The 272,299-nt window shown below is 50.5% G+C and overlaps 7 protein-coding genes and 4 long non-coding RNA genes across 18 annotated transcripts; 6 read left to right on the top strand and 5 right to left on the bottom strand.

The window, feature by feature from the left end:
• The first annotated feature begins 12,912 nt into the window (after nucleotides 1–12,912).
• Nucleotides 12,913–25,073, top strand: MPZL2 (myelin protein zero like 2). Its single transcript, XM_027036642.2, has 6 exons — nucleotides 12,913–13,298; nucleotides 14,268–14,434; nucleotides 14,718–14,928; nucleotides 17,448–17,595; nucleotides 20,536–20,611; nucleotides 22,852–25,073. Exons 1-5 carry the CDS (start codon nucleotides 13,241–13,243, stop codon nucleotides 20,597–20,599), a joined length of 648 nt encoding a protein of 215 aa, XP_026892443.1. The 5' UTR covers nucleotides 12,913–13,240; the 3' UTR covers nucleotides 20,600–20,611; nucleotides 22,852–25,073.
• A 152-nt stretch (nucleotides 25,074–25,225) lies between these two features.
• Nucleotides 25,226–77,113, top strand: MPZL3 (myelin protein zero like 3). 5 transcript variants are annotated; one of them, XM_053204042.1, is made up of 16 exons: nucleotides 25,933–26,078; nucleotides 34,882–35,048; nucleotides 38,259–38,469; nucleotides 40,506–40,671; nucleotides 42,220–42,283; nucleotides 50,494–50,608; nucleotides 50,700–50,859; nucleotides 55,714–55,778; nucleotides 58,632–58,786; nucleotides 60,137–60,362; nucleotides 64,505–64,617; nucleotides 67,442–67,679; nucleotides 70,982–71,120; nucleotides 73,249–73,309; nucleotides 74,612–74,698; nucleotides 76,612–77,113. In XM_053204042.1, the coding sequence occupies exons 1-16, from the start codon at nucleotides 26,006–26,008 to the stop codon at nucleotides 76,702–76,704; spliced, it is 2,133 nt and encodes a 710-aa protein (XP_053060017.1). In that variant the 5' UTR covers nucleotides 25,933–26,005; the 3' UTR covers nucleotides 76,705–77,113. The 5 variants fall into 5 exon arrangements, with proteins under 5 accessions (XP_014917773.1, XP_053060017.1, XP_014917758.1 ...); XM_015062272.3 differs by having other exon boundaries at nucleotides 50,724–50,859; XM_053204044.1 differs by lacking the exons at nucleotides 25,933–26,078; nucleotides 34,882–35,048; nucleotides 38,259–38,469; nucleotides 40,506–40,671; nucleotides 42,220–42,283 and adding an exon at nucleotides 46,160–46,276 and having other exon boundaries at nucleotides 50,724–50,859.
• On the bottom strand, nucleotides 38,464–40,615 carry LOC128311927 (uncharacterized). Its single transcript, XR_008290638.1, has 3 exons — nucleotides 40,485–40,615; nucleotides 40,225–40,374; nucleotides 38,464–39,022 (listed from the first exon to the last, which is right to left on the bottom strand). It is a non-coding gene; the product is annotated as an uncharacterized LOC128311927 (long non-coding RNA).
• On the bottom strand, nucleotides 63,246–69,091 carry LOC128311928 (uncharacterized). The gene is made up of 3 exons (XR_008290639.1): nucleotides 68,368–69,091; nucleotides 65,423–65,574; nucleotides 63,246–65,322 (listed from the first exon to the last, which is right to left on the bottom strand). It is a non-coding gene; the product is annotated as an uncharacterized LOC128311928 (long non-coding RNA).
• A 7,471-nt stretch (nucleotides 77,114–84,584) lies between the features above and the next one.
• Nucleotides 84,585–94,196, top strand: SCN2B (sodium voltage-gated channel beta subunit 2). 2 transcript variants are annotated; one of them, XM_015062315.3, is made up of 4 exons: nucleotides 84,585–84,852; nucleotides 91,643–91,809; nucleotides 92,132–92,342; nucleotides 93,016–94,196. In XM_015062315.3, exons 1-4 carry the CDS (start codon nucleotides 84,783–84,785, stop codon nucleotides 93,213–93,215), a joined length of 648 nt encoding a protein of 215 aa, XP_014917801.2. In that variant the 5' UTR covers nucleotides 84,585–84,782; the 3' UTR covers nucleotides 93,216–94,196. The 2 variants fall into 2 exon arrangements, with proteins under 2 accessions (XP_014917801.2, XP_026892442.1); XM_027036641.2 differs by lacking the exon at nucleotides 84,585–84,852 and adding an exon at nucleotides 84,953–85,027.
• Nucleotides 92,701–102,344, bottom strand: LOC106966207 (uncharacterized). Its single transcript, XR_008290640.1, has 3 exons — nucleotides 101,660–102,344; nucleotides 93,390–95,280; nucleotides 92,701–93,152 (listed from the first exon to the last, which is right to left on the bottom strand). It is a non-coding gene; the product is annotated as an uncharacterized LOC106966207 (long non-coding RNA).
• Nucleotides 102,345–106,105: 3,761 nt separating this feature from the next.
• SCN4B (sodium voltage-gated channel beta subunit 4) lies at nucleotides 106,106–126,205 on the top strand. The gene is made up of 5 exons (XM_027036635.2): nucleotides 106,106–106,307; nucleotides 114,784–114,956; nucleotides 115,941–116,169; nucleotides 118,575–118,704; nucleotides 122,414–126,205. Exons 1-5 carry the CDS (start codon nucleotides 106,247–106,249, stop codon nucleotides 122,505–122,507), a joined length of 687 nt encoding a protein of 228 aa, XP_026892436.1. The 5' UTR covers nucleotides 106,106–106,246; the 3' UTR covers nucleotides 122,508–126,205.
• A 7,294-nt stretch (nucleotides 126,206–133,499) lies between these two features.
• Nucleotides 133,500–167,651, bottom strand: TMPRSS4 (transmembrane serine protease 4). Of its 2 annotated transcripts, none has more exons than XM_027036623.2 (13): nucleotides 167,348–167,649; nucleotides 152,358–152,391; nucleotides 148,696–148,809; nucleotides 146,049–146,201; nucleotides 144,819–144,948; nucleotides 142,684–142,785; nucleotides 141,728–141,768; nucleotides 139,407–139,566; nucleotides 138,487–138,653; nucleotides 137,610–137,708; nucleotides 137,281–137,423; nucleotides 135,950–136,099; nucleotides 133,500–135,526 (listed from the first exon to the last, which is right to left on the bottom strand). In XM_027036623.2, the coding sequence occupies exons 1-13, from the start codon at nucleotides 167,369–167,371 to the stop codon at nucleotides 135,515–135,517; spliced, it is 1,329 nt and encodes a 442-aa protein (XP_026892424.1). In that variant the 5' UTR covers nucleotides 167,372–167,649; the 3' UTR covers nucleotides 133,500–135,514. The 2 variants fall into 2 exon arrangements, 1 of the variants encoding a protein (XP_026892424.1); XR_008290641.1 differs by lacking the exon at nucleotides 133,500–135,526 and adding an exon at nucleotides 136,253–136,546 and having other exon boundaries at nucleotides 135,962–136,099; nucleotides 167,348–167,651.
• Nucleotides 143,373–144,342, top strand: LOC113593203 (uncharacterized). Its single transcript, XR_003413286.2, has 2 exons — nucleotides 143,373–143,826; nucleotides 144,125–144,342. It is a non-coding gene; the product is annotated as an uncharacterized LOC113593203 (long non-coding RNA).
• A 5,250-nt stretch (nucleotides 167,652–172,901) lies between the features above and the next one.
• SMIM35 (small integral membrane protein 35) lies at nucleotides 172,902–223,220 on the top strand. Its single transcript, XM_053202551.1, has 6 exons — nucleotides 172,902–172,947; nucleotides 173,119–173,400; nucleotides 217,530–217,646; nucleotides 218,651–218,684; nucleotides 219,358–219,490; nucleotides 220,152–223,220. Exons 1-5 carry the CDS (start codon nucleotides 172,902–172,904, stop codon nucleotides 219,455–219,457), a joined length of 579 nt encoding a protein of 192 aa, XP_053058526.1. The 3' UTR covers nucleotides 219,458–219,490; nucleotides 220,152–223,220.
• Nucleotides 223,221–231,542: 8,322 nt separating this feature from the next.
• Nucleotides 231,543–243,540, bottom strand: IL10RA (interleukin 10 receptor subunit alpha). Of its 2 annotated transcripts, none has more exons than XM_027036621.2 (7): nucleotides 243,384–243,540; nucleotides 241,250–241,370; nucleotides 240,470–240,654; nucleotides 239,411–239,577; nucleotides 238,642–238,792; nucleotides 237,664–237,785; nucleotides 231,543–234,242 (listed from the first exon to the last, which is right to left on the bottom strand). In XM_027036621.2, exons 1-7 carry the CDS (start codon nucleotides 243,448–243,450, stop codon nucleotides 233,319–233,321), a joined length of 1,737 nt encoding a protein of 578 aa, XP_026892422.1. In that variant the 5' UTR covers nucleotides 243,451–243,540; the 3' UTR covers nucleotides 231,543–233,318. The 2 variants fall into 2 exon arrangements, with proteins under 2 accessions (XP_026892422.1, XP_026892423.1); XM_027036622.2 differs by having other exon boundaries at nucleotides 241,250–241,364; nucleotides 243,384–243,527.
• Nucleotides 243,541–272,299: the final 28,759 nt, after the last annotated feature.

The raw sequence follows: 272,299 nt of genomic DNA on the forward strand, positions 1-272,299 counted from the left end.
CATAGTAAAGATAATTAAACAAAACGATGTGACAGTATGAGGCCTGCCTTTCTCACGGCAACAAGTGGCTGGAGCTGGGGAACAGATGCGTCTGCGAATGGGCACGTGTTCTTTCTTGTTCGCCACAGTCCCCACTCACGCCTTATCGTCTCATCCTTGGTGAGCTTCACTCATTTGTTGCCTTGCCTACACCTGGGTCTGGGTCAACGCATGGCTTCCCCACTTTGTTCAGGTGTGTGCTCTTTGGAGGTTGAATTTCCTCAATCCAGTTCATTCTGGAGATTCTTCCCAGATTTTGGCATTAGCGTGATCCATTTGCCTGAGTTGCCACGGCACACCGTTGTACTGTTGCTGGGTGGGGCCCTGTGACGATTTGCTCGCTGGATGCCATTTAAAACCAGAATCCCATCGTCGGGGCGCCTGGGTGGCTCAGTCGGTTAGGCATCCGATTGCGGCTCAGGTCATGATCTCGCGGTCGGTGAGTTCGAGCCCAGGCTCGAACTGAGCTCAGAGCCTGGAGCCTGCTTCGGATTTTGCGTCTCCCTCTCTCTCTGCCCCTCCCCCACTCACGCTCTGTCTCTCTGTGCCTCAGACATAAATAAACATTAAAAAATAAGATAAAATTGGGGAGCCTGGGTGGCTCAGTCGTTTAAGTGTCCGACTTCAGCTCAGGTCACGATCTCGCGGTCCGCGAGTTCGAGCCCCGCGTCGGGCTCTGGGCTGATGGCTCAGAGCCTGGAGCCTGCTTCCGATTCTGTGCCTCCCTCTCTCTCTGCCCCTCCCCTGTTCATGCTCTGTCTCTCTCTGTCTCAAAAATAAATAAACGTTAAAAAAAATTTTTTTTTTTAAAGTAAGATAAAATAAAAACCCTGAGAAGTACTGTGGCTATAAACGAAACAAACAAAATCGTTTAATTTTGTTTCACCTAGTGTTTCCCCTTGTGCATAGAATTTTCTTTTCATTCAGTACCTACTAACACCCGGAGGAGTGGTGTTTGTCTGAATGATCATTGAGAGCATCTTAGTGGTAATGACAGAGCTCCATGATGCCTCCCCGTTCTAAGAGTTGGACTCCTGATCTTGCGCTCTCTTCCTGACTCCTGCATCCATCTTTCCTCTTGCTTGGTTGCGGATGCCATGCTTCTCTGGCCTGTGATACCGTCTTAAACCTGGTGTGTCTGCAACCCCCCTGTCCCCTCCCCCCCAGCAGACACTTGCTAAAAATAGTGAAGAATGAGAGGGTGGGGTTACGGTATATCCAGGGCCCAGGGCAGAACACTGCTGAGGTTGCGGCCAGGGGAGAGCAGACCTGCTGATTCAGATTTCAAGTCAGGACTTGCTGCACGTTTCTCTGGGAAGCCTCCACTTGCAGTCATGCTGTAAACAGGCTAATTGCAAGTTCAGCTTTCTTCCGAGGTTAGGTCTGTTTTCAAAGATATAAGTGCGCTGTCTCAGTGATGTTTACGGAGCCAAATATTTGCAGGTGTTGGAAAAAGGGAAGCTTTTTCCCCACTCTGCCTGGCAGAGTGTGGCTCTTGTGGAGACTCCGTCTTTTAATTAACCAGCAGATTATTCTCCACCCTTTTAATGTTAGAATTCGGCGGGTGCTTGAGGCAAACACTTTTGATGACCTATGCTTAAATCCTTAAGTGGATGTAAAATGTCTATTACGTTTAGAAAAAGTCAAGTCTCCTTAGCATTACTTACAAGTAAGCCCTTATTGCCTTTCTCTTTTACTCATATTTAAAATTTCCATTATGGGGGCACCTGGCTGGCTCAGTCAGTGGCGCACTCTTCATCTCAGGGTTGTGAGTTCGAGCTCCACGCTGGGTGTAGCGCTGGGTGTAGCGATTGCTAAAAAATAGAATAGAATAGAATAGAATAGAATAGAATTTCCATTACTTATTAGAATTTCCTCTTACATTATCTGAATTTAACTGAGAACCCTTGTAATACAATGGAGACAAAAGAATCCCACCTTTCAAAGCTCCTTTCCTGCTGTCCTGCTCTTACATCCTAAACTTGCTTTGTAGAAGAGGGACCACAGGGTTTGGAATTAAAGCCCAGCTACACTGTCTCCCAGCTATGTGATCTTGGGCAAGGTACTAAATCTTCCAGACTCATTTTCTCATCCGTGAAATGGGCATATTAACAAATTACTTTCTAAGGTTGCAGTGAGATGTAAAGATATGAAAAGTTATGTAACAAACGATGGTTATTATTACTGTGCTCCAGCATTATTGAGGCTGAACTTGAAGTTCCTATACAGGCCGTGCTGTCTTAAAACTAATGACAAGACCTTGGCCCAGAGGGCCCTGCCCTTTTGTCAAGTGGATGCCAGGGATGTTTAACGTTTTCAGAGCTGGCTCCCCCAGTGCTCCCAGGTAGGGTTTGTCCCTAGTCCTGTGCTAATGCTGTACCCAGCATGTACTTTACTATTGCCTATCACCCCATAGAGTGACTGCTTGTTAAAAGCCTGATCACTCCTTGAGAGCTAAGATATTATCTTTTCTTTAACCTTGGAATTCCCGAGGACAGCATTGGACTCCTGTCATTGCCCAAAACTCTTTATTTTTCAGGGCACCTGGGTGGCTAAGTTGGTTAAGCATCCGACTTCGGCTCAGGTCATGATCTCACAGTTTGTGAGTTTGAGCCCCGCTTCGGGCTCTGTGCTGACAGCTCAGAGCCTGGAGCCTGCTTCCGATTCTGTGTCTCCCTTTCTCTCTGCCCCTCCCATGCTCACGCTCTGTGTCTCTCTCAAAAGTAAATAAACATTAAAAAAATAATTAAAAAAACTATTAATTCTTATTTAATTAAAAAAACTATTTAATTAATATTTAATTTAAAAAATATCAATGAGTAATAGGGTACAGAAGGACCAAAATGATGATATTTTGGCATAATCCAAACCTCATTATAGACACAATTTCTAAGTATTTTCCCATCAAATCTTTTCTTATAGGAGAGACACTGAGAAGAGGATGCCTAATGTTTGTTTCATTTACTTTTGCTTCAAAAGTCTTCCAAGGGCATCTGGGTGGCTCTGCCAGTTAAGCGTCTGACTCTTGGTTTTGGCTCAGGTCATGGTCTCATTGTTCATGAGTTGGAGCTCTGCGTTGGGCTCTGTGCTGACAGTGCAGAGCCTGCTCGGGATTCTCTCTCTGTCTCCCTCTCTCTCTCAATAAATAAACTTAAAAGGATAAGCATAAAAAAACAAACGTCTTAGAGAACGGTAGAGGTGGTAATGGTGTGGAGGGAAGGGAGGCCACTACATGTCAAAGAGTGGCCTGTCTTTACGGCCGAGGTTGACTGTAGACATGTTTGGTAAATTCTAACGAGGAAGGGAGATTAGTATCATAGAGAGACTTCCAGTTGGCTCTGGAGAGGGCTTGGGAGTTAAGCCTGGCTCTGGATTCTGGTCACATCATTGGATAGGAAACCCTGGGTGTGTACCTGACCTCTGAGTCTCAGACTTGGGCGAATTCCCTCTCTCGTTCCTGTCACCACCCATGGCAGACCTCCTCCTCTGTCTTTCAGACATCTGCTCCCCCATCTCCTGTCTCATTCTGGAACTTTCTTTCCTATGAAGTGCATAAAGGAGAAGCTATCAGGGGAGAACTCCCTCAGGAGGGGAGAGAACTTTATAAACACACACACACAGACAAAATCTCCTTCAGCTTGTGTTCCCGACCCTTTTCCCTTCAGAGTGAGCCTGATCTGTGCCCATCCTGGGGTTCCCCTTATCTAGGTTGACCATGTAAATTATTTTCCAAACTGTAACACCGACATCGGAGTGTGAAAGGGGTACTATTAATCATTATGGCAGGACAACAGCTATAAATCAGGATGCTCTTGAGTACCCAGAACATTCTTTTTTTTGTTGTTAACGTTTTATTTATTTTTGAGGGGGAGGAGGGGCAGAGAGTGGGAGACACAGAATCTGAAGCAGGCTCCAGGCTCTGAGCTGTCAGCACAGAGCCCGACGCGGGGCTCGAACTCACGGAGTGCGAGATCGTGACCTGAGCCGAAGTCGGACGCTTAACTGACTGAGCCACCCAGGCACCCCCGTTTTATTTATTTTTGAGGGGGAGGAGGGGCAGAGAGTGGGAGACACAGAACCTGAAGCAGGCTCCAGGCTCCAAGCTGTCCGCATAGAGCCTGACATGGGGCTCGAACTCACGGAATGCAAGATCATGACCTGAAGTCAGAGGCTCAACCGACTGAGCCACCCAGGCGCCCCTTGAGTGATCTTTTTAATACACAAATCTGATCAGGTCACTTTTTAAGTTTTCAATGTCTCTCTACTATCTTCAAGATAAAGTCCAAACACCTTAACCCTTATCAAGAGCTGTTAGGGTCTGGCTTCTGATTAGATTTTCAGCCTCACCTCTGGTTAATCATTCTTCTTCTTCTTTTTTTTTTTTTTTTTAACGTTTATTTATTTTTGAGACAGAGAGAGACAGAGCATGAACAGGGGAGGGCCAGAGAGCGAGGGAGACACAGAATCTGAAACAGGCTCCAGGCTCTGAGCTGTCAGCACAGAGCCCAATGCGGGGCTCGAACTCACAGACCTCGAGATCATGACCTGAGCCGAAGTCGGACGCCCAACTGACTGAGCCACCCAGGCGCCCCAATCATTCTTCTTTTTTACCCTTTTCTCTCTACCTACCATAGGGCTCAATAGGTACTTGAATGAATGTATCTCTTTGAGTCTCAATTTCCTCTATAAAATCTCACAATTACAGAGATCAGAAATAATATACGTAACATGTCTACCGCAGAACTTGGTACGCAGTAGGCACTTAAAAAAAAAAAAAGATTTTAGGGGCGCCTGGGTGGCTCAGTAGGTTAAGCAGCCGACTTCGGCTCAGGTCATGATCTCACGGTCTGTGAGTTCGAGCCCCGTGTCGGGCTCTGTGCTGACAGCTCAGAGCCTGGAGCCTGTTTCAGATTCTGTGTCTCCCTCTCTCTGACCCTCCCCTGTTCATGCTCTGTCTCTCCCTGTCTCAAAAATAAAAAATAAAAAAAACGTTAAAAAAAAAAGATTTTATTTGGGGGCGCCTGGGTGGCTCAGTCAGTTGGGTGTCCAACTTCGGCTCAGGTCGTGATCTTACGGTTCGTGGGTTCGGGCCCCACATCGGGCTCTGGGCTGACAGCTCAGAGCCTGGACCCTGCTTCGGATTCTGTCCCCCTCTGTCTCTCTGAACCTCCCCCCTCACACTGTGTCTCTCTATCTCTTGAAAATAAATAAATGTTTTTAAAAAAATATTTAACTTTTTAAAATTTTTTTACTGTTTATTTTTGAGAGAGACAGAGAGAGACAGAGCATGAGTGGGTGGAGGGCAGAGAGAGAGGGAGATACAGAATACGAAGCAGGCTCCAGGCTCTGAGCTGTCGGCACAGAGCCCAACGCAGGCCCTGAAGCCATAAGCCGTGAGACCATGATGTGAGCCAAAGTTGGACCCCCAACCAACTGAGCCACCCAGGTGCCCCAAAAGACTTTATTTTTAAGTAATCTCTATACCCACCGTGGGGCTCAAACTCACAACCCTAAGATCAAGAGTGCCACTGCCTGAGCCAGTCCGGCACCCCAAGAAGGCACTTGATAAATGGAAATGTTTTTTTAATGGTAATTTTTATCTGTTAAAAACTACCCGTGTTCTAAGGAATGATGTCTCTACTAGAATAGTATAAAATTATGAATCTCCAACACTTTATAAACATTTACTTAATGTGAAGGAAACTTGGCGAAAGAGGGAATAAATTTTGCCAACATCTTATTATGAAAATTTTCAAACACGCAGAGAAGTTGGGAGAATCTTACAGTGAATATCTGTATACCCCACCTAGGTTCTTTGAGCAACATTTTACTATACATTTTATCACACATCCGCTCGTTTCTCGTCCACCCTTTACCCATCCATCCAGCAATGCATCTTACTTTTCTGGTGCATTTTATTTTATTATTATTATTATTATTATTTTAGAGACAGAGAGAGAGAGAGAGCGCATGCAGACAGGGGAGAGAGGCAGGGGGAAAGAGAGAATCTCAAGCAGGTTCCATGCTCAGCGTGGAGCCTGACACAGGGCTCAATATCATGACCCTGGGATCATGACTTGCACCAAAACCGAGACCCAGATGCTAAACCGACTGAGCCACCCAGGTGCCTCTGATGCATTTAAAAATGAAATTGCAGACATCAGGACACAGCCCCCTATGCACTTCAGCATTAATGAGAGTCTGATATTTATCATTCTTTTTAAAAAAAATATTAAAATAAAATTTTCATACGATGAAACACACAAAACGTTCAATGTGTACCTTTCAAAGGGGTTTTTCAGGGGTGCCTGGCTGGCTCAGTCATCAGAGCATGTGACTCTTGATCTCAGGGTTGTGGGTTCAAGATCCACGTTGGGTGTGGAGATTACTTAAATAAATTAAAAAAAAATTTTTTTTAACTCAAAGATTTTTTTTCAAAAGCGCAAGCCTGTGTAACCCAAATTGCTATCAAGATGGAGAACATTAATATCCTCTAGAAATTTCCCTCATGTCCCTCCTGTCAACTCCTGTCCTCACTTTCTCAAGGGCAAACACTGTCAGGATTTTTTCCACCCAAGATTAGTTTTGCCTGTAATAGAACGTCATATAAATCGAACCAAAGAGTACATACTGCTTTACATCTGACTAATTTTGTTCAACATAGTATTTTTGAGATGCCCTCATGTGGCTGAACATATCAGACGTTTCTCCTATTTTTTTTGCCGAGTAGTATCCCATTGGACGAGTATTCTACAAAGTACCCATTGTTTTCTGCTGATGGACTGCTGGGCTGTTTCCGTCTTGGGAGTATTATGACTAAAACTTCTACAAATATTCTCATACAAGTCTTTTTGTGGATATATAACTTCATTTCTCTTGGATAAATACCTGGGAGTAGAAATGCTGAGGCGGTTAGCTTTATATGATTAAAAAAATTTTTAATGTTCATTTTTGGGAGGGAGAAACAGAGTATGAACAGGGGCAGGGGAGGGGCGGAGACAGAGGGAGAGACACAGAACTCGAAGTGGGGTCGGGGCTCTGTGCTGTCTGTGCACAGCCCGACATGGGGCTTGAACTCATGAACTGTGAGATCATGACCAGAGCCAAAGTCAGATGCTTAACTGACTGAGCCACCTAGGCACCCTGAAACATGACCTTGTAAGAAACTCTCAGACTTTTTCCCAAAGTGGTCATGGGAGCACTTTTCAAAACCTTAACTAAGTACAATCACAACCAACCAACCTTCCTGAGTGTTTTCTATGGGCACCAAGCACAGAGCTGTATTTAAATGCAGTGTTTTATCTGATTCTTACACCAAGCCTGTGGGGCAGATATAACTATTCTCATTTTACATAAGGGACTATTGAGGCACAGAGAATTAAATAACTACTCAGGTCTCCTCCTCACTGCTAACGAGTGGCCAAGGGTGGATTTGGATCAAAGCAAAGCAGGTGAGATTCCAGCCCCTGCCTCCTGCCTCCTAGTATATAGCAGCCAAAAAAAAAAAAAAAAAAAAAAAAAAAAAAAGAAAGAAAGAAAGAAAAAAAGAAGTTGCTGTGTTTTCTCTCAGGAAATGAATTAATTTCCTAAGAATGAAAATTGGTCATGGTAACCAGAAGATACTATCTTCATCAGTAAGCAGGATATATATATATATATATATATATATATATATATATATATATATATATTTTTTTTTTTTAGTAAGCAGGATATAAATGTAAATTCTCACCCATTATTTCGATGTAGTACCTTTGGTGAACAGGGAGGTTCTTCGGTTATCTTGCAAGACACCCATCTCTCCAGCCCTGTGCAAATCCATCTAGCTGCTCTTTAGAGTAAGGGAAGGGTTAAACTTCAGAGTCCCTTCTCTGGGCCAGTTAATAAGAGCCTGATCCCCTCCTCTATAATTAAGAAAGGAGCCCTGGGCTTTACTGGGGAGGTATACAAGCCGCAGTGAGGAGGGAGATTCGAGAGCCAGAGAGCATGGTTTTTCTAAGCTATTAGAGCTCAGTCTCAGATCCAGACTTGCTTTGGAGTATCTCCAGGGAAGGCAAGGCCAGGAGGACCAAAGTGAACACACCTCCTCTTTTGGACTAAGAGCTCAACTCTCATCTAGGACTCTGACATTCTGACCTCCCTCTCTCATCTGTGAAAAGCTCACCAGAAGTTTAAAAAAAGAAAAGGAAAGAAAAGAAAAGAAAAGAAAAGAAAAGAAAAGAAAAGAAAAGAAAAGAAAAGAAAGGAAAGGAAAAGAAAAGAAAAAGAAAGGAGCTATAGAGGGGCACTGTTGTTGGGAGGGGTGGCTGGGAGTCCCTGAGTCGTCTGAAAATGGGTATGAAGTTTGTACTTTTCAAATTCTGGCCAGGGGACCTCTGAGAAAGCTGTTTGAGTATGTGGTGGTTGAGGTTCCAAGGCTTTCCCTCATTATGATTATTATTTTTTAATGTTTATTTTTGAGAGGAGAGGGGAGCCGGCATGCAGGGGAGGGGCAGAGAGACAGGGAGAGAGAGAAACCCATATTGTCAGCGCAGAGCCCAGCACTGGTCTCCATCCCACAGACTGTGAGATCAGGACCTGAGCCAGAATCAAGAGTCAGACACTTAACTAACTGAACCACCCAGGCGTCCCTCCCTCATTACTTTTTTTTGGTCCGGTAAATACCAAAGTCATTCCACTGTTTTTGGATCACGTATCAGCCACTTCCAAATGGTGTATTTGTCAGGATCAAGTCCATACTCCTTAAAATGCAGAATGAGGACCCTCAATATCTGGACCCAGCCTCTCTCTCCAGCCTCCTGGCCAGCCTCTCTCCAACCCTCCCCGTGCACTGGGTTGAGAAATCATTTGTAGGTCCCTGTGGGTCCTACATTTCCGCCCCCCTCCCCCCTTTATTTCAAAGGAGCGGCTTTGTTTCTCCTCTCTCTCTCTAATTCCTATTTGTCCTCTAAGGACCCATCGCAAAAGTCACAAATATGGTAATTATTTGTTAACATAAGACTCCACCTCCCAATCTTCTTTGGACTCTGATTTCCCCCACCCCCACCCCAGGCAGAAATATCTTATTCTACTTTATATGGCTCGCCCAGCATATAACAAAAATTAAATAAAATCTTTCCTAATAAGAAAACATATGGGCAGAAACTTTTGAGTAAACAGACCTTTATCTGAACCAGCCGAAGAGCGAGATCATTTGTTTCCCTTGCTTTGAATGCTAATTTCATCTTGTGGTGAAAAAGACATTTTGCCTTAAATATTAAGATGACAATTTTTACAAATTTCAATACAAGTCAGTTGTCCTTTATGTCTTTTGGGCCCCCGCTGTGAGTTTCCTACTGGCCAGTGGGTTTCTAGGTATCCATTAATGGGGTGCCTGGGTGGCTCAGTCGGTTAGGCGTCCAGCTCTTGGTTTCAGTTCAGGTCGTGATCTCGTGGTTTGTGGGTTCGAGCCCTACATCGGGCTCTGTGCTAAAGGTGCAGAGCCTGCTTGGGATTCTCTCTCTCTACCCTCCTCCACTTGTACTATCTCTCTCTCCAACTAAATAAACTTAAAAAAATTAAAAAAAATATTTAAAAATTTTTGAGGGGTGCCTAGGTGTCTCAGTGGTACTTTGGCTTGGGTCATGAGCTCAAGGTTCATGAGTGTGAACTCCACTTCGGGCTCTGTGCTGACAGTGTGAGCCTGCTTGAGGTTCTCTCTCTCTCTCTCTCTCTCTCTCTCTCTCTCTCTCTCTCTCTCTCTCCCTCTCTCTCTGTCCCTTCCCTACTCTCACTCTCTCTCAAAATAAATAAACTTTTTTAAAAACGGAATATTTAAAAGGAAATGTGTAGGGGGTGGGGACAGATGAAGTGTTTCGTAAACTAGAGTATGCCATCAATTTTAATGATAATCAGGATTTTTCTCTGGAACAGTTTAGGGAAAAAAGTGATAGCTCTGAAACTTCATTTTATCGTTTTAATCTCCACCTTCTTCCTTTTCTCTTGTTCGCCGAGACACTAAGTGCACCAGAGGCCTTATCTAGATGCCTCCGGTTTTGATCAAAGTCCTGCCTACCGCCACCCTGGGGACCCTCGGGGGCAAATGTCCTTTTTATTCAGTGTTTTCTCTACTGAAGGAGTCCAGCCTTTGGTCTCCTCCCTCCCCTCCCAGGGAGGGGAACTGGATGACTCTGGAGCCACTCCTGCTAACTGGAAGGAATTGGGCGTCGCTGGGCACAAAGCCAGGAACTCGAACCCTGCTGAAGAATGGGATCTGGGCAGCTGCTGTCCTTCAGAGCACGGCCGGCGGCCAGCACCCAGGGCGTCTGGCTACCTGGGGGAGAGATTCTTCTCCTGACAACAGGCAGTTTGTTCAGTGCTGCCTGCCCTGATTCCTCTCCTGCTGCTTTTCTCTGTGTCCTTGAGCTCTCTGGTAACTCTATCTCTCACCAAATTTTGCAATTTGTTCTAGACTTCAAGACCTCAGGCTCTACTTCCCTTTCCTTTAGAGCTGCATTTCTCGGCAAGCTGAAGGCTAACAAAGCGGATAAGTTTCTCTAACTCCTTTTCTTTGGGGCTCTTGGAGCTGAACTCCACAGACCTACTGCCGGAGAGCCTCTATTTTATCCTACCACCATTAAAAAAAAAATTTTTTTAATGTTTATTTATTTTTGAGAGAGAAACAGAGCATGAGCAGGGGACGGGCAGAGAGAGGTAGACACAGAAGCTGAAGCAGGTTCCAGGCTCTGAGCTGTCAACACAGAGCCTGACGCAGGGCTCGAACTCACAAACCATGAGATCATGACCTGAGCCGAAGTCGGATGCTCAACTGACGGAGCCACCCAGGCGCCCCAATACCATTTTGAAGATTCCCCCAGCATTCTGATTTTAGGTTCATCTCTGGTCTAGAAGCCGACATAGGAGCCACTCGATTTTCAGGAACACTCATCACAATAAAATACTCATGTTAGGAAACACTTCATTTTGGGTAGCTCCTGGGTTTCTCAGTTCTTTCTCTTCTTTTTTTTTTTAAATTTTTTTATTTTAAAAAATGTTTATTTAGGGGCGCCTTAGTTGGTTAAGTGTCCGGCTTCTGCTCAGGTCATGATCTCAGAGTTCATGGGTTCAAGTTCTGCATCGGGCTCTGTACTGACAGCTCAGAGCCTGGAGCCTGCTTTGGATTCTGTGTCTCCCTCTCTCTCTCCCTCCCCTGCTCACACTTTGTCTCTCTGTCTCTGAAAAATAAATAAATGTTAAAAAATTGAAAACTGTTTATTTATTATTATTTATTGAAAGAGAGAGGACATGGGCATGGGAGAGGGGCAGAGAGAGAGGAAGAGAGAATCCCAAGCAGCCTCCACACTCAGTACAGAGCTTATCATGGGGCTTGATCTCAAGAGATCATCAAGAAATCAAGAGATGGCTGCTTAACTGACGGAGCCACCCAGGCGCCCCCAACAACTGCGTTTTGTCGTTTACCTTTTTTTTTTTTTTTTTTTTTTGCCCCATGATCATGACATCTTTCTCCTGCTGCTTTGCTTTTCTTTTTGGCTTTTCTTTTTCACTTCTGCAATCTGCCTCTCCCTCGGTGGAATTTTCTCTTTTCCTCCCTCTTTATGAAGTTTTCTCTTTTTTCTCTTTCCTAGTCAGCCTGCCCCTTCCTTCCTTTTCTGGCAACTTCTCTGTTTCAGGGTTTAACTAGATGTTATGAATCACTCCAGTTTCTAGGTTGCTAATCCAGGGAATCCGGGCAATTTGTTTCTGTTCAGGGTTGGACTTCTGTCAAGCTTGCTTCTTAACTTCATGTGGAATCTTCCTTCTCTTCTGCTGTTTCGCCATGCTGCTTCATTAATCTGTAACAATTACCCACCCTCTTTCTAGACAAAGAGGCACCTTTACTCACTTAAATGCCTCAGCTCTTCAGATTTCAGACAGATGGCTGCCCTCAAAATGGCAGGTGAAATCTGAGGCACAAAAATGTTATTTTTCTTTCAAAGATTATTTATTTATTTTGAGAGAGAGACAGAGAGAGAGGGAGAGAGAGAATCCCAAGCAGGCTCCATGCCCAGCGCCGAGCCCCATGTGGGGCTCGATCTCACAACCACAAGATCACAACCTGACCTGGTATAAAGTCGGATGCTTAACTGACTGAGCCACCCAGGCCCTGCCAAAAAAGTTATTATGGAAACCTTTTCTGCGAGAGTCCTCTGGGTCTGCTGGTCCACGTCGGGTATAATCTTGCAGAAAGAGCATTAGACTTGAGAGTCAGAAAAGTTTTGATGTTCCTACCTATTGGCTGTGCAAATTTGGGAAAATCACTTACCTTCCCTGGGCTCTCTGGAAAAATGGGAACACTTCATGGGAGTATTGTGGAGATGAAGAAAGAAGCAGAAAAGTACCTGCAAACTGGACCGAGATGGTAAGTGAGCAGGGACGATGTTCTGCTTCTTTAAATTCTTCCAAGTGAAGGGGTCATTAAAACACTGACATTTGTTTGGTCAGTTTCTCTCCCCGCCCGCCCCGCCCCCCCTCCCCAGGTCTCAGGGAAAGCTACAAGCTGGAAAAGGTGCAGAGATCCTTGTGGTAACATTTGGCCCAAATGTCTACGCTGTAGGACTTTTTGTCTGGAGAGGGTCTTAAGGAATTCTGATTGGAGTTCTGTGAATCCAGTCCAGGCCAAAGCGGCCCCAGGGAGGTGCTTTGGGAAGGGCAATCACTGCAAGGTGGTTGCAACAGTTCACTTCCCAGGCGAGCAGGAAGCCTGATTAGAAAAAACCTTGTGTGTGTGTGTGTGTGTGTGTGTGTGTGTGTGTGTGCGCGCGCGCGCGCCAAACCCAAAGCAGCCTGGGACGTTTTAGGCTGGCACCACCTCCTCTGGGTGTCTCTGAGGCCATCCAGAGGCCAGAGCCCAGGCCGATTAACTGCAAAGTCAAGAGAGGACCACAGAGTTTGGAACTGTGTGCGGACCGCTTGTAGCGCAGAGGGCGGGAGGGAGGAAAGGGAGGAGGGCGTAGGGAGCTGAGGCCCCACCTTTCATTCCAGCAAAGTGCACCGGCGGAGCAGGGATGAGTCACAGGCACTGGAGCTCAGGTTCCCATAGGTGAGGGACTGGCTCTTCTCTCTGGGAAAACGAGGTGCCAGTTCTTACTGGAGCGGCCTTGGCAGGGTGTTGGAGCCCTCGGTCTGCCCGGTCTGGTCTCTGGGGCCAGGGCTGGGTTCCCTCATGTATGGCAAGAGCACTTCGCGTGCTGGGCTGCTTCTCCTTGGCGTGCAGCTCACAGGTAAGGGCTGCGGGGAGGGGTGAGGGTGGGGGGGGGGGTCCCTCGCCATTTCCTCCTTCACGGGGGACCCTGCAAGGTGGTGGCAAGAGTGTTGCTTGGAAGCTTGAGCCACGGTTGCCATTTACTTTAGGTGTTGACTTTGCTGAAACCGAAGTTGGTGGGTTGTTTTTGGAGAACTGATTTTGGACAAACAGGTTTAGGTGTGTTTGGGCTGCTAGTGATTCAGGCACAGAGAGGGCTTTCTAATCTCAGGTTACAAACCATTTTTTTTTCCTTTTTTTTTTGTGGCCACTCTCAACCTCCCACTGCAGGCAGGATCAGGCGTTTGGATTTCTGTGCGTCTTGTTTGGGACTCTCAGCAGCCCTGGGAAAGCTGAGAAACTTAAGGAGAGAGACCCACGGTGATTTTGAAACTGCCCCAATATGCACATTCTAAATGTAAATATCCTGGTTAAAAAAAAAAAGCGCCACGTGGTGTAAAGGTTCCAGGGGTGCAGACAAACAGAAGCTGTCCGGGCTTAATTAATTTCAATTTCTGCAGAAGATTGGGGACAGTATGAAATCAAGGACCCTTTCTGGACTACTTGCCTTCTAGGGGACCATTATACACACAATACATAATGCTTCATCTGAATACATGTCTAATCCATGCTACGATTAGTTTTTATTTTTGTTTGTGCTTTCAATTGTATCTGCCGACGTTTGTAGTTGGTTCCAACAGTGTGGGAGCGGGGACCGTGAGGCTAGGGTATCGCACTGTGGAGAAAGTTGAGAGCACCGAGAAGGCTCGCCATGTGGTATTCTGAGTCACGGTTGCACGTAAGTGGGAGCATGCAGGCTCAGGATGGATGGAGTAAGTTTGAGAGCTGGGGCATTGACTTCATTACAAGACTCACGCAGACATTTATTTTGGCCGTGTCGGCAGAAATTCTCTTAATCTGCATCTTCCTTTCTCCTTTTCTCTGGTAGCCCTTTGGCCTATAGCAGCTGTGGAAATTTACACCTCCCAAGTGCTGGAGGCTGTCAACGGGACAGATGTTCGGTTAAAATGCACTTTCTCCAGCTTTGCCCCCGTGGGTGATGCGCTAACAGTGACCTGGAACTTCCGTCCTCGAGATGGGGGCCCCGAGCAGTTTGTAAGTAGATTATTGTCATAGGCCCGGGGACCCCTGGTTGGGGAGACAAGCCGGTCCATTTCTCCTTGCCCTGCCTGTGTTTTTTTCTCAGCAATAAGCACAGGGTAAAGCTGAGACACGATTCTTGGCAGAGAATGACTGGCAGAGTTGAGAGGTCCATCAAGGGGAAAGCAAGAGGTTCTTGGAAGAGAGCTGCATGTGGGGCAGTGAGGCTGGCTCCCCTCTCTCAGCCTCCGTGCCCTGGCGCTGAATAATAAGACTTTTGGCCGCTTCTGCCTTGTAGGTATTCTACTACCATGTGGATCCCTTCAAACCCATGAGTGGGCGTTTCAAGGATCGAGTGGTCTGGGACGGGAACCCTGAGCGGTACGACGTCTCCATCATCCTCTGGAAGCTGCAGTTTGACGACAATGGGACATACACCTGCCAAGTGAAGAACCCACCTGATGTTGATGGGCTGATAGGGGAGATTCGGCTGAGCGTCGTGCACACTGGTAGGTCACACAGGGGAAAAGGGTTTGGGGAAGCTTGAGAGCTTGTAGAAAGGAGAGGGGTGGTCTTTTGTGACGGCTGAAAGAGTAGCGAGAAGGGCTAGCCCTTCGGGTCTGGAATCTACAGAGGGAGACTGAAGAGTCCTGGGGTAAAAAGAGAAAGGCTTTGTTTGTCTGTGGAAAGAAACAGAAAGTTAAGCAAGTGGACTGCGGAATCTGTTACAGAAGTGGCATTGAGATTGTAAAAGGGAGAGGAAGCAGTTTCTCTGATAAAAGGCTAACAATAGATCTGTTCATTCACTCATTTATTCACAGGATACTTACTGAGTACCTACTCTGTGTCAGACACTGTCCTGTGCTTGGCCTGTACTATCTCACTTAATCCTTACACCCTAGGCTGCGGATGCCAGTGATGGTGGTGATCATTTATTGAGTGCCTCCCACGTGTCAGGGGCTTTGCATATGTTATTTAATCTTTATATATCACATCAGTTTCTTGGGCTCTTAGTGCCCCACATTTTACTAATGAGGAAGTTGAGGTTCATAGAGGTTAAGTCCTTTGTCTGAATTCATGGAGCTGAGGGAATGGAATCATTTGGAACTCAAACCCAAGCATCTTTGACTCCAAAACTGTACTCTAGACTAATGCATTGTGGTGCTTGCAATCTTATAAAGGAAAACCTGGAGCACTGGGTGTTGTAGGGAAGCCAATTTGACAATAAATTATATTAAAAAAATAAAATGAAATAAAAAGAAGGGAAAAAAATAAAAAGGAAAACCCGGAAGCTGTGCAGATAAGACCATAAAACTTAGGAGTTGTAAATCTGGGCTTGAATCACTGCTATCATTTACCAGTTGGCAATAAATCTTTTTTTCCTTTCCTTACAGTGAGAATAATCTAGCGAGGCTTATGGTGAAGGAAAAATGAGACAATGAATGTAAAAATTCCCCAAACTCTGAATTGCACCAAACAAACTTTTTTTTTTGCACTGAAAATTATAATAACTACCATACAGTGAGTGTTTATTATGTGTGGGCACAGCGTGGAACCAATTGATACGAATGTCTTTTTCTAAATAAGAATTCAATAAATGAATATTGTTGTCTCTGTTTGATACATTGAGGAAACTGAGGCTCAAAGAAGTTAATTACCCCAAATCACATAGCTAGTAAATTGTAGAGCTGGTATTTTCACCCAGCTGTCTCTGGCGGGTGCTCTTAACTAACACATGATATTACTACCTGTAGAGTAGTAGGATTTCCTCCTTTAATTCCTAGTATCATCCTTCAGGGCTCCATCAGTAGGGCTGCGTGACCTTGGAGAAGTCAGTTGAGTACCAAAAGACGTAATGGAATGTCTTTGGACCTCAGTTTCTGAATTCATCTGCGTGTAACCTGCAGGAGCAGGTTGGACAAGAACACATGTTCTTAAATGTATTGTGGTCACTACCCTGAGAACCTAAGGAAAGTCGTGGCTCTGCTTCCCACAAAAACGTACACATACACACACTATGACACAGAGTTTGTGGGCTTGTGGCCCGGCTCTCTTCCCATCCTCTTTCACAGACTCCGGGCTGGGAACTTCTGGGCTAGACGTTTTCTAAAGTCCTTCCTGGCTCTGAGGGTTTATTGAAGTTTTAGTCAGAAATCAGGGCACCTGGGTGGCTCAGTGGGTTTAAGTGTCTGCCTTCAGCTCAGGTCGTGATCTCACGGTTTGTGAGTTCGAGCCCCGCGTCTGGGTCCGTGCTGACAGCTCAGAGCCTGGGGCCTGCTTCGGATTCTGTGTCTCCCTTTCTCTCTGCCCCTCCCCTGCTTGCACTCTGTCTCTCTCTGTCTCAAAAATAAATAAACATTAAAAAAATTAAACTAAAAGGCAGGAGACCCAGACTTCACAGATTCTGCCTGGTGTTAGGGACCTTTCCCACTGGGTTCCGTCTTGCATCATTTTATCTACTGGACTATAGTTAGAGATTTACTTGCCTATCTTCCCAGTGGGTATGAGTTCCTTGAAGGTAACGTCTTTTTTGGCTTTGTATTTCCGTTGCAATGTCTGAACATAGTAGGCCCTTAATAAATCTGGATAAATGACCGGATGAATGCCAGAGGTGAGAGGGAATCTAGGAGAAACAGTTTGGACGCTGGGTTTGGCTAGGTCAGCAATAACCTTACCCTACTGGGTGGTTTACTGGCTCCGTGGTTCTCAGAATCTTAGCATCAGAATCACCTGGAGGACAGGTTAAAACAGATTGCTGGGCCCCACCTACAATTCAGGAGGTTGAGGTGGCCCTGATGATTTGCATTTCAAAGTTCTGCAGAGTGCTGCTATTACTTCTGGGACCATAGTTTGAGAACCACGAGAGCAGCCTTCATAGCTTCCTTACTGCTGCTAGAGTTCACAAGGTCGTATGGTAGGAGAAAGGAAGATTCCATTTAATGCTGAAACTACATCCCTCTTATATCGTTAGGTTTCATCATATTCTTTCTCTTTTGAGAATCATGACATCCTCTTTTTGTCCTTACAGTACGCTTCTCTGAGATCTACTTCCTGGCTCTGGCCATTGGCTCTGCCTGTGCCCTGATGGTCATAATAGTAATCGTGGTGGTCCTCGTCCAGCATTTCCGGAAAAAGCGATGGGCCGAAAGAGCTCATAAAGTGGTGGAGATAAAATCGTAAGGCTGGGCAGTTCTGGGCAGTCTTCTTCTAACACTCTTCTATCGTGACTCTTGGTATTTTACACTTGGGCAAAATGATTGTTGAACAGATGTTTTTCCCTCCGAGTAAATCTTATAAAAGAATTCAGATTCACAGGATGGAGAAAGTAGGGTGTGATCTGGTAACTTCACAAAAGCTTTCTTAATTGTATAGAAGATTTCATTAGAGGCTTTCTTTATTATGGAGGACTTGATATTGTCAAAATCTGCTTATGTGAAGCTTTTCTAGGATATTCCTTACTTAAAAAAAATTTTTTTTAACCTTTATTCATTTTTGAGAGACAGAGCACAAGCAAGGGAGGGGCAGAGGGAGAGGGAGACACAGAATCTGAAGCAGGCTCCAGGCTCAGAGCTGTCAGCACAGAGCCTGACGCAGGGCTCAAACCCACAGACTGTGAGATCATGAGCAGAGCTGAAGTCAGACGCTTAACCGACTGAGCCGCCCAGGCGCCCCTGCTATTCCTTACTTTTTAATGTAAAGTGTATATTTGTAAAATCTGCTGGGCAGGCAGCAGGGGCATCATGAGTCAGTGCCTAGGAGAGTCAGCCATGCTGATATAAGGTGCTCAAAAAACATATATTTTTTGAGATGAAATTTACCTATCATAAAAATTTGTCTTTTTAATGTTCACCAAGTTACATAACCATCACCACTAATTCCAGAATTTTCATCACCCCCGAAGGAACTTCATACGTTTTAGCCATCACTATTTATTTTCCACTTCCACCTGCCCCTGACAACTACTGATCTGCTTTCTGTCTCCATGGATTTGCCTGTTGTTCGAAGGCAAGGAGAACGTAAAGTGCCCCCCCCGCCCCCAGACTGAGAAGGCACTCTGAAACTGGAAGAGATACAGAATACGCAGAGTTCTATGTTAAGTGACTTCCTGCCAGGGAGGATCAGGAGGACCTCCATCTGGACAGCTGCGCAGCCAGTCTCCTCAGAAGCCCTGCGTTTTAGCTTACTGGTTTTAAAGGAGCTGGACGTGCGGGGCAGTGTTTGCATATGCGTGACTGGTGGCTAATGTCTAGCAGACCTTGTGGCACCATCCATGCATTTGCAGAAAACTATGTTATCTGCACTGGTATCTTAATGGGCCCATTGAAATCCAGAACAGATTCCCTGGACATTCTGGTTTTAGAAGGTGAGCCTAGAGTTTGTACATTAACCTTTTACATCTTATACATTACTCTAGAACATGTATCCCTGACGAGGTCATCGAGCAGACAACAGCAAGACGGTAGGGCAAAGGTGGAGGCAGTATGGCCAGCATTCCTACACCTATTCTGGACATTTTGTATAAATGGAGAATCATCCGATGTGGCCTGTTATGTCTGCTTCTTGACTTAGTATAATATTTTCAACGTTCGTCCACGTATGGCACTTTGTTCCTTTTTATGGCTGTGTAATATTCCATTGCATGTATATACCACAGTTTGCTTATCCATTCATTCGATGGACATTTAGATTTTCTCTACTCTTTGGCCAACACGACTAATGGTGCTATGAATATTTATTTATAAATTTTTGTGTAGGCATGTTTTCAGTTTTCGTGGGTATATTATACCTAGGAGTGGAATTGCTGGAATGTATGGTTACTCTGTTAACCTTTTTGAAGCGTTGCCAGACTGTTTTACAAAACAGTGCCAGACTGTTTTACAAAACAGTTACACCATCGTATGTTTCCACCAGCAACATTCCAATTTGTCCATATCCTTGACAACCCTTGTTACTGTTTGACCTTTTGATGATAGCCAGCCGATGGGTGTGGAGTGTTATCTCCCTGAGGTTTGGATTTGCATTTTCTTAATGACTAATGACGTTGAGCATCTTGCCATGTGTTTATTGGCCATTTGTATATCTTATTTGGAGATCTATCTATTCAAATATCTTGCCCATTTAAAACTGGGTTATTTGTCCTTTGTGGGTTGCCCTTTCACTTTCTTTTTCATGTCCTCTGGAGCACAGACCTTTTTAGTTTTGATGAAGTATAATTTATCTATTTTTTTCTTGTGTTGCTTCTGCTTTTGGTGTCATATCTAACAATCTGGTGCCGGGGTGCCAGGATTAAGTGTTAAGCATCTGAGTTTGGCTCAGGTCATGATCTCAGTGTTCGTGAGTTCGAGCCCCGCGTCGGGCTCTGTGCTGACAGCTCAGAGCCTGGAGCCTGTTTCAGATTCTGTGTCTCCTCTTTCTGTCATCCCCCAACTCGCACTCTGTGTTTCTCTTTCTCAAAAATAAAAATAAACATTAAAAAAAAAAAAGAATCCATTGCCTAATCCAAAGTCATGAAAGTTTATGTTTTCTTCTAAGAGCTTTACAGTTTTAACTCTTACAGTAAGTCTTTGGTTCATGTCGAGTTAATTTTTGCACATGGAGTGAAGTGGGAGTCCAAATTCATCCTTTTGCAGTTGAAGTCCTTGAGTTGTCCCAGCACCATCACTTTTTTTCCCGCAAGTAATATTTACTGGAGTAAAATGGAATTGATTTGAAGAAGCTCAATGAGCCCAACTCTGAGGTTAGGGCTTAAATAGAATATAAGCAATAAAGATGACTTCTAGGTCAACATAAAACTTTGTATTTTCTGAATAAGGAATGGAATTAGAGGCAGCATACTAATGATAAACTAAGGTTTATTCAAGTTCCCAAATTGTATTTCCCTCCAAAAATATTCTGAAACATGTCAAAGTTCAGATACCCAGGGTCATGTGGAAGTATGTGTATTTTTAGACGGCACTAGTGGTAACTTTGGATCTATTCCCAGATGCATATAATTCTACCCAAAACATGGGAGAAAATACATCAACTGCAGCTTTGTAAGATTTGCCTCCCTTGCTTTTTTTTTTTTTTTTAACCTCCCTTGCTTGTTAACATTGGTTTCTGCTTCTTTGTTACAGAAAAGAAGAGGAAAGGCTCAACCAAGATAAAAAGGTCTCTGTTTATTTAGAAGACGCAGACTGACATTCTTAGATGGTGAGGTTCATAAATGAGTTGATTTCTTTCCTTAGCTTCCTTGTCTGGCCCATCTCTAATGTGGATCCTCCAGATTTTAGGACTGTTAGGTGTTTTCTACGTGAAGTTAGAGGAGCTGGGTCAGGGAGATGAAAGTCTTCTATTAGTGTTATGGATGGCTTCCCCTTTCAGTATGTTTTGTGCAAAGGATGAGGGAGTTAGACCCTACTGCCATTGAAGATGGAAAATTCTAAGATTATCTGAGGCTTTGTGGTTATGTTTACCATGACCACGAATAATAAATTAACTTTCAACATGTAAATAAATCTTTATTTTTTATTTATTAAATTTTTTTCACGTTTATTTATTTTTGAGAGAGACTGAGAGAGAGAGAGAGAGAGAGAGAGAGAGCGAGCATGAGCGGGGGAGGGGCAGAGAGAGAGGGAGACACAGAATCGGAAGCAGGCTCCAGACTCTGAGCTGTCAGCACAGAGCCCGACATTGGGCTTAAACTGTTGAACCGTGAGATCATGACCTGAGCCAAAGTTGGATGCTTAACCAACTGAGCCACCCAGGAACCCTGACATGGCCTGACATTTTAGCAGGAGAACTTTTATACTATTTGGAATTGATTTCAACTCCTTTCATCTAGTTATTGGGAATATGAATCCCATTTTAGTAGTGTGTAATTTTATTTTACCAGTTTTCAGGCTTATTATGCTTAAAAAATACGATGACTTATTTTTCATATGATCAGAATTTTTTCTATTCTCTGGAATAGGCCTGCTATTATTATTTTCAAAAAGAGTCATATTTTTGTAGCCTAAAGTCTCAGTGAAAAGTCTCAAGGACTTATAAAATCGAATATGGAGAAAAATGATTCTATTGTAAACCCAGAAGAACAAATTTGGTATCAGAGAGATTTTACCAAGGGCTATTGTCTTTTAAAAACCAAGCAGATTCTTGGGGCACCTGGGTGGCTCAGTCCGTTAAAATGTCTGACTTTGGCTCAGGTCATGATCTCACAGTTCATGAGTTCGAACCCCACGTTGGGCTGTGTGCTGACAGCTCAGAGCCTGGAGCCTGCTTTGGATTCTGTGTCTCCCTCTCTTTGCCTCTTCCCCCTTCACGCTCTGTGTCTCTCTCAAAAATAAACAAACATTAAAAATAAAATAAACAAAGACAAAAAAACCAAGAAGATTCTCTAGCAAGTCCGGGTCATGGAAAATGAAGATGGAGATGAAAAGAAACTTTTAAAAAAGTTTATTTATTTTGAGAGAGAGAGAGGGGGAGAGGGGCAGAGTGAGAGAGAGGAAGAGAGAGAGAATCCCAAGCAGGCTCTGCGCTGACAGCGGGCAGCTCAGACCCATGAACTCAACCCATGGGCTCTAACTCATGAACTGTGAGATCATGACCTGAGCCGAAGTCAGATGCTTAACTAACTGAGCCACCCAAGCGCCCTGAGATGAGAAGAAATTTTAAGGAACTCACATGATCAAGTGCATTGTGACGGGATGTCCTGACTGGATGGATACTAGTTTGAACAAAGTAGTTGTAAAAAGATTAGGAGGGGGACAATTGGGAGTCTTGAATATGAAAATTTGAATATGGATAATATTAGGGAATTACTGTTAATTTTATTAGGTATAATAAAGGTATTGTGGTTATAGAGGAAAATGTTCCTATTTTAAATATGTATTTATATATATTTATTATATGTAAATTTATATATACATTTGTTATATATAAATTTATTTTCCCTATATTTATTTGTTTTTTTATTATATATAAATAAATACATATATACATTTGTTATATATAAATTTATATATGTATTTATATATAATAAAGTACCAAATAAATATTGGGAAAATAAGGCAAAAAATGCTTTAAAATTAGGTGACAGGTGAATTCTATACACTGTCTTTTCTATTCTGTGTGCTTGATTTTTTTTATATAAAAGAGTGGGGGAGGGGCAGAGAGAGAGAGAGAGAGAGAAGGCATGCATGTGTGTGATCGAGCTATAGATCATCTGAGTGTCTGTGCAAGGCAGAAGCTATGAATTAAGGACACTGAGAGCTACGTAGTTAAGGAATGGGAAACATATTCTAAAAGTTGAATTAGAAGGAGAACAAGTACGTTTCAGAAAGTTTCCTTCACAGTGGAGAGCACATTCGATAAAATAGATGTAATTCGGAATTCCATGTTACCTCTATGCACTCTTCCCACGTGAATAATCCATTTAAACTTCTGTATTTCAGGAAGCTGAAGATTCCCAAGAACAAGCACCCTAGGATAAGCTGAAGTTAATGGAAGCTATTCTTTGGCTTTACCAGTTGTGACTTGTCTTCCAACCAGCCCTGCAGCACATAACCACCCAGAGAAGCAACGTCTCTCTGGAGCCAGCATAGGCCCAGGGCCCTCTTGAGCTGATACCGGGAGACTCACACACAGCCCATCACTACGGTTTTATTTAATTTCAGAGTGCAAATACTTTTCAAATGCTCATGAGCTTTTTATACTGAGAAACTACATTTTTGCCCTTGAACACTCCTTGGGGATTATTAATTGTACGCACGCCCATTGGTGTCAAATGAGATGAAAGCCATCTTGTCAGTCATGACATTTCCTTTAATGTATTAGTTTCTTCAGAGCAGCACTCTTGCTACTAAGGTTAATGTGTTTACTTTTTCCTTCTCAGTCTCAACTAAAAGATGAGCCAATTCTCTCCGCCGTTTTTGATCAATTAACAGGAAACCCTAAATCCCGTTCTTCAACAGTTTGATTTTTATGGCTCTCCTTGAGTATGGGACACATCTTGTTTTATTGAATTTCTTTCAGTATCCCAGATGATTGTCTGTTTTGGTTGATCCCACATTTATAATTAGCACAAATCTAAATCACAGAGTAACTAGAAGAGTTTACGTAAATGCTTATGGATTCAAATGCCACCTCAGGATGAATCACTTGTCACCTTTTTTCTCTGTGTTCCGAAAAAACAACCAACAGAGCAAGTCTTCCGTGAGCAGTGGATACTGTTCAGCTTACTGCTCAGTTATAACAACAGAGCAAAATCTGTGCTCTTTTGCAGCCTGGAATCATCAAGCAGTTACACAGAAGGTTCTGGAATAGTATATTATGACTATAAAAATTTAGGGCTGGTGAAAAAAATCAAGCCTAAGTGATGATAATTTTGTACAGTGTTATATAAAGCTCTGAGAACTGGATGAGATTATTTTTTTCCCCTTTCCTTTCCTTTTCTTTATATTATTTTATTTTTGCTTTAACTTGCTTGTTTTGAGGGAGGGAGGATTTGGTATGGGGCAAAGAAATACCAAAACTAACAATATGAAACCAACTTTATTCTTTCTTCCCTTATGCCAGAAGAGACAGCAAACTTTATAAGTAGGCTATGGAAAGAAACATGCTTTTTCAAAAGTGTTTAACCTCCCAGTGTCTTTCCAAACTTAAGTTATAGCAGCATTTATTAAAAAAATAGAAAACATCTGAAAGTTTAGTTGCCCCCACCCCTGCCCCATCTTTATAGCCTGATAACTTCAGTTTTCACTGACTGGGCCAAAGATGTTCTTTCTTTTAACAAACTGGCATTTTCAAATAGGTTATCTGTATTTAAATATGCTGAACTTTGAATATTTTTTCTAGTATTTTTAGAAAAATTGGTACAATATTCATATGAACCTTGATTCTGCATTCATTCTCTACCTATCTCATTTTGCCTTTTACATGAAAAAAGTAAAATTTTAACACCCAATTTGGAAACTAAAAGTTACGTTAAAAGTATGTATTATTATTATTATTTGAGAGAGAGTACAAGCTAGCGGGGGAGGGGCAGAGAGAGAGGGGAGACAGGATTCAAAGCAGGGCCCACGCTGTCAGTGCAGCGTGATGTGGGGCCTGAACTTAGGAACTATGAGATCATGACCTGAGCTGAAGTCAGATGCTTAAGCGACTGAGCCACCCAGGTGCCCCAAAACTAAAAGTTGGCTTTCAGGTCTATATTACTTTTAAATTACATTTTGTACTTTTCTCCATAATTCAACCTTTGAAAATAACAATATTTTTTCAAACAGATGGCCTGAATGGTGTCCCAAAAGTGTAATGAAGTAGTTAAAACCTCATGGAAAATCTTTTCAGCAAAACTTGTAGCTTGTGTCTTGGCTAAATATTCAGGGGTTAATATGACCCTATTGTTCAGTATCTTTTTCCTAAAGAGAACTTTTGTATGGTAATTTATTTTTTATTGTGCCTAAACACATATGTAAATAACCTTTAGTAGTAAAGAATTATCAATTGTATAATTTGCTTACATACAAATCTAAAAAGTTTACATAGCAAGTACTCAAAAACACATGGTTATGTATTTTATCATTACTGAGAAATTTTCTTAGAGCCTGAAAGTCAATAATGGGTGAAATTAGTTTATACTGGATAAATAAATGTTTATACTGGATAAAGAATTCTACATTGCTTCGGATAACTGGGTATTGGGCACAACAAACTACTTAGTCTGGGTGCTCTTTCTTAGGAAGGGTATTATGTTCTGTTTGGTACTCTAACATCACGTTTTTCATAGAGAAAACCACTAGCTTTCACATCTAGTAACGGAATGGGAACTGAAAAATGAAAAGTTATTAAGCCTTCCCAAAAGCTGAAACATGGACTTTTGTTCTTCTTTTGATTTCATTAAACACGCAGATTCCAGAATAGGTTGACCAACAATTGTAGCAGGGTACCATCCCGTCTCTTAGAAGAATGTGACACCATCGCATAGCTTCCAGTACGGTGAAAACATTACTTTCTCACTTTTCCCACCCAAAGACACACAAATCCAGTTCCTTTCCCCCTCTATTACATGTTGTACTGATTTCATCATTGCCACTGTGAACGGCAGTTTAATAAACACCCAATTTACGTAGGCACTTAGCTGGCTTTCGAACAGCAACACATAAAAACCCAGGCACTAAAGACACTTGAGATACACATTTATCATGAAGGCCTAATACATATTTATTGACTGATGCTGTACGATCTCCTAGATCTCTCCTAACCAAAACTCTAGAAACCTATTTAAAGACCTCTGGAAGAGAGTCGCAGAATCGAGACTATTTAGTACTGCAGAATCCCACACAAATAAATTGTAATTTTTCCAAAGTCGGTGGCTTACTTCACCGTCAAGCAACAGGGAGTAATTAATTCTTACTCGAAACTTAAAAGAATCGCTTGTCGGAGCAAGTTTCAGGTGTGGCCCTGGAAAGATGCCACGTTCCTATGGCAACCTCGAATCGCCATTTGAAGCGTTCTCGCGACCTCCCGCCCTGACGTCACTTCCGGTATCACCTGTGTGGTTACCGGGAGCTGTAAACAAGGTGTGCAAGCATCCAGAGAGCTGTCGGGATGCAGCAGAGCGGAGCGGGTGGAGGCCGTGGCTGCGCTCTGCTCCCACTGCTGGGCGTCCTGCTCTTCCAGGGTGAGTGCGCCGGCTGGTTCCCCCAACTTCCGGCCGGGGGGTTAGGGAAGATGGTCGGTTTTCCGGTTCCGGTGTGGGGGGGGGTCTCAGGAAAGCCCCCACATGGCTTCTAGCAAAGCAGGAAATGTGAGGGTGTGGGGAGGCTGCTCTCTTCCAGTATTCGCCACCCACTGAGCAGCCTGTCAGTGCTTTTCCTGAGCGCTGGGGACGACGGACCCTTTGCGTGACTCGCTTTGTATTGTGGTGCTGGCACGACTTCATAGAACCACGGAGGGCTCTGGCTTCGGGGGCACCCCGTCCTATCCTGTGATGACTTATCAGCGGCTGACCCTGCTGTGGTTTTGTGGGCTGTGTGCCCTGATTAGGATGGGGCAGTTCTAGTGCTCAGTAGTTTGGCTCAGTAATTTGGGGACAGAAAGTCGTAACTGTTGGTACGTTTGTTTTTTTGTAGGTGGTTGTCAGGGACTAGGAAGTAAAATGGGCATTGGTCACAGAAGGGATGTGCTGTGATTTCGTTAACGCTGGAGAGGCATTTGGTTGAGGAAAAGCCACTGCTCAGCATTTTAACGACATTTTTAAACTACAAGAAAGGGCATACCTTTTCTGTTAACATTTTAATCTATTGACCAATATCAGAAGTGCAGTATTCACGCTATGGCGCGTTCTAAGGATTTGGATACATTTTGCTTTGACGCAATTTTCAAATTGCATAAATTTCAGCCCAACCTAATTGCCTTCGTTTTAGGGTGCCATTATGTCCTGCATTTGTGTGTGTGTGTGTGTGTGTGTGTGTGTGTCTTCTCAGGAAGTCGTATGTTAATAGATCAGAGTGAATTGTTAATTTCATAAAATTTCCCTGTGGTTAAGAGGGAATTTCTGAAGGGGGGCTTTAACATAAAGACATCAGTTCTAAATCTTAGCATGTAAGGCCAGGAAGTTTTTATTTATTTGATGACTAATATCCATGTTGCCAGCACACTCCTTGGTCCCTCCCAGCTCTCTGTGTCATCACAGGTGTCCAGTTTTTCAGCTAAATTATTTTGCAATATAATATGTAGACTGACCTACTGTAATCCTAGTTTCATCTCTCCCCATCCCCCAGATATTCAAAAGTCGTCCTATTGAGAAAAAAAAAATCTAGAAATGATGAGTGGTTTCGTAAACTTGATGTCATTTCACATAGAAAAGCATCCATCAATTATAGCAGACCAAATAATTCAAACTTCAAAGTTTGTGACCTGTATGTACTTGAATTGATTTATCTTTGTCTTTTATTTTATTTTTTAATGTTTATTTATTTATTTTTGAGAGGGAGAGAAAGCAGGGGATGGGCAGAGAGAGAGAGAGAGAGAGGGAGACAGAGAATCCCAAGCAGTCTCTGCCCTGTTAGCCCAGAGCCCCGGGAACCCCTGAACACTGAGATCATGACCTGAGCTGAAACCAAGAGTCAGATGCTTAACTGACTGAGCCATCCATGTGTCCCTGTCTTTTGTTTTTAGAGCTGACTTTGGCTCAGGCCCTGATCTCTTGGTTTGGTTCGTGGGTTTGAGCCCCCGTGTGGAGGCTCCACATGGAGCCTGCTTGGGATTCTCTCCCTCTCTTCCTCTCTGCCCCTCCACGCTCTGTCTCTCACTGTCTCTCAAAATAAATAAGCTCAACATAGCTTTATTCAGATAGAATTCACATATCATACAATTTACCCATTTAAAAGGTCCAATTGAGTGTTTTTTAGGGTGTTCACAGACTTGTGCAATCACCACCATAATCAACTTTAGAATGTTTTCATCACCCCAAAGAGAAACTCCATATGCATTAAGTCACTCCCCATTCCTCCCTTCCCCCGCCCCGGGGCAGACACCAATCTACTTTCTACTGCTATGATTTGCCTGTTCTGGACATCTCACATAAATAGAATCATACAATATATATTCCTTTGTGGCTAGGTTTTTTCACTTAGCATGTTTTCAAAGTTCACCCATTTTTTGGAATCTGTTTCACACCAGTGTTTATCTGCTTTTCCCCTTCAAAGATAGGACCCATTAAATGATTAGCTTGTTTGAATTCTCCAATTTGTAAACATAGTCCCGTTATATCAGTTGTCAAGTACATGGAAACGATAGTTTAGGCAGCCTAGGGTTCTTACACTTTTCTCCATTTAAGTGTGCACTTTTGTGAAACAAACGTTGACAGCTTTGTATTCCGGGAAGTTGAGTGTGTAAAACTTGGAGTTTTGTTTTGTCATATTCTTTTCTTTCCTTCTGTGCATAAAATTACATATGTTTCAGCGTGATATTCTTTTTCCTCCCAGATTAAAAAAAAACCTTGTTAATGGTTATATTTCTATTGTTGGCTATTTTGACTTGGCAAGAATGCTTTTTTACTCAGGAGAAAATATAAATATCCCTAAATACATTGGGTTTAGGATGAAAATTTCTGAATGAATGTAACAGTGGATTAGTTATTTTATTTTATTTTATTTTATTTTATTTTTTGGGTAGAGTAGACAAATTATTTTACATCTATTGATTGTAACATACTTTTAATTTTTAGAAACTAAATTTTTAGAAACTAATTTTTAGAAACTAAACATACCCGGGTAACTGGCACCTAAGTCAGGATTTAAAGTGTCACTGGTACTCCAGAAGCCTTCCTTATACTTCCTTCTGGTCATTATCCCTTCTCCCTGCAAGGGAGAGACAGGTACATTAGTTTAGTTCATCCATGGATCTTACTTTTCTCTATATACTTAAGACCCACTTATGCAATTTTTAGATTTCAGTAAAGTGACTTTACATATTGATAACTTTGTGGTGAAATCATGCTAATGAACATGGAGTTAAGATATATTAACAAGAAATTGGTTGTTGGTAGACTTATTAATGGGGTACTTACTCTAATTCAGTAACCAAAACTTGCCCAGAACTTGTAGGTTTTATGCTTGTTTGGCAAGAATTTTTGTTTCATAAAAAGGAAACTGTTGATTTGGTTCAGTTGAATAGTATTGAGCATCCACAATGCCCTAGGTTCTGTTTTGATGAGCTCAGCCTCTATTGCAGAAGACAGACAAGCCAATAGATAATTTTAGAATCTGGTATTAAGAGAGAAATGTGCAAGGAACTGTGGGAGCACAGAAGAGATGCCCTTAATCAGCCATGAGGTTACAGGGAAGACTTCCTGGGTGTGCCACCGAAGTTCAATCTTGAAAGAAGTTGAGGGGCACCTGGGTGGCTCAGTGGGTTAAGCATCCGACTTTGGCTCAGGTCATGATCTCATGGTTCCTGAGTTTGAGCCCTCTGTGCTGTCAGTGCGGAGCCTGCTTCTGATCCTTTGTCCGCACTCCCCCTCCCCCGCTTCCCTGCTCCTCCCCTGATGATTCTCTCTCTCTCTCTCTCTCTCTCTCTCTCTCTCTCTCTCTCTCTCTCTCTCTCCCCCCCCCCCCCCGCCCCAAATAAATAAATAAACTTAAAAAAAGAAGAAGGAGGAGGAGAAGGAGAAGTAGTAGTTTAGAGATAGGGAGTAAGTAAATTCCAGACAGAGAGAGGAACATGAATAAGGCATAGAGTCTTTAAATAACTTTCCAGCAAATTTTTTGAGACGTATACTTTGGGTTAACTTAAATCACATGTGGAGTGTGTGTGTGTGTGTGTGTGTGTGTGTGACACAATCAGTGTGGAGTGTTGGCTGGAGGGCTGGAGGGACATTAAGGAGATTCTGACTTATAACTGTAACTCACATATTTCTTCTTTGCTCTAAACCAGGGCCGGCAAACTTTTGTAAAAGGATAGAGGATAAATATTTTAGGCTTTGTGGCCATAAGTCTCTGTCGCAACTGCTCACCTCGGCTTGAGTAGCACAAAAGCAGCCCTAGACAATATGTAAATGAATAAATGTGGCTGTGTTCTAATAAAACTTTATTTACAAAGAGTCATCGTACGTTAGATTTGGCCAGTAGGCCATAGTTTGCCGACCCTCACCCTACACCAACTGTCCACTGACATTATCTCTTGGCTATCTCAAAGGCCCATTAAACTTATCCGAAATCAAGCTAACGCTTTCTCCCCTTCCCTTCTCTAGTCTTTCCTGTGTCAGTGAATGGTATCACCAAGTCAGAAACCTGGGAACCGTCCTTGATACTCTGTTTCCCTAACATTCCACAACCAGTCTGCCACCAATCCTTACTGATTTTACTTTGTAAGTATGGTCTTCCTGGGTCTTTCCATGTCCACTACCACCATCTTAGTTCAAGCTTTATTTTTCACTTGGCTATTGGAGTAGTTTTCTAAGTAATCTCCTTATATTTACTCTTGACTCCTCCTCAGTGTCTTCCCTAGAGTGATCTTTTAAAAATGAAAACCTCATCATGTCTTTTTTCACTCAGTCCCACATTTAACTGTTTTCCATGGCTTCCCACTACTCTAAGAATAAGGACCCAAATCTTTAAGGTTCTGTATGACCTGCTTACCACCCATCCACATCTCCCTTTCTCTCATGCTGTTTGCCTTCCTTTCGGTTCCTTGGCTGCCTGTGTTCCTACTTGGCACAGGACGTTTGCATATGTTGTATTCTCTACCGGGAATGCTCTCCCTCTCCTCACTTTGTCACCCTTCCTTCAGAGCTCAACTCAAAAAGCAACTTTTTTAGGGAAGCTTTCATTAACCACTCCCTGCTCCCCTACTGTAATAGGTGCATTTCTGCTACTCTCTTGGTCTTTGCTTCAGAGTACTCGCCAGGTTTTGTAATTACACGTTTGTCTTTATGATTGATTTGATTGATATGTTGAACTTTTGATGTATTTTAAGCTCCAAAATAGGGAGCATATTTATTTTGCTCATGTTTAATTCCAGGCTCAGAGGGTGGCACACAAATGGATGCTCAATTACTATATGTTTGAAGAGTGAGTGAGTGAATAAGTGTATTGTCAAGAAAGCCTTGGGATGGGGAAGGTCTAGGAGCAAGCAGTCACTGCTTTAGAGAGATCCAATAAAATCAGGATAGAAGGACACCTATTGGAGTTTTTCCAGTTTTAGGACATGATGCTCTTTACCAGAAATGGTAGTGGAGTCTGGATTGTGCTATAGGGGTCCAGAAGAGAAATGGGAAGGGGGGAAATGGAGATGCCAGGTGTATACTACTCTTTCACAAACTTGGCTTAGAAACGAAAGAGAGGGCAGTAGCTGGTAACACATAGTATCATGGGGTTAAGGGAAGATCATTATTATCTTGTTTTATTGTTATTTGTCTACCCATTTTTAAGGATGGGAGAGACTTCTTTGTGTTGAAACGAAGAGGCTGAGGGGGGAGAGGGCCCTCCAGAAAGGAAGAGGTGGAAGATAGTAGAGAGGGTTTTTCTGCTGAAGCAGGGCTTGGAGGGGAGGGCTCCAAGGCAGGACCAAAGAGGATGGCCTTGCATAGGAAAAGGGATACCACACCCTTTCAGACTGAAAGTATGGGTGGGTGTAGATGCAGGAAAATGTGTGGCTGGGCAGTTTGTAAAGCCTCACATTTCTTGAAAAAAGTAAGAGGAAACGTTTTCTTCTGAGAAAGAGGGATTTGGAGGTTGCATAGAGGATGGTGAGAATGGCAAAGGTGTGAGGAATCCGAAAGAGGAGCTGATCAAGGCTGCTTCGTTAAGGGCTCGGCTATGGGTGGAATCCGTGAATTTCTCATGGTAACTATCTGTGCAGTTGTGTGATTTTTCTCCTTTACCATACACCAGCCACAGCCTAGGAGGTCATCTCGGGCTGAGCTTTTCCTGAATGGGTGCACTGGAAAGAGAAGGGCGTAGAGGACTTAAGAATGTTGGAAATACTGTAAAAAAGGGGGAGCGGAAGAGACTGCGTGACTAATGAGCACACTTGGTTCCTATACTAGAATTTCTGGTGACCTGTCCACCTCTTTCTCTCAGTCTGTGTCTGCTCCCTTGCCTCTGAATTTTTGCCTTCAAGGTGCTCATGAACAGGGGAAATAGTCTTTATCAATTGAGGGCAATCAACAGTATATGTACCTGAGGAGCATTATGTACTATCTGTTGTGAAAACAGTGAAGAAAGAGCAGTCAACTGCACCCAGATGAATCTTGGAAGGCATCACAGAGGGGGCTGCTATTTGGACAGGATCTTGAAGGTGTGTGAGCACTGTGGGGGTGGTACACACAGGCAGGATTGGTAAGAATGGGGAGAGCCTTCCAGACAATGCCACATTCGAAGAGAGGCACAGTGGCGTGAAAGGACCTAGTAAATTTGGGAAATGGTGGATATTCTGGGCATGGTGGAGGGGATGGACGGGACGGGTAAGTGGGTGGAGTAGCAGAAGTTTGGGGCCAGGCTGTTCACTGTTTGGATTTTATTCTACAGCTCAAGAAGGAATTATTGAAGGTTTTTGAATGTTTGTGGTGTTCATTTAATAACAACAGCTAACATTTATTGAAAGATTCTATTTCAGACGCTATGCTAAGCATTTTTGTGTTATCTTATTTAATCTTACCAGATCTTAGCAGTGATCCAAGGAAGTAGGCCTTGTCGCTCTTCCATTTACCAAGTGAGGAAACTGAAGCTTGAGTAGGTTAGGCAACTGTGATCCAAATCTTACAGCTAGAAAGTAGCTGGGCTAGAACGGAGGTCCAGGTCTATCTAATTCGAAATCCATGCTTTTCAAATCTCTCGACTGTACTTACGTTTTAGGATAAAGGAGTAGTATGGGGAGAGTGTAGATTATCCATCCATTTTCAACTCCCAGTTAAAAAAATAATTCTTTTTTACATTTATTTGTTTTTGAGAGACAAAGGGAGACAGAGCGCGAGTGGGGAGGGGCAGAGAGAGAGGGAGACACAGAATCTGGAGCAGGCTCCAGGCTCGGAGCTGTCAGCCCAGAGCCCGACGCGGGGCTCAAACCCACAAACCGTGAGATCATGACCTGAGCCGAGGTTGGATGCTCAACTGACTGAGGTGCCCCTCCAGCTCCCAGTTTTTGAGCTTGTTCTTGAGTAATGAGTAAGATGGATCGGGAGTGAGGGCTTAGGAGAGAGTAGGGGCTGAGGGATGAAGGCTTTTGGGGCAGAGGAACATCATTTGCAAAGTCATAGAAGGAACGACAGATCTAGCATGGCAAAGCCAGAGTGGATGCGATGGAGGAAACAGAAGTAATCCTTATCTTTGAGATGGGTCAGATCTCATTCGAGTTGTGAGCTCAGCCTTGGTCTCCTCCTTTTAAGAGGAATGCGAACAGACTAGATTATCTTGAGAAGAGCAAGAAAAATGATTCAAAGCAGACAGAGGTGAAGGCGTTGATGACTCATAGCTGGGTCTGTGACGGGCAGGGTTGAGAGAGTGTAGGCAGAACTGAAGAGGTGGCCATAATAAGGTTGAAGCCATCTAACATGCACGGGGCGCTTATTCAGGGGTAGGCAGGCTTTCCAGTGTTACCCCTATTTTCACTCATTTATTCCTCACAGTGACCTACTGAGGCCAGCGCTGTTATTCTCATGCCCACCAGAGTGAGAAACTGAAGACTAAAGTAACTTGCTAAGACCACAGGGCCAGCAAGTAATTCAGCTGGGGTTTGCCTCGACCAGAGGGCCTGCTGGTTTTCAGATTGGTGTGTGGGTTTGCGCTCTTCTGAAACCTTGCTGCTCTGTTCGCCTTTGGCCTGCCGAAAGAATCATGGCTTGTTGCGGTGGAGAAGGAAGCAGTGAAAACAAAGTGCGGGTGACTCTCCTAAAAAATGACTCCCTGGTGGAAGATGAATTTCTCCTCTGCGTTCGCTGAACGCGGAGGGGATTGGTCAGAGGAAAGCGGAAGCTCTTCCCGGGGGAACTGGGATGCCGGATTTGGATATCTGAGCCAGTTTTGGAAAGAGTTCAATCTCTGGAGGGTTTGGAAACGATATCTTATTTTTACATTTCAAAATCTTGTTTTTTTTTTTTTTTTTTTTTAACGTTTATTCATTCTTGAGGGTCAGAGAGAGACTGAGGGCGAACGGGGGAGGGGCAGAGAGAGAGGGAGATACAGACCCCGAAGCAGGCTCCAGGCTCTGAGCTGTCGGCACAGAGCCCAACACGGGGGCTCCAACTCATGAAGAGTGAGATCATGACCTGAGCCCAAGTCAGACGCTTACCCGACTGAGCCATCCAGGTGCCCCTTTATTTTTACATTTCAGAATGCATTAAATTGTTCTGTTTTCTTCCCCCATGATTTACGTTTAATGGATGTGGGATTCATTAACCAGAGGGAAGAATAAAATACAACCAGATAGAACCTTGGAGCAGCTTTCTAAAATTCTTTGAAACAAAATGCGCTATTCTTGTTTCCTGTTCTCATTTTGCTGGTGGTCGAGACAGCGGTAGCTTTGGGTTACAACTGTGCTGTACTTGGGGATAAGTCCCTTCGACCACAACAGCTGCCATAATTCCTGGCGGGGAGTGGGGGTGGGGCGGATGTGTGTGTGTCGAGGGGGAGTGAGTGGCGTTGCCTTTCAGCTGCTGTGGGCAGACCGACTTGTTTGTACTTCATTTGACCACAGTCTGTCTTTGGAAAGATGCTGGTGTTTTAGATTTTTTAGGTTTTAGATGGTGTTTAGGTTTCAGATTTTTACCCAAGCATTTATGCTGTGACTGAGTATTGTAAACTGACAAAAATACTCTCCTTGGTTAACGCAGATATCTGCTCCTTGTCCTTTTGGGCCTGCCTGACAAGATATTTGTTACTCCGAGAGCCCTGAAAATGATAGTGTCTCCGCACTGTTCACTCACATCTGTATATCCCACCCAGCTGCATACCTTTTAAATGTTTGGGCTTTGCTCTGATTAGGTGTTTACATCGCCCTTTCCTTGGAGATTAAAGCGGATGCGCATGTCCGGGGTTATGTTGGAGAGAAGATCAAGTTGAAATGCACCTTCAGGTCGACTTCATCTATCACTGACAAACTCACCATAGACTGGACGTACCGACCCCCCAGCAGCAGTCGTACTGAATCCGTGAGTATTTCCTCTTGAGGAAACTTCTTTGAGTCTTCTGTGACCCACAGCTCTGGAGTCCTTTTACTCCAAGTCCCAGGCCCCCCTTAGACCTTCTCATCTTAGAATCAAAGATAAGCTTCTGTCCTATATGGCATCCATTTGGTCATATACGGCTTTTTATTCTTCTATGGGAGGATTTTGTAAATACGCTATGTAGGAAAAAAAAATTGCCAGAAACTCAGAGGAAATGTGGTTCACTTTTGTTTCCTGTTTGTTGTTTCTTTTTGCATGTTTTCCTAGCTTATTTTCAGATTCCAAGTACTACCACGAGTATCTCCAGGACTGCTGGCTAGAAAAAATTCTATCGGTCCCAGTCATAGACATCCTGTCTCATAAAGCTGCTCATTTCCTGTGGCATGAGGTTGTCTCAACGGGTGTATCTGTTTGTGTATCTGTACTCAGTAGATTTATCTTGGCACCGTGTCCTAGCATGTAAACATCTGCACTGATTTATATAGTTCCCTTCAAAGGGGATGGTGGCACCTCGTGTTGATGACAGATGCTGTTGGTGACAGATGGCCTTGCAACGTTAGAAGCAATATACTTTATACACACATATAACACACATTTATGGCCCAGATCCCATTGTTGATGTCTAATTGGAGATTGCAGTGCTATTAAAAAACCCTTTCTCTTTATGCTTCCAGCAGCATCCTTTGTTCAGGATAGATGCTATCGAGGATGCAAATGTCATGGCTGTATTTTCGAAAGTATCCCTAGTTTGTTTATACTGTGTTCTTCCCTGGGAAACTTTCTCTTTGATCTTAATATATAAGGTTTGGGTTTTGTTTTCGGACCCATTATTGAGAGCCACAGAGCTTGGAACCAGGTAGGGGGCTGCAGTGAAGGAAGCTAGGCTGTGTTCCTGGTCCCTCTTCCTTAAAACAGTTCATTTTGTTTTGAGTTATCGGAAAGCTATAGCTGGCCTTATTTGGCTCTGCCTCCTTGGCCAAAAGCAGGACAGAGCAAGCAGTGGGAATCTTCTTGGGTCAGAAACCTTAAATGCAAATAGCAGTTCTCATATGGTGCTGTTTTTTCTGTGAGACTGATTAGAAAGCCAGCAAGCTCACCTGCATTGGAATCAGCGGACCTTTATTTATTTATTAAAAACGCTTATTTATTTATTTGAGAGAGACAAAGTGCTAGTGGGGGAGGGGCAGAGAGGGAGGGAGACACAGAATCCGAAGCAGGCTCCAGGCTCCGAGCAGTCAGCACAGAGCCCGACGCGGGGCTCGAACTCACAAACCGTGAGATCCTGACCTGAGTCGAAGTCAGCCGCTCAAACGACTGAGCCACCAGGCGCCCCCTGGAATCAGTGGACTTTTAAAGCCCCGTTACATGATGTCGCAGTCCAGACCAAGTCAGTCAGGATTTTGTCTGAGTAATCGGTTAGCGAGTATTAGAGAGTCACCAGTTTAACGTGGAACTTACAGGTTGGATTAATCTTAGAGATACACAGCAGGATTTGTTTTGTCAGTGAGGAGCTTCAAGCCCTTTTACAGAGATGCTGATGATCAGTGGTCGGCATTCTTCACCTCCCTCTTTGTTTGTTTTCAAGATTTGATTTTTAAGTAATCTCTACACCCAAAGTGGGGCTCGAGATCAAGAGTCGTTGATCCACCGACCGAGCCAGCCGGGTGCTCCCTCCCTCCCTCCTGTCTCATGGCGCTCGTCACACACGTTATTATTTCTTCCTATCTGAATTTCCCCCTTAGACCGGAAGATTCATGACAGCAGGGACTGACTATGCCTGTTTGGCTCTCACTGTATCCTTTTGCTTAACCCAGTGCCTAGAGCATAGTAGGGGTGCCGTAAATATTTGTCGAATGGATACATGGATAATGGAACTGAGAAGTGATTCAGCATCTTCTCCGGGAAGTTGCTCTTCAAAATTGGGCAACTGAGTGCTTGCAAATGGGAAGGTACCAAGTAAACAGATAAAGAGGAAGGCCTTGAAACGTTGCATAAGAGAGAAAGATCATATTGTATTGTAGTACTTGCCTGGCCCACCACCAGACATATACTGAGGTGCTTTTGGCGACAAAGTGTCTGATAATTGATCTGAAGCAACGTCATTTTGATTCAACAGACATTCATTGAGTACTGATCACGTATTTGACTTGCGGTGGGTTTGTAATAATTGCCAAGATAACTTGAGAGACGCTTGACTATATCATAAGAGAATATTTGAGAATGAACAAGTACCTTCCCTTGCCCACTTACTAGCTGTGTGCCTTTGAGTAGCTCGCTTAGTTTTTGGACTTGTTTCCCTTTCTATAAATTTGGAATAGTTGTACCAGCCCCATGGATAGTTCACCGTTGTTATGACACTCAAGTGAGTAAATCTATGGGAATCATTTGCAAACCATAAGGTAGTATACAAATAATTAGCTGTGACTTTAGAGTAGGGTTTCCCTGGGGTGCCTGGGTGGTTCAGTCGGTTAAGCGTCCGACTTTGGCTCAGGTCATGATCTCACGGTTGGTGAGTTCGAGCCCTGTGTCGGGCTCTGTGCTGACAGCTCAGAGCCTGGAGCCTGCCTTGGATTCTGTGTCTCCCTCTCTCTCTGCTCCTCTCCTGCTCATGCTCTGTCTCTCTCTGTCTCAAAAAAAAAAAAAAAAAAGTTATAAAAAAAAAAAAGAAGGGTTTCTCAGCTTTGGTACTACTGACATTTTGCGCTGGATAATTCTTTGTTGTGGGGGCCTACCTGGCACACTGTAGGATTTTTATCAGTATTCCTTGACCTCCACCCACTAGATGCCAGTGGCAGTCTCCCCACCTGTGACAACCAAAAATGTCTCCAGATATTGCCAGATGTCTCCTGGAGGCCCCAATTGCCACCACCCAGTTGAGAACTACTGCCTTAGGACTTCAGGGAGAATTTGGAAGAGCTTTGAGAGTTAGTATTCTGGGACTCTTTTGTCAGGCCTTTTCCTGATAAGTTGTATTAACTTGTCTTTTAGCCTATAGGAGGGAGGTGAACAAAACATGAAAATAAAAAAATAAAAATAAAAAAATAGGATGGAGGTGAACAAAACATAAAAAAAAAAAAAAGTCCAACCGAGAAAACCCATCATGCATTTGCATTTTGTTTTGGACCTACTGAGCTTTACATTGTCACTGCAGTTTGGAAATGAACTTTCTTTCCTTCTGGTGTTTGCTTTTCTTAGATTTTTCATTATCAGTCTTTCCAGTATCCAACCACAGCAGGCACGTTTCGGGATCGAATTTCCTGGGCTGGAGATGTGTACAGAGGGGATGCGTCTATCAGCATCAGCAACCCTACCCTCAAGGACAATGGGACATTCAGCTGTGCCGTGAAGAATCCCCCAGACGTGCACCATAACATTCCCGTGACAGAGCTAACAGTCACAGAGAGGGGTAAGCTAACTGCCGCCAACCTGCTGCGGGGCTTTGTGCCTCCTGTGGTGCTTGCCCGGGTGGTCAGGGACAAGCTAAACTACCTGTCTTTGTGAGCCAGTCAGTCAGTGGGGACTTCTGCCATGCTAATTGTCTCTTAGGATGAATTTCTTAATCTTTACTTTGCAACCTGCAGCTGTCATTCAATTGTTGTTCTAGTTTCCCTGTGAATCTCTTTTATTTTAACTTCAGGTGACCAGAGGTCTTGTGGGATGCATGGCAAACCCCTCCGTAAAGGGGGGCTTGTTACCTGTGTGAAAGATAGGTCATTTGATTTCCCTAGTCCGTTTGCGCCCTCAGTTGTGAGGCCGTGTTCTTGCCCGTGTCTTGAAAGGGTGCCCCCTCTAACGAGGGGGGCAGCATACTTCTTTTATGTTGGAAAGGGCAGCAGTTTCCTTTTGGTGTGAAACCCAAGGAAAGTAGGTTAGGGACTGACCTTTTTTTTTTTTCGACATTATCCCCTGGTGACTCTTGAGTGGCCATTCTAATCCTCAGTTGGATTGGAGCCAAAGACCTAGAGATACAGAACGGCATTGTGGTTCGTTACAGATGGCCTATCATTTCACAGGTCTTTCTCAAGTCTGTCTGTCTGTCTCCCTTCCTTTCCCTTCTCCCTCTCTTTTTTAAAAAAAAAATTTTTTTTTTTAACATTTATTCATTTTTGAGAGACAGAGCATGAGCTGGGGAGGGGCAGAGAGAGAGAGACACAGAATCCGAAGCAGGTTCCAGGCTCTGAGCTGTCAGCACAGAGCCCAGCGCAGGACTCGAACCCACAAACTGTGAGATTGTGACCTGAGTCCAAGTCGGATGCTTAAGGGACTGAGCCACCCAGGCGCCCCTCTTCTTTCTTTTGTTAAGATGGTAACTCAAGGTTTAGGGGCGCCTGGGTGGCTCAGTCGGTTGAGCGTCAGACTTCAGCTCAGGTCACAATCTCGCGGTCCGTGAGTTCAAGCCCCGCGTCGGGCTCGGGGCTGATGGCCCAGAGCCTGGAGCCTGCTTCCGATTCTGTGTCTCCCTCTCTCTCTCCCCCTCCCCCGTTCATGCTCTGTCTCTCTCTGTCTCAAAAATAAATAAACTTTAAAAACAAAAAATTAAAAAACAAAAAAAGAAAGATGGTAACTCAAGGTTTCAAAGATCCAGTCACGCTCATGCTGCTGGCTACAGTAGAAAGTAGTATAGTGTTTTTGGAAGACAGTTTGGTAGTATGAGTCTGTGTGCCCCTTGATCCAGTAATACCATGTAAAATTTTATCTTAAAGAAATAGAGGTAAATATGAAGATTTAAGTACAAAGATGATCATCATAAAGTAACTTGTAGATTCAAGGAATTGGAAACAATTTGAATGTCTAGCATTGCAATCCTGGTTCAACAAATGACTCAGTGTGCTAGAATACTATGCTGCCATTAAAAAATAACACGCAGAAGGAATTTTTAATGACCCGAGAAACATTTATTATATGGTACCTAAAAGAGGGGTCTGGAAACAGTCTGTAAAATATGATCCATACTTCTAAAAATGTGCACTCTCCTCCCTACCTGCAGACCCACACCCACGTACTCCAAGAAAGCACCGGACGGGTAGATACCAATGCGTTAATCCTAGGGAGTGGGACCGTGGCTACGTTTTTATTCTTTTTGTCCCTTTGTGTACTTTCTACCCCTTCTACCATGAATTTATTCCTGTTGTGATCAGAAGAAATACAAGAGCAGGAGCACCTGGGTGGCTCAGTTGGTTGAGCGCCCAACTTCGGCTCAGGTCACGATCTCGCGGTTCGTGGGTTCAGGCCCCGCGTGGGGTCCTGTGCTGACAGCTCCAAGCCCAGAGCCCGCTTCCGATTCTGCGTCTCCCTCTCTCTCTCTGCCTGTCTGTGTCTCAAAAATAAATAAACATTAAAAAAAAAAAAAAGAAATACACGAGCAAAAGTAAAAGCTTTCTCATGTCAAAGGAGGCCCTTTTGCGCATCCTGCCCTCTCACCTTTCCTTTCCCCCTGTCTAGGGTTTGGCATCATGCTCTCCTCTGTGGCCCTCCTCTCCGTCCTTGTCTTCGTCCCCTCAGCCGTGGTGGTTGTCCTGCTGCTGGTGAGGATGGGGAGGAAATCAGCTGGGCTGAAGAAGAGGAACAAGTCTGGCTACAAGAAGTCGTCTATTGAGGTGTCAGATGAGTAAGTCCGGCTGGAGCCCTGAGCAGCCTGTCCCTTTCTTCTTCGGAGCTGTGCTTTGTGGACAGTACCCAGAGATCTGAATCCACGCCTTTCCTTCTTCCCAGGCCAAGTTTAGTTCTGCCGAGGAGTACCAGAGGGAAGGTTGGAGGTGAAACTGGTGGATATTAATTCAGAGAGAGAGGTGGAGGGGTGAACAGTATGGTCCTACTCTCTCCTTCGGAAATCAGATTAGACTCTGCTATGGTTCTGCGTACACATCCCCAAGGAGATCACATTCCTTCCAACTTACCAGGAAATTCCAACAAGTCGGTTATTTTTCCCTTCTTGTTTCGACACCAAGCTGATGTCTCCCAGCAGAAAATGCCTAAGCAGTGAGGAAGGCCTTAAGAATAATAGCCTTAGACGGCAAAAACCGATTTAAAGCAGCAAGATCTGTTCTTGGTCAGCAAATGCTCTGAGGGGCTAATGGGATTGTGATTATCCAATCGCATTTATGAAACGTCATGTTGCCAGTGAGCAGGCATGATCCAGTATTTTCTCTAAGAATAAATCTACTAAAAAAAAGGTGACAGAGTCTGCCTGAAAACCCTTTTCATTCTCCATTGTCTATACCAGGGGTTCCTAACATTGGGAGGGAACGCTTACCTGGGGAGGGTCTAAAATGTTCTCTGTGTGTGTGTGTGTGTGGGCACGTTCATGCATGTGCATTATTTCACGGGAGAGAGAGGGCCCTTTCCAAGGAATCTGTGGGTCCGCTAAAAAGGTAATGAGCTCTTGGTAGAAATACTAAAATGTCTATTTCTAAGCACAATGTAACAAGCGTCCTCCTTAGGTCACATTGTTTCCTGACATTTCTTCTCTTTCACTCCACCTATCAGCTGCATTGAGCTTATTTGCTTGTCTGAACACACTGTATACCCTCAAGTCTTTTTTTTTTTTTTTCTCCCACATGCTTTTCTCTCACTTGGAATCCTCCCCTTCCCTCTCTTGTTTGCCTGGAAAACTCTTCCTTGTCCTACAAGACCCAGATGAAGTGTCTCCTTCTCGTGAGTGTCCCTGAGTCGTCCCCCCCCCCCCCAAACCCCGGAGAGTAGGCCACTCCCTCCTCTTTGCTGCCATAGCAGTTTGACCTTAAGGACTGAAACATTTTATTACATCGTGTCATAAAGTACTCATTAAGTTTCAACAGGTTTCACACACCCATGAGATTGTGAGCTCTTTAAGGGGCAGTGTTTTATTTATTATGTCTGTACCCCCAGCTCAGCACAATGGCTCATCCGTGGCGGCTCATACATTCGTTTCTAAATGAACGATTGGGAACAACCCCTATTTATTGGGCACTTCCTATGTGTCAGGCACTGTGGGTCGTGTTTTACATGTGGTTATTTTTTATCCCAGAGCTTAAGTCACCTGCCTAGTCACCCTGCTAGTAAGTGGCAGAACTGGAATTTAAAACGCCACCTGTCTGACTTCAACAGCGGCGTGCTTAACTGCTCTACTGTGCCGAGGACAGTCATTGTTCAGATCTGGTTTGTCCTTTTTCTCCAGCACTGACCAGGAGGAGGCGGACGACTGCATGGCGAGGCTTTGCGTTCGTTGCGCCGAGTGCCTGGTAAGCCCGTGCCATTTCTTGGTTTGCTCTTCACGCTCCTTCTTCCTGCTGACTTACGGGGACCCTTGCTCCCAGAGGCAGCAGAGGATGCTTGGATAGATCCAAGGCAAGGTCTTCCCTTAAAGCGTTTTGGTCTCAGGGGACCCCTACTGAGTCTTTTTTTTTTTTTTTAAGTAGGCTCCATGCTCAGTGCAGGGCCTAACACGGGGTTTGAACTCACAGCCCTGAGATCAATACCTGAAGTGAGATCAAGAGTTGGATGCTTAACCCACGGAGCCACTCAGGCGCCCCGACCCCTGCCGATTCTAACCATTATTTTGTTTTCTGTCTCATGGGCATACAGCGATATCCTCAGGTTAGGGAAGGGACCGTGTAGAACTGTGTCTGCCAACTGACAGCGACCACCCTGAAAGATGGGTGCCTTAAGCCACTGGGTCACACTAGCAGATTTTGTCTGGTCGGACTCAGAGTCCTGAATTGAACTTTCCTGCTGGGTGTCAGTTTTTCCCCCCGGGGAATCAGCGCGATACAACCTTTTGGGTGACTTGTGGCTTCATCAATAGGAAGTACCCCTGTCGGAAGGCCAGAGTTTTGATTTAAATTTCAAAAGGCTGTCACCCCTCGCCTTTTAAGCTCTTGCCGTGATTGGTTGGCACGTGCGGCTGTCCCAGGGTCCTAGGAGGAAAGACTCTCTGATGTGGTGCAATTGGAAACAGGTCAAAAGCAACTTACGATCTAATATGAAACATACCTGTCATTGCCGGGTTTAAGCTGGAGTTCTCTTTGTACTCATCGCCAAGCTCAGCCCTTGGCCAGATGACCGCAGCGTTCTTTTGTTCCTCTCATTTTCAGACTTGAGTGTGATGGGTAAGGCGAGGGACAGTGCCAGTGAGGAGGACCTAGTTATAACCCTTCGGGGTTTGAGTACTTTGATGACACAAAGTAAGAGGGTTCTCATCCAGCTTTCAGATATTAATTCATTCAGCAGTTATTTAGTGAGCATCTGACATGTGCCAGATAGGATTCTGGGTACTTAGGAAGCACGAGTGAACAATACTGACAAAAATCTCTGCCCTCAAATAACTTACATTCTTTTCCATGCCTAGAAAACGCTCATTCTCGGGGAGCCTGGCTGGCTCAGTCCGTAGAGCACAGGACTCTTAATCACGGGGTTGTGGTTTCAAGCCCCACATTGGTGTAGAGATTACTTAAAAAACAAGAAAGAAAGAAAGAAAGAAAGGAAGGAAGGAAGGAAGGAAGGAAGGAAGGTAACTCCAAGACACAACTGAAATGTCACTCTCATAAATTGGGGTACAAACAGTAACTAATGAAATCTTTTAAAAATAAGTGAACATATGGTATATCAGATGGTCCTCAATGCTATAGAGAAAAATAAAATAGGGAAGGGAGATGGGATGGCTGGAAGGCGGTATGATATTACATAGGGTGGCCGGGGATATCATCATTACTGAAATGATATTTGAGCAGACACCTAAAAGAAGCAGATAGGAAGCCATATAGCTGTTCTGGAGGAGCATTTTGGGCAGAAGAAATGGTAGGTGCTAAGGCTCTGAGGGGGGGGCATGAATGGCATGTTCTAGGAATAGCCAGGAAGCCAGCGTGGCAGGAACAAAGCAAGCAAGGTGAAGAATTGTATTCATTGGTATCAGAGAGAGAATGCTCAGTCTTATAGAACATTGCAGGTGATGGGAATGATCTGGGCGTTTATTCTTAATGAAATGGGATGGCTAGAGGTTTTTGAGAAGAGCAGAACCGTGAACTGATGTCTGTTTGCAAAGGGTCATCCCGGTTTCTGTATTGACAAGAGGTAGGACCATGGTCAGGGGACCCTGACAGTCAGAAAGCCCAGCTAAGAGACCTTAGCAATGATGCAGGTGAGAGAAGATGGTACTGGTTTGAACCAGCGTGGTAAGAAGTGGTTGTGTTCTGATTATAGTTTGAAGGTGAAGCCAGAAGGATTTATGGGTGGGTTTCATGTATATGGGAAAGAATGAGGAGTCAGGGATACTTAATTCCCTGGTTCTTGACTTTAGCAACTGGTGGAATAGATAGAAAAGGTAGATTAGATGTAGACCAGAGCCCTGGAGCTCTCCAAGATGGATAGACTTGGCAAAGGAAGAAGAATTGGTAGAGGAGTCTGAGAAGGAATGTCCAGTGAGCTAGGAGAAAACCAGGAGGGTTTGCTATCCTGGGAGCCCAGTGAAGCTTGAGTTTCAGGGAAAAGAAAGTCATCAGCTGTGTCAGTTGCTGCTGAGTCAGGTCAAGTAAAATGAGAGCTGAGGGTTGATTACTGGCCTGTCTGGTGGTGTGGGGGCCGTTGGTGACCTCGGCAGAAGCAGCTTCCGCAGGGTTGGCGGGGAAGAAAGCCCGACCAGGGCAAGGTCAAGAAAGAACACGACGAGAGACATTGGCGACAGTGGGTGTAAACAGCTCTTGCAAGGAGTTTTGCTGTGAAGAGGTGCAGAGAAAGAGGGCAATAGGTAGCAGGGAGATGTGTTTCAAGGGTTACCTTTCTGTTGAAGATGAGAGAAATTACGGCACGTGTGTGTGTGATGGGCACGATTCAGTAGAAAAGGGAAAAATGATGCTGCAGGAGGGAGAGAGGAGGTTGCTGGAGTAACTCCAGGATGCAGTGGACAAGCGGGGATGCTGGCCTTAAATAAAGGCGGGGAGAGCAGACCCATAAGAATAGTATGGAAGTCCGCATAGTTGGGCCCCGATGCAGGTGAGTGGGCACATACGGTGATGGGAGCTTGCGAAGCTTCCCTGCCGACTACTCTATTCCCATTGTGGGGAGAAAGCAAGGTCGTCAGCTGACAACAAAGTGAGGAGTAGGTGCTGGAGGTGCTGGAGGGAGGTTTGGGGAAGGAGGGAAAGCTATGGAACAGTAATCCAGGAAAATGAATGGCCTAGAGAAATGTGGTCTGCCAGGTAGTTCTAATGGGCCACTTGAGGTTAGAGGTAATGAATACAAATGTAAATAATAAGAGTGAGGGGCGCCTGGGTGGCTCAGGGGCTAAGGGTCCGACTTCAGCTCAGGTCATGATCTTGCTGTTCATGAGTTCGAGCCCTGCGTGGGGCTCTATGCTGACAGCTCAGAGCCTGGAGCCTGCTTCGGATTCTGTGTCTCCCTCTCTCTCTGTCCCTCCCCCGCCCACATTCTGTCTCTCTCTCTGAAAAATAAGAATTAAAAAATATATATATATGTTTAAAAATAATAAGAGTAAGAACGAAAATAATGGTACCAGTAGCCAATCTTTAACAGCACTGACAGTGTTAGGCACAGGGCTAAGTGATTTCCATACATTGTCTCATTCAATTCTCATAGCCTTTCTATGAGCCTTTCTATGAGTATTTTTATTACCCCCATTTTACAAATAAGGAAACTGAGGCTTAGAGACCGTTAAATAACTTTAAAGTTCACACAGCCAGCAAGGGGCGGAGCTGGGGTTGCGCTCAGAGAAACCCAGAAGCCGCAACTCCTCACTATAGTCCCGCGTGTTCTGCTGCGGACAGGCGCCTTTTCCTGCGTGTTGAGGTTTTAAAGAATATCCGCCACGGAAAAGGGAACCACTAGGGTCTCAAGACAGAAATTAGCCCCAAAGACACGAAATATGTTGAAGTCCTGTGACATTTCATGGGGATGTAGGTGTGTCGATGACGTTAATTTCACCGTTAATGTCGCCCCACGCTGAGCTCCATCCGAGGGGGTCCTAGAATGTGGTCTTCGTCTAAGCTCTGAACTACACCTAGTATGGTGTCAGTGGCATTATACTTCATATAAACACCACAGCTGCTTTTCTTTCCCTCCAGGATTCAGACTATGAAGAGACATATTGATGAAAGGCTTCATGATGTAAGAAGAGTCACCTGATAGAAAATATCCTGTCCCACTGGCAGCTAAAGCCTCTCAGAGAATCGAAGCTGCTTGGATCGCTGTGCCGGAGGATTCTGGAAGCCATCCGTAGAGACGTTAGGAACCATTTATTTATTGAACAACTGTTCTTTTTATATTTATGAACTGTTCAAGAACTCCCAGAAGAAACTCCTACCTACCCCTTCTAATAACTTATGCTCTAATTGAATGAAGGAATTCTCTTCCTGAATAGAAAGAAACTCTTTGTTTTTGCCTTTGCCCTTGAACGTGTTACGTGCTTTCTTCTGGTTACTTGAGGGAAAATCCTAAATGTTGGCCACACCGCTGAGGCCAAAATATTTTTAAAAAATGAAATGGAGCTTGTAGTGTCCAGATGTGTGACGAGACGAGATGTTTGGGATAAGTATTCTTTGGCATTTGCTCCGTGAATGTTTTCAGCTGCGGATCAGCGCACAGCATGTACTCATTGGTTTAATGACATCATCCGTTGTGTTTGGGTGACTCAGAACTCTAATTTCCATAGAGTCGGTAGAGCCCGGAGCCTATGGTTTGCTTTGACTGGGCTTTTAAAGTATTAAAGTGCCGTCAGTGTCCAATTAAGGAAAGGAACGGTGACGTAGAGGGATCTCTTTCTTTTGTGTTGCTAGGTGCAGCTTCGAAAGGTTTTTTTTTGTGGGGAAATGTATAGAATATTTTATCAGTTATTTGCAAGGAAATCATCTTTTTTTTTTTTTTTTTTTTTAACAAATGCCACTCCAGAGTTCAAATGTTGGATTTACTTTAACGAGGCTTATGTTTATCGGAAATCATCTTTTGACCTTTGTTATTCTTCAGAACTTTTCTGAGTTCTAAAATGCACCAAATATGAGTGAACCAAGGTATTTGCAAACTGTTTTTGTTTATGTCGTATTTGACATAAGGAAGTGAGGTCTATACTTCTCTATAGTCTATACTTCTCATTTCTATTCTCTCAGTACCTTATATCAGCTTCCTCCATTTTCCTGCAGCAACTGATTTCAAATTTTAATTTACATGGGATTTTCTACAAGCCATTAAGTAATACATGTGACATGTCCAGAAGGGCTGATAGTATAGTCCTCTGTAAAAGAGCGATAGAGTTCACTTCTCGATTATGAGAGACAAAAATTATCCTCCCTCCTCCCATCTTTGTTTTTTGTTTTGTTTTGTTTTCTTTGTTTTGTTTTCCCATGGTTCTTCACTAGGTGGCTAGGGAGGTTTCCATATTATAGCCTAATACGCCCCATATGTTACACAAAAAATCACTTTGCCCAGATTTATGTTTAAAATTTTGGGTCATTAGTTCTGGAAGTCATCAGTAAAGACTTTAAGAATTATGATATGGGTTTGGCCTGGCCTCTTTTGTTAATCTAGTCCATACATAAGAGAGTCTGGTTCATTAATAGATATTACGATTTACCTCTGGTCACGTAAGGAAGTGAAAGAGGCAAAGACACGTTGACTGTTTATTTCCAGTGGTTGAGCCTCAGAGTCTTGGGCTGTTTGTCAAGTATATGGTTGTCTGGGGCCAGCCTGGTGACAGACACTCTGACACCACAGCAGAGACGGGAAAACATATTTGAGCAACAAGAGTAAATAATTTGGGTTCTGGGAGATTTGAAGATAGAGACCCAATTGTGGGGTAGACTTTTTGTGGGTCTGAGAAAGAGATGATGTGACAGGAACCCAGTTAAAACCGCATTTCATGAATTGAGGAACCGGGTTTGTCTGGGGTTTCTTGTAATTTCCTTTCAGGTGTGTTATGAGGATTAATCCAGTTGTAGTAAGCTTGTCACTGTAGGTAAAGGGTGCTGTGTGACCACTTGGTCATGTTATTTTGTAGCCTCGATCGTGATTTGAACAAGTCCCTTTCTTTTTAAGTGACCGAACAACAGCATCCTTCATGGTAAGAGAGTAGACTGGGGATTTAGTCGTCTCCGTGGGTTTACGGTCGCACCAGTCATAAGGCTTCTGTCAGAGTTCTTCTTTATCTCTTACATTGAGGTCTGGGTTACAGCCTTCCCCCCACCCCCAAAAGGAGCAAAAAGCAGTTCCTTTTTTTTAAAGATGGAAGAAAGATAACTTTTTTTTTAAACGTACTCTTTTTAATACCTTCTAAGGTGCTATTCTCCCTCTCTCTCGTTTTCTTTTCGCTGCTCTCTATGCAGAACACATCGAATGAAGACCAGCCTTGTCTAGAAAGGGAATTGAATTCTGAAAGCTTCAGAGGGGGTTAAAAGCCTTTCAGAATTTTTCTTTGGCTGCCGGAGGCTTTCCTCGTGGCTACACTATCTTATAAGTTTCGTGCATTGAGCTCTCAATTCCGTTATCGAATGCGAATTTATGAAATGCTTTGTGTTTCCCACGGGTCCCCTTGCCCCAGGCTTCGTGGAGAAGGCACTAGGTCTCCGCAACTCCCAAATCGTGCGCTGGTGTTTCAAGAGGGAATGTTGAATGTTCCTGTTTAAGGAGAATGTTTGGAGGCCAAATCCTCGATCTGAACGTTCTGTCGTGTCACTCAGTTACGGTTCTAAAAGGGAGCCGGGAAGACCCCCGGAGAGCGGACCAAGACTGTCATTTAATTGCACAACTGGAAACTTCGCTGCCAGAAGAGGCAGCTCCATTCGTTCGATTCCTGCATTGGACTGTTGTTAACTGCTGCATTTCACAGCGTTTTTGTTTTGTTTTGTTTTGTTTTGCGGGAGAGTGTGCACCGTTGGGCCATGTGCACAGACGTTGTAACTCTTGATATCTTTACCACATCACAGTTAATAAACTGCTTTGCACTTTCTGGCTACTTTCTGGTGTGTATCTACCTGTAAAATGAGAGCTGTCATGTGAAAGGGGAGGAGGTTGTGGTTTTCAGCATCAAGCAGCCATTCGCGTCTAAGCTTTACCCCTGCAAGACCCTGCACGGATTCAGTGGGGTGCTGGAGCCAGTTCACCCAGCAAGAGCTGATCGTTAAATTTTTAGGAATTTTGCAAACTGATTGTTAAACCATTGGTGGCTTGAAATAGGCTGTGGTGGGTGTTTATGTAAGTTGCTGGCTTACCAGTACACTATTGCTCAAGAACCATGTAGCATAGGGGCGCCTGGGTGGCTCAGTCAGTTAAGCATCTGACTTCGGCTCAGGTCATGATCTCCTGGTTCATGAGTTCGAGCCCCGCGTCGGGCTCTGTGCTGACAGCTCAGAGCCTGGAGCCTGCTTCCCACTCTGTGTCTCCCTCTCTCTCTGCCCCTTCCCTGCTCATGCTGTGTCTCTGTCTCAAAAATAAATAAACATTAAAAAAAAAAGAATAGTGTAGCATAGTCCTTGAGAGGAGAAAGTATCCAACAACTTTTCAAATGATACAGGACAAGTTCCAAAAAACCATGATGGCCATGTGTAGGTAGGTCAAGCCAACCCAAGCAAGGTTGAAGGTGTGTACAACTGAGAACACTTATTTTGAAGTGGCAACTTATTTTTTTTTTAAATTTTAAACATTTATTTATTTTTGAGAGAGAGAGAGAGAGACAGAGCACGAACGGGGGAAGGGCAGAGAGAGAGGGAGACACAGAATCCCAAGCAGGCTCCAGGCTCTGAGCTGTCAGCACAGTGTCCGATGCGGGGCTTGAACCTACGAATCATACCATGATCTGAGCCGAAGTCGAACGCTTAACCCACTGAGTCACCCAGGCACCGCTGGAGTGGTGACTTAAAAGCAAAAGATAGTTTGAAGCGAAGAAGCTTTGGGTTCTTATCTACGACGCCCAAATCACTCAAGGGGTTCTCTGGGGAAATAAAATGCTACTTGCATTCTGGAAATGCTGATATCACATGGTCAGAGGACACCACCATGGAAAGCTGGAGGACTGAGCAGGCTTCTCTTTGGAAGCAGGGATTGGGTGATTGCCTGGCTACATTGCACCTATGTGTTGAGAGAAGAAAATAAAAGAGGTTGCTGTAATTTTCCTTTTATTATCTTATTTTATTTTTAAATTGTAGATAAAGCAAGCATAGGAGAGGGGCAGAGGGAGAGAGAGAGAGAGAAAGAGAGAATCTCAAGCAGGTTCCACACTCAGCTCAGAGCCCATCGTGGGCTTGATCCCGTGACCTTGGGATCATGACCTAGCTAGAATCAAGAGTCGGACACTTAACCAACTGAGCCACCCAGGTGCCCCTTATTTTGTCTTATTTTATTTTATTTTGTCTTATTTTATTTCATTTTATTTTATTTTTGAGGTTGCTGTATTTTAAACAGGGCAAAATGTTCTGTGTTCATCTTAAATCTATTGTTCTTTGTTTGCATGTAGCTGATTTCTCTCTTGGGGAATGTGTGCCTGATGCCTTTCAAGACCCCCACCCTCAGAGAGCTCTCTAGAAGGGGAGACAGCCCCTGCTCAGGTCTGGAATATGAGGCTCTCCTCGGTAAGTTGAATATATATCTTCTTTTTAGAATGAAAATATAAGTAAAAATTGGGTCATGGGCCAGATAACTGAAATGAGAACCTTGATTTAGAGGTTCCTGTTTGCATCTCTGCAGCCACTTCAGAACGCACGCATTTGGTTTGCTCTGAGCCTGACCTTCTGTGCCGGCAGAAGTCTCTTCAGTCGGACTTGGGTACTGCAGATGTAGCGCAGTTCAGTGCTTGGCTTCCCCTCGGTGCGCCTCATCTTGGGTAAGCAATTGCTTCGTATTTCTTAAGCAGGGATTCACGCTTTGCTCTCTCAGGAGAAGGCTTTAATTTGATGGCCACGTTTGCAGGGCTCTCCACCTCTGTAGGAAGAGATGGGTATAAGGTAGCCTGGTGGGTGCACTTTTCCTCTCTGTGGGGTAGAGTTGCTTCTGTTAAGATCCTCAGAGAGAAGAGGGGTAAGGTTTGCCCTTAATGAAAGAGTAGGTGATGATGATGATGATGATGATGATGAAGAACAAGACTTTCATTTATAATTTGCCTGTGGTTTTAGGTAGAGCAGTGACTAGCTGCCCTTGAACTCATGGCGGGACTTGTCCCTCACTGTTTCTCTTCCCCCAATCCTAGACAGACCAATATTTAACCTTAAGAAGTCAGAAACTTAAACCCCTCAAGAGAGCTAGGCTATACTGTCCTTACCAATCACGTCCTTTGCAAAGCTCTGATCTCACGAAGGCCTGATGCAGGGTCCTTTAGGTGTAACCTGGTCTGAGGAGGGAGCGGGAGTAATGACTTCCAAAGTCCCCTTCAGGTAGAGGGTTGGCCAGTGATGTCAAGACTGTCTTACAAGGAGCCATGTGACCTCCCAGCCCAATGTAGGATAAACGGTCTTGGAAGGAAAACTGAGGATGCATTTCAAGAACTTCATGCCTCAGAGGGGTTACGTGGGTAACTATACCTCAAAACAATGAGAGCCCAGAGGTGCACAGCCAGGGGTGAATCGAGGGGACTTAGCCTCGCGAGGTGAGCGGGGTAGGTAAGGGAAGCCTGTGCCGGTGTCTATTTGCTCAGTGGTTGGTTGTCCTTACGGGGGGGCAAGCACTGGCACTCAGAGCCAGCACCTCTCCCTTATCTTGTTTTGTGATATTGTAACATTAGGGGGTCATTTTCACATCCTGTGTGGTTGTCTCATTGTCACGAGTCCCTTTCCTCAAGAGGTTTTTCTATCACGATCGTGCCAAGGGTAACCCTTCCTCTGCACGGTTAACAATGGGAGAGGTGATCCCGATGGTTACAACCTGCCCCCCCACTCCCACACCGGGAGCGATAGAAGATATTTGACAGGAGTTCTATTGTGAAAGCTCCGTGAGCTCAGGTCAAAATGTTTGTCCAACACACGAGATTTCTGACCATGCAGAATTATCTTAAGAGCATCTGCTGAGGAGATGTCAGGATCTGAAGAAGCGAGGTAAAAGTTGAGAATTTAAGCGGAGTCCTATTCTCAAGGTGCTTAAGGTGCATCTGATGCTTTGGCTGGATTTCTGAAGACCAAGATTCATTTTATGCATCTATTATATATTTGTATGTATAAGATTCTTATCTTCATTGTTCAGATAGTAGAGCTTATAGTTTGGGAGGTGAGCGTGGAGAGCAAGACTTTAATCAAACAAGCCCACAAATAAATAGATAATTAGAAATTATGATAAATGCCCCAAAGGAAAGATAAATAGTCTTATTAAAACATGTGGCTTGCCGGGGGGTAGGTGGGGGCACCTGGCGGCTCAGTTGGTTAGGGCGTCTGATTCTTGGTTTCGGCTCAGGTCACAGATCTGATGGTTCGTGGGTTCGAGCCCCACAGTGGGCTCTGAGCTGACAGGGCGGAGCCTGCTTGGGATTCTGCCTCCCTCTCTCTCTACCCCTCCCCTGCTCTCTCTCTCTCTCTCTCTCTCTCTCTCAATAACTAAACAAATACATAAATATTAAAACAACAATAACAACAAAACAAAACATGTGGCTAGGCATCTGACCTGGTAAGTGTGGCTCAGGAGAGATTTCCCTGAGGAAGCCACACTGACTTGACATTTGAAAGCTGAACAGGAGTTCACTGGGTGAAGTGGGCGGGAAAAGCACTCAGTTGGGGGAGCAGATTCATCTTGTTTGGATACATGAAGTTCAGCGAAGTTTTGCTCTAAAACGTGGAATACTTTCAGAAACACGAGGGGCAGTACAGGGCAGTGAGGGGACAGGTTCTGATCCAGAATGCCTGGGCTTGAATCCTGGCTCTGCCGCTTGCTATGAGTTATCGGGCAAGTCACTTCACCAATCTGTGCCTTAGCGTCCCAGTCTTGGAGACCTCATAGGGTTGTTGCAAAGGTTACATGGGTCAACGTGTAGAGCATTCAGGCGGTACCTGGCATGTAACCCTCTCGGAATTATTGCATATGTAACTACTGATTTCTGGCGTGGTCCTATATTAACGAGGGGGGAGAAAAGGTCCGATCTTTTAATGGTAAGGAGGAGGCCCCGGAGACTGAGTGATTTCCCAGAGATCAAAGAATTAGTTAATGGAAGGTCTGACCCAGGAAGAGAATTTTTTAGGAATTCAAATCTGTGCTTTTTCCACGAACTCATTGCTTTTCTCTTCATTCACAGGGAGTTCTACCGGTGCATATGAGTACTTAGAACCAAAAATGATATCTCGTATTCTTTTTTTAAAAAATATAATTTATTGTCAAATTGGCTAACGTACAGTGTGTAAAATGTGCTCTTGGTTTCAGGGGTAGATTCCGTGGTTCATCGCTTACACACAACACCCAGTGCTCATCCCAACAAGCGCCCTCCTCAATGCCCATCACCCATTTTCCCCTCTCCCCCACCCCCCAATCCTCAGATTGTTCTCTGTATTTAAAAGTCTCTTATGGTTTGCCTCCCTCCCTCTCTGTTTGGAACTATTTTTTTTCCCCTTCCCTTCCCCCGTGGTCCTCTGTTAAGTTTCTCAAGATCTACATATGAGTGAAAAAATACTGATCTCTTGTATTCATTAGATTATTTGCACGTTTCCTAAGATTTGTTTGAAAATGGTTGGGTGTGGCTCTGAGTGACTGGAGTTTGGTGACGAGGTTCAGAGTCTCTTTGGGATCACCTGTGTCCTCAGGATAGAATGGCCCGAGTTGTAGGGAATGTAAGTTGGTTTCAATGTGGTGGTCATCTTGGCAGCTATTTGCACTCACCCAGCACATGCCAGGCACGTTAGTGGTGCTGCAGCACAGGCCTGGGACACTCGTAAACAGGAACATATGGTCCTTCTTGAGAATCTAGACTTACTGCGGTTTGGTGTTAGACCTATAAATCAACTGTTCCTCCTCCAAGCAGAGGGTGCACTGCTCTGGGGGAATGTACAAGAATAGTTTGCCGGACAGAGGAGGGAACACAACCAACTCCCTGAAGAGGAATTCAGCCAGAACGTTCAGGGATCTCAGATATCCCAGATATGCTGAATTACAATGACGCATGCTCTAAAGGAAGCTCTTTTTCATGGATGTGTGGGGTGGGATGGGTGTCGTGGAGCCAGAAGACGACTGTTGCTCTCTTGAGAGAGATCTGTGTTTTTATCAGAGGTGTTTGGGGGAAACTTAGTATGACTCTTGGTATATCTGAGTCAGTGTAATTATTATCTACATTGTGATGGGGTTCAAAAATTGAAACTTAAAAGAGTTTCCAGTTCATTCTGATTCATCATTTGCCATTCCTATAAACGTAGACGCTCAGAACCCAAATCTCTCTCAACGCTACAAATTCTGTTTCCTATCTGATTTTTAGGTTATGAGAAACAGGATCTTATGTGGTAATGATTTCTACTTTTTGAAGCACTGTTATCTATATTATCCTGTTTGATCCTTGCATTATTGTCCTCATGTTACAGGCAACAGGAAACTGAGGTTCCGCAAGGTCAACTGACTTCTCTGCATAAGTGGGACCTAGGGTAGGACCTCCTTGAACAGTTTGACCCTGATTTTCCAGATGGAGGATTTTGTTGTTTAGAACGCAGGTAAGGAATCTCTTAGGTAATCATTGTGTACAAGTTACAATGGCCACAACATGTGGACTTCCCACCAGCGCTGGGTGGGGTACTGTGACGGTATTACACAAAGGCGGCTTTCCTCCTAGCACGTTCTAGGTAGAGTTCTTTTAACGGCAGGATGTTCCGGGGGCAGGGATCATGGCTGAGACCAGACATAGCGGTTGGTAGGAACCCTAAACTGGTTGGATTGTAACTCCCTGCAGTTGGTGTTCTGTTTCATTAAGAAAATTGTGGGGCATGGTGAAAAACAATGAATCCTTTCCCAGAGCTGGTAGACGCAGCGAAATTAACACCACAGAGATAATATAGATACTTAAAAAGTACTTTTTTGCCCATGTGCAGGCCCAGTCTCAGTCTATCCCTGCTGCCTTGCTTAAAAAGGTGGGGGGCGGGGGGGAGGGGAGGGCAAAAAAAAAAAAAGCTCACCATGTGTATTTTATGCAGCTCCTTTCCGCCACAGAACGCGGTGAGTGCCTTAACTGGGTTGAAAATTTTCTCCTTATTTGTGTAGCTCCTTTCCCACATGTCCTGAACATTCTCTATATGCTTAAAAGTAATACTTTTAATTTACTTGGAGAGATAGGCAAAAATCTCACACTGAGTCAGCTGTCATCTTTTGTTTATGTGACATCCTTAGGTTGTAGAAATGGCCAGGGTTGTCATCTCAAGGACATCCTGAAATTATTTGCTTTTTTCCTCTTGAAAAGCAATTGTCATCTAATCTTCTCTTACAGCCAATCTAAAGCGGCCCCCAAGCGACTCTCCAAACACTGCTTTGTTTTGTTTCATGACAGCACTTTCTAGCATCTGCTATTTTCTTGTTCATTCACTTGCTTCTTTTTCTCCCCCCTCCATCTCCCCCCCCCCCCCCCCCCCCAGCTCGCAAACTGCAGGTGAGTGGCACCTTGTCCTTGTCCTTGTTCGGGGCTATAGCCCAGTGCCTCAGGCACAGAGTGGCTCACAGAGGCACTCACTGTGGTTTGTTAACAAACTTCTCTTGATGCTATTTTCTGATCTTTTTTTTCTTTTATCTGAAGGTTGGAAAATTGGAGAGCAGGCATGTGTTGCCCACTGAAACTCCTCCTGATGCCAGTGTTACTGGGTAAGTAGAAACCAAGGAACCAAGGAGGGCGTTTGATTTCTTGTAAGTCTCATGCGTTTTCGAAAGCCGGCTTTATAGATTTTCATTTCCCTTTGGTTTGCTGAAAACGGAAACCCCAACCTGGAACATCCTAGTTTTGCTGAAGCAGCTGTTTTAGAAGCTAGGTAGCAAACTCTTTCTTGGAAAGCTGAATCTTCCTCTGTTTCTATTAGAAACAGAAGGCCTTCGGGTCCTTGATTGTGTGTTCTAGGACCTTCCTATGTGGTACGAAGAAAATTTCTCTCTGGCATTCCTGCGCTTTAAATCGTGACCTTAAGAACACAGCTAGTCTCAGATCAGGAAATGAAATTACCGAAGAGAGTCCCAGAATCCCTGTTCTCTGCTGTTGCTGTAGCTACACCAGCCTTCTTGTGGTTCCTCAAATGCACTGAGCTCTTCACAATTTGGGGTAGTTTCTTTTGCCAGGACTTTCTCTCCCCACCTTACCCCAGCGAGCCTGCCTAAGGCTTCCTTAGCCTTCAGGTTTCTCCTTAAGCTTCCTTCCTTCTGGAAACCTCCTCTGAACCATGCCACACACCCCCCCTGCCCCCCAGCCCCCATCCCCGGCCCCGGCCCCTGGCCCTCAGGTTGGGTTGGAGTCTCCTGTTCATGTAACTTCTGTGCTCTGGGCTGCTTCTTGTGTATAGTTCATGTCTTCTTTCTAAGTTGTCCGTCCTTTCTCCCTGCCTTTTCTTTTTTTTTTTTTTTTAAAGCTTATTTTTATTTATTTTGAGGGGGGAGGGGTGGAGAGAGAGAGGGAGACGGAATCCCAAGCAGGCTGTGCACTGACCGCACATAGCCCCTTGCAGGACTCGAACTCACAAACCGTGAGATCATGACTTGAGCCAAAACCAGGAGTCGGATGCTTAACCGACTGAGCCACGCAGGCATCCTTCTCCCTGCCTTTTCTCTTTATCCCATGGAGATAGCTCTGTAGGAAGAATGAATGACTAAGGTGCTTTGCTCTCATAGTCTCTTATTTTTCCTCTTTATTATTAGTTTTTTAGCTGTGCATGGTAACCTAAACACTGACTCAGCAACGTGCACATAAGAACTGCCTTTGCTCTAATTCCAGGAAACAGAGAATGTGCACCAATATGCAGACACACACACACACACACACACACACGCACACACACACACACGAAAATAGTATGTATTTAAGAGAAGCTTTTAGAACCATGCAGGCTGGTCATGTTCTGAGGCTCTTTAGACATTTCCTCAGAGGCACAGGAGGCAGCCTGCAGATTTCTGCCCTTCCAGCCAGAGACCTAACAATTCAGCCCCGTAGGCGGTGGCATCAGGGCATTTTGTATTTCTTTGCAGAGAGCTTTTTCCTCTGTAGAAAGTCTCATTTTCTCCATCCGTTGTTCTACAAAGGTTACCCGTCAGGTGTCAGTTTCTCGTCGCTTTGGTGGCTGCCTCTGCTTTCTAGCTAACCTTCACTTAATACTACATAGGGCGCTCTTAATATTAAATGAAATTAGCTTAATATTAAACTAATTAAATTAAATTAAAGGTATAAGAACACCTTTAAGCACGTGTGAATTTGCTCAGTTCTTCCTTACAGGAAAATTCCAAATCGGCTTTGGAGATGATTTTGGTGTCTTTCCAAACACTTTCCCTCCAAAGGGTGTAGGGTTCATGTTTTCGTTTCCGTCTTCCCTACTGTGCGCGCCTGCTGTTGGGCAGGAAGTTAACCCTCTTCTCTCAGGGCAACAGCTTGCATGAAAAGACTGGCACATTTTCTGTTTATTCCCATACGTGTTCACTTGGCTCTTCCTCGATAGAAACTGGCCAGCACCTAGAGGGGTCTTGCTCAATGTTGTCTCTCCACGCAGGGCACATCTTGTGCAAACGGAAAGAGCCGCGTAATGGTTTCCTCTTTTAATGAAAAGAGAGGTGCTTTGAGCGATATATAGATAGTGGAGTGGTGCCTATGCATAAACACCTGGGATCTGAAAAGCCGGGGCTGACGGCAAAGCTGGGGTGGGAAGCGGGGTGGAGACAGACACAAAGAAAAAGCGGAGGGAAGAACCGTGCTCTGCTGGTCTAATTACAAGGACCTGCACGGACAGCCAGAATCAGCCAGCAAAGTCAGAGAGAAGCTTTTGTAAGGGAACTAAAGAAAAGGAAAAGAGGAGGGAAGCAAAGAATACTTGTGAGTTGGCTTTTTAGATAGGGAACCCATGGGAAACTAGGAGCAGGAGACATGTCATTTCCTGTTTGTGGGTGTCTAAATGCATGACCCGGAAGGAGAACATCAGGGTTTCCCTGAAAGCGAACTCAGAGAGGGGCACCTGGGTGGCTCAGTCGGTTAAAGCATCTGACTCTTGATTTCTGCTCAGGTCATGATCTCATGGTTTGGGAGATCGAGCCCCACGTTGGGCTCTGCGCTGGGCGTGAAGCCCGCTTGGGATTCTCTCTCCCTCTCTCTCTGCCCCTTCCCTGCTCTCTCTCTCTTTCTCTCTCTCAAAATAAATAAATAAACTTAAAAACTAGAAGGAAAGAAAGGAGCTGGGAGAAAGGAAGTCCAGAAACAGGGAAGGGACCAGCTAGGAGAACAGGATCAATTTGCATTTTTGCAATATGAAGATTGCAGAACCCCTCCAACTTGAGACATGTGCATAACTAGAAGGTATTTCTCTTACCCTTGGGAGTGCCCTGCTGGTTTGAGTGAGGGGCCTCTGAGTACTTTGTCTGTGTTGGGTCATCTGGGGAGGGAAGACGTATAGTACTTCGTGATTAATACTGATTTTTGTGGTTGAGGGTGTTTGTCTAAATGATGTCTCCTCTTGCCTTTGGCTTCTATAGATTATTCCCTGGGCCTGAATGACTTGATTGTTTCCTCCCTTGAGCTAACGGTCCATGTGGGTGATTCAGCCCTGATGGGGTGTGTTTTCCAGAGCACAGAAGAGAAACATGTGACCAAGGTAGACTGGATGTTCTCATCGGGAGAGCACGCCAAGGTAACAAGGAGTAAATACAACTCTGTGGTAGAAACCCCTGGCCAATGGTGTGAGGACAGCATGGGGAGAGGGAGAATCAGGTCATCAGGTGCCATGAGGTGGTGTTGTCAGAGTTTGGGTTCTGAAGCTTGTCGGAACTGAGCCTCTTCCTTGCTCGGCCCTTTGGCCGTGCGACCCACTGGGCCAGTAACTCCACTTGGCTGACCTTCAGCCTCCACATCTGTGGCGATGAAAGTCATTATCGTAATGGTAATGTTTACCTTTTGGGTCCTTGAGAAGCAATGAGAGACGTGCCCATGAAGTTCTTTTTGTTTCTTTTCTCGATGTTTGCCCTTTGTAGAGTAGTTTAGGTGGTTGGGAGGCTGACAAGGGGAGAGAATTGGTCTAGACAGAAGAGGCATAAGAATGATGTCACAATAATCTTTTTTGGCGGGGAGAGGACCAGATTCTTTCGGTATTCCGTGCCCCATTCATGTGCTGGGGAATCGTCTCTTTCTCCTTCATGGCCGCTTCAGGTGTTGGGATTAGAAGATGAAGCATGGCCGAGAGGGGGTCTTTCATGGGAGCTCTTTGGAGTGGGAAATAGTGTATACACCCCATCAGAGATTCTGTAGAGATACCTGTATCTCAGGATCATTTGTGGAATCTATCCTAAGTAACGTGTTACTAACGGTAAGGTCCCGAAGTGTACAAACGAAATACTCTTTATGTAGCTCATAGCATGTTATTCCTTTAATACTTTTCTCACTCAAATTTTTATTAGTATTTTGTATTATGAGAGGGATAGGCCCATGGTGTACGTAGAAATAAGAATTTCCCAGGGCTCCCCTTCCCAGCCTGCAAGCCAGTCCATGATGATGACTCCTTCTCAAGCTGTATGATATGCTGCCTGGAAGAGGGCAGAAGGGGGGTGGGGAGTGATGGCCAACCTGCCAGGGACCGTCACCACTACCGGTCTGGGGGATTGCCTCAAGGCTTTGAATGCCCTTGAATCCAGGGGCCATAGCAGAAAACGGGGTGGAGATGAGAGAAGGTGTTCAAAAGTTGTGAGTTTGAATCCCCAGAGTGACCTTCAGAGTGGATGTTACATTTTACCTCAGACTGTAAGAAATGGATATGTATGGACCATAGTCCGCCATTTGTGTGTGAAATAAGGCACAGGGCCTTGTTCAAGTTACAGTGTTACCCGGCACCAAGTACTTTTTAATCATAAGGACAAGGATGATGACAAGTACGATGGCGATGGTGATGATGCCGTTGCCTCCACAGAACAGGGTCTTTTGCATCCAGACTCCTAGGTCTGGTGCCCGTGACTTTAGATTTTCCCCCCAATGTTGTGTTGCCCTCCAGGATGATTATGTGCTATACTATTACGCCAACCTCAGCGTGCCTGTGGGGCGCTTCCAGAACCGTGTGCGCTTGGTGGGAGACATCTCACGCAGCGATGGTTCTCTCCTGCTCCAAAATGTGGAAGAGGCCGACCAGGGAACCTACACTTGTGAAATCCGGCTTGAAATGGAGAGTCTGGTGTTCAAGAAAGCGGTGGTGCTGCATGTTCTACCAGAGGAAACCAAAGGTATGCGAATGCTTACCTAGAGAAGTGTGAAGGGGCAAGAGATCTGATGTGCAAAGAGGGAAGGGAACCGACTTTGTTGAACAAATGCCAGCCTTTGGTCTAGACCCTACCACAGAGTGAATCTGCGATAGTTGGTGTTCTTTTTTTTTTTTTTCTTTTTAATTTTTTTCTGTTTATTTAATTTTGAGAGAGAGAGAGGCAGACTGCAAGTGGGGGAGGGGCAGAGAGAAAGAGGGAGAGACGGAATCGGAAGCAGGCTCCAGGCTCTGAGCTGTCAGCACAGAGCCCGACGTGGGGGTTCGAACCCACGAACGGTGAGATCGCGACCCGAGCCGCAGTTGGACGCTTAACCGACTGAGCCACCCAGGCACCCCAGTAATTGGTGTTCTTTAAAGAAAAATCTTGACAGTGGTAATTTTATTATTACCTTAAATGTGTCCCATCATCATGAAAATGCCGTGGAGGAAATATTGGTCTTTTCATTTTACAGATGAATTAACTTGAGGCTCAGAGAGGCTTAGATGTGACTTGTCTAAGGACGCATGTTTATTAAATGGCGCATCTAGTACTTAAGCCCTGGAGCCTCTGACATCAAAGTCCCTATTCCTTTTACCCTGTCCTTTTACCTACTTCCCGTCCGTTATCCTCAGTGACACCATGTCCATATTTAGTAGGTTCCTCTGGTAAGCGTTCTAGGGGACAGAAAAGAAATCAGAGGATCTCGGTATCTTCTTTGGATTTCATCTTCCCATTTGTAAATGGAGGGTGTGCCTTCAGTAGACTGCTGGTGTTCAAACTGTGCTGTGTAGTACCCTAAAGGTCCAAGGAACCTGGTAGGCTGCGCAAAGGGTGAGAGCAGGGCAGGGGTTAATAGAGGATCTGGTCTAAGAGGACCTCAGGCCTCCAACTGCAACCAAAGTCCTTTATCTTTCTCCTGTTTTATTCATTGGGCTGCCAGAGAAGATTTTGTTTGAAGAAAGAATTCTGCTGCCTTAAAAAAAACCTTGAAAACCCTAGAATTAGATATATTCTTTCAAAGTGTTGAGGGACGAGTCTACGGTCTCAGGAAAGCTTGCTAGAACCTGGGCCTCCTCTCCTCCCCCAGCTGGTTTGGCCCGCTGTGTGCGCCTCTTTGGTGATGCCCATCACGCCTGCCCAGATGTGTCTTCCCTGTTCACCTGGGTCTGTATTCTTTGTCCTCTGACCAGCCTTGGACCCCCTGCCTGGCACAGAGTAAGCCATCGATAAACATTTGTCGAATGAGGGGCGCCTGGGTGGCTCAGTCGGTTGAGCATCCGACTTCGGCTCAGATCATGAGCTCATGGTTTGTGGGTTCCAGCCCCACATCAGGGTCTGTGCTGATGGCTCAGAGTCTGGAGGCTGCTTCCGATTCGGTGTCTCCTTCTCTCTCTCTCTCTGCCCCTCCCCCATTCATGCTCTGTCTCTCTCTGTATCTCAAAAATAAATAAACATTTTAAAAATTAAAACAAACAGACATTTGTCGAATGAATGAAATTCTGGAATTAGCACCCTTCACTTGGAATCCTGTTTCTAAAAACTGGAGCTGTAAAAGGGATTGTAGAAGGTGGCCTCTGACCTCCCTCCTAAACTTTTCTACTTTTTTTCCTTTTCTTTTTTGTTTTAAAGTTTATTTATTTTGAGAGAGAGGAGGGGGAGAGAGTATCCCAGGCTAACAGCACAGAGCCTGTTAGATGAGGGGCTCGATCTCATGAACCATGAGATCATGACCTGAGCTGAAATCAAGAGCCAGATGCTTAACTGACCGAACCACCCAGGCGCCCCGCCCCCCTACTTTCTTTCAGGTGACATTTTTCTTTTGATTTCAAAGCTGTAGTTCTCCAGAAAGGAAATGAATCAGCTATTTCCCCAAGGATCATCTTTGGGCTACTCCTTTCTGCTTTGTCCTCTGATGCCATGCCCAAATGCTTGTCCATACAAATACAGCCTATAAAATAGGAGCCTTTTCCCTCTTTGAAGAGACGCAGAGGCCATAAAGTAAAAGAAGCCAATTTCAGAATTGGAAAATCCATGGACACAGGCTAGAACAATTTTAGGGTTTGTCAGATATTTGCCCCGTAGCCAGTGGAGCAACCTGTATTTATTTTTCCCTTGTGGCCGGAAAGGGAGTAGAGCCAACTCCTAAAAATCTGCCTGCTGGCCACTGGAAAGTTGTCCAGCTTGCTTGGTGGAGGTTGTCTTCCCCCATGTGAAGTCATCTATACTTTGCTCTACAGAGTTTACTCCTCAGTTTATAATTTTTCTATGCTCCTGCTACCATTTAGAATTTTTTCCATGATCCTACTGCTTCAATTCCTTTTTCCTCATAGGTTTTATTTTAAATATCACAGACAATATTCTTGCAAACAAAAATATTAACTTCCTGTACTTTTGCTCTAGAACCAGCCATCCTTCACTTACGTGAGGGGGCCCGGTACAGTGAGTGAGAGCTTTTGCGCATTTCTTCACTTAGGTCTGGGGTGTGTGCTTGCTCAGCCTTTTATGGGCCGTGTGCCTTTGGGTGCTTTCACCTTCTTCCTCTGAAAATGGGCAAACGATAGTGCATGTCTCAAAATATTGTAATGACTGGCTGATATGTTACATACACCGTGTCTGGCACATGCCTGGTGCAATGAAAGGTGCAGAATGGGTCAGTTATATTTACTGCATTTTAAAAATAGAGCTCAGTTGGTGAAGCGTCCAACTTCGGCTCAGGTCATGATCTCACGGGGTGAGTTGGAGCTCCACATCAGGCTCCTTGTGAGAGTGCAGAGCCTGCTTGGGATTCTGTCTCTCTCTCTCTCTCTCTCTCTCTCTCCCCGCCCCCCTTTCTCTCTGCCTCCCCTTCCCCACTCACTTGCCATCTCTCTCTTTCAGAATAAATAAATAAACTTAAAAAAAAATAGAGTTCAGCTCTTAATGTGCTGTTGGATTTAGGGGGACCTTCCCTCCCTATCCGTCTTCTTTGGAGTGAATTTTTGTTACTTTCAAAATGACTCCCTCCATAGAGTTTCAAGTTCATAATATTTTCTTTTGCTTTCCTCCTATTGTGCATCTCCCCTGCTGGGCAGGAAGTTCATGTTCCCCCAGAGCAACAATTTGGATGAAAAGATCGGCTTATGCCCCAAGTTTGCTCCTTCATGAGCATTGCTTAATGCTCTTTTGAAGGAATTCTGTCCAGTTAAGCCCTAGGTTTGTGTCTCCCCAAACACCATCCTGCCTTTCATTTCTTAACTGACTTTGGGGTTGGTTTGTGTAGCGTATTCTTGAAAAATCAGAATCATTTTGCTAGTTTTTTTTTTCAGTGGCCCCTTGAAATGATTTACGCAGTAAACACATGATGGGGTCAGTTGCGCGTACAAAAAAAGCAGAAAGAAGAGTCTAGGAGTTGGGAAGCCAGAAGCAAGGGAATCTGTTGGGGGAGTGGGGGCAGGGATTAAAACAGAAAGACAAGCCAAGAGAAAAGCTGTCTATTGTCTTGGCCTAATTAGCAAGCAGTCCTGTGACCTGTACCATAGCCAGCGCTGTCTTAAGCCAGTCCTAAGACAACCTGTAAAAAGAAGGAAAGAAATTGAAGAAAGTCACCCGTGATTCAGTTTTTCAGCTCAAAGAGCCAGTGGGTTATATATAAGCATGAGAATTATATAACTTTCCACTTCCTGTTTATGTTCGGCAGATGTGGGCTTCTAAGCCGGTGATCGGAAAGAGGGGGGCTTCGAAAAAAGAAGAAAGAAAGAGGGGGCTTCAAGATTTTCTGTCCTTTCTTTAGTATAAACCTGAAGTTGAATTGGGACTGGAGAGAAATTCTGGAAAAGGGGAAGGAGCAGGGAATTAAAGGGAATCAGAATGTGTTTACCGTAGATTGAAGACCCCTCAGAGTTGACGTGTGTGGGTAGCCACGGGTATTCTCTCAGCTGTGGGGTGTCATGTGAGTGAGACGCCTCTGAGTGCTTTGTCCACACGGGATCATCTGGCTCATCTGCGGAGTGAATGTGTGTGGTATTTGGGGGGTGGCATTGATTTTATGGCTGAGGATCTTTGGCTAAACATGATCTCTTCTGGAAGTTCTTTGACTTCTGTAGATTATACCTTGGGTTTGACTTGAGTTACCCTTTTATCCCCAGAGCTCATGGCCCATGTGGGTGATTCGACTCAGCTGGGCTGTGTTCTCCAGAGCACAGGAGAGAAACGCATGACCAAGGTAGACTGGACGTTCTCATCAGGAGAGCATGCCAAGGTAAAGGAGAAAGCACCACTGCTGTGCTGTCGAAGCCCCTGGCGGATGGCGTCAGGGTGGTGTGGGGGCAGGGGGAATCGGGGCAGTGGGTGCCGTGCGGAGGTGTTGCAGGGCTTGGGCTTCGGAGCTTGTCAGAACTGGGCCTCAGCTCAGCCACTTGGCTGTGGGCAACTTTAGCTTCCTGGTGGGAAAAATGGCTCTGGTGCAGATGAGGAAGAGGAGAAGGATGATATTCTTGCTGCTGCTGCTGCTGCCTGCTCAGCTTTTAGGGCCGTGGGGACGCATGTATTAGATCGTCCGTGCAAAGCATTTGTACGTGACTTGGTCACTGCCTTTTAGTTTCCTTCCTCTTTTCCCTTCTCTTTGTAGAGTCCATGGGAGAATGAGGGGGGTTGACTTTGGTGGCCTTGTCTCTAAGCTCCTGGCTGGGCATAAGAATCGTTGCATTCTTATTTTTATTTTGGTTATTTTTATAAGTTTTCTTCTGTGCCCCGCTGCCCCACTTCTGGGATGGAGGGAATTTTCTTTGTCTCTATGGGTGCTTCAGGTGTTGGCATTAGTAGGTCCTGGGGGCCAACGCGCAGACTAGTTCATGGGAACTTGCGTGCAAGCAACAGGTGAGTTCACGAGACCACAGGCGTCCTTTGTGCCTGCTGATGTACATGTGGGGCAAGGTGCGCTGCGGGGGATATCCCAGGTCGGTTACTGTTAATAAAAATTAAGGTGCAAAGTTTATAAAAGATTTATCTTTTCTAAATTAAGACATATTCCCAGCCACCTCTGTTAAAAAGTCATTTGTACTCACTCGATTCCTGTATGCCGTCTGAGTGGGCCTCATGGTGGCATATGGGGAATTACATGTGGCCCCAGGTTCACCTCTGGGAGCTTGTCGTGCATTTAGATGTCAACTGCTAAGTGAGTCACTGCAGAAAATAGGTTGAGAATGAGCCTTTCGAGCTGTGAATTCAAAACACAGAGAGGTTTCGCATCCATGTTTGTATCCGTATACCCATTTCCTTTTCTTAAAAGCCTTAAAAAATGTTTTAAGTTTATTTATTTATTTGAGAGGGACAGAGACAGGGTGAGTGGGGGAGGGGTAGAGAGAGGAGAAAGAGAGAGAGAGAGAGAGAGAGAGAGAGAGAGAGAGAGAGAGAGAATCCTAAGCAGGCTCCTTTAACAGGTATTTACTTACTCATTTAACAGGTATTTTAAGCACCTATGTAGCAAACACTCACGGCTCCTGCCCTGATGGGAGACTTACGGTCAAGATCAAGGGATATATACAGTAAAATAATGAGGAAACAAATATATGCTATGTCAGGTATTAGTAAGAGCTATGAGGAACAAGAAGGCAGACGTTTGTGGTTCTTACTGTATATAGGTGGTCAGAGAGCCCTCACTGAACAGATGACATTTGAGCAGAGATTTGAAGTGAGGGAGTGAACCATGTGTATTTTGGGAGGGAGGGATGTCCCAGGCATAGGGAGCAGAAAGTACAAAGGCCCTGAGGCCAGTACTCAAGGAGAGCAAAGAGGCCGGTGTGGGTGGAATGAAGTGGTGAAGTGACCCGAAGAGGTAAAGTGAAGAAAAAGTGTAAGATGAAATCAGAGAGGAAAATGGAGCGGGGCAGATCATGGAGGGCCTTGTACTTTTAGCAGAAATGGGAGGGGGCATTGGAGGGTTTTGAGTAGAGGGGTAACATGATTTAACTTCTATTTCCTTTTTTTTTTTTTAACATTTATTTATTATTGAGAGACAGAGAGAGACAGAGCATGAGCAGGGGAGGGGCTGAGAGATGGGGATACACAGAATCCGAAGCAGGCTCCAGGCTCTGAGCTGTCAGTACAGAGCCCGTCGTGGGGCTCGAACTCACAAACCGCGAGATCATGATCTGAGCCGAAGTCGGACACTTAACCGACGGAGCCACCCAGGCGCCCCTTTTTAAAAATATTTTTAACGTTTATTCATTTTTTGAGAGACAGAGCGTGAATGGGGGAGGGGCAGAGAGAGAGGGAGACGCAGAATCTGAAGCAGGTCCAGGCTCTAAGCTGTCAGCACAGAGCCCAACACGGGGCTCGAACCCACAAACCGCGAGATCATGACCTGAGCCGAAATTGGACGCTTAGCCAACTGAGCTACCCCGGCGCCCCTTAGCTTCTATTTCTAAGGGCTCATCTGCTGAGAATAGACCAGTTTGGAGAAAGCAGGGAGACAAGTAAGGAAGCTTATTGCAGGAATTGAGGTGAGAGATGCGGTGGCCTGGGTCAGAATGGTAACCATGGAGGAGGTGACAAATAGCTAGATTTGGGATATATCTTCAAGGCAGAGGTGACAGGATTTGCTGAGGGATTTTCCATGTGAATTTAAGAAAGCGAGGAGTTTAGTAGGATAACTTCAAGATTTTTGGCCGGAGCATCTGGAAGAAGGCATTGCCACTTACCAAAGTGGGATGGACTGGAAGGGGCTGGTTTGGGGGAAGAATGTGGAATTTAGTCTTAGACGTGTTTCCAGGGTCTGTCGGAAATCCACTTGGGAGTGCCATAAGAAGTCAAGGGGCCCTTGTGCTTCCTTTTATGGGAAGGGAAGGCCTCTTGTGCCACTTTCCTCATCCTTTTCTGCCCAGGGGACAGGCGTTCACGGTTCGGTGGTGTCCTTCACAGTGACACAGGCTGTGCCCCTGTGTGTGTGCATGGCCTCATGTTGTCTGATATTTCACTGCCCACACACGCAGGGCCCTGCACGTCCTGAGAGCCCCCCACTCAACCTTGCCCATGCCCCGACCCCCTTGGTCTTTGCAAACTCATACTTTGCCTTTCCCTTCTAGGAGGAGGTTATGTTACGTTATCACTCCAAACTCAGGGTACCTGTGGGGAACCCCCAGAACCGGGGCCGCTTCCAGAACCGTGTAACCCTGGTGGGGGACACCTCCCGCAATGATGCGTCTATCATGCTCCAAGGAGTGCGGGAGTCTGACAGAGGAAGCTACACCTGCAGTATCCACCTGGGGAACCTGACCTTCAAGAAAACCACCGTGCTGCACGTGATCCTGAAAGAGCCCCGAAGTATCTGACGTTCGGCTGGGGAGGGATGGGGGGCCTCGTAGCGGGTGGGCATGGCCGGGACTAGGGTGAGGCCAGAGGCATTCAGGGTGCAGAATTTCAGGGGGCGTCTGTCTCTTACAAGCGCTTGTGCCCTGGACTTCAGTGGCCTTGACAGTGGCATTTGGAGCCCTAGGCACCTTGCTTGCCTCGCTCTAGTTCTGGCCCTGAGGATGTATAAGGTCAAGGGAGCTGGTATTTGGTGAACACACGCCTTCTGCCAGAACTCACTCGTTGCCGGTGTGATAGGCTGATGGAAAGGTACAGGAGCTCAGAGGTGGATTGGAGTTGGTGTCCGAAGTCACTTTTTACTTGGGTGCTGTATGCTCCGTAGTGGGAGGGAAAATGACCCTGAGCTGGGGAGAGACAGCACCGAACAGAGAGAAAACAGGAAGAGACCGGAGCCCCAAACAGAGGCGTTTTCTGTATTCAGGCCAACCCTGTGCATTAAAGCCAGTGGTATGTGGGAGAATAAAGACTCGATTGTGTGGACGGAGAGGGTGATTGGTGAGGGGTTAAAGTTAAACCAGAGCACAGGTAACAGTCAGGATGTGGCCTGTGGACTTTGCCTTTTGCTAGAGCCCTTCGCTGGGGGTTGGCTGCGGTTTTTTGGGGGCGGGGAAGTGAATGAGGCCAGAACACAGCTCGGTACCTCTGACCAGAGATCTGGGTCAATGGAAGCACCTCCCTGTAACAGCACAGGCTCCCAGCCGGAGAGGGAAGCAGGACAAATGGCTTTCTTCACCTCCTCATGAACATGAAGTTGTGTTTTCCACTTCACGGAGGAAATACACACCATTAGTGGGGGCTCGCTCAACCTCCAAGGCCTCCCCGCCCGCAGGCCTACCTCCATCTGCCCCCCTCCTTACCTCCGTCCTGCCCCCCAAGGCTCCCTTCCGCCCCGGGCTGATCCGAACCTCTGTGCTCAGGTGACATGTTCTCCCCCTCGGGAACCTCGTGCTTTCTACTGGCTTCTGCTCCTCAGCCTATAAATACGCTCAGCTCTTCCTCTTACCTTCTGTCCTCGTCTACTCTAGCTCGCACCCTGTGTCTTTTTTTCTCTCTTAAAGCAGACACAACTCACATACCGTACAGCTCACCCATTTAAAGCATGCAACTCAGGGGTTCCAGAAAATTCAGAGTTGTGCGACCATCACTGCAATCAGTCGTGTCTTTCTTTCTTGACTTAGCCAAGTAGTTTGCTCAGAGGCTGAATGTGGTGTCTCCTCTGTCACCTCCAATGAATTCCTGAGTGCACTGCAACCTGTCTTCTGCTCCTGCCTCTACTTACCTCACATCACTAATGGTACTCTAATCGCCCATCCTCGGTCGCCTTTACCCGAGTAGGATTGGACACTGCATCCTCTCTATATTCAGTAAATATTATATTGGGTTCCCTTCTTCTCTTCTTCCCTCCTCTCTCCCTCCCTCCCTCCCTCCATCCCTTCCTTCCTCCTCCCCTCTCTTCCTTCTCTCCTTCCTCCTCCCCTCTCTTCCTTCTCTCCTTCCTCCTCTGTCCCTCTTCCCTTCCTTCTTCCCTTTCTTCCTTCCTTCCTCCCTCCCTCCTCCCTTCCTTCCGTCCTTTCCCTCCTTCCTCCCTCCCTCCTCCCTTCCTTCCTCCCTCCCTCCCTCCCTCCCTTCCTCCCTCCCCTCCTTCCTCCCTCCCTCCCTCCCTTCCTCCCTCTCTTCCTTCCTCCCTCCCTTCCTTCCTCTCTCCCTTCTTTCCTCTCTTCCTCTCTTTCTTCTTTCCTTCCTTCCTACCTCTCCCTCTTCCCCTCCTTTCCTTCTTTCCTCCTCCCCTCCTTCCCTTCCTTTCTTCCTCCCTCCCTCCCTCCGTCTCTTCCTTCTCTCCTTCCTTCCTACCTCTCCCTCCTCCCCTCCTTTCCTCCCTCCTCCCCTCCTTCCCTTCCTTCCTTCCTTCCAAATTCTAGCCAGATATTCCACAAATTCCTCAATCACAACATAGCCAAACCTGCCCCTGCACACGTCTCCACAGCTCATCTCCAGCTTATCTCCTCCACCTGCGTTAACGCCGTCACCATCTACACGGTTACCTAGCCGGATGCCTGGGAGTTGTGCCTGATTCTTCCCTTTCCCATGACCTCCAATCTAACAGGTCAACAGGTCCTGTCATGTCTACTACTGATTTTGGGTCTGCCTTCTTTCCAGTCCTATGCTAGGCTCTGGCTGTCTTCCCCTCTGGCTTGGCCTGCAGGCCCCCAACACGTATCTGCTCTTATCCTCGGCCCCGCTCTCATCCTTCCTGTGGCTCTCTGTGCCATCCTGTCAATCACAGATCTCCGCATTCTGTCCAGTGCTTGTAATCTTTCAGTGGTTTCTCCATTGTCTACAGAAACAAAAACCAGACTCCTGGCTGGGATAATCAAGGCCCTTCATGACTGGGGACTCTGTTATCTATCCAGCCTCATTCTCCACTGTACCCACGAATGCAACCTTGAACCAGACCCCCAGAACGATTTCTACTTTCTGAATGTACCATCCTGCCGGGCCTCCAGACTTGGCACATACTGTGCCCCACCATCCTTCCCCATATCGTTTGCCCAGCAAACTTGATGTTTCCTCAAGGGTTTTAAAGGGCTGAGGAATTCTCATCTGCCCCCCGTAGAAGTGGGTACCCTTTTTCCTCTGTGCCCCTCTGTGCCCCATGTGGACTTCCGTCATAGCACCTAGAGCAGTCTGTGGTTCTCTGTCGATGTGTTTGTCCCTCTTCTTGAGATTAGGGACCACGCGTTGTCTCTGGAGCTTCCGTGCCTAGTGATATCTGGCACCCAGGAGGTGTTTACGTATGTATTTAGAGGGACATGAGGAAATGAATGAGGGGTGCCATATGGGTAGAAGTGCCCCTGAAGGCCTTACCTGGCATTCTGACTATGAGGCTGGGTGTTGTAGCATGTATCCTTTTGAAAGCAACCACTTTCTCGTAGAAAGATCTACAGCCTCTGAAGCATCTGTTGTTTTATTTTAAGATAGAATTGTTAATGTAAAAGGAAACTCTGCTGTAGGTAAGGTGCTATTCTCTTCGCCCACCCACCTTGACCTATACTGTAGGGGTGAGCAAGGGAGCCAGACTTGGCTCTCCATCTAATGGGGACCGCTGGAGTCCCAGGGTTTCCACATGGGGTGGAGTCTGGCTTTCTCCCCCAGCTTCCTGACTTGGCTGTTGCTCCTTGGTATAGAACTTGTGGGACTCTCAGCTCTTTTCCCGAAACACTAAGACCCTCTAATTGCTTTTCTCCTTTCCCAAGCATTGGTGACCCCAGCAGCCCTCAAACCTGAGATCCTGGGTGGTAATCAGCTGGTGATCATTGTGGGGATTGTCTGTGGCACTATCCTGCTGCTTCCCGTTCTGATATTGATCGTGAAGAACACCCACAGGAATGCGAGGTACAGGGCTGGGTTGGGACGCTGGTGGTACCTCTAACCCGAAGTGGGAGAGTGACAGCACCCTAACCGTGCCATTTTCCCAGAAGGGGGTTACTTTAAAATAGAATCATTTGTGGTTGTCAAATTAGATGTCATCTAGGTAGGGACCCCCACCCCCTGCTCACCGTGCTCCAGAAAGTCCTTGCACGTCCCCACACCCTCTTCATTCACTTTGGTATTTCACAAAGATTGCCAGCTCTTTTGTAACTGGTGGCCTAAGGAGAGCATTATTAAGAGTATAAACCTTTTGCAAGAGCTATAATGGTGCCAGTCCGTGCCTGAGAGAAATGGTTTTTGGATTATCCGCGATATCCACTTCACCTAGAAGCTCAGATCTTGGTGCTCCGACCCAGCAGCAGTGTTTCATTGGCCATTGGCAGGCCCATGGCCCCCCCGCCCCCCATTTACCCAAGTGTTGATGACGAAGTCTTGTGGCTGTCTTGTAGAAATTCTGCCCACGGGCAAAGGCCCCCATTCAGGCTAAGTAGTTCTGGCTTCTGAGTCTCTTTTCCCCGTAAAACACCCATTCCACGGAAGGTGCTGGCGTGCCTTCTGGGTTTGCCCCTCCTCCCCCCGGGGCCTCGCTGACTCGGTTTGAGCTTGGCTGGCCTCTCCAAGGGTCTTTACGCTGGGCATGAAAGTGGCACTGAGCCCAAAGTTAGACACCCATGTCAACTCACCTACCCACTCTGGGCCTCAGTTTCCCACAAAATGAAATCAGTGTTTCCGTGTCTACTCGCTTATCCTAAAGAAATAAGCAGACGGCTATGCTGAGATTTGTAAACACGGTTGCTGTAGCACGGGTGATAATCGAACACTGAAATCATCCTCAGTGACGGTCAGAAAGGTAATGATTCACTGCATAGGTGTTCCATTCAATGACACGGTGCACAATCCCGAATGGGACGACATGGAAAGATGTCCCAGAAGCCATATTACAGAATGTATGATACGATCTCATTTTTATAAAAAAAGAAAATTATATACAATGAACATATCTTGTGTGAGTGCCCCTAGGCCCGTATTGAGAAAGTTTGGGAGAATAATTCCCAAGTATTGGTAGTGCTGTTTGGGAGAAAAGAGAAGGTGGGTCCCCTGAGGGTGGGAGGTTTACTGGAACTTCAATTTCCAACTCTCTGTGTTTCTTTTGTTTTTTAAAATGTTTTATTTATTTATTTTGAGAGAGCGTGTGCGTGTGCGGTGGGGAAGAGGAGCAGAGAGAGAGAGAGAGAATCCCAAGCAGGCTTTGTTCTATTAGCACAGAGCCTGACTCAGGGCTCAGACTCACGAACCCTGAGATCATGACCTGAGCCGAAATCAAGAGTCGGACGTTCAACCGACTGAGCCACCCAGGCACCCCTCTCTATGTTTCTTTATTATTTGAATTATTTTACAATGAGAACACACAGCTTTATACTCAGATAATATGCGAAAAATATTTCCTCCACTTAAAGACAAAAAAAAAAAAAATCCGGTTTCTTTTCTAGCTTCAACCATGATTTTTTTTTTATTATTATTTTTATATTTTTTTCAGCTCTTGCCTAGGCCAGAGCAGAAAAAAAGGAAGTGTATTCAGTGGCAGATGCAGAGGGCAGATGGTCAAGAGATCAAAGGCCGAGGGCTGGGAAGGGGCCAGGGCTGGCCGATCAGGGAGTTTGTGGCGCCAATTCTGCTCGGCCTCCCCCCCCTGGATGGCCAGGAACCCTTTGAAACTGGGTGTCGCTGAGCTTCTGTCGCCCCCTGCTGGTCCAGCTACATCTCCCTAGTCCTCGGTTGTGATAAAATCTAATCCCGTGGCCCTCACTGTTAATTCACTTGAAAATGTGTGTGCAGAAAGATGTTAGGTTAATAGGGAAGTCAACGCTGCTGTTCAGCCCAGACTATCTGCAGAATCCCTTCCTGCCCTTCATCAGAGAGATGCACTACTCAGGTTTCAAGGTGGGCTGACTGGTGCTGGCGGTGGGCATCTAGAAAGAATAGTTCCTCCTCTGAGGTCCCCCTCTGCACAAAGCTCTGTGGGGTCTCCTGCAGGGACTCTTGAACATACAGTGCTTGCCGGTTAATTCCCCATGATTTTCATGCCTTGCAGCTCAGGAACGTCCACAACCCTGGTAAAAAGCCTGGAGAACATACAGAAGGCTGATCCAGAGGTAAGGGAAGAACTCTACCGTTCTGCTGCTGGGCCCAGTGTGGGGCCGGGTGGATAAGGCTCTACCATTTCAGGTGGTGCCATCAATTCCTCTGTGAACTATCTTCCTCAGTGTTATGTCTCAGCATGCCGGCCGGTGCTGGGCAGGGAGCAGGGGCTCAGGAAACCTTCAGTAAGCGAGCGAGCGAGAGCCCCCGGGGTAGGAGTGGGGTGGGGCTACAGGGCTTCCTGGTAGGGCTGGAGGAAGGAGCACTGGACTCAGAGCCATTTGTCCTGTTGTAAGGTCCAAATAACCCGATGATCTGCAAGAGCTTCCTCATCTGTGGCATCATGAGGGAGCCATGAGAGAGAATTGTGGTGAATTCAGGAGTCAACAGTTCAGATGAAATCATTCAGGGACCTTAAGTAGGAGGATCAAGAAGTTCTTCTTCCATATTAGTTTGTAATGGAGCTATAAATAATTGCTATTAGAGACTGAGAAATGAATTCATTTCCTTGAACTTCCTTTCCTTTCCTTTTTTCCTTCCTTCCTCCCTCCCTCCCTCGCTTCCTTCCCTCTTCCCCTTTTCTCCCTTCCTCCCTTCCTTCCTTCCCCCTCTCCCTCCCTCCCTTCTTCCTCCCCCTTCTCCCTCCCTCCCTCCCTTCTTCCTCCCTCCCTCCCTCCCTTCTTCCTCCCTCCCTTCCTCCCTTCCTTCCTTCCTTCCTTCCTTCCTTCCTTCCTTCCTTCAAAAACTCCTCTTTGAGTATTTACTTTTCCATCTTTTGGCCTGTTTGTGACCCAAGAGTAGGTTTTGTCGCAGCTGGGGCCTCAGAAGCCCAAGAATTTATCACTAGATGACATCGCCTCCCCAAATAGTGACAGGAATACTACCACTGACCTCACAGATGTGAGATTCAGGGAGGGCTGTTCCTGCCACATAAACCCTGTCAAAGAGATAACCGCAGTTAGCTGCTGATCAGTGCCATCGTGCCAAGCCTCTAATTAGAAGGAAATAAGCACAGGATACAAGTAATCTGGCAAGATAAGGGTTCCCTGCTGCTACCTAAATGGCCATCCAAAGATGTTTATCTTTTGAAGCAAAGAATGTGGTTCAGATAGTGCTCTTCGCCGACTAGCCATTTTTCTTAATTTGGGGGAAGACTGGGGACTGAATTGTCATTATTGGCGATCATTTTCTAGCTCTCAATAACCCTCTGGTGTTGATGCCCTGTGAACAGTAGCAGATGGCCATTTTCTCTGGCATATAACATTTGCCGATTTTGGGGAACGTTTATCCCGTTTCTCCCCCATCCTCCCCTCTAGAAACATGTTTATTCCTCAATAACCACACGGGAGCTGATTGAGGAAGAAGAATCGAGTGGAAGGGCAGAGGCCACCTACATGACCATGGTGAGAGTGGTTCTGGGCTTGGCTGAGCCAGGTGACGGGGGTTGGAGAAGGAGCTGGTGAGGGTATGGCAAACTCCTAGGCGGTGGGCATGGCTGGGTCACCCAGGGAGGTCACTCTGCCGAGGGCTACTGCCCTGTGATGCTTTCTAAGTAGTAGGGAAGTCTGAAATGCTGAAGCCCTGCTGGGTAGAAGACCAATCTTGCCTTCGTACCCAATCTCGAGTAGTTAAGCGTCACTAGGGCCAACGGTGATGGATTTTAGTGGCGAGAAGAGGCACCTTTATCAGGCATGAGCAAAGTACCCCTGCCTCATTGGAGGTTAAACACAACTAATAAGGAGGGTACTGTAGATCCTTGGACAAACGTTGTGTGGCGATCTTCCTTCCTATCCAAGAGTCCCTTCCAGTTCTTCCCTTTTTATTTTTTTATTTTTAAAAAGTCTTTAAAAGTTTATTTATTTTGGGGGGGGGGAGAGAGAGAGAGAGAGAGAGAGAGAGAGAGAGAGAGAGAACCAGCGGGAGAGGGGTGGAGAGAAGGAGAGAGACTGAGGACTCTGCACCATCAGCCCAGAGCCCGATGTGGGGCTCGAACTCATGAACCGTGAGATCATGACCTGTGCCAAGATCAAGTCAGAGGCTTAACCGACTGTACCACCCAGGTGCCCCAATTCTTACATTTTTAAATTCTGTGACTTAACGATGCTTGGACATAATCTGATCGCCAGGAAGGCTGCCTGCTGCATTCCATACAATAATATGGAGTCGGATTCCTTCTTTCCCTTTCCTCCACTCCACAGGGAAGTACAGCACGTAGAAAAGGCAACTGGGGCGCAGTGAGTAGGAATAAGGACAGAAGGGGTGAGCTGGCGACGGGCACGGTACTATTTGTAGACTAATTATAGGCACCCCGGCCATGAGAGGAGTGGTGTTCTGCTGGGCCCAGAAAGGCTGGCCTCTTGCTCGTGTTTGTTCCCGTCACAGCGGCACTGAGAACACATGACTCCCAGATGATCGCGGCAGAGAAGGACCCTGCCAAGGAAGCGTGAGATCAGGGACCTGGCCTGGTTCCACCAAGTGCAACAGTAGCTCCACTCCGAAGTTGCGTGTAGTCATATTTACCCCTCTGGCCTTCTCCTGCTACTGCCCTGTGACGCTGCGGTCCCTGCCAGGCCTTGTCCGGCCTCTCAGAGACCTGCTGATGACATTTGCATGGTAGCTGCTGCTGAGTGCGTCCTCACCTGGGCGACACTATCTGCAGAAACTCTGTGAGGTCCACCTTCCCCGTGTTCAGTGTAGGTACTTGGATTGAAACTGGAAAACAGCACTTCTGTCCTCTTGAAATGGAACCGAATAAAGCAAGGGGGATGAGAGGCCAAAGCCACAAAACTCAAAGGCCTTTAGGAGCTGGTCAAGTTATTTCTAAAGACCGTGTGCCAAATTCAGTAAGCGTCTGGACAGATTTTGGCCCGCAGGCCATTTGTTTGAGACCTCAGGTATAGAGGTGATACTCGATTAGGGAGCAGGGATAACAATAAACCTGCAATTTTGTTGTTGTTGTTGAATTGATCATATTTATTTCAGTGAAGGGGGCACCACGCCTGTGTCCCCTCTCTGAGGCTGTATGGCATACTGGTTGACGTCACAAGCTTTGAAGATGTGAGTCCAAATCCTGGCTCTGTGATTTAGAAGCTAGATGGTCCTGGGCAGGTAACTTAGCTTCTCTGAGCCTCAGTTTTCTCATCCTTAAAGTGAGAAGAAGACGACTACCTCCCTCCCAGGTGGTGAGGATCTAAAGAGTTAGTGCTTGTGAAATTCAGAATTGGGCCAGATCGATGGAGAGAGCTCAATAAATGGCAACTATTATGATCAAAATACTTACAAATGTGCTCTGTTTCTTCCCTCCCTTCCCCTGCAGCACCCAGTTTGGCCTTCTCTGAGGTCAGCCCCAAATAACCCGCCTGAAGAAAAGTCAGCTGGGGGAATCCCCAAACCAGAGCAAGCCTTTTGAGGAGAAAGGAGAATTCCTTTTGTCCTTAGCAGTGGCGCAGACTCTGTCCTCTGTGTGTCCCGAGTCACTGTCCTGGTCATTCCGGACCCCTGCCCCCACCCCAGCTGGTTTCCTGCCTCATTGGTCAAAAGGCTGAAGAAGGAGGGTTCAGAACCTGGCAGAAAGACGGGACAGCTCGGGAGGAACGGGCTTCGGTGGAGAGAAGCATGGCGGCACTCCTTCTGGAACGGGACACTGGCCCTGGGGACCCTGGCCGAGCCGCCGCAGTGGCCTCCTGCATTCCATCAGGTCCTCCCCTTGGATGTTGGTCTCCATGGATGGGTTACTGGGAAGAATCACAGAAATCAAAACCAACCCAAATGGTTCCTTTGGCAAATTACCCCTAAATAAACGTGGCTTGTGGAAATCATCCTGTTTATGCCCCGGCTGAGGGGGGAGTGGAGTCTTTGGTGAGGAATTTAGAGTCAGGAGTCCCTCAGACTGAAGTGACTGCAGGCCAGTTTTGGCCCTGGGACAGTGTGGGAGTGAATGGGTTGGAGCGAATGGGTTGGAGTGAATGGGTTGGAATGAATGTGGCTCGAGGATTTAACCCAGCAGCTGTTGGCCTGGCTGGTATCAGAATGGCCGGTGGCTCTTTCCTGGGCCTCACCGGAGGCATCCTTGGTGGAGTTTGGGCATCTGTCTGTCTTTTTCAAAAATGGAGCTCGTTGGTTTGCCAAAAGTAGACGGCCGCCGAGTTAACTCTTGGTCGGAAGGGGGAGGTCCCTATACGTTTGGTACCATTGTAAGATGTAACGAGGTTTGTTTCAAAGATCCTTTGGTTCTGGGCTCCCATCTCTAGCCTGGGCTCTGCTCAGGCCTCCTTTCTTCGACTGCCGAGGCCCTTCCTCGTTCTCTGTACCCCATCCTTCCCGCTTAGCCCTTCAGGGCGTGGAGTTCTGGTCCAATCTCAAGTGCAGCTACATTTTTGAAGGATTCCCCTGACTCTCCATACATCAGGACCCTCTCATTACACACCCATTATTGCCTCTTTCTCTTTTACCAACTGTTCTTGGGTGTCTACTCGGAGGCCTATAGTCTCATTTTCGTTCTTGTGCAGCATGGCTAAGAGTCGTTAAATGTTTCCTTCTCACCTGTTAGCTCTAAATAAGGAGGATGTCAATACTTTGCAATATGTGCATCCTGTCCAAGACATATCAGAGAAGTGACACGTAGTGCCATGATAAGTAGAGTGAGCAGAGAGACTCTTTCATATCCTAAGGATTCATGGAGAGGAAGTGATCTCATTTCTGGGCTATTAAGTAACATGCTCTCCTGGGCTAAGGGGTCCCTTTCCACTTCCTCAAATATTATCTGCAGAGGATGAGGACCTTCGGGGTACGGAGTTAGGTGGACGGATGGTGATTTTAACATCTGATGTTCTGGGTCAAAGAGAATAAATTAGGGTAAGAGCTGGAAGGTGGGATGTGCAGTTACCCACACGCTCCTGCGGAGGGCGCTGGGGTCGGGGAAGTGGGGGCACCCCACCTCCAGAGTTCCACGTGCCCGAACTGGAAGTTGATTCCTTCCAAGTTTGGTTTCCATTCTGGGTAGAGCAACTGTAATTGAGGAGGGGGAAGAGGAAGCCTCCTTCTGTCTCTCAGCCCGACCTCCCCACAAATGTCTCATTTATACACAGGCCTCAAGTCAAGGTTGAGAGTGGAAATCCACAGCTGTCAAATACTAATTTTGCCTAAAACTGTAACGGCCCCGTGGGGACCATCGGAAGAGCTGCCTGCTCCCTCATGCCCTCCTCCTGCGGGTGGTTCTCTATTCAATCCAGGAGCATGAAGGCATATGGAAGAGGGAATGGGCTTCGAGCTCAAACAAGCCTGGTTCAACCCTGGCTCTGCCTTTTGTTCTTTCTTCGATACTGCCATTGGTTGACTCAGGATTTTGAGGCTGTTTCCCTATAAAATGGAGACCCAGAGGGTTTTTTGTGGCGACTAGATGAGGTGGTTTAGGTGCCAGTGTCTGGTGTGGGCCCTCCATCCCCTTCCAATGAGTTCCTCCTCACTTGGATTGTCTTCTAGTGATTCTGTCCCCATCTCTCGTTACCTTTTATTTCTGTGGGCGGGAAGTGCTTGAACCCCGCGCACCCCGAACCCCTCTATCCCACCCAAAGGAAGAGAGAGCTCCAAAGCTGAGCTGAGGGGAGGGTTTTGCCCAGCTCCCAGGGGGCACGTTTGGACGGTGGCAGAGCTGCTGGAAACATGCAAGCTGGATCTCCTTGTAGTAGACCTTTTAGCAAGCAGTTTTGTTACTTGAATTTGTACTATTTTAAGTCCCTAGAACACCAGAGGCTCCCATGTTCAAAGGCTTCCAGAAGTACGCAGGCTTTTGCCAACAGAAATTGGCCTTGAAGGAGTAGAGCGGGTGGGGCCACCCATGAATAATAGAGAAGCTAGCAGCCTCAGAGCTTGGCTACCAGAACTGAAAACACTTCAGCCTGTCCACTGGGAACCTGGAGACGTACCTCCCGGAAAGGGCTGCAGCTTCCGCCAGCCCTTTAGTCTTCGTTCCCCTTGCCACCCACTTTTTCTCCTTTTGGCCAGTCAATATGGTTACATGTCTACACTGGCAGTTTGTTTGATAAAATACTAGCGCTGTGCATGTGCGTGTGCGTGTGCGTGTGTGTGTGTGTGTTTGGGAGGGGTCTTGCTGCCCCTGACTTAGTTACTCAGAGCCAAAGAACCTTAGGTTGCAAGTTTTGTCCCCACACAGACCAGTTATCCTCTTACTAAGCATAAACACAGTTTCTAAGGACTACTGACCTTTTGTCTTAGCCAGCTGGTTTGCAAATGTGGTCTGTCTTCCTCAAGGGAGATGAGGCGGTCCATCACCACTTCTGTAAAACTCAACTCCCAAACGTACCTTCTTTCTCAAAAAATAAGGGAACTCAGAGTTTTCTCAGAGAGCAGAGACCTTTCCTATTTTGTAGATGGTGCAAACAACAGAGATTTGCCTCTCCCAGGACTTTCAGATCATGTGTTCATGGCCTCCTGAGTTTGGGTGCCATCTTGTCCACCCATCCATGCCTCTCATCTTCTTTTCATGATGGAACCCTCTGCTCCATATGCCTTTGTCTTTCTTGCTTCTGAGCCTTTGCTCTGGGTGTTTCCCTGCCTGGAACTCCCTTTCCCTTTCTGCCTGCCCAAATCAACGTTCTTTCAAGGCCCTGCTTCAGTCCTGCCTGAGTGGATTATTTCTCCCATCTTCCCAGATGTCTCTACACTTACCAGATTTTATCTCCTCATGTTCTCTGTTTGTTTTATGAGTGTGAGGCTTTATTTTCTCCAAGAGATCTTAAGCTTTTAGAGATCCTGCTTTGTGTGTCTTTTCTTTACATCTCTTCTGCGACCACGTGGGTCCATCCCTTGTTAAATAGGATTCCCGGAACTGGCGTGGAACAGCATGTACCGGGAGGCCTCCTGTTCGGGTCCTGCCATGCCTTGGCCGCATAAGTTCTGGCTGACGGAGTTTCTGCCCTTTCCCCAGATGTAGACATTTATTCTCATGTGCTCAGGGACCAGTAGAGGCTTAGCTCAAACTCTAAATAAGACCCAGTCCCTGTCCTTAAAGAGCTGTAGTTTAGTTGGGGGGGTAAGATGTGTAAATAAAAGGTGACAATATTTTCTGACACCCAGGCAATACCAGGCGTGCCTTTGTTCCTGTGCCCCCTGGAGAGGGGCGCTTATACCTTTGTCTCCCTATCTAGAACGTGAGCTCTCCGAGGGTGAGCTGTATCTCATTCATGTCGGAGTCTCTAGCTTCTAGTCCTAGTACGTGGGGGACACTGAATAGATATTTGAGTTTGCTGAGCGAGAGAGTTGACAAACAAACGAGTGAATGTACCCCGCGTCACAGGCGTCCACGTCTCTACGTCCTACGTCTCTGCGTAGAGAGAAGAGGTACGAAGAAGACAAAGAGTGGGTGAGTTGGTAGCCGCTTTTTGAAGAAAGACTAGGAGGTGGCTGAACAGACCAGAGAGGAAGGGCATTCCGGGAAGAGGAGACAGCGAAGGCAAGGACACCAAGGTGTGAAGTCCTGGGTCAGAGAAACCACCTGGTGTGCAATGGCTGCAGAAGGGCACGGGGCGGAGAAGAGAGGTGAGTAACGATGAGTCCCTTCCTTGGTGGTTTCTCAATGGGCAGCTGGGTGCTCTGCAGATCCTGAGACCAGCATTTCCTCCTAAGCTTGTCCCTGCTTACCAATCCCTTCTCCCCAACCCCCGAACCTGGCTTCTCACCGCCCATGGCTCACGGGATGCCAACCTTTTAATACGAGTTGAAGTCAAGACTTCAATGTGCTCAAGAATCACCCGGAGATCTTATTAAAAATGCAGATTGTGGTTTCTTGGGTGTGAGGTGCGGCCTGGGAGTCTGCATTTCTAAGGAGCTCCCATGTGATGCTGAGGGTGCCGGTTCAAGGACCAACCACACTTCGAGAAGTCAGGCTTTCAGGCGAACTACTTAGGGAGGCTCTCTGTAGCCTCAGTGAGGCATTCCAAGGGCGAAAGGAAACCACCTTCCTTTGGGTTATTTAGAACACTGCTTCTCCCAGCAGGGTAGGTGATTGGGTGTTGTCCAGCAAAAAGTTAGGGGTAAATGGCACCGGGTAGAAATGCCAAAAGCAGGGCTTCACTCCTCAAATAGCCCATCTTTGATACTGGTGTCTATACTCTGCAAAATACCTCTTTTGAGTTTCAGCTTCCCAGCCTTTTACTGGCTCCTGGGGAAGCTTTACGCTTTTGGAGCAAATGGGCATTGGGAGGCCCGAGTGAGCCATGAACGGTTGCCAGGTCTGTCTCCTCCCGCGGGACCCTGCCACAGGCCACTGCCCCCCTGATCGTTTGACCCTGAGTCCTGGAGGAGTGAGTCGCTCAAAGGCCGTCCTGTTATAAATCACGCACCTGGTTTCTCTTAGCCACATTTTGGAGAGAAGCAGAGAGTCGTGTCTTATCTTATGTCCCCAGCCAGGATAGAAGTTTCTGGTCCCTGTGTGAGACCCAATGAGCCGAGTAAGCTGCTTCCCTGAGCCTCTGGGCTCCCTCGACTGCATTAAGGAAAAGGAGGAGGCCGGCTACGTCAAACCAAAACTCTCTGGCTGACATGTGCCTGCGGCAGCACGGGTGGCTGAGTGGCTGTTCCGAAGACACAGACCGGGACGGCAGAGCGGTGGGCCGGGCCGGTGGCAGGGCCCAGGCTGGTGGCGAGGTCTCTCCCTCCTCTCCCTCCCGGCACACCTGGGAGCCCGGCTGCTGCAGCAAGGAGGCCCAGGGCCAGAGGGCAGCAGGGATGGGGACCGGCCGTGGCCACTGGAGGACAGTTTTCCCTAGGCCGCCCCTCCTCTCTCTCTACCCCTCTGCCTCCAGTGACTGGCACCCAACCCTGGCCACCTGGCCTCTCCCAGCCTAGCGGCTGCGGCTAGATTTTCCTGCCTTCACGATGATGTCTGCTTTTCCCCATTTCCTCTTCCAATCCATTCACTCGGTCGTTCGCTCGCTTGTTCCTTCATTCATTCGGTCACTCGTTCATTCGTTCAGGCGGGCTCCTGGGCAGCTTTGCGTCACCCGTGTGTGGAGTGTCCGCTCATGAGCCAAGCGCTGCTCCGAGCTCCCATTCGGTTCCTCCACACCCTGCTTGGCGCACCTTCCTCTTGCATCCTATGCAAAGGTTCCTTGCTACGTCCCTTTCGGTCTTCGCTCTTCTCTTCCCTGCGCCTCTGAACAACCCGAGAGAAGGACTTGCGTCTCCGCCGTGGGCCGTGTAGAGTACCGGGAGAACCCAGTGTTTCACACAGGCCTCAGCTTGCGTCCTGCCTCTGCCTCTGCCCTTGACGGCCATACGTAAACTGGGGTGGGTTCGGTTCTGTCCGCCGCAGCGACGGGGCCTGGGACAGGTGGCAGTCCAGAGCTGATGGCCAAGAAAGAATTCTCGAGACGTCTTCGGTGCCAGAAAATGTGACTCCGTTAAAGCACGGGGACGGGACCCTGGGCAGAAAGAGCTGCCCCGGGACCGTGAGGAGAGACTGATTATAGACTTGGGAGCCAGGGGAGGCAAAGGCAAGGGGGAGTTTCCAAAGTTTATATACTAAAGAAGACTCACAGGAGAGGGGAGGCCTAGCTATTGTTAAGCTCAGGTCGTTTTTCCCTCTAGCAAAGCATGAACCTTAAGACAGAAGGGAGTTCCTGGAGGCATGTTCTACTCCGCCTGCCTCAAGTATTTATCAATGGGCTGCAGGTTATAAGGGAATTTAATTTTTTTAATGTATTTATTCTGAGAGACAGAGCGCTAGCAGGGGAGGGGCAGAGAGAGAGGGAGAGAGAGAATCCCGAGCAGGCTCCGTGCTGTCAGTGTGCAGCCCTGTGTGGGGCTGGATCCCGTGAACTGTGAGATCATGACCAAAATCAAGAGTTGGATGCTCAACCCGACTGAGCCACCCCGGCAGCCCCAGGACATTTCATTTTATCTGCCATTTCCTTCTGCCTCTGTTTCCCACATCATCAGTTTCCTGATTTACAGTGAAAAAAAGAGAAGAAGAAATCACCTGGCCCAGAGTTACAGTTCAGTTGAGATGTCACATGTAAAGTTCTTGGCACAGAATTAGTGCATAAGGATTTTAATTGCTTCCTCTTGCCCATGGCCCAATGGCCCATCACAAGTGTGAGGGACTGCCACACAGGAGTCTTTGTTCTACTTAAATGTCTCCCCAGAAGAGCTGGGGCCACCTGCTGTGTTCAGGGCCATCTTGGGACTTCACCCCAAGTTCTCCTCCTTGTTGATTTCTGCCTTCCTTTTCCAAAAGTTTTCAAACAGACACATCAGAAGAGAGACCTGTACAATGAGCCCTTTGCAACGGTCGCCGGTTTCAATAATCAACAGCAATGTCCTGTCTTGTGTCACCTCCCCCACTTTTCTTCCCCTGGTGTATCTTAAAGCAAATTCCAGTCACCGTATCATTTCACCTATAAACACTCCAGTATGTATAACAGATAAAGATGTGCGAGAACAAAACCACAATATTGTTACCACGTTCAACAAAATTAAGAATTATTATTATTTAAAAAAATTTGTTTTAATGTTTATTTATTCTTAAGACAGAGGCAGAGCGTGAACAGGGGAGGGGCAGAGAGAGAAGGAGACACAGAACCCGAAACAGGCTCCAGGCTCTGAGCTGTCAGCACAGAGCCTGATGCGGGGCTTGAACCCACGAACTGTGAGATCATGACCTGAGCCGAAGTCGGACGCCCAACCGACTGAGCCATGCAGGAGCTCCAAGAATTGTTATTAATATAATTTAATACCCTGTCCCTATTTATTTTTTCCCAATTGTGTCAAAAAATGTCTTTTCACTGTTGATTTGATCGGATATCAGGATTCCCAAAGGTTTGTATTACATTGGATTTTAAAGTCTCAGGTGGTTTTGCATCAGCCTGTTTTGACATGTTCTGTTTTCAGTGGAAATGGTAGAAAAATGAGGAAGCCCTTACTTCCTGAAAGTCTCTCCAACTCACTTCCCTGAACCCTTTCCAAATAACACAAAACAAACATGTCCTTTTTTGGGTGTCTTTAAATGACAAAAAGAGTTCCCCCCTTTACAGCAGTTTTGAAATGAATGAGCTCCTCTAACAGCTTTCAAAACCCAACAATCATTCAGGAGGAGAAGAAGAAGAAGAAGAAAAGCAGGATTTGCTTTAGTTCTTGTTTTTGAGGGGAAAAATTCCTGGGAACTTTGTCCTTTTCAGAAAGACTTTTTTTTTATGCCCTCCCACCTGCTTTTCAAAATCCACCAACCACAAAATTTACTCCATCCCCCTTTTTTCTCTCTCCCTTACACACTCCCTCTCTCTTTTTAGCAGCAACATATAAGCCGGCCATATTAGAGAGATGGAAATAAAGCTTCCTTAATGTTGTATGTGTCTTTGAAGTACATCTGTGCATTTTTTTTTAGCATCTAACCATTCCTCCCTTGTAGCCCTCGGCCCCTCAAAACACCCTCTCCCATATCCCACCCGACTAACATCTCAGTCTCTGAAAATGCACAGAGATGCCTGGCTACCTCGCCCTGCCTTCAGTCTCACGGGGCTCAGTCTCTTTTTCTCTTTGGGTAAGTTAGACGACACATTTGCATGCTCCTGAGGGTCCAGAAGTGTAGCCGCAGCTGGAAGAGGGTGGGGGTTGGGGGGCAGAAAAGAAGACATTGCTTGAGTTTCCCTTCTTGTCCTTGGGAAGGGAGGTACCGGGGGACCGGGGGAGACATTGCTGAGGACTGCATAACGCGGGTGTGACTTGGCCACAGAAATGTTGGGTCGGGGGATCTGAGTGTTCCTTGGGGGTGACAGTTATCACAGGGGGTGGTTTTTCTTTGGATTTCCCTAAAACGGACTTATGTGGGGGTGGGGGCAAAAGATAGGTTGATCTGCCAAGTCTCCTCGTGGATTTTTTTTCAGCTGCTGCAAATGTGGGGTCCTGGGCCTTAATGCTCCCTTAAGGGGCTTCTTTTGTGGACCTTGATCTTTGGAAGCTGGTGGATTTAGGATATTAGGAAAGAATGCTTGGGGGAGCTGGGGGTAGAAAGTTGAGTCTGGGTCTTGTTTCCTGGAAATCTGTACCATTGATTTGTTGAAATGTGTGGGGGTGCAGGTGGCAAGTTGGCTCGGGGTATGGTCTCTGTATTGGGGAGACACTTTCTGAAGCTGATGGTGGCCTCTGACTTGGGCCAGATGGAGTGGGGGAGGGGTCAGGTGAAGGAATCAGGAAAAAAAGAAAAAGAAGAAGAAAAGGAAAAAAAAAAGGAACTCATGGGCTGAGTGTGGCTTCAAGACCAGCCCAGCCTTGGAGACTGCCATGTCAAGTGATCCAAATGTTAATTTCTTACTTGACCCCTCATGACTTCCTGGTGAGGAGGTGGGCTCCAAAGTTATTTGCAAGCCTGCTTTGTGGGTAGTTTCATTCTTGCTCCTAAACTTACTCATTGCTGGTGTAGCAGTTGGTCAAGTCCAAGGATTGTCAGTGGGGATATTCCCAATCGCAAAATCCCTCTTCTTCCCTCCCTCCCTCCCTTCTTCCTTCCCTCCCTCCTTCCCTCCCTCTCTGTTTCTCTGTTTCTTGGTTTGCTGTGTTGGATATTGGGCAAGAGTGCTAGACAGAGACAACACAGAGCCCCTGGCAGCTTGTATGATATGGCCTATTGGCTTGGCTGAGTTACTGGACATATTAACAACAGAGCAGGAATGTTATGGAAGCTCGGGCAGTACAAAGAGGGCGAGCCTGGGAATCAGATCTGGGTTTAAAGCCATCTTGGCCATTTACTTCATGAGCATAGGCAAGTGACTAGACCCTCCTGAGCTTCAGTTCTTTCATGGGTAAACTGGAGAGTGCCTGGGTGTGTTTTGTGAGTCTGGCACAAAGCAGGTGCTCAATAATAGCTGAACTTTGTGAATGTTTTCAAGCACCCGCGCGCTGTGTATCTTATTTAGTCTTCGCGATAATCAGTAATCGTGCGAGGTAGACACTGTTATGATCCTCCTGTGACAGATGACAAAACAGGCACAGAGAAATTAACCAAATGACTGAAATTAAATAACTTGAAGTCACACAACTAGAATAAGACGAGCTGAGATTTGAACCTTTTGTCTGACTACGGGTACTTAGTTGTTGAATTCTACTGCCCCCAACGTTCAAGAAGCGGTACTGCTATATTAACAATAATTGATCAAAGAATCTCAATCAAGTGCAGGCAAAAAGATGAGGAATTGGGTGGATGGCCTGTGTGTAAGGAGCCAGGGATGGAGGACAGGTGACTCCTTTTGGAGTTAAGGAGAGCTTCCTGCAGGCGGGAGCAGTCTTGTGAGAGTGAAGAAAGGAAGGGGGCTCTGGGACCAGGACCAGGGTGTGTCTCAGGGGAGGATGGGGTCTGGAGGGAAGAGGTCGGGGAGTGGGGGTTGTGAGGTGGTGGTGGGAGGAAGCTAGAGCCTTGGCGAACCTGGGTGGTAGAGAATGCAGGAATGGGGATCTTGAACTCGAACTTGACTGATGCTAAGATGGGGTATGCTCTGGCATTCCAAGGCTAAGGGGTTCAGGTGGAAGATGGAACTTTGGCGGTTGTAATGGCATCGGTCTCCAAGATGGAGGAACAAATGACAAGGGAGGGGCCGCATCAGGGGCAGGGTTTGTGAGAATGACTATACAGCTGGTCACGGGGAAGGGGACCAGCTGGGCAACCTGCTGCACACACAACAGAAACAGGTGGGACTAGTTTTTAGCTAGAAGCAATCCCCATGACTGGACTTCCCAGAGTTTTTCTTAAGACCATTGGCTCCACAGCCCCGCTGCACTTTGCTGCTGGGGGCAGTGATCCAGACACAGAGGGGAGAGTGCCTTTCCTTCCTTCTGCAGACTTTTATGGAGTGCCCATCTGTGTGTCACACACTGTTCTGGGTCCAGGGACACCAAGATGACTAAAAATCAGCCCTGGAGCCTCCTGAGAGACACAGGCACATAAACAATAACAATGCCACATCATAGGTGCTGTCATAATAATAACAATCATAACAACGATAACAATAACAGCAGCTAAACTTTGTCAAGCGCTGACTACGTCCCAGGCAGCTGTGAGCTTTACATGTTAGCAAGCCACTTACTCCTCACAGCAGCCCGAGGAGTTAGGTTCTATTATTGCCCCCACCCTTTTAACAGATGAGAAAACTGAGGTCTGGAAGGTTAACCACCTCGCCTGAGATCAGACCACTTGGCCACTATGCCGTTCTGCCTCCCGGTCGTGTACAAGTAGATGCAGTAGGGACGGGCCGCTGCCGCGGAGGTATGCCTTATAAGCCGGGAAGTGTAGGCTATACAAGGGGTGTAGAAGGGTGAACGAGTTTCCCGAACGGAATTAAAAACGAATGTAAGAGGCCTGGAGGGGTGAGAGAAGGTGGAGTTGCTGGGAAAAGTAAGAAGTCAGGAATCACTGAAGTGGAGGAAGCATGGAATCAGGAGCTGGCAGGAGAGGAGGCCAGGACCTAGGTTGGCCCCAGATGGCAAAGGGCTTGGAAGCTGTGCCCAGGAGCCTGCGCGTGATCCCGAAAGCAACAGGGAGCCAGCGGAGGGGTGATGAGGACAGCTTGCTCATGCTGCGCGGGGTGGGGGTGGGGGTGGGTGGCTAGACTGGGCGTGGAGGGGGAGATCCTGGCACGGGGAGGGGGGAGGGTCTGAATGCAGGAGGCAGGATCTGGGTGCCACACTCTCCTGGGATGCAGAGGCTGCCCCAGGAGACAGTGTGCTCAGAAGGTTGGGGGGACACATTCTCTACTTAGACACATTCTCTCTCTTTTAAGCAAGAAGAAAATAAACCTACCTCATAGGGGGCTGTAGGGTTGGAAAGAGGAGTGGGAGAATTCACTTCTGTCCTTGCAGGAGACAGGGCTCAGCCGGAGGTGAGCAAATTTTTGTGATCTCTGAGAGATGGGTCAGTTAGAACAGTCGATAACAGGGGGCCTGGGGTGCCCAGATGCGCCCTGGAGAAAATGGGGAGGGCTGGGCACCGGTGATGTTTTGGAACTAAGACCGGAAACCACATCCTTACCGCGCCCCTGTTGATCCCCATTTCCTTTCTGTGAGTTGGTAATCACGAGACCCAGACCTGGTCCCAAGTGGGGCAACCAGGAGCACTGGGCTTCCTTGTATGGAGGTTCCTTTAAATAGGCCCATTCTCCTCTGGCCAGCCTGCCCCGAGCTGGGGGCTGGCAGTTTGGGGCGGGGTCTGCCATGGAGACGGCAGGAGGCCTGGTCCCTGGCTTTGTCACACCCTCACCCAGCCCCAACCCCTCACCCCTGTCTGGAACCTTGGCAGCCTGGGTTCAAATTGAGCTTTGCCACTTACTAGCTATATACTTGGGCTATTCACGTAACTTCTCTCTGCTCAATTGCATATTCTGGAAAGTGGGGTGGTATTAGGGTTATTGTACGTATCTAATGAGGCCTGCGTGCATCTAATGAGGAATGCATAAAACAGCATCTGGCCTGCGGTAAATAAGCACTTTGTTATTGTGAAATCCTTTCTGTGGCCCTCGTGGACTCGGCTACTTTCCAGAAGCAGCAGAATTTATCAGGATTTTGCTCACAGCTCTGACCTTGTTGCACGACGGCTCCCTCGTCTTTAATGGGAGCCTGGATCCGTGAAAGGCCTAAAGCCCTGGTGGGGACTCAGGCTGAGGTGGGCGCCTTGGAGTCAGGAACCACCTTCTGGCCCGGGCTTGTCCCTGGCTTTCACTGATTTGGTGATCCCATCCCTCTCTCTGCCGTTGGGACTTGCTAGATTTCTCTGACCACTAGAGGGCACGCGTGTTCCTCCCGGCGCCTGCTGCAGGGGTGCGGGAGAGGGACCCTGCATTGCACCTCTGCTCCCCTCCTGCCAGCCAGAAAAGGCCTCCCCACAGCTCTGTCCTTCCATGCGGCAGGGTGCTGGCTCCTTCCCCATGGAGGGAGCTGCCCTGTGGCGTTCAAGTTCTAATCTGAGTGATGTGGGCTGGGGTTGGGAAAGGGGCCAGGGATAGGTCAGCCCGATTCACAGCACCTGGTTTCCGGGGTCACCTGGAGGCTTTTTGGGGGTAGGGGGCCCTGGGAAGGTAGCAGAACTTGGAAGGGGCTAGAGAAGCAGGGCCGTCCTCGGATAAGAGGTAAGCTCAGGACAAGGCCCTGCCAGGTTCCTTCCCTGCAGATCTCTCTGCCTCTGCAGAGCGGGGGTGGCAATGGCATTTTCTGCACACCTCCTCCTTGCCCGGTGCTGTGCTAGGTGCTTTCATAATGGTGATGAAAGCGGGGATGGGGGAACTGGGCTTTGTTCTTCTCAGCCGGCCCACCCGGCGTCCCCAGCTCGTGTTCCCCTGGTGAGTATTCAGCCCACACCCCGAAGCCTTGGCCTTGCAGGGGGGTCCGCATGCCTAATCCCTCCACCGAAGGCTCAGTCGTGACCTCTACGGCCAGCATTTTATTGCATTTTCTGCTCGTCAGCGTCCTGCCCACGAGCCCTCGCCACTGCATCCTAAGGGATGGGCTGAACAGAAGGCTTCCAGGCTGCGGTGCGGCTGCTGGTGTGGTGGGGCCCGGCAGGTCTGTGCTATACAGCAGCGTGAAAAACAAGGGCCCTGCAGGGCCTCCGCTGCCGGGTCTGGGCTGTGTGCCAGACCTGGGGGAACTCCAAGGGGCTGCCCTCTGCTGGGAGGAGACTGTCCTGGAAGGCCTTCCTGTTTAAGGGGCAGAATTTGAGAATGTAGGATGACAGACTGTCCATCAATGTATTTACATGCAATTTACATTGCATAATTTGAAAAATTATCGTGGCAACCCCAGGAGGTGGGTGTGGTCAGCCGTGTTTTGCAGAGCCGGGGACCGAGGCTTGGAAGGTGAAGGGGCTTGTCCACATTCTGCGAGCCGACTGCAGGCAGCATGGGACCCCGTGTCTCACGGGGTCTCCTGGTCTATGCTACTCCTGTATCAGCAGGCGCCTAGCCACCCCTCTGCCCACGACTCCCTGCCCCCAGGCCCCTGGTAGCTTTGTATGTCACCCAAAGAAAATCCTAACTCTGCGTTCTGGCCCCCAAGGTTAAAGTCACATTATTATTTTTTTCTTTGTTAATGTCTGTTGCCTTCCCTAGGACACAAGCTTCATGTTGCAGCAGTGACGCTGCCTGTCACAGCAATGTCCCCCAGGGCCTAGGCTAAGTGCAGGGGCGGGCGTGGTGGGTGGCTTATAAATATCGGGTAAATGAGTGAATGAATGGCTGATGCTGAATGTCACTGTTTATCCCCTATAAAGAAGAGGAATCTTTTGGGGATGACATTTTGACGATATTGGTAGAAAATCCAAGCCTTAAGTTCAGGACTAGGGTGAGGCCAGAGAGGTGCCCACGATGTATGGTTTAAGGAGGCCTTTGCCTGATCCTGAGGGAGGGCGCCCCCTTAAATTTTGTGTCCCAGGCTTTCTGCCCTCTGAGGGTCCCTGCAGCTTCGGCTGGAAGGGCCTGGGTTCGCTCACCTCCCCCTAGACTCTGCTCTGCTTAGGATGTCTCAGTGGGACAGAAATTTCTCAGCCCCAGCACCCAGCTCCTCTGGACCAGGTCTGGTGCTGCTTATCGGATGTGACAGAAACCTGCTGTTCCCACCCGGCCACCCCCTCAGCCTGTATCAGCTCCCTGCTGTGGCGTTTCCAGGCTTGACATCTCCTAAAGGGACTCCTGTCCTTGGAGACCCATCAGTTGGTCCCTTGGAATCGTACCTACTTTTCTGGGATGGCTCTAGCCTTCCGCTGCTTGTCTGCCTTCTTTCCTGTTTGCTAGGGGCCGGTGGGGGGCGGGGAGGATAAGCGGGGATGGGAGGGAGGCTGGGCTGGGCACACTGCTTACCTTTGACCTTGGGGTATAGAGAGCAAGGCCTTTTGAGTCTCCATCCATCCTCAAGGCTTTCCACCCCGTGGGGGACACTGGAGGGGCTTCGGCTCAGCAGAGACATCTGGAAGCGGTGGGGAAGGAGGTGAAAGCCGGGTCGGCACAACGGAGCCCCTCGTCCGAGGTCTTCAGCCAGCAGGTGGCAGTGGTAGGACCGCAGGACAGCCGGATGGACTGGCTGCAAGACATGGTCCTGGGAAAGTCTTAGGGCCACTTGTCTGCCCCAGCCTCAACAGACGGGTCGGTTTCTCTCCACCCCAGCCTTGCTCTGCCCAAGGGCCACATCAGGTGCCCCTTATGAGCTTGGCGCACCTGACCCCACTCCCTAGTTTCAGCCCGAAGGGCCCCACCCACTGCCAGAGCTCTCTCCACGCCCACCTGGTGCAGAAGGCTTGCGCCCTGTCCCCAGCCCTGCCAGCCAGACTCCTTACCAGCTTGCGGCTTCATCCGCAGTGCCTCCAGCGCGGAGCATGGAGATCACAGTACCTACCACCCTCAACGTCCTCAATGGCTCTGACGCCCGCCTGCCCTGCACCTTCAACTCCTGCTACACGGTGAACCACAAACAGTTTTCCCTGAACTGGACCTACCAGGAGTGCAGCAACTGCTCTGAGGAGATGGTGAGTCCTGGGAAGGAGGTGGGGGTGAAAGAGGAGGCAGGAGCCCTTGCGAGTGAAGCCCCCATGTCCCACCACCTGTCCCTGCACTGGATGAGGACCCTGGTGGTCCCGGGGACAGGGGTGGGGGTGGGGCTCTGTCTGCTCCAGAGGGCTTTGGCAGAAGGCGTGTCGTGCCTCCCGGGGGTGGGGGGGCCCGGGAGGGTGACAGAGACCTGGAGGTAACCGCCTCTCTTCCGGAAAGACAGGCGCATGGGGGTGGACCCCCCCCCACTCTTCTCACACCTCCTCATGCATCCAGCTCCCCTCCTGCCCCTTGTCCTAGTTCCTCCAGTTCCGCATGAAGATCATCAACCTGAAGCTGGAGCGTTTCCGAGACCGCGTGGAGTTCTCGGGGAACCCCAGCAAGTACGATGTGTCCGTGACGCTGAGGAGCGTGCAGCTCGAGGACGAGGGCATCTACAACTGCTATATCATGAACCCGCCCGACCGCCACCGGGGCCACGGCAGGATCTACCTGCAGGTCCTCATGGAAGGTGAGGGGCGAGTGGGCAGAGCGGGGAGCCCGATCCCAGCCGGCCGCCCTTGGGGCGCCCTTGGAGAGCCCGTGCCCTCCTGGGGCTTGTGCCGGCTGGGAGGCCTCCGCTTTTCTTCCGCTGCTCCCTGGGGACTGGGGCCGCGTCTCGGAGAGTCCTTACCGCGACCTCGGTCGCGATCGTCATCCGAAAATAGCGGCTTTTCGTCCGTGGGGCCCTCGCTATGTCTCCGTGAGAGGGCTGACCTCGACGTGGGCGCTATCCCAGGTCATCCTCAAAAATGCCTCAGTGGGGGAGGCATCGTTACTGTCCCCATTTTATAGACGAGGAGACAGGCTGAGAGAAGATCGGTCAGTTACCTAAGGTCACACCATAAACGAAGAGTGCAGTTAGGACTCAGGTTTGGGTCTATTCGATCTCAAAATCCATGGTCTTAAATCCTGCGTTTCACTGTCATCCCCTGGGGCTTTTAGGTGCCCCGGGGATTTGGGGGCGGGCCCGTGGAGGTCAAGGGCCTGGGTTGATTTTGGTTTTGACCAACGTCCTTTCCATGGGGAGCCATGGGGCTCTTTCCATGGGGACCAGCCCGCACATACTGTGGGGAGCAGGGGGCGGCGGGGGAGGCCCCCTTTTCCAGCCCCGGGGCTCAGTGGGTCCGTTTCTTGTCCTCCAGAGCCCCCTGAGCGGGACTCCACGGTGGCGGTGATCGTGGGCGCCTCCGTGGGCGGCTTCCTGGCGGTGGTCATCTTGGTGCTGATGGTAGTAAAGTGCGTGAGGAGGAAAAAAGAGCAGAAACTGAGCACGGATGACCTGAAGACAGAGGAGGAGGGCAAGACAGACGGAGAGGGCAATGCGGACGACGGCACCAAGTAACGCGGCGGTCCGGCCGCCCCTCCCTCGTGTCCTGTCTTCTTCCCCCTGCCCCGCACCGTGTGCCCTGCCTGCCCTCTCTTGGTGTGCTTCTCTTGAACCAGGCTCCCAGTGCCGACCCGGGGCCCCCCGAGCCCCTCTCTTCGCGTCCCCCACCCCGCACCAAGAGTGACCCACCTCTCTTTCATTCGGGGGAAACCTGCCATGGGGTGTGGGACACGTGGGCCCTGGGGGAGGGGGAAGTGGGCTCCGGACTGCCGGTCCCGGAGGGGAGGCAGGAAGCCTGTGAGGGTCCTGGAAAGAGAGGCGGGGAGGGTGGGCAGTGGCGGAGGGGGAGGTCAGCTGTCCAGCCTGCCCGGTTTGTGGACTGCCCGGTTTGGTGGGGCCTCAGGGAGGATCGGCGGGTGGCAGAGGGGCTTTCCTGTGCTGCCTCGAGAAAGCCTGGGCGGTGGCATCGCCGTGCTCCCCGGCTGCTCCAGGCCGGGTGGCCCAGTCAGGCTGGGGTGCCGATGGGTCCTGTCACTTGGGTGGAGGCCACGTTGAAGGGAGGACCGTGCCTTTCCTGGGCACTGAAGGCAAGCAGGGGCTGGGGGCAGGTGGAGACGAGCCCCGGCCCAGGAAACTCTGCTCTTACCCCCTCTCCTTCCAGAGCTGCTACCAGGGAAGCCTCGGGGGTTTTCTGGCAGCTGCCAATCCCTTGGGAGTTTTGGTGGGCATTGTACGGAGAGTCACTGAGCTGGGCCATGGGCGGGTTGTAGCGTCCCAGGTGGCGGTCATTTCCCACCATAGTTACCCACTAACAGGAGACAAATTTCGAAGCCGGCTAAGGTCTGAAGGGGCAGGGGCTCCATTGTGAAGTGGAGTTGGCCGCAGGCAGCCTTCTCCCACAGGCTGACCACCCTCACTCCTCCCAGGCCGGGAGCGGCCAAGGTGGGGGGCTAAGGAGGGGTGGGAGCCACGATGGGGGAGCCAATGTGCAGAGTGGGGGCTTCATTCAGGCCTTCCATTTCAAACTTTCCCAGTTAGCAGGGTTTGGGCTGGCTTTTGGTAGAAAACAGGGAAGGAAATGCCCTGAGGGAAGTGTGAGGGGGCTCCTGGAGCCTCTGAGATCCTGTGGTCGCTCCCTCCCTTCGCAGCCCCAGGGACTCCCTCTGTGGGGAAGCAAGTAGCGTTTATGGAGAGCCAACTTTCACTGCCATTATACTCACATCAGGAAGGGACTGATTATTTAAGCCTCAGGAGAGGGAGCGAGACAGAGAGAAGCTGCCGACGTGGACACTACCTTGGAAGACCCTCAGAGACCAACCAGGCAAGCCACTCACAACAAATGGGGAAACTGAGGTTCAAACTGGCAGAGACCGAGGGTCCCGCCGTCTCCTCCTCTGGCTCCTCAGTCTCCAGTCTGACCCAACAGAGCCATAGTTTTCTGAGTGGGAAGAGCCTCTGCGGGCTGGTCCACGAGGGAGGTGAGGTGAGGGAGACGGGCTGTCCAGGCCTGCTGCTGTCCCAGGGCGGCAGCTGCAGGCTGTGATTGAGGCCGGGTGGAGGGGTGGCGGATGGAGGGGTGGAGTGGGAGGGCAGAGCTGCTGGCAAGGCCCCACTCCTGCCCCCCTCCCCCCGACCCCAGGCTGACCTTCTTCAGCACTTCCCAGCCTTTCCAGGAGCTCAGAGGCCACCGAGGCGCAGGAAGTCAGTGCCCAGGGCAGGAATGAGTCTGAGGAAAGGAGGCGAGGACAGGACTGGGACAGTGTTGGGGACCATCCTCTGCCTCTCCCCATCAGATAGCCGATTTGGGGCGAGAACGATATGGGAGGTTCCGTTTAATTCATTCCAATTCAGCATCCGTTCATTGAGCATCTCCCGTGGGCCTGGCACTGTGCCGGGCCCCAGGGAGGCACCCGAAGCCATAGACGAGTTGGGAACTGCAGGTCAGCCCCATGGGGACCAAGACTAGTTTTTTGTTTTGTCTTGTTTTTGGGGTTTCTTTGGTGCATCTAATTCCACCTGTGCAGCCACTGCTCCCAGGGCTGAAGTTGGAGAAGAAGCAAGAAAGTCCTGAATCCGGGCCCTGGGAAGGAAAGGAAGGATGGAAAGGGGGGAAAAGATACCGCAGGGAACAGGGTGGTAGACCGGGAAGAGTGGGCACAGCGTGGGGGACAGACAGCCTGAGTCAGGTGAGTCCAGCTCAGTACCTAACTGCCAATCAACACACTGCCAATGGGGGTGGGCTAAGCCACCAGGATGCCTGGGGCAGGCGGACACAGCCCATCCTTGGAGCCAACCAGCGAAGAGGGGAGCGACGGGTGGTGGGCACCCCATGCCAGCTGAGACCAAGGTGGCGACGCACTTCTGCAGCTTGCAGATTTCACTTTTCGGCAACCCCTCAAGGGCTCTCCTCTCCCAGGACCAGTGAAAGTCTGTGCCGAGGATCGGAAAAGTGGGGCAGCTTTCTTTTTCCAGGACTCCTAACATTTAGGGGAGTTTTTGCACGATTCCCTAGGTTTCTTCTAAGAAGTCCTAACTCTCCGTAAAGAAGCCCCAGACTTCCGGGTTCCTTCCTTGCAGTGCCCTGACCTAGTGGGGCCTCAGAGGCCCGAGAGGATGGAGGTGGGCCAGGAGCCACCTCTGCCCCAGGTGCCCACCCCCATGCGCCCTTTCTCCTGCAGCCGCTTAGAATCTCTTCCAGGGGCCTCCTCGAGCTGCCTCCCCCAGGGCGATGAGGTTGGGAACCAAATGGGGCTTCTGCGCGAGTAGAGGTGGGAAACCGGTGACATGTTTCCACGGCTGCTATTTCTCTCTCCTGCTTTCTAGTTTCTACCAGCAAGCTGGTCCTCTCCCTGCAAAGCCCACTTCTGGCTGCGTGTTTCCGTCACTGTGCTCTCGGCTGGGTCCAGTCTCCTGTTTTTCTCAACCGCCCCTGCCTCTCCTGTTGTCTTGGAACTCCTTGTCTGTCTCTTCCTCCTAATTAAGGGCCCCTGTAAAGAGCTGGGCTGGCCGACCCATGGGATTTAGCTTATAAGAACAAAGTACAATTTTTTCAGGACTGAAATGCCTTGAGGTGCCTTGAAACTGGCTTTGAAAATAGCTATCCTCCCCTTCGCTGGGGACTAATCACAGTGATTCCCAATTTATAAAAAGGAAAAGCTGATTAATTGGATTCGTAAGTCCCCTTGGAGAAGCCGGGCTGGGAAGTATTTGCAAGGTCAGGTTAAGCAGATGGACAATTGAGAATACTGGCCAGGTCACCAAAGACAGTCCCAGGCCATGGGAATGGCGTGGTGCAGTTAGATGGAGGGATGAATCCAGAAATTTCCCTTGCTACTTGTCTTAAGGATCGACAGCCTGTGTCTCCTGCTGTGCCTCATGCTGATGTCTTCCTTTATTGAAGCTTGCTGATGCATTTGTACATAGTCTATATATAGGTATAGATATATTATATATACACAAATATACAACATCTCACTGCATCCACCCCACAAGTTATACTGGGTGTGGGGGGAGGGGAACAATCATTTCTCAATGTTTTGAGTTGATTCACCAAAGGCAAACTATAGAATGTTCTTCTTGCTCTTTGTGCACTTGGAGGAGAAAACCCAACTACTTAGGCACCTTCTAGGTTTTACGTGCCACCGGGTGGTGGGGAGAAAAACTTCAACGGTCCTCGGGGGCCCAGCTGCCGCATTTCTTTTGCAGTTTGTCTCATTGCTTGGATCTATTGGCTACAATAAACAGATCGTCTCCCTGAACATCCCTTGAGTGTGGCTTTTTTGGGGGGGTGCAGAGCAGGAGAGGCTTTGCCAGGATCCTGACGGGGCCCCCTGATGCTCCTTTCCTGGTAACCCCACTGACATTGCCGGGTCCCCAGCAAGGACGAGGTCCTTCTGCTCTGCCCATGTTGACAAATGCCTTATCTCTTTCCCCGTTTGCCTTGTCTCGGAAACCTGGGGGACTCCATCCACCCTGAAAGCACCCTGAGGACAGGGTGGCTGAACACCCACTTCTTGGGGGTGGCGCCTGGTTATTTCTGGGATGCTGACAACCATTTAAGTCCCCACCACTGTTAACACTGATGTTATTTTTTCCGTGGGTGGAGGGGCCATCCTTCCTGCCCCCTTTCTCTAACCTGTGTCTGATTAGGCAGACATTTCTTTTGCCTGCTCTGGGTTCAGGGAAAATAGATGACAGCTGGTCAGAGACTCCCCTGATGCACCTTCACGGGTGAGGATCGCTGTGGGGAAGGGTCAGGCTGTCCATGTCCCGTCTGAGTGCCGCCCTATCCTATTTACATGCAGTCGAATCTCCCTAAGTTCAGGACCAAAGACGACCCCCTGGCCCAGGAGCTTACTGTTCCAGACACACTCAGTCTTTTTCTCTCCTGCTTCCTGTTTTTATGCCTCTGCATATCTTTCTCTCTCTCTCTCTCTCTCTCTCTCTCTCTCTCTCACACACACACACACACACACACACGCACACACACACACACATGCCCAGGGGCTTACCAGATAAGAAAAGCCTCAACTTTCTGAATGGCAAAGAAATGCTGACGTGGCTGGTTCCTACTTTTCTTCTGGTTTCTTTGTCATTTCTGTCTACTCCCCGCTGACCCGGAGGCCTTTGCCAGCGGTTAGTGGTCAGCTGCATTTTAGAATATTCCAGAAGGATCCTGATATTGGTAGTTGTAACTTTGGCAAGGATTACAGCTGCTACCTGAGAGAGAAGCCAGAAGGGAGGTGCCCGGTGTTTAACAGAACCAAAGACACCTTGCTTTAAAAGGATGTCTGTCTTCCAGAGCGCCTGGGTCCTTCCAAGGATGGGATGTCAGAGAGGGTGCTTCTCTAGTTAACAAATAGGGAAACTGAGGCAGGGGATGTGGACCGAGGAGCAGCAGAAGGCACTGGGGATTCTGGCAGGTTCTTTCTGGGGTGGAGTCAGCATCTTCCTCATTTGGGGGCTTTTCTCCCAGAGCACTTTGGAGCTGGGCCTGCTTCCTGGGAGGGTTGGATTTGGCTCAGGCATCTCCCTTAAATTGATGTTCTTTAGCCCAGGGTGCTTGGGGCCTGGGGGCAGGTAGCTGTGATGTTGCAGAATGAGCTGCCTCGTGGGGGAAGGGCTGGCTCCCATTCTGGTGCTCAGAATTGGTCACCAGCTTCCTGGTTCCTCCCTGCACCCCCCCCCCCCCCCACTGAGATAGAGGTGCCCGTGCAAGAGTCTCTCAATTCCCAAGGCTCCTTCACTTACTGCTGGCGCCCCCTGCAGGGCTTAGGCACCCCATCCTCCTGCCCACGGCCTGCTGCCATGGAATAGGAGACTACGTGGTGGCGGGAGGGCTTTCAGAGTCTCTAGGGCAAGTCCTGAAGGCCAAAAGGACCGGGAAGGGAGAGTAGATCTTTACAACATCAGAGACAGGCGGGGTCTTGGGAACCGTCTGGCCAAGCCTCCTGACTGTCCTGAAGCGGAAGCTGAGGACCACAAGGCGGTGATTGGCGTAAGGCCACAGGGTGGGTCAAGGACAAGACAGCATCTCTTCTCAGGCTCTAGGTCTAGGCCTGCCATTCTTCCCACAGTCTGGGCACAGCCGGGCACATCGGCCCAGGAGCCTGCTGCCCCTCCCCCGCTGGGCCTGGTTGAGCTAGAAGAGGCCCCCACGCTTTCTGTAAGGGCTGTTTACAAAACTGAGATTCAGAGAGGGAAAGTGTTCCTCCCAGAGTCACACAGTTGGCTAGCGACAGAGCCTGGGCGGGAAACCGAGTCTCTCCTCCCCAGGTAAGGCCTTCCCCCAGGATGACCCATCATCAGACGCCAAGACTCAGGTCCCCTGGCTCCAGTTTCCAGGGTCGCGTTCCTCACCCCCATAGCGTGACTGGCTTCATGTCGGTTTGTATGTGGGCCCCTCTTAGGTGACTTGTCTCCCTCTCATATTGTGGGGGTGGGGGTGGTATCTAAAAGCCATCCGTGAGAGGGGGCTGGGCAATGCCCGGGGGCCTGGGGCCTGGGCGGCTTGAAACACAGGCGCACCAACCCCCACTAGGTGCCTGGCCCTCCTCTGTGGCATCTGGAGGGCTCAGAGGGTCCGTGCTGGCAGGGCGCTGCGGGAGCTCTTCTCAGATGGCCCAGGTGGCCTTGCCTACGAGCCCCCTCCCCTGTAGGGCTGAGGAGGCCTCTGGCTAGAAAAGGGAGAAAGACTGGGAAAGTAACTTCTTCCTTTTCTCTGGCAGTAATGACCTTTGAGCGTCCAGGAAGTGCTAGGGAAGGGGGCACGTGGGCACTGGGTGCTCAGCTGGGCTACTTGGGATTCCACGGGAGGGGCTTTCCCTCGCAGCCCTGACAGAGTCACCTTTATCCCAACCACAGCTGCTTCTGCTTCTCAACCGGGACAACTGGCCCATAAAACAGGTGGCACGGGACCAGGAGCTGTTTGCCTCAACAGACTGCGAGCCCCTCCTGTGGGCACGTGGCAGCCGAAGAGGGTTCATTCCACCAGGAGGGGAAGCGTGTGTCACAGCTCTTGGCCGATACAGTGGCCAGGTCTGTGGCCACGGGGTGAGGGATTAGACTTGTGCCGTGGTGCCCCAAGGTGACACATTAGGGCTGGTGGGCAGAGACAGACAGAGATCCAATGGAAGTCAGAGCTGTGCAGAGGGTTGAGTTTCTCGGAGGTAATGAGATCCCCATCCCGGAAGGTATTCAAGCATAGCTTGAGGGTGTTGTCGAAAGATTCACACATCAGGGCATACTTCTGGATGCCTCCTAAGTACAATGACCCTCTTCAGGCCTCATTTTCAGATTCAAGTGCTAGAAGGAGGATTAACTCTTGCTTGCCTGAAGGTTAACATGACATGCACGGGCCAGCTCCTGTCCCTCTGCCTCTTACTCAGTCCCAGCCTTCCCCAGCTTGCCTCTGTACCCTGTGCCCCTTCACCCTATTCATCTTTATTTGATTCATCCATGGTGGGGAGAGGGGAGGTGGCGAGCGCCTATTGGCGGTGAGAAACAGTCTGGGAGAAGGTGGAGATTTGGGGTCAAGCATCCTCGGGGACTTCTTTCCAAAGACCAGGCCAAGCGCAAATTGTGTCCGTGGCCCTCCGGCCAGGGCAAAGCTTCCCCTGTCCTTCCAGCCAAGACTGTTAGATAGAAGGTGCCAGTCTTCACCGCCTTCTCCTCCGTGGGCCCTCCCAGCTTCACCAAAGGCTTCAGCCTCCCCATCCCTGCCCTGTGGCCCACTCACACAGGGTGGAAGGGTCGTGGGGCTGGGTTTGAGTCCAGCCTGAGAGAGCTGGGGAGGTGCGGTGGCGGGGAACAGATGAGAGAGCCGGCTAGACTAGTAAGAATAACCACCATTTACTGAATACCTACCCTGTGTCTGGCCCCGAGCTAAGCATTCCAGGGGTGTCAGCTGACTGAATCTTCAGGACAACTCCCCAAATATGCATCCTTTTCTCACTTTTACAGATGGGGAGGCCAAGGTTCTGCTATACTTAGTACGTCTACACGCAAGGTGACATGGCTAGAACATAGCAGAGGACTCAAACCCAGGGCAGAGCGACGCCAAAGGCATCACATCGCACTGCGAGAAGGACAGAAAGGGGCAGAGGACCGGCCTCTCGCAGCCCAGAGATCGAGGAGCGAGTGGGGGAAGGGTGCCTCAGAGCCAACCTCGAAATGACCATGGACGAGGTGAGGGCAAAAGTGTTTGGAAGCAGAGGCAAAGCCTTCTCGGTGGACTCCTAACATCCCCCCCTCCGCCCTCCGTGGCCTGGCCCTTGACCGCACAGCTCTGTGCCAACAGCCCTGGTCTCTGGTCTCTGGTCTCTGGCCACCTTCTCCTCTCTAGGCTTCCGGAAACACGTAAAACCCCTTCTTCGCTCTCAGGGCAGCTGTCTCCTGGTTCCTACCCCTCCTCCTGGGCCTGGGTCACACTCCAACTTCTCCAAGTTACCCTTCATTCCAAGGAGCCGACTCTCCATCTCCCCCACCTTCTTCCCCTGCCATTTCCCCCCTCCTACCCACATCCTCCCGGCCCTCCCCTTGCGAAATCCCGAAAGCTGCTGCTCCTGCACTACCGCGTTCAAACGGGACCGCATCAGAACACTCAGGGAGTCCCGTCTGGGGCTCCACACCACTTTACATTTCTGTTTCGGTCCGTCTGTCTCAGCGCCCCGTTCAGGGCAGAACCGGGTCTCGGGTCCGGGAGGACACCTGGCCGTCCAGCTGACAAGGTAGTCCCAGGGGCAACCAGGCTGCAGTGAATAAGAAACCTTCCCAATGCCCCCAGCCCCCAGCCCTCCTGAGTCCCCAGGCTCCCTGGACGGGAGGGCAGGGGTCATGGCAAGCCTCGAAGCAGTGAGTAAACAACCTCTGGGGTGCTGTGCGGGGTACCTGAGACCCTGCCCTGGGGCTTCGCACCCCACCCCCACGTGGCCCGGAATAAAGAGATGCCGGGGACTCACCCCATCTCTGAGCTGCTGCAGGGAAGCGGATGCCTGCTCCTGGAAGTGGACACACACGCCCCTCTCCAGCTTGGGACTGCCCGGTGAGCACCTCCCTGGTCAGGACGGTTCAGCTCCCTCCTCCCTCTGCCCTCCTCCTCCCAATGAGCTCATCTGTCTGGGGCTCCCCACCCCCTTTGCCCGAAAGGATGTTTGGATAGAACCTGGAAGAAAACAGAAAAAGAGGATGATGGGTGGCATGGAGGCGGTGGCTGCCTTGCCTGCCTGTGCCCAGAGCCCTTAGAAAGTGGAGGTGGGTGAGGAGGGTTCAGGAAGAGCTGGTCTTTACTCCAACTCCACAAGGCGAGGTGGGCTTGGGGAGCAGGGCCACGGTGGCCAGGACCGGCTCCTGGCCGGCCCGCTAAACCACGTGCCTGTGGGCTGGTGTGGTGCGTGCTGTCCTGTTAACCCCCTCGGCACCTGCCAAACTTCAGTGGGTGCCGAGCCAGCGGCTGGGGGCGGCTGAGCGGGCACTGGGAGCTGGAGGGAACGAGTGGCGGGGAGGGACGGGCAGGGAACAGACCCAGGCGCACTAGGAAGGAGGCTCCCAAAAGTTTGTGCGGATGGCGTGCACCCAGCCCCAACCCGAGAGGCGGAAAGGTTTGAGGGCATTTAACTTTAAATTAATGCAGGCAGAGGATGTCGGCGCCTGCAGTTCCGCCGTCCTGAGGTTGGGGCTCTGTTTATAAGCGAGGGGTGGGGGGGGGGGCGGCTCAGGAAAGGTGGTGGGAGAAGCAGCCTCTGGGGGTAGATCCCAGGCTGGTGGGAGAGGAGCCGTGAGGTGGGAGGGCGGGGGCTCCCCGCAGAGCCCCGTGGTCTCTGAGTCTCTGAGTCTACACCACTGCCAGTGAGCTCAGTTATCTGCAAGGCCAGGCCAGGGCCAGGGCTAGGAGCCGCTTGCGGGGGGGGCTGTGGGGGGGGGGGCTGTGGGGGAGGAGGGGGAGAGGGGCCTTGGGGCAAGGGCATGGGGGAGCCAGCGCAGGGGCTGGGGGGTGGGGGGAGGAGTGGGGGGAGGCTCCCTGCCAGGCTCCAGTTACTTAGGAGGAACTCCTCTTAAAATAGCTCCCGAGACCTCATAGGAGTGTCCCTTTCCACCTCCTCCCCTGCCGGGGTCTTGGCCACCTTTCCGAGAACTAGCAGGGGACTGAGCCTCCCATCTGCCTGCCCTGCTAGAAGCTGGGACCGCCCCTGGAGTGAGCTCCTTCCCTTGGGAGAGCATTTCCCGGTCACTGGGGGGGCTGGGGTTCTGCTGGGGGCTCCCCCTTTCCCCAGCCACACACCGACCCTCCCTCCCTCCTACGCTCTCCCTCCTGGCTCCGCTCCAGCTCCCCGAGGGCAGGAACCGATAGGGCACCTGAACTAACTGTTTCAAAGAACCTACGTGACCCCTTCCCAGGAGACAACCTCCTTCCCCCTGAACCGAGGCCCCATCTCCCCCACTCCCTCTCTGCAACCCCTGAAAACTTGCTCTTCAGGGTATTTCTGAGCAGGCTGCCCAGGACCTGAGTGTGCATTAGCTACCGGCAAGGATCAAGCCTCCAGGGTGCCGCTGGGGGCTTATGTCCAAGACACCATCCCGGCCCTCCAGGGATTTCCAGCAGAAGGAGGGAAAAGAGCCAAGTGCCGAAATCGCGCCCCCCACCCAGGGACTGGGGGCTCTTGAGCGGGGCGAAGGGGGCTAAATCAGGGAGGGTTCCTCAAGGAGACGTTTTTCAAAGGGTCATTCTCTCCCCAGCACACTCAGGAGGACCCTCCAAGCTGGATCAATGGTCTAGGGTTTTGAGAATTGTTCGGGAAAGTGCTCTATAAATGTAGAAATCTCCTAGCCACTAATGCATTTCTCAAGCACTTCTGCCCAAGTGTGGAACCCTCCTGATGTTCTTTAAAGGAAAGCTGGGGGGGGGGGCGTGGACAGAGGGAATCACATAGTGGGGGAGGTTCTAATCCTGGCTCTAAGACTCGCTTTGTCTGTGACCTTGGGCTCCACACCCTACCTCTCTGGGCCCGTTTCTTCATCTGTGAAATGTGTGTGTCTCCTTAGAATTCTCTGGGCTGTGAAGAATGATGAGCAGCGAGGCAGCAGGGACGCGGAGGGCACCGGGGACACTGGCCCCTTTTCTGGTCGCCAGGATCTAAAGATATCCAGAGAGCTCTGTCCCCTCTCCTCCCCCTTCTCTGGGCAGGGGTCACTTTCCTTCCCTTTGGCTCACCTCCTCCCTCACCTCAGCCTCCTGTTCTGAGAAACATGACCCCTGCTGTAAAAATAAAGTGGGCAGCTTTGATGCCCGCCCTGCTGGTCTAGTGTCCAGGATCTCCGGTGGGGAGGAGAGGGTGAGGTGAGCCTGGAGATGGGAAGAGACAGCATTTTTGGGTCACAGACCCCTTTGAGAATAATATGAACGCAAAGGTACTGTGCGCTCACCCTCTGTCTAGCACTGTGCTAAGCACTTTTTGCATGAAAGAATATCTCATTCAGTCTTCATTGTCAGGTCCACTTCTGACGTTTGTAAGGAGCAAGTGGATGACTGGAAATTACGTCTATGCCTAACTAGAAGTTAGAAGTCAAGATGCCAAAGTGTTAAAGTTTATCTGTTATCCTCCGAATGGATTAATTTTCCTTGGCCTTAATTCGAGGACCAGGTCCAAAAAGGATTCCCTGGGCTGCTTCTCGGCTCCTGCAGGGGTGGGGGCTCTCAGGTCTGCCTGGCAACGTTCCACCCTGCATGTCAGGTTCTGTCCACTCCCCAGCCCCTGCAAACAGCTGACCCTTGCCCACTCTCTGGGCCTACGGGTGCATCTGGCACGGTCAGCTCCTGAGGGGATGCGCCTGGGGACGAGGCTGGCTCCGGGTTGAGTCATCTGAGCAGGGAATTCTAGGATCCCGGATACCCGGAGCACGGTCTAGAAGAGGAGGTGCGTGGACCACCCTCCTTTCTGACACGCGAACTCCTTTTCCAGTGAGGAGATTGGGGCCACAGGAGGGCCAGAGCGAGGCCCTGAGGCCCCTCCCGGTGGCTCCCTCTCAGTAGCACTGCTCTTAACCATCCCACGAGGTAACTATCACAAAGTACAGATGAGGCTTCTGCAGGAGATTGCATAACTTGCTCAAGGTCGCGCAGCAGTGAGTGCTGGAGCTGGGATTGGACTCCCCAGCGCCTAACCCCAGGGCCACCACAACACTGTCACAGCGACACGGAGGAAAGGCAGTGGGCCTCTCTCCTGGAAACACAGAGCATCTTCCCGACAACCTCAAGGAGCCCAGGATCTCTTTAAAGCCCGGCCGGGGACCCCCAGGTTAAGAAAGTGGGGGCACTGATGGGGCTGTTGCCTGGCTCAGGCCGTGACATGGGAGCAGGCTTCCAAATCTGAACCGGTGTCCAGACCTGCAAGGACTGGAGGGTCAGGGAGGCCGACAGGATCTGTGGTGGAGGGAGGGGGTCTGGGTGGCCGGCAAATAGCCCTACTCTCTTGTCCCTCCAGGTTGGATAAGGCTCCCTCCTCTGCCCTGGCACCTCAGCCCTCTGACCTGGCTGTAACCCCAAGCAGGGAGGCCTGCCCTGGGCTCCTTTACTCCCCACCCCCAAAAGGGAGACTCAGGGAATCCCTTGGAGGAGGGTGACAGCAGGTTCCGGGGGGACAGCCTGGATGGGCAAAATGAGAAGTAGGGTGCAGCGGGCGCACATAGGGAGTGTCTGGCCTGATTCCCCAGCCAGGAGCATCACGATTTCGGGAGAGGTTTGGGGGCGGGGGGGGGGGGCCGTTTGCAACTGGAGGCTCTGTTCGTCGGGCCCTGAGCCGCGGGGGCGCGGGCGGCGGGCGGCGGGCCGCAGGTGCAGGGGGTCCGCAGTGGGCCAGCCCGCGCGCGCACTCACCCGCTGCGGCAGTGCCGGCCGCGGACGTTCGAGTGGTCCTTTTGCGGCCCCGGGAGAGGGAGCCGCCGCCCGACTCGCGTTCCCCAAAGCAGAGCAACACAGCCTTCCAACACCCGAAAGGCTCCACATCTACCCCCACCCCCAACTATCCTCCTAATTGGCAGCTCGGCGCACGGGATGATGCGGGCGGCTGCGGGTGGCCCTGCAGTGCTGAGCCGCAGCCGCCCAGCCCGCGCTGGGGAGGAAGCGGGGTGCCCGGCCCGCTCCCGGGGCTCCCGGCCCGCGAGGCGGGGCAGGGTGCGCAGCGGGCGGGGGCGCCCGGGGTTCCGCGGCGGCCGCCGCCCCTCCTGCGGCTGGAGCGCGTCCAGAGCCGAGGCGCAGCGCCGCTCCCCTCTGCGCCCGGTCGGCGATCCTCCTGCCCGTCCTCCTCCTCCTCCTCCTCCTCCTCTTGCTCCTCCTTCTCCTCCCGGTGCCCTCAGCAGCGGCTCCAGCAGCCGGCCCCTCCTCTCCCTCCCCCCCCCCTGCTCTTGCGCTCTCCCCGCTAACTTTCCCGAGCCCCGACCGGCGGCGCAGAGCTCGCGGCGGCTCGGCGGCCCACTGCAGACCGCGGGCCGCGAGCGGCTGTGCCCTGTAGCCCGTCCCCGCGCCCCTGGCGCGCTCCGGAGACCACAGAACGATGCCCGGGGCCAGGGACCGAGGCGCGGCCCCGGCGAGATGGCTGGGCACTGGGCTTTTGGGTAAGGCAGCCCCAGCTTGATCTCTTCTCCTCTTTCTCCACCCTGTTCCCCCGGGGGAGGGGACACTTAGAAGAGAAGTGCGGTGGACCGGGTGGGCTTTGGAGTGCGGCACGGAAGGAGCAGCGCCGCCACCAGTTTCGTGCCGGCCGCCCGGCTCGCGCGGCTGGGCTCTCTGGGGACGGTGCGTGTCCCCCGCCCCAACGGCCGCCAGCCCCGTGATTAGTTCTTTGCTGTCCCTGGCGCCTTCAGCTCCGGGCTTCTGGAGCTGCATCTTGGCGCTGCAGCACGGGTCTCTCGAGTCCTGAGGTTTAGGCTTGCTGGGGGAGGGTGTCTGTGCCCCGGGCGTAGGGGGGATGCCAGGCGGGCTGCACCTGTGACTGTCGGGATGGTGGTTTCTCCCCCTACCCAGAGCTGTTTGCAACTTGGAGGCTTGATGCCCAGGCATCGGGATGCACCAGTTGGAGGGGGTGGAGGGGGCCTCCCCTTCCTCCTGGCCCTTTTCCCGCTTGTCTCTGCCCTCTCTCTCCTCAGTGCCCACTGTCTTTCCCGCAGCCCCACACTAGGGACTGGGGAGGGTTGGGAGGACTTGGAGAACCATTCAAGCCCCCTTTTAGGAAAGATCTTTTCCTTCTTACAAAGAGATACCACAGGGAGGACCTGTTTAACCTGCTCCCGGGCTCTTCGTTTTGGGATGAGTATGAAGACGGAGGAGACAGATCCAGAGGACCCCGAAGGAAGACAGTATTAATATCTATTAATATACACGTGACAGTTTTGAGTGGCGAACTCCAAGAGATTAGAGAATGGTATCAGTCCAGAATCAAATCCCCTCGTAAATCATAGCTGGATTTCAATGTAAGCTGACCCCATCTCTGGCACCTGCCCTTCTTCCTGTTTATATTTGTCAGATTTGGCTTTTGGCGGCTCCCCTCGTCAGGCTAGGTACATGATGTAGGCGTTTGTGCCGGCAACAGGGAGACCGAAGCTTTTAAAGGGCGGCCGCTGCTGTGCGTGCAAATGTAAATAAACTGTATGCGGACCTGTGTGGCCACGTGTATGCACGTGGTGCGGCGGAGGGTAGAGTATTTCTTTCACTCAGGAGCCACTGATTTACTTACATCCCTACAGCTGGCGAGAAGACACGTGTGTTGTCTCTCGTCCCTTGGGTGCAGGTGTGTGCTGCTTTCGCAGTGACCCTGATGAGGTTGGCGTCTGCGAGGCCTGAGGCTCCCTCTTCATCGGGTGGGCGCAGGGCCGCTGTGTGCCAGCTCTCCCCACCCCCATCTTGCCTCTGATCTGCCCGGGTGCCCACTGTGGCCACGGCAGGGGTAAGGGGTCCCTGGGGAAGTCAAACTCCTACAGTCATTAAACCAGCCCACTTATCAACACCTCTGCCCTGCCTTCTGCCTGCGGTGGGCAGAGTCTTGGTACTTTGCTCCAGGTGGAAAACATCCCCTCCCCCCTTCCCCCAAGGACTGTTCAGCTGGGTAGACTTAGGACCACCAGGGTCCCTCCTTGGACCCGGCCCAGGCGGCCGCTACTGAGCCCTCACAGAGGGCATTGCTTTGAGCTTGGGACACAGCCGCTATCTTTGCTCCCAGTCCAGCGGGGGAGATACAGGGGCAATTGGACAGCCAACTTGAGAAGCTCCCTGGCAGCATCCGAGCTGGCAGGAAGTTTGAAAACCGTATCACAGAGTTCCCTTAAGGATGACGAAGCCAGGGTCCAGAGAGGGAAGGTGAGCCACCCAGCATGGCCAATTGATGGTCAACTGGGACAGAATCCAGTTCTCTTGGGCTCTGTCAGCCCAACTTGCCTCCCAGTTGACTAAAGTCTGGTGAGAGGGAAGGTCAGCAGGATTGTGCTCTTGAGCTGAAGAAGGGGTGAGGCCTGTAGGGATAGAGGCTTGGGGGCCCAGACACCTGCAGAGACTGGGCACAAAGCAGTAAGCTCCCTGGGGTCCCTACCCCCCCACCCCATGTCAAACTCAGTTTCACTTATTGAGACTACAGATTTCTCATAACCCCACAACATATCCCTCTCTTAAACAGAAAAGCAGTTTCCAAGGTCGTACTGTTGCAGCTGGGGTTTACGTGGGTGCCAGTCCCTTCCTGAGCTTGTAACTGGTAATATGTCTGTCCTGCCTGCCCCTTCCTTGTTCCCCGATTGGCTTAATTGCTGTGATCTGTGTTTAATTATCACTTGTGAGGGTGCTATGTTGCACAACCCTCTTTCCCTTGGTATGTATTTATTAAGGGCTTGTTTAATGAGAACACAATTAAGGAGAAGGTGCTCAGACCCGCTCAGAGAAAAGGAAAGGAAAGGGTGAGGTAAAGAGTTCACGGAGAAGAGGGCGGGAAAGAGGAGGAGTGGAGAGATGCCCTTGGTTTTGAGCTGGACTGGGTGACGGGCTGGTTTTCTGGGCCGTGGGGGTATCCCAAAGCCCTCCCTCCCCTCCCCCCCTAGTGCTAGGATCAGTGCGAAAGGTAGGCCCTGGGCACAGGTACTGCCACCTCTTGCTGAGAGTGCAGGGATCTCTGCATAAGCCGCCGGCTGGTTGTGCCCACACACCCATTCCGTGGCTGCAAGGGGGAGGGGGGGCAGGCTCGCTGTTTGGACTTGTTGGCAAAGCTGGTTTTGCTGAGCATCCAGTACTCTCTCGGGGGCACACTTCTGTCTCAGCAAAGCTCCTGGGGGTGGGCAGGAAGTAGGCAGGTTGCCTAGGGAGAGGGAGCTGAAATCTTTCCTTTGTCTCTGGGCCCAGGGGCCTTGGTTGGCCCAGCCCTGCCTCCCACGGCCCCCAGGGCCCTGCTCCCCAGGAGGGGTCTTGTCCTGCTGCCTCGGCCCACTTTCTGCTACTCAGCTCTAACTTTGAGCCTGTCTCTGTCTGACTCCCCCGGGGCCAGGGACCAGAGCGTATCAGCTTCCCTGTTACAGTCAGCCCGCTTCCGCCTCCCATGCTGCCAGGCCAGCCCTTGGAGCTAAACTTAGAGCCCATGCCACCTTGCCCCTCTTTGCTCCCTCCCCTCTGGCGGTGTGTGTGTGTGTGTGTGTGTGTGTGTGAGTGATTGATCCTTGGATTTGGGGAGAGGTGGCAGACCATTTCCTGCCTTGGCATTTGCCTTGGGATGTTTGATGGTGACCGTAAGATTCCCTCTGGTGTGAATATTTAATGATTACATCTGCATGCGCCAAGGACTTAAAAAATTTTTTTTAATGTTTATTTATTTTTGAGAGAGAGAGAGAGAGACAGACAGACAGACAGAGCATCAACAGGGGAGGAGCAGAGAGAGAGGGAGACACAGAATTGGAAGCAGGCTCTAGGCTCCGAGCTGTCAGCACAGAGCCCATCGCGGGGCTCGAACTCACAAACCGCGAGATCATGACCTGAGTCAAAGTCGGACGCTTCACCCACTGAGCCACCCAGGCGCTCCTAGGGCTTTTTTTACTTTACTAAAACTTGGGCAGCTCGAGTGACTCCTCAGACAATACCCGCAGCACCCAGATGAGAGTGGAGGGGCCGAAGGCTTCCCAGAAGGGCAAAGAAAGTGGAGGCTCCGAGAGTCGCTGGGTAGTCAGGGCCTTTCAGGGAGCAAAGGCAAAGATTTGGGGCTCAGGGTGGTATTCCACAGGGTGAGACCTTGTTCATCGACCCCTGAGGCTAGAAAGAGGCCCCCAGTCCCAAATACAGGCACACACTGAAATTCTAAACAGTTGAAATTCTAAGCAACGTCTTCACTCCGAGGAAATGGCCGCACAGACACAATCACCTCCACGTGGTGATACAGGGCACGAGTGCAAACTAGTGTGCAAACGGCCTGGGGGCATTTTCGGCTGACACTGGCCATTGACCTAGAGGTCCCCTGGTCGCGTCCAGACCTGTGATGGGGGTGAGCCCTGTCCCCCTCCCTCCTTTCAAATATCATCCTCCTCTCCCTGCGAGGTGCCTAGGTCAGGGGGGTGGCCTCACTGAGGCCCTGCATGGGCTTTGTGAGCTCATGTTTTGTCTTTATACCAAGCTCAGGAGGTAGGAAAGACAGGCGTCCCTGGTCTGGGGTGTGCATGCGGGCTGTGGCGTCTCTGACTCTATCAAGGTCAGCAGGCAGCGTGGGGCCTGCTTGGCACCTGCTGACCAGTCCGCTCCTGGCTTGGTCATCCTACTGAAGCACTCTTCCGGGGGCCTCTAGTGGACCAACATCTGCCCTTGTTCCCTCCTGTCCCCCCAGTAGAGCATTGCCAATGGGAGAACACGGGAGACAGGCCCCTGGCTTTTCTGTGCACGAGCCTCCCAGGCATAGCGGCCAGGACTTCCAGACCGCTGGGAGGCTGTGCGGTGCAGAGCCCAGGCTTGCCCGCCGTCTCTGATGCCTGAACTTGGGCAGGGCTTTGGACTTTTCCGTGGAAGCCTCTCTGCCTTTCCTTTGTCCCCTCCAGGCTATGCTGGGAATGGCAATGTTTCACTGTGGGAGTCCTGAGTGTATTAGAGTTAAGTCATCCACATAGGCACACGCTAATCAGGCAGAAATATGCATTGTCATGAGCTAGACCTTAAAGAAATAGCCTGTCCTCCGTTTTGGACTCTTTTGCCCTTTTTGGCCTCTCCCTATTTAAAGCAGTCAGAAAGATTTTGCTTTCGATGTGTATTTTTGGTGTTCTTGGATATCCCATTCTGGCGGGGGTTGGGGAGGGGATGTGACCCTTGACTTGAGATCCCCCCCATCTGCCTCAGGATCCGGGTTCCTGGCCAGAGGTGCCAGCGAGCACTGGAGGCTGGAGCTATGGCTGTCCTTGGAGCTTGGGCACCGAGGGAGGCCTGTGGTTATTAGGAAGCTTCTCCTGAAGGCTTCCCCGTCATAGCTCCACACTCTGTTCCTTGGTTTGGGGGAGCGATGGGGGTCAGAAGGAGAGCTCGGGTTGCCTACGAAGGGCCATCTTTAAAAAAAATTTTTTTTTAAATGTTTATTTACATCTGAGAGAGAAAGAGAGAGAAAGAGTAGGAGAAGGGCAGAGAGAGAGACCGAATCGGAAGCAGGCTCCAGGCTCCGAGCTGTCAGCACAGAGCCCGGTGCGGGGCTCGAACTCACAAACCGTGAGATCATGACCTGAGCCAAAGTCGGACGCTTGCTCCTGTCTGGCTGCTGTCCCCAGACCTCCAGGGGAGGTGTGTTGCAGGGCAGGGGCAGAGGGAAAAAGGAAACCAGGAGCAGTGAGCCGAGCTAACCTTGAGAATGCCGCTTATTCCACTCACCGGGTGTGTGGCCTTGAGCAAGTGATTTTCTCTGAGCCTGTTCCTTTCATTTTGTATATTAAGGATAAAAATAACTACCTCGTAGGATTATTATGAGGATTAAATGAGACAGGGCATATAACATGCCCTGGGCTCAGTCCCAGATTCACCAGTTACTATGTGGCCCTGGGCAAGTTATGTAAGCTCTCTGAGCCTCAGTTTCACCATCTGTAAAATGAGAAAAATTATACCTACCTTTTGGTGTTCTAATAAACGCTGGCGTTAATATGGATAAATCCTCTAGGACAGTGGTTTTCAAAGTGTTGTTGCTGACCAAAGTGTTCCCTGAGAACATGAAGAAATGCAAATTTCTTTTTTTAAAAGTGTTTATTTATTTTGAGAGAGAGAGAGAGAGAGACTCCCCAGCAGGCTCTGCACTGTCAGCACCGAGCCCAATGCGGGGCTCGAACCCAGGAACCATGAGATCATGACCTGAGCCGAAATCAAGCGTCAGAAGCTTAACCCACCGAGCCCCCCAGGCGCCCCTAGAAATGCAAATTTCTAATTTCCAGTAGGCTCTCTGGACTGAATCAGAAACTCCAGAGGTGGGGCCAAGCCATCTGTAAGTGTCCTCCAGGTGATCCCGATGCTGTCTCAAGTTGGAAAGCCACATTCTAGAACAATTCCTGGCACGTAAGAGCCGATCGAAGAATGAGGGCTAACTTCTCAACACTCAAGGGAACCTTGGCGGGCAAACCCTTCTCTACTAGGATGTGAGAAAGGAGTTTCTTGCTTTGGGGCTTTGGAATGCTGGAAATGTTTCTTGTTGACCGAAAGGCGAGCCACTTAACCTCTCTGTGCTAGTTGTCTCATCTATAACATGGACTTATCATAGCACGTCGCTCACAGGATGGGTATAGATCCGATGTGCCTGGCACATAGTACATGCTCAGTAAGTATCGGCTGTGATCGACACTGGCAGGGGCCACGATGGGTTCCTGGACCATTGCGTGTTCCTTCTGACCTTCGAGGTGAGAGCCCTCCACGTTGCCTTCCGCAGCTGAGGGGACATGAAGAAGCTGAGTGGAGCCCTGAGTGCAGGAAGCGGGGCCGTTGGCTCTCCTTGGAGCCCTTCGCTGTCATTTGAAAAGCACTGCTTAGGTGCATCACTACCTCCGGTGAGCAAAGCAAGGGGAAACTGATTAGGGACCATGAAGGAATCACGGTAGACAAAAGAGGTCCTTGCGAATCAGGATGGGACAAAGAGAGGGGTTGGTGACCCCTAAGACAAGGACTGACCCATCTACGGACTGTCTGCAGAGCAGATCTGGGCTGAGGGGGCGGGGGTCTCAGGGGGCCCAGCCATCACGCCCGGTCAGTGCAGCCAAGTCACTTCCCATGTGGGGCCTTGCTGTCCCGTCTCTAAGATGGGCAGTGAGAGTAACGGATCAGTCTGAGGCCTCTAGCTCGGGCACTCTGGGAACGTCAGGCCGGAGGTCCAAGCAGCTGGGAGGAGCTGCAGTCTGGGAAGAAAAAATCAGGGAAACTTCGGGACGGGAGTCAGTGCAGCCACAGGGCTGCTCCCTCCTGCCCGCTAGCTCTTGTGTCAGACCTGGGTTCACGTTTCCAGCACCCCACGAGTTGTACAACTTTGGGCAACACGCTTTGCTTTTCGGAGTCTCACTTTCCCGTCTGTAAAGTGTAGGATTGCGAATACCCGCCTTTTTATTTGTAATGCTTATTTTTATTTTTGAGAGGGTGAGACAGAGCGAGAGCGGGGGAGGGCCAGAGCGAGAGGGAGACCCAGAACCGGAAGCAGGCTCCAGCTTCCGAGCCCTCAGCCCGGCCTGGAGGCAGGGGTGGAACCCACAGTGAGATCCTGACCTGAGCCGGAAGTCCGGGCGTCGGAGTGGCTCAGTCTTACAGAAATACCCGTCTTCCAGGTGTGAGTTGGGAATGAAATGGGATCACCCGCGTGCGGCCTGTAGCAGAGCTCTGGGCCCGGGAAAGGGTCATTATTCCGGGGATGGCTGGGAACCTGAGTAGGACCCTCTCTGAGACCTCGCTCAGGGCGACCCCAGGTGCCCCTTTCACTTAGGGGCAAGGACAGCTAGGCATCTTATTCTGACGCCCCTCCTCCCCACGCCCCCTATTGCGGGGGTCTCCTCAAAGGGCTCTGTAGGACAGGAGGAGGGCCAGGGCCATGAGGTGGGTCCCAGAGGCGAGTGGAGACTGGTGGTTCCCAGGCCCAATGATGTCCTGCGTAGTGGGTGCGAGGTTGGGAGAAAGAGACCGGCGTGGGCGGGGGGGGGGGGGGGGGGTGTGGAGGGGGGGGGGCGCTCGAGGAACGTTCCCGGAACGAGGGCCGAGAGGGGCCCCGGGGTGTGGGGAACAGTCCAGGCTACTCCGGGCCGAGAGGGGACAGCGGTCCGGCACCCTCCACACCGCCCGTATCCCGTGCATCCCTGTCGTCTGGAGTCTGCCTCCAGCGGGGTCTGCCCGCTCCCTTTCTCTCCTACATTCGCCTGACCGAGCCTCCGAGCCACCCCACCCCCTCTCCCGGTCCTCCGGTCACCCCCGTCGGTCCTGGCCCGGGGGGTCGCCTTCCTCCTGTTCTCAGGATCCGGCAGGTGTCCAGGGGCCGTGGGACCCGGCCCGGCAGGCACGGTCCGGCGGGAGGTGGCCCTCAGCCTCTCAGCCCCTGGGGGCCGGTGCGAGAGTCCAGGGCTCAGGACGAAGAGGCCGCTGCGCGGTGTCGGGGACTGGGTTTGCCCATTTTCCCTTCTTCCCCGCGCGGGACCTCGCCTCGTCCCCACCCCCCAATCCGGGAAATGTAACGAGGGGGCTGCGCAGCGTCCCAGGGGCCATTCCCACCGCCAATAGGCCGAGCCAGTCCGGCACCTGCGGCGTGCGGGAATGGCACTTTCAGGGACTGCCCCGCGGGTCAGGGGGCGCCGACTCGCGGCGAGGGCCCCTTTTTCTTGGGTTGGGGTGACCCCTGGTGGTCATTCCGTGTGCCGCAAGGGCGGCTCACCGGCCCGGGCCAGGCGGGAGAAATGAATGAGGGCGGGTGGCTCAGGCAGTGTGAGCTGCAGTGAAGAGGACCGTCCTCCCCAAGTTGATACCGAGGGTGACAGAGACCTCCCTGCCCGGCCAAGCCACTCCTCCCTGCCCGAGTGTCCTCTTCCAGAGCTCCAGGCTGGGGATTCCCGTGGGGTTTTATTAAGGGGGGTGGTGTCTCTCACACAGGTCTCTTCTTGCTCCCCATGTCCCTGTCGCTGGAGGTGTCCGTGGGAAAAGCCACCACCATCTACGCCGTCAACGGCACGGAGATCTTGCTGCCCTGCACGTTCTCCAGCTGCTTTGGCTTCCAGGACCTCTACTTCTGGTGGTCGTACAACAGCAGTGACACATTCAGGATTGTAAGTCGTGGGGGGAGGGGAGGGGACAGCTCAGCTCCCTGTGCCTTACCCCTGCCTCCCGTTCCCCTGGTCTGGTCCCTTCTGGACTGACATCGCTGCAATGGTCCCCAGAATCCACCTTCTGTCACCCTTGCTCCTAGCATTCTTCCCAGAGCTGTCCAGAAAGATCCAAGTGGGAGGAATGCCTAGACCGTGTTTCCAGAATTGGGGGATTGGTTGGAATTCTTGGCTAGAGTCCTCGTCTGGTCTGAAGGAATACCTGAAACTTGGATTGCTTGTGTGAAAATAATTTAAAAAACGGGAGAGAGAAAAGACCTCTGGAAGGCTTGGAGAGAGGAAATGAGAAGAGGCCAAGGGGAGAAGGGCTGTACCTGAAGGGAGGGAAGAGGAAGCTCTCCAGGAGTATCTGGCAGGGCTGTGGGCTGGGGGCAGGGTGGATCAGTAAACAGGGGCTTAGGGAGGAGTCACCGCACGGTCCGGTAGGGGTCCCAAGGTGTAAGTAAGGAAGCCACAAGAGACCAACTCTGGATGTAATTAAACGCCGAACTCAGAGGCTGTTGATGGACGGTGCCGTAGGATTGGGACTGATCCAGGTCTTGACGGAGGGCCAGAATTCAGATGGACAGGGGACAAGGTGTCAGCAAAGGCCGGGGTGGGGGGTGTTGACAGAGGGAAATGAGTGTGGGATTTGCCGGAGTCATTATGTAAAAGGCTTTTAAGAAGAAAGCAGTAAAAGCTGTGCTGCGTTCCAGGGAGACCTTAATGACAGAAAATGGGTTTAGCGTGAAGCAAGCAAAATTCAGGTTAGACAGGCAGAGTCATCGATATTGGGAGGAAACCAAGTGGGGGGAGCATCTCTGGCGGCAGGCTCTTTCTGGACCCGGGCAGGGAGGCACCTAAGGGATGGGCTTGAAGTGATGCCATGACTTCTGAGGACTCTGATTCTTTCTCGGCCATCTCTTCCCCACCTCCTTCCCCCTATAGATCATAGATGGGACGGTGAAGAATGAGAAGTCTGACCCCAAGGTGAAGTCAAAAGACGATGATCGCATCACTCTGGAGGGCTCCACTAAGGAGAAGATGAACAACATTTCCATTCTGCTGAGGAACCTAGAATTCAGCGACACGGGCAAATACACCTGTCATGTGAGGAACCCCAAGGAGAAAAATATTCATCACCAGGCCACCATCACCCTCCAAGTCGTTGATAAACGTAAGCAGTGGGGGCTGGGACAAGGGACACCCCACTCAGTGTTACGGTGAAATGGCAAAATGGACCCCACTGGGGTTTTCTTTTGTTTTATGCTCTCGAGAGTTACTGGAGTCACATCTGGAAGCTCAAATAACTGAGCAGGAAGACTGAATTCTGCTGCTGAATGGCTCGTGATATACATTTCGCTCCTCTGAGCCGGTTTCCCTCATCTGTAAAATCTGCATTCTCCTAGGGTACCCGTGAGAAGTAGAGACGCGAGCTAGGAGTGTTTTGTGGCGGGGAAGTTCTTGGGGTGTGCCGATTATTACTGCTCTTGTGGATTCCCTTAGCAACTGTTGGTCGCATGCCAGGTATCCAACCAAAAGGGCTACGACTGATCCACAGTGTTCTTCCTTGAGGAATTTGGAGTTCAGGGTAGGACAGAAGACAGGTGAGCAGAGAACTGAAGTAGGGGTGGAGCGTGGAGAGGCACAGGCAACTGAGATTGATAAGAACGGTTGCTCCCCTCTGGAGCTTAAACCCCAGTTGGGGGTTGCCGTCTGGCACGGATGGAAGGATTGGGGGTGAAGAAGCCGGTGATGGGGAGCCAGGTGGTCACATGACTCCAGGCGCTAGAGGTGGTTAGAGAAGGGGCTGGAGGTGTTAGGCTGGGCTTCGTGGATGGGGCGTTTGCCAGGCTAAGGAGGCACAGAAGCAGAGAAAAAAAGGGAGGGAAGCTGATCAAGGATCCTGCTTGTGCTGCATTTCTTGTGTTCCTGGGGGTTCACTGCCCTCCTGGATGATGTGGGGCCTGGAGAGAGAGATGCCCATGGGTTCACTGTTGGCCGTGTCAGGGGCGGAGCCAGTGGCCATCCAGGCAACTCGCCACGAGCCTGGAGCCATCTGGGTCAATGCTGTGTAGAGCATCACCTCTTCTACTATGTTTGGATGTTATCCCACTTTGCGCGCAGCCTTTCCATGAGGGAAGAGGAGAGGCAGGGAAGCCACATTTATGGAGCATTTCTGGGTGCCAGACCCTGAGTTAGGCGCCGTGTCTTACCTTCGCTCCTTTGATTCTCACACGTCCCTTTGAAGGGATTTTTTCTCCATTTTTATAGAGTCCTTCATTCATCTATTCAGCAGATAGTTATCGAGTACCTAGCGTGTGGTAGACGTTGTTCTGGGTGCCGAAGATACAGCATGAACAAGGTAGACAAAGTTCCGCCCTTCTGGAGATGTCCTTCCAGTCGGGGGAGACATATAGTAAACAAAATAAAGAAGAAAATGATGTCGTCGAAGAGAGCATAGCTGGTGTTGTGAAGAAAAAGCAAAATGGGGAAGGAAAGAGGGGAAGGCCGCACCAAAAAGGCAACAGAGAAGAAGGACATTTGAGGAAGCAATGGGGATATCTTTGGGAAGATAGTCTAGGCAGAGGGAACAGCAAGGGCAAAGGCCCTGAGGCAGATACCTGAACATCAAAGAGAGCACTGTGGCTGGGAAGAAAAACAAAAAAAAGAGAGAGAGGCCACTGTGGCTGGAGCGGAGCAAACAGAAATGAGTCGGATTAAGCCATATTGTGTGGGGCCTTGCACGCCTGAGGGAGACGGGAGCCACTAAAGAGCTCTGAGCAGAAGAGTTAACCTGGAACAAGCTCTCTGCAGGGCCAAGAATAGATGATGAAGTAAGGAGTCTGGTTAAGAGGCTCCTGCAAACATCCAGGCCAGGATGTCTTGGGCCAGTGTGGCACTGAGAGGGCAGATTCTGGGATTTTTAAGTTAGGGCCATCAGGATTCTCAGGTGAATGGGATGGGGGGGTTTGGAGAAGGGAGGGGTCAAGGATGACTGCAAGCATTTTGGCCAAAACGACCGGAAGGGTGGAATTTTCTCGACGGAGGTCGGGGTACAGGGAGTGGAGGGGGTTCCGGACGTCAGGAGTTCAGATGAGGCAACCGAGGTAGAAGGGTTAGTGACCAGCTCCAGTTACCAGCTCGTTAGTGACTGTTGAAATCCTGTAGTTAAAATCCGGACGACCTGACCCTGAAGACTTCCTGCCACATAGAAGTCGTTAGAGGGAGATGCTTCATTTTTCCTGCACGGACAAAAGAGGCCCAGAAAGAAGCAATGACATTCGATGTGGCAATCTGGGGGTCAAAAGCCGCTGTGGCCCCGCGTCTGGATTATTCCAGAATGGTGTGTGTGTCTGTGAGAGGGTGTGTGCACGGAGGGGGCCGGGGGAGGGCCCCCTTCATGTTGTGCCTTAGCCTGGTGGACGCCATGTTCCAGCTTCTACTTCCCGCTGCAAGGCCTGGGGAGGGCCGCGGACCCGAGGTTGGAGGGCTGTAGCCGCCGGGCTGCCATAATGCCAGGCTCGAGGTGACTCCTGCTCCCCTCACCCACCCCCTCCTCTCCCTGCTCTGGCCGTGCAGTGGAAGAAGTGGACAACACAGTGACCCTCATCATCTTGAGCGTCGTGGGCGGGGTCATCGGACTCCTCATCTGCATTTTGTTGCTCAAGAAATTCATCGCCTTCGTCATCAAGAAGACTCAGGAGAAAAAGTGAGTTGGCTCCTGTCCCCCCCACGGGCCCACCACCCCGTCCCGTCTCCTCTCGTGGGTGTGCCCGGCGATGTCTCATCCCACTGCCATCTGCCCCCGTCCGCCTGCATCCTTCCACGTGTCCCCTCACCCCGTCCTCGCTTCCCACTCCCACCCCTCCTTCCCATCCCTGCACCTCTCCTCCCGCCTCCCAGCCCCTCTTCCTCTCCCTCCTGGAGGAATTTATTGAGTTCCCGGAGTACACGGATACAACCTGCCTGCTCTTTCTCCTCTAGCTGTCTTCCTGTCCGTCCGTTAGCTCCTCTCCTTCCATGTGCACCTCCCAGCCTAAGTCTTACCAGAGGACTGACGACGCCTGCTTTGTCGAATCACGGAAAATGCGAGATTCCGTGTACAGAAACTCTAAAACGGGAAGACCCTTATTCTGAAAGTTCACACGGGGGAGACTAAAATCTAAGAAGGCCGATAGGGCCTTGCCGGAAACCCCAGGGCGAGCTCAGGTTTAAGGCCGGTGGGAAGGGAGAGAGGGTACGGGCCCAGCCCCGGGTCCCGGAATTGCCAGAACTGTGTCGGGCTCCTGAACAGGAGAATGTGAAAAGGCATTTGGAATGTGGGACTCGAACCCATGAACCGAGAGGTCATGACCTGAGCTGAAGTTGGATGCTTAACGGTCTGAGCCACCCAGGCGCCCCAGAACTGCTCTGCTTCTCTTCCTGACATTCCGCTTTGTTGAGAAGAGGGAGTTAGGCTGGAAAGGGCAGAAACTGTACTGGTAAGAAGGGAGGGGTAGAGAGCGGGAGGCTCGGGGTATCACCTCCCGCACTGGCTGGGATGAAGAAATCTTGGATTGTCTCCCTGCATCATGACCAGGGTTTTGGAGAGTTTGGAGAGGGACCAGGAGCATGGAGTTGGACCACAGTTTGTTTGTTTTTTAATTTTTTTTTTCAACGTTTATTTATTTTTGGGACAGAGAGAGACAGAGCATGAACGGGGGAGGGGCAGAGAGAGACGGAGACACAGAATCGGAAACAGGCTCCAGGCTCTGAGCCCTCAGCCCAGAGCCCGACGCGGGGCTCGAACTCCCGGACCGCGAGATCGTGACCTGGCTGAAGTCGGACGCTTAACCGACTGCGCCACCCAGGCGCCCCCAGTTTGTTTTTAATACCCAGTTTTGCTATTGACGGTTAGCAAAATTGGAGAACGGACTGTTCAGCCTATGGTTTCAGAGCACTTAGAAAAGAAAACAGTGGTTCTCGGGAACCACCATGGGTTCCTCAAGGACAAGGCAGACCAAATGTTTTCTTGCTAGGGCGCTGATAAATCAAGAGGTTGCTGCAGATGATAACACTTCACCCAGAGGTGCAGTAGAATGCTCCAGGGGTTCAGGAGAGGGTGGAACACCAGGGAAGGATTTCTGGCCAAAGGGACATTTGTGATAGGCCTTGCAAGATGGATATAATTTAAGCCCTGGGGAGGGTCAGGAGAAGGGTGTTCCAGAACTGCTGAGAGCAGAAGAGGACAGTCTGGGAGGAGGGGTGTGTCTGAAGAACAAGGCATTTTGTTTGTTGGGAGAGCGGGGCGTGTGGTCGGGGCGGGGGGGGGGGGGAGGAGAGAAAAAGCCTGCAGAGGGGGCTGCGGGGAGACCCCTGGGGACCTGGGAGTCCGGGTTGAGATTGGTTTTCCTTCTGGCTGCATTGGAGCCTGTGAGAGCTCTCAGGGCCTGGCATGATCGGAGGGCTTTGGAAGAATGGGTCTGGCCTCGGTGAGCACAGGGACTGGGTGGGAGGGGAGGCTGGAGGTGGGATTCAGACCCCGGGGAAGCCTGCAAAGGGTCCTGTCAGTGCAGGAAAGCCTGCATTAACAGCAGAGATGGGGTGGCTTCCGGAGCAGAAGGGAGATGCGGGACAGCATCTTGGGATCAATTCTGGGCTTCTCCTCAAAGGCGCTGTTCCCTTTGCCTGGAATGTCTCCTCCCTTTTTCCTGCTCATCTTTGTTGGACTCAACTTCGGCGACATGTCCAAAGAGCCCTCCCCGATCCCTAGGAGGAGGCTTCCCTGAGGAGAAGGCTTCCCTCCTTGGCACACCCTTCACCCTATCATTGTGTTGGGGTCATGTGTTTAATGTCACATTCTCTGGAAGACTGCAAATTTTCTGAGAGCAGGCGCTCAGCGCCTGCTAGTCTGACACAGCGCTGGGTACCGAGTAGATTTTCAGTAAAGAAATCTGGAGTGCTTGGGAGTACAATTGATAGATTGTGGTTGTCTGGGTTGGCCATAGGTATAGGGATAGGTAGGTAGGCAGGTAGGTAGGTAGGTAGACAGACAGGTAGACAGACAGACGGATAGACAGACAGGTAGACAGCTAGATTCATCTGCATAGGGGTCTTTAGTGGTATGCCACCGGGCCCTGCTTATTCATTGTTACTAGGATTTGAGTGACACCAAGAATATCAAATTTCCGGGAACCGAGTGACTATTAGAGAACAGAATTGGGATCTAGGAGGAGCTCGAGGGGCTGCAGCTCTGGAGTAAATTTTGCAAGACAAAACCGATGAGGACAAAATAGCAAGTCCTTCCCGAAGGCCTCGAAGCTGGCTGCACAAGTCCGGGGTGAGGCGAAGATAGTCTGTGGCCACAGCGGCCATGAAAAAGCCTCGGAAGCTTTCACAAGCAGAGAGCTCGGAGTGATGTAGCGGTCAGGGCTTCTCTGGAGAGCCGTGGGCAGCCTGGGTACGGGCATCGAGGTGGGGCATTCTTTTTTTTTTTTTTTAAATGTTTGTTTCTTTTTGAGAAAGAGAGAGAGACAGAGCACGAGCAGGGGAGGGGCAGAGAGAGAGAGGGAGACACGGAATCCGAAGCAGGCTCCGGGCGCTGAGCTGTCGGCACAGAGCCCGACATGGGGCTCGAACTCACGAACCGTGCGATCGTGACCTGAGCTGAAGTCGGACGCTTAACTGACTGAGCCATCCAGGCACCCCCCCATCCCTTTTATTTTTTAATTGTTTTGAGGTGGGACATTCTTACCCTGGAACATGGCCAGTTCTGGGCAGGCAGGGTGGTGGCACTCCTGGGGGATGTCTTCCCCTGTAACCATCTCTCCTTCCTCCTGCCGTCTCCGCATCCCGCCATACTCTGTCCACACCTGCCGCCCTCGATGCCCTGCTCTGTCTCTCCCCCTCTTCCGTGAGTGTTCCTCCACCTCTGCTCACAGCCGGCTCAGGGAGCCTTGAAGGGCCCGCCGGGGGCCTGGGGAGGAGCTCTTTGTCCTTGACGTACTGCCCGCTGGCCTGGACCCTTCCCCTGGGCTGGCCCAGCCTGGGAATTAACCTGGCTTGGCTTCCCCGGAGCCCTGGCCCCTGGGAACAGCGCCTGGTACTCTTTCTTGCCTTTTGCCACGTTGGGGCGACTAGGTGATGGTGAGCCTTACCGGGTCCTGTCCACGTGGCAGGCACTGTTCCAGGTACTCGCTGATGCCTTGTGGCACCCCCATGAAGAAGGTGTCATCGTTATGTCCATTTTATAGACGAGGAAACTGAGGCCCAGAGAGGTTAGATGACTTGACCTCTCGCCACCTTTGCCCTCCAGAAGGCCAGAGAGAGGGCCTGGGGCGGGTTGTGGGGCCCACCGCTTCTCTCCAGAGCTGACCCCTTACTCTTGCTCCTGTCCTCACCACCTCACCAGTGCCCTCTCCTGCTCTCTCCCTCTCCAGGAAAGAGTGCCTCATGAGTTCCTCAGGGAATGATAACACAGAGAATGGGTTACCTGGCTCTAAGGCAGAAGAGAAAGCACCAACCAAAGTGTGAGCCCTTGCTGGGGGCCGAGCAGCCGCCGGGGGCCTCACTTTCTGATGATGGAACTGATGCTTGAGCCGTGTCCGTGAACCCACGTGCCTGAGACACCTGCTGCTTGGCTCCAGCTGTAGTCTTTCTGGGGAGAAACCGGGGTCCTGGCCAGCCTGCCTGCCCCCTCCCAGCCGGGGCTCCCCAGGGATGAGGGCCGGCCAGGGGAGGGGGCCTGTGGAAAGTTCAGGAAAGGAAAGGAGGGCTCGGCGGTGTGGAAGGTGGGTCCCCCGACACCTGGATACATGCGGTCTTCTTCAGTCTCCCCACCCTGTATGAGCAACACCTTGGTTTTCCTCCAGATTTCTCTTTAAGAGAGGCTTGGGGGGCGATCAGTGAGGGCTGCCCCGGTAGCTGGACCCAAGTGAACAATAACGTGGAGATCTAGCCCTTTCTGCGGTGGCTGTGGCCTACAGGCCTCTGTTCAGGGTCGGGGGTGGGAGCCTGCTGGCATGGGGGGTGGGGTGGCTACCGTGAGTGGCTTTGATGGACACCTGACCCGCCAGGTCCCTCTGGGGAGGCGCTTCCTCCCCTCCACAGGGTGTCCCACAGCCCCTGCCCCATCTCCACCCCCCCAGACCCCCCGTCACCCACTGCTGGTTGGAGCCTGTGAACCTTCCCAACTGGGGCTGACCATCTTGGTCTTGGAGGGGAGGTCCCGGCCTTCCTGGAGCACTGGGGGTGCTACTGAAGCCTTTCCTAGCATTTCTTCTCGGGGAACCAGCACTGTGGACATGGGCGAGCCGGTGTCCAGGGCCCCTCGGCCACACTGGGATGCCCACCCCGGCCCCACCAGTGCTGGCTGCCCCTTCTCCTCGGCATGGCGGGACCATGGCCGCCCCTGGGAACTCCCGAGCTTGGCTCCCCTCTGCTCCTCTTTCCCTGATGCGGCAGGTGGCATCATCTTGCTTGAGGTGTTGCACTCTCAGACCCTCCCTTCCCGTGGGCTCACTCCCCCACCCATGCCCGTGCCCGTCCATCACACCTTCTCCCCTGGCCCCGGGTTGTTCACCTCCAACCTGGGGTCAAGGCTTGCTTTCACCTCAGGGATCCTCTCGCTTTGGAAGAGAGGGCCCTTGGGTTTCCTGGCTGCTTCCCGTTCAGCTGTGCCACCCTCCCCCCTCGCCCCCCCGAGGGTGGGGGAGGAGCAGGGAGAGAGAGTTCTCGCAGTCTTCTCTGCTTTTCTAAGAACTGGTTTGCACATCCCTGTGTGTGGGGCTGGACTGTGCCTTAGCTCCTCATGTCCTGGCTCATCCCCTCTGTCCCCTCTCCAGCCTGGACGTGATGGTCAACTCTGGTGTAGTGCTGCTTCCTCCCAAGACCATGCTGGGGACCAGGGAGCTGAGGGGGCCCACCAGTGGCCCCTTGGACAGTGATGGGATCATGGAACTGTCAGGGTCCCTGACAGGGAATTCAGCGGTGGTGTCCCCATGCGGCGGGAGGAGGGGTGAAGAGAGCCGTGTGCGGTTAGGGGAGGCCTCCACAATCTGTTCCCGCTCGCCCCCTTCTCTGGCGCTCTGTCCTCTGGGCCTGGGAGGGATAGGAAGGGAGTAGCCCCCTTCCCCAGGGGTTAGGGGGCTGCCACCGGATTCTCCCTATCCAAAAGCGGCCGCGGGCTTCCCCCAGGGTGGAGGTGGGGGGCGCTGAGTAACAGGTGCCTGGCTGTGACCCGTGGCCCTCACCCCACCTGACGGGTTTACAGGGTCCCACGCTGATCTGCCTCTAGGGCTCCCATCCTTGGCCCCCCAGAACTCTAGGCTCGGGCTCAGATTTTTGCGGCTTTGCGAACACACACAGACTGCCAGCCTTTTGGAAAACTTCTTGTGGCCACCTTCGTGAAAGCTGCTTGCTTCTCCTTCCCGGTTTCAACATTTGAACGAGCTGAATCCGAATCGGTTGGGCTCCTCTTACTCTCTTCAGAGGAGGCCAGGGTTTCCAGAGCAGGGGGTGGTGGGGGGAGAGCATCATCCTGTCCCCTCCGGGGTCTACTGCTGACTGATAGGTGGTCACGCATCTGCTCTGGGCTCCGCTTTTCCCGTCTATAAAGTGGGTGTAATAATACTTACCTACCTCCCAGGACTGTTGTGAGGCCTGACGGGTTTTTGTTTAAAAAAATCTCTTTGGCTTGGAAAGGGATCTAGGAGGCCAGGCCTTATTATTGGAGGAGTCGTTCCAAGTCTGTCCTGTCCTCACCTCTGTGTCCCTTCCCCACGAGACAGACACAGACCCACATCGATGCACACGCACGCATGCACTTTCTCTTTCTCACCCACTCTCGCTCTCTTCCCACTCCTCCCCCTTGGAATTATTTTAGTCTCTGCAATATTAGAAACCTTGGCTCTGATGCTTGAAGCTTCTTATCCACGGCTTCTGTTTGGGAGTTTTCAATAGAGGGGGTAGAATGGGGACCCGAGGGGGACACTCTGGGTTGCCCCGGTGCCTGGGGGCACTACGGGCATTGAGCGAATGGGGACTAAGAATGCTCAACTTTGTCCCCGCAACAGAGAATGTTCTGCCCCAGCGCTGGGAGGGCACCCGGGAGGCACACTGGCATGGGTTTGCCATAGAATGTAGACGGGCAAAGCCATGTTCCCAGGCCGTCCGTCAGTGCGCGCAGATCTCAGAGGGTGATGCGCAGGGGTTGGTGAGGGTGTCTCCAGGGCTCTTGGGCTAGAGAGAGCCATTCACAGAGTTAGGGTTGGGAGCCCTGGAGGCACGCAGCTGTGCCCACAGTAAAGTCCGCGAGACCCAACACGAGAGTCTCTTCCAATTCCCCATCCTTGGCCTCAAACGAGGACCTCAGCATTCTAGGCCTTGAGTCTCTCCCTGGGCCGGAATTGAGCAAAAGGCCGCCAGAATGAACCTGTAAGGCTAGAGTGGTCTGGGAGAGGGGCCGACAGAGCACAGGCTTTTCCCTCCTGGCTGGCTGACCAGAGCTGGGGTGTGAAGGGAGGGGTGTGAAAGCGTGCTCCTGAGATGGTGGCAGGTGAGGATGTGCCCGTGGAGTTGGGGGGGGGAGGGGCTGTGCACGGAAGCGCGGTTGTGTAGGAGGTGTGTGTGAAGGCTGAGTGTGCCTGAGATGGGGGGAGACTCGGCACATTTGGGGAGTCATCTTTCCTGCCCTGGGCTATAGCTGTCGGGCCACCTGGAGGCCGAGAGAGGATAAGAGACAGAGGGGAAGAGCAGCCATGCTTCTGGGCCCCATTACCTCCTGACTCCCTCCCACGGTCGCAGGCAGCTGCCATGAGTGTTGGGAGTGGGGGGATGGGGTGGGTGGGGAGGGCAAGGAGGGGAACTTCTCGAGAAAATCCTACAGCTTGCTTCACCTTACTCTGTCCCGGGTTGGAGTCCCTCCCCTCCCACCTGATATTCAGAGCTTTTGACACTCTTATGCATGGTTTATTCCTCTGGCTTGGATGACAATACCCATAGTCAACTCTTTAAATATAACTATAGATCAAAACAGTGCCGCCATGGGTCCGGGAGGCCTCTGGTCCGTGGGTGCCTCTGGGAGGCACGGATATGCACACCCCCAGCCATGACTTGTGTTCAAGCACAGAATGATGGATGCAATCAACTCTCTTGCCTTTATACCACGTTTGGCATTGTAGAACTTTATTTAGCTTTGCCTTGGATGAAATAAAAATTATGTTTAATAGAAACGGCTTGGGGCTTCCATTTTTGGCTTTTGGGGAGTTGGGTTCCGGTTTTATTACCTGCCAGCTGTAATGGGGACAGGTTCCTTTACCTCCCGAGCCCTGGTCTCCTGGTCTGAAATGTTACCTGCCCTGGTATGATCATACGTGGAAAATGTCTAAGAACGTGGGGCACGTTCATTCATAGGGAAGTTGGAAAGCTGGCCCTGTAACACTGGAATCACTGCCAGGGCCCTCCCTGGACTGATGACCTTGGTGATGATTCTGGTCGGGCTTTGCTTGGCTGGTCCCTCCAGCTGGCTCTTCCAGGGGACAGGCTCTCTAGCGGTGGAGAGGAAGGGAGCTGTGGCTTGTACCTCTGCCCATGCACATTCCATATTGTTGATCTTGAACTATCCTGAACATGGATGGATTACCCAGGCGTTCCTGACTTTAGAAGAGTTTCTGCTGGGCATAAGGCCAGGCTGGGAAGGAATTGGGGGTCGTGTGTGTGTGTTTGGACCCAACAGAGTAGAGTCTACTATGACTCCGTACTTTTTTTTTTTCTCACACCTGAAACCCTTTTATCAGCAGATCTCATCAGCTCTATGTTCAGAATACATCCTGAACTCAATTGCCTGTCACCACAGCCATCTGTGCAATCCGGGACCAGGCCACCGTTGCCTCTCACCTGCATCACTACAGTACCTTCCTCACTGCTCTTCCTCCTTCCGCCCTTGCTTGTCCTTGATCTGCCCTCTTGAGTGGTCCTTTCGGCACAAATTGAGATAATGTCATCTGTGCTTCCAGACAAGATAGACACTTGGGGACCCTGTACTTTTGGACCTCAAACGGCTGCAACACCGGAAAGAGTTTATGATATAGTGGTTTTCAGAGGTAGGACAACAGGGATTGGAAGACGGTGATTCCCAAGACGGACAAACAGGCGAGATGGCCCTACTATTTATTGGCCAAGCTTACAGCCTGGCGAGGATTTCCAGGCTGCAGTGCAGGGAGGGGAATTTCGGCCAAGCCCGGTGTTTCTCTGAGTTGATGAGAGGCGCTGAGAAACTGGAAGGTGAAGGCAATTAGGATTCACAGGGCCGGGTACCCACCCACGGTCCTCTTGAGTCCTCAGCTGATACTCATGGTGGGGTGTGGGAGCAGACCACGTGAAGCCAGGGCAAGAACCACCAGAAAGGCAGGGGGGTGAGGACCCTGGGGCTGACGGGGCAGCCTTTCATCTTGGGGTGATCTCGCCCCACTACTGAGGCAGTACCCTTTCAATACCCTTCCCATCTCCCATGAATTACAAAGTTTTCCCATGCCAGTTGGTGGCAATGTTTCTATTCTGGGCCGGTGTGAGCTCCAGATCATTCTCACCACCCCTCTCCGGTGGGTCTTTCTCAGTCCCAGGTGATATCCTCACACACACGGCCCCCATTAGAAGCCAAAGACCCCCGGGGGACCCTCTGTGGGTCTCCAGAGTTCTCGCCGTGAAGCTCTCTCTGCTCCAGGACTTTCCGAGGTGAGCCCTACCTGCTTCCTACCCCCATCTCCTTGACTCCTGGAGGTTGCCAGGCTGTGCCCGGGCCCCCCTCCTGTACCGTAGGGTGCACCTCTCTCAGGGCTCACTGTCCTGTGTTGCCTCGTGTCCCACGTCTGAAAGCCATTCTGTGTATCACTTCCCCAGCTTTTGAGTCGTTTCAGAGGGGAGAGTGAATTTACTCCCCGTCTTTGTCAGAAGAAATTTGCGAAAGGTTATGGGCGTGTAAAAACCTGTACGCAAATGTTTGTAGAAGCTTTATTTGTGATCGCCCAAAATGGGAACAACGTCAATGTTCCCCAGCTGGTGAATGGGTGGACAAACCATCGTACGTCCGTATGTGGCGTGCTCGTCAGCAATAAAGAGTTCCGTGTGCCAGTGTGGATGAATCTCTAATGCATTATGCTAAGTGAAAGACTTCAGCCTCAAGAAAGCGCTTACTATATTGTTCCAGTTCTAGGCCTTCCTGGGAGAAGCAAAACTGTGGGGACAGAAACAGATTAGATGGGTGTGGGGAAGGCTGTAAATAGCAAGAGAGTCTTTTGGGGGGTGATGGGGCTATGATCGCTTGTTGGTACACAGTTGTCAAAATTGGCAGGCCTCTAGACTAACAAGGATGAATTCTATCGTACGTAAAGGACGTCTTAAAAAAAAACCCACAAAAAATTAGATCTTCTTTTGCTCAGAACTTTCTGGTATATTTTACCCCTCACAACTGCCTAGAAGGCTTTATTGTTCTGCCCCTGTTGCCTCTTTGATATCTTTTTCCAATACTCGCCTTCTGCTGACTCATAGCCTCATCGTTCTCGTTGCTGTGCCTCAAGCATCAGCTCCTCTTGTCTTAGGGCCTTTGCACATGCTGTTCCTCTGCTGGAATGCTCTTCCCCCACATACCCACAGGAGTCATTCTCCTGTTTCAATCAGGTCTCTGCTCAAATGTCCTCTCCTTAGAGATTTCTCTGGCCATCGTACCTACAATCATACCTCCCACCAGCTCAGACACTTGCTCCTTAACCCGTTTGATTTGATTTCAAAACATTTATCTCTAGGAGGCCTATGTTTACTTGTTTATTATGTATCTTCTCTAACTAGGATGTGAATTCCATGGGAGCAAGAGCTATGTCTATTCTCTAGATAGATCTAGATTCCTCCCCCTGCCCTTCCCTTGAAGGGATGGGATCTGTAGAGAGGCTTGCGGTCTCTAACGACGTGTCCTATCTGCTCAGAGGAAAGGCAGCCCTTTGAGGCCAGAATGGACTGTGAGGTCCGTTGTTTGAGCCCTTGACATTGCAAGGCAGAGCATCTGGACATGGCTTTCAGGTGGGCCATGGGAGGGGCAGGGGTCCTGGGCCCTGGCTTCTTAAAGTACGGTCTGGGGACCCGCAGCATGAGCATCACGAGTCCGCTTGTTAGAAAGGATTTCAGGCCCCACCTCAAATCCACTGAAGCAGAATTTGCTTCGTAACAAGTTTCCCAGGTGACTTGTGTGCACGTTTGAGAAGTACTAGTTGAAACTACGGGTGCGGGTCCCTGGCCCAAACCTGTCTCTCACCCTGGGCACTGCCTTTCCAGAGGCTTAGAAAAGCGGTGGGGGGGGGGGGGGGGGGTGGCGCCTGGGTGGCTCAGTCGGTTAAGCGTCTGACTTCGGCCCAGGTCATGATCTCGCGGTTGGTGAGTTCGAGCCCCGCGTCGGGCTCTGTGCTGACAGCTCAGAGCCTGGAGCCTGTTTCCGATTCTGTGTCTCCCTCTCTCTCTACCCCTCCCCTGTTCATGCTCTGTCTCAAAAATAAATACATGTTAAAAAAAAATTGAAAAGAAAAGCAGGGGGGTTGTCCTGCCCAGTGTTCTCTTCTCCTTTGGCCCTAAACGGTAAGCGCAGAGGCCTCTGGGAGCAAGCTGGAGAGACCTCGACCCTGTGTGGTAATGACGAAGGCAAATATGGATCGAATCCCTAGGGTCCCAAGTGCCCTTCCTACAGCATGTTGAAGTGTCCTTGTATTCCTGGAAGGCAAGTATAATTATCCCCATTTTACCCGTGATAGAAGCCAAGCACTGAGACGTTAAAAAGAAAAACAAAAACAAAAAAACAAACACCCTTGCCGAAGATGTAACTCTTGTGTAGCAGAACTGGAATTTAAAGCCAGTGCATTTTGTAGAACAAGCAGACAGCCATTTACAGAAATCTGTAAATAATAACGACATGATCGTCACTGACCTACACTGAGCCCCTGCTGGACCAGGGGCTTCTCTGAGTACCTTACAGGGATCTGGTTATTTAACTCTGATGGCAAAACCCTACGAGGGGAGCACCAGTGTTATTGGCCCCATTTTACAGATGAGGAAATGGAAACCCAGAGAGGCTCAGTATTTGTAAAGAGTCTGGAAAGATACGCATCCAACTGAGGTCAGTGGCTGCCTCTGAGGAGGGAGGTCGGGGATTGAAGGGGGAACTTTTTCTCTTTACTCGAACCCTTCAGCTTTATTTAGAACTGGGTAATCCATTCACAACACGCACACACTCACGGAGTTTTGAGTGGCGGTGTGCCTGCCTCTAAAGCCCAGATTCTTTTCGCTGCGAAGCCATCTTAGGGCTCTTTTCACCTTCCCGTTCTGTCCTCTCTCACCCTGTCCTCGGAGCACAGGGCTTCTCCCTTCCCTGCTTTTGTTCCTGCTGTTCCCTGTAACTGGAATCGCCTTATTCGGCCATTAGCTCTACTTCAGATGCTGCCTTCTGTGGCATTTACACACACCTGGATTACAGAGCTCGCCACATCAGGTCTCCCCTTAGCTCCCCCACCGCACTGATGGGCTGCACCCCCCTCTCCCTGTCAGGGTCACACTCGGGCCTCTATCATGCTGTCTCTGATAGCTGGCTTTCAGGTGAATTACTGGTTTTAGCCTAGGTTTCTTAGAAAACTTGTCTAAATTTACAACTTAACGCTTTATTGTGGGGTTCCGTCCCGGGGAGGCAGGAGTTAGAGGGAAAGGGCTGGGAGGCAGGGAGGGAGAGAGAGCAAACACAAGGTGAGGTGTTCCTGAGCTGACCACAGCTCCATAAGCTGACTCACAGGACCGTCCCTGGGGAGCTAGGCTTCTCTGAATAGTTCCATCCTGGGAAGAAGGAGGAGTAATTTATCTGGTGGCTCCATCCTGTCTCATCTTCCATTATTCAACATTTGTCCTGTAGATGATAATTTCCGTGTTTCGTTACTCAGCCTTTCCGGGCAGGCCTGGGGAAGCCAGTGCTCTGTGTGGACACAGTCTGCTGGCTCTGGGTGCTAAAGCTGCCCGTGACTCCCACCATGGTGGGCGCCATGAAGACCGACCAAGCCAAAGCCCGGCCCTGGCCCCAGCGAGGGGGTGGGGAGACTGGTGCGGTGTTAGAAATGAGGGCAGTGCCCAGGTATCCAGAGCCATGGACACAAAAGAGCCGGGTCCACGCGAGGCAGGAAGGTGGGGCCTAGAGGTGGGAGGGTGGGGGACGCAGGCAAGGCTGGGTGGGGATTGATGGCACAAAACAGGGTGTGGGGTGCCCATACTACTTCTGAAATGTGTCGAGACTTTGTGGCCTAGGACATAGTTAACTTTGTGCAAATGCGCTTGAGAAGGATGTTTATTCTCTAAGGGTTGAGTGGTAGGTTCTACCCTTGTCTGTGAAGCCTGCTAATCGGATTATTTCATCTTCTATGCTAATACTGTGCCTGCCTGACCCATCAATAATTGAGAGAAGTATACTGCAGGCTTCCTCTGCGATGATGCATTTATCGACCTTTCTTTGGAGTTGTATCACTTTTGGGGCTATTTTTATTCTGTTTATATAACTAAAAAAAAATCTATTTGCTGAGAAACATTTCAAACGTACAGAAAAGTAGAATAGTAAGTATCACTTCGATTTCACTCGATGACGTTTTGTCATAACTGTGTCAACTGTTACTTTTTCCCCAAAGTAAATGACAACTTCATGTTATTTTATCTTCTGCATGCGTGTCTACACATGAAGAATGTTTTTATAAAGTATAATGTCATTGTCACACATAACGAACAATCCTTCCTGTCCTCTAATCCCCGGATCCTATTCACGTTGCCCCAGTTACCCCTTTGCACAAATGTCCTTTGCTGCTGGTTGTTAGGCCTCTTAAGAGCCTTTCGTGACATTGTCTTATTGAAGAGATTGGGCCACCTTTGTGGTAGAATGTCCCTCCTGCTGGGTTTGTCTTCGAGCTTGCAAGTGGTATCATATATAAAAGCTTCCAACTTTTATATTTCCTAGAAGCTGGAAATTAGATGTGAAGGTGTAGCTTAAGCATTTTTGATAAGGTGCCTTTAGGTGATGTCACCTGCATAATTCATGCTCCTATTGGGAGGTGCATAATATCTGGTTATTCCGCTGGGTGGTGTGATGGCAGCCTGATTCCTTGATTTAAAAAAATTTTTTGTTCATTTATTTTTGAGAGAGAGAGAATGTGAGCGGGGGGAGGGACAGAGAGTGAGGGAGATACAGAATCCAAAGCACACTCTAGGCTGTGAGCTGTCAGCACAGAGCCTGACGTGGGGCTTGAACTCCTGGACCGCGAGATCATGACCTGACCCCAAGTTGGATGTTTAACCGACTGAGCCACCCAGGAGCCCCTCCTTAATTTTTAAAGTTAGGTTTTCCTCTTGAGATCAGCAAGGCATCTGTGGGGTGACACTTGGGCGTTAAGCAAATATCCAGGTCTCCATAAACCTTTCATTTAATGGGTTTCGCCTCCACTGAGGATTCTTGCCTGAGTCCATTATTTCATTAGAAGTTGCGAATTTTCTATCATTCACTTATATTGATAAGCTACATTTTTCTGTAAAGAGCTTCCCCTCGCCACCTTGAGCCACCATGTTATCTGAAGGTAGATTTCTTCTTGCTAAAGTACATACTTGAATTTACCCAAAGGATGCAAAAACACGAATTCAAAGGGATACATGCATCCCAATGTTTATAGCAATGTTGTTTACAATAGCCAAATTATGGCGACAGCCCATGGCTCCATCTACTGATGAATGGGTAAAGAAGGAGTGTGTGTGTGTGTGTGTGTGTGTGTGTGTGTGTGTGTATACACAATAGGATATTATTCAGCCATCAAAATGAGTGTAACCTTGTTATTTGCAATGATATGGAGCTAGAGAGTATTATGCTAAGGGAAATAAATGACAGAAAGACAAATATGATTTCACTTCTAATGTAGGAAACAAAATTTTTTTAAGAGCGTGAGCACGAGCAGGAGGGGGCGGTGGGAGAGAGAGGGGATGTTAAGCAGGCTCCACACTATGGGCACAGAGGCTGATATGGGGCTGACCGTGGGATCCTGACCTGAGCCGAAATGAAAAGTTGAATGCTCAACCACCCAGGCGCCCCTCGTATGTACTAAGAAACAAAACAAATGAGCGGGGCGGGGGGAGAGGGAGAGACAAACCAAGAAACAGTCTCTTAACCATATAGAACAAAACCGATGGTTACCGGGGGGGGGGGGGGGGGGGGGTGGGGGGGGGGTTGCTGGGTGCAGCAGGTGGTGGGGGTTAAGGAGGGCACTTGCGATGAGCGCCGGGTGTTGTATGGAAGTGTTGAATCGCTACATTGCACACCTGAAACTAATACACACGGGATGTTAACTAACTCGAATTTAAATCAAAACTTAAAGTACATACTTGAGATTTTCCTTCAGAGAAGAGCTGTCGGGGGCAAACTCGCGGTTGTCATTTTCCTGAACATGTCTTTATTCTTTTTTTATTTTTATTTAAAAAAATTTTTTTTCCAACGTTTTTTATTTATTTTTGGGACAGAGAGAGAGCATGAACGGGGGAGGGGCAGAGAGAGAGGGAGACACAGAATCGGAAACAGGCTCCAGGCTCCGAGCCATCAGCCCAGAGCCTGACGCGGGGCTCGAACTCACGGACCGCGAGATCGTGACCTGGCTGAAGTCGGACGCTTAACCGACTGCGCCACCCAGGCGCCCCGAAAAGTGCCCATTTTTAATGAAAGATTTATAAGCTCTTGTATTAGAAACCCTACAGTGTGACGGTTCATAGCACCCAGGAGTCTGAATGCTCTTACTCAACTTATCCGTGAGATCGTGACCTGAGCTGAAGTTGGATGCTCCACTGCCTGAGCCACCCAGGTACCCTATGGGTTTTTTATTATAATCTGATAATGCGAACATGTAAAGTGCTTGGTTTTCTGGTGATTTGCTGTTTTTGATGATTCCCACCGCGGGGTTAAAAAAAATTTTTTTTTTAATGTGTATTTTTGAGAGAGACAGAGCACGAGTTGGGGAGGTGCTCTGAGCTGTCAGCACAGAGCCCGACGCAGGGCTCGACCTTGAGGAACGGTGAGATCTTGACCTAGGCTGCAGACCGATTGAGCCACCCGGGCGTCCCTCATGGGGTTTTCTTTTTGATAAATCTTGGCTGATCTTTGATTGTGAGCACTGGCTCTGGGTTTTGAGTTCTCGTCTCAACTTTCATATAGGTCTTGGTCTCCAGGACAACCCAAGATTTTAGTTGGCTCTTGCTCCCAATCTCTACCTTCGTTTCAGCTCGTGATTCTGATACTTTGGTTTATTTATGTATTTATTTGCCTTTGAAGATTTTTATTATTCCTGAGAGCCTAGTAAAGCATCAGCAAGTGTATTTCTCTACGATCTGACCGAGAGGGTCCTCAGAACGCCTGGGCCTCCACACAGTGGCCCGAGAAGTCCATGGGGCTCATTTCTGTGACCATTTGAGTGCTTATGGTCATGTTTATGTCCCCAGAAACCCACTTGGGCACCATCTCAGACTTTGCAGGTGATAAATGTCTTTTCTGTAAAGGAAGCAAGCAACCACGCCCTGGGCTCTCCAGGCAGGACTCAGAGGTGCAGTACCTCTTGCAGCCACTGGGGGAGCCATGATTGACTTCAGCCTTGAATGCCTAAATTACCTCCCTCCCAAATCCTAGGTATTATCTCTGGCCCATGGCTGGTAGGGCAGGCAGGAAAAAACGGGAGGAGGGCAGTGGGAGACGGCCTTGTGTGGGAAGGAGCCGTGCTCACCCTGGCTTCCCCAGTCCGCAAGTTCACTGTTGCCCTCACTCAGCAGCTCCAGTCTTGGGTCTCCTTTCTCCTTCTTCGAGAATCATTGGGCTCCCCAGGACCTTTCCCTGCCCAGGCCCAAGGATGATGCAGTAGGGGTGCAGTAGTCCTCGCTCAGTTCTTACCACGCAGCCCAGTCAGCCTGTGTCAAAGGCTTCGCAGGCCTTTTGAATAGCAGCAGCCACGGGGCTAACAATGACAACAGTAACATTAGTTGTGTCAACAGCAGGACAGTGCATCCTGTGTTACGTTCGGTTTCTTGCTCTGCGTGTGCTTGGGGATGGGTGGAGGAGGGGAGGGCTGGCTCAGACCTCTCCTCCTTCCGCTGCAGCCCTTGGTGATCTGGGTTCTCACCAGCGAGCCTACTTCCGTTCAGTAGAGGAGGAAAATTTCTTGGCTTAGCAATGCCTTCTGAGACCTTGGTGGGAAGGCTGGCCTGTTCAGTCTTTCTCCTTGGGATGCCTGGAGCCCCAGGGGTGGCCGGGCTGGGGCTGCTGACTTTCTTCTGGGGGCCTGTGGCCTGTGAGGTCTTTGACAGGAATGGAGGCCCTTTGCTGCACCAAGAAATGCTGAGGCTGTGGGCAGAGAGGTGCGCCCGAGGGGGCTCTTGCTCCATCTGACTTCTGGGGGATCCCCAGGGAGGCAGGACAGGGGGGAAGGAGCTCCCAGCAGTACGGAGGGGCGGAAGCATCATAGTGTAGACTACAACAAAAGACCAACAGAGAGGCAGGTGATTTGAAACTGGACAAGGTGGTGACGTGTGCAAAAATAGCCTGCCTTTTCTGAAGCGCTTTGCTCCTCTATTTTCGAGGAAAGTTTCTTAAGCCTTTGCACCCTCCTTCTCAACAGAATCTGTTCTCTGGAAACTCACTGATAGTCGCATTCTGCCAGGGAATAGAGAGTGAAAAAGATGGGTGTGTTCCGTACCCTAAGCCATTTGCATTTAAGGGGAATCTCTGATCCTAGAGACTTTGAGTTCTTCATGGTGGAATCTCAGGCTGTCACTGGTAGGGAAAATTACTTAGGATGCAAGGCGTTATCTTGGAGCCATTTGAATCAAACCTGAGGATGGTTTGATACCTTGAGGGTAGAGGAAGGGAAGGAGGACACGACAGGGAGGCTCACCTTCCGGACACTGTAGATCCAGTCGAGATAGCTTGTGACCTTGGTGTATACTCCCGGGGTACTTGGACCCCCACAGCCATGGCCCCAGCTCACGATGCCCACCACTTGCCACAGGTCAGAGTGATACATCAGGGGCCCACCGCTGTCACCCTGTGAGACACCAGAACAGGGGCTGCTGGAGAGGGCAGGCAGGGGTGGGGTGGAAGGGTGGGCTTCTCTTTCCGGCTCCCCACCTCCACCCCCCAGCCTTGACCCATCTATTCTCTGCTTCCCAGTGCTCTGTGCTGTTCTGCCCTCACTGACTTTGCTCATGCTGTTCCTGCAGCCTGGAATGGCCTTCCAGTTGGGGCAAAAGGGTCTGTTTGTGGTCCAGTAAGTTGTCGGCTGCTGTTAGCCTTCTCGCAGGCATTCACAACACACACTAGCAAACTGAAGGCTCTAAGGGGTTCTGCGGTGAGAAGCCTGATTATCTTTGCTTAACCTAGCATTTCCCAAATTTATTTAGCTACTCTTGGGGTGCCTGCTGTGTGGCACCTACTGTTCTAGACAACTGGGATTTGATCAATGAAAAGAACAAAGATCCCTGTCCTTGGGGAGCTTAGAGTCAAGCGGAGAAGAGAGAGAGAGAGAGAGAGAGAGAGAGAGAGGGAGAAAACACAACAAAACAGATTATGAACATGGCAGTGAAAAGTGTGCTTATTTGGGTGTCTGTCCCAGCTCCTAGAGCCCCCGAGACTTCCTCCCCCCAATAACACCATAGCCTGACTGCTCCTTCCCCCACCACTGTGAGCTCCCTGAGGGAAGAAGACACTGTCCCCCAAACCTATTTACCTGGCATTCAAGAGATGACCAAGAGATCCCTCTTGAGTGGAGGAATTGAATGACCGAGAATGGGGGCGGGAATAGGGCGAGGGGCTTTAATGCAAATGGATCGGGAGATCCTCTGGGAACATGTATTCAGGGACCCATCGGTGGGGTCGGTGGGGGGAGTTGCGCCAGGGCTTATCCAGCATCAGATGGTTTTCTCTAGGGTAGTTCGGCATCTTGACGGTTCTAGAGAACATAGACCCGGTGTTCCTGCCCTCGAGTGACAGGAAGTAAGATGAAGGGAAGGAAGAGCAGATGAGGCGGGTAACGCCATCTTTGTAGGCGAAATACACATTGGAAATCTTTCTGCTTGTTTCCATCCTCCCATCCTTGCCTTCTCTCTGTCCCCCTTCCTCGCACATTGAGTGCCCACCGCACGCAAGGCCTCAGGCGGGGCAGTCCGCCTCTGGACTTTGTCTCTCCAAGACTAACATCCCATCCAAGGAACTCCCTCGGGATCCCACCTGGCAGGTGTCCACGCCGCCCTCCAGGATACCCGCGCACAGCATCTTCTCGGTCACCTCCCCCTGGTAGGCGTCCTCTGCGTTGCACCGAGCGTGGTCAATTACCTGCACTGATGCCTGCAGCAACGTGTCAGACATCTTTCCTAGGAAGTTGAAAACACACTCACGTTCCCATTTTTGCCTTCTACCCCCAGCCCAGGACAATTCTCTGGGTTGCCTGGCACCTTGGTGCCTGGGCTTCCAGGATGAGTTTTCTGAAGCACGGCGCTCCTTCCCATCCCTTCCAAGAGCTGCTCCCTCAGCCCTGTGGTCCCGAGCCCAGGACTCACCTCCATCCTGCTCCGTAAAGCCCCATCCAATGACCCAGAGTGGGGTGGCTGGAGGGAGCTCCTCATCAAAGAAGGGCAGGCAGATGGGCCTGACTGTGCCTGCCAGGAGCAGAGAAAGAGGGGGAGAGCCTGGCGGCTAAGCCCTCTGAAAAGGTTGACAGCAGGGTTTCTAGGACATATGTTCCAGAGGACGTTAACAAAAATGGCACGAGAAAAAAAGTTCTGTGGTCAAATAAGTTGAGGAGATAGGGGTTAGACACAATAAAGCAAATTAAATATTAAAAAAAACCCCTATCTTTAGCACACTAGTATGGCCCAAGACGAGAGCTCTACTATAAAAATGTTTCCCAAACTTACTTGGGGCATAGAGCCCTCTTTTCTCCCAAGGGACGAGTGTCCTGTGGGAATGACATTTAGAAGCGCTGATATAAATACTAGGCAAGCATGAGTCATCTACCAAGCTGTTCAAAGATTCCACGGGCTGCCCTAAAGGTAATGAGCTCCCCATCCCTGGGGGAGACCAGATGGGCACAACCCCTTGGCAGAGATATCGTGCGGGCTCTTGGCATTGGTTGGGGTGGCGGATGGACTAGATGATCTGTTAGGTCCCTCACGACTCCAAGATCGGAGGAATCTACGGTTCCCACTTGAGGTGCTGCACATGGAGAAAACAGACCCCAAAAGAACCCAGCAGGAGCTGACGGCTTGAGGGGGCCTCAGGGCATCACTGACATTAGGCTGGTATATTCACGGGAAACAAATGCGCAGCTGAGGGCTTGAGAGGACAAGTGAGGTGCCGAGGCCACTTGGTGAACGAGTGGCAGAATGGGAGAATAACCTGCCCTTCGGGGGTCTGTTCCCAGATGCCGCCTCTCACCGGAGAACGTGAGCGGGAATTGCAGCTTCACGAGGGCAATGTCCTTCTCTTTGGGGTACGTGGTGTTGAGCTCAATGACGAAGATGTCGGCCACAGGCAGGGATGGGAAGTTGCCCAGTTTGTCCGAGCCAGCCCTCACCTTCCAGTTGGGTACATCGAGATGCTTCCTAGGGGCAGAGACGGCAGGGTTCAGGCCTGTGCTGCACAGCCTCTGGCAAAAGCTGGGTCCTCAGGGCCCTGGAGACTGGGGTGCTGCATGTCCCTGCTTTAGGAGACAATGATGGTGTCGGCAGGGGTGGCAGAGAAGGAGCGGGTCTGAGGAATCGCCTACCACAGGCTCAATTCTAAAAGGGGATTTGATCCTTTCCCCTCGTGAAATCTCTCCAAGGAAGCTTCTAACTGGAGGCCTGGGGAAGAACTGCTCCCTGTGCCTGAGCTCTGGGGTCCTGGCGCTCTCTCCCACGATGCTTTCTACGGTCTGTGTTACTCATGTGGTACTTGTCAGTTGCGTTTCGTACTTGGCTTGCTTCCTCCTGACTCCGGACACTCCTGCCCGCTGAGTGTGTGTGTGTGTGGGGGGGGGACGGTTTGCAAGCAAGAACTTGGAGTTCATCAGATCCCAGAAAAGGTTAAGAATCACCGGCCTACCCTGTGAGTTCCTCTAAGGCACTGATGGGATGTAACACACATGGGCACATACTATAGCACTCATCATTTGACGTTGAGTGGAAGGAAGGAAGGAAAGGAAATAAGTGAAGAGGGCCTGGGAGTAGTCCTTCCCCAGAGGTATGGGCAGGGCTCTGCTAACCTGTAAGGGAAGGTGAGGGCATCGAAACACAGGCTGGGAGACAGGGGACCCAAGCACTCCGGCCCCTCCAAGCCTTTGATCCCCCAAGGCCTCCTTGCAGTGTGGGCCTCACCTGAAGCAGTGGGCTGCGGTGAGGATCCAGTGGGGGTCCAGGATGCTCCCTCCACAGATGTGTTGTTTGTTGTACTGGAGGCTGACCTGCCAAGGCCAAGAATCCACAGAGGCCGCCTCCCCGCCCACCACCCGAGGGGACTTCAGGCTCTCCCCGCAGGCTGGAGGCAGGAGGAAGGAGGGAGAGATCAGAAGTCAGGCTCTGGAGGGGATGGCCTCCCCCTTGGAGCCCAGAGTCTGTCCCCTTAGAACAGGGCCCTGATGACGGGGGCCTGGAGGGGTGGGGAGGACCAGGCCAGTTTTGAGCTATTCATAGGAAGGCTGTGAGAATCTCCAGACCATAGCCCCCCCCCCCCCATCCCCCCCTCCTTTGTTCAGCTTTGGGTGTGTTGAAGAGTTTCTATCGTGGGGGTGTCCATTGTGCTGGGAATTCACGACCTTCAAACCAAACAGGGATGCAGAATTAGGAAAGTCCTGCCCAGGTGGAGTGTCCCCAGCCGTTGCTGCTGAGTGTAGGCAAACAGATGCCCACAACCCGTCCTGGGAGAGTGGGAAGGAAGTTCCACACACTGGATCTTCCTATCTTAAACTCCCCGCTCCCGAAGTCCCTTCCCGCCCCCCCCCCCCCCCACGCTGTGTGAATCTCCCAGTTTGACACCTTTCTTTCCCATGCTACCCTCCTTGGCTTTTCCATCGTGCTCCTCAAGCTCTTGTAAAAGCCTCCGTTCCCGCCTCCCTGACCTGCTCTCCGCCTCTCCAGTCCTGGAGGTCACTGCCACAGCCGTGCTTCTCAGAGGAAAGGAAAAAGCCTGCTATACTTTCGGGGCCTGGGCTAGCCAGGGGCTTTACGGACACCTCTTATTCCAAACTCTGCTTTCTCTCTGAGTCACCTCACCTCCTCAGAGCCCCGAGGTATCTCTCTTTTGAGGGTAGAGTTTAAAGTCCCTCCTCCGGCAGCTGCCTGCTGTCCTTCTATCAGGTTTCTGTCTAGCCGAATTGATCTGCTTATAGCTCCCTAGAGAGTCATTCTGTTTTTGCTCAAGGAAGCCCCTGTCCCTGAGAAGCTGTCCTCTTTGCTGTTTATCTAAACCATTGATTCATTCGGCAAATTTGTATTGAGTGCCTACTGTGTTCAAGGATGCAGGGAAGAGAGCAGAGGACCAGACAGACCAACAGATGTGGTCTCTCCCTTCTGGGAGCCTACAGCTCAAGGTTCGGCCTGGGCACCACCTCCAGGCCACCCAACCCCTGGGGATTTTTCTTGGCTTGGAATTTCCACAGCCTGTCTTGGGTGTCGGCCAGACATTCATTTTGGCTGTGCTTCAGTCTTCCCAGTGAGACTCAAGGGAGGGTCTGTGACTTAAACCTCTTTGTGACTTCAGTGCCATTCAGCGCAGACATCAGATGACGTGACGGTTCGGTCATTGGCTAGCCGCCACGCGTCAGCCCACCCACGCCAGGGATCGTGGGTGTCACATAACAACAAAAAGTCTTAACACCCAATGGGAAAGCATGTATACTGCCCGACTGCAAAAGCAGTGATGATGACCTCGTTCTACTCAGCCCGTCCAGTTTCTGGCCATCCTTCCAGGCTCTGCTCGGGTCTACCATGAGGCTGATAGGGTGAGCTGGACCACAGCGCTTGTTTTCTCTTCTGATCTCTGTAAGAGCAGGGAGTCTCCCAGGATCCCCTTGGGCCGTTGGACGAAAGGCCTTCTTGGGAGGTGGGACTTCACAGAGGTCAAGTGCATTACTCAAGGTCACGCTGGAAGCCAGTGGGTCTCCTGGCCTCCGCGAAGCGCTCTCTGTGGCATGTCGGCTGTGGCCACTACTCAGCTGGGGGCCACACGTGTAGCCTTGCCTCTCGCTCTCTGCTCAAACATAAGCTCCTGAGGAGAGTGGCCATTTCTTTTACTTGTGGGGTATTTTCTATTGCTCAGCAGCATCTGACCGTGCTAGACATAGTCTAACTGTTCGGTGTATTTTTGCTAGACTGGATGCGGATAATTTGATCTTGGATAACGGGGCAGACTGTGACCCAGTGACTGGGGAGGGAGCCTGGGGCGGCCCCGTTCCGTCCTTTCCAGTTTTCTGTTCCCTGCTGGCTCTCTGCTTAGGTTGTGGGGATGTGTGTGGATGGTGTGGAAGAGTTCTTAATGCACCCACTTGAAGGAGCGTTGACCTACAAGCCCAAGGCCCAAAGAAGGAAGTTTGGGATGAAACGGAGAGAAACTTAGTCTGGGAGATCTAAGAGTGAGGCTGAATGTCTCCCTGCTCATTGCTGGCCCAGGGCCCAAACCCTCAAAGATGGGGCGTACTCACCAAGACAGTGCAAGGAGACCAGAGAGCCTGAGAGACAGGGCCTGGAAGGGACAGACAGGGCCTTGTGGTTTCTGTCGCTCCCTTGGATGGGAGGCGAGGACTCGGGTCCCCTGACACTGTTGACCCCAGCCCCCTCCCGACACTTGGGAAATCTGGAGCCCACATACTGGGGGATTGCATGGAGATGGCTTGACCACTTAGTACAGTTCTGCCTGTGTCCGAGCCCATCCTGAGCTCTGGGCAACCTGGAGTGGAAGAGGAGAGCCTGGGACAGTGTCTGTTGTACAGTGGGCTTTCCAAATGGACCAAAAAAAAGGGGGGGGGGAGGGGATTTCAATGGAATTAGAGGCAAAGGATCATTCTGCCACCATCTTGGTCCTTTTTAAGATTCACTCTTTGATGAATAAGCAGCCCTCAGCAGCATCCTTGAACACTAAGAAGCTAGCGTCCTCTCTGAGGCTCTCTGCTGCATTGTGACAATTTTTATCTAGCTGCTGGGCTCTAATGCAGGGCAGTGAAGCATAGGAACAGGCCACTGCCGAGGGCCATGCGGTCTTTTCTCTGGAGAGCTGGGAGTATGGAGAGGTCTTCCCCTGGCCTGGGTGAGTGGCTGGGAAGGACAAAGTGGACTTTGGAGTCTTGCCTATTGGGTTTAATTGGGAATATAAAGCAGTAGGAACAATTTTGGTTTTAGCCACCGACATGTGGACTGCACTCTTTGTCCTGATCTCTATTATATATATAAAATAGGGAGTCAACCCAGAAAACCTCTCAGAAATCTGGTAATCTGATTCCCTAGCCCTTTCTGTCTAACCATCTGCATGGCCTGGAGTTCGTCCCGTTGTCTGGCTTACATCCCCCTTTGCTGCACCTGCTCAGGGGAGTCTGGCTGCCTCCTTGATTGCAGCCTCTGTTACCAGAGCCTCTTGTGGGCCAGAAGGCGTTTTGTCACTTACCCACTTAGGTTTCGCACCTGAAGCTCCTGGCTGTTCTCTGTGATTCCAACAACATCCAGATCTTGGTCTGGGCCAATCCCCACAGCTTTGAAGGAGGGTTTGCTGTTCATGTCGGGAGGGAGGGAGAGAGATGTGAGGTGGGGTGGGAGATTAGAAGGTGCTGGGAGTGGCCCCCACTCCCAGGAGACGGGGGTGGTAAAGAACACGTCCCAGGACACTGCTCTGGGCACAGCGTGGATGTGGTCTTGCTTCTCCAGTAGCAAGGCAAGTGGGGGAGGGGCAGAGGGAAAGGGAGAGGGAGAGAGAGAGACAATATGAATATCCCAAGCAGGTTCTGCACTGTCAGGGCAGAGCCTGATGCGGGGCTTAAAACTCACGAACCATGAGATCATGACCTAAGCCGAAACCAAGAGTTGGACGTGCTTAACTGACTGAGCCACCCAGGCGCCCTGGTGCTGGGTTTAAGAGCCCTGGAGATGGAGGTTCTTGTCCTGGCTCTGAGACTAGCTTGATGGGTCACCTGGACAGGTCACACACACCCTTCTCCTGGTTTCCTTAAGCCTCAGTTTCTCCCTCTGTAAAATGATAGGTGGACCTGATGATCTCCAGAGCCCCTCCCACTTTGAACCATCTAGGGTCTTATGGTCCTGAGATGAGAAGGGCTTCCTGTCTAGGCAGAGGAAGGAAAGTAGAGAGATCTAGACCTAGAAGGAGGGACGGGGGTGGAAATGGACAGTCCCAGGACAGTTGACCTCTGTTCACCACTTACATCCTAACGAATAACCGACCAGCTTTGATTTTGTAGAACTCAAGAGCCGGCTGGTTTGGTGCATTAGTGAACTCTGGAAGGACAGAAACTCCAGGAACCTATTACCTTAAGGAGCCCCGGAGACACCTTGGTTGCATAACCCAGCCGCAGTAGCCTGCAGGGCTGGGCGCTCCTGCTGCTGACGCCGCAGTGGGCTGGGCTGCAGGGGGGAGGAGGGGCTGGCTGCCGGGGAGGCTGGGCTGGGTGGCTGCTGGAGGAGCCCAGGGAAGAGCAGGGGCAGGGCGTGCCTTTCCAGCTCGCCTCAGAACTGAAGGAGGCAGAGGTGTCCCGTCCGGGGTTGTGCACTGTGGCCAGCGGGGAGCAGCAAAAACCTGGTAACTAGGAAGCAGAGGGGGCGAAACGATCTGATGGATCAGTGACGCTGCCTGGAGCATTTATTGTAAGAAGGACCTTGAGGCTGCTTTAAGAGTCGACAGGAGAGGGTTCTGTGATTGATTGATGATGTCTGCCTGGCATTTCTCATTTTTGCCTCCACTCTGGGTCCAGTTTCTTAGAATCCTTGGGGCTTGCCAGGGAGCAGGTGCCCCACTCTGCAGCCGAGTAAACGGGTTCTTTTCCCTCCTCTCTGGTTAGGCTCTCTGATCAGTGGCCTCCCCTCTCCTCCCTTTACAGGTAAAACCTTGGGAGAGGAGAGAATGACCCAAGCTAGAAACAGAGATGCTGCTAGAACTCGGGATGCCCAGGAGCTCAGGGGTCTTGGGCATAAATTCCAGGCCTCTCCTACCCAACCAAGTTACTGATTTTCGCCAAGCCTATTTCTAAAATAGATACAATAAAAACGACCTTTTTGCTTTTGCCAGGATCAAACGAATATAAACTCATCATGCAGATACCCTTGTTATGGTTACGTAACTCTTCATCCACCGAAGGTTTGAAATTGCTTTTGAAATTTGCTGAGAGAGCTGGGGTTGCTGATGGGGCTCAATGAAATCAGGATCATTTAAACGAGATTTTAATTGATGGGACATTGAATAAGTAAATTATATTCTGGGACAGGGTGGCCTCCTGCAGAGCCAAGAAGGAGCGAAGCTGGCAAGGAGCCAGAACTGTGCGTTGGGGGTCATGGTGAGGCTTACTTTCTCTCGCTGCACCTCACAGGCATCCTATGAAGTTGCTGGTACTTTCTCCAATTGACTCTTGGGAAAACTGAGGCTTATGAGATTGAACTTCATGTTGTTGTATGTGAAAGTGCTCAGATTCAAGACTGGTTCTGTTTGACTCCAGTATCTATATTTTTGGGAAAGGAGGAGGCAGGGAGGAGGTCCTAAGGGTGAGGGGACAGCCTCTGGAGGCTTGGGCTGGGTACCTGTCATAGCCCATCTGCCCACAGGCTATCTTGGCCAGAGCTTCTGTGAAGTTGTCGAAACAGGCAGAGACCCAGCTTCTTGTGGCCGGGTCTAGCACCTGCAGAGTGGATCGGTCCCTGGAGAGGCGGACTGGGAAGGCAAGAAATTGGGTCAGCTGCATGTGGCGGGGGCCCGTCTGGCCCATCGCCCTCAGAAGTCATCATGAGACCAGCACACCCTCCCTACACCCAGACCCTGGAGCATCATAGAACACCGACGCTTTCAGCCCCAAGGGAACTTCTTCCACTTGGCTTTGCCCAATTGAGCCTCGTTTTGATGGTAGCTAGGGTGACCCGATGTCCTGGGAACAACCTCCATGTTGACCTATTGTCCTGGGACAATTGCTAATAACTTTTCCTTTTGCTCTTATAGGTATCAGTTTTGGTGATAGGTTGTGGCTCTCCTCGTGGTTACACACAGCTTGCCCAGCCTAGGGAACTTCTCAGTGAGGAACCTAGCTCCTTTTTCCACGTGAGGTCAGAGGGAGGGGTTGAGAGGGAAGTACTATTGGCAGTAGAATGGCAGGTGCCCATATGCATTTGACCTTCTGGTTAAAAAAATAAAAATAAAAAAGGATATATGCAAGAAGTCCCTTCGTCCTGCCCCTCAAAAGCCCCAACACCCATCTCCTGGGCTATCCTTTCTCTCCAGAGCCCAAGTACTAGATGGATGATGCCGGGCTGGTCCCATCCAAGAAAGAATAGGAGTTTTTGTTTGAAACCTCCCCTATTCCTTTGAAGGACCTCTGTCCTTGTTGCATAGCATCCTTGTTGCTCAGTCTCGTTGCGTAGCATGTTACAGCGAGCACTTACCTAACGGATAGAGGAATCAATAGCTAGTCAATGGCTATGGCTATTGACCTTACTTTCCTAGTCCCCTTTCTGGTCTCCTGTAGAGAGGAGGAAACTCCCCAGGGTCATCCAATCCAGCCCCCTGCCTCAGTTCCACCCCGGTGCAGCAGAATGGGACAGACTGTGTTGCCATTTCCTGTCCCCTCTGGTCCCCCACTTGTTATCAGGTATTCACTGAGTATTTGCTGCATGGTAAGTACTAGGATCTAGTTGGCGAGACCTGGTCCTGTTCTTGAGAACCTTACAATAAGGATGGGAACTGACCAGTTGGCAGATGCTATGCTGTGGACCAAGGGGACCTGAGCTGCTTTCCTGCTGTGCCCGCGCCCCTGGACTCACCTGTCACCGGGGACCCATCGGGGAAGTTCGTGACACAGAGCTGCTCATCCTCCCCTGAGGCACAGTCCTGCTGGCCGTCACACACCTGCTTCCTCGGGATGAAGTGGAGAGGCTGCCCGCACAGGAAGTAGTATTTGTCCAGAATCACCTTGACTGGAAGGCAGGGGCAGGGAGGGGGCTGTGAGGGCTGACAGTCAAGCAGGCAGCCGGGGGGGGGGGCAGGAGAGGCTGTGTGTCCCCTAAAAATATGCTGGGCTCTAAGGCAGATGAGGGTTCCAGACCCAGTTATTCCACTTGGTAGTCCGTGTACTTGGTCCTGAGCCTCAGTTTCCTTAGATGTCAAGTAACATCTGTCCTGTACCTGTGAGATGGGTGAGGAGTTCAGCGAGAGAACGTGTGGGAGAAATTTAGAAACAGCCCCCACTGGCCTCCTGCTCCCCGGTGCTGGTAACAAAAAGACAGCACTGGGCCTGCCCCCTCCTGTGTGACCTTAGACCCATCAATTCCCCTCCTGGGGCCTCGTAGCCTCATCTGAGCTGAGGTTGTTGACGACATTTGGCAAGCTGGTGGTTGTGAGTGTCTTGTAACTGTTAAGTGCAGTTCTAGAACTGGGTGTTTTTATCTGGGACTGAAGGACCCAGGAAGAGGCTGGTGTTTTGTTGGGTCTTCTGCCCGCTGCTTTCGAATTCGGTGGCTCCTTTGCTGTCTCGGGCTGATGGGAATGAGTCTCGCGTTTGTAACTCTTCAGGGAACAGATACCTCAACACATTTCTAAGGTCTCCTGGTAGGAAGAGAGCCTGTCGCCTAGCTGAACCCTCCCCTGGCCCGAAGCTCCCCCCTGCAGTCCACCATCACTCCTGGAGGGCCCCACAAGTGGTGGTCATCGGTCTGACCGTGGCCTTGCTTGTCACTGCTGAGAGCTTTCCCTGCACTGCCTCATGTAATCCTGACAAGTTCGGAGGCAGGTGCCGTGAGGAACTCACGTTGTAAGGGAAGACCCTGATCCATCAGCTGATGAATAGATAAAGGAGATGAGGTTTATATATACAATGGAATACTACTCGGCGATGAGAAAGAATGAAATCCTGCCATTTGCAACCACGTGGATGGAACTGGAGGGTATTATGCTAAGTGGAAAGAGTCAGTCAGAGAAAGACAGGTATCATATGATTTCACTCATATGTGGAACTTGAGAAACTTAACAGAAGATCATGGGGGAAGGGAAGGGGAAAAAATAGAGGGAGGGAGGCAACCCTTAAGAGACTCCTGAATGCAGAGAACAAACTGAGGGCGGAGGCGGGGTAATGGGTGATGGGCATTGAGGAGGGCACTTGTTGGGATGAGCACTGGGTGTTGTATGTAAGCGATGAATCACGGGAATCTACCCCCCTCCCCCCAAACCAAGAGCTCACTGTATACACTATGTTAGCTAACTTGACGATAAACTTAACAAAATAAGTGAGGACGCTGAGGTGTGGAGTGTTAGGGTTGATTTCCCAAGGCCACACAGCACTTAGGTGAGAGCTGGGATCCCAGCCAGGGTCTAACTCCAAAGCTCGCTCTCTCTCTGCCTCTCCACACCTTTCCTGAGGGGTTTCACGATGAGATCCACTGGCCTTGATGGCTCTGGTGCGAGTGAGCAAGGGAGGAGCAGGCTGAGTATTTCCTAGACCTTCAGACCTTCAGACTTGGGTTCATGGTCCGGAGCCAGGGTAAGGCAGGATCACTCCAGCCTCCTGGGACAAAGCCAGGACACCATGTCGCCAGTCGAGACCCCAGAAACCAAGACGTTGAGGGAGCCTAGCCTGGGACGGAGGCTCAGGTTACCTCCTCTGGTTGCAGAACCTGGGGGCCCAGGGCATGGAAGCCCCACAGGGCTTTGTGGGACGGGGAGATCCCTGTTCTTACTCTGGCACCCCTGCCTGCCTGGCGTCCCCTGGAGGAATTTGGCTCCTTTGTCCCTCTCCAGTGTGGCAGGACGTGTGTGCAGAGAAAGCAAGCTTTCCTTCTTACTAGTCTCCATAGAACAGACCTAGGACCACAGCAAGTCTGCTGCTGCTGCTGAAAACCCATTGCCAAGGCCCCCCGTGCCCTGCTCCCCACCCTGAGTGTGAGTATGGGGAGGTGAAGGCAAAGGCAGTCACAGGAGTGGGAGCTGCGAGGAGGGACTGCGGGCATCACAGGTCATTCGGGTCACTCTGTCACAGAGTGCCTGGGGGAGATCACACGGGGTCTAGGCACTGGCCAAGAGGAAGACAGCGCTAAAGGCAGGGATGGTGTGCTGTCTGCCCCGGGGCCGGGGTGGGGGGGTGGCTTCCCCAGGGTCTTTTCTCAGTGTCTCTATCTCACAAGCCAGGGGGCTCTCTGCTGCTCTAGCCAGTAGGGCTGCTCAGGGGTCTGCAGACCGCCCCCTCCCCCACCGGCCCGGCCAGTGGCCTGCGTGGGTTTGTAACATGTGCTGCTGTGTTTTCCCCGTAACATCTGGGGGTAGGTGGGGGCTGAGCTCACCTCCCTCTCTCACTCCCTTCAGCGCAGGGGTGGATGCAAAGCACACAAGCTTTAGGCAGATCACCTGTCTGTGACTGCTGGCTGGAAGGGTGGAGGGTAGGACTGTGCTCAGAGAGGCAGGTTGGGGGTGGCCACTTACTGAGGACAGCCGTGATGATGATGGTCGCCAGGCTCAGCAGTGCTGCGATGATGGGGACTCCCACCTTTTTGAAGGTCTCCAGGGGAGTGCGGGGTTTGCGCAGAGGGGTGACATCTGTGAGACGGAAAGAGCCTACAGTCAGCACTTGAAGACTGCCCCTGCCGAGGCCCACAGCCTCCCTGTCCTCTGGCCCTGGTGCTGAGCCACAGGATGCTTTGGGGATGGTTTTGCTTCGCACTGGGGGTTTCTTCCTGCAGACTGGGCTTAGCTTCAGTGGCACAGGGTCACTCCACCTCCTTCACTTACCCAGGCTTAGCCATCTTTCACCTGCGCCCTTCAAATGAGCCTCCAGACCATGATGTCCTTCCCTTGTCTTGACTTGGTCTCTTCTGGGGTGATTCACCCTGTCCTGTCTGCCCCGTGCCTGCCCCAGGAGAGGCAAGTACTCACTTTCCTATCCTTTATCCTCTTTTCTGACTTCTCTTTTGATGAAACTAAAAGCTTAGGAGGGCAGGGACCTGACGCTCTTAATGAATACTTGTGAATGCATGTGTCCTAGTGGCCTCCATCTCCAACTCAACAAACCAGTGAGTCCCTAGAACGGTCCTTGTCTTTAAGGCGATGGAGGTTTGGGGGAAGAAGCAAACAAGGACGTAGTTGCCGTTAACCCCAGCTATCATCAGAGCTCTTAAATGGGTCTCTGTAGGTGGAGCTGGGTGGGTGGGGGGCTAGACCAGCTGGGCAAAGGCCCGGGGGTGGGCCTCCGTGAGCTCCCCATGTGCCTGGGATGTGACGGGGGCAAACACATGTTGTGGAGGCAGGACTGGCCTCGTCACTTTGTAGAGCATCTTGAATACCACGCCAGGAGTTTGGATTTTATGCTGAAGGCAGTGTGGAGCTAGGGGAAGCTTTTGAGTGGCAGGGAAACACGATCCCATTAACGCTTAGAAAGATGAACAAGAGTTTGGAGTTAGGAGTTACAGGTAGGAGCCTGGAGATGCCTAAAACGGAAGTCATAATGACTGTCCATTTCATATCGTTATCCAAGGAGGTGGTGCGGGGGCAAAGATTTGAAAAAGTTAAATTCTCAGGAAGTTTCCCAGAGTGATTGGTTCTCTGACACCCCCTCATCTTGCAGGCAATAAGCTGGAGGAGGTGCCTCGGGACTTCTCCTCCGGGGCGAGCTAGGGCAGGAAGTGTGGCAACCCTGAGAATCCCTGGAAAACAATAGGTCAGCTCTCTGCCCCTCACCTCCCCGTGGCTTGTTCTCTCATCTTCTTCCAGTTATCCTTCAAGTGTCACCTTCCACGTGAGACCTTCTTGACCTCCTGTTTTCAAAGGTAATTCTCCAACTGCCTGTCCTCCTCCCCTATTTTTTTTAAACGCCTATCAGCTCTAACACACTCTATAACTCTACAACTCTAACACACTCTGAAGTGAAGGCTCCACGAAGAGAGGGGTCTTTGTCTTTTTTGTTCACTGCTGAGTCCCTGGTGCCTCAACAGGTATTTGCTGAGAGAATACATGAATTGTTCTTGGCTTGATCTTGTAAGTATATCCTTTCCGTCTTTCTTACGGGTCTTGTTTTCTGGCTTGAACGATGGCTAGTTCTACGTCTGTCTTGCTCTCTTTCCTCAGCTTTTCAAAAGCAGAGAATGGTGCCCAGCCAGAGACTGGGAGCCCAGTAAGTGCTGATATCATTGAATCTGTTGAAAGGGAAAGCACAGAAAACTTTGTGTTTCCTCCAAAGGGAGAGTTTAAACCTTAGACACAGAGCTCAGGCCCTGGGGGGTGTGGGCTGGTATTGCCTGTTATCCCCAGGAGCTCGCATGAAGGAGGCTATCAATCTCTCTCTCTTTTTTTTTTTTTTTAATGTTTATTTATTTGAGAGAGACAGATGAGTGGGGAAGGGGCAGAAAGAGAGGGAGACACAGGATCCGAAGCCGGCTCCAGGTTCCGAGCTGTCAGCATAGAGCCCGACGCGGGGCTCGAACTCACTGACTGTGAGATCATGACCTGAGCCAAAGTCAGTTGCTCAACTGACTGAGCCACCCGGGCGCCCCAAGGGGAGGAGGCTATCAATCTTAGCAGATATTGTTTTAGAGTCCCAGTGGTCAGTGTGCAGAACTGTCCTCTTTCCTGTGGCTGTGGATATGGTGACATTTTGCTCATCCATTCATGCATGATTTCTTTACTGAGCACCTACCACTGGGGACATGAGGTGGGCTTGTTTTCTCAGAGGTGAATCATCTATGGGGAGCCCTTCGATGAGTTCCCGTGTCCAGGTCCTGCTGTCTCTGCCTCCCTGAGGTTCTCGGAGAGCATCACCAGGACGGGTAGAGTTTTCCTGGTTTGTGTTTCATACTTAAGGTTAACAAAGCCACCGTGAGCTATGAAGAGTATCCCCACCTGCCACTGTTCCTTCCTCCAGCCTGCACACTGCTGCCAGATAGAGCCCCCCCCAAATATCGTTGCCCTGTCATTTCCCTGCTTGAGAACCCTCCATGGCTTCTGTCTCTAGACCACACTCTTTGCCGGACTTTGAAAGCCAGTGTGATTTGGCCTCCCTCTCTTCATCACGTGGACTCCGCACTGCCCATCCTCGCCAGCCCCCGGCGCCACACAGGCGACTCACGCCCTGGTCATTCTTCCCTCTGAACTTTTGCACCTGTTCTTTCCTCCGCCCCTGAAACCCCCATCATTTCCTGCTGACCCTTTACTCCCGTGGGGACTTCGTCAAAGCTCGCCCAACCCACGACGCTATGGTCTCTGATCACTTGGCACTAATCTCTCGCTCTCGAGCTCCCTTCACACGGACGTTGGTGGCAAATTTAACTTGTTTTCTGGTTTGGCAGTTCTCGGGCTTTCTCAGCTGGCGGAGCGCTTGGATGTCTGGTGTTCTCTGGGGACACTGTGGTCTTTTGCTATATCCGGTTCCAAAGTAGGTACCATCTTACTTGTGGGAGATTGTGTGGTTTCCGATCATTATTAACTTGGGACCCCGAAATTGTTGAAGGAAGTGGGATCGGTTAATTCCTTGTTGATCTGCCGTATTAATTTGCTCTTGGCTCCCCTGTTTCGCTGATACAGCGGGCTATCAGGAGTAGCTATCGATGGTTTAAGAAAATGGAATGGGAGGGGAAAAAAACCCCTTAAATTTGGGAACACTTCATCTCTTAAGTTATTCAGGCAAACACTATACTTTTCTAGTCTAGCAGGGAAAATAGCTTTGTCCAGCTTGTTCCGTGGCAGCATGGTCAGACTGTAAACTTCACGAGGGCAGGGACTTGGCTGTCTTATCTCCTGCTTTAGTCTAGCACCTAGCCCAGAGCCTGGCACATGGCAGGCACCCACAGTGTCGTTGAATGAAGAAGAAAAGCAGAAACTGAACGAATGAGTTGGAGAAGAACTACTTTTGGGGGTTTAGGTTTGTCGGTCCTATTTCTCCTATTTGCTTCCTACTTCTAGAATTATCCTGGACCTTAGAGTTGCTTCATACTTTTTTGTTGAATGATGAATGGGTGGGCGGATGGATATCTTCCATGCCATTTAGCCGCTGGTGGTGGCAGTGAGGGCCATGCAAGAGGGGTTTAGTACCTATCTGGTAACTGATTGAAACTTGGAGGCTGAGGTGGTCAAGGGAAAGCCGGACCTGAGCTTACCGAAGCTGTTCAGGGGTTGATCGCTGCCAGGATCCTGTAATTGAAGGAAAAACAGTCAGTGAGTTGAGTGAGGGAACCTGTCAAGCTGGGGCTAAGAGCCCAGGGGAGGCTCTTGGTTCTTATCTCCATCCCCTTTTTCCTGCTGAATCTAAGTGGGGAGGGCTCTGTGGGCTCTGTGATACCTAATTGGTTCAAAAAATAAAATTCAGTTAGGCATCTGTATTACCTGGTACAACTCGCTTACTAACTGTAGCAACTAGTCGGCAACTGTAGAAATGACTGGCCGTTGGGTTGTGGTATTGCTGAGTCTCTGAGGATGATTCTCTGCTCTGCTGTTTTGGTCAACCATTTGTCTACTTCAGTCGATGTTGTAGTTCTGTAAATACTTGGACACGTCACAAAAGGGGATACTTCAATGGCCAGTCGGTGCCAAAAGGTGCTCAGTATCCTTACTCGCCCAGGCAAATGCAAATTCACACCGCAATGAGATAGCTCTCCACGGACACCAGAATGGCTAACATTAAAAAGACTGACAGGGCTAAGTGTTGACGGAGATGTGGAACAGTTGGAGCTCTTACACTTTGTCGTTGGGAGTATCAGTTGGCACGGATACTTTGGGAAATGGTTTGGCTGAATCTGCTAATGCTGTATGACTGTTCTATGGTTCTGTGACCCAGGAATTAGCCAAGAGAAATGAGTGGGTGTGTGTCTAGCAAAATATCTGTATGTGAATGGGTGTAGTGACTGCACTCGTAATGGCTAAAAACTGGCAAAACCCAGCGTCAATCATTGATGGAATAGATACATAAATTGTGGTATCTTCATATCATGGAATGTGTTTCAACAATAGACAAGCATAACCTAGTGCTAAGTGTAATGAATCTCATAGACCCAATGATGAAGGAAAGAAATGCGACACAAGAGAATATATTCACTATTTCATATATATGAATTTCACAAGGTAAAGTTAATCTATGGTGATACAAGTCAGAATAGGGATTACCACTGGGGGTTGGGGCAGTTATTGGAAGCAGCATGATGGAACCTTCCGGAATATTAGAAAACACATAGATCTTGGTTGAAGTGTTGGTTACACGGGGGGTACATATGTTGAACATTCATGGAGGGGGGATACTTTAGATCTGAGTACTTGACTGAATGCGTGTCATGACATCATGACATCAGTTATTTACAAGCACACAAAAAGCCATACGAGAGCACTACGGCATTTCTGCAAGTGTCGCCTTAGGTCACCGTTGACGCACATCCCCAAATACACACAAGCCTCTGTTCTTCCACTTATACCACTTCACGTGTGCACTCGGCACACACACAGCCACACAGGGTCACACACAGGAGCCGCGCACGCAGGGCTCACATACGAAATCCATACACCCCCTTTCCTGCAAAGCGAAGGTTTAGGGGAAGCAGTGGGTGCGGGGGGACTGCCAAGGCTCATGCCTCACTCTTGTTCCTCCCAGAAATCTCTCCTCTCTGCTCCGTCTCCAGCTGGTACAGGATCTGGAGTCCTTGGGCTGGGGGAGCGGCGGGCATCCTGGGACCGGTCTGCCCATTGTGCTGAGGTCATGACGGTTCCACTGGCCGGTGGAAGAGTTGCAGGACCCCGAACACTTCCGCCTGGGAGTTTTTCTAGTCCCGTTTGGGAGTGACCGGGCTGCTTCTAACCCCTGTGTGGGGGTCCCAGATTAGGTCTGGTGGGGGTGTGTGCGTGCCCCTGGTGTTTGCCGTGGCTGAGCGTGGCAGACATGGTCTTTGGGAGAGGGAGCCCCTTCCTTATCTCCCGGACTCTCTAACCTGCTGGAGGGACGTGCCTGGCTTGGCCCTTCGGTGACGTGGGGCCTTGGGCTGCTGGGGGACGTAGCAGAGACAGCAGGCTGTGGAGTTCGCAGGGGCTGAGTTGGAATATAGGTCCTGCGTCTTATTACGTGTGAGCCTTGGGTGTAGGATGGTTAACCTCTCCAAGCTTCACCTTCACCCTCCTCAAAGTGGGGGAAATGACACCTACTCGGAAATGCTACCATGAGGCTGAAAGTGAGACGTGGAGCGGAAAGGGGCTGGCTCACGCGTGGGAACTCCCTTCCCTCCTGGGCCCCCTGGCATTTGCTGCAGCACTTTCCCACTGGGCACCCGCTTATTGCCTTTGTGCCCTCAGAATTTTGCACCGGGCTCGTCCCCAGCAAAAGACCGGATAAATGGTTGTTTGAGGGAACTGGACTCTGGGCTCTGTCCTGTGGATGACTCCCAGCCACCTCCCTCCACCGTCTCCAGGGCCTGGGTGGGGACTATTTCCAGGATACAGATGAGCACAAATCCTGCACCACTGCATTGCTGTGGCTGCAGAGTTGGGTAACAACAACATCAACGGTACTTAATCTACATCTTGGCGTGTAACGCTTCACCAGATTCTTTTGTCTGACTCAGTTCAAGTTCAGGGGTGCAAAGGATACCAGCTGTCTGATAACCAGTATGGGTAGTTAAGTGTTCAATTAAATATTTGACCAGGCCCTGCTCTAGGGGCTGTGGATTCAAAGACAAATAAATAAGTACAATAGGACGGGAGAGGTGCCCAGACAGGCCGGGCCGGGCCTGTCCTGCCCTCACCTCTGGGGAATGGGGAGTAGAGGGTGTTGGGAGGCAGGGGGAGGGCAGGTGTGAACAGATGAAGCCCAAGTGGCAGGTGCCATGCAGAGTGAAGTGGGCCATGGGAGAGCACGCCTGGTGGGTGCTTAGGGCCGGAGGCCTAGGGAAGGGGCCAGGGTGGTTAGGAACAGCCTCCGGGCTGAGATCTGAATGACAGGGAGGAGCAAGGTTGACACGGGAGGGACAGAAGATCAGCAAGGGCAAGAGGAGGGAGAACGAGGGTGGTGGTGGGGAAAGTCACCGTGTGTTTGGAAGAGAAAAGCGGCAGCCGTGGCCAGTGGGTTGGACGCTCTTCTGTCTTGCGTGAGCAGGTAGGAAGGTATTTGCTGAGATACAAGGGCTGCGGGGGGGGGGGGCAGGTTAGAGGGGTCAAGAACACCCATTTAGTGGCCCTTCCCTGTCCGCTCATTCTTTTTCACTCAGTCTTCCTGTGCTTACATGCCTGCGTTAGTTGAGGTAGGTAGGGCGAGTGTCTTTTGTTTATTATTAATTCAGCAAATATTGACTGTATGCCTTTGACGGGCCCTGAACTGTGCTGGAGGCTGAGACACAGAGGGAACAAAAGAGGTTTACAGTCTGCGCTCTCTTGGTTCCTCGTCTGTGAGTGGAAGTGACCTCGGTGCCCCTTTAGCTGATACGTGTTCAACTGTGGCCCACGGAACAGTGTGGTTGCACAGAAAACATCCCACACCTTTTTGAAAACAGAAAATAAACTAAATCAAAACCACAAGCTTGAATTACAGACTGTGACTAATCGGTAATTATGGCATCCCAGGTGTCTCCTACGATGCCCAGCATAGAGTGGGTGTTTAATCAATATTTGTTGAGCGAAAGACTTAAGGAAAGTATCCTGGTTTCAGGGCTCAGTCCCAGGCCAGCCTTGAAGGAGCTGACGGTGGCATATGCATACAATGGAATATTATACTGCCGTCAAAATGAACCATGGGGCCACAGAATAGTACGGATGGCATTAGTAATTTAACGTTAGAGGAAAAAGCAAATCCCAAAAGATGACATGTAACACAGAATCTTTTTCATAAGGGAGCAAGGAAATGATCAACATGGGGTTGGGGATGGTGCTTACGTTCAAGGGGGCTCGTAGCACATTTCCTGGCCTCGCAAAGGTGCATAATCAGTATTTGCTGAATTATTAAACATCAGACTTGCCCACCCACCTGAGCAGGGGAGGGAATGTGTGTGTTGGGGTGGGCGGGGGGCGCAGGGGAATCTCATGGTTAGATGCAGCTTTTGTCTGGGGAGGTGGATTTATGGAGGCTTACGTTGTTAGAGCCATCTAATGAGCTGGAGAGTTACAAGGGGGCCCTGCAGGGACCGACAGTGGAAAAAGAAAATGGCATGAATCCAGGAGTAGGATTTGTCCTGTGGTGTGCACCTGAGGTTCAAAGAGAAAATAAAAAAGCAGTTGCCTGGCTGTGCTGAGGGGTTAAGGAGACAAACTCCTATCTTCCCATCCTCCTGAGCTCTACTCTGACTCTCATGCTGCCCAAGTTCTTCTGTCAAGTGGCCTGCTCTTTGGCTTTCTGGAAGCTTCTCTGGCACACATCTTGGACACAGTGAGATCAGAGATGCTGGGTTGCTAAACTTCTGGGAAGGGGAGCTGCTGAAGGTCACAAGCATCCGGGGACATGGGCAGGGAGGTGGGCACACTTAGGTCTAAGAGTGGCAACTGGGGAATGTCCATGTCAATGACCTTCCTGAGGAGGGTGGAGATGGGAGGGGATGCACGGTAGCTGTGTTGCCTTTCAGTCCAGAATCCATCCCGAGCTGGGGCCGAGAGACGAGGGCACCAGGTAAGATTCAGGAGCCTGGCCATCCCCCATCACTGGGTGAGTCCATGCGGTGATCAGAGGGCACAGAGCCGAAAGGGGTTCTGAGGACCATCCCAGGCAACTCCCTCATTTCCAATAACAGGCCAGATGGGGGAGATGCCTAGCCCTGGAGTTGACAGAGGGAAGGAGATTGAGAGGCCACCCAAGATCAACTGTGCTGCCTTCTGCCTTGTGCGAGGTGTCTCAGTTTATCTCCAACTTGAACTCAGCCTCAGACCACAACTGCCACAGTCCAAGCCCAGCCCAACCCTAGGAAAGGCACCGGCCTTTCCCGTGTTGTTGGGGCTGCTGGCGGGGCAGGCCTGTCTGCTGTGTTGATTCAGTCTGCTACAGAGCCCTGACTCATGGGTCCAGCCCAACCGGTGTCCGATTTAGGGGTTCATCTGGGAAGGAAGCTCCTGCTGTCTGGATTACAATGGAAGGGCAGAAATGCCTGGGCCCCCAGAGCCCAGGAGTGCTGGACTGGACAAGGTGGGGGTGGGGAGTGGGGAAGAAGTTAGCAGGTGGGTGTTAGAAGGCAGAAAATCACCTACTGATTGCCTCATTGCTCAGAGAATCACCTTTCCCTGTTTTTCAGTTGGTCACTGGTCACAAAAAGACGTTAATCCAAAACCCAAAGGTTGAGGCAGAACAATTAACTACTGCATTTGGGGATTATTACAGAGCTTATGGTATCTTTCGTAAATGCTGTCCCTTTTTAAAAAAATATTAAAAAAATTTTTTTTAAGTTTATTTACTCTTGAGAGGGAGAGAGAGACAGACAGAGCATGAGCAGGGGAGGGGCAGAGAGAGAGGAGGAGACACAGAATCTGAAGCAGGCTCCAGGCTCTGAGCTGTCAGCCCAGAGCCTGACGCGGGGCTCGAACTCACGAACCGCGAGATCATGACATGAGCCGAAGCCGGAGGCTTAACCGACTGAGCCACCCAGGCGCCCCTAAAAAATACTTATTTTGAGAGAGAGCACCCCAAGCAGGCTCTGTGCTGTCAGTGCAGAGCCCAATGCAGGGCTCAGTCCCACATACCGGGAGATCGTGACCTGAGCTGAAATGAAAAGTCGGATACGTAACCAACTGAGTCACCCAGGTACCCCAGTGCTGTCCCTTTTAATCTTCAAAACAACTCTGAGAAACTGTCCCCATTTTCCAGAAGAGAAAACCAAGCCCCATGTAGATTAAGTGGCTGCTATAGCCTCAGAGCAAGTAAGTAACTGATCCAGCTCTTGGGGCCAGGGTTTTGGACTCGGTGGACTATTGTTTTCACCCCCACCTCCCCTATCCAGTTGCAGAAACCTATTTCGGGAAGTGACATTAGCTGGCACTGGGTCCTTTCGGTTCTCTACTCCCTGGCACCAAGTCCGGTTGCATATAGTTAGCGTGCAGAGGTCACCCCGGCATCTCCTCCGCCCTTCATCGGTTTGAAGGCAAACCCCTGTCTGCTTGGTTCCTGGCTCTGCCGAGTCTTCCAAGAACGAGGGTCAGAAGTCCCCTTATCTGGGGTAGGCGCTGCCTTGCTTGGTGCCGATAGCAGGGACTTCACTGTCCTCAGCGTCCCTTCCTCCCTCTCTTCCGTTAGGTTTGCACATTTCTCCGCTCCTCCTCCTCCCCTCGCTTCCCCTCAGCCCCTGGTGTTGCAGATCTTGGAGAATCCTGATCGGGTTTAGCTCGGCTTCAACCTTCCAGCTCAGAGGTGATGAACCCGGACACCAGGCAGCTCTTGTTTTTAAGTGTGCTGCAGAGACGACCCAGAAGACCGGCCCGGGGAGTAGAAGTTCTCTTACTGCCTTGTCTTGTGACTCCCTGTGTGGCCTTGGGAACACCCCTCAACCTCTCTGGACTGCAGGGTGATTGGAAACTCTCTTTGAGGGATGGTAAAGCGGGTAAGAGGGTTAATAACCACACGCCGAAACAGGCAGGCGCTCCACCAGCCTAATAATGAGGGGAAGCGGAGGTGACCGCTCGTAGAGGCCGAGGGAACAGAAGGCCTGGCCAGCTCTTTTGTCTGCTCTCCTTGCCAGGCAGCCTGCCCCCTGGGCCTTATTTCTCTGTTCCTCTCTGCAGTGCTGACTCTGAGCTTCTTTGTTCTGGAAAGAAGTCCACAGGGGCAGAGCTTGGATGACCGGGGGTGTAGAGGAAGGGAGAGAAGCAGAGGCCCGCGGTGAGGGGCTTTCTGGCCCTGCTCTGGTGTGTGACAATCTCAGGCTCCCATGGGGCCTCCAGCCCCAGCTTCCCACGGTCTCCTGGGGAACACCTAGAGGCGAGAGGCAGGGATGCTGCTGTTGCTAGGTGATGAGATAAACAGGCCTTCTGGTGGCTCTAGCAGGTGGCGGCTGTGTTGCTGAGGTCAGGGACACGGCAGCAGGGGCGACCCAGGGGACCAGGTGGGGAGAGTTCTCGGGTGTGCCAGGAGACCCAGAGGTTGCTCTTTGCTCGCAGAGAAGGGCTCGGCCACTGGCTGGCTCAGGGGCTGCTCCGAGGGTGCCTTGCACGGTTCCCTGACCCCGAAAACACATCCCGCTCCTGACCTGGCAGCAGGTGGCTGTGAGCTCTCCACCTACAGCAGAGATAGGGCTGTTTGATGCCTTGACCGGGGCTGAGCAAGTACCCTCTGTCTTGGGTGCTTCAGCCATGACAGGTAAGGCGAGGAGTGGGGCCATGAGGGCTGGGCGGTTGTGAGTCACAAGAGGGGGGTATGAGTTTCTGGAGATGGGCCTGGCTGTGACACGGCAGCCCTGAGTGTACGGAAAGTTCTCAGAGATGGAAAATCAGGCCGGCTCTCCAGGACCTTTGGAACTATCCAGACAGGTCCCCCCCCCCCCATCCGGGGCCACACACAGGTGGGTAACCAAGCTCTCCCTTGCAGGGGTCTCTGTGAACGTTCTCACTCGCTCTGCCTTGTGCCAGGTGCCCACGGCGGCGCGTTTTCCTTCAGGGCTAACCTCTGCCTCGGCTGCTACATGAGAAACCGCTGGGCCTTGTTCTAAGCCACATAGGTGCTGACCTGTTGGCAATCGGAGCCGAGCACCTCGACCCCCACGGCGGCACACAAGGGCTCCAGGGCGGGGCCTGGGGCAGCCGGGAGGTGTCCGGTGACCTGCCATTATTCTGCTGCCAGCCTGCTGCTCAGCTGCCCTGCTCTGCGGATCAGACCTTGTGTTTAGGCGTAGCTCTTGATTCCAGCTGGGGTTACGGGCGAGGTTGAAGGTATAGCAGCTCTTCTTGTTTCACAAATGGGGAAACCGAGGCACGGACTCGTCCTGTTGTCTCTCCCCGGGTCACGTGGCAAGACAATGTGACGTGCCAGAGTGAGGTATAGCACATGCCCGTTGGGTCGAGTTGACCTTGCCTCCAGGTGATGCTATTGTTAAACTCTAACGGGTACCAATCCCTCCAAGGTCCTTCTCGTGGTGCAGGGGTGGGGAAGTAGCCCCGTTCTCTGCAGCCTGAGTTCTCCACCATTCTATTTCATTCTACTTACTTTCTGCCCTAGGGTGGTGGGCCAATCCTGCCCCGCCTTCCCTCCCCGGAAGGTCTGTTGGAAAGGAGGACCTTTGCACACCCGAGGGCACTGCGTGGGCAGTGGCTGAAGAGGCCATGAGAGAGCCGTCAGGAGTCGGGCCGCTCAGATCGAAGACGACCCCAGGGGTTTGCCTGTTGGGGACTCTTGGAGGTTTGCCTTTAGGTGGTGCTGATGGAGCCTAAAGTTTGGGGGAGGGTTGTTTCCAAACACTGCAATTTACCTGAACTAAAGAGCTGCCATCCCAGGTGGAGTCTGGCGTTTATAAAAGAATCCCGTGAATTTTATACTGCATTTGAAAAATCATGCTCTCTTCTGCTTATTCCAAATTGCCCTTTAAGTAGTGGGGTGAGAAGAGGGGCTCTGGGGTCATAAAGTCGAACTCTACAATTTACCTGCTCAGCAACCTTGGGCAAATCACTTAACATCTCCCGGACCCCGTTTCTGCTTTTGGAAGTGGGTGTGATAAACCTGTGATGATAAGACCAGAGAGAGAAAGAGAGAGGCTGTGGGAGGGGTTCTACCTGCCAGTGATGACGCGCGTTTTCAAGGTCACAGGAACCCTGTCTGGTCCTCTCGTGATTTCACAGACTTCCTCACGGTCACCCTCGGTTGGTCTTTGCAGTTCGAGGGGTCTCAGCTGCTCTGGGCAGATGGAGGGTTGACCCTGTGTCTGCTCTTCCGAGCTCTGTGTCGGGGGCTCTGGCCTGAGTCCAGCTCTGGCCCTGACCACTCATGTGCTTCTGACACGTTCGTTTCCTCATCTGTAAAGTGGGTAGAGTGTGATCTGCCTCCTGATGTTGTGGGTGAGGATGAACAAGGTAGTGACCCTGGTGAGATGCTCAGCATAGAGACAAATTTAAATTTAGTGCTTGGGCATTGCCCTCAGCTCCAATTACCTTGGAGGCTTGGGGAGCAGACCTCCACATGGCATTCAAGGAGGGTGTGCATGGCGATGCTGTTCAAGGGCAGGACTGAGTGTTCTCACTTGTTCTGGATGCTCCCGGGGAAGCAGCCCCAGGGGGCTGGCTTGGCTGCTGCAGCAAAGAGCCGTGTCTCCTGGCCAACGTCTGCGGTGACTCCTGGGTCTCTCCTGTGAACTCCGAACTCGTGATCCCATAAAGAGTGCTGCCGTGGTGTTCCAGTGACTTCTCTGCAGCTAGGGCTTGGTGATCACATCACCGAAGCTCCCTTTTACCACTTTGACCACCTTTCCTGCCCACTCGGTAACTCAGTGAGGCTTCGTAAGATTTTCCTCTCCAGTCTGCTGTTGGCTACGCAAGTTATTTAGGCACTGGGAGCCACATGTGTGCGTGCGTGCGACAGAGAGATTGATTCTAAGTCGTCTTAATGAGACCCAAATAGGCGTAGCCTATAGCGCATTGCCTGGTATACAGTAAGAATGCGATAAATGTCAGTAACAATAAAAATAACCACAATAAGACTGTTGTATCCATCCAGTGAAGCACTGTTCTGGGGGCTGGTTATACAGCAGTGAATAAAAAAGGCAAAGTCCTTGTGCCCATGAAGCATATGTTCTGTTACTTCTTATTAGTAATTAATAACTATCACCATAGAACTATTACTATAGAAGCTAGTAAGGGCTTGGCATAGCCCATGCTAAAAAATCATTAGTTATTAGTGGGAAGAGCCTGGCAGGGGGCCTCACACGTAACAGGTGCTGGGCAGATGGTGGCCATTTCTGTGATTTCACTGGGCCCAGAGGCCTGCCTTCAGGAGGGAATCAATGAATGCAGTGGAGTGCACTGGGTGGAGAGGCGCCAGGGCAGTTAGGTGTCCTGAGATGTCACCTGACCTCTCTCTGAACAAAGGGAGGAGGCTTCAGGCCGGAGAAGCAAAGACCTTTGGTAGCACAAACGTGGTCCTTGACCATGTGGAGGGCTGTGTCAAGGAAGTGGCCAAAGGGATGCCCAGGATGAATGAGGGACATTACAGAAAGGAAAGATCTCTCTCTCTCTCTCTCTCTCTCTCTCTCTCTCTCTCTCTGTGTCCCCCCTCCCTCTCTGTCTCCCCCTCCCTCTCTGTCTCCCCCTCCCTCTCTGTCTCCCCCCTCCCTCTCTGTCTCCCCCCTCCCTCCCTCTCTCCCCCCTCCCTCCCTCTCTCCCCCCTCCCTCCCTCTCTCCCCCTCCTCACTCTCTCTCTCCCCCTCTCCTCACTCTCTCTCTCTCTCCCCCTCTCCTCACTCTCTCTCTCAGTGAAGGGCAGATCATCTAAGCAACAGAAGGTGTGTGAGTAGAAGCTCATGTAGATGTCCACAGTAGACAGGGCAAGGCCAGATGAGAGCTCTATGGCACCCCTGGGGACTTGATGGAGACCCGTGAGGTTGTTGCAAGAGGAGGGAGGCAGGGCAGGAGTGGGTGGGGGTCTGTTTTCCATGTGGGGGTTCTAGGTTAGATTTTGCTGGGCAAAAGGCTCTGAGGCTGAAACAAATTTGGGGAAAACGTTGACCAAGAAGACCTCTAAGGTCCTTTCCTGAGGGCCTGTGACTCCAAAGAGCTCGCTTGATGTTAGCCTGCAACTTCTGTTGCCTCGTCCCACAGAGAAGACTAGTTCAAAGCCTGATTTACTTATAATTTCCTCTCTCTCACTTAGTTTTCTATCCTCAGTGATCTCATGGTAACTTGCGTGTTTTTTTCCCAAGCGGCTTTGGGTATGAAGCTTTTCCCTGGTATTCTTGAAAGTCTAAGTTAATTCTGTCCATTGGTTTCCTTTGCCGTGTGTTCTTTTCCTCCTAGTGACCTTTGGCAGGGTAGTGAGGGATGAAGGTCTCTGGACAGAAAGGACATTGTCTTTCCTCCACTTGGTCACGCCAGCTGATACGGTCTTCACTCAATGCACACTTTATATTACAAAGTTGATCAGCTTCTAGGTAGGGAGATACGGGGCTCCCTGGCTCTGCAGTTTCCACTGCAAGTTCAAGTTCAAGGTCTCGTCTCAAGTTCAGGTCTATGGGTTCACATCTGGGAGGAGGAGGAGGGCATTATGAAAAAATCTGAGCACTTGATATTGAAGTCCCAGAACTTAGAGATCTTGGCGGAGTGACCCTTTCAAGTCATTAGCCTCTTGAGTCTTGGCATTTCTCATCTCTAGAACGAGGATGATGATGTCTCGGCTGGTGTAAGATGCGGGGAGATTCGGGAGGTGAATGTGCTTCTCAGGCTGCACTTGCTGCGTTCAGGTAGGGGTGACACATTCAGCGAGTCCTACTCACCGGGAGAGGTGCTCCCGATGGCCCGGCGGGGTACCCTCCTCCCTGGGGATCAGAGACGTGATCATGAGAGAAGGCCCCGGTGTCAGGGTGAGAGTAGGCTGGGGTGGGGTGACCTCAGCTGCATCATCGTCTTTGTGTTGAGGTCTGTGGGTGAATAAGTGGCCTGTTCTGCCTGGGGTGGGGTCAGCACTCGGCTCTGCCTCTGTTCCATCTGTACGGAACCGAGGGCTTCGCTTGTGTGTGTTCTTCTCTGAACCTTCCGGAGTCTTGCCAGTGCCTGGCACGCAGTTGATGCTTGAGGAACACGCGACGAACGAACGAGTGAATACGTATTGTAAAGGAGAAATTGAGATCCCAGGAAGTGCCTAACCCTGTGGCGAGCTCAGCCACACCAGCAGGCAGAGGCCGGCCTGACCGATGTGCGGGACATGGCACAACGGGAGACCGCTGCCGCCCTGGACAGGTGCCGTCTCAGCCTCTCGCCCCCCTCCCTCAAGCGTTCCATTCATCCGCTACCCCGTGCGCGTCCCTGCTTGTGCATGGATTATGCCGGGGAGCTGGAAGCTGCTTTGGGAAGGAGTGGTAGGGGAGGGGTGTTGCGGTTTTGAGGCTTGTTTACAGATTTCTCTGCTGTAATCAAGACAGAGCCGCAGGCTGTGAGGCGGAGTCGAGCACGTCGCAGAGGGATTGCCACATTGGTTCTGCTCAGACTCTCTTTCCAGTCCCTGGGGTTTCCAGACAGGCTTGGGCTTGTCTCTCTCCACTTCCGCACCCCCCGCCCCCCACGTCTCCCCCCCCCCCCCCCCCCCCCGCCCTGATTGGGATGAAAGCACTTTGGTGACACCCCTGGTAGGTTCTGGCATCTTTTCCAGTCAGACTTGACTGACTTTGTTATCAGTGTCAGATACATCAGCAGGTTCTGGGAATTCAGTCTTTTGTCACTTACTTGTTATTCACTCGCAAGCATTCATCACATGGCTATTGTGTGTCAGGCCCTGTGTCAGGTTTGGGGCTAAAAGTGGGAAAAACCCAGTCCTCAAGAAGCTCCCAGTCTGGCAGCCACACGTTTACATGAAAACGTGGCAGCCGAATGCATTTTAGGTTGTGAGGAATTCACCGTCTTGGGGATGGTTGCTTGGGCATTTGAGGGGTGTTATTGGGTAGATGTTTTTAGGTGAGCAAGAAGGAAGCCCCGGGGGGAGCTGCTGGGAAATGTGAAATGCAGATTCTCAGGCCTGAGAGCCTCTGTCTCATGCCATCTCCTGCCATCTCCTGCCAAGTTTGTCCAGAGTTCCTGAGACCTGTTTTTATGTCCCCCCCCCCCCATTTTCCCCCTTACTCTCCCCCACCCGCCGCTTCCCACCCTATCTGCCTGGAGAGAGCCTGTTCATCCTTCAAGTTCCAGTGCAAATACTGTTTCTTCTGGGACAACTTCACAACCACCCTGGAGAGGATTCACTGCCTTCTCTGCTCTAGGAGTCCCTTGTCATCACCTCTGGTATTGGACTTGCCACAGTCTCTTTGGATCCTTGGCTTAAGGAGCTCTCCTTCCTCTGGATTTGGGGAAGCTCCAGGGCAGAACCAGGGCATTGTACCCTTGTGCCCTCCTTGCTGCCTTTGGGAGGCTGGCCAGTTGTAGGGACTGATTAAATGGCTACATGGAGGGAGCTACTTCGGGGGTCACAGCAGCAGCAAGCCCCCCACCCAGGTAGGGAGGGCACTGGGGGAGCAGGCAGGGGCCTTAGCCCTTCTTTGCCGAGCTTACCCTCTAGGGTCTTTCCGGAGCCCAGGATGGCATCACCAGGGCTGAGTGGTGGGCCTGCCCGTGCTCCTAGACCCCCAACTGCCGCAGCCTGGCCCACTGACCTGGCACATTCCTGAGTCCCGGCCAAGCCTAGCAAACTCCTTGGTCTGAACCAGCTGGAAAAGGGGAGAGGGAAGGAAGAACCTGCTTCCTCTAGAGCAGCCAGAGGGCTGGGACTGACCTCGGGTGTTTAATACTCTACTCTGGTGGCTCATGGTCTGTCTGGGGCCTCGTGGGCAGTAAGGAGTCAAGACCAGGATGGCCAGTCCCAGGGACCCAGGCTTCCCTCCAGGCCTCAGCCGCAGCTGAAATATCAAGGGAAACATTCCCCTCGGGGACAGAGATGGGGCTCAGACCTCTGCCCACTGCTATGAGGTAGTAACTGCAGGACTTGTCTGTCCAGGGCGGGGCTGGCAGGGGTGAGAAGAGGCGGGGAGGGGGAAGGAAGGGCTGGGCCCCAGCATGAATTGTTTCATCTTTCCCCAGGGCTGGGCCCTATGGCCCTCCCAGCCTCATTAGAGGGAAATGACTGGGTTATTAGGCACAGGTGGTTTCACGGCTGGCTCAGGGGCCAGAAGCTCTCTGGTCCTACCCGGGACCCCGGCAATGCCACTGCCAGCAACGCCCAGCTCCTTGCCTGGCTGGTGAAGTTCAGTGGGGCCATGCCGCCCACCTGTCACTTCCTGGAGGGGATTCCTCTTTGGCCCCACATCCTTAGGCTTACTGGCCCAATCGTTCCACTGGCCTTCGGCATGCATAGGCGTGGCATGGATAAGATTCCCATTTTACAGAGGAAGAAAATGAGTCTCAGGAAGAGCAAAGTCTCAAGAATAATACGCTAAGAAGGGAGCTGGCCGTTCGACCTTTTGATTCTACAGTTTGTGCTCTGGTTAAGTGCCTTAGAAACTGCCCCCTCTCACGTCACTCCCTCGAGAGGCACTCAGACCGCCTCGGTGTCACCAACAAGCAGCTCACAGCCGCTCAGGCAGGCAGTGCCTCCTTTCTCTCCTGAGAGCCCAGCAGGATGCAGCTTCTAGGCACACAGGCTTGGCTTCTAGGTGCTTCCTTGGATGGGGCTGTGGGAAGCTGGTGCTTCCATCCTGGCTGGATCACAGAGGAAAGCAGGCAAGCCCTTCCCCTCTCTGATCCTCAGCTACCCCAGCCCTGGGTCTAGAGTTTTGCCAGGAGAATGCCACTTGGGGGGCCCCAGCAGGTCACCTCTGTTCCCCTTGGACAGAAAGCTTCCCCTTCCTCCCCTTTCATTTTTGTGTTGGTTTTTGGGCAACTGCAGCATCTTTGCCAAGAATTAGAGATGGAAAGATTCCCTGAGTTCCACCTCAGACTCGGATATGATCTCTTCCCCTCCCTGTCCTCAGATGTCCTTGAGAGATGGGATTGATTCTCTTTGTCCCAAGATAGTGCAGGTGCTCTGGGCGTTCAGAGGAGGAGGAGAGAGGGCAGGGTCTCAAAAGAGGCCAAGTGGATCTCCACAAACACCTTAGATTGTTTTGAGGCAACTGTCCCTTGTTTTCTGTAGGAAGAAAGGGAGTCCATTTCCCCACGGAGGCGGCAGAGGGCCATCAAAACAGCCCCTTGCCCTTGGAAAAACAGTGCCAACCTCCAGCCAACAGACCAGGAGACCTTGGACAAAAGAGCACGAAGGATTTAGGAGGAGGATCAGGGAGGGGAAGCCTGGCCTCTGTGTCCCTGCATCCTCGGTGCTGGTGCAGGGGCTGCTGGCAGGGAAGGGAGAGGAGGGCAGACGGGCACTGAGACTTGCAAGGGCTGGCATGTGGGGGTGATTCACTGTCCCCTCTTTTTTTTTTTTTTAACCGGGAAGGTGTTATAAAACTCTCAGGCTGCTTGAAGGGCCCTTTCCGGGGAGACCTGCCCTCCCGCAGGACTCGGAGCAGGGGACCCCCACACTCACCATGCCGGTTCTGCGATCTTCCATATTTCTCTACAGGCCGGAGCTAAGGTTGGCAGCCTGTCGGGAGGAGGACCTCCTTGGATCGGGCCCTGGCTGGTCCGCGGGTCAGAGCCGCCCTGGGCAGCACTGGCCGGAAGAGGCCTAAGTGCAGGGCAGGCGTTGGTCCCGCGTGTCAGGCATCCCTCTCCCCTCAGCACCCCGCTGCCTCCACCGCTGCATTCCAGGAGTGATTTGGGGACTGCTGGCCAGTTGATTAAAACAACCCTACAGGTGAAGTTGCCAAACTGGAATGATTAAGTGTCTTGTAACCTCACACCCATTGTAGGGGCTGGGACACACCTGGAGTCATTCGTGGCCTTTGGCCCCTGAGCAGGTGACACACCTAAGATGTTGCAAAAAGCCTTCCCGCCTGAATGACATCCCCCCCCCACCCCCACCCCCAGTCCGGTGCTGGCTGGCAGAGATGTCCGGAGGCGTGCGCGCTCGCTCGCTCGCTCGCGCTCTCTCTCTCCAGGTTGCGTGACTTCTCCATGTGTGGGTGCTTTTGACTGGGGTTGCGGGGAGGTGGAGGAGAGTGGGGCGCTCAGCGGAACTGGCTCGTTGCCACGTGTGGAGCAACAGGATCGGAAAGCACATGGGGCGGTTTCTACCCCATCCCTTGTCCCCCCCCCCCCCCCCCCCCCCCCCCCGCCCCCAGCGCGGACCTGGCCCGCGCGGGACTCATGCCCAACGTCCCTGCCAGCATCCCTCCCAAGGGTTTCTCGCCCCGCCTCACCGGTTATTACCTATTTGAATATCTTGGCCTGAGTTGGCCCCTGGCCAGGGGATATACAAGGTGAAGCCTTGACCCACAGAGCCAGGGAGCTAGAAGGAAACTGGGTGACTGTCTTCTCCCATCTCTCCATTTTGTGGGCGAGGAAACGAAATTCCAGAGAGGCGAAGCCACATAGCTCAGATCCCACAGTAAATTAGCGCCAGATTCCGAACAAATCCAGACGCTCAATGCCTCCTGGAGACCAGTCCAGGGTGGACATGTGCCTCGTCCCTTCCAGCGATGGCACGCTTGCCGTCCACGTGCAACCGTGTGAGGGACGTTCTGTGTCGCCAGTGGAGGAAATCCGAGCTCGTGCACAGGAAGTGACCGGCCCCCAAATCACAGCGAGGTTTTGGCAGAGTTGGGATTTGAATCTGGTTCCCCGTGTGGACGGGCTGATGGTAGTACAAGTGTCTGAGGCCCTAAGTCCACAGTCTGGGGAAATATGGCGCCTGGATGACTGTAGTGACGTCTGAGCGGGAGGATAGTTTTAACTGATTGTTGGCTCCACTACTGCTGCTCAGTGTGGTGTGGCCTTGGACTTGTCTCTGAGCAGCAGAGACCCAAGGCTGGTCTGGAGGGTCTCTTGGGCCAGTATGGCACCAGCCCTTTTCCCATCTAGGGCAATGGGCCATTCATTCATTCATTCATTCATTCATTTATTTATTATGAGTGTTTTATGCTTTATTTATTTATTTTAAAGGGGTTTTTTAATATTTATTTTTGAGAGAATGAGACAGAGAGACAGCGAGTGGGGGAGGCGCAGAAAGAGACTGGGAGACACAGAATCCCAAGCAGGCTCCAGACTCTGAGCTGTCAGCACAGAGCCCGACGTGGGGCTCAAACCCACGAACCGCGAGATTGTGACCTGAGCTGAAGTTGGACGCTTAACCGACTGAGCCACCCAGGTGCCCCGCTTTATTTATTTATTTTTTTAAAATTTAACAAGTCAGTTAACATACAGTGTATAATAATTTCAGGAATAGAATTTAGCGATTGATCACTTACACGTAACACCCAGTACTTGTCCCACCAAGTGTTCCCCTTAATGCCCCATCACCCCTTTAGTCCTCCCCCCCCATCCCACACCCCGCCAGCAACCCTCAGTTTGTTCTCTGTGTTTAAGTTTCTTATGTTTTGTCCCCCTCCCTGTTTTTATATTATTTTGGCTTCCCTTACGTTCATCTGTTTTGTATCTTAAATTCCACACGTGAGTGAAATCACATGATATTGTCTTTGACTGATGGATTTTACTGAGCATAATACCCTCTAGTTCCATCCATGTTGTTGCAAATGGCAAGATTTCATTCTTCTTGATCGCCAAGTAATATTCCATTGTGTACGTGTACCACATCTTTTTATTCATTCATCAGTCGATGGACATTTGGGTTCTTTCCATACTTTGGCTGTTGTCATTAGTGCTGCTTTAAACATTGGGGCGCATGTTAGGGCAGCGGGCTTTAGAACTGGAAGTTTGGAGTGAAGTGGCTATGACCTTAGAACAGGTGGCTTCAAGGGACAGGCTGCAAAGACCTAGGCAGGTGCCTCCCTTTTCAAAAGAACTTCCACAGTCAGATAATGAGGGGCCGATGGGCCATCCTGCACAGGCTTTCCCTGGGCTGGAATCCTCTATATGCCAGTCTAAACATCTGGCCCCAGGTTTTGAATCGCCTTGCCGGGCACTCAGGTGATGAACAGGAAAGAGCGCTGCACAAGAGTGCTGCTGGGTGTGACGTGTTGGAGGGAGGATTATCCAACCCTGCTGGCTCAGCTCTGGGCCCAGCTTCCAGGTGGGTCTGGGAGACCGAGGAGAGACGGGGATGTTGTGATACCTGGGGAAGAGGCTTGCAGAATCTACAGGGGGAGGCACAGAGGCTGGAGTGAGCAGGGAGCCCATACCTCCCAGGGCCCAGGCAGGGGGCTACCACTGGACCCCCCCCCCCCATTTGTCCAGGGGCAGCCTTAGCTCCCTACTTGACCTCTTCTTCCTCCCTCTTTCTTCCTTCCTTCCTTCCCTCCCCTCCCCTCCCCTCCCCTCCCCTCCCTCCCTCCCTCCCCTCCTCCCTCCCTCCCTCCCTCCCTCTCTCCCTCCCTCCCTTCCTTCCTTCCTTCCCTCTTTCCCTCTTTCTCTCCTGCCTTCCTTCCCTCTTCCTTCATTTTCCCCCAGGACATTTTTACTTGGATATGCAATTTTTAGGACAGTGTATTAATTTGCTAGTTGTTCTGATGGCACATTCGACCTTCGTATCAGCAACCATCCACTCATCCATCCAACAATTATTTTCTGTGGTGGTAAACAGCACTGTGGTTCGATCCGTAGTTGGAAAAAATACATAGCTTGTACCTTGGGAAGCTCAGTCTGCCCACGCCCTGCACGCCTGCTATGCAAGCAGGAGTTTCTGAGGGCAGCAGGCCTTCCAGATCCTTCCTGCTCCAGGTGTGTCTGTGGAGCCACCAGCATCCGTGCATCACCTGGGAGATGGTTAGAGAGGCAGAACCCCCACCCCCCCTCCCCCTTGCCCCGACAGACCTACGGACTCAGGATCTGTATGTCAAGATCCCTGGGAGATTCGTATGTACCTTGAAGTTTCAGAAATGCTGTTCCCGATCTCTTCCCACGCTTGGGAGTGGGTAGAGGCTGTTATTTCTGGAGTGAGCTGAATTTAGAGACTGGAGCTTGCCATCGATGAACCTCTGGGGTTCCTTCCAGCCAGCAGAGCCTATGGTTCTTTTCTCTGAGCCCAAGTAATTTGAGCTCGGTTTCAGCGACAGACCCTTCTGTTGGGACCTCTCCCGGGAAGTTCTGTGGACAAGGACGCAGACGGTGGGTATGTGCCAGCAACGGCCCATAGCATCCAAGCCAAGTGGCTCTGAAATGAGGCGGATGGGGGAGGCAGTGTGTGTCTGTGGGGACAGAAGGGACGCCTTGGCTCACCGTGAGGTGTGCAAGTGTGGCTCTCTGTGGATTCGCTAACTTTTGGGAGAGGATTTTCACGGCTAACCAACCCTTCTCCCAGACATGGTTTAGGCCCCAACGCTGTGGAATGAAGCCTCACATGTCTGCACCAAAGAGGAACCGGGGACATCGAGAATCCCTAACTGTGGCTGATCTGTTCGGGTGGGAGCTGACCTTGTCTTGTGGTCCTTGCTGGGATCAATCCCCGTCAGGCTGAGGGTAGGGAGTGGGGGCAGACAGGAGTATCTGACAGAACAACAGGTCACGTTTGGTTCAATAAAGCTGCGGAAGTAAAACATCGCTAACGCGTAACGTGTTCCTGTGTGCCAGGCTTTTATGTCCGTGTAAAGAAATTGCATTACCTTATTCAGACCTCGGAGCCACCCTAGGATGTGGGTGCTTCCGTTACCTCCGTTTTATAAAGAGGGAGGCGTGCCTGGATGGCTCAGTCAGAAGTGTCCAACTTCGGCCCTGGTCATGATCTCACAGTTCACAGGTTCAAGCCCCGCATCAGGCCCTGTGCTACAGCTCAGAGCCTGGACCTGCTTCAGGTTCTGTGTCTTCCTCGCTCTCTGCCCTTCCTGCGCTTGTGCTCTGTTTTGCTCTCAAACATTAAAAAATCTTTACAAAGGGGGAAACTGAGGCCCAGAGAGGGCTGTGCCCCAGGCTTGTGTCACCTAGGACACCTGGGCCTTTTCCACTTTTTCATGCATGGTTGGGTCCTGCATGGGCCGTGGAGAGGGTCTGCAAGGGCCTCGGCAGTTTTCCAGGGCCCTTGAAAAGCCACTCACGCCCCCATTGCCCCAGAACTCTGGGCCGTCCCTGGGGACAGTTTCCACATTGCCCATGTATTTGAAATTGGTCTCAGAAAAATACCTTGCCATTCGGCCTTCTCCCCACAAATTAGGCAAAGACTGAATTTCCCATTATTGCCGAGTCCAGCCTTTCTTTTCAGGTGTCTCTAGAAGATGCTCTGAACTTTACCCTGGAGCTGCTTGTGGTTGAAAGAAATAGGGAGGCTGATGGGGTGGGCGACATTGCCTTTCGTCCTAACTGCTATGCATCTGAGACCATGAACATATAGAACTTGCATGATTTTTTTTTTTTTTAAGAGCATGGTTAGAAATTAAATTGTATAGATGAAAACTTTACTACATTTGTATTCCCAGCTTGTACACGGGATAATCACCATGCATGGTGTTACATCTTTTTAAAATCTTTTCTTTGTTGAATGTTTGTTTATTTTTGAAGGAGAGAGAGAGACAGCGAGTGAGCAGGGGAGGAGCAGAGAGAAAGGGAGACACAGAATCCAAGGAGGGCTCCAAGCTCCTAGCTGTCAGCACAGAGCCCGACCTGGGGCTTGAACCCCCAAACCGGGACATCATGACCTGAGCCGAAGCTGGAAGCTTAACCGACTGAGCCACCCAGGAGCCCCTTGTGGGCGTTACATCTTAACTTTAATGGCTCGGTCACTTTCCAGCGATGTCACCTTCAGCACGTTATTTAACCCCTCTCTGTCTCACTTTCCAAATCTCTGAAGTGGGTGGCAATAAATAAGCCCTACCTTCTGGGGCGGCTGTGAGGGTTAAGTGACTTAACGTCGAGAAAGTGCTTACGGCAGGACGCGGCACACAGTAGGTGCCATGGAAATACTGCCGGTGAAGGAAAATGAGGATTTCAGTTGTGGGTTGATGAATCGTCACTCTTAGAATGTGTTTTTTTGATTACCGTGGGCCCTGTATTCTGTGCACGTCGTTAATTCTTTAAAGCTTCATGAACAGTACATGTTGGTAACTCACGTTCCAGCCGCATCTTCTGCCAGTTGTGTGGGTGAGGGAGGGACCCTTACCCCTTTTGAGTCTCTTCACGGTCTGCCCCGCAAGGTGGCTGGGAACACGGGGGAGCAACGCGGGTGGGGAACTTGGGGGAACAACGTGGGTCGGGAGGCTCCGCCCACCCCTGAGCGCAGGCAGGCGAGGTAAGTGACTAGCTGGAGTTAAGGCCTTGTGAATTTCAAGGACCCGGATGTAGATCCCTCCGCCCGCTGGGGGAAGGGCTGGACTGTCCCGCAGCTGCGCCCCCTCTCGGTTCTGAGAGCTTCGCCGGGCTTTGTTCATGCTGTGCTGGGCTCCTTCTCTGGGCTCGTTCTGCACCTCACTGCCTCTGTGAACCAGGCGGAGGCTTCACGGGACAACACCCCCGATTCCCTGTGGCCCAGCTGCTTAAGGGTGCCGTCTAGAAGCCCTGAATCACAACATGATCCAGCTTTGACTTTCTGCAGAGGTACGTTGGCCAACGCTTGTTCGTGTGATCAGGGCAGGCGCTCCCAGTTCATCCAGGGAAGCCGGCTCGTGGCTCATGCGAGATTGGTCCCACAGTTGCAGAGGGTACTCTGGAATGTAGGAACCGTGGACCTAGAAAGGAGGCAGGCAGAGTATCGGTGGTATCTTACCTGGCATTGTTGAGGGAAACATCACTCGTGTTTCCCGGTACAGAGCTTTGCAGTAACCAAGATTTTTCTTATGTGACCTTCAAAACGACCTTGTGCAGTTGACCAGAGAACTGAGGCTCAGAGAAGCGGAGTGACCTGGCCGGGGCCACTAAGACGTCCACCTGGAACTGACCCGTCCCAAACCCCTTCACATGGTACTTTCTTCTTCTGCCTTTTGTTGACAACCGGGCAGGATAGCTTTTTGCTGGGTTGGATAGCGTCCTCCAGGAATTCATGTTCACCCGCATGCTCAGAACGCGACCTTATTGGGAAGCAGGGTCCACGTAGGTAGATGTTGTTAGTTACGATTAGGTCCTGTTGGAGAAGGATGGGCCTTGAATCCAACACGATTCATTAGAAGAGACGGGGATGGACATGCACGGAGGATAGAAGATGTGAAGACGGAGGGATTGGGGGAAGACTGATATGGGGGGGTGGGCAGAGATGGGGAGGTGCAGCCACAAGTGGAGGAACACCTGGGGCCACCGGAAGCTGGAGGAGTCAAAGAAGGATCCTCCCCTAGAGGCTTCAGAGGGAGCCTGGCCCTGCCAGCATCTTAATTTCAGACCTCCAGCCTCCAGAACTATGTTACCCTAGGTCTCTATCGATTAGGCCACCTCATTTGTGGGCCTTTGTCACTGTCGCGCCAGGAAAGGAACACAGCGGCAGCTCCCAGGTCTTTTTCTTCTCTGTGTTCTTCCTCTTTCCTCTAGAGTTGCCCTGTGTCCTTGAGGATTAAACACACAGAACAGCTAAGTCCTGGCAGCTTGTGTCCTCTGTGGACAGGAGTTTTGATCCCTGACCTAGATTACGTTTATTGCAGCAAATTCACTTGTCTACTCCTATTTGGCTCTGGCTTTTTTTTGCCCCAATGTAATTTGTACCACGTCAGCTACACCAAGCGTCCTGCATCCGGGTGAGATGATGTCTGGGGGAGGGGGTAGGCAATGTGGCCATCGCGCATTGGGAGTGGGCTTTTTTTTCTCGCAGCCTGGGACTGGTGGGCTCAGGCCGGAGGCTTGGGGCTGTGCTGGCTCTTGCTTTTGGCCTTCAAGTCTAGGCTGGACCAGCACTGGCTGGCTGTTTGTCTGGGGCCCTGGGCTGGTTTCTTCTGAGGTAGGCCTGCTGGGGGAGGAGGCCCTCCTGGGCAGGGGGGAGGCCCTCCTGGGCGGGGGGAGGCTCTGAGCTTGCTCACACTGCCACCTAAAGGGAAATATTGAGCAGGGAAGTGACCCCCCTGCCCTATCAAAAGGCACTTCCTCCACCAAAGCCATTGAGCCGGATGGTTGGAGATGTTTGAGTCCTATCCTCTGCCTGTTTCTGTCATCGCCCCTGGACAGCCTTTTTTATGCCGGGACTTCTGCTGCTAGCCCTTGTGCTGAAGGTGGGCTGGGAGGGAAGGGGGGGCAAGCGAGGGGCGATGGAGTTGGGGTGGTGACCAGTTCGAGTCCCAGCTTAGTGACCTTGTACAACAGCCTTAAGTACTTAGGGACCCTGCGCAGCACTTCCTAGGAGGGGCTGCGTGTATCTTTATACCTGCAGCCCCAGTTTGGCACGTGCACGCGAAAGGCGCTTAAATGCTGCTTGGGTAAAAGTAGCTGAAAACACAACTCCTGCCACAGGGGAAGATGATTCTGGCAGCGGCACAGGGCAGAGGAGGGAGGTGGGGAAGAATTGGTCATAGTAGTTGAGGTGAAAGATGGAGAAAGCCTCAATCACTGCTTGGTCCACAGGGCCAGGGAGGATGGAGAAAAGGAGGAGACCTCTCTGGCTTTGCACTTTGCGTTTTGCCCTGTGCTGCCTGCAGTGGGTACCGTGGCTGCTGTCGTCCTAAGAGCCTTGCAGGCTCTGTCTTCTGGTTCCCATGATGGCCGCAGAACGGAGGTGACTGGCCTAACAGCCCACAGCCCATACCGGGCGGGCCGGCCTGGGACCCAAGCTGGTGCAGGATGCTGGCGCAGAACCAGAAGGGCCCCCTGGGGGAGGGGTTGGGGGTGGCTGAGGCTTCTTTGTGGCTGCCGGTGTTGATGGGGGTCCATCAACAAGTGAGTTCGTTGGGTTGACCCAGTTGGAAGCAGGAATGCTTTTAGATTGCCTTTGTCCGGGCTTTGGCAGGTCCCCCACGCCATCATTTAATGATGGTGCTGGTGCCTGTCCCTTGACGGAGTGCTTTTGGCCGCAGAGCGATGCTTGGGGGAGAGGTTGCTTTGCTCCTTGAGGCTCCCTGGCCTCCGTGGGGTTGCAGGTGCCGCCACGGTGCCTCCAGTGCTCACTCCCTCGCCCGGGGTCCCTACTTCTCCAAGTAGGCTTCGTGTCTCGCATGGAATGCCATCAGTGAGCAGACTTCATGAGGTTCACCATGCAGACATGGTCCTGGATGTTCCCCACACCATCTCCCTTGGCCCTCATCTTCTCCCTGCCTGTTGCCCTGAACCAAAGTTCTTGAGCCTGGAAGTCTCTGGCCTGGACCATCCCTTGACCTCATTCCTGGCTCTGTGAATCTCTGATTCATCAGACATTGACTGAGAACCTACAGTGTGCTGGGCACTGGGGACACTCAGATGAAGTGCCTTCCCTGCCTCCACATCTCTTGACCAGGGTGGAGAGGTGGGTGGCGAGTGACTGGGTGGGTGGGGGTGACCTGGCCCAGACCTCACCCTCTGATCCGCAGGAAGATACTGTACTGAAAGAACAAACAGAGCCCGAGGTCGGGGCAGCCTCCCCAGAGGAGGTAACATTTGAGTTGAGCTTATGAGGCTGAACAAGGACTTGCTAAGTGAAAGAGTCCGGGCTCTAAGGGGGAAAAGAACATTCACAGCCCAGAGAGGAGGCTGTATGTGTTTGGGGAACCAGCTATTAATTCCACAAATATTTACTGAGCACCTGCTCCACGCCAGCCTCGTGCTGGGAACATAAATCCTCCATAGCCCCGATTATGAGAAATTTACAAGACATCTTCTTTGGCGGGACCTTTACACAAAATGAGGAATTTGGACGCAGACCTTTTGTATACACTAGAAGTTCTCAAACTAGGGTTTTTGAGCCCTGGGATTATGCAAGATGATCCACTGGGAGAGGAGGAAAAAAATCGAAGCCTCTATTTATAAGCGCTTTAAAAAAAAAAAAAAAAAAGAATTTGAGCTTCTCGAATATTTACTGTATGGGTTGACCCTGGTGCCTGCCCTTAGCCCCTAAGCCGTGCATGTTGCCTGCGTCAGGGAGGGTCGGAGGTAAATGGGGTGAGGGGTTCCATGAAATCGACAGGGGCTCCTTGCCTCCTCCCTGTTAGCACATTGTAACATATTTACATCTGTTCCTGCAGTGGATTTATGGGTGCTCTTATCTGACTTTAACTAGCTGACCCTCACACAATGGACAAGGGCTCAACAAGTTTCCTGGAAAGACACTGGGGGCTGGAGAGAGGGTGGGTCACCCAAGCGCAAGCGGGACAGCAAGAACTTGGCAAGGCTGTTGCTCCCTCCCCCACCCCAGCCTGCTCTCAAAGGGCCCCTTGTCCTCTTTCCATCCTGAGTTAAAAGTGATAACAATCCAATTGTAACCAGTGGAAGCCAGACCAGAAATAGTCAAAATTACCAAGGTAATTGGCAACATAGATTCAAATCTCCTGATGTCAGTAATATTCTTTCCCTAAAGGTTTGTGGTCTTTTAGATATTGGCGGGGGATGATGGCACATGTAAGTGCACAGACACGAATAAAAATACACACCTTAGGGATGGATACCAGCATCTGTTTGATTAGACACAGCAGTCAAAGTAGTTTGGACATCATGACTCTAGGCAATAAGGAGCCAGTGGAAGCTGTTGAAGCAGGACAACGACTTGTTTGGTTCATTTCAGAAGCCCTTCCCTGGCAGTGGTGGAATGAGAGACTGGGGAAGAGAGGATAAGAAGGGCTTTTGCAGAAGTCCAGGTGAGCGAGGATGAGGTCCTGAACCCAGGTGAAGGGGACAGGAGAGGAGAGGGAAATTTTACATGTGAACTGGACTCGGTGACTAATAAGTTTGGAAAACACGGCAGGGGGAGGATCCAGGGTGAGCCCCGGCTTTCTGAGTGACTGTGGGCGGATAGTGGTACCGTTGACCGAGGTGGCAGATGGCGGTGAGGGGTGAGTGTGGGGAGGGAGATAAAGAGTCTGGATTCGAGCAGGTTGAGTCAGAGATGCCCGTGAGAGCGGTGGGTGGAGCTATCCTGCTTGGTCAGGCTTCTGGGGGTCTTGGGCTGCGGGCACCCCTCGCCCAGGCAGGGCCCAGGTGAATGAGTGCTTGAAGGAAATGCAATGAGTTCAAACGTGATGAGTTCATAAGGCAATACTGGTGTCTCCTGTCCAGTCTCTAGCCTTCCCAGGGGTCAGACCTCTTCCATATCGTATTTCTGGGAACCACCCAAAGTGTAGGTTCCCCTTGTTTTCTTCCTCTTCTGAGCCGTCTTAGGCTGTGGGCAGGCTCCTACTCATGGGGCTTCAGGCAAAAGTAATTGGGAAAGCCTGATGAGGCTGGGTGTGCCCTTGCTCTCATCTTCTGGTGCGAAGATAAGCAAAGTGAAGGGCAGGGGAGGAGCCTGGTGGGGCAGGAGGGGGCGTGGGTGCCAAGCAGGTGCCAAGGCTGGGATAGGTGTTGGGTCACTGAGGCTCCGCGGGGGTCCATCGTTTCTGAGTCCGGTCATTTCTGAGTTGCAATTTCTGGGCTGTCCCCGGTCAGGATGTGCTTGTCTGAGGGTCCACCCGGGGCTTGACACGGAGAAGGCTAGTGGTTTTGTCGGTGACGCCTCTGAGGACGGCCTGTGGAACTACCAGCTTGCCCCTCTGGTGGGATCCCGGGCTCTGTGTGTTTGGGGGGCAGGGTGTGTGACATGGACGGGAGGCTTGTGGTTGTCTTCTTCCGTTTTAGTATTTTCCTTTGGCAGGGAAAAGAAGAGAAGAACAGATGGGGGGGGTGGGAAGCAAGAGAATGAAGCAGAGTTAGGAATGAAGGAAGAAAAATGAAGAGGAGAGAGGAAGAGAAACCGAAAACAGGAAGGAGAGAAGAAAGGTATCTAGGAAATTCCTTCCCTGCTGAAAGAAACGGAAAGATCATTATTGAGACGGGAAGTGAGGGCCATGGACAGGAAAACAGAAGGCGGTGAGAAGGCAGAAGCACAGAGACGTGGACGAGACAGAGGGCGAGGGGTGGGGGGGGCGATGCGGAGGGAGGGATGGAGAGAGGCCTGCTTGGATAAAGCGCTTGGCCCTGCCTTCCTTCTCCCCCCACCATCTGCCCGCTTCTCAGTTGCAGAATCAAAGGGGCCAGAGCCCCAGCCAGCTGCCGGGTCTCCATTCCCGACCCCCAGCTGGGCCACGGGAAGGGGTCAGAGGCGGTGTCACCATTGCTTCTGCTGGGCAGGGGGCCCTCAGGCAGGGTCTGGAGAGGAGCCAGGCTGACCCGTGGTCCCGGCCCCTGTGAACCAAAGGGGTGTCTGCCTTCATGCAGTAGTCCTTCCTGGCTGCTTCTCTCGACTTGCTTTTCCCTGCGATGGAACAGAACTGTGAGCCCGCGTGCCGGGTGGTCTGCACTTACAGTGCAGAGCGGGAAGACTGGGTCATAATAAACCGGGGCCAAGGCAGTGCGTGGGGTGAAGCCCTTCGTGACCGTCACACCCTGTGCGTGGCAAGCGGCACACGCCTGCACCCCGACAGCCGGGCCGTGGGCTGCAAAAGCGGTGAAGCTTCTGAATACTGAGGGCTGGTTTTCTGAAGCCGACTCATAATGGGAAGAGAAACGCCATCTCAGAGGCCCAGGGAGCAGGGGCCTACTCTGGCTTTAGTCGGTGACACACGTCTAGACAGAGAAGGCGTCGTCACAAGGGGGATCCCGGGTGCACAGGAAATAAGCTGCGTGGCTCTGAACAAACCCAGGTCAGAGGACAGGGCCTGGGAGTGGGGGATGCTGGTAGGTTCCTGATGGAGAGGAAGTGTGGTGGAGCCCTAGTGGAGGCTGCGGGGCCTTTTCAGAGAGAAAATTTCCCTCACACGCCCTCCCCCCCCCCCCCCCCGATCTGATTGTGTGCTCATTTGGTGCCCAGTTACTGATTTGGCTTCCATGGGACCCTGATGCCAGGAAGGAGGTCACCTGAGGTGGGGACTCATCCCGCTGGTCCCTGGAGTAACTATTTTAAAAAATCAATACGTTGGCATAACCACAGCAAGAAATGCTACTTGTCGAGTGAGAACTCACCAGACTCTGCTGAACGCGTCGCGTGAATATGGCACCCAGTGTTGCCAACGGTCTCGCCAGGCGGGCGTTCCTTCCTCCGCTTCGTAGATGGGAAGCCGCGCTCGGGTCCGGGGTTTGCGGCAAGGCTCTGGAGGCCAAGAGCCTGGTCTCTTCACCCTTCTCTTCTCGGGGGGGGTGGGGGCGATGCTGGGCTCGGAGCCCGGGCCCAAGTACAGCCTGAGTCACCCCCACTGGACGTGGGCGGTGTGCGTCTGCCCCTGAGAAGGCGGTGTGAGGAGCCCCGGGTCTGGACAAGCGGGGCTCGGGCCACGTGCTGGCACCGGCCAGTGCCTCGGAGGGGGGGCGGCGTCTCTGGGGGGCTCTGCTGGCCCAGGGGCCTCCCCGCTGGACTCCCCCAAACCTGCAGCCAGGACCGCTGCGTCTGCAGGACACGGGGCTGGATTTGTAGCGTGGAGGTGCTCGCTCCGTCCCTCGTTCTGGGATCAGTGAGGGAAGGTGAAGGGCCGGCGGGAGTGTCAGCCTAGGGATCCAAAGAATGAGGGCAGCCGAGCAGGAGGGGAGGTGATGTGAGGGCCGGTGTCTGGCTGAAAGGAGATTTGGAAGCCAGATTGGAACCAGCATTCCAGGGGACCGGGAGCTGGCGGGGAACCAGAGGAAGAGAGGGGAGAAGGGGATTTGCTAGAGGTGAAGAAAAGAGGGTCCCTCTGTAGGCCCGGGGCTGGGGCTCCAGCCAGCCAATGGCAGCTGCTTTTGCCCCACCTGGGACCCAGGGGCACAGAGGACCCTAAGCTTGGGAGGGAAGTGAGGCAGCCACCTCTGGGTCTCCACCACGAATGCTTCCTGGGGCTGCCGGCTCCCTGTCCAGAGTCCGCCGGCAGCTGGGGAAGGGAGACTGGTGGCAGCTTTGGCTGCTGCCCAACCCTGACTCATGCCTTCCAGAGCCACCACATCTTATTTTAACATTTCCCAGGGCTGTCATCAGCACCAGGAGTCAATTGCAAGAGGGCTGTGGGGGAAGTGGGAGAGGGTGTTCGCACTCGGAGCAAGGAAAGGGGCTGGGACTCCTGTTGCTGGAGGAGAGCCTCAGCCTCCCTCCGCCTCCCTGCTCTGCAGGGCGGTCAGGAGAGGAGATGTCTGGGCTCTGGGCGCAGACTCTAGGCAGGCTCCCCGGGGAGAGGCGCCGGAGTGGACACACAAGGTCCTGGCTGCGTTTGCCCCTCGTCCCACAGAGGCGGGCATGCAGACGCGGCTCCCAGGCTCGGGGTGCAGAGATAAAATGCTAATCGCATTTTTCTCCACCTTCTGGGCCTGCAGGGTTTTCGCTTGCTTCATGGGGCCGGTATTCCCCTTCCGCTTTCCCTGCCAGACAGGGAGTGGGGCGGGAGGGGGGCGGGCACTGATCATCTTACCCAGCAGGGGCTGAGCATCTCCCCCTGGGCCCCCAAATCCAGAGGCTCCCAACGACACTCCAAGGTTCCATCTGGGCCCGAAGTGAGTGGGGCCATCCAGACTGCTTTTCCAGGCAGAGCAGCAAAGGAATAGAGCTAGAACTACATCTAGAAGGCCCGGGGACTGGGGCATCCCGATGGTGCCCCGGTGCACCCAAAGGCCCATCATTTTGCTTGTCCTGGGAATGGAACTCCTATTTTTATATTTCTTTCCTCCCTTCCTCCTCCCTCCCTCCCTCCCTCTCTCCCTCCCTTCCTTCCTTCCTTCCTTCCATGTATGTTTATTTTTGAGAGAGACAGAGCATGAGCTGGGGAGCAGCAGAGAGAGAGAGGGTGACACAGAATCTGAAGCAGGCTCCCAGCTGTCAGCACAGAGCCCGACGTGGGGCTCGAACTCACGAACCAAGAGATCATGACCTGAGCTGAAGTCAGACACTTCACCGATGGAGCCACCCAGATGCCCCTTTTATATTTTCATCACTGGGGGCAAACGTTTGTGCAGTGCTTGGCAGCTGGCAAAATTCTTCGACAGGTTTTCTGCTTTAAGCCTTAAAGTGCTCCGTGAGGTGGGCCTTCTAAGGCCACTCGTTGACCCAGATGAGGGAGGTGACGCCCCAGTAAGTACCAGAGCCAGGACCCAAACCAGTCTGAGGGCTTGGCGCTGGGAGGGCTCTGCCTCTGAGATAAGGACCTGGCTCCGTGAGAGCAGCCTCACCCCAACGATGCCTGGGCCTCTGGCAACATGTCTGTTCAAATTGAAAAGTGCCCTATTTTGACCTCTCCTGCTTCCCTAGAGTTACCAGCGAAACCTCAGAAGCACAGTTCTCTGCTCTATGTTCAGGGAAGTTGGGGGGGGGGGATACTCTGAAGTCATTAGTACCTCTTCTGCAGAAGGGCATCCACACCCCGTTTCTTCCCCAAGTCCCTAAGTCTGGGCTCGTGGTCAGATTCCAGAACCTTCTCGCCCGGGCAGAACACACACTGTACTCCTGTCCTGGAGTCTGAGGTGGACCCAGCCCTACCCCTACCCCAGCTCTTGGCTCCCCAACTCTCTCTCTCTCTCTGTTTTTAAAAGTTTTATTTATTTATTTTGAGAGAGAGCAGGGGAGGGGCAGGAAGAGGGAGAGAGAGAGAGAGAATCCCCACTCTTGGCTCCTCAACTCTGTCCCTTTTTTCCCCCCAAGTTTTATTTATCTATTTCTTTAGAGAGCAGGGGAGAGGCAGATGGAGGGGGAGACAGAATCCCAAGCAGGCTCCGCACTGTCAGCACAGAGTCCGACACGGGCTCGAACCCACGAACCAAGAGATCATGCCCTGAGCTGAGATCGAGTCAGATGCTTAACTGACTGAGCCACCCAGGCATCCCTCCCTGACTCTCTTTAATAGACATGCCTATACCCGAGTTTCCTCAATGTGTGTTTTCTCGCGTTCTTGCAAGTGGGTTTCTGGTTTGGTCCCTATTTCAAGCTCTTCTTCCAGGATTCTGCACTCACGCCACTTTGGTCCCTGACCCTTGCCTCTCACCCACACATTGGGCACCCCTTCCTGAGGTCTGTCGTTTCTCCTTGTGCCCATGTCATGGCTGCCAGACCCTGCCCACAGGTGCCCAGGCCTGCGTCACCTCCTCCGTGGGTTCCTTTCTAGCCCTGGCCCTGGGGTGAACACTAAACCCGAGATTGGGCTAGGAAGAGAGAGACCTGAATGGAAGGAGGGGAAGACCTAGGAAAGGGGGCAGAGGACCACCACCCTGGGGGCTACGGGGAAGCCCTTAGAGGGACCTGGCAGAAGGGAGCCCAGGAGGGTGGCCTCTCTGCTTCTGGGGCCCTCCTCTCTTGGCCTCCAGTGTAACAGCCCCCATAACAGAGTGGCTGGCCCCCCAGGGCACGGGTACCTGAGATATTTTTAAAAACCATTACAACAGTTCTAACTGGGGAGAACCAGCCTCCAGCTAGGCCATAGGGTCAATAGCGTTTAATCTCCTGCCTGTGATCTCTCCGCTCTTGTGGCCAGCTGTCAAACGATCAACTTGGATCAGCTGAAGATGGAAATGTCATTATTTATTTTGAAGCTGTTCGCGTTTAATTCCACAAAAATTGCGCCACAGAGCAGAGGTTATGGGGGATTACTGGAAAAAGGGAGATCGGAGTGACTTCGGGCCTGATTCACATCTGCCTCCCTTCCAACAGGTTGGCGCCTTGCAAGGGACCATTGGTTTTGATGGATGGCTGCATGTGTAGGCCTTGCCTTTAAGACATAGGTGCTTCAGGTCTCTGTGCCTTGAGCAGTGGGAAGTCGGGCGGGAGGCCTGAGCCCTGTGCTTCGCCAGGGTGAGTGCTCGTCTCCTCTTCTGTTCGTAATCATCCTAGTGACGGCGTGCCCTCAGACTGCCGGGAGGGCAAGGCGGGGGGGGGGGGGGGAAGTTGGTGCCAAGTTGATTGACTGGAGCGTGTGTGCGCGTGTGTGTGTGAGGTTGGATGGGGAGGAGAGGGGTGGAGCAAATCAAGGTTCCATGCAACCCGGATGTGGTTGGGGAGTGATGGGGAGGCCGTTCCCTTGGATGGACAAGACAACAGCAGCTCTTTCTGGAGAGGCATGGGTGGCCCCAGGAACGTGGTCTGCTGCTCTTTTGGAGTTCTAGGCACGGGGGGCTGGAGCCTGGCTGGTCCTGAGACCTGTGACTGGGATTTCTTGGGGGAAGTGGGGGCCGTAACCTCTCCCCGGCGCGTTCAGTTTAGAAACCCATGGGAAGGGTGTGCCGTCCGGCAGGTATTCCCAGGCCTCTGTCCTCAGGGGCCTCAGTCTGTTCTGAAGTTAGAGTTCTGGCCAGTTGTCCCCTGGCCTTCTGTCCCCGTCATCCAAATTTAAGTGCTAGGTGCAGGCTGACCGCAGCTCTCTTCTCTCCATGCTGCTCTGAGTTCCTCCTCCTCTCCATTCTGGGAGAAAGACTCTGTGTTCTCAACATTTCTCTGAAAGACCCCTTGCCTTTCCCAAACTCAAACCTGTGGACCCTTGACTGCTTTTTGTCCACAGCCAGTGGTTAGTCTTCTGCTCGTCGTGTTCGAGGAGGTAGGAGGGAAGACGAGGGGGCAGTATTCTTCCAGCTCACTGTTGTCACTGCCTAAACATTTCTACCTCCCAAGGCCACGTGAAATAAAACCCTTTCACGTCTGGGACTTCGAGCCTTCGGGCAGAACCATCCGTGACCCCTCCTGTTGTGTCTCCCAGTGCTGACCCCGTCACTCTTTCAAGGAAGAGTCTGACGTCTCTAAGTCCAGCCCCCCTCCCCGGGTGACGTGAACGGATGCTTCCTTGACTGGCACCTTAGCCCCCCCCCCCCCCCAATTCTTGAGAAACCTTCACCTAGGCCTCAGCCCCGCTGCCCGCCATGTTGCCCACGGCTCGGTGTCTTCTTGGCCTGGTGAAACTCAGGCGCCATCTGTCCGTCCTCCCGCCCTCCCACTCCCTCGTCCTCATCACGCCTGCTCCTCAGTGTCCTAAAGATCCAGCTCCCGGACCATCCAGTCTCTCTCAACCCGGCAGCCCCTTCTTGGCTTTGCCCTCTATCCTCCCCCACCCAGCCGGCCAGTGCCCTCAGCACACCTCTCTCCTGCCAACACCTGGCCAGCCAAATGCCAGCCCTCCACCTACTCACACCTGCACGTGGGATGCTGGAAAACTTCAGCCTTGGGGACGTGACCACAGCAACAGCATTGTCTCCGACCTCCCGGCTGACCTGTCCCCGCCCCCGACGATCCCTCTCCATATCCATGACCGGCACTCTCCCCATGGTGGCTCTGTCGAACTTTCAGGGCTCTCAGGTTCCCCAGCATGCTGCCCGCTCCCCCAGTCCTCTCAACCAGTGTTGGGACCGCACAGGGGCAGTAGAGACCTTCGGTTCCTTGCCTCTCTTCACCCCTCGCACAACCACAGATGGATCTGTGTCCAAAACCCTCTGTAACTTTCCTTCGGTTGCAGCAGAAAGTTCTTCATCCTTTCAAAGCCTCCTGAACCCCCCTCTCCAAGCATTAATTAGCCATCCAGGTCTCCAGCACCCCTTTCTACGGCGTGTAGCATCATCCAGGCCTCCTCCTGTCAACTCCCTGGACGCTATGTCCAGCTCTAACCGCTGCCAGGTGGCTTCCCTTCCCCTCACTGCTCAGCCAGGGGGAGAGAGGTCAGTCCCCTCTTCTCGTGGAAACACGTGGTCTTTCTGTGGTGCCCCGCTCTCGGGTACCCCTTCTGCCCACGTTCACTGCCACCCACGTGGTCTGGCCCCGCTCCCTTCCTTCCTTCTGCCGCGACTGCTCCCGCTGAGGCCTGACGTCCTTGGTGTTGTGACCACTGCCAAGTGCATGATGGCCTCGCCACACTTCTCTGCAGAGTTTGCCGGCCGCCCTGGAGACTTTCTGCTACCGTGATCCCCGTCGCCTCCTGGTTGGATGGTCTTTTCTGTCTCCTCCACCTGGTGGTTGGCATTCCTTCGGGCTCCCACTGTGGCCCTGCCTTTCTTGCTTGCATCCTCTCCCTGGGGACTTCGTCCACTTCCAAGGTTGCATCTGTCACCTGGGTGCTGCGCTCTCCCGAATTAAGTTGTCTAGTCCAGAGAATTGTCCTAAGCGATAAATCCGTATTTCCGTTGCCCGGGAGACCTCTGTTGAAGGTCCAAAGGTACCTGGAATCCAACAGGGCAGAACGAAATTGCCTTCTGCTGTGAGCGGACTGCCGTCCCCTGTTGCCCACATCAGCATCCCAGGGTTGTCCCCCCTTCCTTACTTGCATGGAGCTGATTGCCAGACTGGGCTGCCTCCCCACCTTGCCTGCCCTGGACCGGGCTCCCAGCATCTCTCTCAGCAGCAAGGCCCCTGGTGACCTGCCCTTGGCCACGACTTGACCCTCAAAGCCTCTGACCACACTGAACCTTCACTGTCTGTCTCTCCTGCCTCTCGTTTCCTTGAGCTTAGAGCGCCTTCTTTCATCACCTCCTCTGCATGGCAGCTGATGACTTAGTCGTCCTTTCCAGCTCTGCACATGTCACCTCATCCGGGAACACTTCTGTGACACCACCCTCGAATCGGGTCTGTGCAGCCCTTAGAGCCCCCCTGCTCACCTCTTAAAGCACCAGCTGCCCTGTAATAACCACTGTAATATCACCTCTGCCCCTCTGTCTCCCCCACCAAGGTCTGGGGCTCTCTTATTCCTGTGCATCAAAACAGTGCCATATGATTATTGAGTAATCAAGGAGGACTTCCTGGGAGAGGTGATTGTTAAGTGGCATTTTGTAGGCAGCCATAAAATGGTGCGAAAAGGAGAATGTAAGTGAACTGGGTAGAGTGTGTGGGTGGGTGGTTGGTCTCAGACTCTGACTTCTTCAGGAGTAGGGAAGATAGAGAAATGACTATATTTAATTGGCGGGACGGAGGGTGGGGGACACCGGCAGAAAGCACGCCTCAGTGACTGGCATCACAGTCTGGAGAAAGCACAGGGGTTTGCTGTTGCTGGTTTCAGGTGGCAGGGCTGGGGTGGGGGGTGGCACCGTGTGGTACAGATGGAGGGAGGCAGTTGGGATAGAGCCGCTGGTGGGCTCCTTTAGAAACCAGCAGGTGGTGTGTGACTTTGCCCACCCTCCCTGGCACGACTCCCAGGTGTCTTGGAGGCGCTAGGCCTGGAGGTGCTCACTCGCGGGCTGCCGGGCCGGCCCCGGAAGCCACAGGTGGGCATGTTGGACCAGAGACACAGGAAGCAGGGATGCCCTTCCCTTTTCTTCTCTGAGCCCTCCTGAATGGATGGAGCCCACCATCCCTGTCGGGGGAACCGGGTCCAAGGCGGACGGGGTGTTTGAGACCACAGGTGAGATGAGTCCTATCGTAGTCCCTTCCAGGCCAAGGAATTACAGGCTTGAGCCTCTGTGTGAATAAGACGCAGGTAAACACAGCACGCTGGGTGGGGATCAGGCATCTGTGTAGATGCTGGTAGAGGAGGTGCTGGTGGCCGTTTCGGCCACAAGAGGGCGCACAGGCTCCAGGAACGGTTTCTCAGGGCTGGCCAATAAGGTGTCCAGGAGGGGTGGTTAGATGTGAGAGCATTGGCTTGCAGATGGGACACCGGGACCCAACTCTCACCTTTCAGAATCACTCTGTCATTGTCCCTAGCACGAGGGCCATTCGTGGGTTCATTGATGTAAGAAGCATTTGCCGAGAACCTGGGGTGGAGGTGGGGCCGGCTCTGAGCCAGCAGGCTCTGGGGAGGTAGAGTCAGACAAGCCCACGTGGATGTTGTGGGGGAGAGACAGTCTGGGCAGGGAGTCTGACCGTCAAAACTGCAGTGTCCGTGTGGCGTGTCTGTGCTGTGACAGAGGGACATGCCGAGTGCAGTGGGGGCGAGTGTTGATTTTGCTTGCGACTTGGGGAAAGGCTTCCCGCTGTGGGTAGTATTTGCTGTGGGTCTTGAAGAGTGAGTAGGAGTTCATCAGGCCAAAAAGTTAGGGAAAAGGCAGTCCCGGCAGGGGAATGTCGTGAGCCAGGTCCTGGAGGCAGGAACCCAAGCTGGCTAGGCAGGTGAATGTCCACTGGGAGGAGGCTGGCTGGCAGAGGGTGTTGGCTACTGGGTTGGGGGCGAGATGGGGAGGGAGGAGTCTGGGCAGATCCAGGTTGTGTGGGGCCAGAAGCTTCTAAGGTTTTGGAGGCTTCTTGGAACACGAACACCAAACTGGGCAGAGGGGCTTGGAAGGGTGCACGTAAGCGAGAGATCTGAGGCTTAAGCTTATTAGCTGCATGGAAAATCCCCCTGTGCGTGGGAGACACATCTGTGACATCTTCCCTGCTTCCTTTTAGATTTCCTGCCTGCCCTCAGCAGCTGGCTTCCCTCGGGCAGCAAAGAGTTTCTGCTTTCTCCCTCCCTTCGCGGGTGCCCCGGAGCCTCCGGCAGTGGTTCGGGACCAGATTCAGGAAACCAGAGTCCGGGGCTCTCCTGGAGGCAGGGAGGCCACGCTGCTCTGCTGGGGGAGGGGGCTGGGGATGGCTTTTCACACCCAGTCTATGCAAATAGTGGCCCACAATTTTTCCACGGGGCGTCTGTAACTCTGTCCAGGTTAACACCTTAAATAATTCACAGGTGTGGAGCATTTTCTGTGGCCCAAGCACTTTTCACACCTCGCCGCACCCGGGTGAAGGGCAGGTAAACCGTTCCCGCCGCAGAAGGCTCATGATTGGCCCAAGGATACCTGGCGTGCTGTACCCTGGCAGGTGGACCTCACGCTCGGGTCCTCGCTGCTTCACCCTGTTGCCTCTGGCTCGCTGTCAGCTCGACAGATACTTAACCCCGAGATCGTTCTTCTTGGGCACCTGCACAGGGCAATGATTCACCATGGAAGTGAAACCACAAATGATGTGGCTGGCTTTGATACTCTCCTGTCTTGCTGTGTTTTGATGGTAAAGGCATACGCACAGGTAGGGTGGAGCTTGACCGCCTTTTTGACCCTGTCTGTGTCGACACGGTGGTGAGAGCACGTTCTCACTTTTACCCCCTTCCTGGGCTGATGGGAGCGCTCACACCTGGGTGACCTCTCCATCTCAGGCTGTCACCCGTGCAACAGATCTCTGAGACTCAGCACTGATTTGCAAGATTTCCTAGGTGGCTTGATGCCTGTATTTAATTTGGGCGTCTCAGCCAGGGCAGGGCGAGGAGAGGGGTGGCTGCTAATTCCAGTGGCTTTCATCAAGCAAGCAGTACTAAGCATCTGCTGTGTTAGACACTGTGCGAGCCCCGTAAGGATAGAGCTGAATCAGCCGCACCTTGTCCTCGCGGCTCGCTTCGGCATCTGCCTGTTCCGGGTACGGAACTGGGCGGGGAGACGGGAACATGGACGAGCAGCCAGCCATGTGTCTGTGCATGAGAAGCTCACGGAACATTTCAGGGTGTCAGCAGAGAAGAGGAAAAGGCCTGACATCATCTTTACAAAACTGGGAAGGACAGTTTCTCTGCTTCTGGTGCCATCAGCTTTAGTGAAAAGCAGTGGCTTTGACCTGCCCTGATTCTTGGCCCCAGACACAGGCAGAGATGAGCCTCTGACCATCTTCACAAAAATGTAGAGTAGAGCCTTCTCTCTCTGTCTCTCTCCTGCTTCTCCTAATGGCAAGGATCAGAAATGGTGGAGTATATGGAGTCCAAGCGTATTTCTGCTCCTGGACAAGTTCTTTGGCAGGGACTTAAGGAAATAGGATGGGAATGGGTCAGGGGAGGTCAGTGGAGACATTTTCTCCAAAGGCTGCACAAAGGTTTGGGAGCCTCTGGTGTGGGGTTTAGTACACATCAGGGTGAGTAGGGCTACAAGAGAGAGAAAAGGGGGGGGGATCACCCAAGGATTCAAGTGTTTTTAGATGCTTCAAGGCCAGATGCAGAAAACCCCAAAGCCTCCGAACCTGCAACCATACAAAACAGCCCGAGTTTAGTGTATTGTCTGCAACATGCACGACTCAGCCTGTGCTGTGGCCAGGAAGCAAGAGGCTTGGGTGATAAGGATCACCTCTGAGGCTAGAGGACCCCTGGGGTGCTCAGAATGAGTACCTGCCTCTCTGTGTGTGTCAGCTGTCTCCCCTCCTCCCTTCTCCCTTCTCCCCCTAAACATCTGGCAGACATCAACAAGAAGAGTCAAAGAGTGAAAGCCTCCTTGCCCTTGAACTTTCCCAGAAGCTGCGGGAGCCTGGAGATAGCAGAGGTGGTTGATGGTCGGTATGAGTGGCTGAGAGCCAGCGCTCTGGCTCGCCTGGGCTGTGCATTACTTCTGGTCCACTCGAGCAGGGGCCTGGCTTTGGGCAGGGGCCTCAGCGCAGGTACCCCTGGCTGGCCCTGCAGCACCTGCTCTTTGCAGGCTTTGGAGCTTTGGGACCTCTGGGGCCACCCCATGCCTAGGATAATACCTGGGAGAAAGAAAATGCTGTGTGATTTCCCAAAGCCCTTTTGTCTTCCCTCGTATGAGTCTCTCAACAGTGCCACAAGGCATATATATATCAGTTATTAGCTCTTCATTTGACGGAAGATGAGCTTGAAGTTCCCAGTGGCTCACCCAGGATTGCACACTAGTGTGTGCTGGGGCTCCAGGGCACATCCCTCGGAAGGTAAGCTCTGTGCTCCGTCTGGGACTCTGAATGGACTTTACAGAGCCTCCCTAAACCCTTTGCTCCTGAGAAGCCTGGGTCCTCCAGTCCCTAGAGACCCTGATGCAGCAGAAGGTAGTGTGAACTCAGTGGGATGGGTGCCCCCAACAACTCCTCAAACCCTCCCTCCCTCCCTCCCTCCCTCCCTCAGCATCTGGTCGGGGAGATACAGTTTATGCAGAGGAAGTGTTGATGGCAATCCGGGCAGGTGGAGTCAGGTCCTGCCCAGTTTTTGATCCCACCTCCCACCCATAAGCCATTTTGAGTATATACTTGGGTATTTATGTATTTATAAATTATATTTGTATTATGGTCTAGTATAAATGGCCATTAATGACACACACACACACACACACACACACACACACACACACGGGAGAAAGATGGGACAAACATGCAGGAATACAGGATTACAGCTTCCTTTGAAACGCTCCCAGAGGGCGAGGGCGGTTTACCTTCACTCTTTGTGGACTGCCCTCTCGGCCGCCACCCCCCCCCCCCCCCCCCCAGCCAGAGCTGTTCCCTTCTCTGGCTCACCGTGGCGTCGTCCCCGTTGCAGCTCATGCCAGGGCAGTGGCCACACTCCTGCCCTTGAGGTAGGGCTCTCATGTCCAGAGCCTGCTAACAGCATCAGGGAGACACTTGTCTCCTGTTGCCCCCAAGGCTGCTGCTTGCAATGTCCCATGGAAAGTTGAGTGAAACGGCACTGTTTTTTTTTTTTTTTTAAAGCTAAAATAATACTTGTTACACAAGTAGCACGTTATGATTATTGACAAAACTGCTGTGGTTTTTACTTGTTCTTTTTTGCAGCTCTTCAGCTTGGAGGCAGGCATGAGTTGTGGGCGGAAGGAAATGTGAGGGGGTGGTTTCCCCTCCCTAACCTTACCCAGGGCCTGTGGCATATTGTTCCTTGAGGACATTTTCCTTCCCAGCGGGCATCTCTCTGTCTTCTGGGCTGGCCTGGTGTTCGGCCGTTACTCATAAGCTTAATCCAGAGCTGTGGTTTTTCAGCCACTTTGTCACCTGTGCCTTACCCCCAAGCCACTTGTACTGTTGTTTATTTTTTTTCTTAAATCTGGCTCACTTGCAAGAATTAAATCTCTTGTTTCACGAAATGCACAAAATCCAGATCTGCTGTGCTTAATTTCTCTTCTTAAACACATTAATATACATGCACGACTATTAAAAACATGGCACCAGGTACCGGCATAATCCCCTCCTGATCGCCCGTGGGTGCACCCACGCTCTGGGGAAGACCGATGTGGAGGGGCGGTGGGGGAATCCTTGGCCAGGTTCCGTCTGAACCCGAAAGCCACCTCCTAAAACACTGTTGACAAGTCTAGAAACACTCAGGGATGCTGTCTCCATTCCACACGTCCCAAGACACAGACCCTGTCCAGCAAACCTTAGGCACTAAAACTGGTGCCCTGGGGTGGGGGTGGAGGGCTACAGTGATCCCCAGCTCACGGCAGTCATTTACTTAAGCTGATGTAATGGCACCTTGGCCTTGAGTCCCCTAAGGTGAGTGACCACAGCTTATACCTCAAACTGGCTGAGACTGGCTGCAGATGTATGACGTATGCCTCCCCCTAGATGATGTTTTGGCTCTACTGAGACACCGTCAAGGCTCTGTTGGGACCACAAGAGCTTCTGGTGTCATTTGTCACAAAGGCCCTAGAATGTCAACCTTACCACCCTAGCTCAGGGCCAGGGCTCCGTCTATGTTTTCTCTGTCATCAGATACCCATTGGATCCCTTCTCTGAAGATCGCCACGTGAGGAAGTGGAGGCTAGCTCTCAGTAGTCCACGTGCTCCTAACGTTCACTTATTAGAAGTGGGGCTGGCTTCTAACTTTCTCATTGACTTTATCTTGCTCAGAGAAGTATTAAAACCAAGTATTCTTGGGACTAGAATCTATCAAGAAACCTAAATAGCTGTTTATCTTAAAGGCTCACTGAAAACAATACATTTACAAAGCTAAACATCTTTGTGTCCAACCTTAAGTATATTCACTATGACTTTTTCACCTTCTTCCTCTTCGGTGTGAAGTAACCAGAACGATTTTCTTTGGGAACCCCCTATGCCCTCATATAATAGGCTTTGGTGGACCCATCGTGCTGTCCTTCACACCCAAATGGTGGCAGTCTGCCTATAAGAGAGTTCCCTTGGGGGCTTATTGGAAATTACTGATTCCTGGGCTCCCACTCCGCAGAGTTCGAGTAGACAGGTCTGGAATGGGTTCCAGGTAGCTCCATTCTTGGAAGGATCCTTAGGGGACTCTGAAGCATTTGGGGGCACCTGCTCTCCACTTGCCCTGACTTGCCTAAATTTTGGAGAGAGCTTGACTCAAGCCTTAAGCTGGGGTCTGTGTTACACAGGGGTGTATTGAGGCCCAGGGCTGAGTAGGCAGGGAACCAGCTGATATCAAGATTGCATTTTTGCCTGGGCAGTTGGTTACCAGGACTAAGAAGCTGTTGAGGTTTCCTCCTCCATAAACCCTACCATTACCATAAAGGGTGATGGTTATCTTCCTGGGCCCTTTGGAAAGAGACTGTATCCATCTAATCTCAGAGTGCCATCAAATCGTGTGGCGTCACTTAAAGAGCAAGGGCCCCACCGCTCAGCCTTGTTGTAGGTCCTGCGAGATGGTGATCCGTCTGGAGACCGTTTCTGCCTACCCTCATTCTTATATTGGAATCAAAGGCAGGCTTTTGAACAATGTCATCAGATGGTGATTGCTGTGTGGGCTCATGTGGCTTGGTGCCTAGCTGATATCTGTCCTGGGGGGTCAAATGCAAAGATAGATCAGTGCAAAGCTGCTCACTCTAATGCTGTTCTAGATTTGACCTTCCGAAGGAAAGTAACATACTGAATATCTATTAGGTAGCAGTACGTGTATGTATCCTACTACCCCCCATTCTCCCACATACCTCCTTTCAATCTCCACAGTAGCCATTGGAAGTTAATATTTTTATGTCCACTTTGCTACAGGCAAGGATTGAAACTTGATCTTGTTCAAAGTAACAGTGTTTCACTCTGCAGATGGCCTGGTGCTCTCACGCCATAATGTCATGTCACTAAAGCGAGTACTCTGGTGGCCAAGAATTAGGAAGAGCCGTCTGAAATCTGCTGTCTGCTCATTCGGGCCACTGGATCAAAAGAATGGGAGAAAGGTTAAAGTTTGAGGGGCAGTAAACGTATCATTGTGGTTGTTTTTTTTTTTTTTAATTAAATTTTAAGAACAGTTTTAGGTTCCCAGCAAAATTGAGAGGAAGATACAGAGATTTCTCATACACACCGGTGGGGACACTTGCAGAGCTTTCTGTAATATTAACATCCCAGAGTGCTACATTTGTTACCACTGATGAAGCTGCACTGATGCATCATCATCCCACAAGGTCCATAGTTTATACTCCATAAGCATTTCTTTTGTAAAAAATAAAAATGGTATGAAATTGCTGATATCTGTTCTTGACTTACAAAAATGGCAATTGTATGTGGTTCACTTAATACAAAGGCAACGTTGAAAATCTCTCCTTACTCCTGCCCCTACCCCACTCCCACACAATTAGAGGGTCCTTTCTGTGTGTGCATGCGCACCAGTGTGTGTATACATAGGATCATACTGTATCCTTTTGCGACTTGGACTGGTCTTTTAAAAATGGAATTGACTATTTTTAATTTGGCTTTAATTTGGAGTAACTGAAGTAAAAAAGAAATACAGCTGACCCTTGACCAACACAGGTTTGACCTGCCTCTGTCCTCTTATATGCAGATTTTTTTTTTTCTCCTGCCAAAAGCTATACTGTTTCCATTTGGTTAATGGCTTGGGCAGGGCTAGAAAGCTGCCTAGGGGCTGCGGGTAGAGGCTCTGGCAGAAGCCCCCACACCAGGGGGTGCAAAAGGGCCCCTCAAAAGCCGTGGGCTCCGGAGGCTGCTAGGGGGCAGGAGGGTGAGTCTCTGGAAGAGACGCTGCGCAGCCCGGCCCCCGGAGCTCAGGCAGGTGCACCCCATCTTCCTGACGAGGTTCACCTGCTCCTCTAGGATCCGGTTTTCCGGCAAGACCCAGAGTGTGTGTGGGCGGGGCTTGCAGATCCAGAAGGGCCTGCTTCGGGGTTTTCTCCTGGGCTGGGGCGGCTTCCACTGAGTTCGGGGTTTGGCCCTGTCAGTCTTGGGAGGCTTCTGCTCGTCCTGGAAGAGGGCACAGCCGCGGTGCGGGGTTGGCATCGAGGGGCTCCCAGTGCCTTGGCGCTGGTCCTCCGCCCACTGGCGGAGGAAGTGGCCCAGCTGTCCAGAGCCACACCGTCGCGGCGGAAATAGAAGCTGGGAGGGAGGGAGGGTAGGAGGCCCCCAGATGCAGGTTGACGGGGGCTGACCATGGCTGGCACTTGGGTGGAATAATTCTGCAAATCTGGAAGCTCTTGTGGCAGGTGCAGATAAGGGGCAAAGCTCAAAATCTGGTGTTGGCTGGGCCCGGAGGCAGGGGGCAGTGAAGGTGGTGGGGAAGGGAGCTCCTAGCGAGGAGGTTGGAGGGTGGTTGGAGGCTGGAAGAAGGGGCGTCCCTGGGTGGGTTCCGTCCAAATACTGTTGCAGCAAGAGACAGACCTGAGGGACCTAGGGTCACACTGTCTGTATGGGTTTGTTTGTTTGTTTGTTGCTGCACCGTGCTGCAAACGTATTTTCCTTATGGTTTTCTTAACATTTTTCCTAAGCCGAGTTTATTGTAGGAATACAATCTATACACGTTATATACAACGTGTGCATATATACGTATATACATATGTACGTATATAACACATGTACAAAACGTGTTAATTATGTTATCAGTAAAGCTTCTGGTCAACTATAGGCTATTAAGTTTTGGGGGGAGTCAAAAATGATACTTCACACCCTTAGCCCTGAGGTTGTTCAAGGGTCGGGTGTAAATTTTAGGGTTCACAGTTCAGAATGAGTTTAAACAGATTGAGAGAAAAGAGCTGAAGTTTGCATCATTTTATAGCATTGTTTGATAACAGGAACAATGAAAAAAGTGGGGGGCACTCTGGGTTCCAAATGCGAAGTGTAGGCTCCATAAAACTTGACGTGTGGGGAAGCAAAGGGAACCAGATTTACCAGAAGTCCCCGGAGGTCTACACATCTCGTTTTCTATTGCCAAAGCTGTACCCTGGCTGCCCTTTGTGGCTGCTTTCACCGTTAATCCGAGTACTGAAGCCTGGGTCTTGCCACTAGGGTTCATTATACCGAAATTTTGAATTTTAACTCTTCCGTCTGATTTTGTTTGATGCGATTGCTAATTTTACTGTTTGTTTTTAAGCCCCTGGCCGCAGGAAGCTAAAACCTAAAGGGACCCAACTACCTGTTAGAGCTTCCCTCTAACTGATCAAATTGGAATTTTTTTTTTTTTTTTTTTGGTCAAAATAAATTGGTAACTGGGAGTTGGAGGAGAATCTGGAGGGGAAAATCATGGTGTAGGTGGGTGGGCTAACCATTTGCAAACTTGGGTGGTTTTGGGTCGATTCATCTGCATGGTTTAGGGAGCACTGTGTTGCCTAAAGAGAGTCATAGCTGCGTCTCCCCAATCCTGGCAGATTTCCCAGTGACCGGCGCACCTCTTTCTAGAACATGAGCAGGTGGGACCCTAACTGTAAGGATTTTGGCACCTCGGCCTTTTGCATGGGCTCTAAATGTTACGTGCCTGCACGATACCTGGATCATACACAATCCATTGTTAGTGCCTTTCTTCGAGTTTAAGGATTTAGGGACCTCTTCTTTCCAGCTGCGAGAGGGCATAATTAGAGATAAATGTAAGCTGGCATTTCATTTTTTAAAAACAGCTTTATTTAGATGTAATTTACATAACATACAAGTCGCTGTTTTGGAGTATGTAACTCAGTGATGTTTAGTGTACTCACACGTATCTGCCACTATAGTCACAGTCGATTTTAGAACGTTTTCATCGCTTCAAAAGACCCCCCCCCCCCCAATCCCATACCCTTTATCTATAAACACCCTTACCTTCCCGTCCCTCCCACCTCGTACCCCTAAGCAACCAATGACGGGTTTCTGCCTCTGGATTTCCCTGTTCAAGACTTCTATATGAATGGAGCTGTATAATATGGACTTTGGTGACTGACTCCTTTCCCTTGGTCCGTCCAAGTAGTTTATCACGTATCAGTACTTTATTCCTTTTTACGGCCAAATAGCACTCCATGGTACGGATATAACACATTATGTTTTTCCGTTTGTCGTTGATGAACATTTGGCTTGTTAATGTCTTTCAGCTATTAGAAACAGGGCTGCTGTAAACATTCATGTACATATTTTTGTGTGGGTATGTTATGTTTTCATTTTGGGCTTCTGCCCAGGAGTGGAGTTGCTGGGTCGTGGTAACTCTGCTTTGAAGGACTGCCAGATTGTTTTCCAGAGAGGCTGCGCCGTGTTATTTCTGTCAGCATTGTCTGAGCTTTCTAATTTCTCCACGTACTCACCAACACTAACCTGACTTTGTCATTCTAGTGGATGTGAATCGGTATCTCTCTGTGATTTTGATGAGCATTTCCCTAGTGACTAATGATGTTGAGAAAATCTTTTATTGTGCTTATTGGCCCTGAGTATATCTTCATTATAGAAATATTTATTCAGATCGTTTGCTTATTTTTATGTTGATTTATTTGCCTTTTTATAGTTGAGTTGTAAGAGTTCTTTTTTTTTTTTTAACGTTGATTCATTTTTGAGAGAGAGAACATGAGCAGGGGAGGGGTAGGGAAAGCGGGGGGGGGGGGGGGGAACAGAAGATCTGAAGAGGGCTCTGTGCTGACATCAGCAAACCTGATGCGTGGCCCAAACTCACTAACCACGAGATCATGACCTGAGCCGAAGTCAGACGCTCCACCAACTGAACCACCCAGGCGCCCCTGAGTTGTAAGAGTACTCTATATGTTTTGGATACAAATCCCTTATCAGATAGATGATTTGCACATAATTTCTCCCAATTTGTGAGTAGTCTCACTTTATTGATGGTGTCCTTTGAAGCACAAAAGTTTTTCATTTTCATGAGGTCCAATTTTTTTCTTTCATCGTTCATGAAATGCTCACTCACACTTCAGGTGTCTTATTTAAGAATCCTTAACCAAATCCAGGGTTGTATTTACCCCTTCATTTTGGTCTAAAAATTGTGTAGTTTTAGCTCTGTTAGGTCTTTGACCCTTTTTTGAGTTAATTTTTGTATATGGTGTGAGGTAAGGGTCCAACTGTGTTCTTTTGCATGTGGCTATCCAGTTGTCCCAGCACAACTTATTGAAAAGAGTTCTTTTCCCATTAAATCGTCTTGGCATCTCTGTAAAAAATGAGTTGATTATGGTTGCATTGATTTATTTCTGGATTCTCAGCTATATTCCATTGATCTATATATTTATCATTGTGCAAGGCTGCATTGCTTTATAGTAAGTTTTGAGATCAGGAAGTACAGATCTTCTTTTTTCTTCTTTTTTCAGGACTGTTTTAGCTATTTTGGGTCTCTTGTAATTCTGTGTGACTATTAAAATCCACTTGTCAATTTCTACAAAGAGGTCATCTGGAATTCTGATAGGGTGTGTTGAATCTGTAGGTTAGTTTGGGTAGTATTGCCATGACATGCCGTTAACAATGAATTAAATCTTCTCGTCCTTGAACGTGAGATGTTTCCCATCTGTTTAGATTTTCTTTTTTTTTTCAACAGTGGTTTGGAATATTCGGAGTTTGGTTTTACACTATTTTTATTAAGTTTACACTGTTTTATTAAGTTTACCCAAAGCACATTATTCTTTTTGATGCTGTTGTGAATGATGGGTTTTGTAATTTTGTTTTTGTTTTTAAATTTTAATGTTTGTTTATTTTTTGAGAGAGAGAGCTGTGGGGAGGAGCAGAGAGAGAGGGAGACACAGAATCAGAAGCAGGCTCCAGGCTCTGAGCTGTCAGCACAGAGCCCGATGCAGGGCTCGAACTCATGAACCACGAGATGATGACCTAAGCTGAAGTCGGACGCTCAACCGACTGAGCCACCCAGCCACCCCGAGGATGCTTTATATTTCTTTTTCTTGCCTTTCCTACCCTGGCTAGTACCTCCAGTACAGTGTTGAACAGAAGTGGTAAGAATGGACATCTTTGTGTTGTTCCTGATCTTGGGAGGAAAGCATTCATTGTTTTTACCATTAAATCTGATATTAGCTGTGGGTTTCTCATAAAGGCTTTTTCAAGTTGAGCAAGTTCCCATTTATTCCTAGTTTGTTGAGTGCTTTTATCATGAAATGGTGTTGGATTTTGTCAAATGCTTTTTCTGCATCTATTAGATAATCATGTAATTAAAAATTCTACTGATATTATGTGTTATATTTATTTTCAGATATTGAACCAACTTTGCATTCATGGGATAAATTCCACTTGGATGTGGTATATAATCTTTTTTATATGTTGCTGGATTCAGTTTACTAGTATTTTGTTGAGGATTTTTGTGTCTATGTTTATAAGGAATATAAATTTTCTTGTGATATCTTTGTCTGGTTTTGGTATTAGGGTAATACTGGCTTTAAAAAATGAGTTGAGGGGCACCTGGGTGACTCAGTTAAGCGTCTGACTTAGCTCAGGTCGTGATCTTGCAGTTGGTGGGTTCGAGCCCCACGTCTGGCTTTGTGTTGACAGCTCAGAGCCTGGAGCCTGCTTCGGATTTTGTGTCTCTCTCTCTCTGCTCCTCCCCCACTAATGTTCTGTCTCTTTCTCAAAAATAAATACACATTAAAAAAATTTAAAAAATGAGTTGGGAGTGTTCCCTTCTGTTTTTGGGGAAGAGTTGGTAAAGAACTGGTATTAACTCAGAAGTGAAGATATTTGGGCTTGGTGGGCTTTTCTCTGTGGGTAGATTTCTGGTTACTAATTTTTTTTTTTAACGTTTATTTATTTTTGAGACAGAGACAGAGCATGAACGGGGGAGGGTCAGAGAGAGGGAGACACAGAATCGGAAACAGGCTCCAGGCTCTGGGCCGTCAGCGCAGAGCCCGACGCAGGGCTCGAACTCACGGACCGCGAGATCATGACCTGAGCCGAAGTCGGACGCTCAACCGACTGAGTCACCCAGGCGCCCCTCTGGTTACTAATTTTAATCTCTTCACTTGTCATGTCTACATAGGTAGTCTACGTCTGTCTACTCAGGTAATCTATTTTTTCTCAAGTCAGTTTTAGAAGTTTGTGCCTTTCTAGGAATTTGTCCATTCCACCTACGTTATCTAATTTGTTGGTGTACCCTTGTTCGTAGCATTCCTGTTAAGCCTTTTTATTTCTGTAATGTCAGCAGTAATGTCCCTTTGTTCATTTCTGATTTTAGTCATTTGTGTTTAGTAATTGAGTAATTTTTTTTTCTTGGTTGATCTAGCTAAAGGTTTATCAGTTTTGTTGGACTTTTAGAAGAACCAACTTCTGGTTTCCTTTATAATGTCTGTTTTTCTATTTTCTATTTCATGAATTTCCTCCCTTCTGCTTGATCTAGGTTTAGCTTGTCCTTCATTTCCACTGTCTTAAAGTGGAAGATTAAGCTATTAATTTGAGATCTTTTTTCTTTCTTAAAGTATGCATTTACAACTGCAAAATTCCCTCTAATCACTGGTTCCACTGCCCCCCGTAAGTTTTGGTATGTTGTGTCTTTATTTTCATAAATAATTGTTCTATCCAGTATTGAAAGTAGGACGTTGAAGTGTTCAACTATTACTGTTTAGTGGTCCATTTCTCTCTTCATTTCTTCCAGTTTTTTACTTTATGTATCTTGGTGCTCTGTTATAATTATTATACCTTCCTGATAGATGGACCCTTGGATCATTATGCAATGTCCCTCTTTATCTCTAGTAATGTTTTTAAGTCTATTTTATCTGATATGAGTATAGCTATTTCAGCTTTCTTTCTGTTGCTCTTGGTGTGATCTTTTTCCATCCTTCTGTATTCCACTATTTGTTTCTTTAAATCGAAATGCTATCTCCTGTAGACAACGTTTAGTTGAACCATGTTGTATTTTTAACCCAGTCTGACAATTTCTGCCTTTTCCTTTGATTGTTTCATCCACTTCTCTTTGATGCTGTTATTGATACAGTCGGATTTATGTCAGCCCTTGTACTTTTTGCTTTCTGTGTGGTTTGTGTCTCTTTGCTTATCTAGTCCTCCTTTACTGCTTCCTTTTGCACAAAATGGATATTTTCTAATGTAGCGTTTTAGTTTCTTTAATGTTTTTTTCACTATTTTAAATTATTTTTAATGTTTATTTTTGATAGAGGCGCGAGTGACGAAGGGGCAGAGAGAACGGGAGGCACAGAATCCCAGGCAGGCTCCGGGCTCTGAGCTGTCAGCACAGTGCCTGACACGGGGCTTGAACTCATGAGCTGTTAGATGACCCCAGCTGAAGTCAGATGCTTACCTGAGCCACCCAGGCGCCCCTGTTTTTTCAGTTTTTAAAGTAGTTGCTCTAGGGTTTACCATACACAGTTTAGCTCACCAGAATCAGTTTCAGATTTACGCTAGCTTAATTGTAGTGACCTACTACATTTCTACATACTACATAGAAACATTATTTCTATATAGATCGATTCCATTTTCCCTACTTTTGTGTATTATTGTTATACCCATCACATCTATTAACGTTACAAACCCAAGTATATGTTGTCATGTTACTTTACTAATTGCAGTCATTTCCTTAGCCCAATATAGCTTTGCTCCCACCCATCTCCTTTGTGTTGTTATTGACAAATATTACATTTCTCTATGTTACAGGTCCAACATGTTAACTCCTACAGTTGCTTTTCAATTAGTTAAAAGAAGGAAGGAGAGAAATGTGCACTTACACTTTAAACATAATTACCTTTATTCGTGCATAATTACCTTTGTTTTCTTTGTGTGGAGTCACATAATCATGTAGGATCATTTCCTTGCAGCCTGAAGAACATCTTTTAATAGTTCTTGTAAGGTGGGTTTACTAATGACAGATTGTCTTAGCTTTTGTTTATCTGGGAAAATCCTTACTTGGCTTTCATTTTTGAAAGATAGATTTAGCAAATATAGGATTCTTGGCTGATGCTTTTTTTGCTTTGAACAATTTGAATATTGTTATTTCACTGCTTCTGGCCTTCATTGCTTCTACTGAGAAGCTAGCCGCTAATCTTTTTGGGAGTCCTTTGTAGGTGACGAGTCATTTTTCTTTTGATGTTTTCAAGATTTTCTCCTTGTTTTTGACTTACAGCCTTTTTTTTTTTTAATCATAGCATATTTGTGGATCACTTGGTGTTTATCATATTGGGGTTTATTGAGTTTCTTGGATGTATAGATTCTTTTTCTTTTTTTTTTTCTTTTTTTTTAACGTTTATTTATTTTTGAGACAGAGACAGAGCATGAACAGGGGAGGAGCAGAGAGAGAGGGAGACACAGAATCTGAAACAGGCTCCAGGCTCTGAGCTGTCAGCACAGAGCCCGACGCGGGGCTCAAACTCACGGACCGTGAGATCATGACCTGAGCCGAAGTTGGACGCTTAACCGACTGAGCCACCCAGGCGCCCCGTATAGATTATTTTTCAATAAACTTGGGAAGTTTTTCTGCCATTATGAAAAAAAATGTTTTCTTTGCTTTTTCTCTCCTCTCACCCTTGTACTTCTATTACATGTATGTTGATGCACTTTTTGGTGTCTTCTATTTCTCTGGGAGTAGTTCATACTTCTTCATTCTTTTTCTTTCCTGTTTTTCAGCTTGCGTAATCTCTACCAATCTAGCGATTCATGTTCTTTAATTCTTCTGCTGGTTTAAGTCTGCTGAGCCCTTCTCATGAACTTCTGATTTCAGTTTTTGTACTTTTCACCTCCACAATTTCAGTTGGACTCTTTTTTATATAGTTTCTGTTGCCCTATTAGTATTCTCTATATTGTGTGGCATTGTTATCATATCTTCCTTTACTTTTTATTTTAAAGTTTTATTTATTTAGAGAGAGAGATTGGGTGAAGTGCAGAGGGACAGAGAGAGAGAATCCCACGCAGGCACCTTGCCATCAGCAAGGATCCCCACGCAGGGCTCGAACCGTGAGATCGTGGCCTGAGCCGAAACCAAGAGTTGGACGCTTAACCTACAGGAGTCCCTATTTCTTTCTTTATTTCTTAGTGAATGCCTGGATTATTTGAGTGAAGCCTATTTTTCCCTGCTAGCGTCCAGCCTCTGATGCCATTTGCTCCTCAGGGAGACGCAGCTTCGAGCACAACCACAGTTACCCTGGGATGACTGGTGTTTATAACGCTCTCTTCCTCGCTTTTCTTGACCACGTCCAACTGTTCAGCTCCACTCATGGCTGGTTGATGGCTCTATCGTTTTCAACACCCTCAGAGGTGTAAATTGCCCTGCAAATGAATCCAATCAAATTGTGGCTCCTTGGAAGGAATAGTTTCTGAGGTCTGTGTTTGAAATATATTTGGGCCCCGCAAAGGTTTCTCCCAGCTGTCAGTCCTGCAGGCTAGCTAGCCTGCAGTCAAGCTGTATTATCTTCAGTAAGTCCCTGAATCTCTCTCCATTTGCTTTTCTCTGCAGACTCCATTTGTGTAGAGAGCAGATCTTAGGTTTGAACTCCGTCAGGTTCTGCTGCAAAGGAAGTCTGCTCCCATGGGCAGAATACTATGAGCTGTTTTATGCCCCTGCCCCCCTGGGGAGAATCTGAGCCAAGGCTATGGAGCTGGGGATGGGGACGATGGCAAATCCCTCTCTGAGCACCACCTTGCCTCTGGGAGCCAAGCACCAGCAGCCTGAGGTCCTCTTGGTTTGCCTCTCCTGGTGTGGAAGCTCTCCCTCAAAAGCTGAGCCAAGAGTAATCGGGGGGATGAGGTTTGAGGGTGACGGTGGGGTTCATGGGGTTCAGCGCTGACGGCCAAGAAAGAATTCTTGAAGATGTCTTTGGTGCAAAAAGGTGATTTTATTAAAGCACCGGGATAGGACCCGTGGGCAGGAAGAGCTGCCCTGGCATTGTGTAGAATGGCTGGTTACCTACTGTGGACTTTGGGGGAAGTAAAGTCAAAAGAGAAGTTTCCAAAGAGTCTTTCATAGGCTACGGACTTACAGATGATTGGAGGCCTAGCTGTTGTCAAGCTCAGGTGGTTTTTCCCTCTAGCAAAGCATTAACAACCTTAAGACAGTAGGGAGTCCTTGGAGAAACGTTCCACTCCATACTGGCTTCAAGTATTTGTCAACGGGGCTGCAGGTTATAAGAAACTTGAATTTTACCTGCTGGTTTCCTTCTTGCCTTTGTTCCCCCTGTCACTGTGGAGGGGTGATGTTGGGGCCCCAGGAAATTGAGTCTGTAGGTTTCTGGAGATTAGGCTATTGATAAGATTGCTGTTTTCTCGTAATTTGCCGAGGTATTTGTAAACTGGTGGAGACTGGAGTTTAACCGTTTGTTTTCGGTCCTTTCCTTTATGCTTGGGCAGCCAGGAGCACCTGAGGGATGTCACACATATCCCGCCTGGGGGGTAGGGGTGATGCCAGCTTGTGCTTGGCCCTCAGCTTGCCTTATTGTTCCTCATCAGGGCGCCCCACCCCCCCCAACCCCCCCCCATATTCTCAGCATGCCGTGGCCGTCCACTTCTCAACTGCACTCACCCAGAACTTAGCCTCAGCAACAGTGGCGAGGGACAGGGTGAGAAGTGCTGAGGTCCTGTTCCTCCTGGGAGGAAAGCCCTCTAACTGGGCTCGATGGGAGAGGGAGCCCTATGTTCCTGGATGCAGCAGTCGGGTCTGGAGTGTCTGCTGAGCTGAGAGAGAGGGGAGGGAGGCAGTGGTCTTCGTTCAAATAGCACATATCGCTGCCTTTCTTATCAAATTTCCATAGATTTTCTTGCGTAGATGTTTGGTCCTTGGCTATTTGCCCTTAGAACCATCTCCAGAGCTTTACATGCTTTTGTTTGTTGTTGTTGTTTTAGTTTTTCATCAGTTTCATTGGAGAAGGATCAGTGGATCTTCTCATGCCGTCAGGCTAGAATTTTCTGTCTCTAACTTCTTTATTCTGGAACAACCTTAAAGAGGCTGCTACAGAGCTCCTGGACCAAGGCAATCAAATACTGTTTTGGCCCAATTTAGTTTCCTAATTAACTGAACATAAGCCTTCATACGGTACCTCTTCCAGCAAAGCTACCTGTTCGACTGCTGGGTGTTCGGATTCCTGATTCCGTGTACTCCATAGCCAAGATGATAATTACTCAAGCCCCTCTCTCTCTGGTCTCCCTGCCTGTCTGTTTGCTGTCCCCTAATTTATTCTGCACACATCAGTCAGAATGGTTTTTAGAAAGAACAGATTTGGTTACGACATTACACCGCTTAAATGTTTGATTGGTTTCCCATCTTACACTAAAGTTCAAAATCCTTACCGCGTACTACAAGACCCCATTTATTTCTTCCATTTCCTCCTGTGCCCCTTTCTCTCTGTGCCCCACTTCCTGCTGCTTTTCTCCCCCCATCCCACACCAGCACATACTCTAGTCTCACAACTAGCTTTTCCAGTTTCTCTTGCGCACTTCCCTCGCTGTGTTCTATTTCAGGCCCTTTGCACCCAGAGTTCTCTTTGCCTTAAGCTTCTCTTAACTTCTGATTCAGTCTTGCTTGAATGTCACCTCCTCTGAGGAGGCTTCCCTCACCTCCCAGAATAGCTCAGGTTCTCCTGCTCTGATGGCATTCTGACACACCATATTTCCTAGAATGTGTGTTTTTGATCAACGGATTACTAGCATGGTTATTTAGCCTACGTCTTCCCTGTAGAACACGAACTCGTGAAAGCAGGGATCCTGTCTGTCTTGACCACTCTATGCCCAGTGCCCCTGGCACAGAGTAGGGACTCCATAAATACTGTTGAGTGTGGGAATGAATGCTGTATGCGGGCGGAGGATGCCAGGTATGGGAGGGTGGTCCTGGGGCTTGACGTAGAGCTTGATAGGGGACCAGAGGAAAAGTTCAGAAGAACGCTCCTTGCCACTTACCTTCATGACTGCAACCTGGTCTTACCCAGGGTCTTCTACCCTTGACACTGTGGTCCCTGAGCCTGCTTTAACTCAGATTTGGAATCGTGAGGTAGGGAATATAGATTGCGACAGTGATGATTTTTATTAAAAAAAGTAATCAACAACAACAACAACTATAATTTCTACTTTTAAGTGTGCTCTTTGTGATAGACATAAATTATTTCAAAGCAATCTATATTAATTTCAGGCAGTAGGCACTTTTATTTCCATTGGGTAGATAAATAAACTAAGCTTTGGAGACATTAAGAACCTGGCTCAAAGACACATGATGAGTAGAGATTCAAACTCATGTGTGTTAGGCACCAGCAGTCAAATTCTTAACCTCTGTTCTGTATTGCCAAGGGATTCTAGAGTTCTGTAAGTGATTTCTTGCTGTCTGACGGTCTCCTGAAACTTATGTGAACTTTCATCTGAAGTGCCTTTTGAAACTTCTACCTGTAAGTGCCTCGAGAGAGGGAGGTTTTCTTTTCATCTCTTATCATGAGATCATTGAAAACTAAAATCTCTTCGAAGCTTTCTGTGTTTGAGTAGACTTTCTTACTCTAGACTTTCTTGATTTTACACGGACGTTATCAGGAAGCCAAACACAACAAAAACAGTAGGAAAAGCCCCTTGACTGTACTAATAAGGCAGCACGTAAACAAAGGTGGAAGAGAACACGCAGGGGTTTTGTCTCATCTAAGCCCTATTTAAACTTACTACCTCTAAAATCTTTTAAGTTGGGAAAATGCTTCTCAAAGGTCTTAGAACCAAAAGGAGGGTAGGTTTGAAACCCTATCTACAGGATGAGGTTTTGGGGAGATAATCAGTGAAAGCACAGACTTAAATTAATAAATGAGAGGGTTGGGGCACCTGGGTGGCTCTCAGTTGGTTAAGCGTCTGACGTCGGCTCAGGTCATGATCTCGCGGTTCATGGGTTCCAGCCCCGCGTCGGGCTCTGTGCCGACAGCTCGGAGCCTGGAGCCTCCTTCGGATTCTGTGTCTCCCTCTCTCTCTGGCTTGCCGTGCTTGCGGGCTCTGTCTTTCTCAAAAATAAATAAATTAAAAAAAAGAGGCCTCTTTTCTTAGCAACGTGGTAACTGCCTTGAAGTCCTCACGTTCTAGAATCCTTGCTAACTGGTCACTGAGAGAAATTCCTCAGATAGATCTTTAAATTAAAAAGCCAAAATTAAATAAAACACCGGGTAAAGTCTTTCTGCCGCCAAAATTGTTCAAAACTTGACTTAGTTGAAGATGTCTGATCCTTGTTTAAACTTCACCCTAATTACAGACACTTTTAAAAGTGTATGCGTGCCAGTGCTTAACATATTTATTCATTCATTTGAATGCATAAAAATAGAAACAAAAATGGCGCATCATCTCACTTTCCAGAAGACTTCTCCTGTTGTTGTTTTTTTTCTAAATTAGACTAATATACATACCTGGTAATAAAACGTAAACCATCCAGGAGGATATAAAAAATAAAAGCATCTTCCCACCATCACCCAGTCTCTCCACCAGGTCACCCCATTATTTTTCTTCTGCATCTCTCCAGAAAAACTGTGTGTACCTGTGTAACAAAATATATTCTTGCGAAAAATAGACCAAAAATTTATAAATGTATATGTGCAAATGTATGTACAAAGTATACACACGTAAGAAAAAGTATATTCCTTTGAAAATCAAAATATATAAATATATTTGTACAAATATATGTGTGAGACATATACATAGACATGCCACATTCTTTTAATTTTTGCTCTTTTCATTTTTAAAATGCCTTGGCGATCTTATAAACCAGTAAATAGAGGCCAACTGTGTTTTTAAAATTTTAAACTATTTTTCGACATGATTACAAGCTTATAGGAAAGTTGAAACTAGTATACCGACATATGAAGCAAGTCACAACTTTTTCCCTGAATGATTTGAGAGTAAGTTACTGACCTGATGCCCCCGTCACAACTGAATACTCTAGAGTATGTTTTCCTGCAAAGATGCTTCCCTACATAACCATGATACAGTGAGTGATCAAAATCAGAAAAGTAGTATCAGTATTAATTACTTTTGTCAGATGATTCCGGTTTTGTCTGTTGCTCAACCATGGCTTTTATAGCAGGAGGACCCAGTTCAGAATCACAGGGCGCAGTTAGCTGTCCTGTCTCTGTAATCTGCTTCAGTCTGGAGCATGCCTCTTGCATTTTGTGACTGTTACACTTGACAATTGCAGGCCAGCTCTTGGGTAAAATGCCCTCCATGTGGGTTTGTGTGTGATGTCTCTTTGTGATTAGACTCCGGCTCCACATCTTTGGCAGGAAGGATGCACCGTGTGTGTGTGTGTGTATGTGTGTGTGTGTGTGTGTGTGTGTGTGTGTGTGAGATTGCTGATGATGTTTGCTTTATCGCTTGATTAGAGTGGTGTTTGCCAGGCTTCCCCTCTTTGAAGTTACTCCTCTTTCTCTTTGTAATTAATAAGTATTTGTGAGGAGGGACTTTGAAACCGTGTACATATCCCGTTATGCGCTAAACTTTTAATTAATTAGTTAATATCTATATGGATGTAGGTTTCTGTGTTTTTCAAGGGGTTGTTACTGCTATTATTTCTTTTGATGCTCAAGTTTTCACGATTTGGCCAGTAGAAGCTGGCTTATGTGTCCCCTCCCCTTTTTAAAAATAAGCTCTACATTCAAGGGGGGGCTTGAGCTCACGACCCTGACAACAAGAGTTGCAAGTGCTCCTGCTGAGTCAGTCAGGTACCCCTGTCCAGGTCCTTTTGACACGTCCCAGTTATTCTTTAGGCCCTTTTCTTTTGTGGGGAAGCAGGAGACCAGAAGATTTACAAGTTCGTCCTGTACTTTGCATGCCAGCCCTGGAACCAGCCTTTTATCCAAAGAGCCCTGCTTTCCTAGAGCACAGACTGGTATTTAGAAACCAAGATTTTGGTGTTAGATGTGTTCATTGATATTGGGGCACTGCTGTTCTCAAGTCCTCTTAGAGGACAGAGCTACATACGTACGCATTTCCATTTATTTCTGTATCTTTTCGTATGTAGAAAATCTGAATTTGTATCAATAGCTCCAGTTCAGCACAGCACCAGAGGGTGCTGAGAGATTTTACATCTCTCCCTTTTTGTGTGTGTAACTCCTTTATCCAAGAGTGAGAAATCCGGCCTAGATTATTAATATGTTTATTTATTTGGTTAATTCCCCGGATGTATTCACTGGCTCATGCTGCTGCCCACCCGCTCTCTGTCCCCATCCTCTTGTCACCCTGCTTGGGATCTGACGCCTCCTGTTGGGCTGCCCCATCATGACTTTTCAACTCACTCTGTGTGGGCTCTGACCCTGTGCCAGGCCACTTCTCCAGGGGTGGGGGTGGGAGGGGGCTTGACTCCCCTTGCTGGGCCATCCCCTTCAACCCCACCATGGGTGTCTTCCTCATTCTGCTCAGGCTCTGATTGCATGTGCCAGGTCACCCCTTCAGGAATACCCTCCTTACTTTGCTTGGGCTCTGATGTCTCATGTCAGGCCGCCCTGGCCTCCCGCGCGGTCTCCCTCTTCTCTCCACCTGACCCTGACTCCTCACACCAGGCACCCCCTCCTCATGGATACCCTCCTCACCGCACATGGAATCTGACACTTTGCACTGAGCAGCTCTCCTCCATAGACACCCTCTTCACCCCGCTTGGGGCCCCCATGGTACCACTCCTCCCACCAAACTGCTGTTAGGACCAAAAAGAACGTGGGGGTATTCTATTTCTCCAGTTCTTTCATATTTGAGAGTGTCTGCCTGCTGTTTTCATATTTCAGCAACATCTTGGCTGGATAAAATATTTTTGGGGTTTCGCTTTTCCCCCTTTAGAACTTTCTAGACATTGCTCCATTGTCTCCTGGCGTTAGGTTTCTGTGAAGAAGTCTGAGGTCAGCCTAAACGATGTTCTATCCTCTTGCTCTTCCCCCAAGAGATTTTTATATTTCTGCCCGTCGGGGGGGTTCAGTAAGGAAACAGAAATCACACCAAGCATCGTAACAGAGTTTATCCCAGAGGATTGCGAAGTCCTCTGTCATCTGAAGTGGCATCTCTACCTGAAGCGGCAGGTAGAGAACACGAAGATGTCACGGAGGTAACAATCACAAGAGGCAGCCACTACCCTCTGGACTGACTGGGAGACCAAAGGGAAGAACTTGGCAGTGTTAAAACAGAGCTTTGAGGGGAACCTCAGACCTCGGGGAAAGGGGGCTTTGGCAGTCTGGTGCTCATGTTTCTGGAGTGGCGGGTGGGGAGAAATGAGGCTGGTTTTATGAATTTGAAAAATTGCAAAGCAGACCCGGTGGCTTGCGGAAGAAATAGCTGGGATGAGGCAGCGGTGGGTGGTGCTGACAGGAGGAGGCACTCCAGGAGCAGACGGTGAGAAGCAGACAGCACAGTGCAGCAGGAAGTAGACAGGTGGGAAGTAGTTACCCCCAGCCTTTCAGTCTCCTCCCATCATTCCCTATTGGCAGAACCTGCCGCAGCTGGCAAAGGAGAAATGTGGTTTGCAGGGTCCCAACTGCATCATCACAAAGCTGAATATGGGGACTGGCCTTGAGGTTGAGACACGATAGCTTAATAACTGGAACAGCACTTTAATTAGAATATACATTGATCTTGAGTGTTTCCAATCAATTTTTTCCCTGGAGCCTAGTATACTCTTAGTCTTCATATGCTACCCAGCCTTTTCAGGGAAATTCTCTTGTGTCCTTTAAAAAAATTTTTTTTCTACTGTTTGTTTATTTTTGAGAGAGAGAGAGAGAGAGAGAGCGAGCAAGAGGGCAAGAGGGCAAGGGGCAGAGAGAGACAGAGGCAGAGAGCAGGCTCCAGGCTCTGAGCAGAGCCTGATGCGGAGCTTGAACCCACGAATCGTGAGATCATGACCTGAGCCGAAGTTGGATACTTAACCGACTGAGCCACCCAGGCACCCCTCTTGTGTCCTCTATTTTTGCAAATATTTTCTATTTAATTTATTGGGTGCTCAACCTCAGAATTACCAATTTTCCTTTGATTGGGTTATCTTTGTCTTCCATAACTGTTAGCTTTTTCTCTAATTGCTTTAATCTCTGAGTTTTTCTTCCCCATCCTCCATGCTTTTCTTTCTTTTTTTCTTTTTCTTTAATATTTTTTTCAATTTGTTTAAATTCAAGTTAGTTATCCTAAGTTTAGTATTGATTTCAGGAGCAGAACCCTGTGATTCATCACTTACATATGACACCCAGTGCTCATCCTAACAAGTATCCTCCTTAATGCCCATCCCCCTTCTAGCTGATCCCCCCCCCCCATCCTCCCTTCCAGCAACCCTCAGTTTGTTCTCTGTATTTAAGCGTCTCTTATAAAAAAAAAGTCTCTTACGGTTTGCCTCCCTTTCTGTTTTTGTCTTATTTTTCCTTCCCTTTCCCTGTATTCATCTGTTGTGTTTCTTAAGCTCCACAAATGAGTGAAATCATATATTTGTCTTTCTCTGACTTATTTCACTTAGCATGATACACTATAGTTCCATCTACGTTGTTGCAAATGGCAAGATTTCATTTTTTTCATTGCTGAGTAATATTCCATGGTATATATGTACCACATCTTCTTTATCCATTCATCAGTTGATGGACATTGGGCTCTTTCCATCCTTTGGCTATTGTCTATAGTGCTGCTATAAACACTGGGGTGCATGTGCTCCTTTGAATCAGCATTTTTGTATCCTTTGGATAAATACCTAGTAGTGCGATTGCTGGGCTGTAGGGTAGTTCTATTAAACTTTTTGAGGAAACTCCCTACTGTTTTCCAGAGTGGCTGCTCCAGTTTGTATTTCCACCAACAGTGCAAAAGTATTCCCCTTTTTTCCACATCCTTGCTAACATTTGTTGTTTCCTGAGTTGTTAATTTTAGCCATTCTGACAGGTGTGAGGTGGTATCTCATTTTGGTTTTGGTTTGTATTTCCTGGATAATGAGTGATGTTGAGCATCTTATGTGTCTGTTAGCCATCTGGATGTCATCTTTGGAAAAGTGTCTATTCATGTGTTCTGCCCATTTCTTCACTAGATTATTGTTTTTTTGGGTGTTGAGTTTGCAAATGACATATCAGATAAAGGGTCAGTGTCCAAAAACGTCCATACTTTTCTTAGGCGTTGTCTCTATGTCAGTAATGTAGTTTTTATTTTTTTTTTTAATTTTTTTAGCGTTTATTTATTTTTGAGACAGAGAGAGAGCATGAATGGGGGGAGGGGCAGAGAGAGAGGGAGACAGAGAATCGGAAGCAGGCTCCAGGCTCTGAGCCATCAGCCCAGAGCCTGTCGCGGGGCTCGAACTCACGGACCGTGAGATCGTGACCTGAGCCGAAGTCGGACGCTTAACCCACGGAGTCACCCAGGCGCCCCAGTGTACTTTTTAATAATAGCGATTCTATTCCTTGCTGTTTCTGTTGAATATATCATCTCCATTGTGATCTTATATGGTCCTCAATTTGTTTCCTTAATCTTTCTTCCCCTGTAACCTTCCTTTATTTTAATGCATGCTTTTAGTAAGTGCTTCTAAAGAGTGAAACTGTTTTGAGGAGTTTCATCCTACTTTTTGAGTAATGTTCTGTTCTAGGTTGGGGTTTTGGTCCCTTCTTTGCATTTGGTTTCATTTATATACTTATGCTACACTTTGCATGTGTGGTTGCTATGCCGTTGATTTGGGTGGCTAAGTCCCGACATTATATTTGTCCGACATGATGGCAGCTGACTGTATTCTTCATCATGATTCTGTTTTCAAAAAGGGAAATTACGATTTTCATCCCAAACTATATATATTCACTCATTTCTTCATCTTCTCTTAATTCTCTTTTGTCTCTCTCCATCCCTACCTCCTTAATGCCTCTCACTCTTCTTTGTTCCCAGATTCTTTTGTCCTCTCTCACTTTTTCCTCTTTCTTCCTCACCTTTCCAAGTATATTTTCTGCCAGTTTTCTTCCTTACCAAAAACCTAAGTTTCCTAGGTCAATAATTTATATAAGGACAAGCATAGGCTTGTTGGTGAAGTCAGCGTGTACAGGTTTTTTAAAAGGCGTTTTAAGGAATTGATGACTTTTTGGCCATATCCAGAGATACAGAAGCCCTACCACAGATGACACAAAATCTCCAAGATGTCCATAAAGAAATGGGAGGCACATGTTAAAGTCAGATAAAGTAATATCATATTAGAGGTTTTGTGTCTTAAGTCCCCAGCGGTCTAACTTGCAAACTTGGCGGGAACTTGGCTGAAGATGCTTGGGGCATTTTTTCCCCCTCCTCCTTACCCAAATCCAAATCCAAATGCAAATCCAAATCCAGAATCTTACCATGCTCTGGCCTGTAAGGACAGGGAACTGTTGTAAGGAGAGTGCCTGAGCCTAAATGAGGGACGCATGATGGATAGACTGGGTCCTTACTGCTCCAGACACATGGAAGGAGGAAGTGGAGCAGGACAGCCATCACCATGGTCTTTTGGTACTCACTGACCCAGCCCAGTAGGGAACTTGGGCCAGTCAGCCTGACTCAGGGGAGTAGTAAAGTAGGTTGGAAAAGAAGATGTCAAGGGTAGTCTTGAATGCATCTCTTTCCTTAGAGCCCCACGGTCCTTGTGTGATCAGACTAATAAAATATTGTAATATGGACTCCTTATTAGCCTTTGACTGTATGGCCACTGAGCCACACACAAATCTGCCTCTTATCAATAAGAGTGGGGAGTTGAGAGAAATGGCCTCCATTTTTATTATGAAGCCGCAGTAATTAAGATAAGGTAGGGGTGTTAACGTGATAGACATTCAGGCCAATAGAAGGCAACAGAAAGCCCAGGAAAAGAAACATACGTGTACGGAAAACTTCATACACGAAAGTGACAACAGTGAAGACCATTAGGGAAAAGTGCGGAAAACTCATTTTCCATATAACACTTAGATCCTTACCTTACACTGGATCCAAAAAAATGAATTCCAGGTAGATTACTGCTCTGTGAAAAACGTAACTTTAAAACTTGTAGTAGAAAAACTAAGGAGTGGGGGTCTTGGAGTAGAGATGGATTTCTTCTAAATAAGAGTTGGAAAACCACAACTCTATGCCCTAAGCAAATTTGTTTTTTATGTTTTTAAAAATGTTTATTTCTTAGAGACAGAATCTGCAGCAGCTCTACACTGACGGCAGAGAGCTCGATGTGGGGCTCGAAATCATGAACCGTGAGATCATGACCTGAGCCAAAGTCGGGCACGCAACTCACTGAGCCACCCAGGTGCCCCCCCCACCCCCCCAAGCAAGTTTAAAGGACAAATCACAGCCAGAGACACCAGGGGACCCCTTTGCAGACTTCTGGAAATCTCTCTGTGCAGCCAGCCTTCTTCTCTGGTGTCCTTGTCCCATAAATTTGAACTGTGGTGGTCTCCTGGATGCCAGCTTTTTTTTTTTCTTTCCCTCAGCCTGGACTACTGGACTCTCTTTGGGTCTCACCTCCCTGTATTTGGAGTTGGGAGCCGACCCCAGGCAGTAAGCTGGACAGTCACAGAGCATACCTCAGTTCATCTCTGCCTCTTGGGAATCATCCTCTTGCGTGACCTTTTCTCCATTATTTTACCTACTTTTGTCTGGTGTTCTAGTGATTTAAGCGGGGAGGGGAGTAAACCCGGTCTCTCTCCTTCTGCCACGGCCAGAAGTGGAAGTAACCCTCCTATCATTTTTGTGAAGTTTGAAAAGCAGAACAGTGATACAGATAGATACACAGACACAAACACATTTAATGGGGAAAAAAAATGAAACCGCATAAAAAATGCCTAGGGCAGCTAAACATCAAATTTGAGAGAACAGTGTCTTAGGGGGAGAGGTGGGCGAAGGCTACTCTGAAATTAAGGTGACAGACAATAACGGCAGAACTTGAGGATTCTTTGAAGCTTCCTAGGAAGTCCGTGGAAGTCCACCATGTAATTCTGTGTAGTTTCTGTGCGCGTGAAGTCTAAGAAAAATGAAAAGGTATACCAAAGGGAGACTAAGTACAGAATGTTAGTTCCAGAGCATTCCAGAGAGATGAAGAAGTGAAAGAGAGTAGTAATTGTGTCTGGAAGCTACCTAAGCCAGAAGGCACCGTTGGTGGGGACAAAATCGCAGCCACGGAGCTGGTGCATCTCCTTTCCTCACCAGCCGGGTCTCCGGAAGGCCTGTGATTTCCCTGCTGGTGCTTTCCTCCTGGTACTTTTCTGTGATGAAACCCTTCAAAATCTCAGCTTCCACGAACACCACGTTGCTGAGTCACCCATCCACTCACCTCTGGGTCGCTCCCCCTCGCTCCCAAAGACTTGAGCTCTTGGGTCGTCGTCGTCACGTTCTCTGTTATCCCCACGGATGGCCTCTCTCCGACTTTGGCCTCTGGGTTTGTCGCACCACTTGCCTCCAGTGAGCGTCTCCTGCTTGGAGCTTCGCGGTGGCCTCTTGACTGGTTTCCCTGCGTCATCCTCATCATCACACCCCTCACCCCGCTCCAGTCTGTTCTTCGCACGGTAGCTGGCAGAGTGCCCTTTTAATACAAGGTCGTGTCCTTTCTCTGCTCCAAATCCTCTGGTGACTCCTGGCCCTGCCCGCCACTTGGGCCTCCTCGACCCTCCTGGAACCTGCTTGGCGTGCCCCTGCCTCGGTTGTATCCACTGCCCCCTCTGCCTCACGTGTTTCTCCTGCAGCTACCCACGTGGCGAGTTCCTTTCCTCAGCTTCTGTGGCACCTTCTCCTCAACTGTCCCCTTCTTCACGAGCCTACCCCTGACTGCTTTATTTAAAACTGTACTCATATCCCCACAGATCTTTCCGTCTCTTCCTCTGCTTTCTTTCCTTCTCCCTGCCACCTATCGGTATGCTATAATTTATGTATTTACTTTGTTTATTGTCTGTCTCTCTCCACGGGAATATAAGGTCCTTGAGGACAGGGATTTTTATGTTTTGCTTATTGCCGTAATACAAGTGTCTACAGGTGCCTGGGTGGCTCAGTCGGTTAAGCATCTGACTTCGGCCCAGGTCGTGATCTCGCGGCTCGCATGTTCGAACTGACGGCTCAGAGCCCGGAGCCTGCTTCGGATTCTGTGTTTCCCTGTCTCTCTGCCCTTACCCTGCTCGCACGTGCCCGCTTTCTCTCTTTCTCTCTTTCTCTCTCAAAAATAAACATTAAAAAGAATATAAGTGTCTAGAACAAGGGCCTGGCACAGAGAAGGTGCCGTTAGTGGCTTTGGGGATCCCTGTTGCCCCCATTTTGGGCTTTGAGTATCAGCTTTGTGGGGTCCTGAGATCCCAGCTGTGTGACTCCTTCCATTCTCGAGGGTCTCTCCATGACCCCTCTGCTTCTCCTGGGGACACACAAACCATTTGGTTGCTCCCGTGCCACGAGGGGACACAGCAACACTTCAAGGGTGTCTGAGGCTCCATCCGCCGAGGTGCTCCACGAAACTCTTCCTTGCTGGGCTCTTGTCTTTTCTCGGGCACAGTTGTGGCTCTCAGATCCCACAACTCTGCCTGGACGTTCTATTGCCTTTGGCTCAGGGAACAAGGACTTTCTCTCTGGGACCCTGTTGACATCTTTTCAATATTTTCCCGTGCTTTTTCCCCCCCTTTCTGGATCTCGCTTTTTCCCTTCCCTCCCCCAGGCTGGAGACTTTTTTCCCTGGTGTGGCGAGGAGGGCCGTCTTGCTTTGGCTCATCTCCTGTCCAAGTTGTGAATCCGTCCCATTTTTCTAAGGGCCTGGGCTTTTGAAATCTAAAACTAGGAGGACGGGCCCTTTCTTTCTGCACTGGGCTCTCCCCTTCTCTTTGCTGAGTAGATGCTCACTGGTAATAACCGGGATGCTTTTCTGGAAAGAAGGGGTGTGGGAGAAAGGAAGGGCTAGGGCAGGGGAAATCGTGAAGTATTTAAAAAATACAGTCCCGCCATGTGATGATAATACCAACAACAGTAATGTCATTAACGTTGTTCACCGGAGTCGTCCGAGTGCTGTCTGGATGACGCCTCCAGTAACCATCACAACGACTCCATGGGTATATGTTCTCATGCCCTTTTTTTTTTTTTTTTTTTTCCCCATAAAGGCAAGTTGAAGTCTAGTGAGGGAAAGGGATTTGCTCAGGCCCCACATTTGGCAAATAACGGACCTGGGCTTCGGAAGCAAGCCTGCTGTGCAGAAGGCTGTGCTTAGCCACTAACCTCCTGGCCCCTTGGCACCCCGCCCCTCTCCCCCCACCGGAGCCTCGGGACGCTGGGCCATGGAGATGGGGTGTCGGTTGATTCTTCCATGCTCCTGGCACTCATCCAGCAAGAATGGCGCTGGCCTTTCTCTTCCCTCCCTGGCCGGGCAGACGGGTCTCTCCATGGTGCTCCTGTTGTCAGCCTCTTCCTGGAAAGCTGGCGTCCCTCTCTGCTTCAGGCCCACGTCATTTCCCGGGAGGTGTCCAGTCCTTCTTCCCCCCTCCCCCCTCCCGCCCCCACTCCCTGCTTCCCCTTCCCCCCCTCCCTCCACCTTGCTCCTTCTTCCCTTTCTCCCTTGGGTTTGGCCTTACAAATAAAACATAAATTTAGCTCGTACCACAAAAAGGGAAGAAGAAGCGATAAGTATAAGCAGCACACAGTTTAAAAGTAAACACCCTCCCATTGGGGCCACAGGCTTTGCAGGGAGGGTACCGAAGGTCTTGAGGTCTCTGGGCTCTCCTTCTCCACCCCCCAGTGAGGCTGAACAGAGACCTCCTGGCCTCTCCCCCCAAACAGCAGTGCCTTTTCCAACAAGCAGAAGGCCTGTGGCTTCAAGAGGCCCTCCCAGCTCCATACTATCTCTGTTGTCAAGGGCTGTTCCTTTGGGTAAACAGGCTAACTCTCAAAATCTCCAGTATCAGACTCTGTATCAGTCTCCAGTATCAGTCTTAGTATGACTTGGCTCATCTAGCTAGCTCAGGTCAAGACTCCTAGGGGGCAGTGGGGAGGGAGGGGAGGAGACTTGGAACATGGGGTGGGGGACTGTGAGAGGGCTCTGGGCAGCCGACCAAGGGTGCCGTGTGTGTCTCTGCAGGTGAGGACTCCATCAGCACCCTGGGCCTGATCCTTGGCGTGGGGCTCTCGCTGCTGCTCGTGTCCGTCCTGGGCTACAGCCTGGCCAAGTGGTACCAGCGTGGGTACTGCTGGGAGGGTGAGTGAGCGCCGGACCCTGCCATCCCAGCCCCTCCTCTCCTGTCGCAGTGGGCAACCTCGGGTGCGGCTGCACACCCTTCAGTGTGGCATCATGCAAAGATATTTCCTGTGGTGGCTGCAGTAGTTGAAGACTTGAGTGGGAGTGGCTGAGCGCTTGAGGAGGGGGGTGTGGGGTACTGGGCTTTTATTGAGGGAGTGAGGGCTCCTCCTACCCAGCGGGTAGCTGCCTTTCTTTTCCCTCAGAGCCCACAGGAGTCCATCCCCAAGGCCCGTGTGGGGCCAGGGGCCCCACTCGGGCTCCTTGTGTCTCTTTTCCCCTGCCCGTGGGGTCCTGGGCACCCCCCTCCCGAGTTTGCTTCAGCTTCCCTGGGAGTCTCCTGGAATTTGCTGCGGGACTCCCAGCTCTGAGCCACACCTGTGCTTCCCACAGGACCGGGGAGAGTTGGCAGGGCATGCGGGAATCCCCAGAGGGAGAGAACATTTCTCAGGTCTGCAGTGGATGCCCACAGCGTCCAAAAATGTTTGTTGAGCACCTGCTATGTGCCAACGCGCTTTCGCCCAATACGATTTTCTTTAAAATTCCATGTAAGGATGGGATTCTTAGTCTCTGGTTTTTATAGACGAGGCTGGAGGGCCGAAGTCACAGGGTTAGAGACAGGCGTAGTCCAGGTTCAAGCCCAGCTCTCCTTCTTTTGGACTCTAAGCTAGGACTGTCTCTTTCCCAGGGTAATCAGTACCGGTAATGGAGGGGGGGGGGATGCCTAGCGGCAGGATCTGCCCCCCAAAACTGGTGGTTCTGTCTGGGCAGATGGGGTGCACCAATGGGCGTGGGGCAGGCAGTAGACAGTGAAGCAGCGTGGGGCCCTCCCACAGCATCCTGAGGTCCAGCCCAGCCGCCCCCCTCATCCCAGATGGGGTGAGGGAGCACCAGATGTTCTCAGACAGCTGATGGGCAGGTCTCCCTGGAGGTACTAACTCTCTCTTTTCTGACTGTCTTCCTAGGGCCTAATTTTGTCTTCAACTTGTATCAGATCCGGTAAGTAGATCCACGGCAGGGGTGGGGTTAGGTACGGAGCCAAAACTTATGGTTTCTCTTCCTTGTCCCTTCCCCATCCCCCTAAGCACACCAGAGAAAAGGAAGGAGCCAGGGTCTGTTTACAAAGTGTCACGAATGAAAACTTGAACTTGGACCGGATTATGTAAGACCATGCTGATGGTGACCCTCTTAGCATTTACACCCCCTCCCCTCCCCCCCGGCAGGGACCAGTCATCCATTCCTTCATTCACTCATCATTTATTCAGGAAGGATCTATTGTCACAGGGGCTGTGGAGTTAGTGTCTAGGGGTACAGTGAGTGTGGTCTCTTGTCTTCAGCCATTTCACTGCTGGTGGTGGACACAGGCCTGACTACAAATCAGATAACCTCGGGCACAGTGTGACGTCAAAGGAAAGGAACAAATGAAGACCACCAGGGATTTAGGGAGTGGGGGGTCAGAAAGTCCTCCCGAGCCGTCTTGTCCACTCTCTGCCACAGGGCAGGCCTCCTCCTCCTCTGGCCCCAAGAAATGGTCCTACTCCTGTTCTGGAACGCAAGTCAGTCTGGGAGTCACTGCCGGAAAGTTCTTCCCATGCGCTGGTCTAGGGAGTTGTGGTCCCAAGGAGAGATCAGGTTCTCAGCCCCCAAAACCCTATGGGATCATCTTTCTCAGGAACCTGAAGGAGCCGGAGGCAGGTCCACCCTTCACCATCAGTGGCCACGTCAGCAGTTCAGATGGTGGCTACGTGAAGTTCTCCAACAGGCTAGTCTGATGGGGGAGTGTCAGCCTCTGGAGCCCTGGAGAGGTGAGTGGAAGGTTGGTGAGCTCCTGGGTGAATCTCCTGTCTTGGTCAGGTCCACAGATGGTCCAGGCACCCAAGCCTAGCACCAAGCACTGCTCGGAAACCAAGAGGTGATTGTCTTCATCCCTCCCCACTTCTTGAGGAGTGGGGTCTCTGGGAGATGACCTCAGGAACTGAGGCCTAGCGTCACACTGTCCCCACCACCTGCCAATACCAGACAACTCCTTTCCACCTGTGCATTCAACCCATGTCCTGCCTTCCCTTCCTGGGGAGGTTCTGTTTCTAATCAGATGGCAGCTTCTAGAGTCAGGCTTTCTATCTCAACTCTTTGCTCTGAGCCAAAGGTTCTAGATGGCTGCTCTTTCCAAGAAGCATCGCTCCAGAGTGTCATTTCTGAACTGAATGCCTAGGAGCCATCTCTGCTTCGTAGCTGGCTGGCCCTTGGGTCACATCTTCCCTCCGCCTGCCTTCAAGCCCCTCCCCCTCCACATCGCAGTTGCTTTTTCCCATCCACCTTCTCCCTCGAGCAGTTCCTCATGGACCCTCCCCCCTTTTTCTCTCAGCTTCTCTTCCTGCCTGGGAAAAGTCTTGCCTGATGCAGTGATTTAGAGGAATTCTTTCCAAGCCTCATCTCTTTGTTGCTCTCCCTTTGCTTTTTCTGCAGGAGGAGGCTCCTGGCTCAGCACCTGCTCCTCCGGGGCCCCCGGGCTACTTTCACCCTCCTAGGTCTTCAGGGTCTGGCCTGGTCCCTTGTTGTGGACAGTGAGGAGTCACTCTGGGTGCACCTGGGAGAACCCCCAAGAGGGGTCTGGGCTCTGGAGACAGTCTGGTAGAGTAGCAGTGGCTTTCTCATACAAAACAAAATGGCAGGCATTGCCTAAGAGTAAAGACTCCTTCCTAGGTGTCCCTGGGGTTCCTGAGCCTGTGGAGGGGTTCCAGGTGTCCTGGAGAACAAAGCCCTCCCAGCTCAGCCCTGTGTGACCAGGGCCTGCAGACCCAGAAGGGTGCTGTGCATGGGGCGTCCCCAGTCACTTCCCCTTAAAGGGCTGACTCCAGAGGCCGGAAAACCAGTCAGATCTTCAATAGGCAAAGTCATGTGGGAGTGGAGTGGAGGTGATTCCAGATACTGTTTTTAACCTTGCTACCATAAACCAACTTCCTCTAAGAGCTGAAGGCTGAGCTTGGCCTTTGCCCTGCCCTTCCCCGCTCTGTGCTCGGTTCTGGTGCTTTTCAACCCTCCCGTGCCCCTGTCCGCCACCTGGGTCTGTTTTCCCTGCTGCTGACCAGCCGCCGTGCCTCCCAAATAATTTGGAGGTCGCTACTTAAAATAGTCTAGAAACATGGTCTTACTCGATTTTCTAGGCTCCTGCAATGGGTGGGCATGCGTTGGCGGTGGAGAACTCTCCCTGTATTCTGCATTTCCTGTGCAAGGCTTGACCTGTGATGGGGAGGGCAGACCAGAAATGGAAGGAGTCGGGGAGGAAACCAGGCGAGGCTAAAAAAAAAAAAAAAACAAAAAACCCAGCTAATGTGCGAGGGAAGTCACGAACCAAGTGTAGGCTGATGGACGGTAGAGCTGTCTGCCTTGGGAGTCATTACTTGTTCCTCTGGTCTGTGCCCTGCTCGACCTGAGGTGGAGGCTGCCCTGGGGTGTCTTCTTAGTAGGCCTTTAATGCAGAGTCGTTCAATCCAGAGAGACTGAGCTCCTGGGGCAGCTGTGGACAGAGCAGAGCCTGAGAGAGGCCCTGCCAGTGCTGAAACCTGAGTGAAAACAACCTGCCGACATCCCAGGACCAAGGCCAATATGATGCCGGAGCCCAGGACAGTGATAGGCGAGGAGGAGAGAAGTCATATTATTCGTCTTCCTGTCCTTGCTTCCTCAGGGCATGGTTTCTTTCTTGCTTTGGGTTCTAGCCGATTGAGAAAGAAGGAAGGAAGGAGAGGGGGCATTACCAGCCCCTGTGCCCTCCCTCCCTGCTGGGATCCGAGGGCCATTCTCTCAGCGTAGCCAAGCTCTGACTTCGTAAACCAAATCTCTAGATTTGGAGGTCTTCATCTGGGCCCCAACTCTCCTATCCCTGAGTTGGTGAGAGTCGGGCAGAGCCTTCACAGGGTTTCTATCCGTCTCTCCCTTGAGGGCTTTATTGGGAGAGCGGTGAGGAGGTTTGGATGGGCTGACTTTGACATCCTTCTTGGGTTTCAGTTCTGAGGCTGGGCCCCATTCCTGAACTCCTGGGGCGTCCAGCCTCAAAAACACCCTCGACAGTGCCCTGCTCGGCATGGACCCTGGGTCTGCAGCCCGTACGGGTCCCTGAATGTGCTCAGGGCCTCAGCAACTTCAGCAACTTTGGGGAAACATGAAAGGTTGGGGCCCGGGGCTCAGGTGGTCCTGCCCCAGGTTTGGTGGCCTCAGGTAGGGAGGCAGGAGCAGCTGCTGAGGGCTGGGAGAACGGAGGGTATTTCCCATCCTTGGGAGCAGAACTGAGACTGGGCCACTTCCTCTTTTAGGGTCCTCTGACGTGCTCCCTGTCCCCTCTGCCTCCTTCTTGGTTTCCTGACTTCCGCAGTCCTCTGGGCTAACACAGCTTTAGCCTTGACCCCGGGCCTCACCCAAGGATTTGACCTGAATTTTTTGAGAGCCCTGAAGTGGCGGCTTCCAGCGTATTCAGGAACGATTAGGGAACAGATGCCTGGAAACCTGGCTACTGGTCCGGGTGGGCTGGGCACTCAGACCCATGGCCCTGCCGGGGCCTCCCCCACAGCCTCCTCTTCCTCTTGACGATCCTTTCTGCTAGCCCCAAGAGCCAGGATGCAGTCAGGAGAGCCAGCAGTTCTATGGGCTGGCCATTCCCGGTCCCTCTGCCACCCTGTTCCTCTCTAGTGCCTTTGCCAGGGCTTCTGGAAATGTCTTCTCCCTCCCTGCGACCCCCTCCTAGCCACAGCTAGTCTCCAGGGTTGCCTCAAGTGTCTTCTTCCCTGTGGCTTCCTTCAGGATTCCCGGCTCATTGTCACCCGTTAGATCCTGATGGGAGGTGGCCATGTGTCCTCCATTCGTGCTGTTCCCCAACCAGGGTGGGCCCTTTGTGGGCAGGGTTATTGTCCCATAGGTCTTTAATAACTGCCAGAAACAGGCCACGTAGGAAGTGCTCCAGAATACAGTAGGCACCCCCCAGCGTGGCTCCGGAGGGCTGCCTTGTCCTAGAGAAAGACGCCCAGTGACCGGAGGAGCCACACTGCTTGCACAGCACAATGTGCAGAGAACAAATTATCTTCACGCGCGTCGCTGCGACTTAACCCCTGTGGCAGCCTTGTGACGTGGGGAGTCTAGTAGTGGCCGCATATTGCCTCTGGTGACACTGAGGCTCAGAGAGCTAGCCTGCCTTACCTGAGGCTGCACAGCTGCTGACTGTCCGGGAGCCTGAGTAGAGTTTGAGGCCTCACAGATGGAGCCTGACCCACAGGCTTAGTGGGCTGACGAATGAACACTGTCGAACAGGGTCCAGCCCTGGCCTGCCCTGCCGTGCTGGGTGGGGCCACGGGCTCGTCACTTCACCATGGATCTGTGTCTCTGCATCTGGAAATTGAGGGATCGGACTATTTCTCTAAGGCTCTGCTCTCTTACCTGAAGGAGCAAAAGGATCCTCTGATTTTGTTGTTGCTTTTCTCTCTGTGTTGTGTCTAGCGTGAGACCTGGCACATAGTAGGTGTTCAATAAACAAAAGATGCAAATACAGAGTATATAGTTCTGATTTTCTAACTTAGGAGGTGGGCGGTAAAACGTGACTCCTGTAGCCTCTTTAGACTCCAGTGGTCTAGGATCCAAAATACTACTCAGCCTCTGACCGGCATCTAAGACTGGACCATTCCCAACCGAAACTTCTTTATCAGCAAACTAACGTTTGCTGAGCACCTGTGAGGGCGGGCAGGGGCTCTGTACACACAGTCTCCCTTCATCCTCACAGGGGAGGGAACAGAGGATCAGGGTCTGGTGAAAGGATTTGCTTAAGGCCAGGCAAGAATGTATTTTCTTTATAATCCTTTGTTAGCCACTTTGAGCCTCGGTCCAAGCTGGCAGCTTCCCTGAGTCCCTGGTCCCCCAGGAAGCAGGCCCCTCCCACTAGCTTCTGATCTCTTTCCCGGGTCCTCTGGTGTGGTGAGAAAGGGCACTGTCCTCAGCTCTGAGCTTCTCATTGACCCATTCCTTAGTTTTCCTTTTATTTTTTCTTACACCCCGCCCCCCCCCCCCCAGCCTCCAAATCATCAAATTCTGCCCCTTCTTTATGCCAGCTCTATTTTCACTTCCCCACTGGTGGGTCTTGTTGTCTTCTCAAATTTAATTACAAATACTCTCTGGCTTCCTTAACTGAATCATTGACTATTCCCTTCTATTCATTCATTCACACAGCTTCTCTAATAGGCCAGGAACTGTGTGCCAGGCACCGTGGGGGTCTCCCAGTCTCTCTTGAGATTAACTGAGCCCCCCTCTTGTTTGATGGGTACTTTGCCGCAGGCAAAATTCAGGCCTGACACCTTTTCTGAATTTTCTGTGGCAGCTTGCATGGCTCTGGCCATAGCCAGGAATGTCTCAGGAAGTCATAGGGAATATTGCTCAGTCTTTTCGGGGAACCTTGGGCTTTGCTTGATCCCCAGTCCAGCTTTGGGTGCTCTAAAAACCAAGGCTTTTGATTCTCTTTGCTCGTCTTCAGTCACATGCAACCCTGTGGCCATCATCAGGTCCAGATCTGGACCCAGAGCACACACGAATGGTAACTTTGTCTGTTTAAGGGCTACCTTAAGGAAGGGTTGAAACCAGGAAGAGGCTGGGCAGGTGAGGAGGGGTCTCGGCTCCCCTCTAGGTTCTCTCTCAGTCGTACTGATCTTGCTTCCATGCCAGTGGCCATGCGGGGCCAGCTTCTGTGGTGCTCTCTCTCTGCCCCAGTGGTACGAGAACCTCAAAGTGGGGGCACACGGGAGTATCATTACCATATTTAAAAAACTGCTTAGTGATCAAAAGCTGTCTAGAAGCAGTGGTATTTAAGCAGATCTGGTACAAAACAGGAAGCCAGTGGCCTGGTGAATTCTCACATTTGGAGACCAGAAGTGAAAATGTTCTGTCTGCCCAGAGTAGCAAACAGGCCAACAAAACAACAGGTGGGGCGGCGCTGGATGTCAAGGCCTTGGTGGGCTCCCTGTCTCCTGGATTTTTCCCTGCAGAGCCGTGTGTGTGTGTTGGGGGGTGGGTGTCTCCCCACTCCCCAAAGCCTAGGATAAGGCTTTTCATATATAAGCTGGGAGCCTTTGGGAGGGAGATGGGTGGAAAATGTAAGAAGCCTCCAGTTTCATTGTAGCCCCAGTAGCTGGTGGGCCCCAGGTGCCATCGGACCTGAGCACGGTGAGTTCCCTTCCAGCTGTGAGGCTCTTGCAGAGCGTGGGTGACTTCAGTGCCACGGTGCTGGGGGAGGGGAGCAGGGGAGGAGGTAGGTGGAGACACCTGTGCGTGTGCGTGCGTGCATGCTGCAGAGATGACTTAGCCAAGGAGGAGAAGGATCTCCATTATCGCCCGCTGTATTCCCAGAGGGCCTGCCCGTGGCAGGTGCTCAGTGAGTGTTAGCTGAAGGAGTGAATGACTGCATGCTGAATATTGTCACAGTCCTTTGCCTTGCCTCCTGACCACATCCCCTTGCATTAGGCTTCCTGTTGGGTCTGTAGCCCCGAGTTCCTACAGTACCTGAGAGCCATAGGGTGCAAATTGCAGGGAAGGGCATAATCATGGAATGATGTGACTAAGCTAAGGGGACAACAGGCCTGAAAACAAAATTTAAATCACATTTATGTGTATCGCCTGCTTTCTTTTGGGCTCAGTCTAGTGTGTCCCAAGGAACCATGCAGCTTTAGGTTACGTTCCCAGCATTGCCATGATAGGTTTGGACATCAGACATCTTCACCGTCTGTCATGTGCTTTTCCTTGTGAGGAAATCCGTGCGTTTGTGCATTTGTTATTCATCAAATTGACCGAGCACCTAGGCATCGGCGGGGCGTGAAGGATACAAGATGTTTCTGCTCTCTAGAGCTCTTAGTGAAACGAGCGCTAAATGTAGTGGTATATTATGCCCGGGGCACAAAAGAGAGAAGTCAGAGTGAAGCATACTCTGCATTTGGCTGGGGAGACTGAGGGCCCCGCGTTGATACGACGTGACCTAGCTGGGTGATCCGAGAACCCAGGTCTCCTGAGTTCCGGGCCAGCCCAGTGTTCTTTCCACTTGGTGGCTCTGTGGCCTGTTCCTCTTTGTGGGCCATCTCCAGACTGACAGCCTTGCCATGGAAACTTGGCTGTGGTCCTGTCCATTAGTCTGAGGGACTGGTGGACACTCCCTCCGTGTGAGGGTCCTATTTCCTTCGCTCCAGTGCATTGTGCCCTCAGCACCTGTTAGACGACGTGTCATCTCTCGGCCCCAGGTTTGAACTGTGGGCTCGGATCTTATAATCTCAAGTTTTGGGAGAGTCTCCCAACCTCATTTTGCATAATTTAATAAATCTCATTTTACTCCTTTTAATTCAGTCCAAAAAATGTGCATTGAACACACTAGCTGGGACAAACACTCCCCTCTGTGACCCCCATGAACGTCTCCATCACAGGTCAGGCAGCAGGTGCCTCTGTGCTGTGCCTCCCATCCTTGGATACACCTCTGATTCCAGCCGGTTGTCAATGGGCTACAACTTTGTGCCGACACGTCTCGTCTCCAGTGTCCGTTACACGTCACTTGCTCTCTGCCCTGGCTCCTTGTGTTCTGGGGGAGCCCAGACAGCCCCACGCACCAGCAGCTTGAGAGCGCAGCACCTCTGGCGGAAGCCTCGACCAGTGCAGGAGCTCAGGACTTCTGTCAATGCTCAGGGGACAATTGGATTCCAGTGGGATCAAGGCCAGCACAGCCAGCTTGGTGGCATGTCCTTGTTTTGGCTTTTTCTTCTGGTTTCTCACTCTCTTGTTCCCTGTGATCACCTTCCAAAGAAGCTACCTGCCCACAGTCGTTGAATCAAGGTTCTGCTTCTGGAGGGACAGTCTAGGCTAAGACCATACTTACCACCTTCCATTGTACGTTTGCCCTTAATCATTTACTTGCTCATTCATTCTGCAAATATGGATGTCTGCTGTGTGCTCTTAGTTGTGGGACTGTGGGAGTGAGCAAAAGAGAGGAGGTCTCTGTCTTCATAGATCTTTCTCAGGAGAGACAGGCTGTGAGCAAATAAACACATAAATAGGTCATATAATTTCAGGTTATAAGTGTTCTGGAGGAAAAAAGCTAGGGGTAGGGAGGGGTGGAAGGGAGATGGGGAGGAAACTTGGATAGGGGTTCAGCAGAGACCTCCCCAAGGAGGCTGTGTTTGAGAAGACACTCGAATAAATGACCTGAGATGGAGATTAGCTAAAAGCAGGATGGGCAAGAGAGAGAGTGCAGGAGGTGGTGTCGGGGAGCTGGCAGGTTCCAACTCATTTGGACTTTGCCTCTCCTTTGGCCCAAGAGCAAAGGGGAGGGCTTTTAACAGGGCAGTTGTATTTTATAAGGATCATGCTGGCTGCCGTACTAGACTACGCATGTGGTACGAATCCCACCATTGGAGGCTAAGGCAGCAGGCGTGGAAGCAGAGGGACGGTGAGGGGATGAACTGTGGTCCCAGTGAGATGTGGTAATGGATTTGACCAGGAAGGTAGTGTGGGGTTGGGGACCAGTGATTAGACTGACCACATATCTGGAAGGTAGGGCTGATCGGACCTAACTGATGGATTAGATACGGAGTGTGAAGGAATGACTCCTGGTTTTTGTCCTGAACAACTGGGTGAATGGTGGCATCGTTACTCAGGAGGGGAAGATGGGAAAGATTGAGCGTGTGAGGGAATCCGACCTTCTTTTGTGGACATTACAATTTTGAGGTGCATGCCAGACATCTCCATGGAGCTGCTGAGGAGGTGGGGTTCAGGAGAGAAGTCCTGCGGGAACATTTGGAAGTCCTCGACCCCCAGGTGGCATTTGAAGGCATGATCTGGGTGACACCATCTAGGGGCAGTGGGGGGGAAGGGTAGAGTTTAACAGAATAGACATCCAATCATCAAATTCTTTAAAGCAGTGGCCTTTACATTTTAGTGTGCATGGGGGGGCGGGTCACCTGCACCTCCAACACCTGTCACCTGTTTACTAAGCCGGACCCTGGGAATTCACATCCATAAATCCTGGGCCTTGGGGAGAAGCTTAGGAAAATCACCCTTGGGTGATTCTGATGTGGGTGATACTTTGGAAAACTGCCCTTGGGTACAGGTAGATGGGCGTGTTAGGCGGTGGAGGGCAAGAAATACCGCCAGGGTCACGGTGACCGGGATCCTGAAGAATGCTTTTCTTCTCTCCAGAGCCATCATGAGGCCTTGACCTCCACCAACCCTTCCTTCCCTGTGTAGGTAGAGGTATATGGGTGCACCCTCTACCCAGGCTTTTGGCAGTCCTGTACCAGTGTGCTCTGGGCACCCCCCCCCCCCACGTCCGCTCCAGAGCTTATCAGCTCTACCGATCCGCTGATTTACTAAAAATTCTCAGCTGCACCTTTGTCTAAGCAACGATGAGGCGTTGATGAGGCTCCCCTGGGGTCTACGAGATGGGTGCCGAGCACACACACGGCTCCTGTCACTCTAAGGGCAAAGGGCTGGTAGCCTGCTTTTCCTCTAGGAGGGGGGTCAATAGGTGAGTGTTTCAGCTGCAGGTTGGCTGCGGGGCTGGGGGGGAGTGTGTGGCCATCACCATATCTGTGTCCTCAGTTCCACATCCAGGTGTGGGCTCTCCCATCCAGTGGGGGCAGCATGAGCACAAAGGCCATCACATCTGAATCCCCAGCTCTGAGCCCTCACCGACTGCCAGGCCTGCCTTGCCAACTGCCAGAGGACTTCTTCTTTGGGTGACTTGTCCTAGGGCGCCAGAACTCCTCCCCCACCGCGCCACCCCCCCCCCATGTCTCCTTCCCATGTGCGTATTTTGCTTTTCTCGTCCATGTTTGATTGGGATCAGTGCCTCTTTCACTGCAGCCTGCCACTGAGTCTTGCCAGTTCTTTCTGCAGAATGCCTTTTGAATCGGACACCTGCTCTCCATTCCTCCTGTCCCTGTTCAGTATTGTCATTGGATCGGATTGCCATTGAACCCTGTGGCGGACTGAATGTGTCCCTTCGAATTTCACGTGTTGAAGCCCTAACTCCTAATGTGATGGTATTAGGAGGTGGGGCCTCTGGGAGGCTTTTAGGGTTAGATGAGGTCATGAGGGGGAGGACCCCATGGTGGGATAAGTGTCTTTGCGAGAGGAGGAAGAGAGACCAGAGAGCTCGCCTAATGGGAGCATGCACTCGCTCTCTACTCCCTCTCCTCCCCCTCTCTTCCCCCTCTCCTCCCCCTCTCTTCCCCCTCTCCTCCCCCTCTCTTCCCCCTCTCCTCCCCCTCTCTTCCCCCTCTCCTCCCCCTCTCTTCCCCCTCTCTTCCCCTCCCACCTCCCCTCCCCTCTTTCTCCCTCTTCCTTTAGTGAGGACAAAGGAGAAGGGGGCATCCACAAGCCAGGAAGAGAGCCCTCGCTAAGAACCAAATTGGCTGGCCCCTTGATCTTGAACTTACAGCCTCCAGAACTATGAGAAATGTCTGTTATTAAGCCCGTCCCCCAACCCGGGTGTGGTATTTTTCTATGGCAGCCTGAGCAAAAGAAGACAGCTGCCTCTTCCTTCCCCTCCTCTTGCTTCCACCATCCCTTCTTTTTCCATCTCTGTTCCTCTCAGGGCGCCTGTCACTGATTGTAATGATGTATCTGTCAGTCTGTTAGCTTGATATTCATCTTCGTAACCGGATGGCTTCCTCCATGAAGCTGCACCTCTTTTGTTCACTGTGGGCCAGTGCTGAGCACCCGATCCGGCACATAGTAGGTGCTTAAAAATGCTTCTTGAAGAAATGAAATGCTGACTATAAGTGCTTCTGGCCAGGTCTCAGTACATCCTGCCTTGTCCCTTCTGACTCATGCCATGTGCTTTGGCCAGGGTTATCTTTTTAAAACACTGACCCAACCCTTCCTTGTCAGAGTGTTTATCGGGTCCCCCCCACCCTTGTCGAATATTTATGGGAGCCATGCGGACCTAAGATGAAGCGGCTAGTGAGGAAAGGTGCTGTGAATCGTTAATAAAAATGCATTTAATTTTAAATTGTGGATTTGCTTTAAAAGAAACCCTGAAACCCAGAAGCACTACAGGAAATGGATGAGTCATGCCTCCTACTACCTGGTGTCCTCTAGGCTGGGGCTTCAGAAAATCTGCCCGAGCTGCCCAAAACACTCCCTCTCTCAGTTGCAAGTGCTCTGTCCCGGTTGGGCATGGCCCATGGCATCCCTCTCTCCGCCGTTCCCAGAGTTTCCACCCAGCGGGGCAGTGTGGGCTCTGCGGCCATGACCACCCTCGCAACCCTGTGACCGTGTGTGTTCTGTGATAGTGTGTGCCTTGCAGGTGGGGTGAGGAGGGGTAGAGATCTTCGGGGAAGACAAGGCAGATTCTTTGACATAGCTATTTAGAAAGTTGGGAAAACAGTTCAATAGAATTTCCTGTTCGGTCAACGTGGGTCCATTTCCCCCGTCTCCTGGGTAAGAGGAAGTTCCGTTAGCTCATAGAAACGCAGAATCACACATTCCTCAGCCTGGAAAAGCCCTTGAGGGAGGTTACTCAGTTTAAGAACAAAGAGGGCCTTCTGTTGGGGACTTGAATCCAAATGGCCGAGAAGCCTGTGAGCACCTTGGCACCGACTGTTGGAAGATCGCTGTTTGCCCCACGAGCCCTGGCTGTCTGGGCTGGGCAGGCAGAGAGGGGCTTCAAAGCAGAGGGGACCCAGCACAAGCTCCCACTCATGCGTCACAAGGGAAGCAGGCGAGCCCACATCCTGGGACTCCGTTCTTCAAGCTGCTCTGGGTTTGGTCTCTTCCAGCCGAACTGTCCGCGGTTGCTGGTTCCTCTTACTCTCTCAATCTGTGTATTCACCTCTCTGTGGCTCTCCACCCAGCCTGCCTCGGGGGCCTTTTCCTTGGGGCTGAAGCCATCTGCAGCATTCGTTTCCAGAAGTGGCCAAATCCACACTTCTTAGGAATAGGACAGGGAGGCCTCCGGGGCAGAAGTCTGAGCAGGTCCCAAATGGCATGGTATTAGTCAAGTTCTCTGAAGACGATAGGATCAGCATTTCCCCAGAACGGCTGCTTTTCTCAGAGTGGAATGGGGAGAAGCATCATTGGAGATAACCCAGGGGAAAGGAGATGAGGTGTCCCCATTCACCTCCTCGAGGGTCCAGGCTGTGACAAAGGGCAAAGTGCACCAGAGACCCTGGCCCCGACCCTGAGTTTGCTCCGTCTGCCGGGCTGAGCCTGGGGAGAGATGCAAACCCACGTGTGGCTTTTCGTAGAAAGAGAAGGTTGCTTTCAGAATCAAAGGCAGATGGCTTCCGCACTTATGAGAAGCACCCGTGGGTCACACCTCCAGGTCGAGGGGGTCAGGTGGCGGGGATCCAGGAAGGTCTGCTCTCTTTTCCAAGCGGTCAGAATCCACACTCAAAACATTGTCTTGGGGGCACCAGGGTGGCTCAGTCGGTTGAGCGTCTGACTTCAGCTCAGGTCATGATCTCATGGTTTTTGAGTTCGAGCCCCCGCGTCGGGCTCTCTGCTATGGATCCCCTGACCCCTCTCTCTGCCCCTGCCCCCACCCCCATGCTCTCTCAAAAAAACAAAAACAAACAAAAAACCTTTGTCTTCTACATTTCCTTTTCAGCTTTCCAAAGGAATGTTTCTTTCACTTACATACAGTGTCATGATCTCTTTCATTACATTACATACCCATTTCGTCATGTTAGCACGAGGGCTCAGACCTGTGTCCCATTTGAGCCTAAGTCTTCATCCCTGCTAAAGCGACATCACACGTTTTATTCCTTATCCACCTCCATGAGCAACAACTTGAGTCTCCCACCAGCCACCGTGTCATCCGAAATTTGACTGGTTTCACAAGATTCCTGTGGTCCTGACAATTTATTGAAATAAAAAAACATACACCACTGACGTACAGAGCTTTTCTTTTAAGACCCGTTCACACCCACCCCGTCGGTGGAAACTCACGTCCCTGTGAATGAAACGCGTCAGGCATGGTTTTCTAGATTTGCAGATGAGGACACCGAGGCTCTTCAGTTTACAGATGAGGAAATGCTATGCACAGTGGGGTCAGAACTGGAACCAGGGGGGTCAGAACCGGGTTCTTGAAATACCCAGAATTCTTTCATGGTATGGTGCTCTCTCTTCAATAAATAAGGGAACAAGATAAATAAATAAACCTTCCGAGGGAACCCTGAGGAACTCCTCAAGCTTCAGTGTGCAGAGGGAGTCATCAGATACCTGAGAACCTCTTGGTAGAGTGTGGTTGGGGAGCAGGGGTGGTTCTGGCTGGATTCTCTGAGCTGCTGTGTCTATTCTTGGAATGCCACAGAAAGATGTAGGGCCGAGTGGTGACTCTTCAGGGGGTGGCTGTCAGGCCTGTCACACCTCGCAGCTTCCTTGCCCATAGACTGTAAACTGGCTTTGAAGACAGAATCTTAACCCCGAGTGTGGGGAAGCAGGGCCCACAGCTGCCCCCTTTCTGGGCCCAGGGTCTGATGGTTCTCTCAGCGTGACACCGTGGACTTTTGCTAAATCTGTTAGTCCTCAGCATGAGAAGGAAGCTGGTTCTCTGCAGACGTGGGTTCTACGGTCTGCTTCTTCCCAGCCCAGGCTCACACCGGGCCGGAGTCAGCCCCGAGGCCAGCTTGGTTAACGTCCAGCGGGGAGGGGCCACCCTGGAGACTGAGTCCTTATTCCAACTGTGGCTGGCCCCAGCGCACACAGCTGAACCCTGAGAGAGCAGTGACATGTCCTGTGGGTCTGGAGCTGGATGTTAGCAGTAAACCCAAGTGCAGGTCCCAACCCGGACCCTCTGGGGCAGGCGAGCTGGTGCCCAAGTCCACAGACAACCTGGAGGGCTGAGTTTTGACCAGTGACCGGTACAAATAGCCACGGCTTCTCCAGTGCTGTCAGCAAGATGGTGGAGGCCACAGGGAGGGGTAGTGAGTGGCTTGGACACGGGGGTTTCGTCCCCTTGTGGCTCCATAATGGTGGTTGGTAGACTGGCTGACCAGGGCAGATTCATCTGAAGATCTTCTGTGACAAGCTCCCTGCCTGGGAGGACTGCCAGTCTGGAAGATTCTCCGTGTGACCATCCTAGAGACCACACCTGATCTCCGGGTCCTCCTGTTTCCTCCTAGAAATGACCTTGCAGGGAGGCTCTGAAGCCCCCACCCTCCCAGCCCTGCATCCTGCTGGAGGCCCTGGCACATGGTTAGCCTGAGACGGAGGGCTGGGTCTGAACCGACTTCAGCTTGGTGCCCTCACCACAATAGCTGGCCTCACCACATTTCCAGAAAACCCTATGATTCCCCCGAGCAAAGAATCTTTTACAGTATAGGAAGAGCCCCTAGAAGGGAGGAGATCTCTGCCCTGCCCTTCCTGGTCCTGCCAGAGTCTCTGGGGCCCTGTCTGCATAACCGGCCAGTGCCATCTGGATACCCTGCAATAGTATAACAAGATAGCCTCTTTCTGCTCTGGGCACCTCAGGGAGCCCTGCTGGGCCTGGCGAGGGCTGGACCTCCGGAACTTGCAGAAGAGTGCTCACACTGGCCTCATGAGTCACTTCTGACCCCTGCGGCCCCTCCTCCTGGTCCAGGAAGGGCACGGCTGACATCAAAAGCATCCCCTTAGCCTGAATCACTCATTCGAGTGCAGGCTGGAGATCAGAGGCAGAGTGACCAGGTTTGAGTCAAAGCGGTCCAGGAGACCACCTGGGGCTGCCATGCAGTCCAGAGGGGCCAGGTCATGGGCCAAGTTGCAGTCAGATGCTCCTAGGTCCCTGGAGCTGGTCAAACCCAGAAGTGACCACTCCTCAGTTGGCCGACTCCACTGTCCGGTTGGGGTCCCTGATGCAGGGTGAGTCGTTCCTGGGTCCTGTTTCAAATAGCCCTTGGCCAGGGCCAGCGGGGGCCAGCCAGCCTCAGCATCCAGGCATGTCCTGAACTTGGGGCCGAGGCCATCTGTCGAGGCAGGCTCTTCCTCCAGGCAGCCTGCTGTGGTTGCTCTCTCCTGTGTGCATCTGGTCTGCTTTAGGTAGCCCCGGAATGCCACTGAGGCTGGGTCTTCCTCCCCAGGCACCTCAGGCCCTGGGGGATTGACACGGCCCAAGTCTGAGACCCCCTGCACATCCCCAGGCTGCCCTTCTGAGTTTTGGGCTAGACCGAGGCCGCTGTCGTCCTGGCCCTGGCTGCCCTTTCTCACCCGCTGCTCCCAGTGGGGTCCGGTGCCAGGACTCGGGCTGGGCTCCTGCAAGCAGATCCCGCTGTCTGTGCTGTTGCTGCTGCCCCCGCTGCGGCTGCTCTCCGGCTCCCGGGGCGCCCCCTTTCCCACAGTCCCCGCCGCCTGGGGGTGGGGGACCGGCAGGAGGAACTGGGACCCCTCATTCTGCAGGGATGACTTCGCACTGCCAAAGCCGCTGTCCGTGCTGCCGTGCAGTTCCGAGTTCTTCAGCTCCGGGGACACTTTGGGGAAGGCCCCCTCGTCAAGGGGATGAATGGTGTCCTGGGGCTCTGGGCAGGGGAGCTGGAGGACCAGGTTGAACGGATGGGGCTTCCCGAAGACCTGGAGGGGAGAGGGCAGAGTGAGAAAAACAAGGGTCACCTGCAGCAACCCACTCCAGTGTTGCAGGTGAGGCCCCAGGTCCGGGAGGTGAGCCCAGGGAGGCTCCGCTCTAACCGAGGGGCCCCTGTGCTTTTTGTTGTCATTTCAGAACCGACCTTTCCTCTTAATGCAATTCTCAGTTTGGCTCAGGCCTGTGTGTTCACAGCCCGGATGGAAGAGGCAGGCGGGATGGGAGCCTGCAGGGAGCGGAGAATGTTCTCGGCTCCCTGGGCACTGCTTTCCACACCTGAGAGCAGGCCGGATTCCTTTAGATACATCTAGAAGTGAGTGCCAGACTTTTTTTTGACGATGTCCCAAAATAAGGAATGTGTTACAAAATAACCCACCTACAAATAGCCCGTAAGTCTGTAACTCAGTTTAAATAACTGAAACCAGTTTCACAAGATAGTACTTCGATCTACACTGCTATTCCATTCTATTCTATTCCTGTTTTAGTCTGTCCTACCTTTCCTATCCCATCCTATCCATTATCCTAGCTTGTCCATCTCATTGTTTTAAAATGCTGGATGTGAGACACCAAGACTTGCACAAACACAGGTGGCTGCCACGTGGGGCGGTGGAACAGGCACAGAACTAGTGGCTGAGGAGGACGTGCTCCCCATTAATTGCCGGGAGTCCCAGGGAAAGTCACTTAACCCCTCTCCCCCTTGCTGTTCTGTCTTGGTCACACTGGGGTTCTTTCTGCCCTGGAATGCATCAGCCCAGTGCTCTCAGGGCCTTTGCACATGCTATGCCCTGTGGTCGGAACACTCTTCTCTCAGCGCTTTCTACGGCTGTGTCCTCCTTAACACTCAGGTCTCCGCTCAGCTCAGCTCTCCCCAGAGAGGCCTTCCCGATCATCCTGGCTAGAGCAGTGCTCCACACGGTCTCTGCATTAACCTAGTTTTTAAAAAAATTTTAAGTGTATTCATTTTGAGAGTGAGAGGGGGAGGGGCAGAGAGAGAGAGGGAGAGAGAGAGAATCCCTAGCAAGCTCTACACTGATAGTATGGAGCCTGATGCAGGGTTCGAACTCATGAAATGTGAGATCATGACCTGAGTCGAAACCAAGAGTCAGACTCTTGACCGACTGAGCCACCCAGGCGCCCCAGCATTAACCTAGTTTACTTCTTTCTAGTACTTGGTTCCTGGAATTATTTTTTAGTTTATTTTCCGCCCCCTACCAAGACCTACGATACACACTACCCACACCCAGCAGAATACAAACACCTTGAGGGCAGGACCTGCCTAGTTTTGTTTGCCACAATGTTCCTGGCGCTTAAGCTGAGCTGGCACATACTGGGCACTCATAAGGTTTGCTGACTGACTGACGGACTCACTGTTGCACATCTGCCCTAATTCCCTTTGTAAGTTTTGACTCCAGCGCAACTCTTACTGGTTGAGTTCCTATTGCTATCCTGGATTAAGGATCGCTGTTTCTAGAACCAGACTCCATGGCCCAAATCCCAGCTCTGCCTTTGTCAGCCGTGTCACCTTGGCTCAATTATTTGTCCTCTCTGTGCTTTCGTGTCTTGCCTGTAAAATGGCAATAAGGACAGTACCTGTCTGGTCATGTTGCAGTTAATGCACAGAGAACGCTTTGAACTGTGCCTGGTACATAGAAGGCACTCGGTGAATGTTTGGTGAATCGAATTTTATGCTCCCATCTCTAAGGAAGTGTTGTTTCTCCATTTCCTAGAGGAGGAAATGGAACCTCAGAGAAGTTAAATGACACGCCCAAAGTCACAGCAGCAAAGAACAAACCTGGGATTTGTACTCTGCTGGCCTGATTTGAAATCCCCATTTGTCCAAAGATCAGATCAAAACAGCTAATGAGTGGGCTAAGCAAGTGAGTGTGAAGGTGCTAGAAGGTGCCAGAAGTTATTGGTAGAGTTCGTAATGGCCACGATCATTTGATGAAGGGAACTGGGTTGCCTTTATCTTGAGGAGGCAGAAATTCTCAAGGAGAGCTCAATTCTGTGATCCAGATGTCACAGAGGAGCAAAACCCCAGAGGTTGCTTGTCCTCTCCTTTGGCATTTTGGATCTGTGTCGATTTCACTGGGTCGCATTAGAGTTAAAAGAATATATATACGTCAGCTGTCCCAACAGGCTGTGATCAAGCCCCTTGGGACCAGGGGCCACTGCCGGTTTGTTCATCTCTTCCTGGACGCTCATCCTGATGCCCAGCTAGGAATCCCCGCTGCAGTTACCAGGACCACTCCTCCCCCACCCCTCTGCTTTCCGGTTATCCAGCCCGAAGGGCAGCTGCCATGAGGCACTCACCTCTAAACCTCCCCCATCCCAGCCCCAGGCCCTGCGTATCGGATATGCTCCAAGTACTTGTTAAACAGGCCAGTGTATATACGTTTATAGAACTGAATCTCCCCAGAGTACAGAGAAGGAACCGTGAGTTACATACTTCAGTTAGACACAAGGGAGAACTTTTTAGTCTCCTAAGGTATCCAGGGCACAGGCACACCGTCGTCTGCTTCCTGGACAAGGCTCTAAGTAGGGCAGGCAGTCGCTTCTCTCCCTGCCTCCCCACTTCCTGGAGTTCTTACTCAAAATAATTCCAGAGGACCTGTGTCTCTCTTCTTATTTTTCCCAGAAATCCTGGGATCCCTCTGAGTGGGGGGATACCCTTCCAGCGGTGGCCTTTCCTAGGGCCCCTGGCTCCCTGATGGGGCCGGTCCTCCCCAACACAGCCCACGGCTATCACAGTGATGGCGGCTGGGGGGATGTGGCCGCAAGCTCTGGAGAAGCCTGAATCCCAGGTGGGACAGGCGGGACAGTTTGGAAATGCTGGCTTACTAGCACAGGTGCAGCTGTTGCTGGCACTGTAGCAAGACGAGACGCTCTGAAGAGGGTCAGAGACCCTGGCCATGACCTCCTCGGCATTACCACCCGCTCTGCTCTCTGCCACTCTGGTGGCAGCACTAGGTGGGTGCTTCTAGGCCTGAGTTCTTCCTCTTCCGGAGCACTCGTCATCACCAGCCGGTAGGTGGGGGCAAAGACTGGGCTTCGGCCTGACTCTTCCTGGCCCTGTGACCCCTGTGCGTGGAACAGTCACTCTATGCCTCCCCATAGGGGAAGATAAAATGAGGATAATACCTGCCTCAGAGGTACTAATAGTAAATAGTAACAAAAACACCTTGGGGGTTGGGACTACTCAGTACGTATCTTATCGGGGCTATTAGAAGATAATGTTCTCAGCACCGGGCTCTGCATGTAAGCCCTGCCTCTGTCCCCGCGGTCCCTGAGGAAGGTGCCTGCTGATAACGTCAGGGCTGAGGGAACGGACCGTCTGGGGGGAGCCCGCTGCCTCCTGGAGCCCTGGTGCGGCTAGGGAGGATGGGATAGTGGCCCCTCCTGGAGACTCACCAGGACGGTAGGCAGCTTCCTCTGGCGTCGCACGTACAGCTGGAGGGCCAGGCAGTAGGCCAGGGCTCCGCAGAGCAGCAGGACGAAGGCGAAGAAGATGATGAGGTTGGTCACGGTGAAATCTGTAGGCCCAGAGAGGTGTGTTTGTGGCCCGGCAGTTGTGGGACGTTGGAGGGGTGGCTCCCGGGAGCCACCGAGTGCGGGGCCCAGGTGATCCCCCAGGCTTCCTCTAGGCTGTATTATACAGCTAGATGTTTCTGGATTCTTGAGAATCCCTGCCTGGCCTTCCAACCTCTGTCCTGAAGGATTCCCTCACTAGGCACACTGACTCGGCTTCCGGCTTTGTGCTCGATTCACGCTATGGCACGTGGAACGGTGGGGCAGGGTGGTACAGCGGGTGGGAATGGAGGCTTTGGGAGCAGCCAGACCTGGGCTAAGTCCCAGCTCCAGCACTCACCAGCCATGAGGGTATGGACAAATTACACAGCCTCTCTGAGCCTCCGTTTCCCCACATAAGATGACTGTGAAGGACACAGCACCTGCGGAGAGCCTGGCTTCAGCAGCTGTGGCAGGGGGCAGCTCAGTTCGGCTTCCTCGGAGGGGGAGGCAGGGTTAGAAGGCCCTCTGTGCCCAGCTCCAAGGAAGGACGGCTGAGGAATGTAACAAACGGGAAAGACCATAGGTGGCGGAGGTAGGCTGGGGTGGGGGTGGTGGGTTCTTGGGAAGCACGGCTGTGCTCACGTGGAAGCAGCAGCAGAAGCAAGAGGCCTGGCTTTGCCACCATGTCCTAGAGAGTTGTTTATACCCACAGAGCCTCAGTTCCCGCGTCTCTAAAATGGGGACAATAGGAGCTCACCCACAGGGCTGTGGGGAGGAGCGCCCATGGCATCGGCAGCCCTCAACCGATGCTTTTCGGGTTGTGTGAGGCCCTTCCTGCCTCCCTCCCCACCCGGACAGCAGCCCTGGCCGCAGACTCACACCGTGGGGTAAGCACAATGCACTCTTCCTTGGACCACAGCCCCCTGTTCACTCGGGAGGCCACAGATGGCTTCACCTTGACACAGAATTCTCCCAGTTCTCCAGGAGGTGAGAGGCTGAAGGTTTCATGGTTTATCTTCTGCTTTATGAACTGAAACGAAAACAACACAGCCATAAACAAAATATCCCTGGCTCATGGGCTGCGGGAGCCGAGAGCTGGGGAGCCGTCAGAGGTGCTCCAGGCCGACCTTTCTTCAGTGTCCTTTCTCAAACATCACAAACCCGCTATCATCAATGCAGCCCAAGATCTCTGTGATTAACATGATTTATCTCGTACTAAAAGAGAAGTGGAACATTTTACGGGACACTGAGGACCTTTCTAGAAGGGGCTGGAATCAAATGGTGGAAAGAGCATCCTCTTTCCTGGCAGATTCCAGATATCCCACATACGGGGTGTCCATGGGCAATCACATAGCCTCTCGGAGCTTCATTTCCCCACTTTCAAAGGGAGTAAAATATCCACCTGCAAGGGTGTCGGAACTAACAGCTATCAGATGTGTGGCATGGTGCCTGGTGCTAGCAGGCAGGGTCCTCCCTGCCACCTGGCAGGTGCATCTTAACCGAGGGCTTCTCAACTCCCTTCCCCACCCCATGACTGCCCTCCACTCTGCCAGCAAAGTCCCCCACGGGTGCACAAAAGGTGCTGCCGGCCCGGGATGACAGGGAGGCCCAGGGAGCCCAGGGGCTGCGGCCCTGGGGAAGTCCATACCGTAGAGTTCCCTGGCACCTTGCGCAACTTAATCTCATACTCTCGGAAGTGTTGGAAGATGCTTTCGTAAGTGTCGCCTGTAGGGGCGATCCTGGGCCTGGGGAGCTGGATCCGCCCGAGGATGATGCCGTTGTCCACCTCTAGCTTCACGCTGACCATCAGAGTCACTGAGTGGGGAGGCAAAATCATGAGGCCGGCGGGCTGGGGAGGGCCTGGGTGCCCCACCCGTGCTTGGCCTCTAGAGTCCAGCTTTACCCACCCTAAAACCTGGGCCACTGGTTTGCAACCCAGCAGAACATCAGGACTTCCTGGGGGCTACATTAAAAATATAGATGCCCCAGGCCCACTCAAGACACAGTGAATCTGAAGTTTTGAAACTGGGCCCTGGAAACATTTATTTTAAACACACTGCCCGGGTAATATTTCTGCAGCCAGCTGAACACTGGCCTGCGGGCCGGCGTTTGGGAGCCAGTGACCTCAACGACCATTGGTTCTGGCTCTGAATTTTGGAGAGTGGGCTCACCACACACATAGAGTATATGGTCAGCTCCAATTTGCAGAATAGAAGAATCCCATCAAGTTTGGGGCTTACCCTTTTATCTCTAGAAAGAGAGACCCCCAACTCTTCATCAGCATCTCCCTGCCTCAAAGCCTCACACCCTGACCCCTGGGAATTCAGCCTGAAGCAGGTGAGGACTAGATCTAAGTCTGCCTACTGTTTGCTGCCCCATGCTGAGAGCTTATGGATTCACTTCCTCTTCCAGAACTCTATAAGTACACAGGTCTGGCCCTTGTGACTCAGCTGCTCCAACTCGCCCCAAGACTTCTCTTCTGCAGGATAAACAACTCCAGTTCCCTTTTAAATCTTGAACAACTTGGCTATTTTCATCTAAATCTTCCCAGAAAGTCCTGACTAGTTGTTGGGGCAACACGGTGGCCGGCCAGGAAGCCTGGCTGGATGGCAAGCTATGGGAGCAGAGTAGAGTTCTAGACTAGAGTTTCTGGCAGGAAGGGACCCCCAAAGCCATATTCCAGGTCCAGGGGAGTTTCGAAAAGCACCTTCATCCAGGGAGAAGCGGGTGTTGGTGTTGGTCCAGTTGGAGTACCGGTTTCCAGCCATTGCCCGGACCCTGGCTTTGTAGCTATTGTCGTGGTACAGGTCCAGGGTCATAATAGTGAGATCACAGGACAGCACCAGGGTCTGGTTACAGCTGGGGGTGGACTCCCATGAGTCTCTTCCATACCTGGGGAGATACCCGGATCAGAGCATCAGTAGGGAAATTTGTGCTCAAACCTACCTCCTTTAAGAGGAAAGCAAGGGGCCCCGGGGAGAGAGCTCAACGATGGTCCAGCCCTCAGGGCATTTTCTCTGGCCCAGGGCATCTAACTGCAAGAATCTCTCTCTTGGTTCTGGAACCACATACCAATTTCTCTTAGATTGGAACATCTAACGGACATCCCCTTCCTCCAGGAAGCCTTGCTACCTGCTGCCACACGGCCTCATTTCTCCTTTCTCCCGACTACATTTGCAGTCCTTTGGGCTTTTACTTGTTTTCCGACCATATTATGGATGCACTTCCTGTTTTTCCAGTAAGATGGAAAAAACCTTGAGGGTAAAGGCAACACCTTGGCCTTTTTACCCCAGAGCTCCCAGCGCACTGCTCAATGCACGAGATTCGAATCAGTACTCCGTCAACTGATGGATATGCACCAGGGTCCTTCCTGGAGTCACTTCAATGACAAGACCGATTTATCTTCCCGTGCCGGGAAAGTGCAAGGGGATGGGTCCACCCCCTCCCGCACCCACCTCTCTCCTTTCTCCATCTCCCCTTTCCATACCTCAGAAGCTCCACTTCATAGTTGGTGCTTTCTGACTGATTCGGGATGGGAGTCCAGTGGAGGATATGGGAGAAAAATTCTGCTTCAAACCACACAGATGGAGGGCTGGGAAGTTCTGTTCCTGGGGCAAAGAGTGTGGATATCAGAGCTGGTGGAGCCCGCCTCCCGGGGATAATGATGCTGATGGTGGCCATCAGTCTAACAGCCTCCATTTATTGAGTCCTTTGAGCTGAGCACTCTGCTAAGTACTTTTTCTATGTTGTGTCAGTTAATTATCCCAGCAGCCCTCCAGGGTAGGCATCTATTACTCCAATTTTACGGAAAGGTTAGGTGACTTGCCCGAGGCCCATGGAGTGAGTGAGGGTCAGGGTGAATCCAGATGGGTCTGATTCCAGAGCTAGCGTTGTGTCCTTAAATTGCTGTCCTGTGCTGTCCGTGATTGGAAGCAGGAGCCGAGGCTGAGAAGCGTCAAGCTGAGTCGGATGTTATCTCAGCAGGGAAGGCACAGCCTGAGGGCTAAGGTATGTGTGTCTGCAATGGGCTCTCAGGTGAGCTAGTCCCTGGCTCTGCCCGATCCTTGTCCCTGTTCCGGCCTCATCCCCAGGCCTGCTCCCATCCCCATAGCTGGTCCCCATCCTGGCTCCAGCCCCAGCCCTCCTCTCTGCAGTTCTTGGGGGTACACAGATGTCCTGCTTGTTGGCATCTGTTTCTCTTCACAGCTCTCCTGGGCAGTCCCAAGCTGTGTGCTTGCCCCATTCCCCCGCTTCTAGAAGGGCTTTAGGCTGGCTGACAGACAGAACAAAGCAGTTTTGGTTCTACACAGGGCTGACGACATTTCCACCCAGAGCCAGCACCCTTGGCTCCACGGCGAGATACTCAACACCACAGCCGAACTCCCATCTTCCGCCCTTGCTCCTCCCATTCACCAGGGGGAAACTCCAACTTCAGGAGGCCTCAAATGAACTTGCCAGTGTGACTTGGGCAAATTACTTAACTTCACCAGACCTCTCATTTGTAAGAATGTAATAAATACACCTATGCTGAGAGTCTTGCCAGTCAAGGGCAATGAGGTCAAGGCCAATACCCAGTCAATCCCTCTTCTCTCCTCCTTGATCCCTTAATGTCTCTCAGTCTGCCAGCCACTCTCCCAGGCTTCCTTTGTTCTCTAATTTCTCACCATCTCTAGTAATACTTCTTCTAGAGTTGACATTCGCACTGAGTATATTTCCCCTGTCCCTTTCTTTCTTTCTTACAATGTCTTTGATCCTCAAGGCGGTGTTTCGATTTCAGAACATTGGATGGAAAGTGAAAAATGCAGCGGGTCTCTGTGGTGTTTGGGCTGCGCGGCCCCGACTCCGCTCTCGATCATGTGAACGGCTGACTGCATGTTTTACTTTGTATTTTGGTGTAGACGTGGTTTCAGTCCCTGCTCTCCCTGCCGCCACCTCGCTGCCCTTTCAGTCTCTCTCCAGGCTTGCCTCGGCTCCCCTGCAGAAACTTTCCAGGATAGCTGGCTGGGTTAGAAGACTGAGCTAAGGGGTAGGAGGAAGTAGGGGGAGGCGGGTGGCAGTGGGAGCACGTTAGGGGCTAAAGAAGAAGCAGGGGATGATCAGATGGAGCCACAGGTGACAGTGAGGGGAAAGAGCTGGGATGAGCCAGGGCATGGCACGGGGAAGAAACAGGTTAAGTGGACCTCTAAGGGAAGGTGGAGTCGGATGGGGAATCGAAGTCATTCCCCCGGGTGGGGAAGCAGTCTTAGCTGGCCGAGAACAACAACAAAAAAGGCCAAGGCTAAATTTCTGATCGGCCTGGAAGTGGATGGACAATAAGCCGGGCGCGGGGGTGTTATCTGACTTCTCTATCCACCCCCTTACCCCCCATCAATTTAATGCTCTTACACTTCCACAACGGGGAGCCTAGGACTCAGGTTTGCCGGAATGAGGGAGCTTCGGGGGGGGGGGGGTGTTGGACAATGGACTCCCCTCTCCCCAGAGGGACAGCCAGACGGGGTTCCCCGTGGAGCGCACAACTTTAATGCAGGGTCGACGAAAGGCGGGGGTCGCGTGTGGACACGCACACAGCCCAGCCGGGCGAGCGCGGAGCGGGCAGGGGAGGGCCGGGCTGCGATCCTTACCGTGCGCGCCGGAGCAGAGGCGCAGGCTGAGGAGCACCGCCAGCGGCACTACCAGGCGCGGCAGCATCCTGGGCGCGCCGCATCCTCCGGGGGCCGGAGCCGGGCTGCGCGCGTCCAGCCGCGACTCCGCGGCTCTGCCTCTGAGAGCTCGGGCTGGCGGGCTGCCCCGCCCGCACTCCGCCAGGCTGCGTCAGAGGGGCGGGGCCCCGAGACGCCCCGCCCCCTCCCCCCGAGGCCGCGCCTCCGGATGCTCGCGCGGGCAGCTGCCCACAGCCCTGAGCCCGCAGCTCTGCGCTCCCCGCCCACTCGGGTGGGGAGGATGCGGGGGTGGGGGAGTGGGCGGGCACAGGGCTGTCCCGGGGAGGGGACGCGGTTCCGGCGTCCCTTCCCTGCTTCCCAGCACTCCGCTCCCGGTTTCCAAGGCCGCCCAGTGCGATCGCGTTAAAGCAAGCCCGGGCAGTCTGGGCGGGGGTGCGGAAGGTGGGGTGAGGGTGTCAGGGCTGATTTTGCGGGATGGACAAACAGGGTTGGGATTGGAGCTGTGGCCAAGGCCAGGCGCTCGCTCGGAGCTGGGGAAGGGAGGAGAGTGCCCCAGGCGCTCAGGCAACATTGTTAGGACACGTGTGTGACTCTCGATGTGGCCCTAGTGCGTGGGTGTAGGGTTATAAGCCAAGCCAGCGGTAAAATAGTTTGGGAGGGGTGTCCGAGGCCTCCTTCAGCTGCTTTTGGCTTCTGTCGCTTGCCTGAAATCTCACATTTAGAGCCTTTCTTTTCTTTTTTCTTTTCTTTTCTTTTCTTTTCTTTTTTCTTTTCTTTTCTTTTCTTTTCTTTTTTCTTTTCCTTTTCCTTTTCCTTTTGTCTTTTCTTTTCTCCTCTTCTCTTTCTTTCTTTCTCTCTCTCTCTCCCTTCCTTCCTGCCTTCCTGCCTTCCTATAAAACTCCTGGGGGACTGGGTAGTATATTGTCCGTTACTCATGCTTCCGTATCACTTGACTCAAACGAGACTTCACTCCAGGTGCACTGAAGATGTGAGAGCATGGGAGACAAACTTGTCCACTTCACTTTGGTTGTGCGCTGACACCTGCTTAAGAGCATGTGGGTGTCTTGGGGAGGGAGTCCTCTTCTGGGCTGAGGGTCTACTGTAGGGCTAATAAGACCTCACTTTTTGATGATGATTAGTGAAGGTCAGGGATGCCCCACCTATATGGATAGTGGAGAGTGGTATAGGGAGGCAGGACACGGCGTCAGTCAGAGAGCCACCCTAAGGGGACAGCTCTTGTTGCCACACCCTCAGATCAGCTGGGAGAAAGAGTTCCAGGGTTTGTAATGTGTGAGAATGTTTTCTGCACTCTCTGTTGCCCAACTGGAAGATTAAGTGGCCAAAAGTATCCAGGCATGACCCAAGGGGTGTGGCTGCCTTCTGAAATGACTTTTCAGTTCCCACTGACCTTTTGAAGGAGGAGTACACGACAGTTTCTTGTTGAGCTTGTCTTTACTTACTTTTTTTTTTTCAGTTATAAGCGTTTAAAAGTCTTACCCCATTGCCATTGTGAGGGAGGGTCAGGATTCTTAATTCATTCACATGACAATTTTATTCTGTACACTCAGTTTGGGCCAGATCCTGTATTAAAGCTGAGGATAAAATAGTGATCAGAACAAGGTCCCTTCCCCCCAAGAACCTTACAATTTAGCTAGAGACGGAAAGTAAACAGAGATTTTAATATGCCATGGGAAGTGTTCTGGGAAGGAAGTATAGGCCAAAGTGGGTACACAGGAAACGGGCACTCAACCATAACTTGGAGTAGAGGATAGGGAACGCTTCCTGGAGGAGCTGACATCTAAGCTGATACTTGAGGGATTTGTAGGAGGTAGCTAGCTGGGTTGAAGAGCAGATATGGAGGATGTTCCAGACAGAGGGCAGTGTCCACTTAGAGATGGGGGAACATGGTGCTTTTGAAGAACCTTGTAAAATGCGTAAGACAGCTTACCTGTTTTAAGATGAGAGTCACCATGGCTGACATAGATTAATGTTTTGCTCAGGCAGAGCCTGCATTTGAATACAGGCTATCCGCATGTGTCCTGCTGCCTCATAGCACTGAGAACAGGAATTAGGTCAGACATATGATTACCATATCTTTTCTTTTTTTAATGTTTATTTATTTTTGAGGGAGAGAGAGAGAGAGAGATACAGAATCCAAAGGAGGCTCTAGGCTCTGGGCTGTCAGCACAGAGCCCGTCTTGGGACTCGAACTCATGAGCTGAGAGATCATGACCTGAGCTGAAGTCAGACGCTTAACCGACTGAGCCACCCAGGCGCCCCACCATACCTTTTTTTTTTTTTTTTTAAAGAAATTCATGTGTTTGTTTTGGTTTGTATGCAGTTATGTATTCTTGGTGTTCTGCTCTAAGGTTCTGCTATTTGTAGCAACTAGATTTCCTGCTTCCCTTGCAGTTAGGTGGAATATGGGACTGGGTTTTAACCAATGTAAAGTTGAATTGATGGGTGCCACTTCCTGGCCTGGCCTGTAACTTTCCCTTTGTTATTCTGTCAGCTCGCTGGAAGGGGTCCGGTGGAGGATTCCAAGGGGGTGGAAGGAGCCTGGGTCCCTGAATCACATCTCAGAGGAGAACGATTCGGTAAAAGACGCCCAAACTGTGTGAGCCTGTGACTGGAGCGAGGAGTGAATTCTTGTCGTATCTAGTTACTGAGATTTCGGGATTTTTGTTACACCATCTGGCGTTGGCGATCCTGGTTCATGCACAGACGTTGTCTCGTTGAATCCTGACTGCCACTCTACGAGATTGGCTTCATTACCGGTGTTGTAGAGACGGAGTGGTGAGGTCCGAGACTAAGTCGCTTGTCTGTATCACTCAGCCGGTGAGTGGCAGGCTACAGCCCAGGTCTCTCCAGAACTCATGCTTCCAACACTGTGTAAACAGCGCCATTTCCTATCTTGGAAGAGCTGTTGGGGAAGACAAATGTGTGGTGAGTTGAGAGGGAGAGAGAGAGAGAGGGTGGGGGGAGGAGGAACAGCTCAGGGCTGAGGGTTGTGGGTGGAGGGAGTGTGGTGAAGCCCCAGAAAAGCTGTGGGTGGAGCTGGGTAGGGATCGTGTCCCCATGGCCACACTGGGAAAGTTTTAGGGCAAATTTTGAGCTCTGGATGGTTCCATTGTCTCATTTTCGCTTTACTTCATCTTGGTCTTCGGGATGACGCTTCTCAACGGGCATCCCTGGGGGGGAGGGTGGACATCTGGGAGGGTAGGAAGCCCATGTTCAGTTGTGGTTATAGGCAGGACTTGCAGTTTCTGTCCCTGACTAGTGACTAGGGAAGTTCCAGGCCTTGTGATTGCTGTGTCAGAGCCACCCATAACAGAGAGCACCCTAGAGGGAACAGACCCCGAGAAGCAGACAGGGGAAGGAGACTGCCTGAGGACCCTTGGTAGTCATTGGGTCGAGGACAGCCACAGAGGTGAGGTGAAGGGGCCACCGAAGAAGAGGAAACTCAGAGCACGGAGGTGACCCCCTGAGGGATTTGGTAGTTAATGGCAGAATCAAAACCCTGGTCTTCAGATTGAGGTTCAAGTCTCTTTCCCTGACATTCCACAGCAGCTAAGCTTGTGGAACACTAGGAAGGCTACAGCAGAGTGTCTTGCCCATCAGCCTAGAGGAAAGAGGAAGATATATATGTGTATATATATGCGTACACGTATATATGTGTATGTATATACATTTAAGTTTATGTATTTATTTTTGAGAGGGGGGAGGGACAGAGAGAGAGTGAGAACATCCCAAGCGGGCTCCTTGCTGTCGTCACAGAGCCCAATGTGGGGCCTGAGCTCATGATCCATGAGATCGTGACCTGTGCCGAAATCAAGAGTCAGACGCTTAACGGATTGAGCCACCTAGGCGCCCCAAGAGGAAGAAATATTGATTTACCAGTTGAGGAACCTCTCCTGCTAATTCCCTTGAATCAGCAGAGTTGGAGCAAAGAGCTTTCTCACGCCTGCAACCTCACGCCGGGACATTGTGCTTGGTCAGTGCCCAAGATTCACAAGGCTCCTGGGAGAAGACTGTGGGTCTTGGAAACTGGAGACCCAGTTCTAGCCCCGGCTCGGCCATGGCCGGCCGTGTACCTTTGGGGCAGTGCTTTCACCTCTGTTAGCCACTGACAAGACTGGAATCATTGTAACCCTTCCTGGGCTGTTGTAAGGCCGGATGCAAAGTGTGCTGACAATTGTCAGAGGTTCCCCAGATGACAGGGGGTGTGGTTGTTAGAAATATTCAGCAGAAAGGCCTCATACTGGCCAGAGGGAGCCAGTCCTTTTTCTGTGTCTGCATGCACTTGATTTTCCTCCAGGCTGTATGTGGTGCTGAGTCCCACCCCACTCTAGGGACTGGGGCCTTTGATTGTACTTGGGACCTCTCCCCTGCAAGTGACTTTTAAGGCAATCCTCTTATCAGGGAGGGAGAGGTCCTAGTCCACTGTCATTGCTTTGTGAACCTGGGGTGCAGCACGTTAAGAACAGAACATTGACAAAAATACCCCATGTCATTTCAAGAGGCAGCTGGGTATTCGTTCCGTGGCCCAGATGACCTTGATTTCTCTAGTTGTCAGGGGTGTCATTTCCCTTTAATTCTACAATTAACAGCAGCCTGAGCCCCCATCCCACGAATGTAGGAAGTCTACCTGCTCTTGGATTCTCATTCCTGGATCACTTGTGGAGTTCTCCAGGGAAGCCTCACATGCCCAGAGCCATCGGGGGACCTCACAGCTCAGCTCTCAGTGCCTCACAGTGGTGGCCTCTGGGCTGAGGCTTCTCACTTCATGCGTGGACATAGTGCCCATAGCATTCTTCTTTTAAAAAAAATTTGTTTTAAACATTTATTCATTTTTGAGAGACAGAGACAGAACGTGAGTGGGGGAGGGGCAGAGAGCTAGGGAGACAGACTCTGAAGCAGGCTCCAGGCTCCGAGCTGTCAGCACAGAGCCCGACACAGGGCTCGAACTCACAAACCGAGAGATCGCGACCTGAGCTGAAGTCGGACACTTAACCGACTGAGCCATCCAGACGCCCCTTGCATATTTCTTTACATCTGCCTTAGTCTTAAATAACAGTACAGGTGGGACAGTAGCTGTGTGGCCTCAGGTGTTGGGGGCATGTCAGGCCCAGTCCAGGGCCTTGCCACAGTCATTCCTCCTTGGGTGGGGGTGGGGGTGGGGTCGGGGTGAAGACCAGATCTGCCTGCTTCTCCTGCCCTTGTCTGGGCTCCCGGTCCTCTGTAAGTAATACCGGGAGAAAGAACAATGATTTTACAGGTATTGGACAGGACAGCCCAGACTCAGACTTGGGGAGAACCATTTCTCTAACTTTGCAGGGCCATGGTTCTGCGAAGGAGATACTCAGTTGACATTGCCCAAAAATACCTAGAACACTTCACCTGAGACACCCGCCTTGGACCCACGGCTGATGTCCAGGGCTTTGCCCAAAATGAGGGACGTGCACTTACTTTACATCGACGTGACCCAGGAGGTTCACCCAGGACAGAGGGAGGCTCCCACCTAAAGACAATCTTAATGCCTACTTTGCGGTATAGAAACTGCCTGTATCTCCTTGCGTTACGGTATTGAGTTTCAAATATTTTAGTTTTTTCTCCAAGGTTTTATTTATATAACAGTTAGTTAACATACAGTGTAATCGTTTCAGGTGGAGAATCAAGCGATTCATCACTTCCATTCATCACCCAGTGCTCATCCCAACCAGTGCCCTCCTTAATACCCATCACCCATTTAGCCCACCCCCTTGCCCACCTCCCTTCCAGCAACCCTCGGTTTGTAATTTCAAGTATTTAAAGGTTTGTGTCCCACTACATCTCTGCTGGCAGCAATTGCTTGATGGGAAGACCTAAGACAGGGTTCAAAGATCCAGTCGTTAGCTGTCATCTGTGACTGGGTCTCAGGTCTCAGATTTCTTAGCTGTAGAATGAGGATGATACCTCTTCATTGAGATGCTGACAGGAATAATGTAAGCAAACATTTTTAGGTGCCCTCCACTAGGCACCATGGGGTACAAAAATTAGTCAAACACTGTCCTTATCAGGTGTGTGGACTTTCAGGGGATTTAAACCTGTAATAAATAACTCTGATATATTATCAGAAGGACCAGCTTAGATAGATAGCGTTTTGTCAAATCCAAGGTGTAATACGCATGTAGGATATTGGTATTGTTTTTATCTATCTATCTATCTATCTATCTATCTATCTATCAGATCAGGTCATCTATCTATCTATCTATCTATCTATCTATCTATCTATCATCTATCTATTGGATCAGGTTATCTATCGATCTATCTATCTATCTATCTATCTATCTATTGGATCAGGTCATCTATCTATCTATCTATCTATCTATCTATCTATCTATCTATCTATCATCTATCTATTGGATCAGGTTATCTATCTATCTATCTATCTATCTATCTATCTATCTATCTACCTACCTACCTACCTACCTACCTACTTACCTACCTATTTATTGGATCAGGTCTCCTATCTATCATCCATCTATCTATCTATCTGTCGATCGATCTATCTATCTATCTATCTATCTATCTATCTGATCAAGTCTCCTTTTTGTTCACTGCCAGTCCAAGCATACCTTGACAGCTCACAACCCCAAACCGTCTCCTCCCAGTCCCTCATATCTTGAGATTCCGATGTCCCCATAGAGCCCTGAAATCCTTGTATGGAGGTCAATTTAATCTGCCCATAGCTTCTGTCCCAGGTCATATTAGAAATACAGTCTTTCCTCTTTCACAGAATTGACAACGAGTACAAGAAATGGTAACTAGAGGCCGGCCGGGGATACTGAGTGGTGAGTGTGCACACATGTCCGGCAAATGGGTGTGTGGGAGGGGGTCACGGAAGAGGGAAGCTACGGTCCTAGGGAAGTTCTTATAATTTATAAGAAAATGAAAGTCAGAGAGGAAGAGCTCGTTTAGACAATGGCAGATTCACACCTCACCCTCAGATTCATTTTGTGGCCATCTGACCTTTTGGGACATAAGAACGAGTGAGTTAATGCTCTTTGCACCTTCTTCCAAGCTCTTTTTCATAAGCCAACTGTGGGTGACTAATGCAGAGGGATCCTGCTGGCCTCTCTCATGTCCAGTAGCCAACATCCTTCCTGCCTGCACTACCCTGCCCTTCCCTCCTGCCCCCAGCCCCTGCTCCCAGGACACCGAAGAACCCCACGTGGAAAATTCTCAGGACCTGTGAGAGGAAAATTAGCATTTCTTCTGCAGCTTTTTTTAGCATTCTTGGGTATGGCACGCTTGTTTTTACATTTCTTAAAGTTTTGGTTTGGTAAAGAAATTTCTAACGCACAAAAATCCCTTGATTGAGTGATAGATGTTCAGAAATATATATCATTTTTATTGTAACTTTGATGCACGGTATGAATTCCACATAGGTGACTCATGCTTCATGGTACAAATTTGTAGAAATTCCAGTTTTAGAAGGCTGGAGGAAACAAATGCTCTGAGGTTCATGAAATTCTCATCAGCGGTCACTACTTGCTTTATAAATTATCAGAAGGGTTTCCACGTAAGTCCTGGGTGTTTGTGCACCCACTGGTCCCAGGAGAGGCTCCCTGTTCAATCACATAATGAGATACTTCTGGCTGTCAGTCCAGTAGCCTCTTTCTGTTACACTGTGTTCTTGAGCTCAGGACTTTATTCTTTCCCCTTGTCCATTTAATTTTCCTTCCCCAGTCCAACTGTGGTCACTGCATATTAAGGCCTAAGTCAGTAACTCAGCTCTTCTGATATCCCACTTGATGACAAATCCATAATTGCCACACCTTCCTCACGGCCCTTCTCCCTCGTGGGTCAGTAGCTCAAATCTGCTAACATCCATTGAGTACTTGCTTTTTGTCAGCCACTGTGCTAAGCACTGGGGTACAAAAATGGAAAAGGTATGGTGTTTGCCTTGGAAGCTGTTTAGCTGGAGAGAGAGGAGGTAACGAAACCTGGCACTCATTACTGTGCCAAGCTAGTGTGCTGCCATTACTTCCCCTGATTCTAGACGATGCAGTCTTTCCCCTTTGACACGGGGGGAAACCGAGTCTCAGGTTATATGGTTTTCCCAAGGTTATGCAGCCAATGGTATAGCCCGGGTCTGTGTGACTCCTCCACCATGTTCCTCCTCCTCTCCCCGCCTACCCCTGCCAGCCACAGACAAAAAGCAGCAGATGGGACGATTCCAGCTACAGGCCCAGCTGGGGGCCGCCAGGCAAGGAGCCAGGTTGGAGCCTGCTGGCAGGAGTCCGGGGCCCTTGTGGCTCCACACATCCCCGTGAGAGACTTGGAACCAGAAGCAGCCAGGGTGGGGTCTGTAATGACTCTGCGGTGCCCCTTGGACCCCCTGGGTATGACAATGACTAGGAATGGTAAGAAAGGCTCCGATTTGTGGCGAGGGGTGGGGAGGTGCCTGGGTGGCTCAGTCGGTTAAGTGTCCCAACTTTGGCTCAGGTCATGATCTCACAGTTCCTGGGTTTGAGCCCTGCGTGGGGCTCTGTGCTGACAGCTGGGAGCCTGGAACCTGTTTCAGATTCTGTGTCTCCCTGTCTCTCTCTGCCTCTCCCCTGCCCTTGCTCACTCTCTCTCTCCCTCCCTCTCTCTCTCAAAAATAAATAAACATTAAAAACAAAGAAAGGCTCCCATGGGGTCTGTGTTTGGCACTGAGAGGTGGCTGGGCGGACGGCTTCCAAAGCAAAGGCTTTCTTATCCTGCTCCCTGCTAGCTGTTCCCACCTGCACCTCTCCATTTGCCCCAGAGAAAGGCCCTCTGAGAATGTTTATTCATTCGGCAAATAGTTATTGACCACCTACCATGTACCAGGCCTACTTTTAGGCAAAGTAGCCTGAACTCCTGCTGCATAGAGTATTCATGCTGGGGGAGGGGGGGGGGAGGCAGGGGAGGAGACTTGTAAATAACTAATAAGTTAGATACATATGTAGTATGTCAGACGGTGGTCGGTGCTACAGGGAACAATTAAATAAGGAAGGGGTAGAGGGAATGGGGTGAGGGATCGCAGTTTAAATAGGGTGATCAGGGAAGGCCTCATCCGGTAGGTGACATGTGAACAAGGACCTAAAGCAGGTGGGGAATGAGACATGTGGATATGCGGATGAAGAGCATTTCAGGCAGAGGGACGACAACAAGTGCAAAGACCCTGGGGTGGGGGTGTAAATGGCAGTGTTTGGGCAAGGCCAGTGTGGGGCTGGAGGCCAGGGAGTGAGGCTCGCCTGGCTGTAGGTTGACTCTTCTATGGGGATCATGGCCAGGGGGTGGGGTGAGGGGCATGAGGCCGAGGAAGGACTTGAGAACTCTCAGCCTCTCCCACTTCCGCTTGAGAATATTTATTGGGGAAGGGGAGGGGAGGCATGAACACGGGGCTCCTCTTCGGCAGTTGTGGCCCTGGCTCCAGCATCTGAGTAAAATCCACTCCCCCTACCCACTCACACTCCAGCCTTTTGTGCTACCCTCTCCTCTCCTTCTTGATTACCCCCTTTCTTTTTCATCTCCCTCCCCCCAATCTGAATTGTCTGCTCATGGAGGGGGTTAGTGGAGGAGGGCCGGGGAGGTCACAGTGAAGAGGCAGGTCAAGCTTGGGAGGTGTATCAGTTTCTGGGGGCCGCTGTAACACATTAGCCCACATGTGGTGGCTGACAACAACAGAAATGTGTTCTCTGACGGTTCTGGAGGCCAGGAGTCCGAAATCAGCTTCCCCAGGTTGAGATCAAGGTGCTGGGCAGGGCCTTCCTCCCTCCTGGGGCTCTAGGGGAGAATCTTTCCTATCATAAAAATTTCTTTTTTTTTTTTTAAAGTTAATTTATTTGTGACAGAGAGAGACAGAGCATGAGCGGGGGAGGGGCAGAGAGAGAGGGAGACACACAGGATCTGAAGCAGGCTCCAGGCTCTGAGCTGTTAGCACAGAGCGTGATGCGGGGCTCGAACTCACAGACTGCGAGATCGTGATCTGAGCCCAAGTCAGACACTCAACCGACTGAGCCACTCAGGTGCCCCATCACAAAAATTTCTTAAGAACTTCAATGTGATGACATTTAGGTCCCTCCTTGATAATCCAGGATAATCTCCTTGCCTCAAGAGCCTTTATTTGTTTGTTTATTTATTTATTATTTTTATATTTTTTAATTTACATCCAAGTTAGTTAGCATATAGTGCAACTGTGATTTCAGGAGTAGATTCCTTAATGCCCTTCCCCATTTACCCCATCCCCCTCCCACAGCCCCTCCAGTAACCCTCAGTTTGTTCTCCATATTTATGAGTCTGTTCTGTTTTGTCCCCTTTCCTGTTTTTATATTATTTTTGTTTCCCTTCCCTTATGTTCATCTGTTTTGTGTCTTAAGGTCTTCATATGAGTGAAGTCATATGATATTTATCTTTCTCTGATTAATTTCACTTTGAGTAATACCCTCTAGCTCCATCCACGTAGTTGCATATGGCAAGATTTCATTTTTTTTGATTGCTGAGAAATGCTCTGTTGTATGTATGTGTGTATATATATACACATACATGTATATACATATATGTATACATACATATATGTATGTATGTGTATATATATATATATATATATATATATATATATATATACACACATACCACATCTTGGATCAAGAGCATTTATTTAATCACAGCTGCAAAGATCCTGTTTCCACAGAAGGTAACATTCACAGGTTCCGGGGGTTAGGACCTGGCTGCCTTCTGGGGAGCCATTTTCCATCCTAATCACAGAGGGTGATTAGTTTCTATGTTAATTCAGTCATTCCTGTATCCAGCATATGATTATTGAGCATTCACACAATACCATACACTGCAGGATGCAAGGAATGTACGATAAGCAGAGGGGAGCCTTTCTGGAGTTTGTGGATTAGAAGGGGACATGGATGTTAATCCAATAATCACCCAAATAAGATGGAAGCTTGCCACTGTGGTAAGTGCTAGGAGGGTCTGTGATTGACCCTTGACTTGGTGAGAAAGACCCAAGAAAGCTTCCATGAGGAGGTGCTGCTTGAGTTGGGAATCTGAGGGGCAAGTTGGGGTAACTGATAAACAGGGGAGGGAAGAGTGTTCTAGCAGAAGAGACATGGCAGAGTTGGGTGCCACCAGCACTGGTGGGATGTGCTGGGCTTGGGGCGGAGCCCATGGGACGAGGGATATGGGTTTCAGGGGCTGTGTGGCAGTCAGTATTCTGTGTCACCTCCCCACACTTTACCCCAATCCTAGCCCATGGCCACTACTCGGTATCCAGGGGCCCTGCCTGACTGCTCTGCCTTCACGCCCCATCTTTCCATTTCCTGCCCAATATGGCGTGTGGTTTAGCAAGGAAACCCCCTGAGTGAGTGTTAGGCAGACCTCTGAGCTTTGGTCAAGCCTACCGTGTGGCAGCCATCGTGTCAGAAGTTACGGGGAGTAGGATGAGAAAAATGACATTATTCTGGTCCTCGAGGCAAGATAGTGGAGGGTGGAGGGGCAGGCACACTGGGGCTTATGTGCTGACTAGTCTGTTGACCTGGGTTGAATCTCACTTCCGCCACTTACAGGCTTGTGTGGTCTTGGGAGAATGACACCCCTCCGTGCCTCCGTCCCTTTCAGGAGCACCTAACTCAAGTCAAGAAACATTTAGTGTGGCTCCACTCTGTGCTTAGGCAGTAGGCCCAGAGCTGGCAAGCCTCGGAGGTCTGTCTGTCTAGAAGCAGAACCCTAAGGTTTCTAGTTTCCTCTCCCGGGACTCCGGCTCCAGTCCTCTGTCCGGAGTGCTTGATCCAAATGGATTCTCAAGGCACGTGACACCAAGGGGTTCTTACACCGGACCCCACACCAGGCACGGAGCTCCAGGCGATGGCAGTTAGAAGAGACGCGTGTTCTGGGAGTGTGGACCCATCTGGCCTTGTTTCTGCCGTCTCCTCCCTCCTGCAGAGCATCCAACAGTGTCTGCAGAGAACCTTGTCTGACGACACTAGCCTTTCTCATCTTCTGAATGACCCCCAACTTTGCGGGGCACTGTTGTAACCAGCAATTCTCACCTGCCTCTTTATCAGCCACTGTTGCCAGCTGCCTCTACGTGTTTGTTTGTTTGTTTCTTTTTTCTTCCTTTCTTTTTTTCTGCTTTTGTGATGGCAGTGGCCCAGGTCTCTTCCATCAAATCACTTGTGCGAAAAGCCCAAGGCGGGGGTCGCACAACCTGCCAACTGGCTGTACTGTTTGGCAAATGACTTTACATCTCTAAGCCTCCATTTCTACGGTCAAGTGAGAATCTAAATCCCTACCTTGTCATCCTTGGAGGGCTTTTGTCCAAATTGGATGCGATTCTGCCCCCGAGTCCTGTCTTTACCCACATTGTGGTGCCCAATATGAGACCTAGGGGTAAGGGTGAGGGGGAAAAAACCCTTGAGCATTGAGGGATCGAACTCTCCAGAACTGGCCGGGTCTTTTATTCAGTGATACCCTCCTCCAGGGGCCGTTGTGGGGGCAGGTGGCTTAACTGCCCAGAAATTATCTTGTCTGGTTTCTTTTCCAACCATAGTGGCTTTTATGTCTTCAACTCCCTCCTTGCTCTCTCGCCTTTTAACATCTGGGTGGGGGATTTTGTTCAGAGTGTGAAACAGGCTTCTGACGCTCTCAGGTCTTCTTGGGTGTGAGGTGTTCTTTTTGTCCTTTGGCAGGGGGGGATCTTGCTGTGTGAGCAGCGGTGACCCCCTCGGTCCCTGGGGCTGCTCTCGTGGTCAGGATCTTGCCATCTGTGATCCAGCACTCAGGCAACCAGGGGGGAATCGTGTGGGACTTGATTCTGGGGTGGGCTCTGGGGCAAGTTGACATGAGCACCCACTGACTACACAACCAGGTCCAGCAGGGGAGAGAGGACAGGGAACCTCAGAGAAAGGCTGGGAAACGTGTGAATGAGAAGATTCGGAACAGGGCTCACCCAGCAGAACAGGATCTGGATGAGCCAAGAGTGTCTGGAGAATGCACTCCATTTTTACCGTGTGGCGTGAAAAGCACGCAGAAGAATACGATGGGGTTCTCGAGTAGAGGAACTCTCTGAGTCTCAGTTTCTCTGGCCATGAAATGGATCTGATAGTATTCACTGCATGAGGTTACTGTAGGGATGAAGCGAAATAAGATACACAAAAGATGCCCAGGTTAGTGCAACATACGTAGTAAGTGTCCAACAAATGTTAGAATTGGGAAGATCTAGTTCAGGTTGGAATGGTGCTCTGGCTGATAGCAACGACAGACTGCGTAAAGTGTGAGCAATCCCAACCGGGAGAAGAGATGTATCTCCTATGTGGAAGAATTCAAAATCATTTAGGTAGACACTTCAGCCTCACTTGAGGGGTGAGCATCTACTCCCCACTCCCCAAGTGTGGGCTGCACATACCGACTTCCTTCCAAAAGGGACAGTATGGATGGGGGGTGGGTGGGGTGGGGGGGGGGAGAGTAGCTCTTCAGAGGAGAAACCTGACAAACACTATCTCAGCCAGGTGATCAAGGTCAATATCAGCAGAGGTCACACCTGCCCCTGATATCAGATGATGAGAATAGCACTTAACCTCTGTGATCTTCCTCCCCCAAACGTATAGTTCCAGCCCAGTCATGAGAAAAGCATCAAATTCCAATGGTGGTGGGTGTGGTGCTCCGGGCTGAGAACAGATGGGTAGGATTACTGGTCTGGGTCCCTGCCCATGGGAGTCTGTAGGATGGGTTGTGTGGTTGTCTGGGGTTCTCTAGCTTCCTAGCCGGGTGGTACTGGGTACCTTACTCGGTAGGTGGGGCTACAAGTGAGTTACCCTGTCCTGGCCACGTGGCAGAAGGGACCCAAGACCTGCGTGGCTTTTTTGGGAATCCAAATCAGGCAAGACTGTGCGCTGAGTTCTCTGGCCAGATGGGGTCACTGGTTTTGCTCTGCAGATGGAAAGAGCCACTGGCCAGTTCTCCATTGAAGTGCCACTCTAATCGGGGCCACAGGGCAGACTACGGAGATTCCCAGGAACTCTGAATGGGTTTCCTGCCCAGCAGGGTTGCAGGCTGTGTTCAGCAGTGGGCAGAACTTTGAGTTAGCTCTCCTGCCCAGGTGCAGGGGCAGACTAGGTTCCAAGGCCAACAAGGCTCTTTGAGGTTCCAAATCAGGCTGACTTATCCCCTGCCGAGTTTCCTGGTCAGACTGTGCAGCAAAGCTCGTGGTTGGGACTACTGCTTGGGTGTTACTAGTAGGAGCTCATTCTGCCCAAATCCAGGTGCTGGTTGCTGCAAACTCCTCCCTCTTCTCCATTGCAATCTGATTCCCAGTGGTCAGACTCTGCAGATTCCCCCGTGATCCCCTGTGATCTTCCCTGTGACCCCCACAAAGTGACCCGCGATGCTGGGGGAGGGGCTGGGCATCCATCCTGGGCTTTCTTCTCACTCTGGGGGAACCATAGGCTCAGAGAGGAACGCTCACTGGCCTGTGGGAATTGGAGGTGAGGTCGGAGCATAGCGGCTTCCCTTACCCTTCCAGTGCCTTCTGTCTCAGTCTCTGTACTGCCGAGGGGCCTCAGCCTCATTTCTGTGTTCTAGGATTCTCTCAGTGATGTCTTGCCCATGGATAGTTATTAGTTGTTCTTCTCGTGAGGGGGAGAGAAGTCAGGAAAGCTTATATTGCCGTCTTTGTGGGGTCACTCCATCCCTGCCTCTGTTTGATGCATAGGTTAAACATTAAAAAAAAATACATATGGTTTTATTTGTACCATAAGTATAATCTGTATTTGGCTTTTTTTTTTTTTTTTTAGTTTATTTATTTATTTTGAGAGAGAGAATCCCAAGCAGTCTCCATGCCAAGTTCAGAGCCCAGCACAGGGCTTGATGTCTTGAACAGCGAGATCATGACCTGAGCCGACATCTTGTCCATCAAGAGTTGGACACTTAACCCACTGAGCCGGCCAGGTGCCCCTGTATTTGGCCTTTATAATTCATCTATGTATATTTGTATACATATGATATGTGTGTGTATATATATATATATATATATATATGGTTGCATGTATATGCATCTATGTATACATACATGTATATATGAGATACATAAGATACATCTGTATGTGATTACATGTGTCTGTGATACATATGTATATCATATGTGATGTGATATATATTATATATGTTTTTCCATATTGTCAAATGATAGCTAACATTAATAGCTTACACTAAATGTTGAGCATTGTGTTAATGTTTTTTCATTAATTATCCTTCTTAATTTCACAACAATACTCTGATGTGAAAACTATCATCATCCTTGCTTTACGGGCAGGAAGTTGAGGCTTAGAAAGGTTAAATAACTTGCCTGGGAATTAGTGGTGCTGGCATTTCTATTTGAGTTCAGAATACAGGCTTTTAGCCACTAAGCCATACCACAATAATTTAAAAAAAAATTTTTTTTTTAACGTTTATTTATTTTTGATACAGAAAGAGACAAAGCATGAACGGGGGAGGGTCAGAGAGAGAGGGAGACACAGAATCTGAAACAGGCTCCAGGCTCTGAGCTGTCAGCACAGAGCCTGACGCAGGGCTCGAACTCACGGACCGTGAGATCGTGACCTGAGCCGAAGTCGGCCGCTTAACCGACTGAGCCACCCAGGCGCCCCATACCACAATAATTTAAAAAATTGTGACATAATTGCATACAGTAAAATCCACAGGTCTTAAGTGTATAATTGGGTGAATCTCAACAAACGTGTATACGTATGTCTTGATCATTTTTCATGACTGTGTATTTCTCCTCTGAGTCCTATTTGAATTTTGAGCTCTGTAAATAAGAGGTAACTATCTGTACCATACTCAATCTGTCTTCTACTCCAGGCTGCCTGGGACATCCCTCCTGAGCCTTTTCATAATCTGGCAGCTGAGAAGTTAACCCCAGGTATGGCACACCCTTCAGAGCCCTCATTGACTGGTTGTTCAATGTTTGAATATTATTTCTGAAAACACCAGAGTCTACCTTGCCAATTCCTCTCTTGTTTGATGTTAGACTAAAGAATTTTCTTGCTTAAAACACTGTAATGAACGTCCTTATACAACATAACCTTTGCGTGGTTCTCTGCTTATTTTCTTAGGATAGATTTCCAGAAGTGAAATTACTGGGTTAAAGGGCATGTCATTTTAAAACAAATCGCTTTTGATGTATCATTTTCACTTGTAAGTTTCTCCTCTTTTTAAGATCATTTCCTTAGAGGAAATTTCAAGAACTGGGATTACTAAGTGCAAAAACATTCTAAAGGTCTTTGATGTGCCTTAAGGCAAGAGTTTTGCGCCCTGACCAGGCTCTCATCCCCTGGCTCACTTAGCAGATTTGAGTTTTGCCATAGACTAGTCTTATTTGGGACAGCTGACTGAGGATCGTGCCCATGTCCCTTCCGTGGCCAACCCCGGAGAGGGGACAACTGGGTCTCAGTGGACCACTCCCCAACTTCTGGATTCGTAGCAAATTACCTGGAGGAAAAGAAGGATATTCGTATTTGTGGGAAGCGCCCCCCCGCGCTCCGCCAACCTCTTTGGTTTTTCTTCTAGCTCGTGGTGGAGCCAATGCCTGCCTCCTCCAGAACTTGGAAGACACCTTGCAGAAGGGCATCTCCTCCAAGTCATCTTTGCACCTCCAAAGCTAGCACAGCGCCTGGCACATATCGGCACCCCATAAACAGTTGTCGAATATACAAATGAGCATGTGCTATGCAGGAGGTGCTGCTCTAAGTTTGTTCACATACATCATCTAAGTTAAAGGCATAGCCATCCTGAGAGATAATGGCGTTGCTGTGTCCGTTTTGTAGATGAGAAAACTGAGACTCAAAGAGGGAACATTTGACATTTTGCCTGAAGTCTCACGGCTAATAAGTTGCAAGGTCAAGATCTGACTCCAGATGTGATACTTTCTTTTCATTACCATTGGGATGTGTTAGTCACACCATTTTAAAAACCGTGAACGGTGCTGTCTGTGCTGGGGTTGAAGGCAGACATTGAGCCTCAGAGGAGGGGACTGTGGGTGATGCACTCAGGGAGGGGGACGGGGCTCTGTCCCTGTGGCTGTCACTGTCATGGTATGTGGCTCCGTCTTTGTGTCTGTAGATGCCCGGGGACTACAAAGAGAATTATCGTCCTTCCATTACGGGATTTCTCAGAGCGGGCTGGCTGCATCAGGACCCTCCCTGCAGCAGGTATAAAAATGCAGATTCCTGGGCATCCCAGAGCTACTAAATCACACTTTCAGAGAGTCAGCCCGGTCAAATCTGCATCGTAGCAGCTTTACCAGGCGATTCGCAGAAGCACAGCCTCGCGTGTGAGAACCTCTGCCTTCCAAGGGAGAGCCCATGGTGGGAGCCGCAGGCCCAGCAGGAGGGGTTGTAATCAGGGACACACGTTCTGCGTTTGTGTTTGGGTCACCGAGGTGCACCGGGACTGTCCAGCGTGGTGAGAGGGCCCTGGGCCCGTCACATGTGGCGGTGTCACATCTCTGACACACGGAGCTGCTGTGCTGTGATAGGACCCAATCAAAAGTACCATCTCAGCTGACATTCGGTGGAAGCAAGCTGCCATGCCAATCATCCAGAAGACTCTGCCGCCAGACCACAGACCAGGGAAGCGGTGCCTTGAAGCATTAAGTCTGTTCCCTTCCTTTTTCCTTCGTGTTTGTGGGAGTGTCCTTTGCTCTTCGCGTGGCTTCTGGGGTCAGAGATGTCAAGGGCAGAAAAGGAGGTTCCAGAGGGGAGTACGGCACTTTATAACTTCCCAAGAGAGGAACCGGGTGGGGCCCCGTGCTTTATAGAGAAACAGCTGGAGAAAAATGTCAACTGTGGTTGTTTGGGTGGAAGAGACTCTCTGAATTTTTCCTCCAACTTCTCTGTCTCCTTGGGTTTTCTTTAACAGACACAGAGCTGTCACACCTACTGTTATGTCGTGTGACAGACAGCGTCGTAAGCGCTTTATTTACCTCACCCCATCCTCACAACCACCCTGTGATGGGAGTACTGTTCTTTAAAAAAAATTTTTTTTAATGTTTATTTATTTGGGGGAGCGAGCGAGAGAGTGCAAGGGGGGAGGGGCAGAGAGTGGGGGAGACACAGACTCCGAAGAAGGCTCCTAGTGGTCAGCACAGAGCCGGACGCGGGACTTGAACTCAAGGACGGCGAGATCACGACCCGAGCTGGAGTCGGACGCTTAACCCGCTGAGCCACCCAGGTGTCCCCTGGGAGTCCTATTCTAACCTCTCTTACAGAGGAGCAAGCTGAGGCACAGAGATGTTAAGTCATTTGCCCGAGGCTGCACAGCTGGTAAGTGGCAGAGGCAGGATCCAACCCGGGCAGTTGGACTTAGGAGCTGTGTGCTAGCTTCTGCACCACACCGCATGCGATGCCCACGTGTGTGCCCACATAATGTGAAAAAGAATATGAAAAAGGTACTCGGCCACAGTTATTCAAGTGCCACCCCTGTGTTACCCATTTCAAGTAAAGTGATAACACCAACCTTCGTGTACTTACTTGGGACCAACAGATTTATCTCCGTGGACTCATTTAATTTTTACAGCAGCCTAGGGCTACACTGTCCGGGGTGGCAGCAGCTTCCCCAGCGTGCCTACTGCGCGCCTGCAATCTCGCCAGTCTGCACTGAAAATACGCGCTGGACTTCCAAGACGGCATGGAAAGGAAAGACTGTCCGGGCGCCTGGGTGACTCGGTGGGTCAAGCGTCTGACTCTGGATTTTGGCTCAGGTCATGATCTTACGGTGCGTGGGTTCGAGCCCTGTGTCTGGCTCTGCCCTAATGGCATGGACCCCACTTGGGATTCTCTCCCTGTCCGCCCCTCTTCCTCGCGTGTGCCCACGCGCTCTCCCCTCTCTCTCTCTCTCTCTCTCTCTCTCTCTCTCTCTCTCAAATACACTGAAATGAAAATTTAAAGAAAGAATATAAACTATCCCCTTCATTTTTAAAATTGATGATCCACTGAAATGATAAGCTTTGGGATACCTTGGGTTCAATAAAAGATACTAGGATCGACTGCCTCTGTTTCCTCACTTGTCAGAGGAAGAAGCCCGCAGGTTAGGTAGCCTGCTGGGGTCGCGCAGCTGGGAGGCGGCAGAGGCTGGGTGAACACCAGGACCCTCAGGCTCCCCCTGGCCACCCTGCTTTCCCTTCTGCCCTCCTGTCTCAAATCTACACTGGTTAGACAAGCATGTGTACGTGAAACAAGTCGTGGACAAGGGGCTCCGTGCCGATTCCCCGAGTCAGAAACACGTGCTGGGCACGTACGGTGTGGGCAGCGTGATGTCAGGAGCCAGCTACCCCCGCTGGGTCCCCTTCCGAGTGGCGGCCATTCGGTAGCTAACATTTATTCACCATCCGCCAGGCCCTGTGCTAGGCGCTCGATATGAACTACCTCATAGGGTCGTCACCACCCCCCAGGACTGTTCTTGGCCGCCCTGATTACCCACGAGGGAACCGAAGCCCGGTGAAGTTTAAATCTGCTGCCCAGGGTTACGCAGACGGCATATGGCCGGGACTCCACCTCGACTTTGCCCAGCGTGAGAGTTTGTGCTGTGAGACCTGCCTTGTCACTAACCCTAGACTCAGGGGCAACGTCAACGTGCACACTCCAGGAACTAGTATAGTCTCGGAAGGGACATGTGACTGGGCACGGGGCCAGAGCCCAGAGGCACGCCCATGAACTACCGCTGGTGAGCAAAGCAAAGGAGAGGGGCTTCCGAGGGCTAAACCAGAAAATCGGCACGTCTTAGGGCAAATAAGGAGACCTGTTGGCTTCAGGCTGCAGGAAGGTCGATGTGCCAATGGCAGGAGGAACGTGTCAGTGAGGAGGGCGTTGACAGTGTGGAATTCAGGTCTCCCCGGGACTGTGAAGCAGGGAGCCTATATTCAGTACTAGAATCTTTCTAGAAGGGTCTGGCTTGATCAGTCCTGGGATGAGGAAGGCACTTTACAAAAGCAAGAAACAAAAAAGGTTCATTTGTTTTAGAGAGAGAGAGAGCGCACAAGTGGGGGAAAGGCAGAGAGAGAGGGGGGCGGAGGACTCGAAGCGGGCTCTGCACAGACAGCAGAGAGCCTGATGCGGGGCTTGAACTCATGAACTGTGAGCTCATGACCTGAGCCAAAGTCAGATGCTCAACCGATTGAGCCACCCAGGCTCCCCGAGGAAGGTACTTTTAAAGGCAGAAGAGCCTATTAAGTTCATTCTCCTGTGAGGATTCCCTTCAACTGAACGAGCAGTTAGTTTTTTGAGGGTTTGCTTGTGGGGAGAGAACTCATCTCTACGCCAATGAGAAAATTCTAGACTGGGTGACCCCCGGGTTTCTCTGCAACAAGTTAACGAGCGCAGCTTCGGAGAATTCAGCCTGATGGTATCTGGCTTCCTTCCTGGGTTCTTTCCCTTTGGTTTTATCCCTGTGACTCAGACTGTCTCCAGGTCTGGATCTTTCTAGAAGGGCTGTTTCAAGTTCAAGTGTCTGTCCCTGGGTGCCACCACAGCAGCCCTAGACGGGTGGTGCTGATGCCAATCATTTCTTTAGGACCTTATCATCTCAGAGAATTCACAAAAGCTTGTTTCTAGTTCCACGAGCTGAGAAACTGACCCCCGATGGAGGCTGAACCATCAAGATAATGTCATGCTGGCCAGTTAGCTCCTTTGCTGGACGACACGTCCCGTACAAGAGTTTCTCAGCCTCGGCACTCGTGATATTTTGGCCTGGACAAGTCTTTGTTGGGGAGCCTGTCCTGGGCACCGTAGGATGTTGAGCGGCACCCTGGTCTCTACCCATTAGATGGTAGTGGCATCTCACCACCGCCAGTTGTGACAACCGAAAATGTCTCCAGACATTGTCGTGTATGCCCTGGGTGAGAACCACAGCTCTGGTGGGTTTCTTTCTTTCTTTTTTTTTTTCAACGTTTATTTATTTTTGGGACAGAGAGAGACAGAGCATGAATGGGGGAGGGGCAGAGAGAGAGGGAGACACAGAATTGGAGACAGGCTCCAGGCTCTGAGCCATCAGCCCAGAGCCTGACGCGGGGCTCGAACTCCCGGACTGCGAGATCGTGACCTGGCTGAAGTCGGACGCTTAACTGACTGCGCCACCCAGGCGCCCCTCTGGTGGGTTTCTTTCACATTTCACCAGACCAACTGTTTCGGTGGATTCCAAGGAGTGAGGAGTTTCTTGTGTCCAGATGTGTTAGGACGTATCTGGATGTTGGGGCGAGTGGGCGTATCTGGATGTTGGGGCGAGGGGGAACACTCATATAACAAAAAAAAGTTTATTTATTTTTGAGAGGCAGAGAGAGAGAAGCTGATAGCGTGGAGCCTGAGGCGGGGCTCGATCTCACAAACCGCCAGATCATGACCTGAGCTGAAATCAAGAGTCAGATCCTTGGGGTGCCTGGGTGGCTCAGTTGGTTAAGCATCTGACTTCATCTCCGGTCACAATCTTGAGTTTCATGAGTTCAAGCCCCGCGTCGGGCTCTGTGCTGACCGCTCAGAGCCTGGAGCCTGCCTCGGATCCTGTGTCTGCCCCTCCCCTGCTTGTGCTCTCTCTCTGTCTGTCAAAAAATGAATACGTGTTAAAAAATTTTTTTTTTAAAGAGTCAGATCCTCAACCAACTGGGCCACCCAGGCGCCCCAGAACATCCCTTTTTAAACTCCTTCATGTATGCCATACATAGAGCGTAGTTTGGGGCACGGGGTTAGAGTCAGACCTGAATTCCAATCCGCCTTCTCCCACTTAGCCGTTACGTGAGCTTTGGCAGGTTACGTAGCCTCTGTTAGCTTTGGCTTCCTCATCTGTCACGCAGAACTAACAGCAGTGCCTCGGTGCAAAGATGAAATGCAACGTGGGGAGTGAAGTGCTTGTAAAATGCACGTTAAACGTGGGAATTACATCCTAAGGATCAGCCACGCCTCCTTGTTCCCCGGGACCTGGCTAAGGTGGGCTAGGGTCCAAAGCCCTGCTCCAGAGGGCCTGCCAGGGTGGGGGCCGGGGGTGCTGTGAGCTCCCCGCCCCCCTCCCCCCCCCCCCCCCCATCGCCTGCCTTCAGCTCTCAGCTTCTTTTCGGACGTGTGTTTTCTGTTCTGCTCCACGGGTGACCACCTCAGTTCTTCCCTTGATTTCTAGCAAAACCAGGAGAGAAACAAAAGGAAAAAGGAAAAACGCCCCTCGCCAAAAAAACATTCGTGTGATCGACTTGCTGAGAATGAGGGGTCACGCTGTACCCCTCGTTGCACACCCAGCTGAGCTTGTACGTTGATGTTCCCGTCCTTTAGAGTTACCTTGGTTACCTTGCGTTTGGGGTCTCTTCCCGACCGTTTCCCTGAGTCCTCTCCCCGCTCTTCCTCACCGTCCACTCTCCTCCCTGTCTCTCTCTGTCTTCTTCTCACTCTTAGGGCCTTGGCTCGCCTTCTTGGAGAAGCCATCCCTGACATCATTTTGTACAGTGTCTCCCCTCTCCCGCCAGCCGCTTCCTATGGCTTTATCTTCTTTCTAACATTTACAGCCACAGAAGCCAGCTGTTTATTGCCCATCTGCTTCTGCTAGAATGTAAACATCATGGGGACAGGACGCCCTGTCCTCGCGGACCTCTTGTCCAGATCTGACCCGAGCTGTCCTGGCGCCCGTCTTCCCGTGACAGAGTTAGGTCTGAGTGTGGCATCATGTTGACTTTGCCCTCCCTTGCTGGCTCCGTGTTGACTTTGCCAATGTAACTTCCTGCTTGATTCCCCCCTTGCTGTCTCTAAACCTTCTGTAAAGTGTGCTACATGCACAGCCTTTGGTAGATGGCACTGGTACAGAAAGGGAGCAACATGTAAAACCCAGAGCAGTGAGCAGGAGTTGCGACGCCAGCAGAAGAAAGAGTGCAGATCTGGAGGTAATACTGGGAAACCTAAGTCCTCCTCCAGAATCCCTGGAGGTGTGGTGAGTGTCCCTGGATCCCCCGATACCTGGCCTAGGAAGCATAGGGGAACCCCAGACAGTTGGATGCTTTAGGGACATCTAAGAAGCTGGCTACAGGTGTCATTTTTCCCTTAAGAAAACGTTCAGGGTGGCGCCTGGGTGGCTCAGTCGGTTAAGTGTTTGACTTCGGCTCGGGCCACGATCTCACGGTCTGTGGGTTCAAGCCCCGCGTTGGGCTCTGTGCTGACAGCTCGGAGCCTGGAGCCTGCTTCAGATTCTGGGTCTCTCTTCGCACGCTCTGCCCCTCTCCCACTTGCTCTCGCTCTCTCTCTCAAAAGTGAATAAACATTAAAAAGAAAAATGTTCAGGGCCAAGGCCACATAGCAGGAAGACAGGAGGGAGAGGTGGAAGATGGTTGATTCTGCTGTTTTGCAGAACTGGGACCTTGGGGTCCTGGTTTCTGGTGATTCTCAGCCTGGAAGATTCAGAGGCTGGCCAGCCTGGGGAAGGAGGTAGAGTGAGCAGGAGCGCTTTACCTCGGGGTGTCACCAGGTGGCGCCCTAAGCCAAGTGCTGGAAGGCTCAGCGAGCAAAGGGGAGGTCACCCTCCAGGCTACTTCCCAGGAAATGACTCACCACGATGACGTCATCCATTGGGTGTTCTTCCCTAGTTCAGTGGGGCGACACCCAGGGTGACTGTATGATCTCACTATATCTGCGGTGGTGGGTGCAGTTGGGGTAGTCTGCTTGACTCATTCGCTCATTCTACATTCATCAACGTTCTAACAAGTGTCCGTGAGGCCCAAGACATTGCGTCTGGTCCAGAGGGACCTTGCAAGCACTTCCTCAAAGACACCCCTGTCCTGTTCCTTTGAGTTGCCCAGTGTAGTGGGGGATGGGAGTGAGGGCCAGGGATGGGTGTCTGAGCACGGAAAACGGGGGTGCTGGGGGTCGCAGTGGAGAATACCCCAGCCCAGCCCATAGTTCTATCTTATATTCTCCCTCCTCTGGAATTGGGTACCACTTGTCTCAGGAGAATCCGGCCCCTCACAGAGGCAGGAAGCCGGCATGGAAACATGTCTGGGCGGAGCTAGACTGTACCACGTCTCTGGCATTTCTTACAAACCACCCCACTGTCTGATAAGCCTTTTCTAAGTCCGTATCTTATCTCTCCAACCAGCAGAATGGTAAAACATGCTAGGTCAGGAATTACCCCTCTTGCATCGCTATTATCTCAACAGCCCCCACCCCAGCCACTGCCTCCCCGGCTTCCAGTACCGTGACTAGAACACGGGCACGTTCAAGATCGGCTGTTGCTGATAAACCCGTGTGCCATCTGCAGTGAGGCACTAGGAATGTGGCAGAGGCCCTGCCTGGCAAGCCCTGAATGTCACAGCTATTAATAAAGATGTCAGAGGTCACTGAGTCAGGGAGGTGCCTGGGCCGAATATGGATTGAGCAGAAGCGGTCGTGTCTCCGGAAGCAGGTAGCAAAGAGAGGCCTCTCCACGAGGCCATCACCACCCTCATTACCATTCCTGTATCTCTATGGTTCGGATGAATATGGATTCGTTTATCCTAACACTGTGGGCCCCACTGGGCGAGGACTTAACACGTAGCTCCTCCTGGTTTGAAACCTCCTGGTGGTGTAAAGGTACAAGTCAGTGTTGTTCCTTGGGCATGGTGATGGGTAAGGACATTCATTATTCATTCGTGCACGCGTGCGTGCATTCACCCATTTGTTGAGCACCTACCGCGTGCCAGATACTGCGCTAAGTAGTGAGATGCGATAGTGAGCTGAAACAGACACGCCCCGTCTTCCCTAAGCTTAAAATCTTAACAGACATCAGTCAGGTCATCACACAAAAGTGAGCTTACTATTGTGTTAAGTGCTACAGAGCAGAGGTCCGTGGTGATGTGAAAGCTTGTCTTAGGAGAATTCAGCCCCTCTGGCGCCCCACCGAGGCAGGAAGCCGGCATGGAAACAAGTCTGGGAGAAGCTAGGTGGGGCCTCCGCTGAGACCACCTGCTTCCACACCGACTTCCGGCCCCTCGGAGGCTAATTGACTGACCGCTTGGATTTGAGGTGGGGAGATGTCGTGTCCCGAGGCACAGCTAGAGACAAAAGCTCTACCACATGATGCCTTTGATCAAATAGCAAGATGCCTAGTTGGTTGCCCAGGATTCACTGATTACCAATTCTATCATCTTAAGTGGAAAGAGCTACTGAAAATAGGGAGCTGAACATTTTAGGTAGAATGGCCAACTCAGCCCGGGTTACCCAGGACTTTCCTGGTTTTGGCACCGAAAGTCCCCTGTGCTGGGACTCTTCTGGCTTTAGAACTGAAAATCCTGCATCCGGGGAACCCCCTGAGTCCCAGGAATTCCTGTCCTAGCCTCTGCGCAACTCTGCTTCTTAACTTCCTCCTCTATACGATGAAGTTGGACTAGAATGGGGGATCTCAGTTAAAAATCACCAGGGGTGCCTGGGTGGCTCAGTCGGGTAAGCGTCCGATTTCGGCTCAGATCTCACGGTTAGTGAGTTTGAGGCCCGCATCAGGCTCCGTGCTGACAGTGTGGAGTCTGCTTGGGATTCTCTCTCTCTCTCTCTCTCTCTCTCTCTCCTTCTCTCTCTCTCTCTCTCTCTCTCTCAAAAATAAATTAAAATAAAATAAAAAGACTTAAAAATTTACCAAGGAAGCACTCTGAAATTAGCAGTGTCCAGGCTTCACTTCCAGAGATTTGTTTGGGTGAGGCTTACATATCAGTAATGCTGCTATGAGACCAAGATTGAGAACCTTTGCTGTAGATAATCTAAAGTCTTTTCTGTGCTCTGATTCTCATCTATGGTGAGTTACTCATACCAGGACCCATTTATTAATTATCCCCAAGCTCCAAGCTCTGGCCTGTGTTGCTATCATTGTTCCTATCAATGACAGAAGGGCACCTTTCTCTTCTCTCTCCCTCTTTCTGTCCTTTACTACTCTCTTGGTCTTTCTACCTCTGATTGCCTGGCCTCCTAATTGATGCCTTCCAGACATACCCACTAGGCCTGGATTCAATCAATGGTATCCCTTCCTCTGTCTTGCCTCTGTCTTGGCCATTCCCTTCCCCAGCCTCTCTCACTTTTCACCAGAGAAGCTGAAAGAGACCTCTACGTCCAGATGGTTAATTGAGTTTTTAGCAAAGCTGTTAAGGTAATTCAAGGGGTAAAGATAATCTTTTCAACAAAGGAACAATTGGATATCCACCATGAAAAAAAAATGGACCTTGACCCTTACCTCACACCATACACAAACATTAACCTGGCATGGGTCATAGATCTAAATGTAAAAGTTAAAAATATAAAAATTCTAGAGGAAAATAGGAGAAAAATCTCTGGGGTCAGGCAAAGACTTTTGATAAGTAATGCAAAACACAAACCATAGAGGAACAATTGATATATTGGATCTCATAAAAATAAAGCTGCTCTTTAAAAGACACTGTTAAGGAAATTAAAAAACAAGCCACAGATTGGAGGAAATACTTGAACACATATATCCAGAGTGTGAAAAATGTATTCAGACTATACAGAGAACTCTTACAGCTCAATAATGAGGAAATGAACAACTCGATAAAAATAAGAGTGGGGAACAAAAAGATTCAAACACACACTTCACCGGAGAACACATGGACATGCCATTCAGCGCATGAGAAGATGCTCAACATCATTAGATGTTAGAGAGAAATGCAAATTGAAACCACATTGAAATACTACTGCACAGCCACTATTAAAAGAAGGTTGACAACACCAAGTGTCGAGAAGGATGCAGAAAAACCGGAATTCTCATGCATTCCTGGTGGGAATACAAAGTGGCAACATCCCTTGGGAAAACAGTGGGGCGTGTGTTGTAAATTTAAACTAAACTTCCCATGTGACCCCGCAATTCCACTCCTAGATACTTACTCAAGAGAAATGAAAACACGTCCATACAATGATGTTTGTGAATAGTCAGAGGTGCTTTATTCCTAAGAACCCCTAAAAACAATCCAAATGTCAGTCGACTGGTAGAGGGACAAATCGTAGTATAGCCATATAACGGAATACCACTAGCAATAAAAAAGGAATAAACTCTTGCCATATGCCGACATGGAGTAATCTCGGAAACATCATGCCAAGTGAAAGAAGCCACAGCTAAGTAGTGCATATTTAGGATTACATTTATATGACGTTTGGGAGAAGCACAAAACAATGGATCTGTTGCTGCCAGGGGCACGGATGTGGACAGAGGATTGATTGAAAAAAGCATTAGAGAAACTTGCGGGGAGATGGAAATACTATTTTGATTGCAATAGCAGCTACACAACTACAATATGTAGCAAAGCTCATCAAACTTTATACTCTAGAAAAGTGAAGTTTACTATAAATAAATTATAATCCACTAAATCGGGGTTTTAAAATAGGTGTTTATGCTTTCTTTTTTTTAAGTTTGTTTATTTATTTTGAGAGAGGCAGAGACAGCGCAAGTGGGGGAAGGGCAGAGAGAGAGAGAGAATCCCAAGAAGGCTCTGCACTGTCAGAGCAGAGCCCGATGCAGGGCTTGAACCTACGAAGCTGCGAGATCATGACCTGAGCTGAAACTAAGAGTTAGATGCTTAAACGTCTGAGCCACCTAGTTGCCCCTAAATCTGATTTTTTTTTTTTTTAAAGTGGGGCACCTGGCTGGCTCAGTCAGTAGAGCTTGAGATTCTTGATCTCAGAGTTGTGAGTTCAAGCCGCATGTTGGGTGTAGAGTTTACTTCAAAAAATAAAAATAAAAAGAATCAGATCATGCCACTACCCCGCCCCCCCCCCCCCCGACTTACTTAAAAGGACACAATGGCTCTTCACTGCACGTAGAATGAAATTCAGATCCCTGCCTGTTATCCCTAGGGCCCCAGGACCGCTCTTGTCCTTGCTCATTCTGCCACCATGATGCTCCCTTTCTGGTTCCTCAAACTCACTGAGCTCTTCCTTCTAATTACAACACTGCCTCCATTTTGCCCAGCTGGATCTTTTTCATCATCCGGGGCCTTCCCTAGCTGCTCCATCCAAAGGAGCTCCCTCATTCTGTCCTGTTTCATTGGTTTTCTTTCCATTGCTGTGTGGGATGATTCTGTTTCCTTACTTTTACTTGCTTGCTGCCTGTCTTCCTTATTAGGATTTGAGCTCCATGGGGACGGGAATCACATCTGTTTTGTTCACTAGAACTTGATCAGATATTTTCACCAGATATGTTCAGAATACCCAGCACCCAGGGGCGCCTGGCTGGCTTAGTCGGTGAAGCGCCTGACTTCAGCTCAGGTCATGATCTCGCGGTTCGTGAGTTTGAGCCCTGCGACTTCCAATTCTGTGTCTTCCTCTCTCTCTGCCCCTCCCCTGCTCACGCTCTGTCTGTCTGTCTCTCTCTCTCAAAAATAAATAAACATTAAGAAGAAGAAGGAGAAGGAGAAGGAGAAAGAAGAAGAAGAAGAAGAAGAAGAAGGAGAAAGAAGAAGAAGAAGAAGGAGAAAGAGGAAGAAGAAGAGAAGGAGAAAGAGGAGAAGAAGAAGGAGAAAGAGGAAGAAGAAGAAGAAGGAGAAAGAGGAAGAAGAAGAAGAAGGAGAAAGAGGAAGAAGAAGAAGAAGGAGAAAGAGGAAGAAGAAGAAGAAGGAGAAAGAGGAAGAAGAAGAAGAAGGAGAAAGAGGAAGAAGAAGAAGAAGGAGAAAGAGGAAGAAGAAGAAGAAGGAGAAAGAGGAAGAAGAAGAAGAAGGAGAAAGAGGAAGAAGAAGAAGAAGGAGAAAGAGGAAGAAGAAGAAGAAGGAGAAAGAGGAAGAAGAAGAAGAAGGAGAAAGAGGAAGAAGAAGAAGAAGGAGAAAGAGGAAGAAGAAGAAGAAGGAGAAAGAGGAAGAGGAAGAAGAAGGA

Source organism: Acinonyx jubatus, chromosome D1, assembly GCF_027475565.1.
Source record: "Acinonyx jubatus isolate Ajub_Pintada_27869175 chromosome D1, VMU_Ajub_asm_v1.0, whole genome shotgun sequence".
Lineage (NCBI taxonomy): Eukaryota > Metazoa > Chordata > Mammalia > Carnivora > Felidae > Acinonyx > Acinonyx jubatus.

Coding starts and splice junctions, on each gene's coding strand:
- MPZL2 (XM_027036642.2), top strand. CDS start 13,241: ATGTATGGCAAGAGCACTTCGCGTGCTGGGCTGCTTCTCCTTGGCGTG. Junction 13,299..14,267: donor CCTTGGCGTGCAGCTCACAG/GTAAGGGCTGCG, acceptor TTTCTCTGGTAG/CCCTTTGGCCTATAGCAGCT. Junction 14,435..14,717: donor ATGGGGGCCCCGAGCAGTTT/GTAAGTAGATTA, acceptor TCTGCCTTGTAG/GTATTCTACTACCATGTGGA.
- MPZL3 (XM_053204042.1), top strand. CDS start 26,006: ATGCAGCAGAGCGGAGCGGGTGGAGGCCGTGGCTGCGCTCTGCTCCCA. Junction 38,470..40,505: donor GCTAACAGTCACAGAGAGGG/GTAAGCTAACTG, acceptor CCCCCTGTCTAG/GGTTTGGCATCATGCTCTCC. Junction 55,779..58,631: donor CCTGATGCCAGTGTTACTGG/GTAAGTAGAAAC, acceptor TGGCTTCTATAG/ATTATTCCCTGGGCCTGAAT.
- SCN2B (XM_015062315.3), top strand. CDS start 84,783: ATGCACAGAGATGCCTGGCTACCTCGCCCTGCCTTCAGTCTCACGGGG. Junction 84,853..91,642: donor CAGTCTCTTTTTCTCTTTGG/GTAAGTTAGACG, acceptor CTTCATCCGCAG/TGCCTCCAGCGCGGAGCATG. Junction 91,810..92,131: donor GCAACTGCTCTGAGGAGATG/GTGAGTCCTGGG, acceptor CCCTTGTCCTAG/TTCCTCCAGTTCCGCATGAA.
- SCN4B (XM_027036635.2), top strand. CDS start 106,247: ATGCCCGGGGCCAGGGACCGAGGCGCGGCCCCGGCGAGATGGCTGGGC. Junction 114,957..115,940: donor GCAGTGACACATTCAGGATT/GTAAGTCGTGGG, acceptor TTCCCCCTATAG/ATCATAGATGGGACGGTGAA. Junction 116,170..118,574: donor CCTCCAAGTCGTTGATAAAC/GTAAGCAGTGGG, acceptor CTGGCCGTGCAG/TGGAAGAAGTGGACAACACA.
- TMPRSS4 (XM_027036623.2), bottom strand. CDS start 167,371: ATGGAAGATCGCAGAACCGGCATG. Junction 146,202..148,695: donor CATCATCACGGCTGTCCTCA/GTAAGTGGCCAC, acceptor CCTGCCTTCCAG/TCAAGGTGATTCTGGACAAA. Junction 142,786..144,818: donor GGGCAGATGGGCTATGACAG/GTACCCAGCCCA, acceptor CGACATGAACAG/CAAACCCTCCTTCAAAGCTG.
- SMIM35 (XM_053202551.1), top strand. CDS start 172,902: ATGTTGGTAACTCACGTTCCAGCCGCATCTTCTGCCAGTTGTGTGG. Junction 172,948..173,118: donor ATCTTCTGCCAGTTGTGTGG/GTGAGGGAGGGA, acceptor GCTGGAGTTAAG/GCCTTGTGAATTTCAAGGAC. Junction 173,401..217,529: donor AGCTTTGACTTTCTGCAGAG/GTACGTTGGCCA, acceptor GTGTCTCTGCAG/GTGAGGACTCCATCAGCACC.
- IL10RA (XM_027036621.2), bottom strand. CDS start 243,450: ATGCTGCCGCGCCTGGTAGTGCCGCTGGCGGTGCTCCTCAGCCTGCGC. Junction 241,371..243,383: donor CCTCTGCTCCGGCGCGCACG/GTAAGGATCGCA, acceptor TCTTTGCCCCAG/GAACAGAACTTCCCAGCCCT. Junction 237,786..238,641: donor CATTGTGCTTACCCCACGGT/GTGAGTCTGCGG, acceptor CTGGGCCTACAG/ATTTCACCGTGACCAACCTC.